At 44.7% G+C, this 288,358-nt stretch overlaps 1 protein-coding gene across 1 annotated transcript; it reads left to right on the top strand.

Annotated features, from left to right (window-relative positions):
- Positions 1 to 145,890: 145,890 nt before the first annotated feature.
- Positions 145,891 to 267,315, top strand: IPMK (inositol polyphosphate multikinase). The gene is made up of 6 exons (XM_085605757.1): positions 145,891 to 146,592; positions 178,378 to 178,463; positions 196,709 to 196,805; positions 218,210 to 218,382; positions 227,849 to 227,930; positions 258,485 to 267,315. The coding sequence occupies exons 1-6, from the start codon at positions 146,442 to 146,444 to the stop codon at positions 259,114 to 259,116; spliced, it is 1,221 nt and encodes a 406-aa protein (XP_085461883.1). The 5' UTR covers positions 145,891 to 146,441; the 3' UTR covers positions 259,117 to 267,315.
- Positions 267,316 to 288,358: the final 21,043 nt, after the last annotated feature.

Genomic DNA, 288,358 nt, shown 5'->3' with positions numbered 1-288,358 from the left:
TGGTCCAGGCCATGCCATTTTTTACACCTCTCTGCAACGCAGCTCTGTGGCGCTAACTGGAGATACCTGGAGAGCTAGTTGGACCCAAGTGACACTCAGGATTCAAGGGGACTTTATCCCCCAAATTAAAACAGCCACAGGGCATGTTTGCACACGTCAGCTCAGCCCCCCCCTTCCCTTCACCAGTGTGCAAACGCGCCCAGTGGCGCATTTTAAGAGGTAGTTTTAATCCCCTGCACTATTATGTACTAGGGGCTTACAGAGGAGGTCATTCTAATCACAGGGGTATCCCAACGCATAGTGTTCCCTAGTGTATGTAGGTGTTTTAACTGTATTCTAAGTGTCTTTTAGCATAGCATTGGCTCTAGGACTGGTTGGTCAGAGTCAGTTACCACCAGTACCCATCTGAATTTTTTTTTAAAACTGCACCAAAATCCAAACACTTATAAATTCATCCAGGTACTCTCCTTGCAGTACTCTAATCATTCAGTCACTACTCAAGTACTCATGCACTGAGCCAGGCCTTAGCACATGGACTGCTTCAAACGCCTATACACTATGCATGCAGTCCTCTAACCACCTACACACTTGTCTTTCACACCTTCAATTCCCCAGTCAGTATTCATACACTTCCATCAAACACCCTGTCACTCCCCTTGCACTCCTCTGGTGACCCATTCAGCACCATGTACTAATCCATTCACTGTGCCAAAACCCAAACACTTATAAATTCACTCAGGCACTCTCCTTGCAGTACTCTAATTATTCAGTCAGTACCCAAGTACTCATGCACTGAGCCAGGCCTTTGTACATGGACTGTTTCAAACGCCTATCCACTATGCATGCAGTCCTGTAACCACCTACACACTTGTCTTTCACACCTTCAATTCCCCAGTCAGTATCCATACACTTCCTGCAAACACCCAGTCACTCCCTTGCACTCCTCTAGTGACCCATTCAGCACCATGTACTAATCCATTCACTGCGCCAAAACCCAAACACTTATAGATTCACCCAGGCACTCTCCTTGCAGTATTTTAATCATTCAGTCAGTACCCAAGTTCTCATGCATTGAGCCAGGCCTTAGCACATGTACTGCTTTAAACACCTATACACTATGCATGCAGTCCTCTAACCACCGACACACTTGTCTTTCACCCCTTCAATTCCCCAGTCGGTATCTATACACTCCAGCAAACACCCTGTCGCTCCCCTTGCACTCCTCGAGTGATTCATTCAGCACCATGTACTAATCCATTCACTGCGCCAAAACCCAAACACTTATAAATTCACCCAGGCACTCTCCTTGCAGTACTCTAATCATTCAGTCAGTACCCAAGTACTCATGCAGTGAGCCAGGCCTTAGCACATGGACTGCTTCAAACCCCTATCCACTATGCATGTAGTCCTCTAACCACCTACACACTTGTCTTTCACACCTTCAATTCTCCAGTCAGTATCCATACACTTCCAGCAAACACCCTGTCACTCACCTTGCACTCCTCTATTGACTCATTCAGCACCATGTACTAATCCATTCACTGCGCGAAAACCCAAACACATATAAATTCACCCAGGCACTCTCCTTGTAATACTCTAATCATTCAGTCAGTACCCAAGTACTCATCCAGTGACCCAGGCCTTAGCACATGGACTGCTTCAAACCCCTATCCACTATGCATGCAGTCCTCTAACCACCTACACACTTGTCTATCACCCCTTCAATTCCCCAGTCGGTATCTATACACTCCAGCAAACACCCTGTCACTCCCCTTGCAGTCCTCCAGTGATCAATTCAGCACCATGTACTAATCCATTCACTGCGCCAAAAGCCAAACACTTATAAATTCACCCAGGCACTCTCCTTGCAGTACTCTAATCATTCAGTCAGTACCCAAGTACTCATGCAGTGAGCCAGGCCTTAGCACATGGACTGCTTCAAACCCCTATCCACTATGCATGTAGTCCTCTAACCACCTACACACTTTTCTTTCACACCTTCAATTCCCCAGTCAGTATCCATACACTTCCAGCAAACATCCTGTCACTCCCCTTGCACTCCTCTAGTGACCCATTTAGCACCATCTACTAATCCATTCACTGCGCCAAAACCCAAACACTTATAAATTCACCCAGGCACTCTCCTTGCAGAACTCTAATCATTCAGTAAGTGCCCAAGTACTCATGCAGTGAGGCAGGCCTTAGCACATGGACTGCTTCAAACGCCTATCCACTATGCATGCAGCCCCCTAACTAACCAACACACTTATAGTTCTGCACTTATAAATTCAACAAAAAAAAACAATATTTCAGTTTCAATATTTTAAAAACATTTTTATTTCCATTTATATTAAAAAAATAAAATATGTAAAAATAAACAGTTAAAAAACTGTAGAAAATCAGTATAAAAAATACATATAACTATTATTACATTTAAAAATTATCATTTAAAAAACCTTCGAAATTCACTGAAAAAACCATAAGTTTCAGACATGTTATGGTTAGGAATTAGCATTTAAAAAACCTTAGAAATTCACTGAAATAACCAAAGGTTTCAGGGCTGTTATAGTTACCTGGACATTTAACTCGTACAAAACCATTGATATTCCTCCGTCATAGTCAGTTCTGCTAATTATAACTCGCGCACCCGCAATCCACTGCTGATGATGTCACATATTACATCATTCATGACATGGTCAGTGACATCACTGATGAGATCACTGATGACATCTCAAATGACATCACTGATGACATCATCCACATGACAATCAGATACACCTCATCATAGTATAACCTTTCATCACTCACTGTAAAATACAGAGTACCATATTTGAATCCATTGACACAGCAATACGTTTCTAAAAACCCACTCAGTGATTCCTAGATCTACACACACATCTAATCACTTACCTATAGATTCACTCATACATGCTGTCAATGATCAATAGAACACTATCAAATATACTTATACACCTATATCGACATTACACACCAGCACACATCCTATTCACTTATGCAGTTATCCTACCTACTTATGCAAACAATGGATCATACTTACATTTAGTCAGCTACATACTTATACAAACACCACTTCATTTATTCATATAGATAGTAACTCATACTTAGTGTGTTATAAAATCACTATTACAAGTATACAGTTATCCATACAGTCACTCATACAATCACTGAGTCTTATGTATACTTATTTATATACAACAACTGTCACATACACTGCCTTTTATTTTTCTAGTTTGTTGGACATGTACCATTGAGAGATATATTTGCTCATCAACACACCCATAAAGATATTCACTCGCCCAAACAACTGTTATAACATGTAGTCTTAACCTCATATGCCTACTGAATCAACTATTCACACATCTTTGGGGAGTCACACCCCCCACCAAACCACACACACATTCCCTCTTCCATACAAATACTCAGTTAACTAATCAATAACTAATATAGACTTTCACGTAGCTAGTAACCAACTGGTGCAGCAATTTACTCAACAACTGACAAAGTGATACAGATATTCACACAGTTTAGTCACCATCCAATATATTTAGTGAGACACTATAAATTAGTCAAGTAAACAGTCAATCACACTGCTACTAAATCCTCCATCCAGATATTTATATGTCCACTCATTCTTCAATGCAGATTGCTATATATATAATACATATTTAAATAACGAACCAAACCACATTCACTGGATGATGTCATCAGTGATGTCATTTGAGATGTCATCAGTGATGTCACTGACCATGTCATGAATGATGTAATATGTGGCATCATCAGCCGTGGATTGCGGGCGCGCGAGTTATAGTTAGTAGAACTGACTATAACTGAGGAATTTCAATGGTTTTGTACGAGTGAAATGTCCAGCTAACTATAGCAGCCCTGAAACCTATGGTTTTTTTCAGTGAATTTCTAAGGTTTTTTAAATGCTAATTCCTAACTATAACATGTCTGAAACCTATGTTTTTTTCAGTGACTATATATATATATATCAGCAAACACTCTCCTCATTCGAATAGTACCACACCAGCCGAGTAAAGGGAGCACGGACCACGGGATTCTTGTCGAATATCTACTTTATTCACCAATTTCAGACAGACAAGACGGCCATTACGCGTTTCATCCCTCCTGGGGGACTTGATCACATGATATATATATATTCAACCTTGTGTGGACATGCTGTTTACTTAAAGAGCATGCACAAGCCTGTACCGGGATCACAGCAGCAGGGTGAGGGACACAGTAAGCAGCAACACCGCCCACATTGAAGATCTATGGCTAGCGTTGGGGTGAAGGGAGCGGCCGCCGCACACTGGGGCAAGTACTTAGGTTTGGGTGTCCTCTCCGCGCAAATCCAGATTCCTGGTGTTTGTGCTTACTCAGTGCCAATATGCCAGCAGTGCTCCAACCTATCACAGCGGGGCACAGTGCTTGAAAAGCAGGGCGGGAGAAGCCCTTGTCAATCCCTGGTGGCATCTGAAGAAGTTTTTCAATAAAACGAAGAGCGTCATGCTGTACGCCAAATAAAGGAATTATTGAAGCTTACCTGGGGTCCCGTGTGTGCTCTGTTGCCTCAGTGAAGCGGGGGAACGTGGAGTTGATGTATTGGGGTGCAGCCACGAACACCCTTTTGAGTACCCACCTTTCAGAGTCCGGCGGCATGTGGTGGCACAATGGACAAACTACAAACTGTGGTAACGCCAGGACACGCCGCAGACCCGAGATTCGCCTGGCCATATACTTATGGACTACAACTTGGTGTGGACATGCTGTTTACTTAAAGAGCATGCACGAGCTTGTACCGGGACCACAGCGGCGGGGTGAGGGACACAGTAAGCAGCAACACCGCCCGCATTGAAGATCTATGGCTAACGTTGGGGTGAAGGGAGCGGACACCGCCCACTGGGGCAAGTACTTACGTTTGGGAGTCCTCTCAGCGCAAATCCAGATTTCTGGTGTTTGTGCTTACTCAGCGCCAATATGCCAGCGGTGCTCCAACCTATCACAGCGGGGCACAGTGCTTGAAAAGCAGGGCGGGAGAAGCATTTGTCAATCCCTGGCAGCATCTGAAGAAGTTTTTAAATAAAATGAAATGCATCATGCTGTACGCCAAATAAAGGAATTATTGCAGCTCACCTGTTGTCCCGTGTGCGCTCTGTTGCGTCAGCGAAGCGGGGGAACGTGGAGTTGATGTTTTGGGGTGCGGCCACGAACACCCTTTTGAGTACCCACCCCTTCAGAGTCCGGCGGAATGTGGTGGCACAATGGACAAACTACAAATTGTGTGGTAACGCCAGGACAGGCCGCAGACCCGAGATTTGTCTGGCCATATACTTATGGACTACAACTTTGTGTGGACATGCTGTTTACTTAAAGAGCATGCACGAGCCTGTACCGGGATCACAGCGGCGGTGTGAGGGACACAGTAAGCACCAACACCGCCCGTATTGAAGATCTATGGCTGGCGTTGGGGTGAAGGGAGCAGACACCGGCCACTGGGGCAAGTACTTACGTTTGGGTGCCCGCTGCATGCAAATCCAGATTCCTGGTGTATGTGCTTACTCAGCGCCAATATGCCAGCGGTGCTCCAACCTATCACAGCGGGGCACTGTGATTGAAAAGCAGGGCGGGAGAAGCATTTGTCAATCCCTGGCAGCATCTGAAGAAGTTTTTAAATAAAACGAAATGCGTCATGCTGTACGCCAAATAAAGGAATTATTGCAGCTCACCCGGGGTCCCGTGTGTGCTCTGTTGCCCCAGTGAAGCAGGGGAACGTGGAGTTGATGGTTTGGGGTGCAGCCACAAACACCCTTTTGAGTACCCACCCCTTCAGAGTCCGGCGGCATGTGGTGGCACAATGGACCAACTACAAATTGTGTGGTAACGCCAGGACACGCCGCAGACCCGAGATTTGTCTGGCCATATACTTATGGCCTACAACTTTGTGTGGACATGCTGTTTACTTAAAGAGCATGCATGAGCCTGTACCAGGATCAAAGCGGCGGGTGAGGGACACAGTAAGCAGCAACACCGCCCACATTGAAGATCTATGGCTAGCGTTGGGGTGATGGGAGCGGACACTGCGCACTGGGGCAAGTACTTACGTTTGGGTTTCTGCTCCGCGCAAATCCAGATTCCTGGTGTTTGTGCTTACTCAGCGCCAATATGCCAGTGGTACTCCAACCTATCACAGCGGGGCACAGTGCTTCAAAAGCAGGGCGGGAGAAGTATTTGTCAATCCCTGAAGGCATCTGACTAAGTTTTTAAATAAAACGAAACGCATCATGCTGTACGCCAAATAAAGGTATTATTGCAGCTCACCTGGTGTCCCGTGTGCGCTCTGTTGCCTCAGCAAAGTGGGGGAACGTGGAGTTGATGTTTTGGGCTGCGGCCACGAACACCCTTTTGAGTACCCACCCCATCAGAGTCCGGCGGCTTGTGGTGGCACAATGGACAAACTACAAACTGTGTGGTAATGCCAGGACACATCGCAGACCCGAGATTTGCCTGGTCATATACTTATGGACTACAACTTTGTGTAGACATGCTGTTTACTTAAAGAGCATGCACGAGCCTGTACCGGGATCACAGCGGCGGGGTGAGGGACACAGTAAGCAGCAACACCGCCCGCATTGAAGATCTATGGCTAGCGTTGGGGTGAAGGGAGCGGACACCACCCACTGGGGCAAGTACTTACGTTTGGGTGCCCGCTCCATGCAAATCCAGATTCCTGGTGTTTGTGCTTACTCAGCGCCAATATGCCAGCGGTGCTCCAACCTATCACAGCGGGGCACAGTGCTTGAAAAGCAGTGTGGGAGAAGCATTTGTCAATCCCTGGTGGCATCTGAAGGAGTTTTTAAATAAAACGAAATGCGTTATTCTGTATGCGAAATTATTGCAGCTCACCTGGTGTCCCGTGTGTGCTCTGTTGCCTCAGCGAAGCGGGGGAACGTTGCGTTGGATTAGTAACTAAACTATATGAATGTATAACATGCTGCATCAATTGGTCACTAACTACATGAGTGTGTATATTAGTTATTGATTATTTGGGTGAGTATTTGTATGGGACACTGAGTTTGTGCTTGGTTGGATGGGGTATTTGTAACTCTATGCATAGATGTGTGAATGGTTGATTGACTAGATGTATAGGTTTAAGAGCGCATGGGGAAACAGTTCTTTGGGTGACTGAGTGTATTTATTAGTGTGTTGGGGAGTGAATATATGTTTTAATTGTACATCTTCAACAAAGTAAAAAAATAAAAGGCATTGTATGTAAGAGTTGGAGTATATAAATAAGTATATATAAGAGTCAGTGATTGTGAGAGTAACTATATGAATGAGTGTATAATTGTAATGGTGATTTTTTAACATATTAACTATGAGTTACAATGTGTTTGAATAAATGAGGTGTTGTGTGTTTAATTGTGTAAGTGAGTAAATGTAAGTGTGATGAATTTTTTTCATGAGTGAGTAGGATGACTGCATAGCTGACTAAGATGACTGCTGATGTGTCAATGTCTATATGTGCATAAGTGCATTTGATAGTGTTCTATTAATTAGTGACTGCATGTATAAGTGATTCTGTTGTTGAATGGGTAGTTGTGTGTGTAGACTTAGGAATCAGTGAGTGGGTACATAGTAACTGGTATTGGTGTGTCAATGGTTTCAAATATGGTACTCTGTATTTTACAGTGAGTGATGAGGTGTATAAGATTGTCACGTGGATGATGTCATCAGTGATGTCATCAGTGATGTCATTTGAGATGTCATCAGTGATGTCATCAGTGATGTCACTGACCATGTCATGAGTGATGTAATATGTGACATCATCAGCAGTGCATTGCAGACGCGCGAGTCATAGTTAGCAGAACTAACTATAACAGAGGAATTTCTATGGTTTTGTACGAGTGAAATGTCCAGCTAACTATAACACCTCTGAAACCCATGGTTTTTTCTGTGAATTTCTTTTTTTTTTTTTTTTTTTTTGAAACCGTTTATTGCAATCTCAAATATATACAAGTATGGGCCTACAACCTTCCGGCCGGCCGCTAAAATGACAAAAGCACATGACATACATACGATAAGGCACTTGGCTTTGCATAGACGATAAAGCAGGAGGTATCAACAGCGTGGGCCACATAACTCTGAACCCACAATACGGTTTCGTTTTCTACAACACAACAACATAAAACCACACCCGCAAGGCAACCCACGATCAAAAATGACGACATGTGCCCCTCAAGTGGGGAACCCCAACCATCTAAAGAAATCCAGAGGGGGGGAGGGAAACTGATCCAGGACTGGGAGAACAATGTGCCCAGGGCTGAGGGAGGGGGGTCAACTATGGGGATGGAGCTGGTGAAGCGGGAGGCAACAACGGTGGCTCGCAAATACCCCCGCGGTAAGCGTTCCAGGGGCCCCATATCTTCACCCGTGCCCCAGGCTTACCCCGCGCCACGTATACCACCTTTTCTCGGAACATGCACCAATCCATATGTTCTTTCCAAGCCGACACCGCCGGGGGTCTCTGAGATCCCCACAGCTGAGCAATGTCACGTTTAGCTATCATATATCCCAGAGTCACCCATCGCGTCTGCGGAACCGAGTAATCAGTCGGTTCCCACACATTCAGCAGGCATCTCCTCGCTTCAGGCAACAGCGCGACATGTGTAACCGCTCGCAGGACCTCATGCACACCACGCCAGAATCGCTCCACCCTCGGACATTCCCACAGAATGTGTAAAAAAGTCGCCAAAGCTCCACACCCACGCTTACACAATCCATCCTCAGCATAGCCCATACGCTGAAGCCTTGGCCCCGTCATATACACCCGGTGGAGTATCTTAAGCTGGACGAAGCGAAGGCGAGCCGGGATGGCCACCTCCTTCGGAGAGGCCACCGCGGAAATCCAGTCCTCGCCGTCCAACTCCAGCCCATCGGCAACCCAAGCCTCGCGGAGGCCAGTCAGTAAGCCCGAGCGGTCATTTATCAATTTCTTATAAATGAGGGAGATCGTGCTATCCGGAACGTGGCCATCTAGCACTCTATCCTCCAGGGGGGAGGACTCCGGGATGGAGGCCACGTCTGGGAAGACGGAACCCAGTGCGTGACGGACCTGCAGGTAACGAAAGTATTCACTGCCCTGCAGCTGAAACTCCGCCTGCAGCGTCTCGAATGTCTTGAATCCTCCCCTCGTCCAGAGATCTCCCACTGTACTTATGCCTATCATGTCCCACCTCTCGAAGCCCTTCGAGGTCCACAAAGAGCCAAGCCTCTCCGACGCATACAACGGTGACGCCCGGGTCAAACGGTCCTTCCATCCCATAGCTGCATTAGCCGCGTGCCATACTCGCACCATGACACGCGTGGGTCCCGTCAAGCGGGAATCGGGCACGCTAGTGTAGAGCGCTCGATTGTAGTCGCCACCGGGCAGGAGCATTTTGTCCATTTCAAATGCCGGGTTTAGGGCGGGCCCATAGAGGCCGTGATTAATTGCAGCTAACTGGGAGGCCCAGTAATACCGCTTAATATCCGGGAGGGCAATCCCTCCGTCGTACCACGGAAGCGTCAATTTTGCCAGGGCTATACGCGGCCTCCCGTCCCAAAACAGACGGCGCTGTAAGCTTTCCACCTCACGGAAGTAGCGCGCCGGGACCAAGTCCATAGTGTTCTGGAGAGCGTACAAAAAGCGCGGCAATGACATCATCTTGAACAATGCCGCCCGGCCGAGCGGCGAAAGCGGCAAGCGCCGCCAGCGCGCGACGTCCTCCTTCAAGCGCTGGAGGGGGGGAAGCAAGTTTCGCTCGTAGCGGGCCACCGGGTTTTCTGTGAATTTCTAAGGTTTTTTAAATGGTAATTTCTAACTATAATGTCTCTGAAACCTATGGTTTTTTCAGTGAATTTCAAAGCTTTTTTAAATGCTAATTTATAACTATAACGTCTCTGAAACCTATGGTTTTTTCAGTGAACTTCAAAGGTTTTTTAAATGCTAATTTTTAAGTGTAATAGTAGTTATACCTATTTTTTGTACTGATTTTCCCCAGTTTTTTAACTGTTTATTTATAAATATTTTATTCATTAAATTTACTTATAATAAACTTATATTATTTTTAAATATATTTTCGCGAAGTTGCGTCGGGTGCGTGCTTCGTGAGCGCAGAGTGCGCGGATCCCATGTGACCTCAAAACAAAAGATTTCATTGGTTCATAACATTTCCCACTGTAACTATTGAAGGACCCCATTTTAATCATTGTTGTTGGAGCATCTTTAGAAAGACATCTCTTTTCCTACTAGAACCCTTTTTGCTTGTTATTTTGGTGTTTTTCAAAAAATATGAAACAAAATGGCATTTGCACAGCAGCAGCAGCAGGGGGAAGTATTTTCTGAAGAAGAATTCTTGTAGGAGGCACCACGTCCACAGAGGCCGGAATCTGTTGTGTGGAAATTCTTCACTTTTCCACCTGGAGAGAAGAAAGTAAATGCGAGAAAGGGGACGTGCAAAATTTGTGACCGAGTCCTGTCAAGAGGCAGTGAAAAAAAATACTCTTGTGGCACTGCTTCAATGTACAAGCATCTCCGGACCACACATCCTCTCAATCTTGCTTGGGAGGAAATGAGGTGAGCTGCTTTGAACCCCTCACCTGCTGTGGCAAGTACATCTGGAGCGTCCTCAGGAACACCTGCAATGGACATTAGGCCAGAATGCGCCTTTCTCGAGCAACACTGCGTGAAGTGTAAGAAACTTATATGCTTCGGTGAGCAGTCGGTGGAATGGTAAGTAATTCCAAATGTTTCCTGTTTTATTCGTTCTTTTTTTTTGTTCATTTTTTGAAAACACCAAAAAAATACAAAATTGTTAAAAAAATACAAAAGAAAAAAGAAGAAAAAATCAAGTTCTTATCAGAACTACCTTATCTGGTTAAAGAAAGAACTATAATTGCAAGGTAATGTGTGAAAGTTTGGTTGAATATATGTATACAGCATGATTGGCTGAAAGAATGCATTAGTAGTGTGTGGTGAATTTATAGGTGAAGATTTATGAGGAAGTACTGCAGCGTGACACTGCAAGCTCTTTAGCTGCACTGCACTGTGGCACTTCCGAAGCACAGGGATGTGACATATGTACATGAATATGTTTCAACTCTGTGCTTCCCTCTGCACTGCTGCTCAAACTGCAGCCATACGGTGACACAGGCACCCTTGCACCATGGTGCAAGGATGTCTGTGTCGTGTGGAGATTGTTTTTGTGCAGGAAGGTGTCCCTTCCTGCACAAAAACAATCATTAAAGGCATTTTCCTCTTTCAATGTATGCTGTGGAATGCAGCATGCATTGAAAGAGGAAAAAATGAGGAGAAATGAAAACAATTCTCCTCGTTGCGCCTTGCTACACCAACTCTAGGATGGCGCAGCATTCACACACATCTCCAGATTTACGATTTCTCATAAATCTGGAGATGTGTCTTGTTCTATGGGTGTTGCATGGGACAACACCTATGGGACGCCCCTTCAACGCAAAGTTCTGTGTATGAAGGGGTCGTCTTTACAAGGAGAGGAAAAACCACGCAGGGTGGCTTTTCCTCTCCTTGTAAATATGAAGGAATGCCTGGCGTCATCACTACGTTACAAAAAGTGACATATTGGTGGCGCAGGGTGCTTGTAAATCTGCCCCATAAGTGCTTAGGTATTGGCAGACTGATACAATAAGAACATAGTGCTGGATGGGTGATTGAAGAATTGCATGAGACTGACAGGAGGTAACCTACGCTGCATGGGTACTACTTCAGTATTTAATGGAGTGGACCAATAGTATGTATCTCCTTAGAGATTTGTAGGGATTATACACAGAATATTTTATGTGTACCTGTGTTGGTGCCTAGGTCATTTTATAAGAATACCACTAGTAACTGGAATGATGACAGTGCTGCAAACAGAGTGAACACTTAATTTATAAGTGCTTACGTATTTGTGGAGTGATAGGATAAGTAGATAGTGGTAGATAAGTGATTGAAGAAGTGCATGGGACAGACTGGACGATCCCTACACTGCATGAGTATTAACTGGGTATTTAGAAGAGTGTATCAATAGTATGTAGCTAGTTAGTTTGGTCAACATTGATTACTATGAGTTTCAATGGTCAATATCTTAAATGGCTACAGGCTTTGTATGATCACCCAACGGCTAAGCTTAGCTATGCTGGGATAACTTCGACCAGCTTCTCAATCCATCGAGGAACACGGCAAGGGTGTCCATTATCGCCCTTGCTATTTGCGTTATCTTTGGAACCTTTTCTTGTTGCTTTATAGGCTCATCCCAATATTATTCTTTTTGAACATGGTCAGAATTCGCTAATAATTACGGCTTACGCCGATGATATAGCGATTTATTCTACAAATGTACCGGAAGCTATACTGGGTATTACCGAAGAGGCTAACAAATTTGGGTCTGTTTCTGGTTATAAACTTAACTCACATAAGACACAAGTTATTATGAATTATAAGTTGCCGGTTCCGGTCACAGGTATGTGTCGGACAGCTACTTATCTTGGCATTAAAATCTCTTCTAATATTAATGAAATAATTACTCTTAACTACGAGGCTCTTCTTAAAGAAACTGCTACAACTTTAAAAAAAAGTGGCATAAGGTCCCTCTCAGTATTACTGGTCGGATTAACTTAATCAAAATGAGTATATTACCTAAATTCTTATATCTATGTAGGTCTATACCACTTTTTGTTAACAATACGTACTTTAAGCGACTAGACCGGATTTTTAGCAGTTATATATGGGGCTACAAGAAGGCCCGTAGATCAATTACTCTGCTTAAATTACCGTTTAATCAAGGTGGTCTTACTTCCCCGATTTCAGATTATATTTTTTTTCACCTTTTCTAAATCGTCTTCGTAGCTTGTTCATTCGGAACAAGCATTCGTACTATTGCTATCAATTCTCGCTGGGTGAGGATTCTAACATGTTTTTAGCAAAAGCGAACGATCCAAACGACTTCAAGCGAGTAAAATGTAAGACCATTAGAGACAGTGTTAAAATCTGGCAACTTATTTTGACTAAGTGTAATGCGACGTTTTTTCATCCTCAACTGTATTTATGGGCGAATCCTGGTCTGCCAGGAATATTTCATGATGGGTCATTTAAAGTGTGGAAAACTGCTGGATTAGAAACACTAGGTGACTTGTATGGTAATGACGGCTTTTTGGCTTTTGAGACACTTAAAATACTCTATAAACTACCTGAAACTACACGTTTCAAATATATTCAAATTCATGATTATTTTATTCGCAAAATGAAGCTCTTAAATATCTTGGATTCTGATATTTGGAAATGTTTCTATACCAGCAAAGTTAGATCACTTATCAGTTTTGGATACAGTGTTTTAATTTCTTTCAAATTAGACGACTGTGGGAAAATTGCGGAGAAATGGAGTTCTCGATTAGGCTTAAACATTACTGCTAATCAGATTTCTTTTGCCCTCTGTAGTTTAAATCGTTCTATTCACTCTTCTAGTTTGAGATTACAGCAATATAAAACTATTTGCCAACTATATTATACTCCAGAAAGAATCTCAAAATGGTCTAGTAATAGTCTTAGTAATGAGCGGACAAGTTGCCCTAAATGTGATCTTATAGCTGCAAGTTTAGGAACATATGTTGTACACGTGCCCTGGACTTACGGAATTCTGGCTTAATATAAGGCAGGGAATGGCTCAGATTCTGCTCCGACCAATAACACACTTGGTGTAACTAATGTATTGCTTGGTATTCAGACCTCAAATAACTCACAAGCAGGCTTACAAGCAGACCTTATTAATATTTTAATAGGATGTGCCAGATTGACTATAGCTCGAACTTGGATTTCTAAAAACCCACCACACGTGATGGAATGGTGGATCCTTGTTAAGGAAATTTACACTATGGAATCTTCTCTTGCTAAGATTAGAGGTGTTAAATCCTCACAAAAGATTGATAGAATCTGGGGGTTCTCATTTATTTGAAGGTAGTTGGAAGAAGGATTGGGGGCGAATAATGAGGAAGGGACTGCTGGGAAAGGTGGTAGTGGTGTTAAGGAATGTAGCCGAAGAAAGATCATTTATCTTTCATTCTGTGTTTCGAGTAACTCATTAACTTGTATTTTTTTTTTTTTTTTACCATTTACCTGCTTCTGAACAAATACTATATTTCTGATTCCTAACTTGGATTTATATACCCCTACTCTGTTAAGATTTACCGGATATGCTAATGTACAATTTGTCATGTATCTTCATATGTTTTGTTGATTTGACCTCTTGTCCTGTTCTCAATAAAAAGATTTTTTTTTTAAAAACACAAAAAAAGGAAGGTGTCCCTTCCTGCACAAAAACAATAATTAAAGGCATTTTCCTCTTTCAATGTATGCTGTGAAATGCAGCATGCATTGAAAGAGGAAAAAATGAGGAGAAATGAAAACAATTCTCCTCATTGCGCCTTGCTACACCAACTCTAGGATGGCGCAGCATTCACACACATCTCCAGATTTACGATTTCTCATAAATCTGGAGATGTGTCTTGTTCTATGGGTGTTGCGTGGGACAACACCTATGGGACGCCCCTTCAACGCAAAGTTCTGTGTATGAAGGGGTCGTCTTTACAAGGAGAGGAAAAACCACGCAGGGTGGCTTTTCCTCTCCTTGTAAATATGAAGGAATGCCTGGCGTCATCACTACGTTACAAAAAGTGACATATTGGTGGCACAGGGTGCTTGTAAATCTGCCCCATAAGTGCTTAGGTATTGGCAGACTGATACAATAAGAACATAGTGCTGGATGGGTGATTGAAGAATTGCATGAGACTGACAGGAGGTATCCTACGCTGCATGGGTACTACTTCAGTATTTAATGGAGTGGACCAATAGTATGTATCTCCTTAGAGATTTGTAGGGATTATACACAGAATATTTTATGTGTACTTGTGTTGGTGCCTAGGTCATTTTATAAGAATACCACTAGTAACTGGAAGGATGACAGTGCTGCAAACAGAGTGAACACTTAATTTATAAGTGCTTACGTATTGGTGGAGTGATAGGATAAGTAGATAGTGGTAGAAAAGTGATTGAAGAAGTGCATGGGACAGACTGGATGATCCCTACACTGCATGAGTACTAACTGGGTATTTAGAAGAGTGTATCAATAGTATGTAGCTAGTTAGAGGTCTGCTTGGATAGTGCACAAAATATTATAGATGTACTTGTGTTAGTAGCTAGGCCATTCCATAAGTTAATGACTAGTAACTAGAATAATTACAGTATTACAAACAGAGTGTATAGTGAATTTATAAGTGCTTAGGTATTGGTGGAGTAATAGGATAAGTAGATAGTGCTGGATGGGTGATTGGAGAAATGCATTGGACAGACAGATGGATTCCTAGACTGCATAGGTGCTAACTGGGTATTTAGAAGAGCGTATCAATAGTTTGTAGCTGGTTAGAGGTGTGCATGCATAGTGTACAAAATATTGTACCTACACTTGTGTTAGTGGCTAGGCCATTCCTTAAGTATATGACTAATAACTGGAGTAATTTCAGTGCTGCAAGAAAGTGCGTGCTGAATTTATAAGTGCTTAGGTATTGGTGGAGTGATAGGATACGTAGATAGTGCTGGATGGTTGAATGGAGAAGTGCATGGGACAGACAGAAGGGTTCATAGACTGCATAGGTACTAACTGAGTATTTAAAAGACTGTATCAAAGCTATGTAGCTGATTAGAGGTCTGCATGCATAGTGCATAGAATATTGTAGCTGTACTAGTATTGGTGTGTCTATGGTTTCGAGAATGGTAGTCTGTATTTTAGGGTGTGAGGAGGTGCATCAGATGATCACGTAGATGATGTCATTAGTGATGTCATTTGAGATGTCATCAGTGATGTCACTGACCATGTCACGAGTGGTGTAATATGTGACGTCATCAGCAGTGCATTACTTTAATCCAAAAAGCTGGCGGCCATATTGGCCTGGTCACGATGTGAAAATTCAGAAATTGATACAATAAAGAAAACAAGTGTTAATATGCACACAATGTCATTTCAGCATATCTTGCCCCTTGACCGCCATACCTGTATGTTCGTCAACGTGACTTATTCATAATAAACGTACTTAGAATTGCAAACATCAACATAAACAATGGACTACACATTACTTTAAAGTGAAAGGCTATCGGCCATATTCATCTGGGCACGTTGCGTATTATAATGGTTCTTACACAAAAGAAAAGGAAAAAAAGGGGTGTTAATATACACACACTATCCCTAAATAAAGTTCTCGCGATTATAGTTCCATTCCATTCACAGCTCATTAGAGATGTCATGAGTGATGTCATGAGTGATGTAACTGACCATGTCATGAATGATGTAATGTCTGAGGTCATTAGCAGAACATTGTGGGGGCGTAAGTAATAGTTAGCTCAGGTAACTATAACTGCTGAATTTCACTAGATGTGTATGAGTGAAATCTGAGTCTAACTATACCGTCCCTGTAATCATTGTTTGTTTCAGCAAATTTCTAGTTTTGTTTCAACATTAAGTAAGATGCATATCACAATGGATGGTGGGGGATTGGAAGCAGGGCCTGGCATTGTGCTGCCCCCACCCAAGCTTGCTGCTCCTGCCTTCCCTCCTCCTAGCCATCCACTGTCCAAGTCCATGTCCCTGCTCCCTTATTACAGCCCTGTGTGGCCGTTGTTCTGCCACTGGCCTTCCCGCCTTCTCTGAACAGTCAGCTTGCTGCCCCAACCACCTCCTCCCTATCCTCTGTTGTCTGAATCCATGGACTAGCCTCCTCCCTCCTGCCATGCATGGTCTGATGTGCTACCACTGCCCTCCATTTAGCATGATGTACCAGTCCACTCCTCCTGCCCTCCATTGCCCAATTCTATGCCCCATCATTGACCTCCTGCTTAGCCTCTGTGCTTAGCTTGCTGCCCCTATTCTCCTTCCCCCTGCCCTTCGATGTCTTTGTGCATGCCCCTGCTCCATCCTTTTTGCCCACCATGTTCCATGGACCTGCCACTCCTATCTACTCTGAGTGTTCTGTTGAGCTGCCACTCCCCTCCCACCTGCCTAGCATTGTCAGATGACTGTAACCTGTCCCTGCCACCTCCACCCTGCCTGTCCACATTCCATGCCCCTATTCCCTTCCTCCTGTCCTCCATGGTCCATTTTACTGCCACACCCTTCTGCCCTCCCTGGTCTGTTGTGCTGCAACTGCTCCTCCTGCCTGCCCAGTGTGGTCAGTTGTGAGGCACCTTCCCCTTAACTCTCTTGTCTGTGCCCAGGTCCTGACCCTCCCTTCTCTCCTCCATGGTCCTTTGTGCATGCCCCTGCACCCTCCTTCTTGCCCATCATAGCCATTGTGCTGCCACTAACCCTCCCGCTGCATGGTCTTCTGTGCTGCCACGGCCCCTCCCACCTTTGAAAAAAAACTGGGGTATTGATTTTCCCCTTTGAGTTACATTGAAAAAGAGGAGATTGTAGATACGAGACAGATCAAATAAAGCCCGTTTGAGCTTAAAAACATTGGACGTTTCCTGGCTGAATCGGGTCTGTTGGCATGTATGGTTGTACTACTGGTGGAGCAGGTAAAGCAAAAATGTGTATATCTTCCCTATTTTGCATGGAAACACTAATACGTAATCATTTTAATTATTGACCTGTACTAATTGTTTGCAGTGTTATCACTAATCAACCTTACACCTTATTAAACACGAATTACACGCGGAACTAAGTTGCAAATTGCATGGCTAATAATTTTAATGAATAACTGTGGTACGCAAATTAACCATAGAATGTGTTTGTATAGAAATCGTATGATTTATGTTGCTTTTGTGATGGTTTGTCCTCCTGGTAGGGCCGAAAGGTGAGTATTATTGCTTTAAATGTTGCTATGGGCTAGGAAAATACTAATAATAATGAGATTAGTGTGGGTTTAAACATTAGAAGCTTCATTTCCATATATAAATTATTTTATGTTTATCTTTGCTTAAGTTGGCATTCGGGCCTACTAGGCCGCAGTATTCAAAATGGAGTTCAGAAGTGGCCACCATCATTTGAGCGCGATGTGTACTGCGCAGACTCAGATGGCTCTGAAGATCTCCAGGAGACCTCCGAAGAAGGCACTGTGTTCCTTGTCAAGGATAGGAACGTGGAAGATTGCCAGAATTCGGCTAGTGTGAATGACAGAAAAGCCAATAAGTGACCTGTATCCAGAGGTCTACATGTTGATACTTCGGAACTTTTCGCATGAGAACTGTACAAGCTAAAGGATGACATATTCAATTCCCTGAGAACCAAGAAAAATTTAAGAGTTTAGCCAATCAGGAGTCTTCTATTCCTAGAGATGTTGCGGATTATCTTAGAATTTCCTATATAAGGGGAACTTTAGAAGAGGGCGGGCGCGTTCGAGAGAGTGAAGTGTAGAAGTGCGTTCCGAATTTTGGTTAGTGATTACTGGTGAGGAGAGTCGATTTGCTTGCACGATTGCTTGGTCCTTTTGATATCTTTGGGACTGTGTCGTGCTGAGTGAAATAACTTTTCCCGGCCTTATTTGGGTCTTATCCTGCAATTGCTTGGACGATTTTACCAGAGGGGATTTGATTTATGCAGGACTGACGGGCTTCGGGAAATGGTCACCTGTATCAGAATTTAGGTGAATATAATGGTTATTCAAATTCGTGACAAAATATTCATTGAAATTCTGATTTGATTAAAAGCTGATTATGCCAATGAAAGTGAATTAATTAGATAAAATAAGCATTAATTAACAAATTATGAGTCCGTGATTATTTAATAAGGTATTGATAAATTGAAAGGTCCGAGTCTTTAATGTGTTTTAGCTGGTTCTAAATCACCATCAACCAGTCCAACTAATTGGTCCATTGACCAAGTGGTGGAGTGTCTTGATGTTAAAGTTAGGATTCTACAGAAGCAGATGTACATAATATATTTAATGAAAAGAATTTTCTTCCTCTAGGTAATAAGGTACCCCACCTGTCCAGCGCTTCATTCCTCCTGTATGCAGACTCGAAGTGTGACGTATGAGTGTTGGTGTTACGGGCCCCACCAATGAATGCGTGTGTGAATGAGTTAGCGTGATGACGGGTCTGTGACGCAAGGAGGATATTTAAATGTGCCCTTTCCCGCTGGAGCACTACCACTGCCTCTTCCTTCTGCCCTCAATGGTCTATTATATTGCCACAGACTCTCTTGCCAGTCCTGTATTTTTGGTTTGAAGCCCCTGCCCCCCTTTCCACTGCCCTCCATAGTCTGTTGTGCTGCCACTGCCCAATGTGGTCAAATTGTTGCCTCTGCACCCTCCTACCTGCCTTCAATTTTCAGAGTCCGTGCCCCTGGCCTCTGCCTCTCAACAGTATCCTAATGAACAACTAGATTGCTAACATTCTATATTTATTACAAAAGTGTGGAACGCCTGACGTCATCTTGATGTAATCAAAACTGTAATACCTAGAGCATTTTCTTTAGAAATTACATATATGAGAGGGTCTTATTTGCATCAAAATTATGGTTAGTGCTCTAAAAAACTAAAATGAGGACATATTTTCGGAGTTTTCAAATAGCGACAAAGCACTTTTAAATTATTTGTTATCCAGTTGACCACTTGATTAAATGTTGCACTTAGGGGAGAGGATGTGGTGTTACTTCCAGAGCTGCAGACAATGCAACTGGGGAACCAGGTTGGAGTTTCTGCTTCAGCTCGACATTCTGTGATTCTGGTCAAATCACTTAATCTCCCCATGTCTACAACCAAAATGAATTTGTTCTTGTGTGATGTAACCAATGCTCATGTAAAGTATTCCAATACCTGACAAGTCTGCACTATATAAAACTGCAAAAACACAAAAAATAAAAAGTGTTTTGCACACGACTGTCATTGGGCTACATGTGAGCTACATCTGGGTGATATTGGTGCTGCATTTGGGCTCTTTTGTCTCTGGTGGCCATCTTGGGAGACTTATTTGTTATGAAGTTTTCTAATTTCCTCATTTGCTGCAGTGTCCTCAGTAGGAAATACTTTCAGTTTTTTACTTTGGTTCCATCAAGAAGGCATTCAGATGTGTCACACATTTGCCATAAATTCAGAATGTTAGCACTCTAGTTGCTCATTAGATCACTGTAGTAAAGCTACTGCTCACCAGGGAAGTCTGCTGCTGGTATTGAAAGTGCATGTTTCAGTCAGAATATTTTAATGAAATAGAAGAAGATTTGAGAAGTCACTCAAAATGTGCCCTATTTTTTCTTTCTGCAGCACTAATCATACTTTCTATGGAAAAATGGAATGAAAAAAGGAATGAATTGTGTTCCTTTTTAAACTAAATGTTTTAAGAGTTACCACTTTATTCCAATCAAGATGGCTTCAGGTGTTCCATACGTTTGTCATAAGTACGACTGTTAGCGCTCTAGTTGTTCACAAAGGAATCAAGGGACAGTCTCTGCCCTTGTTGGATGTACATGTTTTACTGAGAATGTCAGACTTCATTCTCACATGACTGAGAAAGATAATGTGAATTTACAGAAAAGATGCTCTCAGTTTAGCTTATAGATCACTTTCCAAACCTCTGTGGGAAAAGCATGAGAAAATATTTTTCTCTCAAACATGATTCATGATATCACAGCAGAAGGCTTTTTCACATGGTAAAATCACCTTAGAACACACCACAATTCCTAAAATGAGTATGGTACCATCCACAAATGATTTATAATGTAACTAAAGTCTTAAAACCTTCTATTAACTGCAATGCTTTTTAATGAGGTGCTATCATGTATATTGGTCCCAAGATGGCTGCCAACACTTCTTGGATGAAGTGCTGACAGCCAATCAGATCTCACGATGAGATGTGTGGTAAGGCTCCGCCCAGATAGATATGTGATTTTACTTTTGATTTTACTACACCTTGCGTAGTCAAGTATAATCAGAAAACTTCAGCTTCTTTCCATAGGCCAAAACCTTCGGACATTGACAGGTACATATGTCTGCTAAAATTTAACACATCCAACAAGAAACTATGGCCTATTTTTATAATTTTTGAAGAACTACTGAACGGATTTACACTATTTAACCAAATGGCATGACTCTGAACCAAGGGCTACCTTTTTGCCAAATTTGGTGTAATTCCTTTGAGCAGTTCGGGCTGTAGTTGCGACTAAAGGTTCCTATGGAAAATTGCATGGGGAAAACACGTTTTGGGACCCCCCTTTTTTCTCGGCCCCCGCTTGACGAATCACCCCGAGACATTCAGGATAGGAGCGGACCAGAGCTGGCCAAAAGTTTTGAAAATTTCGCGAAGATTCGTCAACCGGCGCCAAAGTTATTGGGAATAGAATGTTGCGGATTTCCTATGAAAAATAGGTCCTAACTATAACTACCTACGGGCGACCGTCAGTAGGTAATATATATACATTTTTGCACTATAAATGTATATCTTGCACTTCAATGCTACTACAAATTGCACTAGAACCTGCGTATTTGCACAACTAGCATTTGCACTTTAGAACTAGTTTGTTTATGTCATTTTTTGTACATCTCCTAAAATTCAAGATGGCAAGAGAAAGATACAATTCAAAGCCAATATTATGGATTCTTGTTTTAAAATCTATGGTGTAATTATTGCAAGTATATTTGTATACTTTGTATCGATTTCACTTACCATGTATACATTTTTTCTAAGTCTATTATCACAAGCATCACAAGGTCATAGAGTGCTTAGTATATAAGGGAAATAATAATGGCAGTTACTTTATGTGATCAAGGCCACCTTGTGGCCGAAACGCGTAATGGCGTGCTGTGTGGGTGCTGACGTTCATTAAAATCCTTCGAAGCATGACTTGGCATCCGTGTGCTTTCTTCGTCGCCGTCAGGAAGTGGGAGAACGCGTTTGGGGTTCATATTAAATGATTAGTGGGCCTGCTACCGTTCACGGATCCCCTCGACGTTTGTTGGCCGCCGCTTTCAGCCACTTCATGTACTTCTTTTTCTTGTATGGAAATAGCGTAGCGGCCCCCCGTGTGGACTACATATCCCAGATTGCCCTTGAGGTCTATTGCCGGATGTTGTTTCCCGATGTATTTTCCGGTGATTCCTCTCTGCATGGGCGAGTGTAATTCCGGACGAACACGGGTGTCGAGGCAGTGTTTCTGCATCTTTGCGATCCAAGTAAGATCCAGACTGCTTAGGAAGATATTGTCAGCACCACATAGACATGTCCAGTAACGCCCAGCGGGATCGCGAGGCGGAGGCTGATGAATTATTCAGAAACTTGATGACAGCATCCACGAGACGGACCGATGAGGGCATGAATTCAGCTATTGATCCCAACCCTGATTTAAAAACTCTACTGAAAGCACTCGAAAAATGTCAACGAAGCGAGATGACGAAATGGTGGGAGGAGATTTCGCTGACCAAATATGTGGAAGCAGGTTGGGTCCCACGAGGCTTGAAGATCATGCTGGCGCCCAATTTCGACAATATTCACCCAGAAATGCTTGTCGAATGGGCGGACAATAATCTCAGTGCTTCTATGAATGCAGTTAAAATTTTGATTAAATATGCCCGCATCGACCGTGACTCGCTTGTAAAGAAAATTGAGGAGATTAATGAGCAACTCAACAAACGGCCTGAAACAGAAGAAATTCTCAAACAGAGAAAAGAGATCGAGGATAGGATCAATAAACAACAAGACAAAATTAAACAGAGAAAAATACGTAAATTTACAAGGGACAGAGAGGATTATGAGCTTGGACAGATCTTCACTTTCGCCCGCCGCTATGATAGTGCTAGGAAAAGACGCTCTGACAAATTGGCTACCACTACACGAGATGCACCAACTGCAAGTGGACAGTGTACGCCAGTAGAATCTGATACAGGTGATTCTGTCTCCTTGACCAGTGGCAGCGAGGGGGAAGAAATGGTCCGTGGAGGATCGAATATGAAGTCCAGCATTCTGCAACCAGGAGAAGAGCTGAATTTTTTAGCCGAGGATCGCCGCCAAACCCTGCGGCCGCGGAATCCGCAAGCAATCGCAGGGTTAAGCAAAACAAAAAACGGAATGCCAGAAGAAAGGCCCGTGGCACAAAGAGGCAGAAAAACACAATGGCGACGACGCTAAACAAAGGTAATAACAACAACACTATAGTTAACCTTTCCAAATTTGCTCTCACTGCTGCAGAAGAGAACATTTTATCTTTGGGTCTTTCATATTGCGCAGGCAACAACTTCAATTACTGTAAGACCAGAGTGGACATGTTCAGCTTCACAAGAAAATTAAAACTCAAGAAATTTTTTACTATTAAAGCTGGCAATAAACCAAATGCTGCTTCTTCTACAAATACGGCCACCACCAGTGAATACAATCTGGCAGCAGCAGATGCACACTTGCTCCTTACCCTGGCTGAACTTAATAACATGGAGGCTGATTTTTCCAGCCAGTCGGATGACATACGGTCCACGCAGGACAGGCTTGCATCAATCATCAACACAGATTCATGTGCTGGCCTTAGCCCGTTTAGAGGCAAATCAAGTTTTATTCCCATGATGCCCAAGGACGCCATCGATATCTATCAGGAGATGGTTACCAATGATTTAAAAAACCTTTACCGGGCCACAAGCTCCAAAAACGGGAAGATAAACCAACAGGATTTACAATATAAGAATCTTATTCGTAAATTGAATAACAATCCTGGTCTGATGATTTGTATGTCTGACAAGGGGGGCAATGTGGTCATATGGCCCAAGGATGAGTACAGGACTGAAGCTAAAAGGCAGCTTTCTGATGAAGACTGCTATGAAAAAATCAACATGAAAATTTATAACACCTCCAAGGAGTCCTTGAAGAAAATGTTGCATTCCTACAAAAGACAGGGACTGATTTCGAGCCATGAATTACATTTTTTATTCAACGAGTTTCCTATCATCCCCACGCTTCGCCTTATACCAAAGATTCATAAAAGAGTGAAGCCGGTACCGGGCAGACCCATCATCTCGGCCATTGGGAGCATCAGTGAGAATGCTAGTAGGTATGTGGATTATTTTTTACAACCATTAGTCCAAGATTTGTCTACCTACATAAAAGACACTGGCGATTTTATTAGGAAACTAAGTAACATTCAATGGCAAGAGGGTTTCCTTCTGGTGACCTTAGACATAGAGTCCCTGTACACCAGCATAGAACATGGTACCGGGATTGCTGCAACAAAACATTACTTGGACCGCAGACCCATTAAATTTCACAGCCATAATATCATGCTTTTAGAACTTATCAAGTGCGCATTGAATAACAACCATTTTATGTTTGAAAATGATCTTTATTCCCAAAAGAGGGGAGTCGCCATGGGAGCTTGCTTCTCCCCCAGCTATGCATGTTTGCATGTAGGCTGGTGGGAGGAGCAGGTTCTCATGAGGACCCAGGCTGATGTATTCAATTCTAACATTGTTGAGTGGCTCAGATATATTGATGATGTTTTTATGGTTTGGAACGGTGATTTTACTAGCGTGATGAGTTTTATTGAGATTTTAAATAACAACGCTTTTAATCTCAAGTTTACTTCCTACATTGACAAAACCTCTGTTGAGTTTTTAGACACGAAGATCATGATTGTCGATAATAAGATTGAGACAACCCTTCACAGAAAACCCACTACTGGCAACTCAATTCTACACGCCAGCAGTGCTCATCCACCACACCTCATAAAAAGTATCCCCTATGGGGAACTCCTCCACATTAAACGTATCTGCAGCACGACGGAGGAGAGGGCCAAATGTTCAGAGGAGGCAATAATCAGGATGACGCAAAGAGGTTACACCGAGAGGACTCTTAAGGGAGGCCTATAAGAAAGTGTAATCTATTTCTAGAGACACATTGTTAAATGACAAATCTATCAATATGAGTGTCAATGATTCCGCTATTGGGCCAGATAACGTAATCACCAATGCACCACGTTTTATTACAACTTTCAATAAGCAGCATCATAAAATCAGGGCCATTGTTTATAAAAATTGGCCCATTTTGCTTACTGATGGTGTTCTGGCTCCTACACTACCCTCTAAACCGGTGCTCACGTTTAGAAGGGCCAAAACTATGAAAGGAGAACTTATGAGGTCCAATACTCAAAGCTCTGTCAGCAGCTCATGGCTCAAACCCAAAAGTGGATTTTTTAAATGTACCAGCTGCAGGGCTTGTAAATTTGGCCAAAACACCACTCAATATTCTGTTCCTTTCAGTTCAAACACCAGACAAATTAAGGGCCATTTCTCCTGCAGATCTGAATTTGTGGTGTACGTTCTCAACTGTATGTGCGGATTGAATTATATAGGGAGTACCAAACTGCAAGCTCACTTTAGAATTCTACAGCATTTAAGGGCAATCGTGAATAACGATCCCAGCTACCCGGTGGCACGACATTTAAAAAATACATCACAACAATGATCTCAGTTGCCTCAAATATTTTGTTATTGACAGTATTCCCGTACAACGGAGAGGACGCAACAGAGAAAAGCTGCTTAGACAGCTCGAAACAAAATATATACTTGAGTTTGACAGCAAAGCACCTACAGGGTTGAATAACACTGAAGACTTGCATAATTTTATTTGAGACCTTACAGTTTACATCATACAATATTCCTGAGTGTTTCAATAGATAACTGCAGATTATCCACTGACAATTCATGCTGAGATCTTCTGTTCTTTGTCTGCAGTCTTTTTATCGCTCTGTTCATTTTCTATTTTTTATCCTCATTAATTATAAGGGAATTTGTACAGTATTTTGTTATTAGTTGATGAGTATTTGATAATTGAAATTTTGGTTTATTGTTTGTTGAAATGTGCCATTTTCTTCTCGTTTGTTCCTCTACATAAAGAAAAAAACTTCTTTTTCTGATGCCGGCGGTTTCTGGTTTCCAAAGTTGATGACCCACTCAGCTTGGCTTTTCTGATCTTTGCCAGCCATATTTTATGTGAGATCATCCTAACCGGATCTGCATAATCTTTGTTTCGTCACACAAATGTTTAAATTAATTTTTGAATTCAAATTCAAAATTATGTACATATGTATTGGTTTTTTGTACTTTAGTATTTTTACATCTCCCTTTTTCCTCCTCTCTCTACCCTGCTATTATCTGCACTCTTTTCACCTCTTGACAATGTTTTTATGATTGATATATTGGTAATTGATTTTTACAGAATCCTGGGTTTGCCGATCAGTTCTTCTTTTCGGCTTCCCTGCCATCTTTTAGAGAGATGTCCTTTTTATGTACTTATGAACATTTTGTATCAGTTTTACCCCATAGTTGCTATGTGCATACATTATGCGTATTTTGCACTATTAAATTTTTGCACTATGAATGTATATCTTGCACTTCAATGCTACTACAAATTGCACTAGAACCTGCGTATTTGCACAACTAGCATTTGCACTTTAGAACTAGTTCGTTTATGTCATTTTTTGTACATCTCCTAAAATTCAAGATGGCAAGAGAAAGATACAATTCAAAGCCAATATTATGGATTCTTGTTTTAAAATCTATGGTGTAATGATTGCAAGTATATTTGTATACTTTGTATCGATTTCACTTACCATGTATACATTTTTTCTATGTCTATTATCACAAGCATCACAAGGTCATAGAGTGCTTAGTATATAAGGGAAATAATAATGGCAGTTACTTTATGTGATCAAGGCCACCTTGTGGCCGAAACGCGTAATGGCGTGCTGTGTGGGTGCTGACTTTAATTAAAATCCTTCGAAGCACGACTTGGCGTCCGTGTGCTTTCTTCCTCGCCGTCAGGAAGTGGGAGAACGCGTTTGGTGTTCATATATATATATATATATATATTATCTACTGGCGGTCGCCAGTAGATAGTTATAGTTAGGACCGTGTTTCCATAGGAAATCCGCAACATTCTATTTGGAATAACTTTGGCGCCGGTCGACGAATCCTCGCGAAAGTTTCAAAACTAATGGGGAGCTATGCTCCGCTCCTACCCTGAAAGTCTTGGGGGGATTCGTCAAGCGGGGGCTGAGAAAAAAGGGGGGTCCCAAAACGCGTTTTCCCCATGCATTTTCCCATAGGACCTTTAGTCCGAGCTACAGCCCGAACGGCTGAACAGAATTACTTGAAATTTGGCAGAGAGGTAGTCCTCAGGTCAAGGATGTGCCTTTTGTAGGTCTGGTGTAAATCTGTTCAGTAGGTCCTGAGAAAATAGCATTTAAATCAATATATATATCTGTAAGCGCGCTCCGTGCAGGGTGTGCGCACAGTGAAAAAACAGAAAAATAAATAAAAAATAAATACATGACTTAGCATTTAAAAAACCGTACAAATTCACTGAAAAAACCATAGGTTTCACACACGTTATAGTTAGGAATTATCATTTACAAAACCTTGCAAATTCACTTAAAAAACCATAGGTTTCACACATGTTACAGTTAGCTGTACATTTCACTCGTAAAAAACCAATGAAATTCCACGTTATAGTTAGATCAGGTAACTATAACTTGCGCGACCGCAATCCACAATGTGTAATTTCAGATGTCATCATTGATGTCATGAGTGATGTCACTGACCATGTCATGAGTGATGTAATATGTGACGTCATCAGCAGTTTATTGTGGGCGCGCAAGTTATAGTTACCTGATCTAACTATAACGTGGAATTTCATTGGTTTTTTACGAGTGAAATGTACAGCTAACTATAACATGTGTGAAACCTATGGTTTTTTAAGTGAATATATATAAATATATATCCACAAGCCACAGAATCGCTTCAGCTCGAGCCACTTTACGACGGCGGGCCGTGACGGGTTAGCGAAACCCCATAATCCAAACACTTCGTTGCAGTGTAATGAAAAACAACAACGCTTCACGGCTCCCAATAACTTCAAGGCAGAGTTTATTCAGCACACAACTCTACGCGTTTCGGAAACACACTTTTCCTTGTTCACAAGTGATATATATATAGATAGATAGATAGATATACTGAATACTCCTTTTCTTTGTCGCTTCACCAAAGAAAAACGGAACGGACGCCACTTCTTTTGTGCTTCATTATTTTATTTGTGCTTTGGCCGCCAGGACACGTTTCGGGCTTCACCGAGCCCTTGATAACATGATGTGCCTTGTGGTTTCTCCCATTTTTAAAGTGACATTGTGCTCAATTAGTGCAATGAACATGGACAAGATACTTCCAACATAAATGCTGTATCATACCTTAGTACACAGTTGCTAATGTTTAGATATTTTTCTCTCATTTTATATTATTACATCAGGTGATACTTCCATAAATTAAAAAAAATTCTCAAAGAATTCTTTAAAAAAAATTTTACATTTTTTTTAAAAGACAATTGAATGTTTGTAATAAAATGATGAGCATGGCTACATATCCATAAAATACGTTGCAATTGCAATATAACACAATAAAACAACAGCAACACTTTCCACAGACATAATTGTCATCCATGTTGATAGCGTTTTGCTTTTAAACGGTCCAATATTGTTGTACCTCATTTGTTCAAAACTCATGTTGAGGGAATCATATGTTGTGCAAATACGTGAATAAATAACTGTACAAATACCAATTAAAAATACCACCTAATTGCCCACATAATAAAATCATTGTTTATATATGTTTGTAAAAATGATTCCTTATCCACAATATGGTCCATGAGTTAAAAGTTGTGTTGTGTTTATCTCTGCGAGCACTGTATTTAAGCCTCAACCCTATGCTCTAATTGAAATTGTAACATTATCGCAACCTTCTATACATTACAATGATAAAGTGCAAATAGTGCAATAAAGTGCCAAAATGTTTTATGCTGATCCGCATAATGATTAAAAAATATATAAAATGTCACCATGCATATGAATAGTGTCAATGTGCCATGAGCCCATGAACACAAATGACAAGGAAACCTTTGTAAGAGGGAGGAGAAGTATTTTAAAAGCTGTTTAAATATGTAAACATTGTTATACTAAAATCAATTGATATACTGTTTTCATATCTTATGGTCACTACTTTGATTACAGCCATGTATATAGATCTTCCGTAGTATTCAATCCATAATATCAGTTTTGTTACTAATCGTCTGAGTATTGCATCTCTGTTCCCACCTCTTCGAAGAGGGGGAACATTGTCAATTACGTAGTACTTCAACTCTGTCAGATTTTTATTGTGGATCTCGTTGAAGTGACGAGCCACCGGATATGATCTAACATTATTCGAAATGGCTCTTAGATGCTGTAAAATTCTCTTGTGCACTGGGAGGCAGGTTTTTCCCACATATTTTAATCCACAGGTGCACTCTTATACGTATACTGAAAACTCAGATTTGCATGTTAGAAACTTATTAATGATAATAGGTTTGTCTTTAAAACCTGTATTGTAGGATGTTTTATTATCCCCATATTTGCAGGCCTTGCAGATTGTACATCTGACAAAACCATTACGTTTGCTAAGCCAACTGGTATTTTTAGCCAGCTCAGGGCTACTACTTACTAAATAGTAACTAGTGCTAGGCGCTTTTCTAAAAGTGACTATAGGTGATAAAGGCATTTTATCCCCTATTATGGGGTCACGGAAGATCATGTGCCAGTTCTTTTTGATGATCTGTCTAATATTGTCCCTTGGTTTACTGTAGGTTAAAATTAACCTTGGGGTACTTTTTGTCTCATCAGACCTTGTGGCTTGTTTCAGTTTGCTCTTACTTGGTTTAAACAGTAGGTCTTCACATGATTTGGCCTTAGTACGTTGTATGGCTTGGTCTATGCTGCGGTCTGAGTAGCCTCTAGCACAAAAGCGTTGTTTATAGCCTTGTTGTGCTAGGAATAGATCACCATCGGTACTACAGAGCCTACGTAGTCTTAAGAGTTCTCCAAAAGGAATACTGTTGATGGTATGTTTGGGGTGGAAATTACTAGAATGTAATAGCGTTTTGCCAGCTGTAGGTTTGCGGTGGAGACGTGTTTGTGTGGTGTTGTCTTGAATATAAGTCTCTACATCTAAAAAGTAAATACTGTTGGCACTGATTTCATGAGTAAAGTGCAAATTAAAATCATTCAAATTTAATCTACATATGAGATTCTCCGCACTTTGTTTGTCCCCCCCTCCATACAATAAACAAATCATCTACATATCGAATCCATTTCACGATATTATTAGACCATTCATTTTTGTGCTGTGTTCTGACAATCATCTTCTCCCACCAACCCATATGGAGACAGGTGTAGCTGGGCAAAAAACGTGCGCCCATAGCTTTGCCACTCTCCTGGTGGTACACTTGATGTTGAAACATGAAATAATTGTTGCTTAAACAGAACTTAGTAAGGTCCAAAAGCATCTTATTATGTAGGTGGAATTTGATAGGTTTTGTGTTTAGATAATATTCTAGAGCTCACATCTCGTCTCTGTGATGGATTGATGTGTATAGATTTGAGACATCCATAGAGATTAGTAGATAATCCTCTCGCCATTCGATTTCCTGTATTTTTCTCAAGAAATCCGTAGTATCATGTATATATGATGGAAGCATCCTTACGTGTTGTTGAAGGAATGAGTCTATGTAGATTGTCATATTTTCCACTAGACTCTGGTTGGCTGAGATTATCAGTCTTCCGGGAGGTCGAAGTCTATCCTTGTGAATTTTTGGGATAAAGTAGATGACTGGCATTATGGGATAGTCATTTTTCATAAACCTAAATTCATCTTGATTTATCAATCCCAAACTTTTCCTTGCCACAAGTTTGTTACAAAGTTCTTCCTGTATCGATTTGATTATACCTCTGGAGCTTATTTTGTAACAGTCTCTATCCCCCAGTTGTTGAAGGGCTTCTTCCAGATATTGACTTTGTGGCCATATGACCACATTTCCTCCTTTGTCAGAGTTGCGTATAACAATGGAATTGTTATCCTGTAATTTTTTCATAAGCTGATGGTATTTTTGCATATATATATATATATATATATATATATATCCATTCACACGATTCCAACCTGAATGCCGAACACAACAACGGGTGCTTCCGTAACTGGGGGTGGGACCGATTTATGTTTCACAACAACTCACGCACCAGTTGGAGCCCTCACAGGATGCTTTCAAAATGATATAATAATGCAAACGCGTCTCGGCGTAATAGCTTCTTCAGTGCAGTAAAATAATTTCATTTAAAACACAGTGGGCAGTTCATTTTAACTGTCCAGTTGCTGCCACTATTGGTGGAGCTGCAGCAAATAGACAAGGATGTCTAATTACCCAGACTGAAACTCACTGCGTCGGCACTCCCATCACTTGTACTTTTTCTCCCAGGTCTCAATGTCCCATGAACCATATATGGATACAACTGTGCTGGATGTCTATTTATCTATTTCAGGAACAATGAAATGATGTGCAGACTACTGATCACAGAATGCATTGGGGTTATCATGCCAAGTTCATGTAGAACGAGATGTAAAAGATCATGTGACTATTTAATAAGCAACTGCAATATGAATTGTTTGTTTTGCCAGCTGCCCGTGGTGGATTCTTGCTTGCTGCCAGATTAAAGTCACTTAAAAGAGAGTACAACTCCATTTCTCTGTGGCGGAGATGTGAAACTGGACATTACGGTAGCCTACCGTGAGACTGCACCACCGCGATATGCGGGGCCAAGGGAACTGTGATATTGGATCTCAATATGTAACTTTTTAGCATGTCAAAGCATTGTAAGCAAACAAGAATGTGGATATAACTGTGCTGGATGTCTATTTACCTATTTCAGGAACAATGAAATGTTCTGCAGACTACTGATCACAGAATGCATTGGGGTTATCATGCCTAAGTTCACATAGAATGAGATGTAAAAGATCATGTGACTATTTAATAAGCAACTGCAATATGAATTGTTTGTTTTGCCAGCTGCCCATGAACAAGGACTGGAGAAGTCCGAAACGCGTTGGGCCGTGATTAGATTCTTGCTTGCTGCCATATTAAAATTGCTTTAAAGAGAGTGTGTCTCCATTTCTCTGTGGCGGAGATGTGAAACTGGACATTACGGTAGTCTACCGGGAGACTGCACCACCACGATATGCGAGGCCAAGAGAACTGTGATATCAGATCTCAATATGGAACTTTTTAGCGTGGCAAAGCATTTTAAGAAAACAAGAATATGGATATAACTGTGTTGGATGTCTATTTACCTATTTCAGGAACAATGAAATGTTGTGCAGACTACTGAAAACAGAATGCATTGGGGTTATCATGCCAAGTTCACATAGAATGAGATGTAAAAGATCATGTGACTATTTAATCAGTAACTGCAATATGAATTGTTTGTTTTGCCAGCTGCCGGTGAACCAGGACTGGAGAAGTCCGAAACGCGCTGGGCCGTGATTGGATTCTTGCTTGCTGCCAGATTAAAGTCGCTTAAAAGAGAGTGCGTCTTCATTTCTCTGTGGCGGAGATGTGAAACTGGACATTACGGTAGCCTACCAGGAGACTGCACTATCGCGATATGTGGGGCCAAGAGAACTGTGATATCGGATCTAAATATGGAACTTTTTAGCATGGCAAAGCATTTTAAGCAAGAAATAATATGGATATAACTGTGCTGGATGTCTATTTACCTATTTCAGGAACTATGAAATGCTGTGCAGACTACTGATCACAGAATGCATTGGGGTTATCATGTCACGTTCACTTAGAACGGGATGTAAAAGACTGATTGGATTGGATTCTTGCTTGCTACCAGATTAAAGTCACTTAAAATAGAGTGCGCCTCCATTTCTCTGTGGCGGAGATGTGAAACTTGATATATGTATATCTTTATGTAAATAGTAAATACACTCATATAAAAATCTCTTTATAACCCCACAACCCCTCAACTCATTCCCAACATAAACCCTTGATTTTCACTTGCCACCCAAAAACTCATACCCATCCTCAAACCTAAAATTAACAATGCCATCCAAAATTCCATATCCACCCTAAACACTAAAATTACCCTTGCCCCCTAAAATCTTATACCCACCCTAAACCTTAAAAATACTCTTGCCACCCAAAAACCCATACCCACCCTAAAACCTAAAATTACCCTTGCATCCCAAAACTCATACCCATCCTCAACGCTAAAATTACCCTTGCCACCCAAAATTCCATACCCGCCCAAAGCCTAAAATTGCCCTTGCCGCCCAAAACCCCATACCTACCCTAAACCCTTAAAATGTCACATGCCACCCAAAACTCCATACTCATCCTAAACCCTAAGAATTCCCTTGCCACCCCAAAACCCTTACCCACCCTAAATGCAACACATACAGCCACTCACACACACATACACACAAACATAAAGCCACTCACACACCCATACAGCCACTCACATACCCACAAAACCACTCACACAACAATACAACCACTCAGACACCCACACATATACCCTTACATTACCCACACAACCACTCACACACCCACAGAGCTAGTTAGAAACCCACTCACTCAGGCAGACAGACACCTATAAACCCACTCACACACTCATACAGTCACTCAGACACCCACTAACACACTGATACAGACAGTCACACAGACACTCACATCACATATGTTAGAAATAGTATCACTCATTAGTAGTATACCTAGTATACTAATCTAACTTTTGAAGTAGGTTAGCACATATGTTTAACACTCATAAACTCTGAGAAAACAATTACACTCACTGGATGATATAATCAGTGATGCCATTCGAGATGTCATGAGTGATGTCACTGACTATGTCATGAGTGATGTGTAATATGTGAGGTTATAAGCAGTGCATTGCAGGGGCGTATGTTATAGTTAGCTCATCTAACTATAACTACTGAATTTCATCCTCAAGACCCCACAGTACCAGCCATCTCCCCACGTCCTGGCGGAGCTGGCATTGCTGCTGCACAGGGGGAGCTGCTGTAAAGGCAGTTCCTTCTTTGAAGGAGCAATTGCTTCATCTCTTTCCCTGCCCGAATGTCTGTAGTCAAGGAAAGGGATGAAACCTCCACTTCAAGCAGGCGGGAGCACTTTGACAGCTCCCACCCACTGGAACTGGGGTGTTTGTTTTTGTTTGGCGGGAGCTGTCAGCTCCCGCCAAGCAAAAAGCAAACAGCTGTGTCCTGGGGGTGGGCCAAAAATGCCCCAGGGAGGTGGTGGTTGCCGGGGCTCAAAGAGCCTTAGGAGGTGGTCCCATGCACCCCCTTCCTTTTTTATAAAATTCTTCTGGGACACCTATTCAAAACAAGTATGGGTGCCTGCGCTTTTTTTTCGTGGATTCGCAGCTCTGTTGCATTACCACAGCAAAACAAAATTAAAAATGCAATGTTGCCCTGGCGGGGTTCAGAGCTAAGAGGTCAGAGTATTCCTACCCTGCCCCCTTTTCTTTTTTTAAACAATTTTTGGGGGTCTTTTGAGTCCCACGATGGCTGCCGACACTTCCTAGTTGAAGTGTTGGCAGCCAAACATATTTGAGCACGGGGACTGTTGGAGCCTATATATACAAATTCAGATTTCTTTTATAAGTCAAAAACTACTGAATAGATTTACACCAAATAAAAAAAAGGATTCTTTCTGGACCAAGAGCTACCTTTCTGCCAAATGTGGTGTAATTCTCTCCAACTGTTCGGGCTGTAGTCATGTCTAAAATCTGTATGGATGTAAACATGGAAAAACACTTTTTGAGACCCCCTTTTTCTAGGCCCCCGAATCACCAGCATACTTTTTGGGGGGAAATGTCATGAAGTTTCGTCAAACAGTGCCAAAGATATAGACAAGTTAAAAAAAAAGCTTTTCCTATGCAAACATGGTCCTAACTATAACTACCTACTGGTGACTAAAGGTTACAGGGACGTTATCGTAAGGAAATATAGTTTTAAAAAAACCTTAGAAAATCACTGAAAAAAACAAAGATTACAGAGACGTTATAGTTAGACTCCGATTTCACTTGTAAAAAACCAGTCAAATTCAGCAGTTATAGTCACCTTTATTACATCCCTCATGACATGGTCAGTGACATCACTGATGGCATCACTAATGACATCTCAAATTACATCAATGATGATCCATAGATCCACTCATGGACACACACCCCCATAGAACCTCTCATACACCCACTATAATGTTCCAGTAACCTTACATACAGCAAGGGCAAAAATCAGTACATTGGAAAAATCCTTTGAGAAATTTCAAGTAACTGCAGAAGGGAAAAAGCAGTTTAAGGAATTGGAAAAAAGACTAGAAAAACATGAGACAGAAATACAATGGAAGAAAATGAAAAAGTTCAATAGAGATAAGATGGACTATGCCACTGGCAGGGTATATACCTTTGCACGAAGTTGTGATGCAAATTATAACAAACAGGCCATGGATCAAGTTGAAGAACGTAAGGAAAGCAGATTCTCAAACTCAGAGAGTTCAGTATCAGCCCGGGGGATGAAGAAATGACAAATGGCCAACAAAGAATGCACTTTTTGGAGTAAATGCGTCTCCTCCGGGTGACGACTTGAGGGAAAGGCAGGGGAGCACCACCATCGGGAGAAGGACAAAAAGAACTAGGCGAAGTCATAAAAAACAAAGGAAGAGGTGCCAAAGTGGGTAAGAGATAATAGAAAAAGAAAGAAATAACACTTCTTACCGCCCCCCTGCGGATGACCTGGCTATAAATCTTTCTGGTAAAGTCCTCAATGAAAAACATCTAAAACTACTGAATAAGGGTCTGCCTTTCTGCCCAAAGAGTGGGATGGTCTTAGCTACAACTAGAGTGGATCTCTACAAATTTTGCAGGAAGCAAAACATAAAAAAAAATCTTTGCCACCAAAACACCCACTGAGAAATTTGTAACATCACAGGAATTATCAATCTTAACATCAGAAGATGGGGGCGTGGCCAAGAGCGTCAAGATGGCGGTCGCACCTTAGGAGTGATCCGGACCCCTCCGTCATCCGCTCTGCAATCGCTTGCCATCGGGAACCCGGTGACCTTTTAATCGTCTACCTGCTCACCTGGGAGCTCGAGGGGTTCCTCTAAAGTGCTGCCTAGTGATTCTGAGCGAGACGGGCGGCCTTGAACTTCTGGGCTTGCCGCGTGCCCTTTTCAAGACAATGGCCGACGCTGAACTCGCCGGATCCCCGCCTGACCTCAGGCCCTGAGCGCTCTGCCTGAGGAGTGTTGATGCTGGCGATCTTCCGGTGCTGCCCAGCGGACCCTGCGAGCCAACCTTCTTGCTGCTGGCTGCCCGCTCGACTCCGGTGCTCCGGTGGCCTGGGGGAGCCGCCTGCCCTGCTCCAGTGTGGTCCTCCTGCGATCTGAGCATCCCTGGGCCTGTCCGACCGCCGATCGGGCGGGGGGAGCTGTTGTCCGCATCTCCTGCCGAGTGCCCTGCGGCGCTGCTTCCTTGGAGACTGCTGCTGCCCTGCCGCGAGACTGACTCCACCTGCTGGCTCCATCACGGGGATTCTATGGAGGCCTTGCTCCGCCGTGGTGTGGTGACTGTGAGTTCTCGGTGCCTCTTGGCCTCTCCGACCCCCTGGACAGGCGCCGAGACCCACGTGAGGCGTCACCCCCAAAAATCGACCATGAAGGCCTGAAGGCCTGGGGCCCTGTGATATCTACTGTGAGGTGAGGGGGTGCCTGCCTGTCATGACTGCCCACGGGGTTGCCTGCCTGTAGGGGTGTGAGTCGGCTGTCGATCTGGCGGTGGGGGTTGCCCCCATTGAGTGAATCTGTGACCCTCTCCTGGGGGTATCCTGCGCTCTATCTGCCCCTGGACTGTGGGGGCACAGTAACGTGGTCCGGCCGGGGCTGTGAACCCCCCAGTGCTGCAGTGGTACGGGGCAACTCGACTGCCATCTGGGGCAGTGGGGCTTCCGATGTGGTGCCGCCCCCCTCTTGGGTGGATCTGTGTTCCGCACTTGCTGACTCCCCACCATGATCCCTAGCCTGGTCTGGGGCTCCGCACGAGGACTGAATCTTGGGGCCTGAGGTGACTGTTGTGGGGCTACAGAGCGGCAGTGCTTGCAATCATTATCCGGCTCGTTGGTGTGCTGGCCTGAGGAGCTGAGAATCGGCCGCTGATTGGGTGGTTGTGGGCGGCTTCTTCACTGGTGTGGCCTTCCCCCCCTGTCTCCTTCTGCAAGGTGGTACTGGGACCCTGGCTCGAGACGGTCCCCCGCACCCTGCCTGACCGTAAGCTGCGGTGCCTGAGTGCGGTGGCCAGCCTACTACGGTCGGGCACCCCTCCTCCATCCCGTGGTGTTCTGGTGGGGTGTGAGGGGTGTTTTCGCTGCCGGTTCGGGCTGTGGTGGCCCTACCTGTGGGGGTGTCCCTCCTGGATGGCCTTGTGTTTGGTGGAGGCGGTAGGCTGCAGCCTCAGCCAGTGGGTCTCTGGCACTACATCAGGTGGTGGTGTCTTCTTGGTCCCGGCTTCACCCTAGTCCCTCCCAAGACTCTGACCTCATCTCTCACCCCGCCGGCAGGTGGCTGACTTTGGTCCCTCCACTCCAGCGGGCCCGGGAGTCCTGGTCTGACACCAACCTTGCCCCCCTGTGGATCTGTGCGCCTGGAGCTCTTCCCGCTGACCTGCGTGGGTCCCCTGCTGAAGGCATCGACGGTGGTCGTGGAGCGGTGTGGCCTGGACGGGCCTTGCTCTCTTCCCTCCTCCTTGGCCGCCATCCCTTCCCTGGCCTGCCTGGCCGCCCGTGTCCCGGGCTGCATTCTCTCACTACTCAACAGTAGCCATGGGCAGAGACAGGGTTCCCATGACTCCCGCCACCCAAACAAAGATGGATCGGTTCACCACCACGGACTCCGGGGCAACTGAAGCTCCTGCCGTGGCAGACCTCTCTACCATTCCCCAGGCCAGCCACACATCGCAATCCTCGGTCGAGAGTAAAATATCGGAAGTCCGAGTGGACATGACCCTGATCCGGCAGGACCTCCGCAATGCTACTGCACAGATTAAAGAAACAGAGTCCCGCACATCTACCGTGGAGGACGACGTCCATCAGCTCAAGATCCAGGTTACTCAACTCCAGTCCCACACGCAAGAGCTGCATTGGTGGGCCGAAGATGCTGAAAACCGATCCCGTCGCAACAACCTTCGCCTGATTGGATTTTTAAAGGGTGTGGAGCAGGGTCAGGCGGCGGACTTCGTGGAGCGCTGTCTGTGCTCCTGGATGCCCGAGGGCTCTCTCTCCCCCTGGTTCACGGTCGAGAGGGCACATCAGTCGCTTGCTCTCCGCCCGCAGCCGGGAGCCCCTCCTAGACTGATAATCCTGCGGATCCTCAACTTCAATGATCGGGATGCTATCTTGACCGCATCCCGCAAAAAGCAACCTCTTAAATAAGAAAACCTGACGATTATGGTCTTTCCTGACTACACCCGAGAGGTCCAAACCCAGCGCCGTTCCTTTGGAGAAGTCAAGCAAAAACTACGCTTGCTTAACATTCAGTATAGCCTCCTCTTCCCGGCCCGTTTGCAAGTGGTTTTTCAAGACAAATCTCTTGTCTTTGATACTCCTGAGGAGGCATGGACATGGGCAACAGAGGACCGTCCGATGAGACTAAATGCCCCAAATCCAGCCCCATCCAGCGGCAATGGAGGTGCCCGGCGGGACATGTCGCTCCTCTGACCGAGACGCAGGCGCTCTGTTAGAATCAGGGGCCTGAGGCGCACAAGCTTGGACTCTCCGATGGGCCCTTCACAACGGCTTATGCCCAAACCACCTAGTGAGACCTTCCCTGCCAGGCGGCGCTCCGGTTCCTCAGGCCGTTCCGACCCCGGAATTGCTTCACCTCGTCCATCTTTGCTGGACCTACCGGACACTGATCTCTCCCGCAGCCCGACGCTCCTTCCAGGGCCTGCTTGAATTTAAGCTGAACCTTTATTTTGTCTCTTCAGATGTTGGCCAGTTTTGTCCAGTGCCTAATGACTAACTTGTCACCGATGGCTACAGATGTGAACATCCTATTACGAGGAGGGGCCCTTCACGATTTCCTGTTTCCAAGCGTTTTAGTTTGGTTCCTTCGCTTCACTGTTTATTGTTGGTGACAGATGCTTCCGTTCCTGAAGTATAGGGTGGGGGGTGGGGGGCTTGGGGGGGATTGGGGTTGTGGCCCCTGTTTGTTCTGTTTTTTGTTTCTTTTGTTTTTTGCACCGGTTTCACACCTCTACATCTAGGTAAACACGTACCACCCAACACTATGGCAACATATTCACTAGCTTTAGGTGCAGTCCCACTTCCACGGCCTCTGCTATACTCGCCGGCTGCCTGGCCCCTTATATGACTTTCCCCTGCCCGGCGACCTGGGACGTCGTCGCTCCATATAATGTCCTGGAATGTTAATGGCCTGCTAGACAAGGTCAAGCTCGCAGCCGTCCTGTGATATGCCTAGCATCAAGCCGCAGACCTAATCCTGCTTCAAGAGACCCACTTAATGGGCAATCATTGCCCCTTCCTTATGCGGCATGGCTACGGCGGAGTCTGGCACTCTGGATTTAGTAGAGGGTCAAGGGGAGTAGCTATTCTGGTGCGTCGCACTCTTCCTCTGATGACATGTAAAGTGACCCACGACCCTCAGGGATGCTTTATTCTCCTGGAAGGGACCCTCGGAGATCAACCCCTTAACCTATTGGCTGTCTATTCCCCTCCCACCCTGTTGGCCTCCACACTCCAGAGACTCACTTCAGAGGTCGCTGCCTTGCCCCTAGGAATGATGGTTATTGGGGGTGACTTTAACGCGGTTATGGATCCCAGCTTTGACACCGCCTCGCCCCCTCCGCCTCCAGGACTGCCCAATCCGGCCTCCTCTCGACTTGGGCTGCCAGTCTGGGTCTCGGGGATGCCTGGAGACTTTGGTACCCGACAGCGTGACAATATACCCATACCTCAGCCTCTCACCACACATGTGCGTGCATAGATTACATTTTCCTGCCGGTACAGGATTGCCGAGCGATTCAAACAATTTCTATCCTCCCCAGGGGCTTGTCGGACCATTCCCCAATGATGCTGTACATAGGCTCCCTCCCTCCGTCTTCGCGCCCAATCTGGCGACTCAACGCCTGTGTTTTCCAGGACGAGGAGTTCAAAGACCAAGTAGGTGCCGAGCTTCGCCTCTACTTCACCACTAACCAAGGTTCAGTGTCCTCCTCTCGTACCCTTTGGGAGGCCGAGAAGGCCACCATTCGGGGCTTTGCCAAAGGCCAACTCAAACTTGCCCGTACGGCGCGTGACTCCCAGCTCACACTTTTGGAGGCACAGGCCGCCCAGCTCGAGACACTGCCCCCTGAAGACAGAACCGATGCCCAAGACAGGAGCCTTGCGTTCCTGAGAAATGAAATCAGACAGATCTCCCTGGAGGCTGCCAAATTACTTTGGCGATCTTCCATGGCCCGAGTGTATGGTTGGGGAGATAAAAATGGGAAGCTCCTCCATCGCCTCGCCACTTACCCTATGGCCAACCATATAATACCGGAGGTGGCTGACACGAGCAGCGAGATCCATCGCGCCCTGACAGCGGTGGCCCAATGCTTTGCCTCTTACTATACCACCCTCTATTCGGTGCAGGCGTCAAGTCTTTCGCTCCCTGAGCTCCTCCGGCGGGAGCGGTTCCCCCTTCCGCACCTTAGTGAATCTGAGGCAGAGGCACTGGACCTCCCCATCACCCCCGAGGATGTGTTGGATGCCATATCACGCATGGCAGCCGATAAGACGCCAGGTACCGGATGGGCTCCCCCAAGAATTTTATGCGTCTTACCGAGACACCCTGGTCTCACCTCTAGTGACAATGTACCGTGAAACAGTGGATTGCGGCTCTTTCCGCCCAGAGACAGACCTAGCTACCATTGTAGTGATCCCTAAGTCTCAACCCCCCTCGAGCTGCTGTTCGGACTACTGTCCCATCTCTCTTATTAAAGCTGAGCTTAAGATTTTCGCCTCTGTCCTGGCCAACCGCATAAGAACGCACCTGGCTAGTCTGATTCATCCAGATCAATGCAGCTTTATGCCTCTCCGAGGGACAAGGCACTGTCTTAGACGCCTTCATCTTGCTCTCGCGAACCGGCACTTGCTGTCTCCCTATTTTTCTCTCCTTCTTGTAGATTTTGAGAAAGCTTTCGACTCGGTTGACTGGGGTTATTTAGAGGCTGTGTTGGAGCAGATGGGCTACGGAATCCCTTTCCTCAACCTGGTGTAGAACATTGTATTGTCGGCCCCGGGCACAGGTCCTCATCAATGGGGCTCTTTCTCGTCCCTTCCCTATTAGAAGAGGTACGAGGCAGGGGTGCCCCTCTCGCTGATCCTGTTTGCTTTGGCAATGGAGCCCCTTGCTTGCCTTATTCGATTTGACCACTCTCTCACTGGATGGAGGTGGCCAGGTTTTGAAGAGGATAAGATCGCGCTCTATGCAGACGATGTGCTTCTGTTTCTGGTGGAACCGGCCCAATCGGGGCCTCGATGTCTTCGGGCCCTGGACCTCTTTGAGCACACCTCCGTCCTCCGGTTAAACTCGGCCAAGTTCGTTTTGGTCCCCCTTCACTTGTCACATGAATGCTGGCAGTCGACGATCCCCCTTCGGCGGCAGTCCGTCAAGTACTTGGGGATCTGGGTGGCCCTTCTCCCCGACCTTGCCTGGTCACTTAACGTCACCCCACTGGTTAAACGGGTCTGCGCTGACCACCTTAAATGGTGTATGCTACCCCTAAACCCTCTAGGCAGGATAGCCCTTTTTAAAATGATGATTTTACCACGCTTTCTGTACATGCTACAAAATACACATCTTTCTTTCGCCAGGTCCTGGTTCCGAGAGATGGACGGCTTGGCCACTAAGTTTTTATGGGGGGGCGGAGGCCCAGGCTGGCCCTGGCCCAATGCCGAATCCCACCCTTTGATGGTGGTCTTGGGATGACGAGCCTATATCTTTATTACTTAGCGACCCGGCTCCTTACGGTGCATGATTGGTTTAACGGCGGCTGGTCTGACCCGGGGTACCGTCAGGAACTGCACACCCTAGGCTTTTCCACTATCCAGGGGATGCTGTAGGGTATGTTGTTCCCCAAGCTCTCCCTGAGGTCACACGCGGAGTGCTCCTTGCCTGGCGGGCCTCCCTGCATCATACCCGCTGGTCGGCCAAGCTGACCCAGTATACCCCCTTGTGGTGTGGCACCAGGTTCTGGGAGGTTGTTTCTCTTCCGGGATTCCGGCCCTGGGACCTCATTGGGATTTCCCTGCTGGGCGATGTCCCTGCTGGGCGATGTCTGGAGCGGTACCCATCTACGCTCCTTTCAGGATTTGCAGGCCCGACACTCCCTCCACTCCTCTCAGTTTTTCAGTTATTTGCAGTTACGCCATACCCTCCGCTCCTATATATCGGAAGGCACTTCTTTGCCCGAGTATAGTCCACCCAAAGCTCAGGTCATGACTGGTGATCTGGGAAGGAGAGGGATCTCCCGTATTTACCGTTCCCTCACAAACAACACTCCCAACTCCCTTTCTTAACTCCGGGACAAGTGGGAGGGTTGGCTCAGGACCCTGGAAGACGCCGACTGGAGAGACGCCCTGATGGCTCCTAAAATAATTGCGGTCTCGGAAAGGCTTTGACTTGTCCAAATATACTTCCTACATGCTGCCTATCTTACACCGCTGCGTCTTCACCGCGCGGGGCTTTGACCCGCTGTACTCACTCCTGGGCAGACTTTGATCATATGGTATGGCTTTGCCCTGTGATACTATTGGGAGTCCGTAACGGGGGAACTCACGGAGGTCTTGGGATGGGAGGTTCCTCTTGACTCTACACATGTTCTCCTGGGCATCACCGAGGAGCTAGAAAGCAACAGGGCTGAGAGGCTCTTTCTTAATACAGCACTAGCAGTAGCCAAGAGGGACATTGCAGCTCACTGGCTGAACACTACCACACCTACATTGGCGCGCTGGTGCAGAGGGGTGGACTTGTGTGCCGCGCAGGAACGGCCTCTTTATGTGGCATGGGGTTGTCCTAAGAAATTTCGTTGAATGTGGGGCAAGTGGGTCAGAGTGATAGAACACTAATTTGGACTGATACGCTATCTAGATTGAGAGAGGGTATGCCGATATCAGCCCCATGTGCGTCCAACCTTTTATGCCAATGTGATTTGTTTGTGCCTTGGTCTTGCCGTTTACGATATATTCCTGAACGGTGCTATTTTCTTCGTTGCAACCAAAAATCAATCAAAATTGGTTATCAAAAAAAAGAAAATCAGAAGATATAACTCCCTTGAGAAATCTTCTCAGTTTGTAATCAGAGGATGGTGGCCAACAAATGGAACAGGAAATGGAAAGGATGATGAATATAGAATGTTGTGGTCTCATGGGCATTGAAACAAATAAAACAGTGACCAGCAAAAGTAAAAAGAAATCTAGATTCTGCCCCCAACTTCCACCGGCAAACATGTTCCATGAGATCATGGCAGAAGAATTGAGAGACATCTTGATTAAGGAACAGCAACTGAATGATCAGCTACAACAAAACATGAGGGTGGATGAGTGGTGCTCCTTAAAAGATTTACGACAGGATGAGGATATTATCATAAAACCTTTGGATAATGTTGGAAATATAGTTGCAAGGGATCGCCATAAATACTATTGAGAGGTCATGAGACAACTTAAATGACTCTATGAATTATGAGAAGTTGAAAGAGAATCCCACCGATAAGATCAAGCTGGCATTTCACACTTAGTTACACAAATGGTATGAGTTAAATCTTCTAGAGAAGAGGAAATCCAATACATTTATCCAGTTGTTTCAACTATCTATGTGCTCCCTAAAGTACAGGAGAGTCCAGAAAATCCTTCGGGATGCCTGATTGTCAGTTTGTGTAGTGCCCTTCTATAAAATACATCTAGGTTTGTGGATATTTTCTGGCTTCCATATGTGGCCAACCTACCATCATACATTCGTGACTCGATGAATTATCTGAATCGAATTAATGAAATACCCTGGAAATTCGAATATGCAATGGTCACAATTTATGTGGTCTCTTTGTATACATCGATTGCTCATGAAGATGGCCTGAGAGCATGTGAATATTTTTTGAGGATGCGTTCTTTGAGTTTGCTTGAACATACACAGATGTTGCTAGACATGATGTCCTTTTGTTTGGCTATTAATGTGTTCATTTTTATGGTAAATTCTATAAACAAAATAAAGGTACGGCCATGGGTACCTAATTCGCACCAACGTACACCAATCTCACCATGGGATACTGGGAAGCAGAATGTATATGGTCGGAAGAAAATACGAGGGTAAAAATGGAAAAAGTTGTTTTATGGGTACGTTATATCGACTACCTATTTCTAATAAGGGAAGGTGAAGTAGAGAAGTTGGAATGTTTTTTACAGTCTTTGAACATGAATTCTTTAAAATTGAAATTTACCCATACAGTCAGTTAGTACACAATTAATTATTTGGATATTTGAGTGTATATCAAAGATGACAAAATATGCACAACTCCATTTCGTAAATCCACCGCCTGACATAGTATTTTATCTGCTAACAGTGCCCATCCTAAATCTCTTAAGTGGAGTGTGCCATATAGAGAGTTCCTGAGGACTTGAAGAAATTGCTCTGAAGATCATGAATTTGAGGAACAAATGACTGAGATGTATAACATATTTAGGAACTGTGGCCATCCGGTGTCTGTACTAGATAATGCTAAAGAAAGAGCGGTAAAACAAAAGAGAGCTTGTGGAAGCGGATTTATCATAAAACCACTGGTGCAGGGTCACCCTTCGTTCACGGGTTCTAAACAAGTAAGGAGGAATCGACACTGAAGTGAAGTACAAACTAAAGATCATTTATTAGCATTCATGAATGGGGCCTCGTCCGAAAAGCACCACAGAGATACTCAAGGAGGAAGCACACCGAATGATGGTTACATGGGTTTTTACAGCAAAAGATCACAAACAAGGAACAGCCGGGGTAAATAGAGCTTTGGGAAGAACACACAAATGAAGTAATGGTAAGAATCGACAGCCTTAGTATCTTGCGCAATCCTCGCCTCCTGAGGCTGCAGAACAAGATATGCTATCTAGGTAAACTTTATTTAAGGCTTTACCATTGTCTAGAAACCCCGAGCAGACACCAGCTGTTCTTTTGCGCTGACTCTGCATGTATACACAGCCTACAATACCCCAATCTAGATTCTTTACCAATGTCTATGCAGGTGTGGTGTCAAGGATAGAGGCTGGAAGTAGGGCAGGGGTAAAAATGGATGATGCATAGCTCAATCAAAATAAATGAGAGAATCAGATTTTTATATTTCAACAAGCTAATCTGCTTGTACCCAAAACATCAAAGAAGGATTCGGAGATGAGTGAGGTGACAAGATTTATCGTGGATTTTAATGGGTCTAACAAATCCATCATAAAACCATTAGGTAATCATTGGAAAATGCTGAGAAAAGATTAGAAACTCAAGGGTTTAACATTGTGAGATCTGAACATCACATACAGAAAGGTACCATCATTAGGAGATCTTTTAACCCAGAGTCACTTTACAAAACGAAGGGGATCACAAAAGGAAATTGGGTCTCAAAGAAGAATGGATTTATGGAATGCCAGAAATGCAAAGCTTTTCGTTTTGGTTAAAATCGGACAGATATCAGAATTCTTAATGGCAAAATAATGAAGATCAAGGAAAAGATACCATGTGAAACAACACATGTATATATCTTTTAGAATGTAGCTGTCGAAAGCAATATATTGGAAGCACAGATAAGAAGTTCAAGTCACATATACTGCAACACATGAGAGCGATTTAAAAAAAACACATCTAGAAAGAACATGATGGGGATTTGAACAATTTCAGATATCGAACATATTACAGCTAAAATCAGAGGACGAGATTGTGAAGTCACTCGAAGAAATGCAGAATCAAGATGGATTGTGATGGTAGGAACTGAAACCCTATGTGTTCTCAACACATATGCGGAATTGTACACATACTTATGAAAAACATGGAAGGGGACCTATGGGGTTAAATTCTAACATCTGCTGGCAATATCTGCTATTGAGAAAAGGATTGGGCTTTTTAGACAATTGGAGTACTGTTGAGATTTTGTCTGTCTGTTAACTTTTTATATCTACAGGAATAAAGACGTCCACTTAAAAAAAGCAAAGGTTACAAGGCCATTGTAGATGGGAAATAGAATCATAAAAAAACCATAGAAATGTTCTGAAAAAAACACAAAGGTTACAGGGATGTTAGAGCAAGGCTCAGATGTCACTCATACAAAACCAGTGACATTCAGCAGTTACAGTTACCTGAGCTATCTATAACTTACGTCTCCGCAATGCACTGCTTATGACCTAACACAGTGGTTCCCAAACTGTGTGCCATGGCTCCCTGGGGAGCCATCAAACCTAGCCAGGAGAGCCGCGCAGTAAGTACTTTAATGCAGTTAATGTTGGTTTCAGTTAAACTAATTAGACTTAAACGCATGATGTCGATGATTTGTAAGTGACATGCCAAAAGCTGTAAACGTAGAATTAGTTAGTGGCATGTCGAGGGAGATGACCTACATATTTCACTGGATCTCCACATTCCAACACTCCCAAAGTAAGCAGAAGAAGCCTGATTTATTTTGTTAGATTCGTTAATAGTTTTGATTTTTTCCAAATGCATTTTACAACAATGCAAGTTATCAGGAAAGTACAGTTGTCCTGTCTGACAAGTATTATTAAGTATTGACATTTGTACCTGGTACTTCCAGTAGACATTTCTTTCAGTACACACACATTTCTAGACCGGCCTGTTCTCTCCTTGAGCACAGGGAAGTAAAACACCATATACGGCATAATGCCAACATTTGGAAGCAAGAAAGAGGTACGTTGAAAAAAAACCAAATCAGAGGAATTTATTTTACTTGCATTGATTTGGAGGCAATTTTAGGGAGGAGACAGCAAAAATAAAGCTGTATGTGGTTTAATAAATCATGAGTCACCCTGTAGATGTGTGTGTTGGTACATATGACATGGGTAGATATGGGACTGCATGCAAATATTCTTCAAGCGCAGAAACACTTTGGCAATTGGGCCTATATGCATAGGGGGGTTATCCAGCACGGTAAGTGGGATAAAAAGGTTTGAGAGTGTACTCTAAAAAAGGCATGGGCAAAGAAGTGTAACTATGACTATTTTATTAGAGGACTAATATGAAACACCCTACGTATATGAATATAATACCTTAATCTGCTTCATCCCAATTATTTTCAGGGAGAAAAATGCAAGTACTTCCGAGGCCGGGATTACATCTTCCCAACCCTCCCAAAAAAGTAACAGTGGGGAGCCACGGGCAATGGCCAATGGGTCAAGGGAGCGGTGGGTCAAATACGTTTGGGAACCATTGACCTAACATATTACATCACCCATTACATGGTCAGTAACATCAGTCATAAGCAGTGCATTGCAGGGGCATAAGTCGGTGGTTCCCAAACTGTATGCCGTGGCTCCCCGGGGAGCCATCAAACCTAGCCAGGGGAGTCACGCAGCAAGTACTTTAATGCATTTAATGTTGGTTTCAGTTAAACTAATTAGACTTAAACGCAGAATGTCGATGATTTGTAAGTGACATGCCAAAAGCTGTAAACATGGTGTTAGTTAGTGGCATGTCGAGGGAGATGACCTCCATATTTCACTGGATCCCCACGTTCCAACACTCCCAAAGTAAGCGGGAGAAGCCCGATTTATTGTGTTAGACTTGTTAATAGTTATATTTTTTTCCAAATGCATTTTACAACAATGCAAGTTATCAGGAAAGTACAGTTGTCCTGTCTGTCAAGTATTATTAAGTATTGACATTTGTACCTGGTACTTCCAGTAGACATTTCTTTCAGTACACACACATTTCTAGACAGGCCTGCTCTCTCCTTGAGCACAGGGAAGTAAAACACCATATACGGCATAATGCCAACATTTGGAAGCATGAAAGAGGAACGTTGAAAAAAAACCAAAATAGAGGAACTTAATTTACTTGCATTGATTTGGAGGCAATTTTAGGGAGGAGACAGCAAAAATAAAGCTGTATGTGGTTTAATAAATCACGAGTCACCCAGTAGATGTATGTGTTGGCACATATGACATGGGTAGATATGGGAGTGCATGCATATATTCGTCAAGCACAGAAATACTTTGGCAATTGTGCCTACATGCATACGGGGTTATCTCGCACTGTAAGTGGGATAATAAAGTTTGAGAGAGTACTCTAAAAAATGCATGGGCAAAGAAGTGTAACTATGAATATTTTCTTAGAGGAGTAATATGAAACACCCTGCGTATATGAATACAATACCTTAAACTGCTTCATCCCAATTATTTTCAGGGAGAAAAATGCAAGTACTTCTGAGGCCGGGGTTACATCCACCCAACCCTCCCAAAAAAGTAACAGTGGAGAGCCACGGGCAATGGCTTACTGGAGGGAACAGAAGGGCTTGTTGGCCCCTAAGGACTTTCTGCCGCTTAGGGGACTTCATCCCACCGCCAAGCATGCACCAGGCAGTGCGTTTGCAGAGTGGTGGTGAAAGGGGGTGGGCATATGGTGACTTGCCGGTCTTTTAAACAAATGTAATTCTTATTTATTTGCGGAGGGAGGGCGCGTGCCCTCCTCCTGGCCAATTTCGACCCCAGAGTCCCCATCCCCGGGGGCCTGGCCTCTTTTTTATTTAAAAAAAAGAATAATAACATTAATGGGAGGGGGGCATGTGGCCCGGCTCCCAGGCCGATTTTGGCCCTGGGGACCCCATCCCCTGGGTTAGGCCTCAATTGTGCCACCAATGCTTTGACAGAGAGGGAGCTACTGAACATGTAGCTCACTCTCTGTCAAAGCAATTGTGCTCCGCTTCTTAGCAAGCGAGAGCATTATTTGTGCTCTAGCTTGCTACAAGCCTTCGCCAAGCCTTTGCTATGACTTGGCAGGAGTGGTAAAGCTCCCACCAAACCATAGCAAACAGCTATGTCCCGGGGGTGGGCACCCCGGAACATAGCAGGAGCCGGCCCTGGGGGGTGGCGTTCCTCTGGGCCTTATTGGAGGGGGGTAAAGGTTATGCATGGTAATGACACTCACATTGTAACAGTAGTGTTGTAACAGCAATGCGTGATAATGGGCGCGTTGTAATGCCTGTTTCCCTCTGATGGGTGTTGAGTCAATCACAACATAATTGTGAGAAATTGGGTTGTTGGTTGAATGGAGGGTGACCCCTGTTCAAGCAACAGCCAGGGTGAACTACAAAACTCACTTAATTAACCGGTGCTTAACCCTCTGGTAGTTCGGCATAAAAGTAGTCAGGCTTAACTTAGAGGCAATGTGTAAACTATTTATGCCGCACACAAGCAGTAGTAAGATGAAGACACAACACAAGAAAAATCCCACATCAATTTAGAAAAATAGAGTCTATTTTAATAAATTATTTGATACCCAAATCACTAAACTTAATCAGTAGAACCAGAGTTATGAATTTTAAATTTTCTTTGTAAAAACTAGCGTCTAAATGATCAAAACGCCAACATGGACACCTAAGACTGGGTCGGATACAAAAGTGGATTGGGCCCTGTCAGAGCTTACCTTCGGGCTTAGAAGACATTGGGAAGAAAATTTTTGGAGGAGGTAAAGTTCAGCAGGGCTAGGCTGCAGGCGGTGTCTAAGGAGGGATCGCCATTGTCAGGGGGCAGCTGGACGAAGTCATGGTGAAGATTTCTACATTCAGACTTGGTCTCTTTTTTGGAAGTCACAAATCTCCAGCGGGAAGAGGCCGGAGACTTTAGCCAATGAGAGTTCCAGGAGGCCAGATGCCCCTTTGCCTTAGGACCAATGAACAGGATTTGCTGCTGCGGATAAGAACGTAGCACTAGCTAACGCCAAGTCAGGGCAACTGGTAATGCACCTTGGGCGTATAGATGAGGAGGTTGGTCCCGGTCATCCCTCGGTTCTTAGATCAGTTTTGAGCTTTAAGACCTCCAAATCCCAAGTTTTGGCTTTTGGCTATCTGGGCACCTATAGCACAACCGCCAAGGGTCCAGTGTTAGAGGGGCACCACTTGGGGGGGGGGGGGGGGTTATGGCTCACTCTGGATGGGTCCATGTGAATGTTCAAGATGGTGGGATTCTGTTATATCCCTGTGGCTCTGAACAGGCAGACATAGAGTTGTGATTTTAATTGCATGCCTGAGGCTTAGTGTTCATATCTTGCAAATGACCTATAGAAACTCCTGGTAGTACTACCTCTGTTTGAGCACAATTTAGCAGTTTAGAGGAGCATCCTTGGCTATGGAATGAGTTCTATAATCTGAATATACTGCAACGTACCTTACTCTTCTAGTGCAGTACATTATTGTTTACATTTTAAATATCTCCCCCATTGTAAATGGGTTTGTGGTGATTCAGTATTATTATCGGGTCTGGATAGTAGCTACTCTATTGTATATCAGCTGTATAAATATTAGAGTATAGCCATTAAAACTTTTCAGGTGGATTGCACTTTTTTTGGTAAATGTATGGGCTTTATTCATCTCAGGTGTTTAAACTCCACATATGAGTGGCTATCCCTTAAATATCCTCTCTGTTATGTCAGTGTTCGTTTTTCGCATAGTGACAATACTTATCTCACTCATTTTGAAAGGCAGCTTTATGGCCACTATAATACTTTATTACTTGTGGGTGGTTGGTGTTTCAGTTAACGGGGTCGCGGGCACTGCATGACTGCTAATGTGATCAATGTGGTAGCCTGTAAAAGGACAGCAGAACCAGTAAGCAGGGTTTGAGTGTCCCAAAAAGCTGACACTTTTTAGGTCTCGCTGAGTCAGAGCGCATGCGCTGCTCGGAGAGACTTTAGTAAGGTCTTTAAAAAATGCTACCGCCGGCTACAGCTTGCAGTGCATGTGCGCGCGCTTCAGCAGAGGCGCCATATGGCGTGATTACTGCTGCGCGTGCACCACTCACGCACAACACTGCAAGCTGTGGCCGGCGGTAGCATTTTTAGCTTGCTAGTCGCAGCACCGGTGCTTTACTTTTAACATTAAAAGTAAAGCACCTTTACTTTTAACATTAATAGTAAAGCGCCAGTGCTGCGATTGTAGCGTGTTTTCTTTACTTTTGGTATAATCGCGGCACCCGCACTTTACTTTTAATGTTATAAGTAAAGCGCGGGTGCCGCGATTATACCAAAAGTAAAGAAATAGAAAAAAACATCTATTCGCACAATAACTCACGCCCCACAATTCTTTACATAGCAAAAAAGGCCACTTTATTAAGACAGGTGCCAATCAATTTCTTTTCCAACATTTTCAATATATCATTAATAAATTCTTCACTTTTATTTCAAACTATGTACAAAAACAGAAACCCCCATTGTAAAGCCCAATCAGAGCCTGAATGACTGACCCCTGTAGATAGCATCCCCTCATTCTCATTTCCTGTCCCCTTGACTTAGTCCCCCCCCACCTCCCCCGTTGGAGGATGGACAATCCCGCTCAAGGCTGCCCACCCCCCCAGAAAAATATCCGCCAACCAGGAAAACCAAAAGAGTTTTCCTGCCCCACCCCGGAACCATGTGTGCAACAAAAACTTCTCAGGCACACCAAATACTTTCTTTCCAAATTTGCGCAATCAAGTCCCTTAACTCCAGCAAATAATAAGCTTGCCCCATTTTGGACAAATGAACCCCATCGTCCCTGAAAAGATAGCCTTCCGAGCCCCGAATGTGAGAATGAGCCAGAACCTTCACCCCTTTGCCCTCACAGTACAGTCTCATAGCTCGATTAACCTTCCGTCTCGCTTTCTCCATCGCCGCATGGTTACGTGCTCCTCTCCAATGCAACCTCGTGATGAATTCCGTCCATACTACCTGAGTGCCCTCCCAAGAAGCTGTGAGGACCCCCAGATCCCGTTGCATCAATTTTATTAGAGTAAACCCAGATAAGCTGACTAGATCGTTTTCACCCAAATGGATAATGAGCAGATTCGGTGGACCTCCCCATGAACACATCCTGGCCAAAAGCGGGAACAAACCCCCCCAGCGCAAACCCCCTTTTCCATGCCATACCACCTCATGGCTAGCACTGTGAAGTCCAAGCGATCTCCCACAAATCTGTTGCTCGGCATACACCGCGGCCCATTTTACGAAGGAATGTCCTATTATCCATGTTGTTTTTTTCCAATTTACACGCCCCGGAAGCTTACCTAGGTAGAGAAACAAAAATTAACCAGAGGAACAAAGGAAAAAACTTTGAAGATTATTTCCGAACATATTTTTCGCAACATTTGGACTTCCACCTCCCAATACGCCGTATGTCTGCCCAGGACCATCCCAAGCGAGCCGCTTCTGTGGCTGTCCCAATGCGGAAAGAGTGCGTGCCAAAACACAACGGATTCTCACCTACCCGAAAAAGCACTTGTCTCATTACAGCCAACAACTGGGCAACTGAGACCGGACGCCCCTGGGCATGGCAAAAAATTGTCCCTTGCGAAAAGAAACTAGAAGCTTTGAAAACCTCCCATTCTTTGACAGGGCAACATTGGCCCACCCCACTCCTGTTTAAGAAAATCCATTTTCCCCTCCCCAATTGATCCGTTTTTGAAACACGCAACCAAATGCGCAACCTTTGCTCTTCCAGAAAAACCTCTGCACTCTGAATACCTGCCCTATGAACCGAACCCAAGAGCTCGGATGCCCTGAAATCCCCAAAGAACAACCAAAGAAAACATAACCTAAATAGTCCGCATTCGGACTCATTGTAACAGCAGAGGGGAAGCTCCAAAAGCATTTTCTGCAACAACTCAAACGTCACCACCCGCCTCAACGGCTTAGCCCCTACCTGCACCCTACTTAAACCTTTAAGGACCCTTTTGACCAGGACCCCCCTCACCGGATCCCTTCCCCACCTCAACTGCCCGTAAAAAGAAATTCCTGCCAATTTACCAGAAATGGTAGTGTGGGAAAGACCTTTGTCTATCATGTGCAAAACAAAACCCAGTAGCAGTTGTTCATCATTCAATCTCCACCTATGCTCAGCACACAGTTTACCATAGCATAAGAACTCGCTCCAGGCTTGCTGATAGCTCCGTCTCGTAGATGCCGCTACAGAGTTTTCTACCAAGGCGACAATTCTCAGTCCCCCCACTCCCAAACACACTGTGGGATTTGAGTCTTGTTGGGAGCTGCCCCAGGTGCCAACCTTTGAAATTTGTCCCACTGCAAACGAGACAGAGAATCTGCTATACCGTTATGCACTCCTGGAATGTGTCTTGCCTTAAAAACAATGTTAAACTGTAAACATTTGAGCATAAAGGCACACAATAAACGTAGGACTCTCAAATCTCTAGCCTTCTGATTATTGATCAAGGCGACTACAGCTAAGTTGTCAACATTAAACAGCACTGAGCGATTTTTAAACTCCTCACCCCAAACGTACAAAGCAACCAAGAGAGGAAAGAACTCAAAAAAGGCAATACTGCGACCCTGCAACAGCCACTGACTTGGCCAACACTCAGCGCACCAACGCCCTTCCCAGAATATGCCAAAGCCTTTTGCTCCAGACGCATCCGAGTAAATCTGAACTTCCCAAATCATGTCTTCGTCCCCAAAAAACAAAGACACTCCATTGAAATCTGCCAGAAAAGTTAACCAAATGGACAAATCCGCCCTAAGTGCCGCTGAAATACGCACTCTATGATGTGGGAGAGACATAGCCAAACCAAGTCTCCTACAGAAAGTTCTCCCAGCCCGGACAACCCTACACGCAAAGTTGAGGTAACCCAGCAGTTTTTGCACCTTCCGAAGCTCCAATTTGCGCTCCCCCTTCACAGAGGACAAGAATGCCGAAATCTCCTGCACTTTCTCAGACGGCAATCTAGCGACCATAGCCACCGTGTCAATTTCAATGCCCAGAAACACTAACGTAGTACTAGGCCCCTCTGTTTTATCCATCGCCAATGGCACCCCCAATTCCTGAGCCATTTGCTGGAAAGAATGCAAAGCCCATTGACACTGACCTGTGTTCTGTTCACCAATAAACAAAAAATCATCTAAATAGTGACAAATTAGGGCATGACCCGTAACATAAGTAAAGCGCCTTTGCAAAAATGTGCTGAAAGTTTCAAAAAGGGCACACGATATAGCACACCCCATGGGCAGCACTTTATCCACATAAAAAGCCCCTTGAACTTGCATTCCCAAAAGCTCAAAATCAGATGGATGAATGGGGAGCAAGCAAAAAGCCGATTGGATATCGCTCTTAGCCAATTGCGCAGCGTGCCCTGCTGATCTAACCAAACGCAGAGCATCATCCACAGAAGCGTATGAAACGCAGGAGTCAACCGGCGATATAAAATCGTTAATGGAGGAGCCCTCAGGCCATGACAAATGGTGTATCAAACGGAACTCCCCCTCTTTCTTTTTAGGAACAACCCCCAGAGGGGAGACAATCAAATTGGGCAGTGGACATTGCACAAAGGGACCAGCAACTCTACCCGCCCCCACCTCAGACTGTAACTTCCGCTGAACCACCTGAGGGAACTCCTCTGCTGACTTCAAATTATCAGCCCATCTACTTTGCCGAGGACCCTGGTATCCAATCTTAAACCCATCCTTGAAACCCCAAAAAAGCCTGTTGGCTTCAACATCCGGATAGGCCTCCAGCCAGAGCCCCAAAACCTCTAGCCTAATTGGGGTAGGAGCCCTTTGCTGCAAATTGCAAGATCTGTCCTCTTCCCCGCTGCCCTCTTCCCTGCTCACCGAACCTCTGACCTGAAAAACATTGTGTGAGGGGATGTTTGCCTCCACATTGAGAACACTCATGCTTGTAGCAGCAAAACTGCCTACTGCAGAAACCCCTGTTGAAATTCCAACACGCCCCAAAATTTGTCGGCTGACCCCTGCCTCCAAACCCTGCCCCAAATTGGGCGGGACGAGATTGAAAGGGGCGATAAGCAACCGGTAAACCACTAGCCGTATGAGTAGTAGCAGGGGGCTGCGAGGACGCCATCCATTGCAACCACAGCTCGGAATCCACATCACCCCAAGGTCTGTGAGGGGCCACACTCAACCTCGCTCTGAATTCCTCATCATAGGACAACCAGGCATAACCCCCAAAATAACTCTGAGCCTTCCTAATAATGTCCATATACTTAAACAAAGCAACCGCCCTATCCGGATATTTCTCACAGTATATGGAAGCATAAATAAGAAAGGCAGAAGTCCAATTCTCAATACTTTTGGGGACCCTAGGACTCCTGGCCAACTCCCACTCCTCCTCCTTAGACCCTTCTTTGGCCTGGATGTCACGATGCAATAATTTAAAAACGTCAACAAACTCATGCCGCCAAATTCTGCTTTTAGTCCTATCAGATAAATGGGAGCCCATTGGCATAGCACTCCCCATATATGGCAATTTTTTGTGAATATTCTTATCTTCTTCCGTGGCCACCGAGACCTCCTGACCTGGGACAGCTGGTGTTGGAACATCCATCCCTGAGTCACCCCCTCCCCGAACCGTCCCCAGCAAAGAACCCTGTTGTACCGCCCCCACAGGCCCATTCTCCCCCATGGCTCACCCCCAACACCAATGGACCTGGATAACTTCTGAGTGTGACCCCCTTGTTGCCAAACTGACCACCAACCCGCCGTACCTGTAGGCAACGGAGCTTCGCTGGAATGGGCGACTTGACCGATCTCCTTGCATGGTCCGCACTAGACGTCTGCAAAAAACTAAGCACACTGTGTTGCCCCGACAAACCCCTCATCCCCTTCACAGGTTGTATGAAATGTTCCCCATCAACTCCATCCCCATCCCTCAATTCCCCTTCCTCCAAATCATCACTTTCAAGGTCCAAAAACAAATCTTCACCCGAAGGTGCCCCACTGCCCCCAAACATGGCCAAAGGACCCCGTCCCCCAGAAAGCAATGCCCCTTTAGCCCGTGTCCTAATGGAATGGTGGCCCGTAGGGGAAAGGAAATCCGCTCCAGATCTCCCGTCCTCAATAGGTCCCCCAGACAGAGCCGCAGAAAGCTCCATCCGCAGTTTGCGCTTGCCGGCCACCTTCCGTGCGGATAAAACCGGAGGGGTGTCCTGCCAGTCGCTCAAACCGCCCTGTCCCTTTTGCCCAGCATGCCTCCTGGACCCCAAAAGCTTCCACGTTGCGCCCTGAAAGCTGCATTATCAGCTCCTACCCATATCCAATGACCCGCCCTATGCTCCTGTACCAAATCCGATGGAAACCCCCCCGTGCCCTGTCCCAGTGACCTCAGTCCTACAGAGGGAACGGCGCCATGCTGAACTACTGAACCACTGCCCAGGGCATGTGCTACAATGGGGCCCGCAGCGCCTCCTTGTTGAGACCCGGAAGGCTGCCGAACTGCCCCCACCCCAGCCTGCACCTGACCAGGAACCAACATATTGTGCGCTAAGGGGGCTGTGCCTTTCCTACTAACACCGTGGCCAGAACTGCCTCTGTCATGCGGCATCCGCTCTGCCTGCCCCCCCAACTGTGCCCAACTGTGCCTCTCCAGGAAAAACAGGTGTGACAACTCCAGGGAAAGACGGTGCTGGGCTCAGTACATAATTCTGCCCATTGACCTGCACCACTTGTCCACATTCTGTGAACACAAACACAGCTGGGGCACTTGCTGGTGAATGCTCACGCTCCTGATAGCAGCAGCCTGGGCCCCCACACTCCTTGCCCTCCTCCCTCCTCTGCAACCAGCCCTCGATAAACCCAGACAGCTGCCTGTAACACCCCCCCGCCTTCCAGCAGAAACTAGAGAGCGCCCCCTCCTCCCTCCCACCTTAGCGCGTCGCCTGCCCACTGCAAAATGGGTGGGCGCACGTACCTGTTCCCCTCCAGGGGCCGTTGCGCTAGAGCCCGTCTGCTCAGCAGCGCCAGCACCCCCGACCTGCCGCCACCGCCGCCTCTTCCGTGTCTTCGACACTAACGACTTGCTGCGGCGACAGGCACGCCTCCACTGCCTTCCTCGGCGCTTGGGCCAGACCAACCCACGCCTGACCCGGGACACCCGGCTGAAGCAAGTCGCTTCTACCGGCAGCACAAAGGACTCGGACGGCATTCCGGACCTCTGCCTGTGACGTCATCTCCACCGCTACGGCTCTCACCCAAGGACAAAATACTCAGGGCCAAAACCCCTCCTCCCCACTCCCTAGGGCACAGTGATTTTCCCGCTCCGCCTACCCCCTATTTGAAACCTCCCCTCACACGCCTCCCGCCACCCTGATCCCTCTTCAGCCCCACCTGTGTGGCCGCTACCACTGTACCAACAACCCAGGGGGCGACCGGCTCACGCCACGCACCCCCTGGGTCCCCCCTTCTTTACTTTTGCTATAATCACGGCATCCGCGCTTTACATTTAACATTAAAAGTAAAGCGCGGGTGCCGCGATTATAGCAAAAGTAAAGAAATAGATGTTTTTTTCTATTTCCTTACTATTGGTATAATCGCGGCACCCGCGCTTTACTTTTAATGTTATAAGTAAAGCACGGGTGCTGCGATTATACCAAAAGTAAAGGAATAGAAAAAAACATCTATTTCTTTACTTTTGATATCATCGCGGCACCCGTGCTTTACTTTTAACATTAAAAGTAAAGCGTCGGTGCCGCGATGCTTGTTTTTTTTTGCTCACAGCCTGACCTTTGCAAGCCTAAAACCAAATGTTAGTTTGGGTTTAGTGCAATCCATTGGAAAGTTCAGCTCTTCATTTTCATCGTCTGTTGCACACAGCGTTATTAAAGTCGGCAAAATTGCTTTCTGGTGCCTACTGTAGATATTTGCAGCTTGTTGAAGGTCTCGCAAATATTCCGGCCCCTTTTCATAATAATAGGCTGCGACAGCCTTTGGATGCAGCTCTCATTTTTTGCTGTGATGTGGCACGGGTCTCACCTATTGATTTACTCCCGAATGAATCTAAAATGTTGTTGGCTTTCAACCTGATATTACCCCAGTATTGCCTGTTAGTGAGTACGCAGCATCCTGGAAGCGGCCTGCAGTAGAGAGTGCAAGTGTTTTTTTTTTTGTTTTTTTTAAAGCTGAGTCCTGTGAAGAAAAATAATTTGAAATGGGAGACATTTCATTGTGCTCTTAAATAATTGTTTAGAAGCGAATCTTTTTCACTAACCTGCTCAATTACCCTCCATTTGAAGCTAGTAACTGGGGTGCATCTGTACTTCAAACAGGGAACCCAGTATCCCAAAACGTGCCACGTGTGCATTTGCAACTACGTTTGCAGTAGAACAAGCCCCTCATAGCTGAAACGCACCCCAGAGTTATGTTCCTGGGTAAGACCAGTGTTCTATTAAATCTCCAGCATTTTCTCAATTGCGTAACCTTAGCAGGGGGATAAAAACTGCACCCATGGTCACTCCATTAGTGTGTAAAAATGCCAGTATAGATGTTTGGCAGTTTTTACCTTCATTCACTTCCCAAAACTTCTCAACGTTGCTGCCCTTCCACCCCCATCTCCGTTTTCTGTTGGTTATTTTTAAAGGCTGTGTGTGGCACAGCAACCAAGCGAGTGAAAACTAGTGTCTTTACTGAGACACGTGCCACGTCTGTTCAGGTGCAAGGCTTTTGTGAATTACGAGAAACCCCCACCTGAACTTTCCTATTACAACTTGTTTACCTTGCTTTTTTAATTTTTAGTTGAGGTTTTTTCTTTATTAATTTTCTTATTTTGGCTTTTTGCTAAAACACCATGCATTGGGTAACATGATTACGAGCCGAAATGTGTATTTTTCCATTTGAAAGAGGGCCCTATAAATATGCTTTCAGGGTCTGATTTACCACCTGCACAAGGCCTTGGTGACAGTTACTTCAGATTGACGCGAGGGCTAATGCGGATTGCATCTTCAAAGTATCGCCGTATTTCCAGTTGCTCATTAGTATTCTGGCCTAACTCCACTGGAGCCAAAGGACAGAACCCATGCTATTTAGATAATGGGTACATAAACCCAGTGCCTATTGATTTACTAACTATTTTTGTTCATATCTATTCATGAGGAAGCAGGTTGGTTCCAAATTGCAGGTCTAAAGAAAGGGGCGCAGTCACCATTAAAATGAAAGCGCAGCATGGAACACTTTTACAAATCAGCATTTCCAATGCAATAGGTCTTGCATGTGCGAGAGTTTAAGCTATTTGCATTGAAAATGACAATGCCTTTTATTTATCTGTTTTAAAAACCAACACATAACCCACTCATTTACAATGCCAATAGCTCAAACACTTGCAAATGCGAGACCTATTGCATTGCAAATGCTTGTTCTTGAGGTCACCATGCGGGTACGTGTTGTGAATGTTTATTACGAGTCCATATAATGATACGATACAGCGTTTTAAACTCAGAGAGGTTTCGATTACCGGCAGGATCTGGTTTTGACTTTCATGCTTAAACAGCATATAGATAGTCAATGACATGAGTTGTAAGTAAATGTGGGAGCCCTTGAACATGGGTAGTGTTTGCACTGCTTTTATTGGTGGGAGCAAGACGATGAGCCATCGATGTTTATTACTCATAACATGGATTCGGCATACTTTTATGAGCTGTTTTCATGGCGTAAGCTGCCGCATGTACTCTGCTGGATTTGTGCGCATTAACGGCGTGTTTACTATCATCATAGCAAAAATTATTGTTTTGCTTCACATGTTACTCATTGTATATAGAAGGTTTTATTTGATCATGAGCAATGAGTTTGAAGTTTCTCTCCCCTGTTGATGATATATATTGATTTAGAGTCTGTAATTAATTTTCGTTTTAACCTCATTAAGCATTCAGATAAGTGTGCATAATTGCTGGAGTGTGGTTACTAGTTTGTTCTATTACTTCTTCTACGGGTTGGGTAAATAAGATTTTGTGAGGTGTACTGAACAGTGGCGGTTGACACAGATAGATACCGGCGGGCAGTGGAGGGTGCGTGTGTGGAGGGGGCATGGGGGAGTGTGCATGGGGGTTTAACAATAAAGTTTAAAAAATAACACTTACCTGGTGCTGCTGGCCGTCTCACGCTCCTCTGCTGCCAGTTCCTGGTCCCAGCAGTACCTGGGACAACAACATGGACTCAAGCATGAGAGCAGCTTGTGGATTGGCCTGAGCGAGCTGAATCAATGCTCGCTCGGACACAGGGAGTCTGTGCTGTTTCTCCAACCTGGCTGTGCAAAACAGCTGGGTTGGAGAAACTTAAGTGTGCATGTCAGTTTGGTTGGCCTAAGATGACCAGCCAAACTGACATGGAATCAAGAAACAGGCAAAAACCCGTTACCCAGTCCCGTGCCTGAAAACGTGCATGGTATTGCCACAGGGAATTCCTCCTCTCACCTACTCCTAAACATTTCAATTCATGCATCCCCTTTGTCTCCACCAATAGCCCTCCAATAACCAAGTCAGTAGGATAACCAAAAAGAATTGGAACATACTCCGCACGCAGACTACTTTCCAGGTAGGAACCCCCTCTCTTCTCGTACAAAAGGGGCAGCAATTTATCAGACCAACTAGTACATGCCATCACCTGGCCTGACAACAATAGACACACCACATCCATCACGTCCCTATGGAGCTTACAACCCATTTTGGGCCACTACAAATGCCAAACCTGCTCTTTCTGTGCCCTCACCACTAACACAAAAGAATTTGTTACGACAGACCGGACCTACCAACTCAAACAATTTTCCAATTGCCACACCTCTAATGTTATCTACACCATCCGGTGCCCGTGCAATCTGCTGTACATTGGTCAAACAACCGAAATGGCCAAACAACGGATCACACAACACTAGAATTGCATCAATTGGAAAATTGAGCCAGCCCCCTTAGTCTCACAATACAGGGAAAAAAACCACTCAGAAACCGACATGGTCTGGCAAGTAATTGACAAACCGGTACTGCCCCTCCACGGCAGCAACCTACAATTGCTTTTGTACAAGTGTGAATGCTGATGGATCGCACGCTTAACACCCTAGACGAATTGAACACGACCATTGACACACATTGACAGACCCTTAGGCCCTGATCCTCTACTGTTCTAGCACCACCCATCTGGGTATCAATTTTGTTACCTCTCTGACATGATTGTTGCTAATGTAAATATTTGTAAATATATGTATATGTGTACCTGTCTTTTCTTTGTTCCAGGTGAAACTCACCTACAAGATGATTCATCTACTCTTGTTCCAATTTATGCTGCTGTAATTCAATCAATACCAATCTACATGTTTTAATTCATATCCTTAATGAGTTTGTCATTCAGCTCCCAACACCATCTAATCTAGAGCCCATGTAACTTTTATTGCATTCTTTAATTGTCAGCAACAACGGACTTGTTCAATTGATATCAACTGTTCTGCCACCCCTAGTCAAATGCCTATGTTTATTCTCATTTATGTGCAGACATATACTATACTGCGTTGGTTTAATTTCAATGTACGACTACTCATCTCCTTCTGAGGTCAGGCATTTTTTCTGTTTAATATGTAGTAATATGTATTAGTTGTCACTTGCTATTTCGGGGTATTTCTCCTTTAACACTCACCCCTACTCTCATCTCATACTTTTGACGCTATCCTCCATCTTGAGTGAGTTTTTCCTGGCTCCCTTCTCTCTCCCGTTCTCCCCCCCCGGGGTGCTGACCAATCCATCTACTTTCCTGGCCCATCCCTCCGCACCACAGACCCCGCCCATATCCCTAGTTGAGAAGTCCTCTACACACCAGTTCCTTCGGATGCACTACGATGGTGGGATCTGACAGGGGGCGCTTAATTCGCCTGCGCCTCCCAGGCCCCTGCTGGGATCTTGGATTACACATACACCAGAGGACTGCCCCAATCGAAGCAGCCTCCTGTACACAGCTATTTTCACACGCCCTCAGGTATATTTAACTTTTCTTCTTACTACTCTTATGTAGCCATGTCTGGCTTCCTGGCTGCCCCATTTCTCATTCTTATCCCTCACTTTGCAATCCAGGTCTGATGACGCCCGACTCCTTCTGAATAACAGACCGCCCATGTGATACATCCTTCTGGGAAAGTAGTGGCACACGTGTGCCTCTTCCTGTATTTTCAGTCTCCCATGACAGAAATAATCCTTTGCAGGTAACCTCACCCCCTACCGCCCTCCTCTTCTCTACTATGGCCTGAGCCATTCCTCACATTTTTCTCCTCTTCCTTCCAAACAGAGCCAGCTTGGATCCTCTGGAATTCTCTTCCCTTCCTGCTGGACCCTCCACTACCGTTCCAGGTAGACCCATTTTTCCCGTCTTCACTGCTTATCTATACTTACCTCTCAGGCAATTTCTTGGGCCTTATTATTTTCCCCCCTTTTTTTCTACCACAATACAGCACTCATCTAATTCATGTAACCCAGTCCTGATGATGACCTGAAACTGTACAGGTCGAAACGCCGTCGACCCTTCAGCGTAATCTCTTTCCAAGCAGTTGCCAACTGCTTTGTTAATACTTTACATTGTGTTATTGACCTCCAATTCTCTGTAATTTTTTGCGCCATCCACGATGTTTTTTCCACGTTGTGTCACTGCGCTGTTCACCTTCACGAGCACATATGTGCACGCCCACCATTGGGTTAACTTTGCATACACTGTGATGTAGTGCTGATATAACAACTTACAATAAGAAATTACCATTTCTTTACAATTCCTTGTGGTCTCCCTTTTTACCGTTTCTCTCTTATTGATTTGTTTCTTTCCAATGCATTTGTCTTCTAAATGATCACCGGTTGAGACATTGTTTATTGTTTATACACAGGCACACTGACATGAACACTTAACCCCTTGCGTGCGGGTTTATTTCTCCGGCTGTGCGGGAGAAATAAACGGCGTTCGGGAACACGACGTCTCCCGGCCGTCGTGCGCACACGCCCACCGTAATGCACGACGGCCGGGAGACGTCGTGCGCACGCAAGGGGTTAAAAGTGCACATCTACCCATTTTCCTCTGCACTTCAAACAATAGAAAAATATTGTTTTATTTTTCAGCTGCTGGCTCTGAGCCAGTGGGGCGACACTCCTCCGCCATTGTGGAGGAGCCGCTGCTGGTACTGAACACATGTATGAATTATTGGAGGCAACTTTGTTGTATTGAACACTTGTACAAATTATGGGAGGCTAATGTGCTGTAATAAGTCTTTTGAATTAGGTGAGTATTATAATGAAGTAGTTCAATATTCAGTACAACCATCACTGCAGGGTTTGATTCATGAGCTGATGTTTTAAAATATATTTAGAATTACACGTGCAGATGTTCTATGGATGACAAATTGGAAATGGTCACATTAAGTGATGCATCAGTATTATCCGTGCTATATTGACTTGAGGGTATGAATAACTTTTTAAATCCCACTATATTTACTTTTTGTCTTTAACACTGGACACAATGTATTTCTCCTCTTTTTCACTTTTTTTTATCTCACCCTGGGAAGTGCTAGCATGATCTTTAAAACATGTACTTTTTCCTATCTGCTTCCCGTAAAAAATTAGATTTTTTTCTTGTCTGCTTCTCATAACGTTTCTTTATACGTAGTATTGTGTGTTTTTTTTTTTTACAATTTATCATTCTGTTTGAGATCTCTTGTGTTCTTTTTTTGCTTCACAAAATGTGCTTTTTTATAATTTTTCTTACTTATTGAATTCTTCACTTACTAATAATTTATTTTAGGAGTAATAGGATCCTTTCTTTTCCCTTGTTTCTGTTTTATGTGCTGGTAATAATGAAAAAAAATTGTATTTTCAAATGAATATTAATTTTATCATGCTGTTGGTTTGATTTTTCCCTTTTCTCATCTTTTTTCTTTCTACTCTTATGTCTCTGTTTCTAAAATGTTTTTCTTTTCTTATTTTGTTCACTTCGTTTGTGACATGTGAATAACCTCATAAATTACTAACAATGTTAGCACCTGAAATAAAGGATTTGCCCTGATAAAGTGACCTGTGCATTGTGAAACAGGTGTAGGCCCTTTTTGCTTGGATTTCATTTTTTAAGGAAAATTTAAAAATATTTTAATCTTCTTCACAACTCAGCAACTGATTTTTCATTAACCTATACCCTCAAAACATTTTTTGTCTCCTTTGTATATTTTTGAGCAGGACCTGAGGGGGTGATCCTGCAAACATTTTTGAGGTTTTGTCCAACCTTTGGAATGGCTCTGTTTCCCTCTAGAATCCAGAGATGGTGACTATCTTTTTCTCGGAATATGCACTGAAAACCCTTCTAGTGCTTTTAAAAAAAAAAATGTTTTTGTCCTCATTAAAGTAATAAAGTGAGTGGTCATAAAGCAGTACCATGGCACCCTCCTGAGCCCGACAGAGGGGATACGTAACCCTATATATCTCTTTCCACCTCAAGGGTTTTTAGGGACACCAACCACATGACACTTGGGAAATTACCGAGGACAGTATCGAGCCCATAGTTTATAAATAACCCTTTTCCCAGAAACTCACTTGTTTCATAATCATTGGACATGTGTGCATACTAGGAAGTTGCAGGACCCAAATTGTTAGCCCAACTGTCCCAAAGCCCCCAAAATCTAGTTATTTTCTTTGCCTTACACCCCATATCTAACTTGTGGATTCTTTTAACAGAGGACACCCAATCTAAATATTTTGGAGAATTAGATGAAATCCAATTTCGACAGATTGCTCTTCTTGCCAGAAGAATTAAAACAAACAATAGTGAAACTTGGAGATTTGACAGTTTAGTATTAGTCCTGTCTTCAGGTAAAATTCCAAAAATAATTAATACCAAACTTACCTGGATTCCTTGGCCCATCACATCTTATATAGTCTTACCAACTTTCCTCCAGAAGCCCTGGATCTGAGGACACTGCATGAACATATGCACATCATCTGCGCTTCTCAGATTGCATTTCACACAGAACTTTTCTCCGCCTCCCAGCTTGGAAAGCCTTTTCGGAGTCAAATAAGCTCTGTGGAGTGTGAACAGATGATTTCTCTTCAATGATGCAGCCTTAACAACCTTCCACAAAATCATATAGATACTTTCCAGAAAGATGAAATGTCGCTGGAAGGCAGTTCTCTTCTCCAGGGCTCCTCCATAGGCATCAGTGGCAGATCTCCTTTAATCAAAATCCAGTACCATTTTGCCCCTTCTTTGCTTTGGTGGCACGGGACTAAAAACCTGCTCTCCAGTTCCTCATTTATAACTCAATTTTTGCCCTGATTTGTAGCCCAGCAGGAGAGTTGATAAAATTTGAATCTGGATAACCTTTGATTTGTTTGAGATTTAAGCTCATCCCATGGCCCCATTTCTGATATCCATTTTCCCATAAAGGGGCTATTAATCTGTCATTTAGGCATTCCGGTGTGCCTGGAGAGTTCCATATGGGAGCACCAGCACAGTAATATGGAATTTAAGGCAGCTTCCTCATCTGGAACCATAATTCGCAGGCCGACCGTATCACCTTCAAGTTAATTTTTTTAAAGTATTTAGGGTGTCCGAATTTAAAAAGAAACCGATCACCCTCCTGCGGTATACTGTTAGACATAGATAAGAGGCAAGGCATGAAAAAGGTGGACTCAAGAAGAAGGGAGCTCATGTTCTTAAAAAGAAAATCCCAAAATCAGGACTAGCTATTCCCCCGGCTGCTTTCTCACATCTCAATTTCTTCCATGCAATCCTAACCCCTTTGTCAGACCAGAGAAAACTATTTATGTCCGACTGCAAGTTTTTTTAAGCGGCTGAACTAAATAGTAGAGGGATTGCATCAAAGATGAAAGTCATTTTGAGCAAAACAGACATTTTGACAAGATTGGAACGACCAAAAATTGAAAATGGGAGATTGCACCAGGATTTCAATAAGGCTCTGATCTCCTTCTTTTTAACCTCTAGATTAACCTAGGCCAATTCGTTGATGTCCTGAGGGATTTGAATACCTAAGTATCTTATTTGATGGTGTACTAAAGGCGAACTAGTTTGCCAATTCCATGACACAATCTCGTTTTTTTGTGAGGTAATTTGATAACCCAATATCTTCCCGAAATCTGTCAGGAGTTGTTCCAATTTTAGCAAAACCGCTGGTGATTCTTTAGTAAAAATCATCAGGTCGTCGGCATACAGGGATAACTTTTTTGACCATCCCCTATATTCAAATGGAGCAAAGAACTCACTGGACCTGATGATTTGTGCCAGTGGTTCTATGTTCAAATCAAAAAGGAGAGGGGAGAGAGGACAACCCTGCCTAGTGCCATGCTCTAAAGTAACTGAATTGGTTAGGTTTCCATTAACTATAATCCTAGCTGTGGGAGTTTTATAAATGTTCCTAATAGTTCTTGAGAAATGTTCTCCTAGGCCAAACGCTTGAACTAAATGATGTAAGCAGGTCCAGTTCACCCAGTCAAAAGCTTTGGCCGTGTCAAATGCAAAAATCGTAACTGGCAAATTATAGGCAGAAGCGATATTGATAGCTCCATTCATCTCATGAGTTAAGTCATGCAGTTGGCACCCTCTGATAAACCCCTTTTGATCCGGATTAATTTTCCCATTATATTATTCAACCTCCCTGCTATAATTTGCGCAAAGATTTTATATTCACAACTACGCAGGGAGATGGGTCTGTAAGACTCACATTTTTTTTAATCTTTATTGGGTTTCAGGATAGCTTTATCGAGCGACCATCTTTTTGTTTCTGATTGGCTAGAAAATTTGAGATTTATCTGGATCGCTGAGTGAGCTGATAAATGTTCTGGGATGTGGGAAACTACGCTGACCTGTTCTATCAACCTGGAATCTATCAGGAAGTAGTCTATTTTGGAATGATATTTATGTTTTTTATTATGAAAAGTACAATTCTTGGGCCGTTTATAGTCTTATTTTTTACTCTCCAAATATCTACAAGATTTAGATTACCCATGAGTACTTTGATCAGGGAGCCCATTTTTGTAGGTATCATTCTCTCCCCCCTTCGACCTGTCAAGAGAGGGGTTCAAAGGAATATTAAAATCTCCACCTATAATAATGGGGAAATTAGTATTTAGTATTAGTATTTAAGGCTTCCGATAGAACACGCTCTTTTAGAGCATACGTTTTCAAATTAACCAGAATTCGCCCGTGACCTAGCCCGCCGCCATGTTCCCTCCCAACCCCTCTAGTGCTTGCATCATAAGGATTTTCTTTTTTTTTTTTAAATAATCTCAGAATGCGAAGGAAGCACTGCCTTTGCACCTTTGCATGTCAAGATTATTTTCTTTTTTTTATTAATGTGAAGAGCAACACGCATATTCCATGAACGCCACACTGATGCAAAGTGAAAGCAGCCAGCACCTTTAGTCACCATTTACTTTAATTTTGATAGGTGCTTGGGGCATACCACAGCCTCCCACGTGCAAATCAAACTATGCCTCTCCCAGAAGAATCCTTGCTTGATGATCTCCACAGCATGTCCACCCACTAGGGAGTGGTTTAGGGGTGTCCCAAGCACAGGGAAGTGCCCTCCAGAAAAATAAAATTCATCCTTTCTGCCTCCCTTGAACAGGTTGATTGAGGTTTTTCCCACACTCTACACTCTCCATGGGGCAGATATCCCCCTAGACACCATGGATTATTTTTAATGTTTAACAATATAATAATAATTTATTAAATATATATATTCAATACAAAAAATGGGTGGTTCAGTCTGTTTTGCCATAGGACCGAACACCTACCCCTAAAGATCTCAAGAGCCTTCCTGATCACCATAGGGGAGTAGGGGGGTTTATCCCCCAATCTACCCTCCTCCCAAGGAGACAGAATGCCCAGAAAATACCAAGGTTTTTTGTATATATCAAAAAGAAATGAGGTGGGGGTTGTCCCACCTAGGCATCCGGTATATTCTACCCCTAAAGGTCCCTATAATCTTTATGCCTGCATGAGGGCATAAAGCCCACTAGACACCAAAGAATATTTTTTTTAATAAAAAAATAAATGTGGTGGGCATAGGGCAGTCCAGGCATCAGGCTGTAAACCCACCCCTAAAGGCCACTGCAATCATTTTCTTATCTAGAAGGACCTGCAAACGTCAGTGTGAATCAGGAAGGCTATTATTCCTATACGAATGTGACAGATAACTTGGGTACTTCCAGTCAATGGCCAAATTATTTCAACACTTTGTTTCTCACACTTATCCCAATTCAAACGCTGACTTCCATGTGTGGGTGGACCTAATGAATGTCCCTGGATGGACCAAGTCTATAACAATGTAAAGATCTCATTGAAACCACATTGGCTTCACTTTCCCTCATAGAAGTATGAGGAAAATGTGTAAGTTTAGTCAAAGTTTGAGGTTTACAGGGCATTCTGTGTAAGGAAAAGTAGTGGGATGTGCAGAAATCACACTACCCTAGACTCACTTAGGTATCTACTTTTCAGAAATATTCAGCTTTGGTATGGTGTCTCAGGTGGCGACTTAGCCGGTGCCCACATACCACATTGCCAGAATTGGTCAATGTACAGGTCAAAATCTTGATGTTGCCACATTGTGTTTTGCAACCTTTCCTGCCTTGGGTGACAGTGCCAACTAGCCAAGTCAGGTACTGTTTTTATTTTGAGGAGTGTGTGAATTTTTGGATCCCCACAGATTATAGAATGGTTACTCCCAGAAATGTTAACAAAATGCTTGATTTTGGCCAAAGATTGACTTTGAATGGCATTCTTGGTAAGAAAACCTGCTGGGATACTCACACCAAACACCACCCTGGAACCCACTGGGTGTCTCATTTTCAGAAATGTCTGGGTTTGGTGGACTTCTCTAGGTGATGGCTGAGCCTTGGCCAAATTACTGCAGCAATGCAAATGGCCAGAATGGGTCCGTCTGCAAGGCAATATCTTGATGTCCCCATTTTGCAGTTAGGGGAATTTCCTGTTGAGGGCGATAGTCCCAGCCATATAAGAGGGGTACCTATTTTTCTGGTAAAAGTATGGGAAGACTTTTTGGGAGGTAGCGTGTGGATTCCTGCATATTCTGAAACTTTCATCAAAGAAACATAAGGACAATGCATGATGTTAGCCAATGATTGATGTTTGCAGCACATTTAGGGTAAGAAAACGAAGTGGGATCCATACTAGTCACAATAACCTGGACTCACCTAGGTTTGAGGTTTTCAGAGATGTGGGGTTTGTTAGATTTCCCTGGGTGTCAGCTGAGCTTTAGCCTAAATACTGCAGCTACACATTACCAGAATGGCTCCTTATACATAAGTAAACAAATTTAAAATCTAAATTGTATTGATTTTTTGCAACCTGGGTAATGAATAGTACACACTACAGAGCATTTCACTACCACAGCAGTAGCTACTGGCAGAAGGAGCAAAAAGCGCCATCATGTCATTCGTCGACTAGGCTATGGTTCATTCACCACCTCCCCAGCATTCCTCATATTTGGGGGGTAACAACCCTGGGCCTTGTAGATGGGCTCCTCCACTTTAGCACACAAGTCCATCATGGAGCACCATTCTGTGATAGTAGTCGGTGTTGAGGACTTCCAATGACAAGCAATTTCACGTTTGGCAATCACAGTGCCTATGCTGACGAGAGTGCGTTCCCACAAAAGTGCTCCTACTATCCCGGGTGGACCTTATTCTCCGCTTCAGTTTTCCTTTTATCGAGACCTAAAATAAGGAAAGTCTACAAGGAGATCCTTTATCTTTCAGGCAGTAAAGGTGAGGAACTTTCTTCCCTTGGAAATGAGAATCTTTTTTGAATTTAGGAAGTTTAGAAAAACGCTCAAACCCAGAGTTTTCAAGTACTAATGGGGCGATCAAAATGAGCAGTTCAGTGTATGTGATAAGCGCCTGGTCACCTTTGGGTAATCTTACGCTCTACTAATACTATAAATAAATAAGTATAATTTATACAGATTTTTGACTGCATTTCTTGTCAGTCTATATTTTGATACTATTATTGCAAGCTAAATCAGTCTCAATATCTAATTTTCACCTGACATAATAATATTAAACATTCAATAGAAGTATGTTTTTACTAGAAAATACAGTGTTAAATATTGCTTAAAGTAAATGTGTCTTCTCAGTGCCGCGCTGATTGCTAAATTGCACTGCATGCCGACTACACTGTAATTAAGGGCCCACAGATAACGTATGTACGACGTGGTCAAGCTAAACAGATAAAACGTTTCGAAAAACGATTGTGTATGTTGTTGTGTTTGAGGTATTTCGAAATTGCCGCCTGCATCACCAAAGGGCCTCTTTGTGCTAGGAGATGATGACTTTCGCAATAACATCCGCCTGCCCCACTATGGCAGAAGGAGTGCTTTCGAGGCTGTCTTAAAGACCAAGACATCGTCCACACTAACAGATAAGCAAAGGTGAATTGAAGGTTAAAAAGCGCACAGAATGTGGGCAAGCAGGAAATACTAGCCAATATTTGCAATTCCCCTGTGTTTATGCAACAGGGGTATAAGGCTCAATCTTGAAATAGCTCTGATATCAGTGAGCACGAGCCCTACCTTGTTTCCATGGATACACTGAGCCGGGAGCTATCTATGTGTATGTGTTACTGTTGCTATAGGTGAGCAATAAATGATAGTTGCTGATGAACTTTGGACTAAAAGACTGGGATGCTGCAAGACGTAGGAGCCACCCAGCGCAGTTGTTTGCGATGTATTGGTGGGAAACGTGAACTTTAACATTGTTGTACTTGACAGATCTATTGTAAGGTGTGTCTTGGTGTATTGTTAGTCAGCTGATTCTGTTTGAGATCATTAATGCGCAGCTGTACGACCTGTAGACCTGCAGAGTGTTCAGTTACACCAATAACACTCCAGGACAGAATTAATCATAGGAATGTCTTCCAATGATTTGCTTGGAATCGCTGTAACAGGGTTGACGAATATTTTGTGATTTGCCGCGATTTCATGAATGGGTTCTTCTGCAAACCATTAAGGGGGCTGGTTTGAAATAATAATTTAAAAAAATCTTTAGAAGTGTTTTTTCCTCCTTAACTGTTGTGTTTTGAAGCTGTTGTTATAGTTAATTTTGTTTTCCCGAGGTGTTTGGCTCGAGGGTGACTTTGTTTGTTGTTTTGTTTCATTTCAAATTATTTGCATTGCAGGGAGGGCAGGGAAGGCCGAGATGGTGTCGACCAGCCTCTCCGGTGCTCGTGATGTCACACGAACCGCAATGCAGCTGGACCCTCCCACTCGGCCGGATCACGACTGGCCCTTCTACGGTTTTCCGTGGTGCAGGCACACCCGACCCGATTTTACTGGCCAGTACTTCCGGCTGTTAAAATCGCACGAGGCTTTGGCTACAACAGTAACCAAGCCTCGCCCGCTACTTTGCCTCAACTTTTTTTCCTATATTCAGGATCTCTGCCAGAACTAACTTTGAACTGCCTCCAATACTCTCCCAACCCCCTACCGCCACCCTGTCCCGCAGAGAAGCCCCGCTCTCCTTTACCACCTGGCGTAGCACAGGCCCACGCAGCCACCGCGGTGCGGGGGTCCCCAAAGCTCCAGTGGGCCCTCCACGTGCCTTGCAGGGGGGCCCTCTAAAGTTTCATTACGCCGCTCCTAGCAGGTGGTAAATGGGAGCATGGAACTGGGAGTTTTGTGCGGTTTTATTCCAGTTAAATGTGGGTCTGCACAGTTAATTCCCATTTCCTATACACTTTAATGTTTAATAGGAGTACGTGCCGAGAGACTGGTCAAATTCCGCCTACGCGAAATCTCCGCACGTTTACACCTAACTCATAATTGGGGCCTAGTGACATTCTGAAGCGGCGCGTGCGTCTGTGCTTTCTTTTCTTTCGCCTGCTCCTACGGAAACTTGATTCCAGTGCATATTGTGTGCCTGAACCTTACTATCATCGCTTCTATTGCGAATATGGGCGCCTTTAGTTGCACTGTGTTACAATATAGATGTGCATGAAAATGCAGTCATTTCAATTACTGTACTGTGCTACATATCACACTGGGATGAGTATATGGCATTGTGACAGCGAACACGGAACACATCACTTTTTCCACACATTTGTGTTATAATATTCAATCCTTACTCTACCTCTTGCTCAAGCAGATACTAATGTGTGTTGAAGTGTACACACCTGTGTTATCCTACACGCGGCCTTTTTAACTGTGTGTCTGTACAATTGTTTGTACTGTAATTCAAAAGTGTGTAGGATAACTTGTGTTTGCATGTAAATCAAGTAACAATAGTGGGAAATATAATATTTACAGTAACAATGTGCAAGGTGATGCAAAATAATGTATTAGATAAACACACCTGGGCAGGTAAGCCAGTGACATAATGATCAGGAGAAAGTGGCACGACATGAAACCCTTTTAGGATTTTAGTTGTTCAGATGCATTTACAGCTGTGAGGTGGCATCTGGAATATTGGGTGCCTCGGTAAGTGGGAGCTGGATCGCAGTCAATGACAGACAAGACGCCAATAGTTGCTTTGAAATCTCCTGCCCTCTTGCTCATGCCCTGTTGTTCGTTTCTGTTTTTTGAGGTAGAAATGTGCCATGTGCCCCCTGTGTGAATATATAAATGTCAGCATGCGATTTTGTGACCAGCCTGTAAAGGGGATGCTGGTACGTATGAAGTTGAATTTCCTGGACCTCCCACTCCTCACTGTTACGAGGCATGTGTACCTCTTCTGGAGATTTCATTGCTGCCTTCAATTTCTTAAAAAGGCACACCTGGTCATGTGATATTGTGGTGCCACATTCATAAAGAAGACATCATCAACTCACATAAGATCGAGTAGATGCGGAAGAAGGATTTGTTGACAAGCTTCACATCAGGATATTGCTAAATGATATGTCTAGTTAGAGGCAGAGCCCCCTCACTGCTGTAGCCACTCCACTTCTTCCACACTTGAGGTGAACTTGAGGGGTTTCCCATAGGTTGCAGGTAGTGGGGAGCACGGGGGTGGGGCGGCAGCTTGGCTTAAGAACACGCCATGGCACATTAGATGTCAAACTTGGGCTTCTTCGAGGTGGAACGCACATCATGAAATTCCAAAGAGGTACAGAATGTCCATGATTTTTTGTTGTAACAGGTTGGATCATTTACTTAGGCTCTGCATAGTCTCTTTGGCTCTCATCTCATTACTGTTCTTCTGGAGGAATTTGGTGCATTGCTGTTTTCACCAATACTATCTTCACCATAAATCAAGATAAACTAAGATTGCCAAAAGAGGTTTTTTCCCTTTGTGGGCTTGTTCTTCCAAGATTTGATGCAATAGAAGAGGCACTTGATTCCTCCCACATATATAATTCTTTGAGGCGGGGTGGCAGTGTGGCGACTGGGAGTGGCTTCTGTTTCCTCAGGCAGTGTAGTAGAGCGCTTGACAGACCTTTCTTGTGCCTAATCCTTAACATGGGTGCATACCCAGGCCATAATAATTGTGCTTTTACTTGCGTCCACTGTTTTCTGATGTTCCTGGCTCAGTGCTGTTGTCCATTTTAGCCTAAGAGTATCAGAGGTCAAGAAGGCATTATGAAAAAAAGTAAGGGCATATCTACAGAACTTTAACTCCCCCACTTTCAACCTAAGTACACACATAATGGCATTTAATGGTGCAGACACTGAATCACAGATTCAGGATCTCTGGATATTTACAATTCTAGTCTTACCCACCATTGCGGATAAGAGTAGAATTGGGCCTGTAGGGCCCTGGGGGACTCGCTGCCAAAGGTACAGAGGCACCATAGACACTTTTGACTAATTCCTAAAGAGTCAAAGGGGAACTCCTGAGTACAGCCTATTAGTGAGCATTCTCTGGATGTGGCCACCAATGAATGGGGAATAACCCTGACCATGTTATAAGGAAGAGGGTGGGACAGAGATTTGCCTGACAACTACTCGAGCCCCAACCTCAAGGGGATTATGTTCTTGTTTATGAATGTCGTTATTCCTTCGAATGTGTAGAGTTAGAAATAAAATACTTCTTTTTTAATAAAAGTAAAAAAAGTAAGTTTTGGACTGGACATTAATGTATTGTTCATACGGTGTGCACTTTGAGTTATGAGTTGTGTTCACTTCCCTGTATCTACACTTCCCCTCTCCCAAGGGAGCCTTTGACTGTTTGTCCATAGCTATCATTGCGAGTCAAGTGCAGAATGGATACTTGGCCCAGTTGCTCAGGATCTGTAGTAGGTCAGGCCCGGGACATCAGGAGAAAAATACCTAAACTGCCACAGTTGGGCCCCTGTGTGCCCCTTGGCCTTCTGAAAGAGGGTTCTGACACCATTGTTACTAGGAGGGAAATGCTGATATATTGTAGTGGTTGGAATGGCATTTGTGGTGCACAAGTAGCAGCAGGATCTTTTTTGAGTCAAAGCTGGTGGGTCTATTCTCTGTTCAAGGTTGCCAATTGTTCTGCAGTAGTTTCCATCATCTTCTTTGTTACTGCTCCTGGCCTTGAGATTAATAGAATGTAGGGTTCTACCAATAGTGAAACATGGGTAGGTAAGAGAATCCACGTACAAGATTCTTTGAATATGTCCAAACATAATCATCATAAAAGTCTTCTACCAGCCCTTTAATCATCCAGAATTGCTCCTTTGGTGGGTGTATTTCCATATTGTATATAAAAATACACAAGTCAGAATCTGGGTTAACACGGCTAGTAGGTGTTGACACTGGAGTACTACTTTTCAGATTGATAGGCCATCAGCTATTATGATTGTGCTAATAAGTGTCACAGTGTTTTCTGATCCCTTAAACACAGGGTCGGTCATGCTGACTTGAGATCTCTCGGTGACTTGTACGTTTTTAGAAGAGTCAGTAGAAGACTCAGGGAACTGAACAGCTAACCAAGCTGGTCTAGAGTACACAGCAGAAAACAAAGGAAACCCGGTTATGCCATCCTGAATAGTGTATTTGTGTGTGTGTAAAGGGTTTTTTGTTATAGTTGTGCCCTGAAACGGAATATGAGGTACACTAGTCAGTGGCAAGGAATTTGCTGGTTTATAAAGAGGTTGAGTGTCATATACAGAATTAGTAAAAGCACTACCATAGTCAAGGAAATCCTTCCTTCTTTGAGCAAATAAAATCAGCAAAAACGTATCTCCGTGTGGTTGTTTTACAGACATATAGTGATGGTCAAAATCGTAAATATCATAATAGTTTAACACTGATGGGTCAAAGACCCACTCATTGTAATACCGAGCTCACGATCTTTATTTTTTTTTCAAACAAGTCTATCCTTTAGATTGGGAGTTACTTTAGAGGTTTTCAGAGAATGCTTAGGTTTGGAGAGGGGTATCCTAATACTATAGGAAACCACTTTGAGTCTATGTGTGCCTTTACTGCCAATGAAGCTTGACATTTTTGGTTTGCCCATTCTGTCTAGGACTCAAGGCAGAGCACCCCTCAAGGACAAGTGATAAGGAATCTTGGGCCGATTTCTGCCTTAGGTCCCCCATTCCCCAGGGCCCAGCATCATTTATTTGGGGAAGGGAGGCCCCCCTACTTAGGCCAATTTCAGCCCAGAGGACCCCATCTCCTGGGGCCCAGCGCTATGTTCAAGGGGAGAGGGGGCACAAAGAACCCTCCCAAGGCTGACTTAGACCCCAGGGACCCCATCAGCGGGGCCAGCTCAATAAAAGGTGGGGTCCCCTCTACCATTCCTGGGCACCCACAATAGTGTTGCTGGGAACCGCGGGAGAGCCACGGAGGGAGCTTCAATGCCCTGCGGCCCCAGCCAGCTCCCCACATACAGCGGGAGTTGGCATTTTACCCGCCCACAGTGAGCAGATAATAATGATGGTCCCTGAGGTGGGAACAATCTTTTGATCCTTTTCCCTGTCAGCTTCATTGCGGGCAAGGAAACAGGTGGGAGCTGACTTGGTGTTTGCTCCCGCTTGGCAGGAGTTTTCAATATGCTCCCACCAAGCGAGAGCAAGCATAGGTTTTCCTGCCCACACCGCTGCAGGCAAGGAAACCGCTATGTCCTGGGGAAGCAAAAAGAACAAATGATGGACAGAAAGCTAAAAAAATCAAACATTCACTCCCAGTCACAGATTTGGATGTAATCCATTGTTTTTTTGCTCACCACGCCACTCCAGTGTGGACCCAGCTATGTGCAAATAAGTCTTGACCCTGCTCCCCATGGAAACAGTCCAACCCAAACTGCCAGGCCAGGTCTTTCCTGGACTGGAGGCAAGCATCCTGGGACTGGTTTCAGGGTATCACCTCTCATCAGACAGGCTCGCTTGAATCCAGTGGCACAGTGAGCACTGGACCCACATCTGGGCATACCCTTCCCACTTAGGGTGACAAAAGCAAAAAGAGCAAATAATGGACGGATGGGATGCTTGTTTCTGGTCCAGAGAGAACATGGCCTGGCAGTTCGGGCTGAACCCGTTCCCATAGGGAGCAGAGTCAAGACGGATTTGCATATGGCTGGGTACGAACTGGGGTGACATTGTGAGCAAAAGAACAATGGATCTAAGCCAGATCAGTGACTGGGGATGAGTGTTTGAACAGTTTCAGCACTCTGTCCATCATCTTGTTGTGTTGCTATGTCCTGGGGTAGGGCTCCCCGAGACATAGCTTATGAGCTGGCCCCCTTGGCTGGGCTCTCCTTCGCCTTTAGGTTCAGTGAACAATTTTGGCCGTGGGAGTGGGTTCCCAGGGGCCTTTAGAGGTAACCAACCCGACGCATGCTGTCAACCACATGCTGTGCTCTGGTTTTGTCAGTGCGCAGCGGGGGTTGGCCGCTGTCAACCCTCCCACATGCAGTCAACCCCACGCCACACTCTGCGTTTGACTGTGCGCGGCGGGGGATTGGCTGCAGGGCCTGGCCTGTGGCAAAGGCCCTGTGGCCAATCACCCAAAGGCAGCTGGGAGGGGGCATGCAGCCTCCCTCCCAGGAGTGAGTTTGACCCCATGGACACTGTCCCCTGGGTCCCACCACATTTTTTTAGGAGAAGGGGAACGGGGCCGCCTCCCCGGGCCATATTTTGGCCCTGAGGACCCCATTTCCCAGTGTCCGGCTTTATTGTAAATGGTTAGGGGGCACACAGCCCCCTCCCCAGTTTCTGGCCCCAGTGACCCCATCTGCTGGGGCCTGGCCATATTTAGAAGGCAGAGAGGGCACAGGGTCCCCCCACCTCGGGCTGTATTTCAGCCCCGGCGATCCCATCTCCTAGGGCTTGGCCTTATAGTAAATGAGGATAGGGCACACAGCCCCCATCCCCAGGACAAATTCTGGCCCTGGGGACTCACTTTCCCAGGGCCCAGCCATTCTATGAAGGGGGTAGGGCGAAATGCAGCCAAAAACAGATGAAAAGTCCGCTCCGTGCGCGCAAAAGCATTTTTCATTCTCCAATCCGCTGGAAGAGGACTTATTGTTTGCTCTCGCTTTGAAATTGCTCCCACCAAACAAGAGCAAACACAGGATTTCCTGCCCGCACCAGTGTAGGCAGTAAAACCACTATGTCCCAGGTGTGGAAACTTTGAAACATAGCTGGAGTCGGCCCTGGTAAATGGGGTACCAGGGCCATTAGTTGCTCAAGGAGGTGGGGCCGCGCCGTCCCCTTCCATTTCTTGGCACGACTCGGCCCCGGGGGTTGGGGTCCCTGGGGCTGAAAAAAGCAGCATGACCCGCCCTTTTATTCATGGCTGGGCCTTGGGGGGGGTGGCGGTCCCTGGTGCCAAAACTGGCATGGGAGCAGGCCGTTGCGGCCCTCTCCCCCTATTTCTTTAAGGCCGTGCCCTGGCCTGTATTCAGCCGGGCCCGGGGGAATGGGGGAAATCAGCCTTGGGAGGGGAGCCATGTGTGCTCCATCCGCAAATTATATTAAGAAATCCACTCCCCGGGACCTGGTCCACCTAAGGGGGCCATATAAAAAACAAGTGCGGGCGCCCACGCTTGTTTAAAAACAAATTACCATAGATCTCCAAATAAAAATAAAAATAAAAAATTGTCTCAGGGCGGGGACCACTAAGCCTATGGGGTCAGGGTATTTCTACCCTGCTCCCTTGTCTTTTTTAATGTTTTTTCTTAAGACTTGGCTGAGTCCGAGTTCCAAGATGGCATCCAGCACTTCCTGGTTGAAGTGCTAGCAGCCAATCAGATCCCACCATAAGATGTGTCGGATCCGAGGAGGATTCGCGTCCCTAGCTATCAATAAATACATTTTCTTTATTAACTTCAAAACTACTGAACGGATTTACACCACATTATAAACAGGGCTCTTTACGCGCCAAAAGCTAGCTTTCTGCCAAATTTGGTGTAAGTCCGTTCAGGGAACGTTCGGGCTTTAGTCATGTTCAAAATCCCTATGGGAAATTACATAGGGAAAACGCGTTTTTGGATCGCCCTCTTTTTCTCAGCCCCTGCTTGAAGAATCAGCCCGAAACTTTCAAGACAGAAGCTGAAGTGAGTGGCAAACTAGTTTTGATAATTTCATGAAAATACATCAAATGGTGCAAAGGTTTTTAGCAAAACAAAAACCGATTTTCCTATAGAAACTAGATTCTAAATTTAATTACCTACTGTTGGAAGTGCCCGTACTGTTTTTTGAATGAATTCAAGTGGAATTTGGGAGAAACTTCAGAGAAACAGAATCACCAGGATATATATATATTATATATATATATATATATATATATATATATATATATATTCACTTAAAAAACCATAAGTTTCACACATGTTATAGTTAGCTGGGCATTTCCCTCGTAAAAAAACAATGAAATTCCCCCGTTATAGTTGCAGGCAACTATAACTCACGCGACCGCAATCCGCTGCTGATGACGTCAGATATTACATCACTGTATTTAGACACTTATTTACCTATGTCTTCTTCCATTCATCTTTAGCTATACATATATTTCATTTTTTTTTTTCAGAAAGACACATATGTCATCAGTGATGTAATATCTGACGTCATCAGCAGCGGATTGCGGTCGCGTGAGTTATAGTTGCCTGCACTAACTATAACGGGGGAATTTCATTGGTTTTTTACGAGGGAAATGCCCAGCTAACTATAACATGTGTGAAACCTATGGTTTTTTAAGTGAATTTGCAAGGTTTTTTAAATGCTAATTCCTAACTATAACGTGTGTGAAACCTATGGTTTTTTCAGTGAATCTGTACGTTTTTTTAAATGCTAAGTTATGTATTTATTAATATATTTTTTTAAACAAAACTTTTTCACGGCGCGTGCACGGTGCCCTTCGCGCACCGTGCACGCGCGGTGGGCACGCGGTGCGCTTCGTGCACCGCGCGCCCACTTTACGCAGTTCGTGCTGTGCGCACACGGTGCGCTTCGCGCATCGTCCGCGCACAGTGGTCACGCGGTGCGCTTCGGTCACCTCGCCCACACTTTACGCAGTGCGTACCGTGCGCGCGCGGTGGGCACGTAGCACTTCGCCCCCAAGGGCCAAATACATTTTTTTTTTTCAAAAAATCGCGGAGTGCGCGCACGCTGCGCGAACTTCGCAGAATTTTTTCCGTTTGGGTGGTGCGCGCAGGGTTCGCGCACTCGGCGATTTTTTGAAAAAAAAATAATTTTTTTTTTGCCCTTGGGGGTCCTTCTGGGACCCCTGACCACGGCTAGGGGGTCAGGAACTGTCCACCCTGCCCCCTTTTCACGTTCTCCACATTTGTTTTTCACCCCCTCAGAGTGCGAGAGACAAAATGGCGGCCGACACTTCCTGGTTTCGACCGATTCGAATGTTTACTAAGATCTAACAACCAATCAGAATTGTGCTCGCGCACGGCAAGGTGCGCGCCCCCAGTGCGCACGCTGCGCACATACAGATATATATATTGATTTAAATGCTATTTTCTCTGGAAATACTGAGCAGATTTACACCAAACTTGCAAAAGGCACTTCATGGACCTTATGGCTACCTCTCTGCCAAATTTCACGTAATTCTGTCCAGCCGTTCGGGCTGTAGCTGCGACTAAAGTCCCTATGGAAAAATCCATGGGGAAAACGCGTTTTGGTACCCCCCCTTTTTCTCGGCCCCCGCTTGACGAATCACCCCAAGACTTTCAGGGTAGGAGCGGAGCGGAGCGCCCCATTAGTTTTGAAAATTTCGCGAGGATTCGTCAATCGGCGCCAAAGTTATTCAAAATAGAATTTTGAGATTTCCTATGGAAACTCGGTCCTAACTATAACTATCTACTGGCGACCGCCAGTAGATAATATATATATATATATATATATATATATATATATATATATATATATATATATCAACAAAACCAGAGATTGCCCTGCATCAAAACTCCAACACACTTTCGAGTTCTCTTCTTTATTTGCGGGCAGCAGGGGAAAAAGTGTACACTCCAGTCAGCCGCTTGCCATACGCGTTTCGGGCTCTTCCGCCCTTGTTCACTGGCTACTGCATCAAAGTCTTGGCAGCAATTGAGGGACATTTAAATAGTGCAAAGACCCGCCTCAGTAGGCTTGAGCGGCCCCATTACCTCATGGTACTTGTAGTCCCTTCTTGCACCTAAATAGGTGCTGTCTTTCGTTTGGTGCAATAAATACTTTCTCCAAGTGGATCCGCTGAGAGGGAGACACCTGTGCCCCCGCTGATAAGGAATCCCCACAAAATCAGGCTCGAAAGTCCTCGCACTGCGCCACTCGTAGGGTGCTGCAGGTCCGCTTCTCGGCGGCGGGGCGTTCTGGCGGCGGGGCACGCCGCAATTCAATCAACAAAACCAGAGATTGCCCTGCATCAAAACTCCAACACACTTTCGAGTTCTCTTCTTTATTTGCGGGCAGCAGGGGAAAAAGTGTACACTCCAGTCAGCCGCTTGCCATACGCTTTCGGGCTCTTCCGCCCTTGTTCACTGGCTACTGCATCAAAGTCTTGGCAGCAATTGAGGGACATTTAAATAGTGCAAAGACCCGCCTCAGTAGGCTTGAGCGGCCCCATTACCTCATGGTACTTGTAGTCCCTTCTTGCACCTAAATAGGTGCTGTCTTTCGTTTGGTGCAATAAATACTTTCTCCAAGTGGATCCGCTGAGAGGGAGACACCTGTGCCCCCGCTGATAAGGAATCCCCACAAAATCAGGCTCGAAAGTCCTCGCACTGCGCCACTCGTAGGGTGCTGCAGGTCCGCTTCTCGGCGGCGGGGCGTTCTGGCGGCGGGGCACGCCGCAATTCAATCAACAAAACCAGAGATTGCCCTGCATCAAAACTCCAACACACTTTCGAGTTCTCTTCTTTATTTGCGGGCAGCAGGGGAAAAAGTGTACACTCCAGTCAGCCGCTTGCCATACGCGTTTCGGGCTCTTCCGCCCTTGTTCACTGGCTACTGCATCAAAGTCTTGGCAGCAATTGAGGGACATTTAAATAGTGCAAAGACCCGCCTCAGTAGGCTTGAGCGGCCCCATTACCTCATGGTACTTGTAGTCCCTTCTTGCACCTAAATAGGTGCTGTCTTTCGTTTGGTGCAATAAATACTTTCTCCAAGTGGATCCGCTGAGAGGGAGACACCTGTGCCCCCGCTGATAAGGAATCCCCACAAAATCAGGCTCGAAAGTCCTCGCACTGCGCCACTCGTAGGGTGCTGCAGGTCCGCTTCTCGGCGGCGGGGCGTTCTGGCGGCGGGGCACGCCGCAATTCAATCAACAAAACCAGAGATTGCCCTGCATCAAAACTCCAACACACTTTCGAGTTCTCTTCTTTATTTGCGGGCAGCAGGGGAAAAAGTGTACACTCCAGTCAGCCGCTTGCCATACGCGTTTCGGGCTCTTCCGCCCTTGTTCACTGGCTACTGCATCAAAGTCTTGGCAGCAATTGAGGGACATTTAAATAGTGCAAAGACCCGCCTCAGTAGGCTTGAGCGGCCCCATTACCTCATGGTACTTGTAGTCCCTTCTTGCACCTAAATAGGTGCTGTCTTTCGTTTGGTGCAATAAATACTTTCTCCAAGTGGATCCGCTGACAGGGAGACACCTGTGCCCCCGCTGATAAGGAATCCCCACAAAATCAGGCTCGAAAGTCCTCGCACTGCGCCACTCGTAGGGTGCTGCAGGTCCGCTTCTCGGCGGCGGGGCGTTCTGGCGGCGGGGCACGCCGCAATTCAATCAACAAAACCAGAGATTGCCCTGCATCAAAACTCCAACACACTTTCGAGTTCTCTTCTTTATTTGCGGGCAGCAGGGGAAAAAGTGTACACTCCAGTCAGCCGCTTGCCATACGCGTTTCGGGCTCTTCCGCCCTTGTTCACTGGCTACTGCATCAAAGTCTTGGCAGCAATTGAGGGACATTTAAATAGTGCAAAGACCCGCCTCAGTAGGCTTGAGCGGCCCCATTACCTCATGGTACTTGTAGTCCCTTCTTGCACCTAAATAGGTGCTGTCTTTCGTTTGGTGCAATAAATACTTTCTCCAAGTGGATCCGCTGAGAGGGAGACACCTGTGCCCCCGCTGATAAGGAATCCCCACAAAATCAGGCTCGAAAGTCCTCGCACTGCGCCACTCGTAGGGTGCTGCAGGTCCGCTTCTCGGCGGCGGGGCGTTCTGGCGGCGGGGCACGCCGCAATTCAATCAACAAAACCAGAGATTGCCCTGCATCAAAACTCCAACACACTTTCGAGTTCTCTTCTTTATTTGCGGGCAGCAGGGGAAAAAGTGTACACTCCAGTCAGCCGCTTGCCATACGCGTTTCGGGCTCTTCCGCCCTTGTTCACTGGCTACTGCATCAAAGTCTTGGCAGCAATTGAGGGACATTTAAATAGTGCAAAGACCCGCCTCAGTAGGCTTGAGCGGCCCCATTAGTGCAAGGACTTTCGAGCCTGAATTTGTGGGGATTCCTTATCAGCGGGGGCACAGGTGTCTCCCTCTCAGCGGATCCACTTGGAGAAAGTATTTATTGCACCAAACGAAAGACAGCACCTATTTAGGTGCAAGAAGGGACTACAAGTACCATGAGGTAATGGGGCCGCTCAAGCCTACTGAGGCGGGTCTTTGCACTATTTAAATGTCCCTCAATTGCTGCCAAGACTTTGATGCAGTAGCCAGTGAACAAGGGCGGAAGAGCCCGAAACGCGTATGGCAAGCGGCTGACTGGAGTGTACACTTTTTCCCCTGCTGCCCGCAAATAAAGAAGAGAACTCGAAAGTGTGTTGGAGTTTTGATGCAGGGCAATCTCTGGTTTTGTTGATTGAATTGCGGCGTGCCCCGCCGCCAGAACGCCCCGCCGCCGAGAAGCGGACCTGCAGCACCCTACGAGTGGCGCAGTGCGAGGACTTTCGAGCCTGAATTTGTGGGGATTCCTTATCAGCGGGGGCACAGGTGTCTCCCTCTCAGCGGATCCACTTGGAGAAAGTATTTATTGCACCAAACGAAAGACAGCACCTATTTAGGTGCAAGAAGGGACTACAAGTACCATGAGGTAATGGGGCCGCTCAAGCCTACTGAGGCGGGTCTTTGCACTATTTAAATGTCCCTCAATTGCTGCCAAGACTTTGATGCAGTAGCCAGTGAACAAGGGCGGAAGAGCCCGAAACGCGTATGGCAAGCGGCTGACTGGAGTGTACACTTTTTCCCCTGCTGCCCGCAAATAAAGAAGAGAACTCGAAAGTGTGTTGGAGTTTTGATGCAGGGCAATCTCTGGTTTTGTTGATTGAATTGCGGCGTGCCCCGCCGCCAGAACGCCCCGCCGCCGAGAAGCGGACCTGCAGCACCCTACGAGTGGCGCAGTGCGAGGACTTTCGAGCCTGAATTTGTGGGGATTCCTTATCAGCGGGGGCACAGGTGTCTCCCTCTCAGCGGATCCACTTGGAGAAAGTATTTATTGCACCAAACGAAAGACAGCACCTATTTAGGTGCAAGAAGGGACTACAAGTACCATGAGGTAATGGGGCCGCTCAAGCCTACTGAGGCGGGTCTTTGCACTATTTAAATGTCCCTCAATTGCTGCCAAGACTTTGATGCAGTAGCCAGTGAACAAGGGCGGAAGAGCCCGAAACGCGTATGGCAAGCGGCTGACTGGAGTGTACACTTTTTCCCCTGCTGCCCGCAAATAAAGAAGAGAACTCGAAAGTGTGTTGGAGTTTTGATGCAGGGCAATCTCTGGTTTTGTTGATTGAATTGCGGCGTGCCCCGCCGCCAGAACGCCCCGCCGCCGAGAAGCGGACCTGCAGCACCCTACGAGTGGCGCAGTGCGAGGACTTTCGAGCCTGAATTTGTGGGGATTCCTTATCAGCGGGGGCACAGGTGTCTCCCTCTCAGCGGATCCACTTGGAGAAAGTATTTATTGCACCAAACGAAAGACAGCACCTATTTAGGTGCAAGAAGGGACTACAAGTACCATGAGGTAATGGGGCCGCTCAAGCCTACTGAGGCGGGTCTTTGCACTATTTAAATGTCCCTCAATTGCTGCCAAGACTTTGATGCAGTAGCCAGTGAACAAGGGCGGAAGAGCCCGAAACGCGTATGGCAAGCGGCTGACTGGAGTGTACACTTTTTCCCCTGCTGCCCGCAAATAAAGAAGAGAACTCGAAAGTGTGTTGGAGTTTTGATGCAGGGCAATCTCTGGTTTTGTTGATATATATATATATATATATATATATATATATATATATATATATATATATATATATATATATATATATATATATATATATGTATTTATATATACATATACATGTCTACATATATGAACAAAGCCCTCGTTAAATAAAAGAGACATTGGAATCGGCACTCTGTTGGTTTTTCACTACACGTTTCAGCTGCCAGACACAGCCTTGTTCACGACGACGAGCACCATTTGCTTTCTTGCTTAAATACAAGTTACATTTTGTAAAAATACACATAGAAAGAGGACAATTGCTGTCATTATTTCGTACTCATAATGTTAGGCACGCATCAGCACCATCTTGGAGCACATATGCAGGCATAGTCCTTACATTGCTTCCAAATCTCAATAAGAGGTTCTTGTAAGTTAAAAAACTTTATTGCTTACATTCAAATGGAAAGTTCCTCTTATCAACTTCTATGTTGAATTTCAGATTTAATGTAAGGAAGTGCCTATTTGTCCATAGCTTCCATCTCCTACTAGCGCGTCTCTAACAACTGCCAGCAATTTATTTATGTGCAAAACATGCAAAGTGTTAAACCAATCTAAAGTGCTTGTGCCCAAAAAGTGCTCTAGATTTTCAAAAGGACTCATTTCCACACAGATTTAATCTATTTACATTTCATCTATTGATACAAATCTCTCTCTCCAGTTTACTGAGACGTGCATTAATAGCCAATTAATGTAGCACACTGGAGTAAATTAAATTCTCCAACACTCCAATTTTTTTTATTTTGGTTAATGTTTGCTTCCTAGTTGCCAGAGTAACAAGAAAGAAATAACTAAAATATTTTACTCTATGTGACTAAAGTGCTATCCCTAACTATTAAAGTACTAATGTTGTGTTTCTCTTGTCCTCTTCTGTTCTATACATCTATTGTTGCTCTTGTGATGAATGTGCTTAACTAGATGCAGGTAAACAATTCTTCATTCACATTAAAACTATTAGGTTCATTACTATCCAGTTCTAGGATGAAGTATGTTTCTAGTTTCCTCAACTCCCTACCTCATTAGTGTCGGGTTGCTCTGGTGTTCTTTCTCAAAGTGTCTGGCTACGGGGTAACTACGATCCTTATTAATTATGGCTCTCCTGTGTTGTAATATTCTCGTATGCACTGGTAGTGTGGTACTTCCGACATACACTTTATTGCACGGACACTTCAAGATGTACACTGCAAATCTTGTTTTACAGGTTAAAAATCCCCTTATATTTACAGTTTTGTAAAATACTGTTTTACAAGATTAGATATTTTTCCCATGCTGGCATGCCTTACATTTCAAGCATTTTTTTAAACCTTCCTTCTGATGAATCCAAGTTTATTGTGGTGTACCGCACAAGCAATCGCTTCTCACTAGATAATCCCTCAGTGATTTGAATTTTCTGTATGTAATCTGTGGATGTGTCATTATCTGCTGTGCTATTACTGGATTCTCTCTAATAAAATGCCAGTGTTTTTTAAAAATGTGTCATATGTTCATTATTATATGCTGTTATAAACCTGTGTGTGTTGTGTGGCCCCATGTTCTTCTTTCTGATAGCGGTTTTGGATGGTTCAAACAATACATTCTCTCTTTTCATACTTCTCGCTCTTTTGGATACTGTCTCCAAAATTGTAGGTGGTTACCTCCTTTGGACAAAAAAACATTTCATCTCGCTCTCTACTTTATTGTAGTCTTCTAAAGTGCTGCATGCCCTCTTAGCTCTAAAATATTCTCCAAAAAGGATGCTTCTTATAAGAGGTGTCGGGTGTGAGCTACTGGCATGTAAAATTGTGTTCCCTGCAGTTGGTTTTCTGAAGACTGTGGTTTCTAATTTGTCCTCTTTCACCTTCACTCTTCTATCCCAAAATGCTATAGTTGTTCTACTTCTATGACCCACCAAGTTCAAATTTGTGTCCTTCTCATTCAAATCATTGATAAATTGATCCACTTCGGTCTACGTACTCTGCCGCAGCATGAAGACGTCATTGATACATCTCAGCCATATTAAAATCTTTTCTGACCATTGTTCCAATCTTGGCCCCCTGAGACCCTGCTCCTCCCACCAGCCTAGATGTAAATTAGCATAGTTGGGGGTGAAGCTGGTGCCCATGGCTGTCCCCTATTCTTGTTGGAACTCATTTTCGAACAAAAATATATTATTTGTCAAACACCATTCCATCATGTCCAACAACATCCGATTGTGTTCTGCGAATCTCATAGATTTCATCCTTAAAAAATGCTCTGTTGTTCTTAAACCATCTCTATGTTTTATACTTGTGTATAACGTGGAAATATCCAAGGTCACAAGAACCATATTCTGTTCCCATTTGACATCGTAGATATGTTTTATAAAGTCCGCGGAATCCTTTAGAAATGATGGAAGGGTTTTAACGATCGGATTTAAAAAGAATTCTATGTACTTGGTGACATTTTCAAAGAGGCTGTTCTGAGCAAAAATGTTGGTCTCCCTGGTGGACTTTTTATGTCCTTATGAACTTTGGGGATCTTATAGAAGACAGAAAGGACTGGATGTTCCTGTTTTAAGAAACAATATTCATCCCAGCTCAATAATTCCTGTTTCCGCCACATGTTCAATTTATCAAATAATTTTTCTTTTGCTCATTCATATTCATTCACTGTAATCCTCTTATAGGATTCTCTGTTGTTGAGTTGATTTAATACCTCAGATATGTAAAGATCTCTTCCCCAGAATACATTTCCCCCCTTTTCCGATGGTTTCACTATTACCTCAGATCTCTTCCTGCTCTTGTGAATAGTTCAGAAAATTATATATATTGCTCATGTTTATGTATATGTATACATTAATCCGCATTTATGGATCCTATAATGTATTTTATGTTAGACCTATCTTGATTCAACTAATAATATTTAGTGAAAAAAGAAAAAAATAATTTTCAAATAGAGGAAATGTTGAGGGTCTAAAATATGTATAAAACATCAAAAGTCTGTAGTTCATGTCTATGATCACTGGGAGGAGCTATCATCTAGTATGGCAGTATTTATGCACTTGGTTGGTCAGAGCATGCCATGTGATCAAGACCGGATTTCCCAGTCAAAACACGTCATGCCAGCTGATTTCTTAGAATAAAGCACTAGAAATGTGCTGCTGTTGTGGTATTCCATTCCTGGTCGTGCTTCTTTGAGGAGGAGAAAGGGCGCTGTTGTATCAGGATTGTGCTTAATATATCAATTTGACGGTTTCTGTTACAACCGCTTACATACGGACCCCTCTTCGAAAGTGGCTGGCTCATTGTAACTGATACCGCGTTCGCGGTCTGTGGAAAGCTCAGAAGGAGTATTGAGAGCCAGCGCCCCTAAAGTCACGTGGTGAAGAAGACAGCTGACTGCTGCGGCGTATCCATTTGAGAGCGACGTAGGAGTATCATGAAGTCGGAGGACTAATTGAAATACCGGGACGTTTCAAGGTGAGCCGTGTTTGGCAGCAATAGCATCTTGATTTTATTGACTTGTGTAGGGTGAAGAGATTCACAGCAACAGAACATATTCAATACGAGCAGAGTTAACGTACTTTTCGACGTTGTAGTAAGCAGTGCATAACCATTTCCTACGAATATACGCTGTAATGGCGACAGCGGCAGACGTGCTCCGTGACCGCGAGGCAGCGGCGGACGCTTTATATTTGAATTTACCGGAGAGCATTAATACTGACAAAGATAGTGGTACTAACATTGGGGATAAACAAAACGATGTTAAAACGCTTTTAAAGAAATTGGAAAAACTACAGCGCACAGAACTTACAACATGGTGGGAAGGAAAATCCCTACAGAAATATAAGGAAGCAGGGAGATTGCGGGTTCTAATCGCACCATCATTTGAGAACCCCAACCCCCTGATGCTACAGGAATGGGCCACCAATAATCTGGACGCCTCAATGAACATGGTGTGTATCTTGATAAAATATGCTGAAATTGACAGGGCAGAAATGGTAAAACAAATAGACAAAATAAATCAAGAACTAGACACCATGGATCAACAAGATATAATTAAAAGGGGCAAGGAAGATATCAAAAAGCGTTTGGATAAACATGAAAACATTATCAAAGAGCGCAAAAGTTTCAAATTTGCCAGGGACAAAAGAGACTACGAGATGGGTAAAATTTTCACGTTCTCAAAAAAGTTTGAATCTGCAAAAAGACAAGCCCTGGGTCCAAAAGCCCCACCAAGACAGATGCAAAACGAAGACAATTTTACTTTATCTGATACAGATGTAAGTTCTTTAATAAGCAGTGTTGACTCAGACGATGGTGGTCTACTCAATGAAGGAACAATAAAACCCACTAGCTTTACTCCATCAGAGGAATTGGGGTTTATTATAGAGGACCGGAAGCACACCCTAAGACCCAGAACACAGCAGAAACCAAAAGGATCAAACGAAATAAGCGCCATAAGGAAAGGCGCAGGCGGAAAAGGCAATTGGAGAGGGAAAAGAGGAAGGGGGAAACCTCTCCAGGACCAATAGAAATGAGTGATCAAACAACTAACAACACAGTAATTAACCTGACAGATTTAAACCTTGATGTTGCAGAAATTCAACTTTTGGCCTTAGGACACTCATTTTGTCCAAAATCAGGATTCAAATATGTACAGTCGCGGATTGATGTTTTTAAGTTTATACAAAAATTTAAATTTATAAAATGTCATAAACCTAACAAAGCTAGTAATACCGCTACTGCGATAGGCACTGAACATCAACCCAGTGTCCAATTCCAGGTAATTCCAGGTATCAGATGTGCCAACATTGAGAAATGTCTACTCATTAGCAGGACATACTGGCGAAATATTGGGAAATACGCAGGAGGAGCTTCGAGAGATGGGGATTATAAGTACTAGTCCTGCCATCAGCCCTTTCCATCCCCCATCTACCTTCATTCCAGTTATGCCACGAGATGCTATAGACATTTTTAGTGACTGTGTTATTGATGAACTAAAAACATTGAATAGAAGTATAATGTGTAAAAACAAGCATAGAAGTTACAGTGAACAACGGTACTCCAAATTGATGAAGAAGAAGGCCCATAGGAATGAATAGGAAGACATTCTCAATTTGCGATTCTCAATTAGAGAATCGCAAATTGAGAATGTAATTTCAAGGTTGCAAGGGTGTCAATAGGACACCCTTTTGCACCCCTGAAATAAACATGCGTGCACATGTGGCGCACATACATGCGCTAAGGGCATGTATGTGCGCCACATGGCATTTTGAAAAATGCAAAAAAGTGCATTTTTCAAGGAAATCGCAAATTACCACCAACCTCAGGTTGGTGGTAATATGCGATTCCTTAAGCCAAAATTGCACAACTTGGGTGCTTCCTACATTGCATTTAAGGAATCGCAATTTGGGATTCCTTAAATGCATTAGAAAAATAAGGAATCGCAAATTTTGCGATTCCTTATTTTGCGTGTGGGTTTTTGTGTGCTACATAGCACACTGCCCAAATTGCGATCGCAAACGCTGAAATTCGGTGAATTTCAGCATTTGCGATCGCAATTTGGCTTCCTACATATGGCCCTTGGTATTTAAGGAGCTAGCACAGTGGAAGAGGGTAGGTCTCATTAGCAAAGAAGAATACAATTTTCTAAAACCTGACCACCCATATACACTAACTTTGTACTTTATACCTAAAGTGCATAAACAAATGAATCCTATGCCTGGGCGTCCTATAATATCTGCACAACGTGGATTATTGGAATCCATGTCCAAATATGTGGACTTTTTTCTCAGGGATTTTGTAGAAAACCTTCCGTCACACATAAAGGATACTGGCCACCTTTAAACAGACTTAGGGAGATCACATGGGACAGTGAATACGGTTTCATTGTAATGGATTTATGCTCCCTATACACAAGCATCAAACATGAAGATGGCCTTGAAGCCATAAAACAATATCTCAGCAGTAGGGATGTGAGTTTTAATGAACACAATAAAATGTTGTTGACTATGAAACACATATGTTTGACCAACAATTACTTTCTATTCAAAAAGGAAGTCTACCAACAACTCCCTCCGGGGTGTGGCGATGGGGGCATGCTTCTCCCCCAGCTATGCATGTCTTCATGTAGGTTGGTGGGAGGAGCATGTTCTGGGCCACACCCTAGGAGAATTGTATATGTCGAATGTAGTCAGATGGTGCCGTTTTATCGACGATGTCTGTCTAGTGTGGCATGGTACTGTCGAATCCGCACAGAAATTCGTCGATACTATCAATGTTAACAATTTGAACCTGGAATTCACAGCCAACATCAGCAAAGAGAGGGTCGAGTTCCTAGACGTTGAAATATATATCAGCAATAACACCATACACACTAAGTTACACAGAAAAGCAACTGCTGGAAATTCGATCCTCCACGCTAGCAGCACCCACCCCAGGCATCTGATCAAGAGTATCCCCTACTGGGAATTCCTTAGAATTAAAAGGATTTTCAGCAATGAGAAAGATCTAACTATTTGTCTGAATGAATCGGTACAGAGATTCTTAACAAGAGGTTACAATATGGCCGATTTAAGAACAGCCTTAACCAAAATACACAGCCCTCCGTATGTAGTAACAAATCACATTGGGGAAGATACTATTCCTCTGAATATATGTAGTGAATCCCAAAGTGAGAAATCATCGCTCAGATTAATAACCATGTATAGTTGTCATCACAAACAGGTCAGACTTATTATTACTAAGAACTGGCCTATTTTGAAATCTGACATCTCTCTATCAACGGAAATAGAAGATTCACTATCTATTACATTCAGACGGCCCCCCTCTATGAGGGATGCCTTGGTAAAAGTTAGCCCAGAAGTACAAGAAAAAGGAAACTGGTTATCAAACAGGGCAGGTTTCTACAAATGCAGCTCCTGTAGGGCGTGTACATTTGGTATTAATAAAACAGAATTTTTAGATGCTTTCTACACAAGTCCATGTAAAATCAAAGGTCCGTTCACATGTAAAACTGACTATGCAGTCTATGTTTTAGAATGTACTTGTCAGTTAAAATATATTGGCAGTACAAAACTCCAAGTATTCAATCGCATTTTTCAACATTTAAGTGCGATTGTTAATTCTGATTCCAGTTACCCTGTGGCATGGCATTTTAAATTAGTACATCAAAATAGTTTAAATGATCTTAAATATTTTGTAATTGATGCCGTGCCAAAATCCATTAGAGGCGGTAACAGGGAAAAGAAACTACGAAAACTGGAAAGCCAATATATTGTACAACTCGATACAAAAATGCTGAACGGTTTAAACACAGGGGAAGACGTACATAATTTCTTATAAACATTGTACCTCTAAAATGCTGCTACACTCTTGATTGATCAATTGAAAAATATTAATAACTATTTATGATAATGATTTTAGCACTGATGTTTTAATTATGTGTAGATGGTTTTTATGTGGGATTTAGCTTCAGTTTATGTTGGATTTTAACTGGTTTTACTGGCTAGCTAGTTTTACTGTTTTTTATCTGATGTTTGTGAGGTGGGAAGCTTTACTGATTGCTATTTCCACATGATTTTTTGCCTGTATCTATGAATCATTATCATGCACTTTATTGATATCAAGTATTCTTTGATGAACTGCATAACATAAAATTCGCGAAACAATACAATTTACTTGTACTCAATGAAGTAGATGAGTTGAGTTCAAATATCACTATGAAATTTAAGTTGTAATGCTCTCTAATTTTTGCACTAAATTTGCACTTAGCACTTTATAACAATGAACAATGAAATAATGAACAATTGCGAACCTATGCAACTTGCCTTTTGATTTTAACATGTTTAAAAAATATGGCAAGCTAATCATGAAATTAATGATAGAACTGCTTTTCTGATTGATTTAAACATTGCACTTTATATATATACATATTTTTGAATATCACTAATAGAAATACTGTCATGAATTTTTAGCATACTTTTTGGTACAGTGATTTGAACAACATAGGATTTATTATTGGGAGATGAATTTTAGGGCACTTGCCCAGTATTGCTCATGTTTATGTATATGTATACATTAATCTGCATTTATGGATCCTATTATGTATTTTATTTTAGACCTATCTTGATTTAACTAATAATATTTAGTGAAAAAAGAAAAAAACAATTTTCAAATAGAGGATATGTTGAGGGTCTAAAATATGTATAAAACATCAAAAGTCTGTTGTTCATGTCTATGATCACTGGGAGGAGCTATCATCTAGTATGACAGTATTTATTCACTTGGGTGGTCAGAGCATGCCATGTGATCAAGACCGGGTTTCCCGGTCGAAACGCGTCACGCCAGCTGATTTCTTGGAATAAAGCACTAGAAATTTGAAAATACCTGCTGTTGTGGTGGTCCGTTCCTAGTCGTGCTTCTTTGAGGAGGAGAAAGGGCGCTGTTGTATCAGGATTGTGCTTAATGTATATATATATATATATATATATATATTCACTGAAAAAACCATAGGTTTCACACATGTTATAGTTAGCGGAAATTTTACTGATAAAAAACCAATGAAATTCCCCCGTTATAGTTACTGTAGGCAACTATAACTCACGCGACCGCAATCCTCTGCTGATGCTAATACTGTATTTAGACACTTATTTGCCCATGTCTTCTTCCATACATTTTTAGCTATACATATATTACAAATATTTTTTTTTCATAAAGACACATATGTCATCAGCAGAAGATTGCGGTCGCGTGAGTTATAGTTGCCTACAGTAACTATAACGGGGGAATTTCATTGGTTTTTTATCAGTAAAATTTCCGCTAACTATAACATGTGTGAAACCTATGGTTTTTTCAGTGAATTTGCAAGGTTTTTTAAATGCTAATTCCTAACTATAACGTGTGTGAAACCTATGGTTTTTTCAGTGAATTTGTACGGTTTTTTAAATGCTAAGTTACTTTACACCATTCGTGGCGTGCGCGCCCACTTAACGCAGTTCGTTCCGTGCGCGCACGGTGCGCTTCGCGCACCATGCGCGCACAGTAAGCACGCGGTGCGCTTCGCGCACCGCGCGGCCACTTTACGTAGTTAGTGCCGTGCACGCACGGTGGGGACGCGGTGCGCTACGCGCACCGCGTGCCCACGTTACGCTAGATGGGCCATGTATGCACGATGCGCTTCGCGCACCGTGCGCACATGGAGGACATATGATGCACTTCGTTTTGAAAGGTAATATTTTAATTTTTCGTAATTTTTATAAGCCATGCACAAATGGTGCCCTTCGGGCACCATTTGCACACGGGGTGGAGAGATTGTGGATAATTTGTTTTTTTATTATTTTTTTAAAAAATATTATAGTTTTTCTTTACTGTAATAAACCATGCACATTTGGTGGCCTTCGGCCACCAATTGCACACGGGGTGGGGAGAGTGTGGATAATTTTTTTTTTTAATAATTTTTTACCGTACGCGTACGGTAAGCGTAATCGGCGAAATTAGCGAAAAAATAAAAATTCCGTTTTTGCCCTTGAGGGATCTTTGGGGAGTCCCTCAACATGGCTATGTGTGTGGGAGCTGTCTAAACAGCCCCTTTACATGTTTTTGTCCTTTATATTTTAAACATCACTCTCAGTGCGAGAGAGAAAATGGTGGCCGCCGCTTCCTGGTTTCGGCCGATTCGAATGTTTACTAAGATCTAAGAGCCAATCAGAATCGCGCTCGCGCACGCCACCGTACGCGTACGGTAAGCGTACCGTAAGCGCACCGTAAGCTGGCTCAGATATATATATTGATTTAAAGGCTATTTTCTCAGAATCTACTGAACAGATTTACACCAAACCTACAAAAGGCACTTCCTTGACCTGAGGACTACCTCTCTGCCAAATTTCTAGTAATTCTGTTCAGCCGTTCGGGCTGTAGCCCTGTCTAAAGGTCCTATGGAAAAATGCATGGGAAAAACGCGTTTTGGGACCCCACTTTTATCTCAGCCCCCGCTTGACGAATCCCCCCGAGACTTTCAGGGTAGGAGCGGAGCGTAGCGCCCCACCTATTTTGAAAAATTCGCGAGGATTCGTCGACCGGCGCCAAAGTTATTCAAAATAGAATGTTGCGGATGTCCTATGGAAACGTGGTCCTAACTATAACTACCTACTGGCGACCGCCAGTAGGTAATATATATATATATATATATATATATATATATATATATATATATATATATATATATATAGTACACCAAAGATCCTCAATTCGGAAGCGCAATCAAGGCCGGATTAATGTGGGCAACCAAAACATTGCGTCCCTCGGAAATACATTCTTGCCATACGCGTTTCGGAGTTATGAACTCCTTGTTCACAGGCATTGCATTGTATCGGCACAGATTACACAGAAAAGCCACTTATATATATATATATATATATATATATATATATATATATATACACAAATATATACAATAAATTCCTTGTGCTTCATTTGCCCAAGAAGAAAGACAGCACTGCAGGATGCCAATTTCACGAGACAATTTTATTTAGCTTGGCTGACGCGTTTCAACCGGATGGTCTTTGTCAAAGCCGTCCATAGTGTTTAGTGCCCTTCTACCATTAAAACAATACGTCATTGCTGACACATAATAGAAACAATGAAAAGACTTTACAAAAGTCACTTGTGTAATAAATTGGTATATACGCAGACAGTACTGTGTGTAAAGTGGCAAAATGTATTGCTTCAAGCGGTATCTACTCACAATTCAATTGTGCATTTTTAAAGTTCAGCAAGGAATATATAATAGTTTAAAGCTGAAATTAATAAGGTTTCAAGTTACATCTACTAATGCTCCTTCTCAGTAAAACTGAAAGCTACAACGTTTCCAGACCTGCGCATCTCACATATAATGCCAAGTGGCAAAATTCTACTACTTTAGCATGTGTTAGCGGGCCAAATGGCTGATAGCTTCAACAGAGCAAACAGATATATAATTAAATAAAACAATGTCAGCTCCAGTGCCACCTGGCAGATCCATCATAAGAAGCACACTTCACACTTGCAGTATAACATGGATTTCCAACAGCCAATGGGTTAGTCACACTTCAAAAATTACTATTTTTCCCCCATAAAGTATCTCCAAACAACAAATGACGGAAATGACAAGGGATATAAATCAATAGAAGTGCACACTAAGGTGAAAGGAAACATACAAAAAGAGAAGAAGGGAAACAAAACACGCTACCCAATTAAAATTAGGTATGGGCAATATCTCGATCCTAAAACATTAGCTGATGGCAGAGGCATCTGTGTATCACTGACGGTACCACAAAAAACATGTATTTAATGTACAGAATAAATCATGAGTATCCCTCTCTCTCCTTTTCTTTACTTCTTCTTTTCCAGTTGATAATTATACATTTTTCTGCCTAACGAAAGGGTTGCTTATGCTATGATACTGAGCTTTGAAAATGAGTGGGGTAGTCCCACTTGATTGTCTTATCAATTTTGCTTTCTGTATTTTGTACATTCATGGTGGAACCAGCGACCTGTTGAGTTGTGGATTATTTTGATACTCTCAGCCCTCCCTCCAGATTTGAATTGAAAAGCTGTTCTTGGAAGGAAAAGGCAGCACAGAACTTGGACGAGATACCCCACAGATAAGGCGAGGTCACACTGCATGGGCCGGAAGATGCGTGAGGCGCGAAACAAACCTAGGATGTGGAGAGTACTTCCCGCTTTTTATACACAGGACATTTTCCTAGACTGCATACTTACTTTTGTGAAGAGGGCTTGCGAAAGCAATGACAGCCATGAAAGCAAGGCTGCATGCTGGTCAGCAACCCTCTAGAAAGATTGTATACACTATGGCGGCAGCTAGGGACTCGAAAAGACGGGAGGCTGCAGAGAAATAATTCATGCAACCCATTAATAGAACCAACCTGAATGGTAATAAGGGTCACAGCAGGCAAGATGAGACACAGGCATGTAAACAATTGTGGGATAACTTGTGGCCAGCATCCAAACAGGAGCAATAATGCGGTGGGAGGCCACCACTATACAGAAGTATATGGATTGTGGCAGAGACTTGAGTAGGATTGAGAATTTTCATTAGTCCAACATTAAACAACCCAGACCCAGAGATGATTGAGGAATGGGCAACAAACAATCATGACTGGTCTACAACTATGATTAAAATCCTGGTGAAGTATGCAAAGAAACGTTGCGAAAAAATTTCTGCAGAAATTGACGAATCACAAATGGTTTAAAGGAGAAGTGCACTAAAGATGAATTTGAGAATTACATGAACAAATTAAATATCAGACTGGAGAAAGTGGAAATGGAAGTTAAGGCTAAAAAAAATGTAAATTCCATCAAGACCAAGTGGACTATGAAATGAGCCGAATCCTCACATTTGAGAGAAAAATGTGGTCTCTTACAGAAAAATACACAGGAAATGACACAGGTTCAACGGCCTACTACCTCTAGGAATCCTCTGGCTGAATCAATCAGACAATCAATGATGGGGAAATGTGGGCATCAGGAACAGGAGGAAAGTGACAACAGCGAAAATGATGTATCTGTCCAGTATGAATTAGAAGGAGTAAGATCCAAACTTTTAAAGGAATTCAACATTATGGCACAGGGAAGATTAACAACACAAGTTGGCAAAGGTGCACACGGGTACAGAGTTCGATGGTCAGAGGAAGAGGAGGCAACAAAAAAAGTGACACAAAGCAAGGAATTATAGAAGGCTCCATGGGAATCCAAATAAGAGGGCAGACTTTAGCAAAATAATGGATTTAAAAAACTGTGGTAAATCTTTCTAAAATTGTTCTCACTGACTCCCAAATTAAAGTTTTGTCTCTTAGCCTTTCATTTTTGCCCACGTCTCACTTTGATTGTACAGAGAGCCTGTTAGACCTGTCAGCCCTAGGGAGGTCTTACCCCATTTTTTTTGTCCTTTTCGCCTTATTTTTGCCACCGTCTTTTGTTGGACCTAGGTCTCTGGGCGCCTTACCACTGCCAAACAGTGCTGAGGTGCAGGTGCTTTCTCCCAATACCATGGCTGCCACAGGCCCCTGCTACTGCGGAGTGGCCATTGAATACACGCACTAGTAGTTAGGAGCAGGCTGGGACATCCTGATACTGCATCTCCGCCGTCCCGCCTTTTTGTCCCATAGACCAACATGTGGAAGCTCCTGGAACCTTCCAGCCCTGGGAGGGGTTATGCTTTGCCGCCTTTGCAGGAGGGTCACCTGACCTAGGGGTATAAGAGGAAAGGAGGGAAACTGAACTAGTCAGTTGGGGCACCACTGGACCTGGGGCAACCTCTGCCGGAGTATAGGCGGTTGGGCCTAGGGGAGGAACCTACACTACTGGGACTGACTGAGCTTAGGCCCTGCTGTACCCAAGTTAGATGCGGGACTCTGCCAGCCTGCTGATCTTGCCCAGTGAGGGGGAACCCAGGGGACCAACTCCAGTGTGCTGCAGGGAACCATCCTGCCTCTGATGCCTGCCAACTCAACCCCCTTCTTCCCCTCAAAAACCGGCAACTACGACCTGCCATCCACCCCCCCCCCCCAAGATAAGGGCTGTACTGAAGACGTGGACTGCCTGCTGTGAGCACTGCTGATGGGGATCAGGAGGTAAAAAACGCTACTGATAGAACTGTGCCCCTTTAGCGCTAGACTGCAACAACCTGCTGCTCTCCTGCCAAGCGCTTTATTGTAGAGACTGGCTCCTGTGCTAACTGAACTGCTGCAAGAACTGTGCCCCCAGCGCTGTGCTAATTAAGCGCTGTGTTATTCAAGCACTATATCACCTAGATCACCGCCGCAGCCCAGGACTTGGGTGCACTGCTGCTGGGCCCCTGCCTGCTGTGATTCGCTAAGCGCTTGGGTAGCACTTTGTTACTGGCCCCAGTATCTGCTCTCTAGCACTGTGCCAGGAAGCGCGCTATCTGCCAATCACCGCTACAGCCCGGTACCTGTGTCCTAGCGCTGTGTCCATAAAGCACTCATCTGCCAAGGATCACCGCTGCGGCCCGGGCGCTGTGAGATCCGAGGCGCTGCCTGTGTCTCCAGCTTGTGTGTGGCTTGGTTGGGTGCTGCTGTAGAGTGCGCCTTGGGCCCGAGAATCACCGTCGCGGCCCCGGCGCCTGCTGACACGAAGCCACCTGTCGCCCGAGTTCACCGCTGCTGCCCCGAAGCCTGGGGAGGGCCGCCACGGTATTGCAAAAGCCCGCGCTAGGCCTGTGAGGGCAGAGAGGGTGTCATCACGTGGCTAGGGCGCCGGCCACGTCATCAGCCGCGCCCCCTGCCAGACGGGCCCTCATTGGCTCTTGGTGCTGCGCCCCCTCAAGCTGCGTCCTCATTGGTCCCCGGGCCGGAGAAAGCATCGGGAGGCCCGGGACCGACTCTGAACACCGGCAAGGGGGCTCCCAGGAAAGCGAGAGCCCCTGACCTGCCCCAGACCAGGCCCGAGCAGTGAGGGCCTCGCCGAGGCCAAACAAAAGGTAACACCCCTCCTGGGGGAGGGCGAAGGTATCAGGGCATAGCGAGGCTGCCGAGGACCCTCGCAACATCGGAGTGGCAGCCCCATGACCACCCCTCCCCTCCCCTCAGGAGACTGCAACTGGGTCCTGAAGGCCCTATTTAACCCTTTAATGGCCCTGTTGGAACTGCTTGGAGGCCTGCTGAACTGGGCATAAGGCTGCCCTGGGGAGTGATGTACTGTGCTTGAATTAACCCTTGCCGGGGGACTGTTCTTTCTAGAGCGCCCCTGCCTAGGGAATGTTAATGTTGCTGATGCCATACCCCTGAATAGTAGAAGTGTTGCATTTTTCATGATAAATCCCTTTTGCTGTCTATGTTCACAGGAAATGTTGTTGCCTAGACTGCCCCTGAACAGAGTGTTATTTCCATTGAATTAATGTCGGAGAGATGCTAACCCCATTTGCCTGCTATATGCGCAATGTTAAGTGACTGAACTAAAAAAATTAGATAAAGAGTCTTGAATTACACTGCAACCTGGTGTGGTGTCAAGTTATTGCGTGTGCATTCTTGAGTCAGTGTGAGTGTGTGCTTCACCACTGCTTTACACATTGCCTTCGGGTGCCTTCCTGCCTTGTGCCAAGCTACCGTGTCGGAACTGGTGACCCCAGTTCTAACAGAGCCACATTGACTTATTCCATTTCACTCGGAAGTTGGTATGCCACAAAACCCTTCCACGACCACTGTGACTAGGAGGGAAAGGCCCTCCAACCTTGAAATAAGTGATATGGAAATTCTCCACACCATGGGGGAACTGGAAGGGAGTTAAAATGTAATTGCTGAACCTTTTCTACATGGGAACAGCAACGGGAACCTGCTTTGCCCCCAGCCATGCTGGTCTGTACCTGGGCTGATGAGAGGAGCAAGTTGTCAGTAAAATCCATCAGTTTGATGGACATGTCGTCCTCTGGGCATGCTACATAGATGACATCTTTTGCATTTGAACAGGTAGCATAGATGAAACCTATGAATCTGTCAACATACTCAATGATAACTCACTCAATCTGAAATTCACTAGTCAATTACACCAGTCTGAAATAGAATTTCTGGATTTACAATTGGATATACATAATACCAAACTGGAGAGTAGCCTATTCCATTCCGGAATGAAACAGAGGGGAATAGCCTACTACATTCAGAAAGTTGCCATCGCAGAAATGTAATACACAGCATGCCTGACAGAGAACTGCAGAGAGCCAAATAGAACTGCAGTTCTGAAAAGGCTTTTAAAAAAGAAATGACCACCATGAAGAGAAGATTCTTAGAATGAGGTTATCCTAAGAAAAGGGTAGAGCAGGCCTGTGTCAAGGTCAGTCAAGTTGGGAGAGAGGAGTTGTTGAGAGTTAATAACAGGAACACACATGACTCACACCCACTAAGAATCATTACCTCCTAACATAGCCCAACATAGCCAGGCATGGGAGGTTAAACGTAGCCTTATTAAGTTCAGACAGGTACTGAAAACAGATGAACATCTGGCCAGAGATATTGGTGATAAACCGGAGGACACATTCAAGAGAAATGTGTTGCTTCAGGATACTCTGAGTCAAAGCCTGGTTAAATCCAAAGAAAATACAACTAATATACAAGGCTTCTTTACATGCTGTAGAAAGCATGTAAATATGGTTGAAACCGCAAGCAAGTTCAGTTTTCAGTATATCAGCGTCTGTACAAGATCACCAAACACCTTACCTGTTATTCTGATTACTGTGTTTATACCCTGTGCTGCCCATGTAATAAGTATTATATTGGGAGCATGATACACAAGACAAAGAAGAGAGCGCTAGAGCACATAAGGCCTATTTCTAATGAAGACAAACAATATCCCATTGCCAGTCACTTAAAACTAGAATATGGTAAGAACATTTGCCAATTACAGTTTTTTGTGTTGGACAGAATACAAATACGGGAAAGAAGGGGTAATAGAGTTCAGGAACTCAGAAGACTCGAATTGAGGCTCATCCTTGGGTGTGGTACCCTCCATACTGGGGGGGGGGCTGAACCTGGATGAAGAGCAAGCAGTCCACCTGGGTTGATCATTCTTATAAATCTCTCCCTCCCCTCTAATTTTAGTCGGAGGTCAGCAATACCCTACTCAGTAGCTCTTCTATGAGTTTTATTATGTGATATATCGTGCTGTAGCTTACCTGTCCCTAGTCACCTAGCAAATTAGCTTTGCTAATGTTTTTATTTTTTTAACTAATGTTGTTCATCTTCTTTTGTTTGTACTGTTTCCGGAGCTCCTGTTACTCTTGCAGAACTGGGAATGCAATGCAAAAAGGCCAGATATATCTATCGCTGTGTGTGGCAATGCTCAGCTACAAATGACTTTGAACATGGCATGGGAATTGTTCCTTTCTGAGGTGTTGCAGGAGGAGCCTATTCAATGTGGTAACTAAAAAGCGTAATAGCCCACTAGGGCTTTATTGAAACCAGGAACTGGGCATTTATGTGCTGCATATGCACAAATTATGTACGTACTGTGAGGTGCATTTAAATGGAGGCACACTAGATCACATGGAATAGAACACAACATTTGCATGCAGTATGCACAAGGAGATGTGTCATTCACACATACAGCAAGATGTTAAATGCTTTTTGGATCTATCTATATATTTGCCCCATATCTAAAGGATATATTGTTTAGGACATCTTTGCCCAAGCAGTATGTTAGTAACGCATTGTAATTCCATGTGGTTTCCCTGGGGACAGTGGAAATATGCGAGCGTGATCACTCACTAGGTGATCCAATGCAAGATAGTATAACGATAGACTGTTACATATGTGTAGTGCCACAATTTCTTTTAGAAATTCAGACCAGGGGCTGCTCGGATATACAGAATAATATGTGCACATAACCAATACCAATTTATATTGGTTTGGTATTATGTTATTTACATTTTGCCCTCATACAATGCATTCCGATGCTGAATAATGATATTACATCACTGATTACATATGTGTCTTTCTGAAAAATAAATATTTGTAATATATGTATAGCTAAAGATTAATGGAAGATGACATGGGTAAATAGGTGTCTAAATACAGTGATGTAATATCTGACGTCATCAGCAGAGGATTGCGGTCGCGTGAGTTATAGTTGCCTGCACTAACTATAACGGGGGAATTTCATTGGTTTTTTACGAGGGAAATGTCCAGCTAACTATAACATGTGTGAAACCCATGGTTTTTTAAGTGAATTTGCAAGGTTTTTTAAATGCTAATTCCTAACTATAACGTGTGTGAAACCTATGGTTTTTTAAGTGAATATATATATATTACCTACTGGCGGTCGCCAGTAGGTAGTTATAGTTAGGACCCTGTTTCCATAGGAAATCCGCAACATTCTATTTTGAATAACTTTGGCGCCGGTCGACGAATCCTCGCGAATTTCTCAAAATAGGTGGGGCGCTACGCTAAGTAAACATTCGAATCGGTCGAAACCAGGAAGCGGCTCACTGTGCGCGCGCGGTGCGCGAAGCGCACTGTGCGCGCACGGAACGAACTGCGTTAAGTGGGCGTGCACGCCACGAATGGCGTAAAGTAACTTAGCATTTAAAAAACCGTACAAATTCACTGAAAAAACCATAGGTTTCACACACGTTATAGTTAGGAATTAGCATTTAAAAAACCTTGCTAATTCAATGAAAAAACCATAGGTTTCACACATGTTATAGTTAGCTGGAAATTTTACTGATAAAAAACCAATGAAATTCCCCCGTTATAGTTACTGTAGGCAACTATAACTCACGCGACCGCAATCCTCTGCTGATGACATATGTGTCTTTATAAAAAAAAAATATTTGTAATATATGTATAGCTAAAATTTAATGGAAGAAGACATGGGCAAATAAGTGTCTAAATACAGTATTAGCATCAGCAGAGGATTGCGGTCGCGTGAGTTATAGTTGCCTACAGTAACTATAACGGGGGAATTTCATTGGTTTTTTATCAGTAAAATTTCCAGCTAACTATAACATGTGTGAAACCTATGGTTTTTTCATTTAATTATATATATATATATATATATTGTTCACCGGCTTGCACGATGATCGCAGCCGTGAGAACTGCATCAACCCGAGATGCTGAATGGGGGCCATGAGATCCTCACAAACCGGAACGTAATTGTGGAACAGCAGAGTAGGGTAATTACTGGTTTTAACTAGTTGGAGGCCCACTAAGGGTAATGTACTATTGCTTATTGCACGATGTTGCGTAGACTCTACTATAGAACTACTTACTGAAATGCTCTATTTTTCCCAGCAGGCAACACAAGTTTACTCACCTGGAACCTACTTAAGGAGAACTTTATGCAGGGAAATATGCCTTTCATCAAACTGTGAACATCGTGGCAGCCTGTGAACAAAGAGCCATGCTCCGATGCGCATCAGGCCAGATAAAACATCCACAAATAAAAAGCTGGCTGATCGTAACTAATCTGCTGTGGAGTGTGTTTTCAAAATGAGGGTGTTGTGGTTGAACATATATATATATATATATTATCTACTGGCGGTCGCCAGTAGATAGTTATAGTTAGGACCGTGTTTCCATAGGAAATCTCAAAATTCTATTTTGAATAACTTTGGCGCCGGTTGACGAATCTTCGCGAAATTTTCAAAACTAATGGGGCGCTCTGCTCAGCTCCTACCCTGAAAGTCTCGGGGTGATTTGTCAAGCGGGGGCCGAGAAAAAAGGGGGGTCCCAAAACGCGTTTTCCCCATGCATTTTCCCATAGGACCTTTAGTCGAAGGTACAGCCCGAACGGCTCAACAGAATTACTTGAAATTTGGCAGAGAGGTAGTCCTCAGGTCAGGGAAGTGCCTTTTGCATATATGGAGTCAATCTGTTCAGTAGTTCCTGAGAAAATTGCATTTAAAAGCACATACATATTTATAGCCGCGTACCGTGCGCGCACGGTGCGCGCACGGTGCGCCCAGCCTAACGTGCGCGGGCGTAATTCTGATTGGTTGTTACATGTCAGTCAACGTTCGAATCAGTCTGAATCAGGAAGTGTCGGCCGCTATTTTGTTTGTTTTCTGTGCGGGAGTGGAAAAGGAAGGTGGCGAACGTGAAAAGGGGGCAGGGTAGAGAGTTCCTGACCCCCTAGCCTTTGTCAGGGGGTCCCTGAAGGACCCCGAAGGCAGAAAAAAAATGTAAATTTTTTTTCAAAAAATCGCGGGGGTGCGCGCACGGTGAAAAACCATAAAAAAATATATATAAAAAATAATAATACATACATAACTTAGCATTTAAAAAAACGTACAAATTCACAGAAAAAACCATAAGTTTCACAAACGTTATAGTTAGGAATTAGCATTTAAAAAACCTTGCAAATTCACTTAAAAAACCATAGGTTTCACACATGTTATAGTTAGGTGGATATTTCACTCGTAAAAAACCAATAAAATTCCCCCGTTATAGTTACTTCAGATAACTATAACTCGCGCAGCCGCCACTCTATCACAGGGATGATGTCATCAGTGATGTCAAGGGTGATGCCACTGACCATGTCATGAGTGATGTAATCTGTGACGTCATGAGCACAGGATTGCGGGCGCGCGAGTTATAGTTATCTGAAGTAACTATAACGGGGGAATTTCATTGGTTTTTTACGAGTGAAATATCCACCTAACTATAACATGTGTGAAATCTACGGTTTTTTAAGTGAATATATATATATATACATATATATATATATATATATATATATATATATATATATATATATATATATATATATATATATACATTATCTACTGGCGGTCGCCAGTAGATAGTTATAGTTACAACCTAGTTTCCATAGGAAATCTCAAAATTCTATTTTGAATAACTTTAGCGCCGGTTGACGAATCCTCGCGAAATTTTCAAAACAAATGGGGCGCTCCGTTCAGCTCCTACTCTGAAAGTCTCGGGGTGATTCGTCAAGCGGGGGCCGAGAAAAAGGGGGGGTCCCAAAACACGTTTCCCCCATGCATTTTTCCATAGGACCTTTAGTCGCAGCTACAGCCCAAACGGCTGAACAGAATTACGTGAAATTTGGCAGAGAGGTAGCCATAAGGTCAAGGAAGTGCCTTTTGCAGGTCTGGTGTAAATCTGTTCAGTATTTCCTGAGAAAATAGCATTTAAAAGCATATCAATATCTATACGCGCGCACCGTGCGCGCACGGTGTGCGCACCCTGCCGTGCGCGAGCGCAATTCTGATTGGTTGTTAGATGTCGGTAAACATTCGAATCGGTCGAAACCAGGAAGTGTCGGCCGCCATTTTGTCTCTCGCAGTCTGAAGGGGCAAAAAAAAAGGTGGAGAACGTGAAAAGGGGGCAGAGTGGACAGTTCCTGACCCCCTAGCCTTTGTCAGGGGGTCACAGAAGGACCCCCAAGGGAGAGAAAAAACATTTTTTTTATTTTTTTAAATCGCGAGGTGCGCGCACCGCGCGTTCACGGCACGCACTGCGAACCGTGGGTGCTCGGAGCGTGAAGCGCACCGAGCGCCCACAGCGCGTTCACGGTGCGTGAAGCGCACGGTGCGCGCACGGTGAAAAACCTGAAAAAAAAAAAATTTCATAAATACATAACTTAGCATTTAAAAAAACGTACAAATTCACTGAAAAAACCATAGGTTTCACACAAGTTATAGTTACGAATTAGCATTTAAAAAACCTTGCAAATTCACTTAAAAAGCCATGGGTTTCACACATGTTATAGTTAGCTGGACATTTCACTCGTAAAAAACCAATGAAATTCCCCCGTTATAGTTAGTGCAGGCAACTATAACTCACGCGACCGCAATCCTCTGCTGATGACGTCAGATATTACATCACTGATGACATATGTGTCTTTATGAAAAACAAATATTTGTAATATATGTATAGCTAAAGATTATTGGAAGAAGACATGGGTAAATAAGTGTCTAAATACAGTGATGTAATATCTGACGTCATCAGCAGAGGATTGCGGTCACGTGAGTTATAGTTGCCTGCACTAACTATAACGGGGGAATTTCATTCGTTTTTTACGAGGGAAATGTCCAGCTAACTATAACATGTGTGAAACCTATGGTTTTTTAAGTGAATATAGATATATACAAATATATATAGGCTTTTATTCTGCCCTCTTCATCCTTTGGTTTGTTCTGTTATTCACAACTTTCTTTCGCCCACTACAGCATCTGGCAGTGGGTCATGGGTCAGCCCTCTTTCACCACTGGCCAACTAAATTCTGGGTGACGGCATTCTGCTCTTTCACAAGGCACACACTGGTACAGAGAATAGTTCCCTGGAGTGACAGAGTACGACTATTTCAATGTTTGCATTTCATGACCCAAAAAACTGTTTGTTGTTTACCAATTTTTTTTTTTATTGGTGAGGGTCCAACAGCTTCCTCAACAATGTTCTATAAAAATGACAGCCAAAGAAAATGAGCATTGACAAAGCCAAAGGGCTGCCAGCTGACGAAAGACTGACTGTAATTGCTATTACTGATTTTGGTCCTGTCACAGCTCAGAAACCCCAAAAACAACCTCACACACCGGCCCTTTCAAGCTGGCCAATATAGCAGGGCCAAAGTGCCTGAAAGACCAGTCCAGCATTGCCCACTAAAGAGATGTATGTATAGTAACAGGGCACAGGTTGAGGGTACACATGGGTAGATGGCATCTTCACACTTTTTTCAGAGGGTGGATGCCATCTATCCTTCCAAGAAATTTGGACCTACTGAAATATCCTGAACTCATCCCGGTGTCATTTTCAGACACCGGGAGACATTATATAGCGCCTGCACGTTGTCTACTTATATTCCGAGCAGCAACATGCAGGTAAGGGATTTGTTATTTCAAATTGTAGCTGGACCCAACATTAAGTCTGAATTTAAGGGGCAATGAGACCTCTTTTTGTTGGAGTATCCTGGCTGGTATCCATCTGGAGCCTCACACCTAAATGGAAATGCAATGGAGTGTAAACAAAGACACACAGCTTGTTATTACTTCACAAGTACTTACAAGAGACATTCCTTTGATTTTTTTCAGTCCCTGCATATGAGAGATGTGCATGCTCTGTAAGAACGTCAGATGTGTAAATCAATGTACAGGATGTGTTACAGTAAGATAGTAAGAGTTACAAGGTGTAGGAGTCACGTCCTTAATAGCTCACTGAGCAATATTAGAAGGATTACAATGTATGAACTGTAAGTAACAAACCGATGATTGCAGTCGCGGCCGGCATGACTCGCGGGGGGTCATGCGGAAAGGGGGGGTTAATAAAAAAAAATGTTTAACTTACCATCGCCTCCGGTCCCGCGTTGCTTCTCCTTCTCTCTCTGCTCCGAGTCCCAGAAAGCAGGCATCCTCTTTCTCCTTCCCTAAGCCAATCACAACGCTGCATTGGCAGCATTGTGGTTGGCTGGGATGCCGACCACACAGGCCTGTATGGGGAGGCCGTTTTCTCCATGCAGGCTGCATGCAAACAGTCAGTGCCCACAACAGTGGGCAAGCCATTCCACCTCTGCCCTGCAACAGGACCGCCCACCCGCCTGCCCCCAACCAAACCTTTCTGCTTTCTCGCAGTGCGAGTAACAGAAACATGAAATTATATTCATAATACCACTTTATGTTTCTGCTTCTCGCACTGCGAGAAAGCAGTGGGGCGACACTCTTCCGCCACGTGGAGGAGTCGCCCCTGGATGTTTGTGTTAAAAGCAGTAACCCACTTACCCATCTACATAAAATAGAAATCTCTCATCTGCGTGTTACATGATGTGCTTTGAAGGAGACATATTTGAAAGCGCTCTGCTGCCTGGGTCAAATTTACGCTATATAAAAAGTAGAAACATGAAAGCATGATACAGCCCTGCCAAGTGCCATACATCTCGGGTTAGCCTAATGCAATTTAGTAATGTTCCCGCATTGCTGCAAGCACCTGAGATTGTCACGCTATGTGACACTTATTTGGCAGGGTTGCTCAGGAAGTGGAATATAATGTAATTGGCGTACATAGTGTAAATTACTGCAGAGATGCTTGTTTCCGTTGTGCAGTAAAACTGTTGCTGGAGTCGAGATAATAGATAATGGATCGGAGCGCATAACAATTATTGTCATAGCTGAGCTGACAAGCTCTCACACGCTGTCAGAGCCTGCAGCAGATGCCTTTGTCCCGAGCGGAAGCTGTTATTCTGCTAATAGTTGAGTGTATTTGCGAGGTGACCAGGAATCCTGACGCACAAATAGAGGCATTGACTGGGAATTTAACCCTGCAGGGGCAGAGACGTTTTAAGGCATGGGCAAAGTGGGCTCTGGCCCCGAGCCCCAGCCTTTCAGGGGGGGGCCCTTATGGAGCCAGCTATGTTCTGCAGAGAGCATTACCCTGGTGAACTGGGTAATTTTTAAACAAATTCTTTCAAATACTGTTTTACTTTAACTTATTTTTAATGTGGGTGATGTGAGAGAGTGTATAAGGGACATTTTGAAGAGAAATGCTGTGTTTACCTTTTGTGCAACATCCATAATAAAGTTATTTTAGCTGAAAACAGGAGCTCACATATTCCAAATGAGAGGGCGTCACAGAGATTATTTGCAGTTATATTAGTGAGCTGCTGCTGTGTTAAAGATTGAAAACACAAGTCACTATTCCCAAATATTAGATGTAAACACATTTAAAATTTGGACGAGTGTGCTTCTGCGCTGTCAGTGACCTGGCTAAAGAGGTCATGAAAAATCTGAAATTGGATCTTAAATTAAAAGTTGTTCTGAGCAGGGGCCCCCAAAATTCGTTTGGCCAAGGGCCTCCAAGATCCTTAAGATGTCCCTGTGCAGGGGAGAGATAGTCATTGAGTGGTCCCCCTATTGAGCTTAGTTCCAGGTACCTTAGAGGAACGAGTTGTGGCTTCTGGATTGTTTTGAGTTATTGACTCGAGGTTGTTACTTACAATGTCCTGATGTAAACCCCAATAAATGAAAGGGAATCACACGCAGCATGAAGGGGGTCGAAACGTTGACAATCAATATTGTTGCCCGCACTGTAGTTTCTCCTATTGGGCAATAACGACTATTACAAGATTACGGTCACAGAAGAGAGACTAGGGACTATTACGCAGTGGGCGGGCACATTCCAAAAATATTTTGTTTTTAACTTTATGACTTTTATGTATCTATGTAGTCAATTTTGTAATGCACTGTATGCGCACTTCTTGCACATATCACTCACCTTATGTATATAAAGTATGATTGTCATTTTTCAACCAATTTTGATAATACAGCATTTTTTTTATTGATTGCTCTCGTCAGGCCTATATTTATCTGAAATTCATCTTAATTCTATGATAATTGACTGAAGCATTTGTACTACAGCGATATGAATGTTTTGACCTAAACACATTTTGAATCTGACCATTGTCACATTTACCATACAGTACCCATGGTCTGAGTAATACAGGGATACCCCATTGGTAGTAAGTCTTTTGTTAGAGGTTGAGCAGGTCAGCCCCCAGAGCTCTGTGCAGTCCTGCCAAGTACCACACATCAGGTGTTAGACTGACGCATTTCAGTGTAGTGGTCCGCATCACCGCATTGAAATGCAAAACATGCATTATAGCGCTTCCTCGGCTGTCAAGCCAGAGAGCTGCTATAATGCACCATACTGTGACTGAAAGCTGCAATGACAGCACGCTGCTCCCGGCAGGGATGGGTGCTGGGTCATGTGCTCTCACCTATGACTGCTACAATGTAACAAACAGGACTGAGCAGCATTACATTCACTGAAGCCAGAGTCTTTATTAGGAGGGTAATAGACGCCCGTGCCGTGAGAGTGTGGTAGTTCATAAATAAAGTTTTGGCTGCTGCAGTTAGAAAAGGCAACGTAGCTCACAACACAGTGGTAAATGTGATCCCGTGACATAACTGCCAGCGCCGGTGGCTGAGACGTCATGAACATGTTACTGGCAATATGGCAGAGAGAGCTCGCCACTCACACTGCAGTGGGATTGATTCAGTGACCGGACCTGACCCCACCCACCGGCACAGCAGGGCTGAGTGTGAACTAAGCCGGACTGCAACATCTTCGGAGCGGTTCCTCAGCTGAAGTCCAGAGCACTGTCACCAGTCCAGTGTGCGTCAGTGGCAGCTGACATGTAAGGATGTTAGTAGAGCGGGAGGGAAAACAATAAAAGTTATTAATTAAAAAAAATGCACTTACATTTGATCCTGACGCAACGTCCTCCTCGCTCGGGACCAGGAAGCAGCAATCACCATTCCCAGAGCTGATTTAAAGCAGCATGAAAGCTGCACCAGGATTGGAGGGAGCGGCCTCTCTTGCCGCTCCCGTGGGCACTCTAACTCAGCTGTCTAAGACAGGTCACTTAGAGAGGTTTAAACTGCGCAGGTATATATGGCATCACAAGATGGCTGGCCAAAAAGACCTGCACAGTTTAAACCTAAGTGCCCTGCCTATCAATGCTTTTTGCTGCTGCCTGACTGGCAGCAGCAGAAACTAGAAATTACCGCCCCCTCCTCCTGACAGTTGGTTCAGGACAGGGCTTGGAAATAAAAATGGTAATAAATGAAGTTTATTACCATTTTATTTTTCCGCCTTTGGGGGCGATTTGGCTAGTGTGGCAATGCTCCTCCGCCTTAACGGAGGTGCCGCCCTTAGTGTGTGTTCATGAATCCTGCCGCATGGCGTTGCAGTTGGAGACCGCCAGTCAATGTTGCAGGCCAGCAACTGTAGGGCCTGCCTGTTGTTGCGGGGCCGGCTTGCCTTGCAACAAAGAAGTGCCTGAGTGACAGAGCGTATTGATGGAGCAAGGAGTCGTGTAAAGGAGACTTGCTCTGATGGGATCCTCTCATATAATTTCTAATACGGTATTAATTATGTTTTGTGTAAACTAATATGCGCCACATTCCATATTCTAGCCAGAATGACGTTTGCCTATGTGTTATACTAACTAGTAACTCGAGTGAAACTCAAGATGGCTGCTGACGCGGGAAACTGCATCTACTCAGTATGACGGTCTTTCACTTGGAGGGAATTTTCTGCAGCTGCGCAATTGCATCTAAAATGGCCGCTTGGAAGCTCACATGCTAAGGATCTGCCTAGCTGAAACTTAAACATGCTATTTACTAAATGCTAATGCGGGAAGAGCTATTATAAGTACATGGGATTAGAGTAGAGATAGGTGGTATACAGTGAAATTATTTTATTTTGAATTTAATATGTTTCTTTCTGACCTCTCTACTAGTTCGTATTTGGGCCTCCGGTTGTAACTGAAGTCCATACTGCATGTGACTTTCGCGCAAGCTCAGTAATAACCAGCCAGAAGCCATGATGGTGCACTTGAATCTCGTCCAAGGCCACATTCGCAAAATGTCCTGGGAACCTGTTGGACATCCTGAAATCTGAACAAAAATAAAGCTAAATGTATACAAATTGTTGATAAAGATGTGAATGCGGGTGGGAAATAAAGCTTGGGAAAATAAATGAATGGGCGGGCCATTAAACAAAGGACTAAAGAGAATTATTAAAACTTAGCATGGTGTGATGATCATCCCCCTTGCCTGTCCAATCAGAAATAGGAATTTCATATAGTCGAAACATTGAGGGGTGGTATAGGCCATTAGGAAAGTATAATTGAGGTAATTTAGTTAGTTAGTTATGCTTGTGATGCTGAGATGCTGAGAGACCGGGATGCTGTCCGAGAGCTAAACAAATGCTGAAGAAGAATCGAATTGCAGAACTTAGATCCTAAACTTAATTAGAAAAAGAAGAAGATTGCAGAAGAATCGAGGAGGGAAACTAGGCAGAGAAATAGAAGAAGATCGCGGAAGAATCGAGGAGGAAGATAGTGTCAGAAAGGGGTACGACGCACACATCGGATATTGAGGAGGTCACCTATCCTGTCCTGTAACCTGTCCTGAAGCTTTGTCACCTGATCTCTTCCAGGGGACCTTTCCAGTTCCTTGGCCAAGGGGTTGGTTTCCACACCATTCTAGGTAATTATATTTCGGTGTAGTATGTCATTGTACTGCTCTCTTTCTTCTCTCTTCTTCAGGTACTGTCATTGTTGGTAATATTGTTTAATTAGATGATTGACCTAATTAATTTAATTGTCCTTCTTCCTTGGAGAAACTGAGTTCTTACTGTATATGAATTTGCTCTCACGAAATTAACCAGATAAACATTTACAACGTTCCCGAGTCTGTGATTATTTCAAACCAGAAAGAAAATTAGATCTATGTCATTTCACCATCAACTAGTTCCAACTAAAAGGTCTAATGACCAGAGGAAAGAACTTTTTGATTCAGTGAAAGAGCTGGTAACTAATCTAGAGTATTTACAAAAATTTGAAAGTGTGTGAGTTTATGGGCCCAGCTGAGTATATGCTAGTTGAGTACCTGAGGTTGGTAACCTGCTGGATCAGTATAATCTCCAAGTTGCTATGTTAATAAAATTAGCTTTTTAGCTAACAGTCATGATCAGATTATCATCGTCTGAGCTGCTGTCTAACTTGTTTTCAGTCGGGGCTATGACTCATGAGACTTGGAGACACTGTGGTGTAACTGAACTCGCATGTAGCGGGTGGCGCGCCGGACCCCAGGCCCAGTCGGTCGGCCATTCAGCTTAGCTTAGTTAATGATTTTTTTCTGAGCTGAAGTCTTTTTGAAATAATTCAGCCTACCTCGCTGTGACATTTGTGTGTGTGCACCTCTGTCTCCCTCTCCTGTGGCTTGCCCAATGCTGTGCTGTCTACGGTGGCCAGAGTCAGCGAGCCACCTGACTGAGAAGAGAACTGTGTTGGGGCCTCACATCCTGTTGTTACATTTCTTGTTGCTCAAGTGGGTGTAATTTCTGCTATTTATGTTTCTGTCTTCTTCATTGGTTGATTTAGCTAGCAAGAAAGTGTCACACATAGTTGTTGAAATGTCACTCATAATTACAATAAAATTATAATAATAATAATCCACATTTGTAAAGCGCGAACAATCACCCGTAAGGGTCTCTAGGCGCTGAGGGCCGTCGGGAAGATTAAACAAGCTATTGCCCAGAGTCATTTGGTGCTGGGCTAATCTGCCGCCAGTGCTGGGGATCGAACTGTGATCCCCAGATTCCGGAGTCAGTCGCCCTGGCCGCGGCGCCACACCTCTCCCAAAGATGTCACATATAGCAATCTGAAACCTTGGCAGCTATGTCTGTGGGCGGTAATTGAATGTTATGTCAAGTGCCCACGTGACATGTACTGGAGCACAGACCACCAGGTTTAGGAATGTTGGCCCTCTTAAATGACAGGCAGCACTAATTCTGTCAGACGATCCCTTGAACTGTGACACTGTAAAAGAGGTAAAGCTTACCAAATATTTAAAAACAGCCCAGAAAAGTTGCTAATTTGTTTTCAGGGCTGCTGCAGGAAACTGTGACATGTGTAGCGGTCTAGTTGTTGGCCGCTTAACAGGATAGAGACCCCTACCCGGAACACACTGCAGACATTGTATCACCTTCTGGCCAGGCATGGCCAGAAGGCTTTAAATAAACGGACCGGAGTCGCACGGGACTTCCGGTCCATACCAGTTATCCATGTGTCTGTGTCACCACATTTATTGTCCTGCTGCGTGACCCCCCCACTGTTGAGAACCCAACACTGGCAACGAGGATGTGGGCGCAATGAACCCCTCACCGTGTCAGCTGATCCGCCTGTGTACCGACGTAGTGCTCCAGCTGCCCTCCAGTGCACATCATGGCGTGGAGAAAGTAGAGATGTGGTTTGCCACGTAGAGGATCACCCGCCGGCATCCAGAGGTACCGCCACCACCGGCTGTGCAACGCAAGCGGGCCGCTACACTTTGCAGGCACCGTGGTGTCGCTCCGATCGGCGCGTTGCAGAGACACGCGAGGAGCCGGTGAGACGCGCTGAGGCCTATGCTGCCTCTGAGGGTGCGCGCATGCGCAGAGAGGTCTATGAATACAAGCAAGCTGCGAGCAATACCGTGAGGGATCGTATGCAGTTAGCACAGCTTCAAGTACTGTAAGAGTGTCACGCCTCATGAACACTGAGCACTGGCAAAGATACAGAGGACTAGTTTGCAAAGGAACACATGGGAGAGACATAATAAAGTCAACAAGCACTGGCAAAGTCCAGCTCCTGAATACACCAAGTGTTTGTCAGAGGGTGCTGTAGAAGAACTGACAGGGGTCACACCAGGAAAAAAAAAACACAATAGCAACAATAAAGGAACACTGGCAAGCCCATAAGGAGAGGGGGTCTCTTCAATCAAAAGCCAAAAAACAAGCACTGGCAAGCACAAACGATAGCAGCCACAAACGGGGGAAGCGTGTCAGGTCCCGCACCTCAGAGGCCGCCAGGAAGCAGGTAGGCGGTGTCACTACGCCTAACCATGACTGACCAAGCAGGGGCAGCAGCAGGTCCACAGCAAGCAGCGGCAGCAGCTCCAGCAACGCCCATACACTCTCAAGTAAGCGCGCTACCACCGTTCAGCGAACTAATTGACCCCGCCACCGCATTCCCAAGGTGAAACGTGTGGGTCGGCCGACTGGATAATTATTTCATCGCCACCAGAGAGACGGATGGTGCCATCAAGAGATCGTTGCTGCTACACTTCGCAGGGGATGAGATATACAAATTATTTGCACACCTACCGAACACTGGGGCCCCCACAGATTACGACGCAGCAGTGAGGGCACTCAATGCCCATTTGGGCCCTCAACTAAATCCTGATTACGAACCATTCAAGCTGCGACAGGCATGTCAGAGGGAAGGCGAATCGATGGACGTGTTACATGCACGCCTTAGAGAGTTGGCCAGCTCATTCACTGAAGATGATCCGGTCAAAGAAGTGCGCGCGCAACTCATCCAGGGGTGCCGCAACAAAACGTTGAGGACGCTTATTCTTCGACAACCAAGGATCTCCCTGGAAGATATGCTTGCCCTAGCGCGGTCACATGACCTGTCCGAGGTCCGGTCCACAGCGATGGAAGCAGCGCTCATGCCCACAGCGAGTCAAGCAGTGACCGTCAAAACAGAACGAGTGGACGCAACCTACACCCCAGGGTGTGGCAATAGAGGGCGATGGCCCACGAGAAGGCCGCGTCAGTCGCAGTGCGGATATTGCGGCAGAGAGGAACACACCCCAAGCGAGTGCCCGGCCAGAGGAAAGACCTGCTCGAAGTGAGGGATTCCCAATCACTTCTCCAGCGTATGCCGAGGGAGTATGCGAGGCAGAGGGAGTGCAGGACGACGGCCACCGACGAAAGCAGTGCGACACCTCTCGCTTGAAGAACCCGACATGGCGCGAACGCTGAAGGTGTCCCCGCACCACAGAACATACCTCGAAGACCCATCCAATGATGAAGAGGAAGAGTGCCTCCTCATATCATTCGCAAGTGACCTAAAACGGAGGCGACGTCCTCAACCGACATGTGCCATCGAGGTCGCTGGGTCCCCTGTTACGGCCCTCATTGACACCGGAGCCTCGGTCAATGTGATGGGAAGCCAACACTACAAGAGACTAAACCCAAGGCCTCAACTCATTCCATCCAAAGTAAAGATTCTCACGTATGGAAGTCAAACGCCTCTGCCGTTAAAAGGTAAAATGACTGTGCAGGTGAAGTCAGACAATCATGAAGTAACAACCACATTCCATGCGGTCGATAGAGAAGCGGACATCCTAGTAGGGAGCCACACCGCCGAAGATTTACGCTTAGTGACGTTCGCAAATGCGGTAAGGGTACTACAAACCGAAGATATCCTAGAGCTGTTCCCCCAGCTATTCAAAGGGCTCGGACGCATGAAATGACCCAAGGTGCGATTACACATCGGTAAAACCCATGGGCCTAAGACACAGACGCATCCCATTCCATCTACGGCCGTTGGTGGAGCAGTGGCTACTCAAACTTGAACAACAAGTGGTGATAGAGAAAGTCACTGGACCAACCCCCTGGGTATCACCCATGGTGATCGCCGAGAAGCCGAAACAGCCTGGGCAAATCAGACTCTGCATAGATATGCGCATGCCCAACCAGGCAATACGAAGGGAAAGACAATTAACACCCACCGTGGATGATATCCTTGCTGATCTAAACGGGTCCAGGTGGTTTTCTAAGCTAGACCTCAACGCAGGATATCACCAGTTGAGGTTGGTGGAGGAAAGCAGGTATATAACCACCTTTTCGACACATCTAGGGCTCAGACGATATAAAAGACTACATTTTGGAATATCGTCGGCCGCCGAGATGTTCCAAAACGCTGTAAGGGAAGTCCTGTCTGGGCTCCATGGAGTACTGAATGTCAGCGATGACATGTTAATTCACTCAGCAACATTATAAGATCATCACCGACGACTCAGGGCCAACCTCCAACGTCTTGCAGATCATGGAGTAACTCTCCATAAAGAGAAGTGTCAGTTTTTTAAAAAGACTATTGAATTCTTTGGATATGTCTTCAGCCAGGAAGGTGTTAAAGTAGATCCCCGAAAATCGCAGGCAATCCAACTAGCCCCAGCACCCACCACGACATCAGAAGTGTGGAGTTTTCTAGGCATGGCACCATACTGCGGGAGATTTATACCCAACCTCGCAACGGTTGCAGAGCCGTTGCGAAACCTGACCAAGAAAGACAGCGTGTGGAAGTGGGGCCCGGAGGAACAAGAAGCCTTCTGCAAGGTAAAGTCCACATTATTGGAAAAAACGACTATGGTACACTTCGATACTAAACGACCAACCGAGCTAGTAGTGGACGCCAGCCCTGTGGGCCTTGGAGCCTTACTATCCCAAGAAACAAACCCAGGAACATGGGTCCCACTAGCATTCGTGAGCAAGTCACTGACTGCAACAGAGACAAGATACTCACAAATTGAACGGGAAGCGCCATCCATCAAGTGGGCATGCAACTACTTTCACTTATATCTGAGTGGACACCCATTTCGGGTGGTAACGGATCACCGGCCACTGGTTCCGCTCTTCAAAGGAACTGCACCTCACCCGCCGCCACGGATCGACAGGTGGGCGATTCAACTCCAGCACTATCAATTTGATCTGGTATACTGGCCCGGTGCTAAAAATCCAGCGGATTTCTTATCGAGGCATCCAGCCCTGGCCCCAGAAGAATCCTCCGACCAAGAACAATCGACGGAGGAATTTGTCAGCATGATCACACAGTGGACGAGCCTAAAGGCCCTAACAATGTCAGAAATTGAGACTCACACCCAGTCGGATATGGTATTAAAGAAAGTGCTGGAAGCGATCCGAAAAGGTTTGTGGACCGGATTCCTCCATGATGTCAGTGGGTGGGCCGAAACAGACCGAGCTCGCCTTGGGACGGTGTGGCGAGTTCATGAGGAACTGAGTGCTGCAGCCAACAGGGTGGTATTGAGAGAATCACGCATTGTCATACCTCTGACCCTCCAAGATCGAGTGAACGCTCTAGCCCATGAGGGTCACCAAGGCACCAGACGGATGAAAGCCAGGCTGAGGGAGAAGGTATGGTTCTCGAACCTAGAGGAGACTGTAGAAGACTTTGTACGCCGGTGTCGGGCGTGTCAACTTACTGGAGTCCCGGAGGCTCCAGCTCCGGTGATAACAGAAGACCCAGCATTGTCGCCCTGGTCGTGGATCAGTCTCGACTTTGGAAGTTTTCCAGACGGGCGGGTGACCGCTGTCTTAGTAGATGGGTACACGAAATACCCCGTGGTGGAAGTATTACCATGAACTGCGTTCGAACACCTACTACCAATGCTGCACAAGACATTTGCACTCTTCGGACTGCCTCACGTCGTCAAGACAGATATTGGACCCCCATTCCAAGGGCACAAATTCAAGGACTTCCTGGCGCGCCTAGGTGTCAAACATCATCGCATCACACCGCAGTGGCCGCAAGCAAACGGAGAGGCAAAGCGATTCATGCGGATGCTGAACAAAGTGCTACAAATATTGGTGGCGGAGCAGTCCGACCAGGAAGTTACACTCCAGAGGTTCCTGCGTGAATATCGGAGCACGCCACATTGCACCACTCAAAGGTCCCCATGGTCGTTGATGCTGTCATGGCAAAGGCGAGACAACATTACCGTGGCCGACAACTGGGAGCCTGAACCTTACGACCCGGCAGGCACGCAGGCAAGGAGGTCAGCCAACAATGAATGAGCGAGCAGGCGGAGAAGAGCCCAGGTCCGACCGCTGACTCCAGGGTGTGCTGTTCTTGTGAGAAATCGTCGCAGCGGAGGAAAGTTCCGCACACCCTATGAACCTGGACTGTGGTCAGTCAAAGGCGTGAAAGGTACTGCTGTGACAGCCGAGAAAGATGGAGAGATCATCACTCGAAACATATCTTGGTTCAAGAGAGTGCCGAACTCAGAAATGGAGAGGTCGACTGTCGAAGAAGTCCCCGATGGCAGTGATAGGGGGCTAGGCGGAAGCCATAGCACTACAGGTGGTCCGAGTATGAGCGGGGTGGCTCCGGAAAGTCCGACAGACCTTAGAACAGAAGAACGGTCGGTGACAGAAGAGCCAGGGAACCCGAGAGAGGACCATCAGCGACATCATTATAATTTAAGACCTCATCCGAAGCCTAATCAAAGGCTCACTGACTATGTGTGTTGATTTTATTGTTTTGGTTTGAACTGATTTGGGATGGGATGTAGCGGTCTAGTTGTTGGCCGCTTAACAGGATAGAGACCCTGACCCGGAACACACTGCAGAGATTGTATCACCTTCTGGCCAGGCGTGGCCAGAAGGCTTTAAATAAACGGACCGGAGTCGCACGGGACTTCCGGTCCATACCAGTTATCTATGTGTCCGTGTCATCACATTTATTGTCCTGCTGCGTGACCCCCGCCACTGTTGAGAGCCCAACAACATGCTCAGCAGGCTGGAAAACCCCAAATTAGCATTTTCTGCTTAAAAATCCAAAACAGTTCAGATGTTCTCACAATATGAAAAGTTTACCTTCTGTTATTTCACTTAGTCAATCGCGCTGCTTAGATTTAGTTCAATATCACAGATGACTGAACTTTAAATGCATACAATTAAGGCTGGGAACTTCACTCGTAGTTGTGCCAATAAAAATCGCTGAGATTTAGGAATATTTGTGACAGAGGTCCCTCTCCCAGAGCCCCAGCAAGTAGATGAGTCATACTTGGCTGTGCATATGATGGAGCGGATAGTACAAAATGTTGTATACCCCCCCATTCTGCATGTTTATATTAATTTGAATAATTAACTATTAGAAATCGTATTAATTGGTTTGCAGTGATACATTTACCAATCATACTAACAAAAGAATTACACGTGGAAATTGCACTTTGCATGGCTATACTAATTGTAAACTAATTTAAGTACGCATATTAATAGTAGGAAATTAGAATATTGCATGTTATATGTTGCTTTGGTGATGTATTTGTGATTTGTGTTTTATTCAGTGAGTATAAACTGCTCTGAGTGTTGCTTCTGCTTGATAAATACACACACATATGGGTATTAGCAAGGGGATAACATTTTATTAGCCATTTCTATGTTTTAATTACGTTTTTGTGTTTCTTTTGCTTAAGTTGACCATTTCGGCCTAAACAAGATGGCTGAACGAGATGTTAAACGTGACTGCCCTGACAACACGAGGTTCTGGGTGAAGTGCGCATGCGTCACCGCTAGCAGCAGTGGCCTGGACCTAACCCCGGGAGAACATGTACCCTTCAAGGACGCTCCGGGAACCTAGCCAATACCAAAGACAATGCTTGATTTAACAAACGGAACCAGCAAGTATGATGAGTTCATCGTTTGGACACCCTGAGAACTTTACCTCCTAACCCCAAATCGACCAATCAGGACTTTCTAAACCCCGATCTGGATACTTTTTGACATTATTTTCATTATAAGTAGGAAGGGAATTGGACAAATTGCTTATGCTGATGCTGACGAAAACTTGCTCTTCTTTGACGAACTCGATTTCCTGACGTTATGTTGACGGAGAGGACGGTGACTCTACTGGACAGCTGTTATCCTGAATCTTTGAGAAACTGAATTGCGGCCTAACTTTGCTGAATAAAATTCTTCCTTGACTGACTGACTTAGAGGACGACTTTTAGCCAGAATTGGTAAATATGATGCTCTGAATTGTTGATGATGATTTCTAACGTTTCTTGCAATATTTCTTAGATAAAAAATACTTGATTAATTGACAGATGTGTTGTGTCGATTATTTTAAGAAGAGAATTTAGTTTAGGATTTAAAGACTAGATAAATGATTGTGACACTAAACCTACAAACAACTAAATGATCCATCTCCTTATGAGAGGGATATCTTAGATTTGAAGTCAATGTGTTTAGGGTAAGGTAAAGGTATTCCTTTCATGTCAGCGTTTGGAAGCTTATTTTCCCTAGGGAAGCAGACCAACGGAGTGTATGTATTGGTGTTATGGGCCCCACCAATGAATGTATATGAGTGAATTGATGTTGAGGTATTTGGTCTGTGACGAAGGGGAATTTGATGTTCCACGCTGCAACAGTTTTTCTGGTAGCAGAGTTATGGTTTTTATTGTTTTGGTTTGGTGATTATTGCTTGTAAATAGCTTATTGATTATTGGTTATTGATATTGGTTTATGTACTAACACTCTATGTTGAGTCGTGTTGAGTTTTATGTTGTTGCACGGCTTCTGGGATGTAGGAAGTCGGAAGTTTGTAACGGTTCCGTAGTAGAACAGAGGTAAGCGCTGTTCTCGGGAAAGATAGAATTGTTGTTATCCTGTAGGTACACAGGAAAAACGTGTGACGATTGGAGTTGCACTACGCATTGTCTGGGTTCGATTCGGTGACATCGCCGTGTGTTGCCATTAGAGATATTTTCTGTGTGAGAGAAATGTGTATGATAGCGAAGGTTACCTGTGAAATTCTGGTCTTAGGTACCAGGGATCCAACGGACATTCCGATAACGCTTATCACTGGAAAGGTAATAGGTACTCTCTGAGCTTGTTAGAAGGACAAAGGAGAGGTAAGCGCCGCTTTGTTAACGTATGTCATAATTCTGTAGTAGAACAGACTGTTCGCTGTTCTCGGAAAAGACAGGATTCTGTGTGAATTTACTACTTTTTCTTGTGTGAAAGTGTGTGAATGAAAGGCATTCGGGTTAATTGTGAAACTCTAGTTTTATTTCTCAGAAGCATTGGGTCTCCAACTATGTGTCTTAATTCTGGAGAAACGGTTGACTAATGCTTGTTAGAAGGGTGAAGTAGAGGGATGTGCTATTTTATCAACGGAAGTAACGATTCCGTAGTAGGGCAGAGTTAAGCCCTGCTCTCGGGAAAGACAGAATTCTTGTGAGAAAGGTCTATTGCTATTCCTTGGTTAGCGAAGCGGACAATGGTGGCATTTTTATGTTGTTACTAACAGAATTGTAGAAATTGAAACAAAAACTTACCAAGCAGATTTGTAAAAGAGGGGTAGACAGGAGCAGGAGCTGCCGCAGCGGCTGCTGACGTCAGAACAACCGCGCTGGGATTGGACAGTCGGTCAGAAACGTAAAACGCTCCGGATTGGTGCATTAGTGTGCGCCGCGCTAGGAGTGGAGAAAATACAGGGTGACGTAAACGCTCCCGATTGGTGCGTTAGTGTGAGTCGCGCTACGATTGGACAGAAAAGCGGTACAGTTGTAAAGGAGACTAGTGAGATACGAAAGAAGGGAAAATGTATTACGATCCACCAGAAAAGGAGAAAAGGTCTTGGTTTGGTTAAAATTGAGAAGTGGTTTAAGAAGGACAAACCGATCATAACTAGGGAAGGACAGTTACTTCCTCCACCGAAAACCCCTGCATCCTTCATGGTTGCGAAATATGGATATCACACCTGTATTTGGTTAGATAACTGGGTAAAATATACCGAAAAGGACAGAGTGTTGGCTTTCCCAGAGCATGGTTCATTTAATTTGGCTGTTTTGAGAAATTTGAGAGAGAAAATGATGAATTTAGAACCGAGACCTAGACCGACTCAATTCGAGGCTTTGACGGAGTGGGAAGACGAGATGCATGACCGAGAAAGACAGAGAAATGGTAGAGGATATAGGTACCTGTTTGGCCGATCATACGGACATGAGACGCATGATGATCGAATGAGAAGGTGGCGGAATGCGAGTATGACTGAGGGTTTGTTTCCCGTAAGACCTATAGGAGAGAATGAAGGACAAATGTGTGTAGAAAAGAGGCATAATGTGGAATCGAGAGGGTATGGAATGAATGAATCAGAGGATGATGTACTTGATGATATGTTCTCTAAGAATCCACCACCATACCAACCAGAACCAGAAATATTAACTCCAAGTGCCCCAAGGAAAGAAACAGTAGGAATCATAAAATCGGAACCAGAGTTCCAAGATTTGGGAAGAAACAATTCCATTAGAGAGGTAGAAAAGAAGTCTGGAGGGAAATTGGATGGAGAAAATTCTGCTGAATTAGCAAAAACGACCCTAGAATTAACCGAGAAAATAAGAGAATTGACTAAGAATTTGGAAGCGGTAACTGTTTCAGTAACGATAGGTCCAGTAATGCCTATTTTTGACAAGCAGAAAGACAGCGAACATTGTTTGACAGTCCCTTATAAAAGTAATAAACCGGTGAATGAGTCAGAGTGAGAATCCATGGAGACAGACTATGAGTATGCTTGAACCGAATTTTTCAAATAACACATTTGTAGGTCAAAACTGTGCAGAAAAACGTATGACAATGATAGAGACAATGTCAGAAACTCAAAAAGATTTTGGACAAGGATATGTAGAAAAGCCAGTAGGACCGTCTACAGAGGAGTTGAGTGAATGGTTGAGAAGCTTGCAAAAGAAAGACAAGGAATCTCAGTCAATAGATGTGGCAAAATTACGAATGCTACTGAAAGAATTAATAGTAGGAACTATCCCGACAGAGAAGTTAAAAACGTACCAAGATGAGGAATTGTTATTTCTGTGCAAAAGCGTAACATGGAGAGCGAAAAGTCTTCATGAAAGATTAGAAGAAGTGGCAAAGGAAATGGGTATTGATATTGAAAATGTAAAAGCCCTACAGAAACCCTATCAAGTAGATTTCACTGAAAAAGATATTGAAAACATGAATACCACAGGACGAATAGGTCAGATTAAGGAAATAATTATTTTGCTGAGAAAATGGGGAGATGTGGACAAATGGAAAAGCAGATGGTATCACAAACGAGACGAAGTTTCAGACAAAACGTTTTCAGCTTATCCTGTGAGAGAGAAAGAGAAGGTTGTGACAGAATGCCCTATGAGAGAGATTCCAGGAGGAGGAGCCAACACTGGAGAAGCAAGACGGCGGCTAGGTAAACGGCCGTTGCAGAGATGCAGGGAGAGCTCGGATGTACGAGGCTGAGAATAGGTCGCGTCGATTCGTTTCCCTCGCACGAACAAAAGCCTGAATACAGCTACACTGTCTGGAATGCCGAGGGTGATTTTATTGACTTGCCTGACCTGCCGTGGCTCCGTGAAGCAAATCGCTCGGGCTGTGTCGGCGTTTGTTGCTTACGCGTCTGGCCATAGACACCACGGGTGCTTGGGAGGGCGGAGTCCAGGCTCAAGGTTGCAGAGTGTTGTGGGATCCAGGTGGAGCGGAACAGACTATCGCTCCGGGCTGCAAGCAGAGAGCGCCCAGCGCGACGATCAGGCTCCACTGAATTGGCTTGCCAGGAGGCAGAGGAAGGTTATGGCTCCTAAAGCTATAGCTGGGGTGAAAGCTTTAACTCAAAGGAAAAAAACCCTACGGGAGGATACCTCTGCAGACAATGATGACTCCCATGCTGTGACTTGCCCTACTGGTTCTTCAAAAAAACGGCAGCTGAATACTGGGAGAACTCGACAGGCTACCTGCCCGATCGCCTCAATTGCTGATATCTTCCCCAGAATGGGTAAGGAAAAGGAGAATGAGAATGAGGGTGCAAAGGTGAAGGCGGTGGTTAAAGAGGTGGGGGGTAGCATATCCCCGGTTGTGACAGAAAGCTCTCAAAAGGATCAGACTAAGGCCGGTAAAACCATGGGTGGGTCCCCCCTTAATCTTGTGGAACTTTCGGAGCGGATATCGCCTGCGGCATTAAGCTTGGCTATGGAGAAAAGCTCTGATGGTCCTATTGCTGGCGGTGAGACGATTAAGGTGATATCTTCGGCTGAGAATTTGCTACCTTTGGATGAAGTAATGATGGCCAAAGTAGGTGCACCTGCACAGGGTTCTGATACGGCTGATGGCCGGCTTCAGCCACAGGAACTTTTACAGGTACAGCCAGATCGCTCGAATATGGGTTCGGGATCCGGAGCCCCTTTCAATGATAAGGAAAAGGATTCAAGTGAATGTTTTTTTTCTGTATCTGAAGGGTCGGAATGGTCCGAGGGTGATGAGCATAGCTCTTATTCAGATTCAGAGAGTGACTCAGAAACAGACTCACCGGCTATTACATCTAGGCCCCCGGCAGGCCCGGCTATGAGGAAACAGACCCAGGTTAGCCCCCAACACGAACTCAGTTGGGATCACTCTCCTGCTTTGGCTTTGCAGGGATCCCCTAAAATGGATACTACCCACCTCTCAATTTTGGAAACAATTCATAAGGAGATAATTTCACATAGAGAGGAAACCCGCCAGGACAATCGTAAGGCTCAGGCCGCCATGAGGAAGATACAGGGCGTGGTCAGGAAACTCTCAAAAGCTTGTACCAACATAGGGGATCGAGTATCAAATTTGGAGGAGAGAATTGTGTCAACGGAGACTGAGGTAGCTGCAGCCACTAGTCAGGTGAACTCTCATTGTGCACAGGTGGTAGACATGCAGTGGAAAATGGAGGAGCTGGAGAACAGGCAGCGCCGGAACAACTTGAGGGTTTTGGGAATCCCAGAGGGAGTCGAGGGCTCTGATATCAGAGCCTATATAATAAAACTTTTTGAGCAAGCATTCCCAGAACTCTCTAACTGGAACTGGTCTACCGAGATACAACGGGTTCACCGTACTCCCTTCAAACTTCGCAGAAATACCAAGGAGGGTGACAAACCCAGGGCTGTGCTGATCTTTTTTGGCAACTTTATTCTGAGGCAAACTATCGCAGAAAAAGCGAGACCGGATGCTAAGAGAAGCATTGAAGGGGTCTCTTTCTTTGTGCGCCCGGACTTTTGCCATGCGACTGTGGAGCGTAGGTGGCGACTGAGGGAGATGATCAAACCATTTCACGATAAGAAGATTCAAGCATTTTTGATAAATCCTGCCCAGCTAAAAATTATCAATGAAGGCAGAACTGTATTCTTTGCCTCAGAAATTAAGGCAAAGGAGTACTTGGATTCCTTAGGCAAATAGATTTATCTGTCAAATAGTTTTGGGGCAGTATCCACTTTGTTCTGTTTCTAAGGCTGTATTAGATTATTAGAATCTCTAGAAGGGGATCGGGCCATATACGCTACATTGGTAAGAATGTCGGCTTTAGCCTCGATAATTGATTTGGATTATTTTGTTTTGTAATAACAGTCTGTCCTCACTGTAATCTCTGCATCCCATCATACGCACAGACTAGGTCCTAGCGCTTCTCAGAAGGGGGTGTGGTGGGGGGTTGGGGGGGTTAGGGTTTCAGGGTCAAAAGGGTGGTGGGGTGGTGGTATCAGAAAATAAAAGGAAAAATTGCAGCTTGGAGTATGCGGAGTATCTCGTATACTTTTTTCTTTTTTTGTCGGATTATGATTACAGTAATGGATAATTTGTTGAAGGTTCAGGCGATGTTCGTTGTGCAAGTAGATTTCTGGGATGGCGCGCATTAAAGTATGTTCGGTTAATATAGGCGGGATGAATGATTGGAGGAAACGTAATAAATTGGCACAGTATGTGAAATACAATAACTTTGATATCCTCTGTCTACAAGAAACCCATCTCCCTGGGGCTAGAAGGAGTCTGATGTTTTTGAGTGGCTTTGAGTTGATAGCATGTACAACGCAATCATCGACAATTAGAGGGGTCGCTGTTTTAGCTAGAACATCCCTGGGTGGAGCTAGGCGGATAAAAGTAGATAGCGGTGGGAGATGGCTTGTAGCGGAGATGGGAAAGGGTTTTACGCTGTGTGTTGTTTATGGGTCAAACTGTGATGATGCTGAGATTTTTGATATCCTCGAAATAGAATTGGTGAACTGGCTAACTCCCATAATATTCTGTGGGGATTTAAACATTTCGGCCGACTGGTGTCGTCAGTCAACATATCTGGGACGGAAGCCGAGAGTCTTTAGGGCCATTAAGGCTCTTATAAGTTCACATGGGATGGTAGATGTGTGGGGAGTCAAGGAACCGTTAAACTCAGGCTCTACATATTTTTCAAACCCTTCTCAAAAATATTCAAAACTGGATTATTTCTTTGTATCATCCTCGGAAATAAACAGGGTAGAAATCACCAAACTTCCGAAAATTCTATCGGATCATAACCCTCTGGTGTTATCATATGAAATGGAAGGGCAAGAAAGGCCTCGGACAAGATGGACCTTCGAAAGGAGGTTATTGTCGGAAAACCCGTTTGTTGAACATATAAGGAAATGGGTGGTGGAATTCTTTGATGCCAACAGATATAGTACGTCACGAAATGGGGTCTGGGAGTCATTTAAGGCGGCCTTTAGGGGCGAATCAATAAGCTTCGCAGCAAGACTTAGAAGGGAAGATAGGAGTAAGGTCGAAACAATTACAAGGGAATTATCAGTTGCGGAGGAACAACATACTTTTGATATAGCGCAAGGTCGGGACAGTAACGAGAGTTATAGGATAATGTTGGTAGCTAGGGCGGAACTACAAAAGCTGAGGGCGATGTCTGAATATCAATCATCTAGGGCTAAACGCTATGAAACAAGTGAACAGGCAGGTAGAATTCTTGCTTTACAAATCAAGCAGGGGAAAGCAAAGAATATTATCGCTAAGATAGAAGAAAATGGGATAGAATATTCAGATGCCAAAGAAATCCTACAGGTTTTCAAGAATTTTTATCAAAATCTATATACCGAGGAGAAATTAGATGACCCCCAGAGCGAAATGGTTGTTGATAATGGCCCTTGTGTAGGAGACTCAGTAATGGAAGAATTGGAGAGGGATATTAATAGGAGTGAGATCTCGGCTGCCTTGCATGAGTTAGCTATGGGCAAGGCAGCGGGCCCTGATGGGATCCCTTTGGAGGTTTATAAATGTATGGAAAATGAGATCACCCCGCTTTTTATTGATCTTTTTAATGGTATAATTGGTACAGGAGTGGTCCCAGAGTCATGGAGGGAAACCAATATAGTTGTCTTCCATAAAAAAGGGAAGCCTAGTGAGAAACCGGGATCTTATCGTCCCATCTCGCTAATTAATGCGGACACGAAACTATATTCTAAAATTTGGGCTAAGAGGTTGAGCAGGATCATTGGCGATCTTGTCTCCCCATGGCAGCATGGGTTTATACCTGGGCGAGGTACTACGGACCATATTAGGAGGGCAATAGCTTTGTTCGATGCTCAGGCGGCGGTGGGATGGCTATCATCCTGCTCGACGCGGAGAAAGCTTTCGATCGAGTGGCTTGGAACTTTCTCTGGCGGATTTTAATTGGGAGAGGATTTGGTGAGAAATGTATTAAAGCGCATAGAGCGATGTATGTCGATCCAGTGGCGCGGATCGTGGTTATGGGGGAGAGATCGGATAAAATCTATATAAATAGAGGTACGCGTCAAGGGTGGCCATGCTCCCCAATCCTCTTTGCCCTTTACATTGACCCACTCATTCGGAAGATATTAGAGAGCCCAATGATAAGTCCCGTAGTGTGTAATGGTTACGAAAGCAAGATCATGGCGTATGCAGACGATTTGGCAGTAATTACTACTAACCCTCAAGAGGCACTTGTGGTCATCGCCCAATTGGCTAAAATGTATGGTCGTCAATCTGGGTATCTGTTAAATGAATCCAAAACGCAAATCATATGTACTCAAAATATTGTTAAATCAGACTCTAGATTTGTGGACTCTGCAAGCTATCTGGGGGTCAGAATTAATGCGCCAATTGATAAGATAGTAGCGGAGAATTTTGTCCCATTAGGCAAATCTATAGAGGCTGATCTGAGGAGAATTGATGTTTTACATCTATCATTGATCGGGAGGGTCAATGTTCTCAAGATAACGATGTTCCCTAAGATCCTATATATGTTTCGTGCCATACCCCTCTTAATCGAGGAGAAAGTAATTAAAAACTTGGAATCGATTTTCATAAGGTTTATATGGCAGTATGGGAATATTAGGCGTTCTACGAATCTACTTTCACTTCCGAGGGAAAGGGGTGGGCTGACCATACCAAATCTGAGGCTTTATCATTGGGCCTGTTTGTTAACTCAAATGTCTATCCTTTTTCAGCCACAGCCAGGTTATAGCTCAGGAGATAGGGATACCCAGTCGCCACCCTCAATTTATGAGCTACTAGTTGGGAGAAAAGCATTAGGTCTTCTGTTGTGTGAAATCGATCGTAGATATTACAGAAGGGCCCGTTTTAAGATCTTGGAAGGGGTATGGGGGGTTTGGAGGGCTACATCTAGACTCTGCAAAATCCCTAAGATAAACATGTATCTCTATCTCTGCAACTCTAGTCTATTTTGGAGGATGGGTTTAGATAGAAATCTCCGGGTTTGGAAGGATTTGGGAATTAGGACGCTAGGGGATATAGTGGGGGAAGATGGGATAAGGGGGTTCGATGTCCTCCAGTGTAGAGCTGGTATCCCTTTAAGTCATTGGCTCTCTTATGTCCAATTAGTAAGCACAATAAAGGCTTTAATACCGAGGTTGCCACTCATGGTAGAATTCCCCTTGTTAGACATGCTGGTAAAAGGGGGTCTGAAAATCAAAACTATCTATATATCCTTATTGGGCGAAATACAAGATGATATGGAGAAAACGGAACATTCTCTCGCACTAAAATTAGGAAACCCTGATGCCGATTTGGATAAGGCTCACTTTATGAATAAAAAAGTATTTCGCTCTACGAATCTGAGGGCTCAGCATTACAAGACTTTGTTTGACCTTTATTATACTCCTGCCAAGCTTTTTGCATGGGGGGTTAGGGAAGATGATAGATGTCCCAGATGTAATATGGGGCATGCAGACCTATTGCATATGTTTTTTAACTGTGGCTCGTTAGCAGCTATTCAGGGAGAGATGGTCAAATTCTGGGAGGAATTACTAGGTCAGAAGATCGATCTATCTCCTTCCCTGATGGTATTGGGAATAGATAACAGGTTAAATCTTGGAAAAGCTGAGGAAGCTCTGGTTTTCATTTCTGTAGCCGTACTTCGGGTTTTAATCTCCTCAGGTTGGAAGGATACAAATGCTCCCTCCTTTCAAATATGGATGTCCAGATTATTGAGCATACATAATATTGAGTTATCTCTGTATGCTCAGAAGGGGAAGAAAACCGGGAATTTTGGTAAATCTATTTGGTCCCCCATCTCTGATTGGATCGCGGCGAGACCGTGAGAGGGAGAAAAACAAATTATTGTAAAATGTCTATTTTTCTCGCCGCTCTGACCTTCTTTTTGATTGTTAAGTATGTGAAGTGAAAGAATATCTGTAATGTTGTCAAATATTTCTTTTTCTGTTCTCCCTTATTTCCAAGCTGCATAAATAAAAATATAAAAAAAGAATTAACCGAGAAAATAAGAGAATTGACTAAGAATTTGGAAGCGGTAAATGTTCCAGTAACGATAGGTCCAGTAATGCCTATTTTTGACAAGCAGAAAGACAGCGAACATTGTTTGACAGTCCCTTATAAAAGTAATAAACCGGTGAATGAGTCAGAGTGAGAATCCATGGAGACAGACTATGAGTATGCTTGAACTGAATTTTTCAAATAACCCATTGTAGGTCAAAACTGTGCAGAAAAACGTATGACAATGATAGAGACAATGTCAGAAACTCAAAAAGATTTTGGACAAGGAAATGTAGAAAAGCCAGTAGGACCATCTACAGAGGAGTTGAGTGAATGGTTGAGAAGCTTGCAAAAGAAAGACAAGGAATCTCAGTCAATAGATGTGGCAAAATTACGAATGGTACTGGAAGAATTAATAGTAGGAACTATCCCGACAGAGAAGTTAAAAACGTACCAAGATGAGGAATTGTTATTTCTGTGCAAAAGCGTAACATGGAGAGCGAAAAGTCTTCATGAAAGATTAGAAGAAGTGGCAAATGAAATGGGTATTGATATTGAAAAGGTAAAAGCCCTACAGAAACCCTATCAAGTAGATTACACTGAAAAAGATATTGAAAACATGAATACCACAGGACGAATAGGTCAGATTAAGGAAATAATTATTTTGCTGAGAAAATGGGGAGATGTGGACAAATGGAAAAGCAGATGGTATCACAAACGAGACGAAGTTTCAGACAAAACGTTTTCAGCTTATCCTGTGAGAGAGAAAGAGAAGGTTGTGACAGAATGCCCTATGAGAGAGATTCCAGGAGGAGGATATGTACATGTCCCATGGACCAGACAGGATATTTTGTCATTTACGAATGTCTTCCCTCGACTGCGTGAAAAACCCGTCGAGTGGTATAGACAGGTGGACAGATTTGTGAAACTATCCAAAGTATTGTGGATTGATCTGAATAGCTTGTTTGACATAATAGTACCAGCAGATCCATGGACAGAATGCAAAATAGTAATAGATTGGCTGACACAGGAATACCCAAGGGATCCAAAGACAGGAGCTCCAGACCCCGAGGTAATGAAGAAATATGAACAGGTTATGGCATTCTTGAAGAACAAGGTACCCCCTAAAGAGACAGATTGGGTGAAAATTGACAGAACACATCAGGAAAGCAAAGAATCAGTACATGCCTATTATGAGAGGTTAATTTTAGCCTTTAAACAATTCAGTGGAGATGAAAATTTGAGTGACAAGGATTTGAGTCATTTCGTATACAGATTTGTATATGGTCTTCATCCAGAAATTAGTGAAATGATAAAACAGCATTCGGTAGATTGGCAAAATAAGAAAATAGACGAGGTATTGAGGCATGCTAAATATTTCAGTGATGAAATTGAAGCAAAACAGCGAAACTAAAAGAGAAGGCTATGTGAGCACAAGTAAAGGTAGCAGAGAGACAGGAAGCACAATTAGCAGAACAAGCTGGGTCAAAACAAAGATTTAATCCTGGGAAAAATAAAGGGAATATTGAGGAAGCTAAGAAGAAATTTCCGTGTTATAATTGCGGTAGGATAGGGCATTGGAAGTCCGAGTGTAAGAATCCACCAAGTACTAACGATGAAAATTCATCCTTGAATCCACAGGTGCAGAATGAGGTGAGTGGTCAACAGCAACAACAACAGCAGGGTGTAACACAACAGAATCAGGTGCCAAAACCACCTTTTCCACAGAACAAAAATTGCCAGAAGTATAGTAAGGAGAATGGATTCTACACCGAAGAACAGGTAAATAAGCCGCAACGCGCTAGCGCTGCTTCGCAGTATTGGCTGCAACGCGATGAAAGCGATTCAGAAGAGGGTTATTGACGGTGCCGAAGGGAGGAAGAAGAGTGCGTACTTGGCGCAACTCTAGAGGTAGACCAGACAGGCCCATTTGTAGATGGAAAAGTTAATAATGAAAATATTACTTTCCTACTTGATACTGGTGCTACTCGATCAACTGTTAGATCAGCTGACGTCAAGAATCTTCCTCTCTCGGATGAAACGATCCAAGTAGTTGGTATGTCTAACAGACAGATTAAAACTTACCTTACAGAACCAGTGAAAGTTAGTATAGGGAAATTTTCTGAAATGCACAGATTCGTAGTGTGCGACACCAGTCCTGTGAACTTGTTAGGTAGAGATTTATTGTGCAAGATGAATTGCACCATATTTTGTACTCCAGATGGAATAGCGTTTGGAACACCAGATGATGATGTGTTGTATAAAATGACAATGGCAAAAAGAGAGAAAGAGGTTACAGGAACCTATGCTGTATTTAACCCTGACGAATTACCAAAAGAATTAAAACAATCAGTAAAAGCAGAAGTTTGGGACTTTACAGGAGAAGACATAGGATTGATGAGGAATGTAGATCCAGTCAAACAAACTGTAAAAGAAGGAGTATGTTACCCAAATGTCCCACAACATAAATTGACACCTGAAATAATCGAAGGAGTTACTCCTGTGATTGAGAAAATGATAAAACAAGGGATTTTGAGAGAAATAATGAGTAGCCCATGTAATTCACCAATAATGGGACTGAAAAAGCCTAGTGGGAAGTTCAGGATAGTGCAAGATCTGAGAAAGATAAACAAAATTGTTGTATCATGTTGTCCCATTGTACCGAATCCATCTGTGATTTTATATCAGATCCCTCATGATGCAGAATGGTACACAGTGATTGATTTGTGCCATGCTTTCTTTTCCATCCCATTGCACCATGACAGTCAGCAAATTTTTGCATTTCGTTTCGGCAAGCATATTTTGGTGTGGTGCCGAATTCCACAGGGGTATACAGAAAGCCCCTCAATATTTAATCAGCTATTGAAAAGGTCTTTGGAGAGTCTAGAAATGCCTGAAAATTCAGTACTAGTCCAGTATATTGATGACCTACTTGTGGCATCGAAAACTCGTGAAGCTTGTGAGGTAGACACGGTAGCCTTGCTGAATCATTTGGCAGATGGAGGATTACAAGTGTCACCATCGAAATTACAATTTTGTAAGAAAGAAGTCTAATATTTGGGACACAGCATTGAGAAAGGACACAGGAAAATAACCATAGACAGAAACAGGATTATCAAAAGAATGAGTCCACCAATGACCCAAAGAGAAGTGAGAATGTTTCTGGGAATGGTTGGATATTGCCGTCAGTGGATAGGAATTTTTTCATTGATTGCAAAACCTTGGGAACGTTTAACAAGAAGTGATGTGAGAGATCCAATTGATTTGAACAAAGAGGAGTTGGCAGCATTCAAGAAATTGAGAGAAGGATTGTGTGAAGCACCTGCATTAGGGATGCCTGATTATGACAAGGAGTTTGAGTTGTATTACAGAGAGAGAAATGGATGTGCACTCTCTGTTCTAGTACAGAAGCATGGAAAACTGAGGAAACCAATTGCGTATTTTTCATCCATGTTGGACCCAGTAGCTGTAGCCCTTCCTGGGTGTCTGAAAGCAGTAGCTGCTACATGTCGAAGTTTGGAACAGAGTGAGGGAATTGTGATGGGATATCCTGTGAAAGTGTTTGTACCTCATGATGTGGCGATTCTTTTAACAGTCGTACTCAGTATATGACGCACAGCCGACTGACTAAGTATGAAAAGGTCATTTTAGCTGCAACAAATGTGAGTCTTGTGAGATGTGTGAATGTGAACCCTTCAACATTGTTGCCAGATGCAGAGCATGTGGAGGTAAGAGATGAAGCAGATCATGATTGTTTGGATGTACTTGATTTCTGTACAAAACCAAGACCTGACATAAAAGATTAACCCTTGCCAGAAAGTGATAATGTTATGTTTGTTGATGGATCTTGTTTTTGAACAGATGAAGGAGTGCTGAGTGCAGCATATGCGGTATGTACAGTTGCAGCAGTGATGGAAGCATCCTATTTGAAAGGAGTAAGGTCGGCCCAAGTAGCTGAACTTGTCACCCTGACCAGAGCATGTAAGATTGGGAAAAGTGTGAGAGTGACTGTGATAACTGATAGCCAGTATGGCTACGGGGTGGTCCATGATTTTGGCCAAATTTGGCTGCAAAGAGGTTTCCTAACCTCAAGTGGAACTGCCATTAAGAATGCTGAAGTGGTTGGAAAGTTGCTTGAGGCAATACAGCTGCCTAAGCAATTGGCTGTGGTAAAATGTGCTGCTCATAGTCGCAGTGGTGATTACATTGCCACTGGAAACAAATTTGCCAATGATATGGCGCAATATTGTGCACGAAATCAGAATTCAATCAATCGGGCAAAGGAAAAGGAGTTGATTTCTTGTTGCCCAATGTTTACTAACACTGTGGGAACATGGGAAGAGGTAAGACAATTGCAGGAAGAAGCAGGAGAGGAAGAAATAAAACAGTGGGTAAAAGCAGGATGTGCACCAAGAGAGAAAGATCATGTGTGGGTCTATCGAGATGGAAGACCAGTTATGCCTGATAGCATGATGTCTGCCATGGCACGGATGTATCATTGGCAGGGACAAATAGGGAGAGACGCCATGGTTAGGTCCTTTAAACAAACTTGGTATAATGCCAAGTTCAGGCTTGTAGCAGAAAGTATTTGTCAAAGATGTCTAATTTGCCAGCAATACAATCCAGGAAGAAAAACAGTGGTGAGTCTAGGAACAATAGGTCGAGAGGGAGGGCCTTTCACCAGAATGCAAGTAGATTTCATTGAAATGCCTCCTTGTAACAGGTTGAGGTATGTTTTGGTGATGGTATGCCTATTCTGTAGGTGGGTAGAGGCGTTCCCAACAAGAAGAAATGATGGAATGACAGTGGCAAGATTATTGTTGAGGGAATTTATACCTAGGTTTGGGTTCCCAGTAACAATTGAATCAGACAGAGGAGGACATTTTCATAATGAGATCATAAAACTGGTTTGTGAAGCATTGAATGTATGACAAAAACTGCATTGTGCCTACCGACCAGAGGCTTCTGGTGTAGTAGAACAAATGAATGGTACTATCAAAAACAGAATAGGGAAAATGTGTTTAGCCACAGGTATGAAATGGCCCGATGTCTTGCCTCTGGTACTCATGACTATTAGATCAATACCAGACAGAACTACTGGTTTAAGTCCGCATGAGATCCTCATGGGACGTGCCATGCGCCATGTGTTTATACCAGTCAACAAGCTGATGACAATAACTGATGACATGGTATTGGAATACTGTAAAAGCCTGGCTGACGCAGTTCATTCTGTGTTTCATCAGGTTGGAGCGGATGCCACCACTCTTGAAAAGAAGCCAGCTCATGATCTAAGCCCAGGGGACTGGGTGAGGATAAAAGTAGACAGAAGAAGAAACTGTTTGGTTCCCAGGTGGGGAAAACCAAGGCAAGTCATCTTGACCACATCAACAGCTGTGAAGTGCGCTGGATTGAAGAACTGGATCCATGAAAGTCATACTTTGAGAATTCCAAATCCAGTTGACTGTAAAGAAAAGGAGTACTTTGATGAATCAGAATCCAGTACTGAGTCGGATGACGGAGAGCCAAAAGACAAAGAAAGAGAGAACCCTGAAAGGGGGGAGACAGAACCAAGGTTAACTTTGGTCCCCAGAAGTAATTCCCTGAGGAAAAGGTTACAGATTTCTGATACCAGTTCAGACTCAGAGACAGAACAAAGAGCACATTCGTCCAAGAAAGAACAAAGGAAGAACAAAGAAAAGGACAGTGGAGAGACAATAAAAGAAATCCATGAAAAGGAAGTGCCAGATGAAAGATTAAGAGAAATTCCACCCGAAATAACACCTTTAGATGGACAGGTGCCAGATACAGAGAGAGAGGGAAAGATTATTGCGGAAGACCCCCGAGGAGGTGTAGGGAACTCCAACATCCAGTTAGAAGCAGGGACAAGTAGTCAGCAGGAAGATTGCGTGACGGAGATTCGAGGAGGGACAGAAGTAGGGAAAACAAAAGAAGAGGTGGAAAAAGAACTCGTTGAAGGTAAAAAGCAAGTTGGAACAGAGTCTGAGGAAAGCGAAGATGAAATACCAGAAGGCCGAGTTCTGAGAAAGAGAGCTTGGAGAACTGAAAAGAATGATAAAGGGAGTAAATTGAAAAGACGGGGTGTGGCCAAACAAAAAAAAGAGACTGAGATATCGACTGACACGTGTAAATTCGCCAAGAGCTGAACAAGTGAATGAAGTAATGAGTCAGGAGAAATCGAAAGAAGAAGAACAGACAGTAGTCAAAGAAAACAAAAGAACAAGAAAACCTAACCAGAAGTATAAATCACCGGAATGGACATATGTGGCCCTGCCTGAAGTGAAGGAAGAGGCGGATAGCAAGGAAATCCAGAGGTGGTTGTACCGGAAGTGGTTGAGGAAGAAGAAGAATCGGAAATCCTGAGAGTTATCTTGTCCGATATTGGAGAAGAAGTGGATGTTCAGGACAACCTGTATGCTGAAAACAAAGGGAAAGTGAAAGATGATGTGATGCCAAACTGAATGAGACAAGGAAGTTACTGATGGAAAGACAATAAAATACTGAAAAAGACAAAAACTGGTAGAACCACGTAGGTGCTAAGAAGCCTTGGGTTAGAAACTAGTTGTGAAGTAGAAGAGGCTAAGTCAAAAGACACGGCTCATTTTAGAAAAGCTGGCAAACATAGAAAGTAGCAAAAGTAGATGTATCTTCCTTAGAAGATGGTGCAAAATGTGTTGTTGTTGTACAGGATTATTAATGCTTCTTTGGAGTATTCTTGCTCTATTCATTTCATTTAAAGTTACTGTAGATACATTAGAAGGACATAGTGATAACATAACTAATGTAGGGAAAGTTCAAAAGGTAGTTCCAACTAGAATAGATAAAAACTATTTACATAAAGACAGGTCAATAACAGATTTTTCTAACAATGTGTTTTCAAAATTGTTGTATGAATATGTAAAAACAATGGACGTAAGGGATTGCTACGTTTGTATGCAATTACCTGCATCTGTATCTGAAGGAGTGACTTATCATCACCTTCCTGTAACATATGGAATAACATGTAGTGTAATAGCTAGTTTATGTTATCAAACAGGTAAATTAGAGTATTATTTTTCAGGTGTAGATACTATATTTTCACAAGTACCCGCAATTAACAAACTAAGCAAGGTAAAGCCTGCAAAGGTATTAGGTGAATTTTTCCTAGAGACTAAATAACTAACCTTAGAATATATATTTAAAAATAACTTGACTTGCAGTTTAAAGAAAGAAGACATTTTTAGATATGGTTGAAGAAACAAGATTGAAAATGCAAAGAAAGGCTTCAGAAGGGAAAGTGGAGGAAACAGTTTGGGATGTAGAAACGGAGAAGCACTTGAGAGGGGAAACGAGTCCAACTATGGCTTTAGATTGGCCTCAGAAAGGGAAATTGTGTATAAGAAGGAATCAGACAGCGTATGAAAATTATTTTCTAGGGAATAGTGAGTGCCATGATACGTACCGAATCATGGGAGGATGGGGATTTAAAGGTGGAAGAGATCCAGTCTTTCCAGGACTGTATTTCATTTGTGGGAACAGGGCATATTATCGTTTGCCAGACCATTGGTATGGCACATGTTATGTTGGCCTGGTTTTTCCAAAGATTTTTCATATGGACAGAGGAGTAGATGGTGTACATAGTTTAGGTAGTTATTTAGCACGTAGTAAGAGAGAATCTTGGACTGAAATTGTGGGTGACATTTTTGGAGCACTGATACCCGCAGTGGGAATATCTCTGAATGCAAATAAAATTGGAAAACTTTCAACAGTAGTGGATCGCTTGTCAACAGGCACCGCTGGAGGATTCTTATTGGTGAATACTGAAATGGTTGCCATGCTTGCTATGGTAATGCAAAATCGACTTGCCCTTGATATTTTGTTGGCAAAAGAGGGTGGAGTCTGTGGAATGCTGAAAGTTCAACATTGTTGTACTTACATTCCTGACGAAAGTAGAGATTTGAAAATTTATATTAAAAATATTACAGAATTGCATGACGAAATTGTACCACTGGAGGTTGAAGGTGTCTGGGAGAAGATTGGTAAGAAAATATCAGCTATTAAATACTTTGTAGTAAAATTAGGTAGTACATTTATAGGTAAGATATTATTTCCATTAACATGTGTGATTACTTTAGTATTAATAATTAGACTAGGTTGTATTTGTTGTAGAAAGAATAAACATCAGAAAAGAATAAAAAGAGAAAACTTAAGGAGAAGGGATAAAAAACAAGAAAGAGAATTCGAAGAAATATAACTAGAAGAGTTAAAGGATAGCATGTATAAAACAGCAAAAAGAGAAGAAACTGGGGAAACTGAAATATGAACGAAACAAGAAATCAATTTAAATTTCCATAGAAGGGATACAAAATGTTGGTTAGTGTGGTGATATAATCACCAAAGGGGGGATTGATGGAGCGGGTAGTACAAAATTTTGTATGCCCCCCATTCTGCATGTTTATATTAATTTGAATAATTAACTAATAGAAATCGTATTAATTGGTTTGCAGTGATACATTTACCAATCATACTAACAAAAGAATTACACGTGGGAAATGCACTTTGCATGGCTATACTAATTGTAAACTAATTTAAGTACGCATATTAATAGTAGGAAATTAGAATATTGCATGTTATATGTTGCTTTGGTGATGTATTTGTGATTTGTGTTTTATTCAGTGAGTATAAACCGCTCTGAGTGTTGCTTCTGCTAGATAAATACACACACATAAGGGTATTAGCAAGGGGATAACATTTTATTAGCCATTTCTATGTTTCAATTACGTTTTCGTGTTTCTTTTGCTTAAGTTGACCATTTTGGCCTAAACAAGATGGCTGAACGAGACGTTAAACGTGACTGCCCTGACAACACGAGGTTCTGGGTGAAGTCCGCATGCGTCACCGCTAGCAGCAGTGGCCTGGACCTAACCCCGGGAGAACATGTACCCTTCAAGGACGCTCCGGGAACCTAGCCAATACCAAAGACAATGCTTGATTTAAAAAACGGAACCAGCAAGTATGATGAGTTTATCGTTTGGACACCCTGAGAACTTTACCTCCTAACCCCAAGTCGGCCAATCAGGACTTTCTAAGCCCCAATCTGGATACTTTTTGACATTATTTTCATTATAAAAGTAGGTAGGGAATTGTACAAATTGCTTATGCTGAGGCTGACGAAAACTTGCTCTTCTTTGACGAACTTGATTTCCTGACGTTATGCTGGCGGAGAGGACGGTGACACTGCTGGACAGCTGTTATCCTGTAATCTTTGAGAAACTGAATTGCGGCCTAACTTTGCTGAATAAAATTCTTCCTTGACTGACTGACTTAGAGGACGACTTTTAGCCAGAATAGGTAAATATGATGCTCTGAAATGTTGATGATGATTTCTAACGTTTCTTGCAATATTTCTTAGAAAAAAATACTTGATTTATTGACAAATGTGTTGTGTTGATTATTTTAAGAAGAGAATTTAGTTTAGGATTTAAAGACTAGATAAATGATTGTGACACTAAACCTACAAACAATTAAAGGATCCATCTCCTAATGAGAGGGATATCTTAGGTTTGAAGTCTATGTGTTTAGGGTAAGGTAAAGGTATTCCTTTCATGTCAGCGTTTGGAAGCTTATTTTCCCTAGGGAAGCAGACCAACGGAGTGTATGTATTGGTGTTATGGGCCTCACCAATGAATGTATATGAGTGAATTGATGTTGAGGTATTTGGTCTGTGACAAAGGGGAATTTGATGTTCCACGCTGCAACACATAAACGTGACTGTCTTGCAATGTGTGAAATGACCCTTACACTCTAATAACTTATTTTGTATAAAGTGGTTTCAATTGCATACATTGCTTTTTAAGCACTGTACGTTTCTGTAGTATCGCGATAGGCAATGGGACAGCCCACGCCTATCGCTGCCAGAGGGGGAGTGTTTGAACAAAGAAGACCCCCGTAAACTAAGCAATGAGGAATGGTCTCGACTGGAGAGGAGACCACGTGATGGAGATAATAAAGTGCCCAGGGCTCTGGGCGGGAGTTAGTCCACTGCTACCCCGTAACTGATATACAGTGTCCGTGTAGATATTGTTGTGCCCCGGCCCCACGTGCCCACAACTTTACATTGGCAACGAGGTGGAAGTTACCTCACCTGCTGTGCAGCCCCGGTGCGAGCGCTGCCTCTACCGCTGCGCTCGTGTCCCCTCTCCAGTTTTGGATCCCCCAGGTGCCGGGTGCCTCCCACCGCACGCCTGTCTGCCGTGGTGCCTCGGAGCGGCTCCGCTGTGTCCTCCCCAGCGGCCGCGTCACTCAGGGAACGTCCCGGACTGGATCAGTCTTGCACCGGCTGGAACCCTCGCTCTACAGACGGCGCGGTGAGTGCGCGCGTGCTCCCTGCTGCCCCCGTGTGGCCGCTGTCGGTACCACGCCTGAACTGGCTATAAACCTGCCTCGCCCACGCATAGGCCCAACCACGGATGCCAGCGCTGCATCGGCGCTCCGCGTGTCCCGGCCACAGTGTAACTCCTGACCCCGCCCAGCCCACGAGTTGGGGTCTGCCTTGGGAAATTGGAAGGCCTGTAAGTGACTTTGCCTCAACTGCTGCGCTCTGTTCCACCGTATAGCCCTCTCTCCTCTTCCTGTGGGGACACCATACCTGCTGCGCCCCACGGCTGTGGCCCCAGCCGCCACCACGTGCCTCTGGACCCAGGGACAGTAAGCTGCTGCGTGGCTTCGCACCTGCTGCGTTGCGACGGTTGTGCGCCAGTGGCCCCGTGTCAGCACCTATCCACGACACAGCAGTCGCTGCCACCGGCTCCGCCATGACCACTGTCCCGCCCCTGGAGCCGCTCGAGGTATCGGGCCCGCCGCCGTCTCAAGCGGCCCAGTGGAAAGAGTGGGTTGAACGCCTGGAAACCTTCTTCGAAGCGGCGGAAATCAAAGAACGACGCCAGCGGTCCATGCTGCTTCACTTGGGAGGAAAGGATATCCACAAGATCGCGAAAACAGTCCACGAAGCTGGGCCCCCGAAGACCTATGCTACGCTGCGGGATGCGATTACAGCGCATTTTGAACCTTATGCGAACCCGGATTACGAGCGATTCCTTCTCCGACAAGCAAAGCAGCTCCCGGAAGAATCGGTTGACGTGTTCTACGCTAGACTTAAGGAACTAGCAAGCGCATGCACCCTGCCCGACGAGGATGATGAAGTGCGCGCGCAATTCATCCAGGGGTGCGCATCCTCCAAATTACGCGAGCGCGTGCTAGAGGAACACAACATGCCGATGAAAGACATACTGACCCTGGGACGTTCTAAAGAACTTTCCAAAGCGAGAGCAGCTCATATGGAACTGAAAGCTCCAGTGACCGTTAAAGAAGAACCGGTATGCGCTATCCAACCCAACGCCCGTGGCCAGTGGCCGAAACCCAGAAAGGCGGCAGCTCAAGGGTCCGGACAGAGTCCCAAGCCTCGCCCCTGCGGATGGTGCGGAGGCCCACTCCCAAATGACGGAACATGTCCAGCGCAAGGGAAGACATGCAGCGCCTGCGGAAAGATCAACCACTTCTCTAAAGTGTGCCGCTCAAAACCAGCCCGGCGAGCGCATGGCCCAGCTCGACCAGTACATACCCTAGAAGCTGCACCTGAGGAGTCGTCGGACAGCGACATGGACGATGACGAAGCCGCGACGGTGCACGTGGTGCACATGCTGCATGCCCTGTCGGCATCCCCGCAAGCCGCACCCATGTGCATGGTGAAAATGCAAGGACAGCCAGTGACGACGCTCATCGACACCGGTGCCACGATAAACCTCATGGCTATCAGTGCGTACAAGCAGCTGCCCAACCCGCCGGCGCTCCACCACACCAACGTCCAGGTATATGCGTTTGGGACCCACACCCCTCTCCGGATGTGCGGAATGTTTCAAGCGGAGCTCTCCCACAATGAATCCTGCCAATCAGCCAAGGTATATGTGTCCAAAGAAGGGTCCGGATTCCTACTTGGCTGTCGCACAGCTCTGGAACTACATCTCATACAGTTCGCGTGTGCACTACAGACACATGGCCTAGACCAACTCGTAGCGAACTTCGCGCCCATCTTCACAGGCATCGGATGCCTCAAAGGCCCAGCAGTCCGACTGCATATTGACAAGACGATAGCCCCGGTGGCCCTCAGGCACAGGAGGATCGCGTTCCACCTCAGGCCGAAAGTAGAGGCGGAACTCCGCATGCTGGAAGCGGCAGGGATCATAGAGAGGGTGACAGGACCCACGCCATGGGTGTCCCCGATCGTGGTTGCGAAAAAACCAAAGCAGCCCGACGCCGTCCGCATATGCATCGATATGCGCATCCCGAACCTAGCGATCAAACGAGAGCGCCATTTGACGCCCACAGTGGATGATATCATAGGTGAGTTGGCCGTTTCCAAATGGTTCTCCAAAATGGACCTCTGCTCAGGATACCATCAAGTCCCACTCCACCCCGACTCGCGCCCGAAAACCACGTTCTCCACGCATGCCGGCCTATGGCGGTACAAGCGCCTCAATTTCGAAATCTCCAGTGCGGCTGAGGTGTTCCAAAACATCATCAAGACGGTGCTGCAAGGGCTGGAGGGGGTGCTCAATGTGAGCGACGACATCCTTGTCCATGCCCCCTCGCTAGACGAACACATTGTCCGCCTCAACGCTGTGTTCACACGCCTGAAAGACCGTGGACTTACGCTCCACAGAGACAAGTGCGAGTTCCTGCGGAGAGACATAAGCTTCTTTGGGTACCGTTTCTCGGACAAAGGGATCGGACCGGACCCCGCCAAAGTCAAGGACATTCAGGAAGCGCCAGCCCCCACGTCCGTGACTGGAGTCCGAAGCTTTCTGGGGATGGTCACGTATTGCGGCCGATTCATCAAGAACCTATCTGATCTGACGGGGCCCCTGAGAGACCTCACCAAAACGATGGCCCATTGGACCTGGGGCCCACCGCAGGAACTCTCATTCCAGCAAACCAAAGCTGCACTGTCGGCGGACACCACGCTGGTGTATTTTGACCCTCGCCACGAATCCCAGTTGGTTGTGGACGCCAGTCCCACTGGCCTAGGAGCGGTGTTAGCTCAACGTCAAAGCTGCGGAGACTGGGCCCCGGTAGCCTACGCAAGCAGAACTCTCACGCCCACCGAACAGAGGTATTCCCAAATCAAACGGGAAGCTAGAGCAATTCTGTGGGGGTGCCGCCATTTTCTCATCTACTTGTATGGCCACCCATTTACAGTCGTAACGGACCACAAGCCACTGGTGCCGCTTTTTCAAGGGTCCTCGTCCCGCCCCCCTCCACGCATCGAAAAGTGGATACTGCAACTGCAGGAATTTCAGCTGAAGGTGGAGTATCGGCCCGGCTCAAGGAACCCAGCAGACTTCCTGTCGCGGCATGCCAGACCGGTCACGCCGCCAGAAGCTGCGGAAGCGGCGGCAAAGGAAGATTATGTCCGAATGGTAGTCGAGCGGTCCCGACCACTCCCGATGTCACTACACGAGGTGATGACGGCCACACAGGACGACGACTGCCTCCAGATGGCGATACAGGCAGTTAGGTCAGGTGACTGGCAGCCCCTCCAGAACCCGTCACCCCTGCGGACGACTACCGCCCAATCCGCGCTCAAGTCGCTCTACCAAGTCAGGCATGAACTGTCGGTGTCGGAAGAAGGATGTCTCCTAAGGGGCCCGCGTCTAGTCCTACCGGCCAGCCTCACCAAACGGGCAGCAATCCTAGACCATGGAGCGCATCAGGGAATAGTTAAGTCAAAGAATCGACTTCGAAGCAAGGTGTGGTTCCCAGGCCTCGACCACCTGATTGAAACACTTGTTGTTTTTGAAACACTCGTACAGCAGTGCCCTGCGTGCCTCGCCACAAGTATCCCAAGCAGACCAGCGCCAGTGATCACAGAAGAAGGTCCTCGTAAACCGTGGGAAAAAGTAAGCGCGGACTTCGGGAGTCTCCCAGGTGGACGATATATGCTGGTGGTAGTCGACGACTACTCCAGGTACCCAGAGGTAGAGTTCGTTCCTTCCACATCAGCAGCTGAAGTCATCCAGAAGCTCGAAAAGGTGATAGCCACCCACGGACTGTTCGGAGAACTGCGGACGGACAATGGGCCACCATTCACCAGTTCGGACATGGCAGAATACCTTGCATCCCACGGGATAAAACACCGCAAGATCACACCTCGGTGGCCTCAAGCCAACGGCGAGGTAGAACGTATAATGCGGACATTAAACAAGACTATACAAATTGCAATGTCGGAGGCCCTCAGCATCGAGCGGGCGGTATATCAGTTCCTGCGTGAGTACCGGCTCACCCCGCACTGCACCACGGGGATATCGCCGAGCCGCCTGTGTTTTGGCCGATCAGTGACGGACACCATTCCCCACCACTCCATGTGGGAACGGGCGGGAAACCCTCCGAACCTGTCAGACCTCAGGCGAGCCCGGACGAATGAAGCGGCGTCCCAGAGGAGAGGCGCCAGAGAGTCTGCCATCGCCATTGGTGACCAGGTGCTGGTGCAAGACCGACATCCCGCAAGCAAGTTCCGGACACCATTCGAGAAAGACCCGTGGACTGTCACGGCAGTCAAAGGTACAATGGTCACCGCCCAGAAAGGCTCTGAAACCGTCACCCGTAACGTGTCTTTGTTCAAGAAGGTCTTCCCCTCGGGAGCGGCGACTCCAGCCAACTCGCCGGTCCAGAGGAAGACACCCGACAGACCGCCTGGAGGCCCAGAGATCAGCACGACGAACCAAGAACCGTCGGACCCCGGCTGCCTGTCACCCCACCTGCGGCCACCACTGCCATCAGCCCAAGAGTCGTGGGAGGAGCAAAGGAGAGACACCGCCATCGAATCAGCAGACCGGCTGCCGAACTCGCAGCCGAGAGACAGCCAGAGCCGGTATCATTTCCGCCCCTGCCCCAAGCGGTCCCAGAGGTACAAAGACTATGTGACCAGTGGCTAGTCGGCGGCCAAAGGTCGGGTCGCAGCCTGAACAAGCAGTGGAAGCCACAACCCAAGTAAGACTGTTTCATTATGTTATGGTGGGACTGTAATCCAACGATCTGGACTAGAAGTGAATGTTGATAATGTTTCATATCAGTTGTGTTTGTTGTTACTGGGTGGGGGAGGAATGTAGTATTGCGATAGGCAATGGGACAGCCCACGCCTATCGCTGCCAGAGGGGGAGTGTTTGAACAAAGAAGACCCCCGTAAACTAAGCAATGAGGAATGGTCTCGACTGGAGAGGAGACCACGTGATGGAGATAATAAAGTGCCCAGGGCTCTGGGCGGGAGTTAGTCCACTGCTACCCCGTAACTGATATACAGTGTCCGTGTAGTTATTGTTGTGCCCCGGCCCCACGAGCCCACAACTTTACAGTTTCTTCACAATCTGTCACCCTATGTCTCACTTGTCGGATCATAAAGTAATTACTTTTTTATTGCCTCTGAGGTGCAGCAAAAATGTTCAATATGATCCTGTTACAAAAGGGATGCATGCTACAGATCTAGCACAAACACTTACGAAGTAGCAGCTGTCTTGAGATTCCTAATAGATTATTACAGTGAAAATATTGAGTCATTTGTGAAATGTAATAAGTTAAACGGATGAACTGCTTTGCTCTGCTCACGATAAAGTGTCACTCGAAGTGTCACGCAAGTGGCATTGAAATGCAACGCATAATCACACCAAAGACACAGAAATGTCACTCATAAACACAGCGAAAACTTGGCAGCTATGTGTAAACTAAACCTAGACTTTAATTGTCGTGATAAGAAATATCTGATAAAACTCAGATGAATTAAGAAGTGTATTGGTATAATTCCACCCAGGACATGAAGCGACCTCGTGGTTGTATTGTTATACAGTTACGCAGGCCACAAATGTGGGCGAGAAGCTGACAAAATACTTAAAGGATATTTCCTCTTTTAAACATGCATATGTCTCCGCCCCACTAAACCCACCTCCAGTGCTATCCAATCACAATTCCTCTACTTTAGCTTGCACTTCGACCGCTTCCCATATGCCACCACCCTCCGAGCTCCAATAACAACACGCCCTCCTCTCCAATACCAGGCAGGTCCAATGTGTCCAAGGTCTCTGTCCCTTCATGCCACCCGGAAGTGCCTGTATTTACATGCTTACCATCTAACCCGAAAGAGAGCCTTAGAAGCCACCCAAAATATTTGAAGAGTGGATAATTTACTATTTATCGCCAGTGGTCGAATATTTGGAAGAATGTTTATTTCTGAGCTTTGGCATACTTCTGACCAACGGGAAGCGTAAAAACACGGGCAATGCCTTTGCGCACGCGCCAAATTTTGACGCAGGCGCACCGTAGACTGACGAGGAGATGACAGATGGGGAGGTTGAACGGGGAAAACTCCAGCCCACTTCGTGCGTGGGCTTCGCTGGGATAGACGGTGTGTGCGCAACGTGACGTCTCTGTACTCGGTAGACGCGTGCATGGGAGGGAGTCGCTGGTCTCTGACGCCGCCAGGCCCTACTTCGTGTCCCCCTCTCTGTCCCTTTGGGGAGGCGGGGTGGGGCTGAACCAGGACACCTCCCCGTGTAGGAGGAGGTTTGGGACGACATGGACCTTACACTACCCCTGCAGCCACGAGCGCGTTGGCTGGAGATACCTTGAGGGCGGCGCCTCCCCTGCCAGACGTGCAGGTCCGGGACATCAGGACAGCATGGATACCGAGGAACCGGGGCCACGCAGGAACCCTCCGCCACAGGTGGAGTGCGATGCTGGCTGTGGCAACAGGAAGCAGAGGGCGATTAACGGTTGTGTCCCTCTCTCCCACCAGGTGGCCGGGCACATGTACGGAAAAGACAGAGTGGGTAAGTGGTCGTCCACCTTTCTTGCACGGTTGCATGCCACTATATTTGGACACCAGCAGCACAGTACCCACTGCGCAGGACGTAGGAGTTTAGGACTGCGCTATCGTCATCAGTGTTGGAGAAGGTGTGTTGTGTAACACCTGACAACGTTAGGGCTTTGATGTGGCATCCGCTAGTTTGACAGGTGGAGTGGAGACTGTTGAATCGCATTGTACGCAGTCGGGGTGCGCTTCTGACAACTGAATGGGGTGGAAGTATGCTGATGCTGATCATTGAAAGCTGTAGACTTACGCTCCAGCTCATGTGGCACTGTGTGAAGCTGCATCTCAGTGGTTGCTGTCTCACACTGGAAGCTTTGGGGAGTTGCGCCTCGTCTCACTAGATGCTGTTGGGTTGCACAGTACTTGACTGGAAGACGTGGGAATGTGCGTCGCTTCACCGTAGCTTGTTGGGTTGTGTAATTTGCTTCACTGGATACTGTTAGATTGTTCCTCACTTCACTGGTTGCCGTGCCATTGTGCCCTGCTTCACCGGACGCTGTTCAACTATCTCTGTTGAGTTGCTCCACGCCTTACCTACCATTCTTGGGCAGTGCCAGGCCGCACCGTGCGCTGTAGGGCTTGGCATGGGTTTTCTTGACACTGTAGGGTTGTGCCATGCTTTCCCAGACGCTGTGGTCTTGTGTTGCGCTTTCTCGGATGCTGCGGGGTTACTCTACACGTTCTCGGATGCTGCGGGGTTGCTCTGCACGTTCTCGGATGCTGCGGGGTTGCTCTGCACGTTCTCGGATGCTGCGGGGTTGCTCTGCACGTTCTCGGATGCTGCGGGGTTGCTCTGTGCGTTCTCGGATGCTGCGGGGTTGTTCTGCGCCTTCTCGGATACTGCGGGGTTGTGCGTGGTTGCTCTGGCCCTTGGAAGCTGCGTGGTTGCTCTGCGCCTTCTCGGATGCTGCAGGGTTGCTCTGCGCTTTCCCAGGCTCTGCGAGGTTGCTCTGTGCTTTCCCAGGCTCTGTGAGGTTGCTCGGTGCTTTCCGGGGCTGTGGAGTTGCTCTGCGCTTTCCCGGACGCTGCTGGGTTGCGCTGCGCTTTCCCGGACGCTGCTGGGTTGCGCTGCGCTTTCCCGGGCGCTGCTGGGTTGCGCTGCGCTTTCCCGGACGCTGCTGGGTTGCGCTGCGCTTTCCCCAGCGCTGCGGGGTTGCGCTGCACTTTCCTGGGCTCTGCGGGGTTGCTCTGCGCTTTCCAGGGCGCTGCGTTGTTGCTCTGCTCTTTCCCGGGCGCTGCGTTGTTGCTCTGCTCTTTCCTGGGCTCTGCGGGGTTCCTCTGCGCTTTCCAAGGTGCTGCAGGGTTTTGCCAGGCGCTTCGGGGTTGCTCTGCGCTTTCCCCGGCGCTTCGGGGTTGCTCTGTGCTTTCCCCGGCGCTGCTGGGTTTTCCCGGGCGCTGCGGAGTTGCTCTGGGGATTACCCGGACGCTGCAGGGTTTGCTCTGCGCTTTCCTGGACGCTGCAGGGTTTGCTCTGCGCTTTCCTGGACGCTGCAGGGTTTGCTCTGCGCTTTCCTGGACGCTGCAGGGTTTGCTCTGCGCTTTCCTGGACGCTGCAGGGTTTTCCCGGACGCTGCAGGGTTGCTCTGCTCTTTCCTGGGCTCTGCGGGGTTGCTCTGCGCTTTCCAAGGTGCTGCAGGGCTTTCCCAGGTGCTGCGGGGTTGCCCTGCGCATTCCCAGGCGCTGCGGGGTTGCCCTGCGCTTTCCCCGGCGCTTCGGGGTTGCTCTGTGCTTTCCCCGGCGCTGCTGGGTTTTCCCGGGCGCTGCGGAGTTGCTCTGGGGTTTTCCCGGGCGCTGCGGAGTTGCTCTGGGGTTTTCCCGGACGCTGCGGAGTTGCTCTGGGGTTTTCCCGGACGCTGCGGAGTTGCTCTGGGGTTTTCCCGGACGCTGCAGGGTTTGCTCTGGGGTTTTCCCGGACGCTGCAGGGTTTGCTCTGCGGTTTTCCCGGACGCTGCAGGGTTTGCTCTGCGCTTTTCCCGGACGCTGCAGGGTTTGCTCTGCGCTTTTCCCGGACGCTGCAGGGTTTGCTCTGCGCTTTTCCCGGACGCTGCAGGGTTTGCTCTGCGCTTTTCCCGGACGCTGCAGGGTTTGCTCTGCGCTTTTCCCGGACGCTGCAGGGTTTGCTCTGCGCTTTTCCCGGACGCTGCAGGGTTTGCTCTGCGCTTTTCCCGGACGCTGCAGGGTTTGCTCTGCGCTTTTCCCGGACGCTGCAGGGTTTGCTCTGCGCTTTTCCCGGACGCTGCAGGGTTTGCTCTGCGCTTTCCTGGACGCTGCAGGGTTTGCTCTGCGCTTTCCTGGACGCTGCAGGGTTTGCTCTGCGCTTTCCTGGACGCTGCAGGGTTTGCTCTGCGCTTTCCTGGACGCTGCAGGGTTTGCTCTGCGCTTTCCCCGGCGCTGCTGGGTTGCTCTGCGCTTTCCCCAGCGCTGCGGGGTTGCTTTGCGCTTTCCAGGGCACTGCGGGGTTGCTCTGCGCTTTCCCAGGCGCTGCCAGGTTTTCCCGGGTACAGGGGGGTTGCTCTGCGCTTTCCCAGGCGCTACTGGGTTTTCCCGGGCGCTGTGGATTTGCTCTGGGGTTTTCCCGGGCCCTGCGGGGTTGCTCTGCGCTTTCCGGGTGCTGTGGGATTTTCCTGGGCGCCGCGGGGTTGCTCTGCGCTTTCCCGTGCGCTGCGGGGTTTTCCGGGACGCTGCGGGGTTGCTCTGCGCTTTCCGGGTGCTGTGGGATTATCCTGGGCGCCGCGGGGTTGCTCTGCGCTTTCCCGTGCGCTGCAGGATTTTCCCGGACGCTGCGTGGTTGCTCTGTGCTTTCCCGAGCGCTGCGGGGTTTTCCGGGACGCTGCGGGGTTGCTATGCGCTTTCCCTGATGCTGTGGGGTTGCTCTGCGCTATCTCGGACGCTGTGGCTTGCTCTGATGTCTTGAATGAAGTAGGGTTGCTCTGCCCGTTTTTGGTTGCTGTGGGATTTCTCTGCACTTTACCAGATGCTGTGAAGTTGCGCCATTCTGTACGGGATGATGTGGGGTTGTGCTCCACTTTCCTCGATGCTGTCATCTTGTGCCCTGCTCTCTTGGATGCTGTGGTGTTGGGCCACACTTTCCCGGGTGCTCCTGTGCTGCTCTGCGCTTTCCTGGATGTTTTGAGGTTGCTCCTTGTTTTCCTGGATGCTGTGGTGCTGGTTTGCACTTTCCCAGGCGCCGTGAAGTTGCACCACACTTAACGAAGTAGAATGGGGGTTGTGCTGTACATTATGGAGTGCTGTGGGGTTGGACTGCACTTAATGGGATGTTGTGGGGGTGCGCTCCAATTGACCGGTTGTTCTGTCCACTGTACAGAAGGTGTGGCTTCACCAAAAAGACAGCACTTGTTAAATCCTTTCAAAGAAAATACTTTATTGTCAATGAGCGGCATGCACAGGAGTGCGTCCCCACTCAACAAAGATCATGCTGCACCTGGCTGCAGTTGCATTCTGATCTTGTTGAGAAGGAACTGTGACACGAGGCGCATGTTTAAACATAAATATGTTATTAATGGCGGGTGCCTTCCACGAGAACAAACTTCAAGTACCTTGACACACAAAATATGTAAGCATAAAAGAAATAGTAACAGTGGCATTTATAAGAACAGTACATCTTCTCCCTATGACAGTAGAAACCTTAACACAGATAGAAATCCCTAAACCTGGTAGGCAAAGAACAATTTTGTGAAGACCTGGAACCTCCAGCCTGTGCATTCATCCAGTTCTCCTTGCTGCAGAGAACTCTCTTTTTCCTAAATTGTAACGGGGAATTTGAATCTGCCATTGAGAAGCAGCCAAATTACCTAAATTGGAGTCAGAAATACCTCTCCCATTGTTAGGCAATAACTCAGACATGAAATAAGCACAGCTATCTGTATCATCTGCGGTTGAACTTACACCTGACAGAATCTTCACTGCCTGTTCAGGAGTCAGCATAACAATTGCTCTTCTGTTCCACCACCCCTTCAAATCCAAAAAAGTGACCCTTTAGCAGTTTTCAACACCTGTACAGGTAAGGAGTACCTTGACGCCCCCTTCTTGACCCTGATGGGGGTTTTGACCAAGACCCAATCGCCCACCATAAAATCCTGTTTTACATTTGTGTGTTTTGTGTCAAAATGTTGTTTCTGTAGATTTTGCTGAACGAAAACATTGTCTCAGCTTCTGCTTATCATTACAAGCAAAATGTGGAATACTTTGATTTTTCAAGTCTTTTAACCAATCCGGACACACATTCCCTTTAGGATCTCTTTTCTTACGTGATCTAAAAGGAAAAATTCCAGTATTGTAATGTGGAGTGGATACATATTACAAGATTTTCTTACGTTAAAAAGTAATCAACCGGTACATTGCGACCCAAGGCAGATTGTATCCCCTCCTTCACAATAGATTTTTGTAATGTAAAATTTGGGGACAAACTGTGGGTGCAGCAACAGAGGACCAGTTTGGTGGGGGGGGGGGGGGGGGTGTAAACAAAAATAAGAAAAACCAGGAACAATAGGGAAAACAACAGATGAGTTGTGGCATGGGGGAGCATATGGGCCAAATATTTAGGTGGGGAAGCGGCACATGAGGGAGAGAGTAAGAAAATATGCACTTCCATGGAGTGCTGAAAGAAGATAAAAATAGTTCCCAAAATGTAAAAAGATGGAAAGATACACTGCATCCATTCAAAAGGCTGGTAAAAAAAATAAGCTAGAGAAAAGGGACAGCCACAAGAAGAAAGACAAACATTGAATAAGAAGCAAGCAGATGAGATTGAAGTGAAAGATAGTCAATTTAAGCAGTGGACTTACCCAGAGCCCTCTGTAAATAGTTATATTGTCGAAAATAGGTCTTTGACAAGTCTAGTCAAGGCCTAAAGAGAAGAATAAAGCTCCACCCATGATTTTTGCATCTAAGAGCAAGGCTTTTAAGCGCTTCCTAAAAGTAAACTGTTTTTTTTTTTTTTTTTTTGTAATCTGTAAATTCTTGTTATGTAAGATGAATCCGAGTTGTTGTTTACAATTTACTTGTTTGGTTGTCTTTACTCTGTGCTGCTCACAATACAGGCATTATTTTGGCAGTCCCATGCTTGTTGCCAAGTTTGTCCAACCCATTGTATTATCTTGAATTTCTTTCACATTCACGAGTCATACCAGTAATTTTTTATAATCTAAATTGAACTTTGAAAAGTCTTAATCCATCCGTTTGAGAGAAACTGTTGTTCCATTTCAAAGTTTGATGTGAAAAAGGTGAGGTCGTCATACAATACAGTTTTACTCATAAATTATTTATAAAAATTAGCCTGCTCATCCGAGATTTTGGTTAATTAGTTGTGCAAGTGTTTTAAGAAAAAGTGGAAATAAATTAGGGTCATGTAAAATGCCTCATGTTCTACAAATGTTAAGACTGTTAATTGCTCATTAACAAATACTCTTTTACATTGTGAGCTATTCAGGACTTGTGTCCACTTTTTAATTATCTTTGCAACTTCAATGCCCATGTGCATCCCATCTGGGTGGAGTCCCTCCGTTAACAATTCAAACTGTTTACACTTGTCCAAGATTGCTAGAGGTAGTGGGTGTAATATCTATGCAGTAATTATTAGCTCTAATCATGCAAAAACTCCTTCCTCCTTAGTTATAAGCTCCGAGAAGCTGTGTAATGTACGTGGGATTAATGCGAAATTAACCTCACTGCATAGAGGCACACCCCTAAAAATCGTCAAAACGTTTCCCACTGTAGAAAACGTCGACACATACTGTTTAAAATTAATCAGCTTTGCAGAATGAGAAGCGTCCAAACTAACAAAAGTGGAATTGTACTGTAGTTTTAAAACTAATGCTATCTGGAAAAGCGAGGAAGATTTACTAAGATTGGACTGGAGATGAAATCGAGCCCCCATTGGAAGAAAAAAGATGCACTATAGAAGTACCACTCTTGTTTCGTCCTCTTGAATTTAAATGTGTGCTAACATCTGAATGAAGGGAAAGCAAATCGGTTTTCTCTGAAATATACTAGTGTGACTGCTATTGCAAAAATGTCTGTATGATTAAAGGCTAGATAAACCCAGGTAGGAGGTCGGTATAGGGGCAATGCTGACCCCAGTCATAAAAATCGACCCCATTGACGCTATAATTTCCTGGTATGGAATGCAGGGTTGTTGAATTTATAAATGATGTACTTGCCCAAGGGATGGGATGCCTCTGAAACCAACTTGTCCTGTAAAAAAGAATTAATTTACTTGTACCTTTTTGCCATGCATAGAAGTGAGAAATGATGGCAGCATTGTTATATCAAAGCTCTAACAACTAATGGCTTCTCTGATTATGTCACGGCTCATATTATATCCAGGTTTGGATCCAAGCAAGGTTCTTAAATTGCTGCCTTTATGTAAATCTGTATACTCCCCGATTAGAGCTGAGCAGAATTCTATATGGAATTCTGTATCTCTCAATCATGAGTAGGCCATTGTTCCCACACCTGAAATAACCGAGTGCAATGGACCTGATTTTAGCGTCTGGAAATCTGGCCATTGAAAGTGCTTCAGGAACGGTCCACGTTGCACCCTGAAACAATTTTCCAGCCCCGCACAGCCCTCACATGGGGAGAAAATAATGCTCCTACCTGCCAAACTTGTCTTCCCTACCCTTCCCTGCTATCCCCACCATCCTCCCCAACTTCCTCCCAATCTCACTGTAACACCGCCCCTGCTACGGGCAGGAACTAAACGAAAGTGACAGTATCCACAGAAACTGGAACATCATACGTAGTTCCGCCCGGTAAAATCAGGTTTGCATAGTTATTTCACATTTCATGAGAATAAACATGTAGTTGCTTGGTAGTGATGGAGTGTTACTGCATGGTACCGTTTTTTTATGGAGGGGATTTACAACCTCACCAGTATCATGCAGCGTGTAATCTGGGTCATCCAGGGCCTGGAAGTAGGCAGGGAGTGGAAGTTACAGGATTGGAATGTCCTGTAAGTCTGTGCACACTCAAATTCACTTACATATTTAATAGTATTCAACAACTCTTCTCTAATCTTTATGTATTCCTGCCAAAGTTTTTTCACAGTGGGGGAAAAAGGGGATGTGGAGAAAGTGAATGTTCATGAGAAAATACAGATGTGTACGCTTGCTCATGAGTAAATTACTATCAAATGTTTGTAGGAGTACGGTTTACAGTTCTATTTCTATAACCTCTTGTGAATCCCTAAAGGTCGTTTATCTGCACTATTTCGTGCATCAAATATTTTGTTAAATGATGCCTCAAAGAAATACTATATTTAAAGTTGCACAATGGTTTTGCAAACGTTTTTATCAAACTGCATTTTTTGAGTATATTTAAATTTGAAAGCAATCGCCAATCTTACTTTCATGCTTCTGCATGTATTTTGTGAACATCTGCGCACGTTTTTAATCTGAAACAACTGTCAATGGTACAAGATGAGTTTACAGCCCACTGCATGTTCTTAGACGATTCCCTTCACTACCTAACGCCTTTGTATTAATTAATATACATTTTTGGACAATTTAGACGTGTGGATACTTGTCTTGCTTTAGTGGCAGGCTGTCCTATTTCACAGATCCGTACTATGATATTGTTAAACTGTAAGCCAAAGGGCTAGTGCAGCAGTAGGTTTTCCTGCTTGTCTAGAGGACAAAGTTAATATGAAACCTTGTGCTAGACCCCAAACAATGTGTCCTGGGCGCCGGGCGATAGGAATTCCACACCCCTTGGAGTGGTCATGGCTTGAGGAGACTAGAGGAAATTATTCATTTTAAATGTATTATTTATTAATTTAAAATAAACTTTATCCGGGAGGCATAGCTTGGGGAGTTGGTGAAGAACAATAATTTCTTAGTCTTTGAGGAGTTTGCCTAAAACCCTTAAAGAAGTTCCCTATTGGGTGGTTTATTAACTCTACTCACTAATACATATCTTAGATCAGCAGAATTTATCCCTACTAAATGTCACTGGCCTCTTGCCTGTTTTGGCAAAGTTCATGATAATATGTGGGTGGGTGTGTGTGTGTGTGTGTGTGTGTGTGTGTGTGTGTTATTTATAGATATATTGGAGTTGATAACTATGATAACCGTATCAGCAATGGGTGAAAACTTGGAAATGATTAGGCGAACATATACATATGCTATAGAGCTATAGGATAGGGGTTTTAATTTAAGAATTAACCTCTGCGAAGCAGATGCAATCCTATCAGAACAGCGAATGGTCTGTGGAGTTCCAGAAGCAGAATGAGGGAAACTCGCTAATCCATATCTAGCCAAAAACAGAAAAAACAGAACAAGCATTGAAAATGCAATAGGTCTCGCCCTCGCTTAAGTTAAAGCAATTCGGTTTGTAATTAGGTGGCTTTTTAGCTTTGCTTTTATTAGTGTTTTTCAACTTGTTCTGAGGTGGTCACAAGGATGGATGAGGCCGAAACAAGGATTTCCACACTGGAAGATGAACTATGTGCTCAGAAGGAGACTACAGGTTCACTTAAGATGTACAGGGATGAGCTCCATTGGAAAATAACTGACCTTGAAAATAGGTCTAGACGAAATAACCTAAGAGTTTTGGGTGTACCGGAGGGGAAAGAGGGAGCGGACCCGCTACGGTTTATGGTGGGGTTGTTCTCAGAGGCATTCCCGGAATTGGGACACTGGGATTGGCAAAAGGAAGTTCAAAGGGCGCATAGATTTCCGTTTGTGCAAAAAAGGGGTCAGAATTCAGAGTTCCCTAGGGCTATTTTGATTTCACTTTGTAATTTTAGAGCGAGAGAGGAGCTTTATGATTTAGCCCGGCCAAACAAAAAGCGAAGCGCTAAGGGGTGCGAGTTCTTTGTTCGCCCGGATTTCTGTCAGGAGACGGTGGGGTTGCGATGGAGGCTCAGGCAGCTTATTCCAGAGTTCCAGGCTAAGGGTGCTCAGGTGTTCCTACAGAATCCGGCTAAATTAAAGGTTGTGAAGGCTGGCCAGAGCCAGTTTTTTACTTCAGAGATAAAAGCGAAAGAGTATCTTCAGTCAATGTAAGAAATTGAAATTGGATAGGGGGTAGTTTTTTTTTGGCTCTTATGGCTGTATCCTACCAGATATTGTGTGAGGTATTATCTTTAGGGCTACTAGGGCTACTAGTAAAACATTGAGGGGCTATAGGCTATAAGTCACTTTGGAGGGTCAGTGAACAGAGTAGGATAGCCGGAAAGGATGGGGACATAGAGCTCTTCCTCTATATTCTAGGACTATAAGGCTTTGGTTGGCTGGTTGGAAAAATGGGCTGTTTTTTTTCTTTTGTTTTTTTTTTCATGATGAAGGTGGCGGTTGGGAGGTGGTGGTTGGGCACTGAGCTTTGTCATCACTAAGGGAAGGAATTCCCAATGCTCCGTATGGGTGGTTTGAGGGGTGGTGGGTGGAAGGGGGATGGAGGGGGGGCATGGGCTGTTGGGGAGGGGGGGGGGTGGGGGGTGGGGGTGTTAACAGGTTCAGCAGTACGCATAAGTATTATTTCGTATAGTCGTTATCAGACCGTTTCAGTTAAAATGTATAGGTTTACATATGTTAAGATCAAAAACAGTATTATTAGTTGAAAGGAGGTTTGCTGTATTAATTGTACTAATCATGCTGGAAGTATTAGGTATTATAAGCCATGTAAGACAAAAGTTTTTTATTGCTAGTTTGCTTGGTTGGGGTAGATTGTATAATGGTTATGCCATTTTGGGCAATGGGATCGATAAGGAGGTGGGATGAGGAAGCTAATCTGCTGCTCACTTAATATCTGTGGGCTGAATGATCCTGGGAAAAGGAGGGTTCTGTCCAGAATTATATGCTCAAGTTCATGGGATCTTTTTTTTCTGCAGGAGACACATATTGCATGGGTAAATAGGGCATGGCTCAGCTCTTTAGGACTTGAGCTACTGGCGTGTACTACGCAGACGGTTAATGTTAAGGGTGTCGCGGTTCTTGCTAAAAAAGGATTTATTAAAATAAAGAAGTATAAAGTTGATAATCTGGGACGTTGGGTAATGATAGAGGCGTTGGTTTCGCAGCAAGTCATTACACTATGTTCTGTATATGCTCCAAACACGGATGACCCAGACTTTTTTTCATTGATAAATACAGAATTATCTTCTTTTTCACATCCTATGATTATATGTGGTGACTTAAATATTCATCTCCCTTCACAGCTGAATATAAGGGTAGACAAGGTGTATACTGGCAGGAAGCCGCGAGGGTTTAGGAGTCTGCAGGCGCTGGTCCAGGATCAAGGGTTATATGATGTATGGGCAGAACTCAATGCTGGGCAGGATGGCTTTACGTATTTTTCTGCCCCACATGCGAAAATGGCACGGCTTGATTACTTTTTGGTTTCAGGCGATGTTTTATCGAGGGCTTCAATTAGGATCCTCCCCAAAATTATATCAGATCACAACCCGGTAGTCTTGGAGTTTGAATTTTCGGGCTTAATGGTCGGGTCTAAAAAATGGACATTCGATAGAAAGCTCCTGCTTAGTGAGGATTATTGTAGTTGGATGGCAATATGGATCCCCGAATTTGTACAGACGAATATAGGGACGGCAAGGATAGATATTGTATGGGATGCACTGAAGGCAGGGATAAGAGGGGAGACTTTAAGATTTGCTGCAAGGAAGCGCAAGATAGAGCGCCTAAAGGTTTTAGACGACTTAGGGACTCTTTCTCAGCTGGAGCAAAAATTGGTGCAAGAGATAAAGACCGGGGGGGGGGTAAAGGAGGTTCAAACAGAGGTGGCAGCCTGTCGGGCGAAAATCTATCAGGGATATGCAGATGTGGCGGCTGCTAGCTATCAAATACATAGGAGAGAGTTTTATGAGTACGGGGAAAAGGTGGGTAAGGTGCTTGCCAATAGATTGCGTCAAAGGGAGGTGGACTCTAGGATCGACAAGATTAAGGATCTTGAGGGGAATATGGCGGAGACTCCTTCCCTGGTCCAGGACGCTTTTAAAAAATACTATGAGAAATTATATACATCCGAATCAGTCGCAAGTGCCGAAAGGTACTTAGCAGGACTGGCCTGTGTGGGGGTAAGGGAACAGGATAAAAGGGCTTTAACGGAGGAGCTGTCTGCAGAAGAGATTGAAAAGGCAATGAGGTCATTAGCAGTAGGGAAGGCTATGGGATCAGATTCGATCCCTCTGGAGTTTTATGTAAAATTTAAGAGGGAACTAGAGAGGATAATGATTCTAGTCTTTCAATCAGCATTTGTTGGGATTCCTCCGGCCTCCTGGTCGGAAACTATAATAGTAGTGTTTAAAAAAAAGGGAAAGGATTCTCAGGAGCTCTCCTCGTATAGACCGATCTCGTTAATTAATGCCGATAATAAGATCTATTCGAAGTGTTTGGCAACGAGACTTGGAGACGTGATTAGCCCCCTTGTTTCATTACAACAACATGGGTTTATAGCTGGGAGGGGGACCACGGATCATGTTAGGCGACTTATTACGATATTTGACTGGGCTCAGGCAACAAACGCTTCCGTGGGGGTGGCCCTGTTGGATGCTGAAAAAGCATTCGACAGGGTCTCTTGGGAGTTTCTATGGGCCGTAATGAGATGGAAGTCGTTTCCTAGCAGATATATAAGAGCAATACAGTCAATGTATGTAACTCCGAGAGCAAGGGTTCGATTAGGAGGGGAGGAGACACAGACTTTTTCGATTAGTAGAGGAACTCGTCAGGGCTGCCCCTGTTCACCGCTCCTGTTTGCTCTGTATATTGATCCTCTCATTGCAAGGCTAGAGTCGGACCCGGTTATTTTACCAGTAATTTCAGGCCTATACTCAGTTAAAGTTCTAGCATATGCTGACGATCTTGCTGTATTGTCATCAGATATGAGTAGTGCTATGTCTAGGATTGAGACTATCACTGGAGATTTTGGAATAGTATCCGGCTATAAACTGAACTTGGGGAAGACTCAAGTACTACATTCAGAAGCAGGGTATCCAGTGGACTTAGGGGTGGGCGTGGCCACAGAAGCTATGTATCTGGGTGTAATTGTTTCATCTCACATTCAAAACATTCCGGGTATTAATGTAGGGTTGATACTTGCTTCCTCAGATAAAATCTTGGAGAGAATCAATCGGCTGCATCTCTCCTTATATGGAAGGGCTAATGTTTTGAAAATGTCTATCTTTCCTAAATTGCTGTATTTGTTTAGGGCTATCCCTATCCTCTTTCCAAAAGAACTGTTTGATAGAATAGAACGGATGTGTTCACGATTTCTCTGGGGATACCACCGCTCTAGAAGGGCTATTAAATGGCTTTACTTGCCATTTGAACGAGGAGGTCTGGCTATTCCATATTTTTATTTGTATTATTCAGTCACACTGTTTCAATTAATGGGTGTCTTGATTTGGGGTAGGATGACGGTGTTGGACTCTGCTTTCTCCCCATCTATTTATGAGTGGTGTCTGGGAAAGTCAGCTCAAGGGTTACTTTTAAAAGTATTAGAGCCAAGCTACTACAAAAAGACTAGGTTTAAAATCATTCAGGCGGCCTATGTAGTTTGGAAGAGATTTTGCAAATTGCTCTCTATTCCTTGTATTACATGGTATACACCGCTAGATTCGTCAGTCTTATCCTATGTGGTGTTTCAGGATTCTGTTATGCGTAGGTGGTCGCACCTGGGTATTATGATAGTTGGTGATCTGCTAGAGCAGGGCGGGATTGTATCGTTTTCAACCCTACAAAGCAGATTTGGGGTCGGAAAGGCGGATTTCTTTAAGTATCTGCAACTAAGAAGTGCTTTACAGGCCGCAATTGTGGGGGGAAAATGCTACCCATTACAAATCCATTTCTTGGATTTAATAAAAGGTAAATGCAAAATAGGGCAACTATATGCGGAGCTTATGTTAATACAAATTGACGACTTAGGAAGACAGGAGGCAATATGGGAGGAGAAATTGTCGATAGTTAATCTGGATCTACAATTAGTAATGCGAACGGCTAGCTCTATCTTGCTTTCTGGTAGTCTTAGAAGTCAATCATATATGGCCACGTTTAATTTATATTATACACCAGGTAGAATAGCAAAATGGAAGGCTGGTAAGGGGACTAATTGTTCAAGGTGTGGACTTTACGCAGCAGACTCATTACATATGTTTTACTCTTGCCCTGCCTTACAGCCACTCCTGCTGGATATTGAACGGTTCTTGTTACAATCTCTGGGAATTCCAATATCTATTACAGCCTCTCTGGTTCTGTTTGGAATAGAATTCAGTACAGATACGGGGAGGCAGACGATATCGGATAGAGGATTTAAATTTATCTGTATGTCTGTTTTGCGGTCTTGCATAACATCACAGTGGCTGGATGCTGAGCCACCAGTTTTTATAAGCTGGAGAGCAAAACTTATTGCTATATATAACATGGAATGGGCATTATATAAATTGAAAGGGATCACAAAGAAAAAGCTGGGGGCGGCTATTTGGGAACCGATCAGAACATGGATACAGCAATGATAGGATATGATATGATGTATTTAATAACGCTTTTCTGTGGTCTGGCTATACTGTTTTTTATTCTGTGTCTATATATGGGTTTTGTTTATTTATTTGTTATAAATAATGGTCTGTAAATAATGAATTGCGCTGCTGAACTGAAAATAAAATAGCAAAAAAAAAAAAAAAAAGGATAGGGGTTTTAATTTAAGAATTAACCTCTGCGAAGCAGATGCAATCCTATCAGAACAGCGAATGGTCTGTGGAGTTCCAGAAGCAGAATGAGGGAAACTCGCTAATCCATATCTAGCCAAAAACAGAAAAAACAGAACAAGCATTGAAAATGCAATAGGTCTCGCCCTCGCTTAAGTTAAAGCAATTCGGTTTGTAATTAGGTGGCTTTTTAGCTTTGCTTTTATTAGTGTTTTTCAAACTTTCATGTACATAACATGCATATGGATGCATATATGTACATGTATGCATGCATTTATATTTGTATAGATATGCAGATGTATAAAAGTTTATGTATTTAAATATATATACACATACATATATAAATGCATATATATATATATATACACACACATATATGTGCATATGTGTGCGGGTAGAGAGTGAGTAGTAGGAGTGAGTAGTAGACAGTGAGTAGTAGACAGTGAGTAGTAGACGGTGAGTAGTAGAGTGTTGTAGAGGGTGGGTAGTAGAGTGTAGTAGAGGGTGGGTAGTAGAGTGTAGTAGAGTGTAGTAGTTAGTAGTGAGTAGTTGTGAGTAGAGAGAGAGTAGTGAGTAGAGAGAGAGTAGTTGTGAGTAGAGAGAGAGTAGTAGATTGTGAGTAGTAGAGAGAGGGTAGTAGAGAGTGAGTAGTAGAGAGTAGTTAGTGTAATTATATAATTGGCAGAATACAAAGAGTGCATCCCCAGCTGACATCCATATTGATAAGCCGCCCTGGCGATCCCTAAATGACGTCCATGGAGCATGATGTTTTATTTTCCGACTAAATCATTTAACAATGATGTGAGTGCACTCTCAATTTCACATAGTGAGAATTCCCCCCAACACGGGTTCACAATCTGCATGTAATGCCATACCCACCTATTGTTTGCTGTTGTGTTCTGGCATGTGCCATTGCCATTTTTGTATATATTTGCAGCAGTTGTACCCAAGTCAAAGCAGATTTGTTATTGTAGCATGCGATTAACATTATGATATGGGGTCTAGTAGAGATCGGATTACTGACACCAGGCTGCCATGGAAGTGGGAGCATGCAACAGGAACTTTATTAGCTCACTGTACAGTTGACTGTTTACATTTCCTGTTACGTCACGTGTTATTTACTCTCCTGTCACGTGTGCGGCATGCTGCTATAGCATGCTTGGCTTGGCAAGTTTGGCTACTAGGTGTATCTGGAAAGTTAGCAGTGGGTAGTGACATCTGTTCGAAATGTATACGCTGCATACTTATGTTTCAGAAATAGCATGAATATTAGGTCACTTGTAATGACCGTAGGAGGCTGTTAGTTTGTTTGCCCTGGTGATCCAGTAGTTCTGTATTTCCTAGGCTACTGTTCTCGGCTTTCCAAGAGCAAATTTGCTTTCTTCCCCTTGGTAAAGGGCACGCGGTTGGATGAAAGGAGGAGCTGGGTTGAAATTCAAGGGCCATGTTCTTTTTGTAATTCTCTGTTTGAAAGACAAGCATCCCTGTAGGTATCGTATTCCAGTTGCAATATAGGGGTTTTGAAGCCGGCAATATAACTGTAACAAGGGTGTTGCTCTACTGGTTAATTACAAATTCTAACTAAATTCGATAGATACCATCTACTAGGCAACTGGTCAACCGGAATTTCAAACACATTCAAACTAGGGGATCTAAAATGATTTTTTTAATGAAACAACCTTCACGTATACATTTTTCATGACAGTCCTTATTAAGTAATCAAAACAAACTACAGCCTTAAAATACACAGAGTATTAGCAACATGCAACACAATACTGAAACCATGTTATCATTTTTTACTCAAACCTTTCGGTGACACTGGGTTTTAATGGACCTGCAGTGAGGGAAACGGCCTCAAAAAGTAAAACACTTAAAAGCCAATCGAGAAGAGTGCATGGTGATTCAGTGTGGAAATTAAGTAACCGCTGGGAAGAGCGCTGCTGACTTTAGTGTGTGGCGTAATAGTGTGCTGGCCATCTTGGCTACGTGCATGTTGGCCCGCCGCCTGTTCGTATTTAGCTCGTCTGATTTGTAAACTCTACGTACATCCTCTGGGATTTCTCCAGAGCATTTTAAGAGTTTTACAAAATGGATGGCCTAGGAATCACTCCGTCTGATGCATTCTTCTGGCCAAAAGAAACGCGGGTTTCTGCTCCTATTCCCGCAGAATTGGGTTTGGAAGGCGATGGCTGTCATACCATTCGGAGTACTTCACTTGCGATTCCAGCCTGATGGCACTCAGAGCGCTGCCGGAAAGGAAGCTGCTTCGCTGAAGGAGTGTGGACAGCCCGACGCCATCTTTGTCCCTCCGTGCGCGTGAAAGCCACCATGCGCACGTGTGGACATCATATGCGAAGAGTTGCCATGACAATGGAAGCTTAGCACAAGATGGTGTCGGACTGTCCACAGTCCGTAGGGGCACGCGCATGCTGTCTGCATTGGACAGATTGCGAGAGCATCCATCTTTGTCCATGCAGGTGCATGCAAGCATTGGGGAGAATCGGTTCCAAAAGGTCTGTATGACGAGAGCAGCGCATGTGCGGCTTTTCGCCAGGCGAGACCTAAAAAACTGGTTACCTCTCGCAGATTTTTTTTTGTTCTGTGGTATGTTTTGTAGGGTAAATTTGATGCGGACTGTTCAGCAAATCCCACCTATTCTCATAGCGTGAGAAAATGTCCAGATGATTATATATTTGTTTAATTTGAATGACAAACCTATTCTCTCAATTATTCAATACAACTTTCACCTGTTCTGTTCTGCTATCCCTCTTTAAAAATACAATGAAAAAATTACTTGCCAACATATTATGGGCTGCCTGGTCTCGCTAAAGTGTAAAAGAAGCCATGGTGTGATTCTTTATCAGAAAGTCAGGGGTGTTATATGAGGGTTAATTTAACCACTCTCATTGACACCTACTCTCAGCCAGAAGGAGTAACAAATGATGTTACTGATGGTCTATTACTGAGTGGCTCACTGCTACGCTCTGGATTTTTTCAGTAAAAAGACAGCGCAGTTCTCAGCATGATGCATCTTTTGGCTGGTACCTGGCACGCAATAAATAGCTCATAGTAAAATTTATCAAAGTTAAGAATGTGGTGCTGAAATCATATCTGAATCCTAAAGTTTAGACTGACAGCACCTCGGGAAAAAGTACTGACCCCCGGTAGCTCAAAACCCATTGTCTTCCACAGTAACTGGTTAAAGGAGTTAACTCTGCCTACAATTTATTTGAGAAGCAGTTAATATCAACCTCGTTGATTGTGAGGCTGACTGGTGCCAGCTGAAAGGGGTGCCCAGTGCTTCATAGCTGGCTAATAAAGGTATATCTATTACCAGATAATTTCCATTAATCCAGAAGCTGCCTAAGTGGGACTGTGGCAGAAAACTACATCCTCTGCAGATGTCTGAAGGTCCCCTCAAAAGCCAAACACAAGGAGATGATGGACGGTGCACTGAAACTTTTCAGACAGTCACCCCCCGTGACAGATCTGGGTTGAATCCATCATCGTTCTTTAGCTCACTTCACCACCCCAGTTCAGACCCAGCTATATGCAAATCAGTCATGACCCTGTGCCTCATGGTAACAGTTCAGCCCGAACTGCCAAGCCAGGTCTTCCCTGGACCAGAAGCGAGCATCCTGGGACCGGTTTGAGGGCATCAACCCTCATTACCCAGGTTAGCTTAAATCCAGTGGCACAGTGAGCACAGGACTCGCGCCTGGGCATACCCTGCCAACTTATGGTGAACAAAGAAAACACAAGGAGATGATGGACGGAGCGCTGACACTCACCCCCAGTCACAGATCTGGGTTGAATTTATCATCATCCCCTCAAAAAGCAAAACAAGTCTCTTCACTGCCCTCCTATGTGCCTTCCTCCACTGTCAGGTCAATAGATTGAATCTCTTGTTGACTCGCACCCTCCTGGATTTTCAATGTGTAATATTACTGCCACCTATAACCTGTGGAACCAGTCAGTGATCACCTAGAGCCTGTCCTCTCTACACAACCATTGCAGCTACACTGGAATTACAGCCCCCGGTTCCAGCAGTCCTCTAGCCTATTTTGTGGAATATGAGTAAACAAGGAACACAAAACATATCCTGGAACTTATGTTACCTGCACAGAAGGTGGACGTCCTAGTTTACTGATCCAAGGTTATCTTGGAGTAGTTGCTCCTTTGTATGAAAATTACAGGCAGTAACACACACATTTAAAGGGCAGTGCCTTATCATGTTAGCTAAGCGATATAGATGTGAGGCAGTTTTTTGTTAATGTTTTTTTTTTAACTCTTGGAGTGTATGAGTCACGTGTATCCGGTGGCTGAATTCCAGCGTAGGATGCTCAGGAGGTTAAGGGCCCAGAACGTGGAAGTGGCACAAAGTGGCATTGATGTTGCTAAAAAGTTCTTTTTGCTGATATCAAGTTCCATAGCCATATATCAATCTGTTTGAGTAACGTATAAATAGTTTGGGGATTAGAATATATACACAGTGTTAGCAAGTTCCTTTGGGATATTATTAGCAGTGAGCCATGAAACTTAGTGGGGCGAAACCATGTTGGAGAAGTGCCATTTTATAAGCTTTGCAGGGTGCTAGTTGATATGTTCAGCACTTTTAAGTAATGGTTTGTAGGAGTAATTAGTGATACCCAACAGGATTCAATTAGAATGTGAGTGTGTATCGTGGTAGAGCTGCTTAGCTAGCAGCTCTCCTTCCTCGTCTTTATAGCACAAAATCTGCATTAGTAGTTAAATTCAATAATCTTTATTAGATTTTACCAGGTAGATTATCAAAGATGCACATTACAAGCTACGCAATATTAAAAAGGATAAACAAATGTACAAAATGATTTAAAAACATACCACAATATGGTACCTTCTTAAAGTGCTTTACCATAAAAATGCAATGTTGTATTAATCAGTTAAGGTGAGGTACAGTAAAAAAAAACGAGGCATAAAGTGCAGTAGTGAACAATAAACCCTCAGTTAAAATAACATTCTCTTCTTTTGGGGTAGGATACATTTGAGAAAAACCACTGATTTGGCAAGTATCATAGTAATTATGCTACTGGAGAAAGAGCAGAACAGCATTACAATTGGTAAACTTGTACCTATGCAACAAAGGCAATAAAAATCTCCTAAAATAATGTAGACAGTAATTACAGAAGAAAACAAAGTGCAGTAAGGACTGAGTTGATTGCTCATCACATGGGCGAATATATATATATATGCTAATAGTATTGCCCACGTGGGAAACCTAGCAACTAATGGATCGTTCTTAATCTAAACTGACACAATAATGTTAGCTCACACACATTCTGTATGAAAAGTAGATAGGGCGCAATCCCAGCTGCCATCTGGATTACACAGTAATCCTTCATGTCTGGTTTCACCACGCCCACAGCCTCCCCAGTGGCCTTCCTCTGCTTAGTGAAGCAGTCCTGGACCCAGATATTGTTTTTTTGAGATGATACCTGGATTCTCAAACAGAAGTACACAACCCAAGGCCAAAGTAGTGTCTCTAATATACTATAATTAGGCTTTCCTGTTTTCAGTTTCTATTTCTGGTAAATTCTGGTGGGGTTTTTTCAGTGTTTTCAATACCTTCAAAAACAGTTGTTATCAGTGGTTACACATTTTCGCGCCACTAAAAACAACAGAAAAAGGGGTTTTCTGGTGTTTATGGAACATGTTGCTTTTATTAATGGTTGCTTTCTGCACTGATAGAACATGGTATATAGACAGTGTACATATAGTGTATATGAGGTCCAAATAGATTTTTACCAATTAAACTTATTGTAGTACACCATACAATACTTCTACAGTGAGTCTTTGTCCATGTGTGCTCGCTCTTTCCTTCCCATGTAAACTTCTGTGAAAAGGCCCTCTCAACATTGGCACTTGAGACGGGCAACGCCAAAATGCCAGTACACAATTTCTTAACTCTGGCCGCTGACCTAGCTTTCCATGCCAATACTGGTGCACTTGAAGATTGTGATTCTTAGGGCAGGTTCTGCAACATTTGCATTGAGCTGGGTGCTTATGCCCTCAGAGTAATTGAAGCGGTCAAAAATGAAGCAGCACTTTAGAAACTACAGAGGAAATTCCCCTTTACTGAAGTGATCTAGAACTTACAGAGTACCACAGTGAGATGTTATTGACTTCAAATGCCATTGGTGGTGAAGGGACATTTCTATGTATCATTGCAAGCCATTTCTCATACATTGTAAAATAAATGTTCCTGATTTGGTCTTCAACATTGCTTACCTTACCAAGTGGCAAGCACTCTAACATGAAACATGTTGTAGTGCCAAAGTCACTAAAGGTGTCGCCCTGCCTACTCTCAAGGAGATGTTTCACATCTATCCAATTATGCTGAACACTTGGCAGACAAGGGTTTTTTCAGACTCTAGTTTTTTTATTATGTTCACTACAGCAGTTATGTTTTCCTGTAAAACTCTAATAATGCTGTAGAGTGTACTTTTTCACATCACTATCAATATGCGACCAAAGATCCTCACATTTCTTGCCTTTGGCATCATCATTCAGCACAAATTCTGTAAACGGTTGCCACATGGATAATATAGCATTCATAGCCCCTTGGACTGAGAACCATCAGCTAAGGGACACAGTTGGGATGACTCTTTCTTTGATTTCACACAAAGCACAAAATGATAAATATTTGTGTTTTAGTTCCTGTGCATAAGAAAACAGTGCACCAGAATGGACTAAAAAGTCAATAGCATCCCTCATTAACTCTGAAGATTTTAAAGATGCTTTCAGCATACCATCTAACAAGTGGCAAGGATCTCCTACAGGGAATCACTTCAGCTCGGGTATCAATTTTGACAGGTCATCACACAACTTTTTCATATACGTAGCTAAATCACTGCAAATCCCAAAACTATCACTCTAATCTTTGTTGAGCTTGGAAAGAACCTTTTTTCAGCAGAACTTTCCAAGTGACACTGTGTTCCATGTTTTCACCACTATCTCAGATGCTTGGTGATAGCGCTCTTTATACATATACTTGTCACTGTACCTTGCATTGAATGTTTAAAGCCTGAGGTGTTGGCAATTCACCTACTATCAATACTGACCCACTAGAAACTGTGGGCTGATGTATCAAGGGTTTTTAACCATTCTCTGTGGGTAAATATGATGACAAATATTAGGAAAGATTCTTATGAAACCAGCCATTTTACCTATCAGTGAAAGAATCAAACGCAGCCAAAATATCAAATATGATTTTGATATTTCCTTTTTCTCTACAGTTTATAAAATAATTAAACAAGACCTAAAGCATGCTTCGAAACCCCGCCTCTTTAGAACAAAGACCACAAAACTGAAAAAAGCAAAAGGAAAAAGAAACAATATTTTAGTGGCATCCCTAAACAACAAAACTTAAGCAGAATATTGTTACCACAGTCGTTCTTACTGCTAGCTTGTATAACAAAGTTACATTGTATTGACCCCTTCAGGAAGAAAAAACAAATTACTCTTTCACTCTCTTTTTCCTTTCATTGAATGGCATTTAGTTTGTGGTTGTGCAGGTGTTTATTCAGTGTTTATATGTTTTCACTGGTGAGGGCTATTTCTCTTTCAGTGGGGGTTTATCAGTTATTATAGGTTTAAACCTAAAACCCCACAGCCTAACTATAATTATATAATATTAATTCCATGTTTGCAAGAGAGGCAGTCTCTAATAACAGCCCAATTGAGCTCCGCTTTCTTCTTTGCCCATATTGAGCACCAGAGAGCCAGACGAGCTGCACTAATAAGATCTTGAACATATTTCAAACCTAATTCCTGGTGCAGAGATAAATGTAGAGTTGAGGGGTGCCCCCTAGCAGGTGTCAACAAAATCTATTCGTCTCCACTTGAATAACCCCAACACCTCTACAGCCCCAAATCCCCACACCATATGTCACAGTTGGAAGACATTTCTTTTTATAGATTTCCAGGATCAGAGCAACAGTCTTCTACCAATACAGGCAGCAAGGGAAAACGTGGTTCCAACAGCACAAGAGAAGCATATCAATCAACTTCTAAGGCAAGGAGACTAGGTGCAAGTGTCCTCAGAATCCAAACCAAGATTTGGAAAGAACTCACTCTGTCCAGTTTTCTTCCTCCTATGCCTTAAGAGCAGGTTTTGGTATTTCTAGGGCCACAGACCCTTATAAATATTTTGGAAAAGTTGAAGTACAAATTAAGCACCTTTATGAATATCACAAATCTTAAGATTTAGATTTTAAGGCCATTAGCCATCCTGGTGAGAAGTACGGTGTCACCTGCGTATAAAAAAGCGGGCACAGCCTTTGTTCCAACACGAAGTACATCCACCCCGGCGGACACCAATGTCCTTTCCAGATCATTAATATAAAGTAAAAATAGAATGAGGACAAGTACACAACCTTGGCTTACTCCTCAATTAACTTTAAAAGGTGAAGTACACCCGCATTCGTTCCCAAATCTAGCAGAGTCTGTGAGGTCCTGGTGAGAGAGTCTTAAAAAGGAAACCAAACCCACCTCAAGGCCCATTGACCCAAGGGTAACCCATAATTTGGACAGGTTGACACAATCAAAGGCACTCGAAGTCCATGAATGCAAGATAAATGGGAGGGCACTTTGTATATTTAGCCACAATAAGAAGTAAATTAAGACACTGCTCAATTGTCCAAAGCTTTACCCTTCTTGAATCCATATTGTACCGCAGAGAGAATAGTACTCTCGTTTTAATGGGAGGAGTCGTTCCAGGATAACTCTGCTTATTATTTTAGTCATGGAATCGAGCAGGGATATTGGGCAGTAGCACCTTGGGTCATGGGCATTCTCCTTTTTAGGTCTCGGCTAGCGAAGGCTGCGCTTGCGCAGTCTCGCTTGGCAAGATTTAATGTTTTCTAGTAGGGGCTTGAACCCGCCCCTCTTCTCCATTGGCTGGCTTCCTAAACGGAGGCCAGCCATTGGAGGAGAGGGGCGTCTGTCCATTTAAGCCCCGTCTTTTTCGGATTCGGGGGCGTGTTTTTTACTTTTTTTCTCTCCTCTGGAATGTAAACATTCCAGCCAATGGCAAGAGGAGAGAAAGAAAAACACGCCCCCGAATCCGAAAATGACGCTGCGTTTCTCCGAGGCATTTTTGCTTGACCTCGGAGAAAGACTGGTCACCCACTCTATGCGAGACCGGTTTCCTTTGCCAACGTTTGTTTAAGCATTCCATCAAACCGGCCGACCAACAGAAAAGCAAGTAGGCACTGAAGTCCTAATTTTCGGGTGTTATATTGCGTCTTACTAGACCACCCACAGCCCTACGGGCGGCTGCATCATTCCCTGAAAACCACCGCCTAGCATTTCTGCGAGAGAACGTTTGTAAATCATTAGGATGAGGCCGCCACTCCCCTGCAGTAAGCGGGGGCCATCTTTGAATGGAGTAACTACCCATTAACTTGTTGGCGAGCAAGTCATGAATACAATTAAGTCACTTGTAATTGTGGTAAAACACTTTCCTGCTCTGCAGCAAACCTACACACATTAACTCGAACAGATTCATGTGTTTGATTTTCACATTGATGACGTTAAACAATAAGCATTTTATAAGTATTAAATGTAACCAGTGTTTTACATTTTAGGATTTTCAGTGTTTATTATTTTCCCCGCTTTGTACCACTCTCAATACTTACCCTGCGCATACGAACGCCGGCGGGACCTATTTCTTGGGTAATATCACTCTGAGTTCTATCCACGTTCATTGGTAATCTCTGGTTCTCTCGGGCCTCTTTCTAATGGCGGTTGGGCTTTTCTTCTCGTCGATGCCTGGAGTACTGCATGTGATGCCGCTCTAGCCTGAAGACAGCTGCTTGCAGAGAGGTAGGGTAGTTGAGCTTGCTGTGCATTGCAAGATCCCCCTGTGAATGTCGTCATCATTGGCCCTGTTCTGAGTCTTGGTATCACCATTTCAATTGTCATTGCCCCCTCTGCTGAGCCTGCGTTTTGTAACATCCCATGTGACACACTTGGTGCAATCCTCGGCTCCAAGGTCTTCGATCCAGACAGGGCAAAAGGTTTTCGAGGAATTAGCAGTTCCGAACCAGCCAGAGTTCCCGCCCATTCCCTCACTCCCCGCGCGCTCTGGGCTGCAGAACAGGTAAGTCTTGGACATGCTGGGTATGCGAGGAACGCTTATACTATGGAATGCTGAAGGGGCAGGTGGACCAACGCGTCAGTTACAGCAACAAACTGAAATGTCTGGACTGGGTCACCCCGCTGCGTGTCGAGATGACGCCGTGGCAACGGGACACCAGTTTTCCAGTCATGGGCTTTCCTTTTGTCGATTTGTACGTTAAATAAAGAACTGGAAAACTGGTGTCACGAGGTCCCTCTATTACTTTAGCCATGTTACAAGTGTCGAGGTGGAATGATACCATGATGACAGCATTAGAACTTGTCTATTTGAAGGGGCTTACATATGCAATAATGAAGAAAAAGGTGGTTCTATACAATAAAATATTTGCCTAGGATCACACAATTTGAGACTAGCCTTGAAATTGGTAGTCTCCTGCCTGAATTGGGAGGGTTGGCATGTCTGCGTTTCTCGCATCTTCTGTAGAGATCTCTGTGTCACTGGTATCAGTCAAAGTAGAACAGCTCAGTTGTTCTTGTGCTCAATGCACTTGTTCCAAATATTTGTGAATATCTGCGGGCTACGGATTTCAATCCTGTAACGCAAATTATGTGGTTGATGCTCCTGCTTCTCAAATATTTTATAACCTGCATGGGTAAGCTTTCTGTCCCCGTACGCGTTACCAGATTTTGAAAGCCAAAAACCAACACACACCACTCATATAGAAGTAGGACTACTGTATAAGTAATGTATGCCACTGATTCCACCTGAGCTAAAGAGATTTGTTCTGCACAGAACACTCACGACTGAAAGGTACTAAGTTGCCATGACTGGTCATTTGTGGTAATAACATGGAGTATGAAATGCAACTTAGTCAGTCTTCGCGTGACTTCAATTGCTTCTTGGTCAGTGCAGCTAGCTAATCCTGCACAGGTGTAGATGAAAACTAGTTTCGGGTTGTGCTTCGTAAATTCTCTTTAAAAACCAGGACGTTAGGCACTCTTACTAAAATTTGCCGGTTAGAAATTGAACAAGCATTTGCAATGCAATAGGTCTAGCATTTATAGGAGTTTGAGCTATTGGCATTGTAAATGACAGTGCTTTTTATTTAAGTTTGGTTTTGTTAAAACATAAATAAAAGGCACTGTCATTTATAATGCCAATAGCTCAAACTCGTATAACTGCGAGACCTATTGCATTGCAAATGCTTGTTGCTTGTATGCCTTCTTGCAATGGTTTCAGGCAATCAAAGTGCTGCCAGCTTAGCTTAAGACGCCTTAGAGGACAAACAGTGAAGCCCCGTGGCTTCTCTCAAAAACATTGCTAAGTCCTCCGTCTTACGCTACAGCATAGTCGAACTATAGCCAAGGTTTATAAGGGAGGGGGAGGCAATGGATCAGGTCATGAATGTGTTAAAACAAAAGTACGACTCCCGTGCAAGAGGGTTTGGAAAGGATCGATCATGTCCCGTTACAGTAAAAACACTGGAGCTACTAATGCTTTGTGAGTCTAAAAAGGGGGGTGCAGTGGCTATGCAACAGGCTGATGAGGAAGCTAAAAACTATTAATAATAGTGCCAGCCAAGGCTTAAAAAGGTAAAGCACTAAAGGCTTATATATACAGGAACCACAGAAAGTGCAACCGTGCAAGAGCAGAGTTCGCTAAGAGGAGTATATATGCCTGTGCAGCATGCTAAATAAAGTGCAGAATGTGATTGCCAACATGGGTAACTAAAGGCAATTAGCCTCATAAGCTCGTGTGTGCAAGGACCGCAAAAGTACAACCCTGCAAGAGCAGGTTTAATTGGAAAGAATCTTATATGACTGTACAACAGGTAAAATAAAGTGCTATGTACAGATGCAAGGGTGGTTGGCGGCTTAATGCTAAGTGTAATGGTCATCCAAAAGAACCAATTCCGAGCGGTAGAAGAGGGCCGGTTGTACTAAAGTGCGAAGTCTGAAAAATACACATTTATATTGCTGACAGTCTAGCATGAGTAGGTGGACAGAATCACAATACTTGTACCTGAAGACTTTAACAATAATTGGTTCGGAAGCAGAATGAAACCAGAGTGAGAGATCCATGCATGTGCTCAACAGTATAATATTGATTTTGAGGTACGGAATAAGCAGCCGCGTTAAATACATCGGGATTCCTTGTAGCAATTCAACTGATTATAGATCGTCTGTCCTCGGGAGTAATGGGAGAATAATAATGATTTAAAACAAAAGGCAGGGGTGAGCACGGAACATAAAAAAAATGTGCAGCAACAAGTAGGACAGAATCACAATACTTGTACCTGAAGACTTTAACAATAATTGGTTCGGAAGCAGAATGAAACCAGAGTGAGAGATCCATGCATGTGCTCAACAGTACAATATTGATTTTGAGGTACGGAATAAGCAGCCGCGTTAAGTACATCGGGATTCCTTGTAGCAATTCAACTGATTATAGATCGTCTGTCCTCGGGAGTAATGGGAGAATAATAATGATTTAAAACAAAAGGCAGGGGTGAGCACGGAACATAAAAAAAATGTGCAGCAATAATGTCGTCAGGCACTCTAGCGCCTCTCAGTGCATTAAAGGGATAGATTTCACAAAAATAAAAAGCAACAGTGAGTAAAGTACCAAGTAGATGTCAAACATAAGAGCTTCTACAGAATTTGTACAATGATGTTGTTGCAGATCACAAAGCAGCGTGACACAAAACGATAAATAAATTTTATGAAGTAGAAATAAAAATATTTTTAAAAAAAATACAGCACCAAGAGACTTTTCTGCAACTATGAATGGTACGAAGGTATCTATCTACGTTTAACCAAATATAAAGCTGGAAAAAGCCCTTTTCGTTTACAGTTTCACAGTGAAACATGCAAGTGCTTCTATTTGCATACAATAACAAGAAGGGGGTGGGAAGGGGGTGGCAAATGGTGTGCACTTTGATGTCCTCAGTGGCCGCGCGGCTCACTGAGGACATCAAAGCGGCCAGTGCTTTTCAGGCTGCCAAATGGTGCGCGCGCCCGGCGCACATGCACTGTATTTGGAGGCCTGAAAAGCCACTGTTTGCACTTCCAAAACTCGCTTACTATAAGTCTCGCCAGAGCAGCGCTAAAGCGCTGTCTCAGTCGAGACCTAAAAACTGGAACGCCCCCGGCAGATCTCAGATATCTGGTCACAGTATAATTTCTCAGGAATTAATCCACTGGCTAAAAAAAGGAAAACGTTATTTGTGTGTAACTGCAGTTCTCTGTGTGTGTGTGTGTAGGTGGCTCTCTGTGGGTGGCTCTATTTGTGTGTGGGTTTCTCTATGTGAATAGCTCTGTGTAGGTGGCTGTGTGTGTGTGTGGGTGCAAATGCAATAGGTCTCGCATTTGAGAGAGATTAAGCTATTGACATTGTAAATAACAATGCTGTTTCTTTAACCCCTTCGCTGCTGCGGACATTCCGCTGCAACGCTGGGGGGGGCAGGGGGGCAGCGCGGTGGGCCTGTGCTCATGACGGAGCCGCTCCGTCATGAGCCACAGTTGAGCTGTGCTCATGACGGAACGGTTCCGTCATGACTCCGCCCATTTGCGTTGTCGCCCCGCACAGGCGGGGAAACAGCGCCGCGCAGGCGGAGCGGCCGCCAACAGGATTGTCATGACGGAACCGTTCCGTCATGAGCACACGGCAACCGTGGCTCATGACGGAACCGTTCCGTCATGAGCGGGGAAGGGGTTAAATGTTTTAAAAACAAAAACATAAACAAAAATAATGTCATGAGCAATGCCAATAGCTCTAACTTTAACAATGCCGAGACCATTGCATTGTAAATGCTTGTTAAAGATAGGAACAACTATTGACATACAACAGGAGATCGGGACCCCACCCGACAGACTGAGTTGAAGACACTATTAAGCACAGGAGACCAAAATCCAGGGTCCTCTTTAAATAAGTCAAGAGGTACTCTGTCTAGGCTTGGAGCCTTCTTGCAAGGACTACTGTGAATGGCTTTAAGAAGTCTTCTTCCCTGAAAGAGAGACTGACACATAATGAGCAGTCAATCTGTCCTTTTTCTGGTGTCACAACATTAGAGGAGTAAACAGCGGACAAATGTTCTATCCATGTCTCAGAAGTAATATGCACAGTGACTTTATCTGGGGACAGCACGGAGGATAAATCTGCCCGAACCATCCTTCCAGAATGCCTGGGGATCTTTATTCTGGCAGGCAACAATAGCCTCCCATTTCACGTCCTTGATAGCTAACTTCCTATTTTTCAATGCTAGTGCATATTCCTTTCTCCTGGCTAAGATTGCACTCTGATCTCCAGGAATTTGTTTGAGGGCCCTAAGCAGGCTTACATTTGTCTTTGTCAAACCAGGATTTAATAGGGGGGGGGGGGCATACCCACTGGTCTAGTCAACATGCCTTTTTATACGTTGTAGATGTTTGGCAAAACAGCTTAGTACAGCACTAGGGCCTTGATCATCCAAAGTACAAGAGTTCACTAGTACTCTGCTGTTGATGGTTAACACCTCACTGCTCCCTACAATAGCATGCTCAGGCTTCAAAGGGGCTCCAATCTGCACTGCTATGGGGTTGTGATCACTATATACTAGTGTAAGGAGCTCTTCTCCCCCCCCCGCCCCCAACCAAAGGACAGACTCCGGGAGGTGAAGCCTAGTCAATCGTAGTCCCGTTTCCCCTCCCAATAGACGTTGGTACTACTGAGGAGGTGGAATTATGGACCACGTTTTCTAAATCGGCGTCCACCAGCGAAGAATATTTGGCATCCCCTGGAATCCATAACATTAAGGTCAGCGTCTGTTGTAAGAGGATCAAAAGTTCTGGTAATATTGAAGGCAAAGTGCCCAGCTTAGAATTAAAGTCTCTGGCCAAAAGTAGATTAAATGGTCTACCAACCTTTGCCTCTTTCTCAGCTAGGGAACCAATAAAAAAAGAAAACAATCCCTGGAAATTGGAATTATGCTTGGTTGAAAAATCGTTTTTTATAGAAAGACCCTACATTTACTTCCCTAGCACAGAATATTACCTGGACCACATCCATTTTTGACGCTATTGGTGAGATTGTACAACCACTATTGATTTTAAACCAGGCCCCCAAACCACCTTTAGCATGCCCCACAGAGGAAGGCAGAGCTGGGAGATTAGAACACATATACCCATCAAATACGACCTCCGGTTTTCTGCATGAATACTAAATCATATTCTTTGATAATGAATTGCCAACCCACAATTTGATTTTTTGAGGCAGAGCCAGCAATGCTTCAGCTGGGGAAGATTATGTTGGAAATACTCTCCACCACGGAGGCACCAGACACATCCACATTTGGTCCTTCACAAGTCAGCATATGAGGTTCTAAGTCAGAATCTGCTTACATTGAACCAGGTGTTACCGACATCGGGAGAGTGATCATGTGAGTATTCAACCCAAAAACTCCAGGAATCACTACATCAGCAACACAAACACTATCCCTGCCAGGATGTCAATCTTTATCTTCCATGGCTGTGAGGATCAAAAATATGTTTTGTGAGGGAAGTAACAGGTGTGGCCTGCTAGGAAATTGGTTGGTGGCTTGGATCCCGACGTACATGGGTGTGTCTGGAGCCAAATACCTAAAAAAAAAAAAGTGGCAAAACCCTAATTGGACTTGATTTAACCATACTGGCTTTAGCTAACTCCAGAACTTCACCCGCAATCAGCGGGTTGCGGATGTTGGTGATCATAGAGACTCCAGGAAATTCCTTTCCCAAATGTCGAATGCCCCCCACCCGCTGCGCAAAAAGAATTTCATTATAGAAGTTCCATCGTCCGCTCTTGTTAGTGTTTGCCAATGAATTACTTTCTTCATGAGGGCCCATGTTGGTTCTGATGGATCAGTCGGCAAACTGGGTACATTGGCTAACACAATCACATTGGGGCCTGAAGCTGGAGGGAAGTTCAATCACAGGTAAGGAGTCCAAGCAAGGGCGTTTACTTTCAATCTGCTTAGTGGGAGGGACTAAGAGAGCCTTGGCACTATCCCTTTGTGGCAGTAGAGACAAGCCAGTTTCGGTGGCTGTAGCTAAAGATTGAGTGTTGACTTCAACTCTCGTCCCAGTGTTACGAGCCAGATGTGTGACTGGTGCTGCAAGATTTGGCGAGGGATTAGTTCCAACAGCTGGGGATGTCTGTGGCTTCTGAGGGCAGACAAGGCCTCCCTCCCCTGTTTTAATCAGCTTGTACATATTGGCCTAGATAACAGCAAGCCGGTCACAGGCCGGACATCATTTTGCATCCAGCAGCTCACTTAGACACACACTCATGCTATCCCAAGGGTCGGCATACAATGAAGACACTTCGCCTGCTCATCCAGCCTTCGTATCGCTGATTTAGCATTTATGCTCCGGCAGCTGAGATTTTGAGCCTTTTTCCTACATTTAGCCATAGGCCCGCTTCTGAATCTATGTCTGGCAAGCAGACATTGGTCACATTTCCATTGTTTGACTCTTCTCCATCCACCTAACCAACACAGACATAGCCAGTATCACAAATACTTGCACTGATGGTTTTCCTCACAGATGGATTTGGCAGGGTAACCGGATGTACCATAGAGGCAAAAGACTCATCGCTGCATGTGGGAATGGTACACGTGGTTGTATGCAGTGGTAATAAATGGAAGTCCTCAGTTGTAAGCGAAAGACTATGCTCTGCCAATTTGCTTTCATTAGAGACGAGGTCCACCCACCGCCCTAGTCAAGAAGCTATCAGTTGTGGTATTTGATTGCAATTGAGGGGCTATAGAGGACCCGGGGGCAACCTTCCGCTTGCCCAAATTAGCCACAAAGAAACCTCAGAAGGTGGGTTAGTCAAAGGAATGTTTGAAAGCTGGCAGTACCTTAGCACGAGACAGGCCTCCAGGCATCAAAGGGCGGAAGATCAAAGAGCCAAGAGAATGGACCCAGCCTAGTCTCAGTCAGTCTATGACGGCCTAAGGTGGACCCTTCTTGGCCTGGTCTTTGCCCATGGCTTGTCCCGCCCTGCGAACCGTATCGGGCGCTTTTCAACGCGTCTGTGTGGAGAGCCACTACTACAGCCACAGGTTGTGCTTGGGGACGTAGTCCCACCCCTGCAGGGCCTGAGTAAGAGTCACCTGCAATGCGGGCAATACATGCAAACAACCAGCCCGGATGAGCGTCCATGCCTTTAGTCACGTTGCATTGGTTAAACAAATTGTTCCCCTAAGTGCACGTAAAGATGAAGTTAACATTAGCAGTGCCAGAGCATTTCTGTTTTCACTTCTCCAGAACTTGGTCAAGGGTTTGTTTGAAAGCAAAGAAATGGAAACTATATCGTTACAACTATAACTTGGTCAAGTTCAGTGCTCCCCTGCTGCACTGAGCTCTTGCAAGAGTGTATCTGTGGCCTGCCTCCAAATTAAAGATGTTTTCTTTAAACTGTGTAAAAAATGCAGTCATTTGGGGTTTATATGTTTCTCGGTCTTGTTAGATTAATGATAGGTTAATATTTTGTTTTAGATATTTCTTGAACGGGCTGTAGTTTACTGCAACCAATTGCAAAGCAGCTCACTACTACTCGCTTTCTTGAATATATGAAAGATCAAAGTTGCATTTTGGAATGTGGTTAGTTTAATATTTGCTTTGAGGGCAGGTTTGCACTTTCTTAGCCCATGCTTTGCATCACGTTCTACTAACTCGGAATCCCAGCCAGCATCTGTAGATGCCGATGTATGCTCATAGTAAGTTGCTGATTCCTTCGCTTTAAGCATATAAACAATGTTAACTTCATTGGTGAACTTGTTGCTGTGTTATAATTGTAATATTCAAGAGCGTACTTTTAATGTTTGCTTATTGATCTTTCAATTTAGTATTTTCGTCTTTGTACGATTTTAAACTAGGTCAGGTATAAAACCCATGGAGTTTATCAGAGTATCTTTGATTTTATAGGCATATTACAGCATCCTGATGGCACCGTACTTAAGCAGTTGCAGCCACCCCCTCGTGGACCACGGGAGCTTGATTTCTACAAGAAGGTCTGCACAAAGAAAGCTTTAATGTATTAAAGAAACCTTGCTGTTTGCTTCTCCATCATGTGATCCGCTGTTGACGTGCATACTTAAATTAAGGATTTTGTTTTTTTAAAGGATTTCTCCTGTATGTCCAATAATGTTTCTTCCTTATGGGCTTAATTCCTAAGCTGAATCTGGACACTGAAACATTGTTAGCTGTGGAAATGAATGTATTGTGAAACGTGCACGCACACTGCAAACTCTACATAGGCATGTGCTTATTCTCACATCTCCGTTCTTACTCCAGGTTAAGAAACTATACTTTCTAATGTGACTTTAATATTCCAATGATGCGGTTCATGTCTAGGACCTTTTTGAAACTAACAGCACATTTTATTTTATTGACATTCCGGTCCTACGGTCTTATTGCAAGCATTTATGCTTTGTGATAGGTTGTACCCATTACCAACTTGCAGTACTTACGTTGGGTTTGACATCTGCACCATGAGTCTTTACCAAGGTGTTGGCAGTGGTTGCAGATCCCCATCTCAGGTGGTCAGGCATACCCATCTTCCCCTACTTGAACTACTGGCGACTCAAATCCGGGTCGCTGGAGATATTGTTGTGCTGTTTGCCCTGGGCTTTTCAGTCAGTTGGCCCAAATCTCACCTGCAGCCCTCTTAACGCCGTTCATAGGGTCAGTTCTGGAAACCACCCTTCTCCGAGCCATCTCTGTTCTTCCTGAGAGTATTTTCGTCATCCATAAGATGTTTCCATCTTTTCTGGAAGGTGTGTGAGTCTCAGTCCTGATGGTCTTATGTCTGCCGGCTTACTGCATACTACTGGTCATGCAGCCGAATATGAGGACTCCTCAGTGGTGTCTCTGCAGGCAGTGGTTCCAACACCAGGGAGACCTGTTGTATGCCTTTGTGGTCTCTGCGAGTGCTGCAGCAGATGTGCTGTGGTGAGGGAACAAGGTGAACTTTCATCAAGAGATGTCCTTCAGACCCCCTCCAATGGTGGCCATGGTAGTTACAGATGCTCCATTCTCCATTGGCAGTGTTCACCTGGATGAACTAGAGATTGGAGACCTTTTTGGTTTCTGGAGGGGCAGGTGTTCCATATAAACCTGCTGTTAGTGCAGCAGATTCAACCGGCGCTCAAAGCCTTCATCCTCTCCATCCACGGTTGGTCCGTCTAGATATTGACGGACAACCAGACTGCAGTGTGGTACATGCACAAGCAGTGCAGCGTAGGATCTCAAATTCTCTGTTAAGAGCTGTTGAGGCTGTGGTCTTGGGCACACCGTCGGGGGATCTGATTAACAGCTAAACATTTGGCAGGGTGTCTGAGTGTCAGCCCTGCTGATCACGAGTGGCATCTTCTCCCGAGTGGGGCACTTCTCAAGTGGACTTGTTCTCCTCTGAAAATGCTCTGTGCAAGCAATTCTGCACCCTTGGGTGATTTGTTTGGTTGAAGTGGACCTTTCAGCCACACTATGCGTTTCTCGTCATACCCTTTATTCCGCTAATTCAGACGAAGATTCACCAAGACCGGGCCCAAGTAATTCCCATTGGCCAAGGATGGTGTGGTATGCAGACCTTTTGCACTTCTCCCAATGTCCTCTGCTCCACCTGCCATTCAGACCGGACCTTTTCTCCCAGTTGGTAGGAATGACTCTGCATCCCAATCTATGAGGCCTCTGCCTTAGCGCCTGGAGACTGAGTGGAGATTCTTCAGCTCATTTCAGATGCCCAAGGAGTTGGTCAATGTAATTTTATTTGCTTGTGGTACCTTGGTAGATGTGTTTACTTTGGGAGGTGCCCCAGTTTTGCATCATGGTAGACAGACAGCAATGTGAACACTTTGCAGGCTGGTTGTTGCAGATTCTTTAGTTCGCCCTCTACTTACCTCAAAGAGGGCTTGCGGTATGCACTGTAAAGGGGTACTTAACTGTGTTATCTGTGTTCCTTTGTCTCCCAAGGTCAGCCTTCCCTGTTTTACCCTTATTGTGATGCAGTTTCTTAAGGGGTTGACCATCCTATACCCTCTGGTTCCCTTTCCCTTTGTTATGCGTGAGATTTTAACCTTGTGTTAAATCTTTTGAAGGCGTCGCCATTTGAGCCCCTTCACAGTTCAGTTACATATTGTGACCATGTAAACAGTATTCTTTGTGGCGTTCACCTTGGCAAGGCAGACCAGTAAGTTGCAGGCCCCAAGTGTCTGCCTGCTGTTTACATCCTTTTTCCCTGACAAGTTGATGTTGCTAACCATGGCTGCTTTCCTTCCTTCAGTCTGTTGAGATAAATTATGCTATTCATTCCCAAAGATAAACATGCATACACAGTTGTTTTTTGTGTATTGGGTTAATTTGACTGTTACAGTAGTCGGTATTCGGGGTTGTTGCTTACCTGACAACAGTGCTCCAGCAAGCACCTAATTTCACAGTTAGGACGTAACTGCGAAATTTTGCAGTTACTATGTAACTGTGAAACCTCCTTAAGTTAGACTGTGTATTGGAGGCTCCAAGATATCACCCAGTGGTTGGCGGTGAAGCAAAGTGTCCAGTTTAAATACCTCTGTACTGCCCACTGTCATCCTGAGCTGCATAAAATAAGAATTAGTCAGTTGTCTGCAGCTGTATACTCCTACTCGATTGATGTGCTCTGAAATTTTGCACCGGTTTTATGTCCCTGTGAGAACATGCCGAAGGGCAGCCCGTTTAATATCATTCCAAGTTCTGAAACAGTATGCCTCGTGAGATGAGACCAATAGAAGACTGCGTGGCCTTTCACATAGATCTAAAAACATTCCTCTTGTTAGGAGTTGGAACATTTTATTTTTTAAGCCCTGGAACACTTTGCCACTTAGGAAGGCCAAATAAGTTCTGTCTAGCACATCCTATCACTTAAAGATTTCTTGAAGCACCCTTCTTTTTAATGCTTTTTTCCTCACCCCATAGAATGTTAAGAGTTGTCATAAAAATGGATAAGTAAATATGTTGGGTTTTCTAACCTGCTACTTGCCAAGATTGGTGCTCCATCAACTGGAAAACTGTGCTCTATTTGTCATAGCAATTTAATAAGTGTACATAACATACATATGCTGTGTGTTAATTGGTAACTCGGCTGATTCGTCAGCTCTGTCTTTGCTTCTGCATTATGAGTGTATTATATTTATCAAGTGTGAGAAAAAACGTTTTTTCTATGTTGGTCCCCCTTATTTTTCATATTTTTCTGGACCTTATCTTTGTTGCTTGAACTGTGCTCGTTAATCCTGCCAATCAGTGGTAATGTGTTAGTGCTCTCCTTTAACCATGGTTGTATTGCCATATTATTAAATGGTATATTTAACTTGCATATACATCCCTAGTATATGGTACAAAATGTACCCAGGGCCTGTAAGTAAAATGTCAGTGGTGAACTACAGCACTTATTGTGCCATCCACTACAGTGACAGTGTGAAACATATCTTCAGGCCTACCAGTGTAGCCTGACTATAGCAGTGTAAAAACTGCTACTCATCCAATCAAAATGAACCTGTTTGACAGATCAAACCTCCCTTTTAAATGTTAATAAGTCATCCCTATATAAGCCTTGCAGCCTACAGGGCAGGGTGCATAGTATTTAAAAGTAAGACATGTAGAGTGACGAGCACCTAAACACTATTTTTCTCTGTGGCAGACCTAGCTGTCCTATGTAGAAAACTAGAGTACAGATCCTAACACTGTATCTCGGAAATGTGGCTAGGTAGAAAAATCATTCATTTTTATAGATGTTTTTGGCATTTTCGCCTGCCTGATATGTTCCATGGTTCCACCCCTTTTCCTTTTAGAATTAACCGGTCTAGAAAGGTTGGTCGCAGCCCTTGTCTGAGGGGGAGTGACTTTAACATTAGGTGGGGCCGTTACTGACGCTGCAGATGCACCATCGGTCATAGCGATAGCTACAGGCAACCTATCTGGAGATGTTGACACATTGGAAAGCGTTTCAGACTCAGCCAGCAAGGGTGCGTCCCCCCAAATCTGCTCCCTTGATTTAGTTGGCGATTTAGACTGGGCCAATAGGCCTAATGAGGAGCGTCTTGCGTGCATGGGATCAGTAGAAAGATGCCTCTCAGTGATGGCAATTTCATGCTCTATTACCGAGACTGCTCTGGTAATGAATTGGTCCATGGTGCCAGACACTGTTGTAAGAGCTGTGGCACGCTTCCCCTTCCCAGCCATGTGATACGGTACTAATTGGTTCCTAGGGTGTGTTATAATTAAATAAGCAACATAAGCGACACTGTTCGATTAACAGTTCCACCGTCGACTTACTCCGAACACTCGCTGGAAGAGGGATGGCCCAACCCAGCCTTGGCCAGCCCCGGACGGCCACAGACGGCCCGCCCTTTGTCTGGGCTTCGTCCGGCGCGTCCCGCTCGCGTACCGCGTAGCGGTTATCGTCACGACTTTTATGGGACGTCACAAGTCCTAAGGCAGGTGGGCGGGGATTTTTATAGTTATTAAGAATCCAATCCAATGATGAAGCCAGATTTTTAATAAATATTAAGAGAGAGTGACATTTAGAAAGTAACCTTTTTTGCGCCTAAAGTTCCTAGAAGCTAAATCCCACTTCTGCAAGCCAGTAATTAGCATTTGAATAGGTGTGAAAATAGTGTGAAATGCCTCCTAAGAGCAAACAATAGTTGACATAACAGGTGTGCTGGGTTTACATATAACTCTGGGTGCAGACTTGAAAGGAAGGGCAGTAGGGTGCCAAAACCATTCTTGTTGTTTATCAACTGTCTGGTTGCTGGAAACCAAACTTGTCTTATACCAGACTTCTGTCTCTGGGTTATTGTGGGTACAGTTGATGCCCCAAGCTGGATTTTAGTGTTAGTTGTGGGAGGACACTAGGATTACACCTAGCTCTCAGAGCCCAAGTTTGCTGTGGCAGAAAACTTCGGCTACCATGAAAATGCCCAAAGTGAGTAGGGTTGGCCCCAGATACATTCACCCCATTGGTTAGGACGTGCCCATGTGTCCGGCATAAATGTGGCATCTAAAGGCACCCACTTCAGAACACTTTCTCGACCTATACTGGGACTGCTGTCTGTAACCTGAGAGGAGCATTAACGGATTGAACATGCTCCCTATTGTACCCTGGACAAGGAAGTTGACCTCCTGTTCAAGCTACAGAGATGCAGAAACCTAAAAGAGTCCTTCCCTGCAACTGCCCAGATGACTAGTGGCAACTGGACCTTGCAGTTGGCCTCTGCCTGATACCCTGTGAGTTTCTAAGTGCTGCCTCTGAAGTCCTGGTGGACTTTAGAAGTGTACTTTTGTAGTAAATTGGGACTTAAAGGACTTAGTCAGACGGTAAAATCTTTGAACAAGACGATCCTGGTTGGTGTATCTTGCTTGCGCTCCATCGTAATCTGCGTCAAATTGCGCTTATCTCCCGGTCTACTGCAATCATTGACTATCATTTTCACTTTATGTTTTTTGGCGACAATTCCACTTAAAAGTTAAAAAAAAAATCATATCTCCATGATTTGTTTTTTCATTTTGTCTATTCAATTTTACTCCATTTTTTTCTAATTTGGTTTCTGATTTTGATTATTTTTCAGTTGGACTTTACTACTGTTTTGGTACTGGGTGAATACTTTATACATTGTCCAAAGTTAAGCCTGTCTGCTCTGTGCCATAGCTCCCAGTGGGTTTAGCTCATGTTAATTTAGTGACTTTAAGGGTTACCCTCTCAAGAGTTGTGATTATTCCTTGAGGTGGGTAGTCACCCACCCAAATAATAAACCAACTTCTTAATGAGTGTTTTCAATCTGTTGTGGTTGTGTTTGTTTTCATTCCCAAAGCTAAGTAACAGTAAAGTAGAGCGAAGACAAGAGGCAGGCTGCACAAAAACCTGGCACAAACAGACTGTACAATTGTGAAACCCTGTATTAGCACATTAAAGCCAGCACTTGTTCGGCTCTGCTATGGCTATTAAAAGCATATGTAGCACATTTTATTTTGTAGAGTCAAATACTGTGCACTCCAGCCATTTAGTGATTAAAAATTTCACTCAGTCTTTGGGCATTTTTCTTTACTACAGTTTCTCATTCCTATGCTACCCTGAAGCCCGCAATGTACTGGAACGCCAACCTCATGTTCTATTCAGATGTGAGGTTGAGTGCTCTTATCTACTGGTTTAGAAAGCAAAGTACTGTATCTTTTGGCAAGTCTGAAACCTCTATACTTAGAATAATAATAATCATGCATGTTTAGGTGAAAGCATAGACTTAACAAAGCAGTTAAATGCCAGACAGGAGGATAAGTATAAACAATGCTCCAAAGCTCATAAGGAACTAAAAACTGCCCTACATGCCACTCCTCATGATAGAGAGCTGATAAAAATTACGAGTTGCCAATATAAAAAGGTGATCAAATGCAGGATAATGGAACTGAGGAAGGAGGCGTGGGAGGACTTGGAAAGAGCAGGTTCTTTTGAAGATTCTAAAAAGTTTTGGGAAATCATTAATCGAAGTCAATACCTACGACTCCGACGCAACTGCAGTGAAGTCTCTACCTTCAAGCAACAAGCAGAAGATCTGACTGTTAAGCTAAAAGACCGGGGCTACCCCGAAAGAATCCTTAAGAAGAGTAGCAAAAGAGCCCGTAATCAAAACAGGGATGCTCTCTTGGAAGACAATGTGAGAGTTGACAAGGAAACTATTCCTCTCACCTGCGTGACCACCTACAATGCAGCTTCCAATGCAGTGAGCAGATCCATCAAAAAACATTGGAATATCCTGAGAAGCAATAACCATGACTGGGAGAAGCCCTTGTTTTCGTACAAACGAGCGAGAAGCATCAAAGATACACTAGTACACACTTACCCAAGAATACAGGATAAGATTCCGCTTCAATCAGTACTCAGTACATGGGGTTTGCCTCCAGTGGTAGGCCACTACCCCTGTGGATCATGCAGTGTTTGCCATCTAACCACTGCCAAACATCTATCTCTTGAGCCAGGAAGGCTTTGGTCACAAAAAATTCACACTAACTGCAATTCCACCGATGTAGTTTACTTGATAACTTGTCCATGTGGATTGAGATATGTTGGCATGACTGGGAGAAAAATTAAACAACGTATCTGCGAACATCGCAGCACCATCCGGTGTCGTAAGCTAAGTACAAAACTCACCGAACACTTCCTACTCTCCAACCACACGGCCAATGACTTACAATGGACAGTGATAGAAAAACTCAACCCAGGTCCAAACACGCAACAGTCACTTTTTGAGAAGGAGCAACGGTGGATCTATCGTTTGTCCACACACCAACAAAGGTTAAACGACAATATTCCATGGAACATTGTACTTAAACGCTGAGAGATTATCCGCTTAATTTCCTGGGTCCACTGACCTCTGAAACCTTTGTTAAATAACATCTTTTTTCGAATGGGTCTCTGAGTTCCCTGCCTTTCTAGTCTCTAGTGAGCCTTTAATTCCCGTGCCCTCCTAGACTCTCTAGCCTCTAATTTTGAAGTTTTAGTAGCACGAGAGTATGTAAATTGATCCTTTTACCTATTACCTGGTCTTAGTTTAATCACGCCACCTCTTGCGACATCCTTGCAATTGGTCCCACAACATGGAGGTTCGGCCCGGGGTCTGTAGAAATTGCCTCACTTGCCCCTAACCGTCTGATGATCAAATGATCTGATTGCCTTACGTTTGGTTCCCTTTAGTTAACGTTGTGGTTGACACCGCACTACTTCCCTACTGGCCTCAGTTTGGGTATTGAATCGACAAGGCAGGTGGGATTAACGTTGTTTCGCTTACAAAAGCCACGGCCATAGCCCGTATGCATCACTGGTAACCTTAGTAACCGCCCGCTGCTTCGTTTGTCAGTCACTACGGGGCTTAATAAAGTTCATCTTTTTTGCGGCACACTGGTGGTACACGCCCCCCTCGGCCAAGCCCACAGATGTCATGCGCACGTCAACACCATCACGTGATCAGCTCTACTTACTTCCTGGTTCGCGTAGCTCACATCAACATTCGGGCCGTGTTGGACTGAGATAGGCTGACAGCGGGAGTGTGCGAGCATGGAAGTAAGTGCAATTGCAGATCTTTGGGCGACAGGTTCCCCCTCGAGAGGGTGTGAATCACTTTACTAAGGAATATTAACTTAATTCCTTTGCTTATTACCCATTCTACAGATACTATAGCTCACTACCCCCTCACGGACCCATGAAGTATGCCGCACTTTGCATACGAGTAAGCGGACCTTTTTAACTATATTTTAATCATTTTCCATGCTACTGTCTTCTATATATCTCACTTGTATATATAGTTTTATTCACCCACCCCGACTATGAATGCACTTGAACAACGGCACCTGACAAAGACCTCACGGGCATTTGTGAGCATGCATAGCACTTTCACGAGTCAGCTATTACGATTAGACACAATGGCCACCAGCCGTTACCTAGGCACAAATTCTGCCGAATGATGTCGGTTTTCCGATTGTGGGATCTTGTTGAAGGTTCCTCACTTACGCTCAAGTCCATTGCATTACCTTTCATGCTTGGAACAGTTCTGTAGGGCGCCAAATTAACCGCCTTCAGAGCAGGAGTGGGCCGATTGCTAAACACACGCACTCCCTCTCCACAGCACGGGATTATCAAATTGAGTGTTCACACTAAATACAACAAGTAATAAGCAGATCACATGTAGATGTTTATGTGTGTCTTGTTTGTGTTTCTCAATTTTTTTCCTTACAGGATTTAATAGCCCTGGAATAACAAGGAGGCTCCTCGGTAGAACCGTGAGTTTTACCGTTCCCATTCCACAGGTTAGGGTGCGCCTTAGCGTGCGCATACCGCCGTGGAATTTCCTTGGTCCTGAAGAATGCTTAGCATAATTGGCAACTAAAGCAGAAACATGTCGACCATCCCCTCTTCACTAATTTAAAAACGGACGTTCTTTGGTTATCTTAACCGACCTAGTTCTAGTCCGTCACAATTGTTTTTAATGGTGAATGGTTTGCCTTGATTAAAATTGTGGTCGGTTAAAACCATTTACCTTTTTAAATTCACTTCACTGATCCCTCAGAAACCAGCTCCGCTGTAACTCCGGCGTCGCAGCACACCGAGGTGGCACTCTGCCTCCTTGGGGGGAACCCGATGATGAAGCAGGTCACCAACTAGGTTGGTGAGTGAGGGTTCTTTTAACACATCCGTTTGGTTTTTCCCACGCTGTTGCCCCTTCCCCTTTTTTTAGTCACTCTTCCGTTGTTTATTAATGTGAGACAGATGGACCCATTGATCCTGAGTGAAGTCTGGGAAGTCAATTTTTCCAGCATTTTTAACCCCTCACATAGGATGATAGCGGAGGAGCGACAGGAATTACCCCATGACTTAACAGCAGCCTCACAGCTTCGTCCGTCCATTACAGTTCAAGAGGTAGAGGTGGCTCTTGCACAGGGTATCTTTTTAAAAGCCCCTGGCCCAGTTGAGGTGCCCCTTTTTAAAAAGAAACCCTAACTTGTGGGCACCACTACTATAGAATATTTTTAAAGCAGCCATTATTGGTCCACTGCATGGGTCATGGAGAGAGGCGATTGTAGTTTCTGTTTTTAAAAAGGGTGATAGAAGTGATCCGGTGTGTGACAGACCCATATTATTGATCAATGCAACAGCAAAGGTATTGGGCAGGGTCCTTCTTGCACGTTTAGAAGAGTGGGCGTCTATTAAAAGGGTATTGTCAAACACACAATATGGTGTTGGAAGGGGTCTGGGCACGACAGAACAGTGTTTCAATTTGTCCCTAATGGTCAGTAAGCACGTGAAGTCCATGAAGAGCTCTATGCATTTAACCTTCATGGACTTATCTAGTGCTTTTGAAACCGTCAATTGGGACAATTTGTGAGTCATGATTGATGGAAGACAAGGGTGTCGAAAAAGCACTAGTAACCCTTCTCCGTAGGCTCTATACAAATAATTCAGTTACTGTAAGGCACGATAATAAAGGGGAAAAAACCCACCCAATAATCTCCACGGAAGTGGTTCGCCAAGGACGTATTTTAGCCCTGTTTTTTTTTTAAATTTATACAAATGGACTGGAGACCTTTTTATTAAAAAGGTAGCTTGATTACCCAAAATTGGTAATAAATTTGTCCCTCTGCTTTCATATACATATGATACCCTGTTATTGGCAAGGACAGCTATGAGTTTGCAGAAATCTCTTCATGCATTTACTGTTTTTATGACATCTCTTGATTTAAAAGTTTACTAATTCATATATTATGATATGTGGCCCAAAGACAACAAAAAAAACCTTTCATTTTCCAAAGAGATAGGAAAAAGTTAGTAATTTTTGGGACCTGTGCAACTTATTTATTAATCAGATGAAATGGGAACCACTCTTGACCATTTGAGCACAGCAGACAAGCAGGGCTGTGGATGCGTTCTTTCGGTTCGCTTGAAAGCTGGGGCAAACACCAGTAAAAGAAGTAACTCTTTATAGAGCTAAATGCCTACCTAGCGTTACATATGGGGCCGGGGCTTGGGGGTATAATGGAAGCCAGCAGCTCCAACTAGTAGAGAATATATTTATGAAAAGATTACTGATGGTACCAAAAAGTGCCCCTACATCACTCTGTCCTGTGGAACTGGGCCAAGAGTTTATGGCGGTCCAGATTGGCTGTGCCCCATTGTATTTATGAGCTAAGATCTGGCTCTCGGAGGACTTGGAGTTCTCAAGAGATGTTATTAGGACTTCCTTAATACGCATAATGCTGTAAAGAACCCCTTGCTCCACTTTTATTTTTCTAAATAAATCTTTTTATTGAGAAGTAATTTGAGAGGCACCGGTGATCAGTAAACAATTTCGTAAAAGCATTTTGGGCTGCTCGCAGGGGGCCGAACATCAATAAATGTTGATGCGTATCTCTTAAGGTGACCAAGTGCGTAGTGTGTCTGGTTATGGACTCGTCTTCTGATTGCCGCTGTGTCCCAGTTCCTCCCTATCTACCATCCCCTCTCAGTATGTTGGTTCCTCTGTACTGCATCAACGGTCCCCAGATCTTTTCGAATTTGCGAGGGCAGCCCTGGTACTGATACGCTGTGCACACCAGTCAGGATCATCTTCCCAGTCCCGGACTGTGGGAGGCCTGTGTGCTCCCCAGAGTCTTGCCAGGTTGCGCTTCGCTACCCCAGCGGCCATGTTTAACCAGGTGTGTGAGTGTTTGGGCCACCTCTCCTCCCCCTGTTATGCCCAGTAGCAGCCAATTGTCCTCAAACGGGATCAGTAGGCCTGTCACCTCCCCCATCACCTCTATTTCCCCTGTCCAGAAAGTTTTGGATTAGTGGGAAGAGTGTGTGATAGAACGTGCCTATATTGCTGCAGACTTTGGTGCAATTAGCAGATTCGCCGCGGCCCATCTGGTGTATTCTGGTCTTGGAGATGTACGACCTATGTAGTATCCGAAGCTGCACCAAGTGAAATCATGCTCTTATGGCTATCTGTCTGGGGCTCTGCAATGCCTTTCTCCACTGGTTGTCCTCCATGGGGCCCACGTTCTCTGTCCAGGCCTCGCTAAGTGGGACTAGGTCATCTTGTGTGTTATTTATTATCTTTTTATATATCGGGGAGACTGCCTTGGTGAGCATAGTGTCTAGGATCAGTCAGTCCTCCATGGGGGACAAGTCTGGGATTTGTTCTTCCTCTGGCAGGTGACATATCAGGGCGTGTTTCAGCTGCCAGTAGCGGAAGATCTCTCCCTGCGCTAGTTCGTACTCTGCCTGTAGTTCACTGAATGATGCAATTTTGTCCCCTCTACATAAATCTCCCAGTTTGTCTGTCTCTATTGTGTGCCATCTCGTGTGTGCATGCAGCTTGTTTACCTCACTCAGGCTGTCACTGTCCCATAGTGGGGTTTTTGCTATAAGTTTGTTGTTCCACCTCAGTCTTCGGTTGGTTGCTGTCCACACTTGGCGTACCACCTAGGAGTGGGATAGAAGCAATCCTTTCTTTGCCCTCCCATAGAGGAGGGCAGGGTATTCCCCGGTCCCCATGGCCCGACGATCATCCCTGTATGCCGGTGCATCTATCTCTCCAAGTACCCAATCGCTCACCGCTACCAGCTTGGTCGCCCAGTAATAAGCCTAACTGTCTGGGACCGCTAGTCCACTGTCAAAGACACCATGTTGTAGTTTCAGTAAGGAGATTCGTGCCGTGCCACCGTCCCATAATTGTGACCTCAATATGGCATTACGTTTTTGTAAGTGTGTGTCGGGATTTTGTATGATGTGTTTTGTGGTATGTAAAGCATGTGTGGGAGGGTCATCATTTTGAAGAGCACCGCCCTTCCCATCAGCAAAGGGGGTAGTGTGCCAATGTGTTGTGTCTGCTTGGAAGTGTTCTATATGGGAGAGTAGATTTTGGTCCAGAAAGTCTTTCTCGCCCCTGGTTACGTGGGTCCCTAAGTATCTGAACCCGTCTGACACCACTGGGGCTGGGTAGCAGGGTGGCAGGATAATCTCTCATGTCGAGAGAGGGTAGATCAACGATTTATCCCAGTTAATTTGGTAGCTAACGCAGCTCCCAAAGAGATCAAAGATGAGAAGGATTCTCGGGATGGAGAAATGTGGCTTCGTCAATTATAGCAGGTTGTCATCTGCATATAGGGATATCTTTTCCTCCCAGTTCTTTTCAACCATGATTTCACGGATTAGAGGGTCTTCTCGGACCCAGGCCGCCAGAGACTATAAGACTAGGGCAAAAATCATGGGCGATAAGATGCATCTGTGTTGCGTTCCTCTACCCAGTTTAAAGATGTGGGAGGTAGAGCTGTTCACCCGCACTCTGGCCAATAGTGCATTATATAGCAGCTAGGAAAGTATCTAACGTCATAATTTTTCAGGAGTTCTGTGCAGTCTTCGCTGGACCTACGTGATTTGGAGGCGTATGTATTCTCGGAATAGGTGGCGAATGTTTCAGCAATATACCTACTGCCTGTAAATATTCCACCTTCCGGGTCGTGGATCTCAGTCACCCAATCGCTACCAACATCTCTCTTTTCTAGCCTGGCAATACGTTTTGTATCCTTGTCTCCCACTTCATAGAGCCTTCTTTGTATCACCAGGGTGTGTGCCCTGGCTGCGTTTTCTGCAACGTCCCTTAGTTCCTGTTGCTGGAGGTGTAATTGGTGTATCAGGTCACGCCCTTGATCTCCTCCCTGTAGTATCTCTGCCTCTAGGGATTTTATCTTTCATTCTAATGTTTGATAGCGCTGACTATCTTCCTTCCTCTTTACTACGGTATCACCGCTTTATACGCCTCCCAGAGTGTACAGTGTGAATCCACTGACCCCTTGTTTTGGAAGTATCACTCAGTGCCTTCTATTAGCTGGTCTGCGAAATTTCTGTCTGTTAGATGCCACACTGCCAAACTGGGCGGCAGGAGCTTGTCTATTGCCTGCCCTAGGAACAATATAACCATTGGGGAGTGGTCAGATATGCCATGCACCAAGTGCTGGGTGTTGCGGAAGCGCCCTACTTCGTCCCTGGCGGTGAATAGTAATCTAATCTAGACAGACTGCCCTGGCGTTCTGTTATGTGCGTGTATTAGCGTTCCTTCGTGTTCTGGGTTCTCCATATATCACCCCACCCCACTGCTTCAGCAAAATTCTTCAGGGGGGTACCCCCCCCCCCCAATTCTTTTTTTCCCAGCCATGTCTTCCGACAGGGATATGACATCGTTCATGTCTCCCCCTAGGATCAAGGATCCCAATGGTAGGTCAAGGACTGCCGTGCCAAGGGAGGAAAGGATGTCTCCCTGCATCCCAGTTGGGGCATATACAGATCCCAAATTTAAAGAGTGTCCCTCCCACTTCCCCGTTTGAAGTGCGTATCTACCCAACGGTTCTCTCCAGTTTCTATCCGGGGTGTATGCGGCTGTTGATCAAAGGAGGATTCCCGTGCCCCGTGAACCCGAGGTGTAGCCTGCGTGTTCCACTAGGGTGTACCCCCACCTGCAGGTGGGTTTCCTGCAGGAGGACTAGATCGGGGTTGTGCCGTTTTATGTATAGTAGTACCAATGTGCGCTTAATCTTTGACCCTTGGCCATTTACATTCCAGAATATTATTTCGAGAGTATTTTGCTTATGTTCCTCCATCGTTCAGTGTGTCTTGAGTTGTGTCTTTCGTGGTTTGGGTTTCACAGGCTGACGTTAGCTCGCCCTCACTTCTTGCATGTGTTGTCTCCTAAGCCTCTGTGCCTCGTATAACTGCTTCTGGAACTATGAAATAAATGTCCCCCCTCAACTTCCCCACCCTACACTGTGGGACTAAAACTACCCCCTCCCCAATTTGCAGAGCGCCTGTCGCCCTTAACTGTCGTTGAACCATGCGAGGGAGTTGGCCGGCCAAACTCGCCATCTCCCTGAACCCTCACAGCCCGCCGGTCCCCTATTCTACCCATATCTCGTGGGAGTAATTTGCACCCAGCTAGGAATGGCCGAAGACTGGAAGAGAGTCAATTCTCGGTGTCTCTTGTTCCGCTTCCGTGGTATCTCAATTCCCCCCTCCCCCCCCCCCCCCCCCCCCTGTCTACAATACCAGCTGTCCCAAGGTGTGTCGCTTGTTTCCGGGCATGTATGTGCTTCTTCTAGGCTGTAGTTGCATCGCCCTCAACTTCCTACAGTTAAGGATTGGCTTGGATCTGCTCAAAGTTTTGTTGGTCGTGTTCTCCCCCCTGAGGGTCTCCATCTCGTTTGCTCCGGGGGTAGTTTTTCTTCGGTCCCCTTAGATTCCTATGTACGCCACCCGTCCAGCCAATCCCAGAAAGAACCAGGATTTCTCCTCAGTGAGAAATTTCAGCTTGCGGGATATAGCATCATATATTTCAGTTCTTTTTCCCTGAGAGCTGTTTTGACCTCCTCAAAGCTCCTTCTTTGTTTCTGGACCTGCAAGGTAAATTCAGGGAAAAAGCGGACCGTGGAGTTTTGATATTTTAAGTCCCCCCCCCCTGCGTGAAAGTGGCCTGTAGGATTGCATCTTGGTATCGGTGATTAAAGATCCAAGCTATTCTGGTGCGTTGCGGTGCCCCGGGCCTCTGCTGTCGGATTGGCCCCCTATGCGCCCTTTCGACGAGAAGAACTTTGATAGAGGTTTGGGGCGGAGATGGGTTGTTTTTAGGTCTTCCACTAACAGGTCAATGCTCTGAGCTTACATGCCCTCAGACATCCCCACGATACGTATATTGTTGAATCTTGACCTCCCTTCCTTGTCCTAGACTCGTGCCTCTTGTTGTTTAAATAATTTGCGCATTTGCTCCTCCAGGGACCTGGAGGAGGTCGGAAGATCCTGGATGTTTTTCTCTGCCATTTTCACCTTTTCCAACATTTTCTGAAAGTCTGCCCTGTGGAACCCCACTTCGATGGTTACTGAATCCATCTTGGGTTCAAGAGAGGATTTAAGGTCTTTTATCGCCGTCGTGATCGCCCCAAGGGATGGCAGTCGGTCCGCTGATTGGCTTGTCTCCTCTTGATGACGTCTGGGGACTGCGTATTTATCCATTTTGTTGGTTTTTGGTGGTAACTGTACCTTAGGTTTCACCATTTCATCCAGTCAACGGGTTCTGGATGGGTTGGGTCCAGGTCTCTCTTAAGTTGTTTTCCCCACCCCTGGTTTCTCCTCCCGCTGCTGACCGGGTGCGTTTGTGAGCCTCACTGACATGGCTTTGGGTCACACTATCGTTATCCGGGTGGCTGGGGGTGGGAGGGTGATCCTTTATACCTGTTTTCCAGTTGGGGATGTGTTAATTGACACTCCGAACAGGGCGCCGGTCCCCTTAATTATTGTTCTGGGGGTTAGATTTCCCAGGCCTTGCTGGGCTGTACTGTCAAGAGCGCACTTCATTGTGTCCTCCTCCTTCGGCTTCACGTCCCAGCCACACCTCCCAGTCGATTGTGCCCTCTTCTGCCAGAACCCGGGGCTGGCTGTGGTTAGTTTGGGTTGGAGGGGAGGGGAGGGAGTACAAGAGACTACTACTGTCCTCGTGGTGTATTGTGATTCTACTTTGGGTCTCCCAACCCCCGTCGTTTCCTCCCATCATTTTATTGATGGGGGAGGGGGGGTCCTTGATTGCCCCTGCCTTAATGCATGTGGTGGAGTGATTAGTTGTGCTGTTTGTTCTGGGCCTCTCTTGGACCACACTAGGACAGTCCCACTTCCTCTCTGGTGGGCGGTTTAGAGATTTGTGTCTTGTCCACTATTGACGGTGGGGCCGTACTCCAGTAACTTCGCTGGCCATCTCCGCCCTGGCTCCACTTCTTGAGGGACAAGTTCCTATAGATGGGTCAAGGATACTTTTTTGAATACCCTGAAAGAATTCCTCCAAATGCTAAGGCCATTATCAAACGGACGTTCCTTAAGAGGGGCAAATGCACAATTGTCATCACCTAGGTTACTCAGGAGTTTTTCGCTTGCCTTTCGCCCCTCCACAATTTTGTCGAACTTTTTCCGCAAATTCCCAGATCAGATTTTACCTGCCGGGTTTTGGCAATGCACGATGCACTTTCTATTTATTTGCACTTTATAGCAGTCGGTGATAACTAGATTTCTGCTTCCATTATTGAGGAATGTTCGTCCATGTTCATATAGCGTTGGTTTTGACTATTTGTACTCATTGGCCTCTACTGGCATCTGTATCGCGGTAGCAAACTTTATAAGGTGCTCTATTGTGATCAGAAAGCGATACGAGTGAAATTTTCATAAGATAGCCAGGGAATTATATTGTTAATTTTGCTGTCTCTTATAAGGGGGTATGTTGTTTCAAATCTTTCTTTGCTGAAGTTTTATGAATTGTAAAAATCTTTTTATACTGTGAAATGTTTATGGTTCTTTGAACTGAAATAAAGTTATTCTTGACTTGAAGTATAAACAATCATCTAGAGGTTCCACAGTGTTTGGTAATATTTGCCACAAGTTGCTTCTGGAGTAAAACTGACACTGATTTTGAGGTAAGTGTTGAGCACAGTAATGGAACTATTCTATAACATTTATTTCACATGCCATCTTGAATTGAAGCAACATGCTAATTTCTTCATATCTGTATCCATTTTATGTGATTTCCTCTTCCCTCATTGTTGTACCAAAGGCCATGGAAAGTTGTTCCATGTGATGTCACCAGTTCCCTGTTGGTGTTTTTTAAACCAGAAATATTGTACCTTTTCTTTGCAGAGCCTGTATCCATTGATGGTAGATCAGGACCACAGTGCTAGGCTTGCCCATTTCTATTATGTAGATAATCCTCCTGTTTCACATACATTACCTCCACAACAATTGTAGTTTTTTTCAAAATCCGTCAACCATTAATAAAATACACCTTACTTACTGTGCATAACTTTAAATCTTTTCACTATTAATACCAAGGGCATGATTTAGATGTCGGCAGACTGGTTGCCAGAAACGGGTCCTAGGAAGCTTGTTTCCGGTCCAGGGAAGACATGGCTTGGCAGTTTGGGCTGGACTGTTCCCATGAGGCACAGGGTCAGACTGATTTGCATATGGCCATGTCTGAACTGGGGTGGCAGAGTGGGCTAAAGAACGGTGATGGATTAAACCCAGATCAGTTGACTGGGGGTGAGTGCTTGCAATGTTCAACACTCAGTCCATCATTTCCTTTGTTTTTTGCTTTGTTCGCCATAAGTTGGCAGGGTATGCTCAGACGTGAGTCCCTTGCTCACTTTGCCACTGAATTCAAGCAAGCCTGGCTGAAGACGGCTGAAATGCCAGAAACCGGTCCTAGGAAGCTTGTTTCCGGTCCAGGCAAGACATGGCTTGGCAGTTTGGGCTGGACTGTTCCCATGAGGCACAGGGTCAGACTGATTTGCATATGGCAATGTCTGAACTGGGGTGGCAGAGAGGGCTAAAGAACGGTGATGGATCAAACCCAGATCTGTTGAGTGGGGGTGAGTGCTTGCAATGTTCAACACTCCGTCCATCATTTCCTTTGGTTTTGGCAGACTGGTTACTCCATCACAGCGGTGACGGATATCCATTCCCCGGAATATAAATCCCATGGGATATATTGGGATTTGTATTTCGGTGAACGGGATATCAGTCACTTTGGTGACGGAATAGCCCGTCCCCCGAGATCTAAATCCAACCCACAGTAATACATTAACTTTATTAATGCATGTTTTTATCTTTTAATGGTGAGGACGGTGGTCGAGTTTAAAGAACAAATGTTTTAACAATTTTGTTTTTTTTAACCAGGTTTTTGCTGAGGATTGTGGCAACAGGACCCTTCTGGAGCTGCAGAAGTATCTTCCGAAATATTATGGCGTCTGGTCACCTTCAACTTCTCCAAATGGTAATTCCCCAGAAATTGCCAATCACTGCCGTTTAATATTGGTCTGCTTTGCATTAAGACTTGTGGCAGGACTCCAAGATCACTTATTTCATAGTTTCATTTGCTTTCATACAAGTCAAATAACCTGATCCCCCTAGTCCCTCTGGGTCAGGTGTGCAATTTTTCATCTGCTTTCTATGTAGTCTAAAGTTAAAGACACAAAACGGAGGATCTTTGAGACTGTGGCATCTGGCAGTGCAGGTGTACAGCCTGCTTTCTAGTGCACAATTGGAGATGGAACCAGTTATTGTTTACAGTAGTGGGCTGTTGCTCAACTATCAATTAAGAAGCATGAACCCACCAGTTCTACAAGCATTGAGATGGCTTGACATTATGCCTTCAAAATGCTGTGAGCTCATAGTGATAGATAATTAAGTTTCTTCAAGTTATTCCTCTGCCTGTCTGCCATGCAGTCTACATACAAACGATAAGCACTGCTCTGTCACTGAGCTCTTCTGTATCACTGTGTGTACAGTTCACTCCACTCCCTTCACTCCATTTTGTCTATTGTGATAGTGGTGGATCATAAAGATGAAAGTGTATCACCCTGTATTTAGTCTACTGCTGCTTATCCCATTCCAGAGAGAAGACTGTAGCTGTTGTCTGAAGACTATTGCGTAAGCCTTTTTCAAGAAAGGTTATAATTCAAAAATAGCTTGCCAATTATGTTAATTCATGCAGGCCATGATTACAAACCGTGTGGAACAAAACCAATGTGGTCACCCCTGACTGTAAGAGCAATAAACGTTGCACTTATTTATGTTCTATTATCTTTATTGTTGTTCAATATTTGTTTTTTATTCCACTGTACAAACACCCAGTCTAAGTTGATATAGGTTGAAATTTCTCCTAAATGGGCAGTTTATTTGCATTTCAAAGCATTTCTCTTCGATGTGGCAGTTTAGAACACGTTACCCTCTGGTCTGTTACCCGATGCCATCTCAAACATGCATCAGCCTCTGCAGGATCAGGCCACATGGGTATGGCAAATCGGGATCCAGTAGAAGATAAAGTGAGTTTCTAATGCTATACAACATCATGCTTTAAGTTGTATTAGGGGAGTGTTTTTTTAAGCTGGTTAGTGCCACCATGAAGTGTACCTTTTTAGATCTGGGTTTAAGCCACTTAATCTGGTAGAGACAACATCTAGCCGCAGATTCCTTTACTTGGCCTTCTCCCCAGAAGGGATCCGGAAACCTTTTTACAGCAGTACTTCTGCGCATCGGTAGAGGTAGCTGAGCTAACGACATCGTCCACCGGATGTGACATCAACAGAATCCATATAAGCCGCCCCCCCCCACCCCCCGCTGACATCAGTTTCTTCCTATCCGTACACCACTCAGATCCGGAGAGCGGTACCTCCTGGCCATTTTGGCCTACCTTGTCGTTTTGGCTGGGCGCGCACCCTGACTGAACGGTGTGGCTCATGTCTTCAACTTCAGTCATTAGGCTGTTGCAGAAGCGCTGCACGACACCGTTAGCGCGGTGGTTGTGGTCCTCTTTTTCTGAGGACCGCTCGAGGGCCACTTCCCGAAGTCCTTTGTCCTTGCCATTTAGTAAGTCGCCACAGGCAACCAACGCCGCGGCCTTCCTCGACCTTACTGCATACAGGCGGTGTCCCTGACTGGCCTCCTACTATTCCGAAATCGATGGAGCGAGAGTCTGTCCTGCACCTTCCTGTGTTTCCTGGCACTGAGGCGACTCTCTGGCACTGGCACGGTCTCTCCCTCCATGCCATTTTTGGTTTCTAGCCTCCTTCTGGTGCACTTCCCGGCCCCAAGGAGGTTGGTGAGACCTTGACTGACTCCAAACCGGCAGGACCTCCCGCTGTGTCAGTGGGGCCCTTCGCATCTATGATCGAAACCTATTGGCTCTGGTGCTCAGCCCTTTGAGATTCCCACGTAGGATGCCTGCACTGTATCATTTGGCGCCGCCTTCGGCGTCAACAGCGCTGATAACGCCTACTTTGTCTCCCCTCCCCGACGCTGAGGTAGTCTCTTCGACGTCTGGAACGGCGTCGGTGGAACGGTTCTTTCCGGGCTACCTTCTTCCGCTGCCAAAGGAACCACCTGCTTTTTTCCCCTCTGAACACAGGTGTTTTGGTGGTGTCCGTGATACCATAACTGACGTCCCTCAGCCTTCTCTGGAGTTTCAGTGGGTGTCTGATCTTGGAGAAGCTAGTGGCCTTGGTTCTTCTCCGTCCTCTGACCTGCTTTCTCCTCCTAGCCTTGCTTAGGAGGCTAGCTTGGCTTTTGCAGAGAGTTGCTGTGGTTCTGGGCCTGCAGCTCCCAACTGTGGAGGTGGACATTGATCCTCTACTTGGGGTTCTTAATCAGGGCCAGATGAGAACTGAACCTCTGCTGCCCTTCAGTGAAGCCATCTTTGATATTCTGTTGGGTGCTTGGGCCTCCATGGACCTGCCTATAGCGCATAGGCACCATCCTACCCCTGGAGACCCACTCTACCTTTTTTCATTAGCCTAATCCGTGCAGCTTTGTAGTTCAGGCCATCCCTAACATCAGCATCGTGCCTGACGTTCCCCAAGACTGAGAGTCTAAAAGTCTAGAGTCTCTTGGTTGCCATCTCTTTTCTGCCACCAGCTTCGCTTTATAGTCCCTTAATACAGCTTGTGTTTTGGGATGTTCTTCTCATGTGTTGTGGGATTTAGTCTCGTACCTTCTCTCCTCCATCCTTGATGACTCTCGGGACGCTCTTACTCACCTGTTTTAGGATTGTCGTCAGGGGGCTAAATTGCTGATTCATTGTGGCACAGACACCACAGATTCCGTTGGTCGAGCCATGGCCCTTTTGGTAGCTCTTTGCTGGCGTGCCTCGCTACGCACCTCTGCTGTTTGTGAGGCTGTTCAGTCCTCCTTGGTAGACATGCCTTTCGATGGCCAATATCTGTTAGGCTCTCAAGCTGACTTCGCCGTACACTGTTTTCGGGTTAGTTGGAGTGGAGTGAAATCTTAATACCCGATTGTTATACCGTCCTCCCCCCCCCCCCCCCATCATCCCCCCTCCCCCCCTTTACTCAGTGTGGCTGGGGATGGCCTCGTCCCTTTCTTACTGTGTGAGTAGGGCGTGCCAGTTGGCTTCTTCTTTTCACTCGTCTCATATGAGTGGCATCTGGTGTGGTGCGCGTGCCCCAGCAGGTATCTTCTTTTCTTGCATTCTTACCCTGTCGATGACTGGTTGTGGTCCCTGGTTGTTTGAGCCTAGTCTTATTTTCTGGCCCTGTTTGGTTTCTATGCCGGTGACTGCACAGTGGTTTCTTGCTTTGTACCAAAGTTCTGATTGGGATGTTTTCATGGTATTGTGCAGATGCACTGTTGCCTTGTTTCCTGTTCTTCAGTGTACTTTGTCTGTATGCCTTACAGGTATTTCTCCATATGTTTCTAACACAATAGTAACCCTTATAGTAGCTCCACATGCCACGCTTGGGGCACTGGTGCCTATCATAAGATGGTGCACCGGGGTTCTTCTTGTTGCCCCTCCCCTGTTTGTTGAGTGTTTCTCCACTCTAGCCAGGGGTTTCTTTCCTTCTACTCTGTCTATCTGGTGCTCTTCTTTCGTAGCAAATGCAAGGAAAGGGGCATGGTACTTGGCCTAAGGTGCATTGCCTGGTCCTGACCTAGGTGGTGTCCCTTCTTTCCCTCTTTCGGCGGTAGTAATTCTTGTGGTTGTTCTCGCTATACATGGTCAAGACTGGCTCCTGCCCTCTATCCTTTTTAGGTCGAGCCTACGCAGTGCGCTGTCTGAAAACATGCTGTATCGCCTCTTTGAGCTTCAAACCGCCCATCGATTTCCATTTGTTCTTTGTTGTGCCCTTCAGAAATACTGGCTTTTGATTTGTGCATTGGTTGTAATTGTTCTGCATTTGGGTTCTTGGTTCCCTCCCATAGGATTTTACTCATTGCTCCTTTTGGTTCTCCATTCTTGAATCCCTCCCATGGGATTTCACTCATTGTTCCTTTTGGTTGTCTGTTGCATGTCTTTTCATTCTCAACAGAAATTCAACATACCACTGTATTTTGAGTGGCTACTTGCGTGCCTTTATCTTGTCTTTGAATTGCTACAGAGACATCCTATCCTCATTTCCTCCTCTCCTTTGAATTGGGTCCCTTACACCAGATCCTCATTTCCTCCTCTGTCGTATCAGGAAAAAAACAGCTGTTTCTGTCGCTCCCCTTGTGCTTTGCCCTTGGGGTCCTTGAGCGTGTTATAGAGGTTCACAAAATAAAAAAAAAAGAATGCAGCCTGACTGGCATGTGTTTAGTCCGTTCTTGCATCTGGGATTACGTTTTGTGTCTCTTCAGCTGACACAAAGCAGACACCGGCATGATGCACATATACCAGCAGACACCACCTTTACTAGGTTGCCTGGGTACCAATCTCGGCAGACACTGCCTACATCCGGTGGCTCTTGGCACAGAGGAGCCAGTAGATGCCACTTACATCCGGCAGCCGACAGACACTGCACACACCCGGGAGCCCAGCAGAGAGACTGGCAGCCACACCCCAGGAGCCACCACACACACCCCGTGACCCCTTTTCCAAGACTTTATTTTCAGATTACCTGCAAAGCACATTGTAAATGCAGATTTCATTCTGGGGTGTGTACTGTGTATGAGTGAGTAACCATGCATTACTACAAAGTGGCAGTCTGTGGCCTGATATGTGACTGATACTTCCCCATCTCAGTCAGCCTTTCACGGCTAAGTTTGACATATAACTGAAACTTGCATGGCTCTGTCGGCCTCTCACAGCCAAGTCTAGCATGGGACTTTTTCTTCCTTATTTATTGGTCATTCACAGGACAGGCATGCAACTGACCCATTCAGAGCCCAGCCAGCCTTTCATAGCCAAGCCTGATGTGTTAGTGACTCTTCCAGGCTCTGGCTGTCTTCAACAATAAAGCGAAGCATGACTTGGCCAACTCTTCCTTATCTATTGACCTTTGACTGATGAGTTTGGCATCTGACTGACACTTCCCCAGCTCAGCCTGCCTTTCATAGTCAAGCCAGGCTTGTGACTAACTGTTCTTATGTATTGTCTGTTGGTTGGTTCATCAGGCATGTGACTAACGTTCCCCCAGCTTAGCCAACCTTTCATAGCCAAGTCACTTACTCTTCCAAACTCTTCCTACCACTCGCAGTCAAGCCAAGCTCACATGTGACTGACTCTTCCTAATCTATTATCATTTGCTGGTGACACCGGTCTTTTTCCAAGCTCTTTCGGCTTTCCATAAGTGACTATAACATCACATAGCCTTGAATAGCCAAACCTAATGAGACTGTCTCTATCCCAGCTCTGTGGCCTTTAATAAGTGAGCATGGCATTTGAGTGACTTCACCAGCTCTACAAGTCCTGCACGGCGAACCTAACCCTTGACTGAATGTTTACCAGCTTTATTGGTCTCTCTCACCCAAGCCGGACTTGTGACATTTGATGGACTCATAGCAATGTCCGATAAAGCACAGCAATATGTCAACTGTCTCTTCCCCAGCTCTAGCAGACTTTCAACAGCTCAACCTGACTGCCATATTAGTCTCTCAGATGGCCAGCGTCATGTGACTGACTGTGGTGTATAACAATATCATTTACGTCATATTGTATTTATCCCAGGATAATGTGCTGCATGGCTAATCACTTATAAGGTCCAAAAGGCGAGACCTATGCTCTCTTAGGCTCCTTGCAGACATACCTTGTCCGTCTCTTGCCATGGGTGGCCTACTCTGCCGGCCCATTCTCTTCTTTGCCTCTGCATGGCCTGTTTTTATCTGTCCCTACCCTGTGTGAGGCTGCTGTTGCTTTCACTTTTGAATTGGTGAAGTTTTAATGACACCTCCGATTCCAACCTCAACATTTCGTTACTAGCCTGCCTGTTCTTCACGCATGCTTTCTACCCCTTTTTGGAAATAGCTTTTTTTCACCTTCTTCAGGTTCCTTGACCACCCTTTCTGGGTTGTTTCGTGCGGAGGTCAGTGTTCCCTTGGGATTCCTTCCAGGGAGTTTCCTTCACTTGCTGCATGCACAGATACAGCCCCCCCCCCTTGTACTACTGTGCATACCAAATGTGATCTTGTGTGACGCCAGGATCCTCACTTGCAGTGTTACCTGGCTTGTTGACCAAATGCAGGTTGTTCCATTTAAACAAGAACTTCCTTTGCTCTGGCCTCCACGCTCGTTAGGCTGTAGGCACTGCCTCTCCACCTTTCTCTTCTGTGCTTTAACCTGGTTCTTTGGTTGGACCTTCACTTGCGGCGTTGGGCTTCCCATGCTATGTTCTCTGTCTTTGGTCCACTGCTTCAGCCGGGTCCCTTCTCTGTCTGTTATTCTTCTTTTAAGATGGGGACTAGTTACAGGATTAGGTCTCCCCTGTGTTGGCCTCATTCACCCCAACCCCTTTTTCCAGTCCTCCATTGTTGTCCTTATTTCTTTATTATAGCGGAATTGTTTCTCACCTGCTGTTTTCATTACAATTGCATCTCGCCTGCCTGATCATAACTGTTCAGTTGGTAGTGTTGTTTTTTCTATCTGCTCATATTGTTATCTGCGTAATCCTCCCCATGTTATACGGGGCCATGTGGCTGGTTGCTAGCTCGCCATTGCCCCATCTTCGGCCCTTGACCGATTTTGTGGCTGTTTCTATGTACCCTTCCTAGGCACGTTTTCTTATACAGTGCAATTTCTGTATATGTTTCTGTCTTTATATATGTATATCTATTAACACCTTCGTTTATTAGGTATCTCTATAGAAAGCCATGCTCTCCTGTCTCTTTTTTCGGGCAGAGTGTGTTTTTGCTGTTACTCTTGCACTTTTTCTTATGTCCTGAAGGGACCTCTGCATGCATGTTCATGTTGCTTTACATTTGCTACCCCCCCCCCCCCCTTAGGATACTGCGTTGCATGATGCCAGAGTGCTTCCCTCTCTCTCAAGTTGTATTCCCCGACCCCGCGTTTTCTATGGCTACGATCGTTTTATTGCTTGCAATGCCTTTCTTACACTATTGATTGATGCTCTCTGCCTTGCTCACTTCTTTGGCTCGGAGCTTACTCAGTTGATTTAGCTATTGTCCTTGACCTCCGCCCCGTTCTGTTGGGCTAGTTGACATTAAGGAGTGCATTGTAGTATTATGTTTATGTGGAGTCCTGTAACTTGTTTTATTCTTCTGCCATTGTGTCTTTTCCCATGTTTTTGCACGGTTGCGGATTCAATTACATGTGAGGTTCCCACATGTTTCTGGTGGGATGTCTGTTTCTCGTCTTCCTTCCTGGCAGCTTGTCTTTTTTTTATGCATGCAGACCAGATAGCCTAGTCTGGTATCTTTCTCAGAATCAGTTTTCATACTCTCCTCAGGGAGCGTATTGCTTTGGTATCTCTAAGGTAAGGAGTCTGTGGCTAGATGTCTCAATCAAATGAATAATTTACTTACCTTCGGTAATGCCTTATCTGGTAGAGACCAGATCTAGCCGCAGATTCCTTACAGACCCATCCATCCTCCCCGCTCTGAAAACTGATTCTCATTTTCTTCTATTTCCTTCTATACACTCTTGTGTCTTTCTAATAACAATAAAATAATAATTTATATTAGCATTTCTCAAAAAGATTCTTTTTGAGCACGCTGTTTCCATAGCAGTTTCTGTACTTGGCTCCTCGTTTTAGCGCAAAGGTCGCTGAAGAAAATGACGTCGGGGGAAGGATTATATGGACTCTGTTGTTGTCATATCCGGTGGACGACATCGATACTGAGCCGCTTGGCGCCCTCTACCGACGTACATCGGTACTTCTGTAGGAAAGTTTCAAGATCCAGTCTGGCGCCTGAAGACAATTTTAAAGTAAGGAATCTGCAGCTAGATCTTGTCTCTACCAGATAAGGCTTTACCGAAGGTAAGTAGCCTATTCGTCTGTTGCCCAAGCTCATTTAATCAATAACAAATGTATTCACTGAAAGGGCTTTGAATCATCTATTGGTGTATTTGGGTCGTTTCCCCCCACACCATTTACTGCTTAAAGAAAGCGTCCTAAATGCTTTGGATCTGGCTATAGGAGTATATCAATCTCAATGGTAGCGATTGGCTATTAGTTGTGCTAGTCTGCTTGCAGAAAGATTGTTTTTCTTTGCAGTGAATAGACGTGGAAGAGAAACATATATTCACTGTAATGCAGGCACATTTGCGTTCCTAAGTGTTTCCACTTTTCTGGTATGATGCCTGAAAGTGATTTGGCACCTAAATGTGAATCAAACAGTCCTCCTTAGTTTGCACCAAGGGTGGTTTTGCATCTAAATGTAATTTGTTTCTATAGTTGTCCAACAAGTATACTTATGTTGCACAAAAGGTTCTCCTGCACCTCAATGTGCTATCAATTGTGAGGGCATACTGATGCACACCTTTTACACCTAATGTGGTATCTTACTACTAACTTTTCTCGCTGTACTGAATGGCTGCTGTGCCATACTGAATCTGATCTCAAGATGAATAGCCTACATGTTTTTCAACATTGTCAAACTTTGCTTCAGGGGACCTATGGGCAGGCAGTGTCTCTACACCACAACCGTTCTATCTCTGATCTGCTGGGTCCCGTTGTATTTTAGATCAGCACACTTTAGGTCACTGCAGCTTGATCCAGCACCTCCTTCATCGTGGACGACATTAAATTTGTTCCTCTTTCAGAAGTCATCATCTTGGGGAATTGAACCTATGAAAAGATTCACAGGAGTGCCGTCACTGCAGCCTTGGTGATTGTTCTGATCAGAGGTGCTGCCTCTGGATACTTGGTTGAATGATCCACCACAATCAAGTGGTACCTGTTGTCTGATGCTGAGGAGGGGTTGTTGAGACTGGAATGTTCCCTCCATGGTATATTGGCATTTCCCAACCCTGTGTGCCCGACTGCAAGTATATTTTGTGTCCTGACTTTTATTTTACCCTGCTGTCAAACTAATCTACGCATGTGGGCAGAGACCTAGACATTTCTCTAACTGTGTTAGGTCCTGGACCTACCCTGTTACTTGGAGGGGTGCACCAAGCATAGCCTCATCAATGGCACAGGACTGCTGTCCCTCTCCTAGCTACAATGCATTAAGTGAGGGTTGCAGCATACCGTATTTTTGAGATCAGTAGTGTCGCCAGATATTTTAATAGCTGCCACCGTGAGTGAGCCCTATCAGTCCCGCTTGTAAATTTTGGTGTTGTGTATGTCCTGAGCCTTGTGTTTTCATCCTGTTTATATGTTACAGGACTGTTAAAAACAAGTTAAGTACGTCCTCGTTTTCATATTTGTGATTCCAATTTGTTGATGTCATATATATATAGAGACACCTTAGATCTTATATTATTTGCAGTGATTTTCTGTTTTATTCTCAAATCAAGATTTTCATCAAGCTTCCAAAATTACCTTATCGATTAGTGACTTTAGGCATCCAGCACGTTTCGCCCCCTAGTGGATTGTGAGCCTGGGGCTTTCTCAAGGCTTCGGTAACCTTTGAAACATCATTGTTGTTATGTGATGCATATAATAATATTCAGCCATAAGTTTCCACAGGAAGATCGAAAGAGCAATGTTTATACAGTGAAGCAACATGTTGGGACAGGTCCTGGGTTGAATCCCGTGTTCCCGGTCTGCATGAGTCTAAGTAATGAGGCCAATGTGATCCGTTTTTAAAATGCCCTCGGCTTGGCATAGCTCAAGATGGAGGGATGAGTACTGCGGTCCCATCCATGGAATGGCATTGCCTGCAATCCTGCCACTGGAGGGAGGAAAACCGCACACTGAAATTAGAAGGGTGGAGACCGGGATACCTTTAGAAATCCCATGAGGCTTTTTGTTAGCAAGGAGGTGCTGATCAGTTTTCCTGAACACTGCTAGTTTGGTGAATGGTACAGGTGAGGGATGAGACTGTTATCTCTGTTGTGTGAGATGAAGAAGTTTTAGATCAGGCCAGCCCTTTAGTTTGTCCCTAATTACTCCTTCATTTGGGCAGTTCACAACCAAGTACAGAAACATCACACCTTATTATTCGATCATCCTCCAGTTTGGAGGCAGCCCTAGTTCTACCTTTTTGAGAATACTCCCTTTGCAAAAAGGCTGTGCCTGTAGAGCATCCAGAGGTGTGCACTTGAAAGCACAACCAACCCAAACTTGTTCTGCAGTTTCAGAGTATGTATCTATATCCCGCTGTCAAGATGTAAATTAAAGTGGGACCCAAGTTACCACACTTTATTTCAATTCTAAGTCCTCTACGAACCGTGAAGGGGAGTTCTCTGCCGAGTCCTCAAAGGAGTGGTGTGCAACAGAGAGGCTGGTCACTGCCTAACATCCAGACTCCACGGGTTGAGGTAACGTTACCTAAAGTATGCACTTTTTTCTGGAAAAGATGTGGATCTGCCTGAAGCATCTAGAAGCCTGCTAACCTACCTGCTGAGAGAAGGAAAGGGGCAACCTTTCCCTGCTGGTGGAGAGAGGTCCAGTATATGCTTGAGGACTAAGATACATAGAGAGAGCTAACTGCTAGAGAGTGACTTGTGGTTAACCCATGTGACATAAGGTCTTTCTGGTCTCACACTGGTTCCTTGCAAAGATGCTACAAGCTGTGGCCATTATAGGCCTGGACAAGGGCTGCAATGGCTGTGATCCTTGTAGGGCCGAGCAGGGCAGCAGTTACTGTAATCCTCATAGGCTCGATTGGGGCTACAACTGCTGTGATCATCGTAGGTGCAATCTGGGCTTCACCTACCTCTGGCCCAGTCTTGAGCTATATCTGGGATTGCCTGGAAAGAGTTGCACCACCAGATTTTAAATAGTCTACCATGGCTGGTTCTCCATCCGTCACTGTGGCATCAGATGATTGGACTTTGGTAGGTGTGTAGCCAGATATGGCTCATGCTTGATTTGCCCAGGGGCCTTGTGACCTACCTGATCATCAGGCCTTCACATGAGACGTGGGGAGGGGCCACCCACACTATTTAAAACGAGCAAGGAATAAGCCTTTGCCTGCCTGATTCCCTGCAAGAAGTGTCAAAAGAACTAGATATGAGTGGCATTTGACATTGAGAGACATCTGAAAGTTTGTGCCTGATTTATACTTTGCCTGATTTATACTTTGCCTGATTTATACTTTGCCTGATTTATACTTTGCCTGAATTTCAAATTGGAGTTTGTGGGGTAAAGAGGGGAGGACAAGAAGCGGGGGAGGGGGCTTGGAGCATAGAAGGGCCACCAGGGAGGGGCTATAGAAAGGAAGCAGCTGTGTAGCACTATGAAGGAGAATCACAACGAGGAACGCTGTCATGCATAACAAATTGAATTGTATAGCATGTAGTACTGATGTGACTCCTGCACTAGGCTTGATATAGATGTTATTGCACCTGTTGCTTGATTGTTGAGTGCTGAGTTTGGGCACCACGCATTACCTTCCTCAGAAGCCTCTTACTGCTCGTTCCACTACCTTGAGAGTCAAGTGAGGGAAGGGTGTACTTGGTTCAGTTTCAAGAGCCATATTAGGGCTGGCCCCTGACACCAGTGGCAAATTAACTCCATCACAATGCCCCCTGTCTGTCCTGTGTCCCCTTGAACGGGTTCTGACACTGGTCAAATGGGCCACCCCCATAAATGCACTCATAGTGCAGGCAGTTACACCTCTTGTCTTACCAGAGAGTTGGTAAGTGAAACAGGTTCCACAGACCTCTATGTCCTGCTGCACACTGGCCAGTAAAGTAAATAGACCAGCCTGTCCTGGGTCTTTGCAGTGCCCAAGTGTTATGCTAAAGGACCTCCATTCTAGTAGTTGTACTCGATAATTGCCAATATATGCAAACAAAAAGTATCTTTATAGAAAAGACAACAGTCTCATTCCCAATTAAGTCCACATAGGGCCAAAGTTTGTAGAAAAAGGATCTACCGTTCTTCTTCCCTTAGTAGCGAGTTTTGTAAATCGCATTCCTGGGCGATCATGTCACATCCTTGGAATGTAAACTCTGCAGCTGAATCAATTTGCTCCACGGAGTGTTGTGGCAGGTGGTAGTAGCAGGAAATCAATGCCTATTTGCCCAGGTGCTTTGGAATTTAGAGTGGAAAGATAACTTGCTTATGTTGAAAGGCAAGTTGTCTCAAAACAGCCTAAGCTGTGAGTTTGGGCCTTGCACCTGCAGTCCTTTAGGTCTCGCCTAGCGACGCAGCGCATGTGTTGCTCGCTTGGCGAGATCTATTGTCGTCGATTTTTCTTTCGAAGGGGGACAGGAGATGTTCACGAGTATGGTGTGCGGGCACGGCGCGCTTACATCAGCTTCTTCCGTTTAGTTTAATGTGTTTTTCACACTGCTGGCATGCACAACGTCTGGAGTCTGGAGGCCTCCTCCTTCTGCCCAGCCCCCATCCACTCTCTTGTTTGCCCAGAGCGGAAGAAGCGGTCTGTGGCGCTGACTGACCCGACCCCCGCAGGATCTCGGCTCCTCTCCCCCTCAGCAGGTCGGAGGCGCTGGGGGGGGGGGGGGGGATGTGTGCTGTGGGTTCGGATGAGGTAGGGTCACGTTCGTCACATGTTATTGTTTTTTCCGGGAACTGGAGGCAAGATAAATATGCGAACATGCTTAGCAAAATGCGGTTATATATTAATCATGCCAAGGTCACGTTACTCCAGTCGTGAGTTTAAAAGCCTAGTGCATTCTGGCACTTGTTTAAATCAGCCCATATAGAGTAAAGGGACAGGGACTGCTTGAGAAAAGTTTTTCATTTGGGTGTACTTCAAGGGGAGCAAGCCCTGTCATATGACCTGCTCCCTTCCAAGGCTGCCGACAATTCCCAAAAGGAAAGCTATCCCGTGGGGAGTGGGACGCCCCTTGTGCCCCATGCTTTTTGTGATTCATAATGAATCACAAAGCCTATTTACAAATCACAAACAATTTTCAGACTCGTAAAAGGTCTTTGATGCACTGTTAAAAAGGTTTGCAGTTGCAACACCTTGTGTTTGTTTAGAAATCACAGGCTTTGTGACAACAAAACATTTGTATGCAAAGACAAATTGATAAAAATGAGATTTCAGTGGCTTTTACCAAATCTTTTTACATGATGCAATTCTGATTCAGCAGATTTGCACTGCTATAGACATAGTTGTGTCATTACTTTAACCACCTTTGCTTCCTCAATCATTTACAAATGAAATGAAAACACACTTTCAGAAATAATTAAAATAAGTTGCACCTAACTTTAACACGAATCTTCATTCTAACATTAATGATATACTCAAATATATGGAGTATCCAATACTCAATATATTTATTTTTAATGTAATTGTGTTAGATTATTTTAATACACACAGTAGTTATTTTAGCACCTGTATACTGAAAATGTAATCCCCTACACAGTGGGATTCCCCCTCGCCCCATCTCTATCATACCCCACTCCGTGTCTTTCCACGTCCCAGTGCTCCTTTTCTCCCTCTTCCTTGACACAGCTCGCTTTTTTAACCTTCCCTTCCTCCTGCTCGGTGTTGCCTCTCCCCCCTGTCTCCTGTCGCTTCCTCCCCCGTCTCCACGCTCCCCTTTCCTCTGACCTCTCTTCACTTCAGCCGCTGGAGCAGAAATTCATTTGCAGCCGCCCTGGGAATGCCTGGCCTTCCGAAAAAAATTACAACCCTTTTTGAGGCACTGCTCACATACGATTCCTTCTCTCACTTTCTCTCCCTCTGCTTCTGCTTCTGTCTCTTTCTCTCCCTGTCTCTCTTTTCCCATCTCTCTCCCTCCCCCTTACTCTCCCTTTCTATCCGATCTCTGTCGCTTTTCAGGTCTCGTGACGTAAACAGCGCATGCGCTGCTCTCGTCTTACGAGGCTTCTTGGAATCGGTACGATTCCAGAAGCCTCGTCCTAGCTCTGCCTTCAGCTTTGATTCGTGCGCGTCGTTTGACGTCACGAATTATGCTAAAGACAGTGCAATGATTGCACTGAAGGCATGGCAATCATTGCTTGTTGCCACCCTGTCTCCTTTTAGCCACGCCCAGCAGGATTGGATCTCTTACCCGTGGCGTGAGTAGGTATATTATCAGCTTGCCGCACTTTTTTTATAAACTTGTTTACCTTTCCTTTCTGTTCCCCTTAGTTTAGTTTTTTTCTTCTTCAATTTTTATCTATCTTTGGGGTCGTTCTTCTCTATTCATGTTCTGTTCCTCTTCTCTCGTGCTAGTCTCTTCTGCTTTTCCGTCCTTTCTTTTCCCCCACAATGGTTTGACTACTTGTGTGGGAACCGCTATCTCTCCAGAGGAAGCGCTGTACGTAGTAAGAGGACGGTACTTATATTGTAATTGTTATTGAAGTTGATATTTATTGTATAATTGCCTTTTCGGTGTGCGCGGGCAAAGTTTAGGTGATGTAATTCTATATTGCCTGCAGCGGTCAAAATGCATGTACTGTTCGTTTCTATTTGCATATTCTTCCCATCCTACGGTTCCCACCTATTGCCATCCACACACTAAACAAACTTGTTTAACCAGTTTGTTTTTTTAAGGTGTCTCACATGAGAAAATCTTAACTTTTGTTTTACTACGGACTCTAAATTCAACGATTCTAATAAATTGAAGCAAAATGTAGAAGTGCTCATGAGTTAACTGGCAACACGTGTTGGTTGCCGTTCCCGTGTGTGGCCTGGTACATAATAGCTGGAAGGGGGACTTTAATGTTCCTTAAAGATTCCCCGCCCCATTCCTTGCATTCCTCCACGCAGGAATGTAGGGAATACACATGCAAATATGTTCATGTGGTTTCAGATTTGTTCCCCTTCCCCCTAATCATAGCAGAGGTGTTTAAGAGGAGGACAACCCGGGTGGGGGTGGAGGGGGTACGGGACAAGAGGGAAAAGAAAACGCCTGACCCTTACTTGCAACATCAGATCAATTAAAGACCCGTTACGTTCAGGGGAAGTGCTTCAGGGCCTTTGATCTTGTGACATCCTCTCACCCCAGAATGAACTGCCATATTTCAGGACACAAACTGAAAATAGACACTAGTTTAAAAACAATATTGAAATTAGTAAATGCAACATCAACCATATTTATTGATTTGCAAAGGAAATCACTGAAATGTGATATCTGCTACGTATACACTTAATATGCATCTTATTTTGTTTATTTTTACGGCTTCTCGATGGTGGCTTCGTTAATTCTTTTTTTTTGTTTGCAGTTTTTTATAGCGCGAATGCGACTCAATGGTATTTGAAGCTCTTTACACGACACAAGATCACATTGATTTTTTTTATGAGGATTCTTATGAGGTGATTCAGTGATTTGCCTAGAATCATCACTGGATGTTGAGCCGAGATCCAAAGTCAAGAGCTGTGGCCTTGACCCAACATCCTCTCTCTTCTGTCGTGCTGTTGTTGTAAAATGCCATACATTACAAATGTTTTTTAATTTGTGTATACGCGTGTGCTTTATTTGCACCAGAGGAGTTGCTTTGCTTTATTTTTTATTTTTATCCGAGCACTACTACTTAAGTATGTAGCATATAACATACGTTAGTGATCACACACACACACACACACACACACACACACACACACACACACACACACACACACACACACACACACACACACACACACACACACACACACACACACACACATACACATACACATACACATACACATACACATACACATACACATACACATACACACACATACACATACACACACACACACACACACACATATTTAAAGTGGTAATTTCTTGTTACGAACAACACAGAAAGGAATAATCGTGTCGAAAATAAAGGTAGCCACAGTAGAGGGCAAACTGGTGTAACATATACCATGTCATAAGTAAAAAAGCCTTTGATTTATCTAAGCCTGTTTTTTTTCTTCCAAGAAAACAGCAACTGTACATCCAATGCAATTATAACTGTCTTATTCGATAAAGAAGGCGACTCTATCATACAATATGTACTTCAGTAGATCCGACTTTAAAACTGAACAGTAATTGGGGTGGAAACAATTCAGTAGCATTTTGTAAAAAAAAACCAAACATCTGATGCATGTTCAAAAGAAAGGAAAATAACCTATTTGGTATAAGACAGAGAACAACAACTAATTTGATAAAAGTCCAATTGGTCGCACGCTGCTCTACCTACCAGCGTGTTGCCCCAAAGAATTGTGGTCCCTGAAGTCGGCGTCGGCGGGTACGCCTATGCCCGAGTCATGAGTGCAAGTAAGTGTAGCGTTAGCCATCCCTGGACACGCGTTTCGAGGTAGTTGCCTCTCGTCAGCAGGGAGTAGGTGAGTGTGTATGGTTGCTGTGTAGGCTGCTAAAATAAGTGTTCTAGGTAGAGTACCTCTCGTAGCGCACAGGTGCGTAACCATGAGCTCGTCAGCTCCACCGGCTCAAGGAGCCTGAATATTAACAAAAGTCCAATTGGTCGCACACTGCTCTACCTACCAGCTATACTTACTTGCACTCAAGACTCGGGCATAGGCGTACCCGCCGACGCTGACTTCAGGGACCACAATTCTTTGGGGCAACACGCTGTTAGGTAGAGCAGTGTGCGACCAATTGGACCTTTAACAACTAATTTGATGATTTTGCAGTCTTTCATATTTTTGTGTAATAGAACAATTCCTATAAAAATTGAATGAATAATTTGCCTTAAAGAACAATCACAACCCTTGTCAGGGTGAACCCTCAACATGACTAAATTAACCTTAGCTCAATCCCCCTGTAACACAGAGTAAACAGACCTAACAAGCATTGAAAATGCAATAGGTCTTGCCTTTGATTAAGTTATAGCCATTTGCTTTGCTAATGGTATTGTATAGCAAAGCAAATGGCTTTAAGTTAGGAAAAGGCGAGACCTATTGCATTTCTAATGCTTGTTCTCTCTAATACACAAACACAGGGACTCTGTGTATCTTTGTTACGTTCTCTCTTAACTATCTTTCTCTCTAACGCATACACATGTCCTCACTTTCATTTTCTGTCTTTTTCTCTGACACATACTCTTTTCTTTCTCTCCTTGTTACATGCACTCAATTTTTCACGTTCTTGCTTTTTCTCACTGACACACACTCCTGTTCTCTCTGAAACGCACTCTCTTTAACAAACATGCTCTCTCTCTCTGTTTCTCCCTCACTCTCTCTAATTCTCTCTGCCCCTTTTTCCTTTTCTCCCTTCTATTTTTCTGTCTCGCTCTCTTTCTGTATATACCTGTTGTTCCACTGAGTTGGAAAGCCTTCTGTGTACTCTGCAGCTTTTCAGAAATATGGGGATGCAGGAGGGAGCAAAATAAAAAAAGACACTGCATATTTTTTAATTTTTATGTTTACATGGGAAGGAACATTAGTGAATGTGCTCACATCCTTGCATATATTTGTTACATATTAACAGCGCATATATTTGTTCATACATTACCAGAACATACCTCTTTTTGAACGTGCAATTTTAAGGCCTAGAGTTGTATGAATTTGACTGTTTCCTGTCTATAACACGTATTTGTAATGCAATAGGTCTCACATTTTAGAAACTTTGACCTATTGCTATTGTAAATGGCAATGCCTTTTATTACTGAAGGTTTTAAAAAAAATAAATAGAAATTATTTAAAATGCCAATAGCTCAAAAGCTCGCAATTGCGGGACATACTGCATTGCAAATGCTTGTTTTTTTTATTGGTGAGATCTTCTTCAGGTTGCATGCAATTTTAAAGACAACAGAGGCCCTCAGATAAGAAAATGCTATTATTTTAAGTCCGAGATGTTGCATCTGGCGCATATGTAAAAGATGCAGCTGACTTGGTGTCAGGAAGTTTTACACTGTCTATTACATCATACAGTATCAGTTCAGTGTTCTTATTTACGCGTTCAATAGTCTGAAAGAACACTTTGCTGTTATATTTTTCACCATATCGTCATCAGTTGTATAATAATTGTGAATTGTTTCTTCAGTTAGGAGACAGCTTCCTACTTTACAGGAGCTTGAATTGATAGAAAACAAATGTTTAGTGCAAATTTGTTTTATTGATGGCTGTAACACTGGCTGAGAGAGTTAATTAGACACCGGTTTGGTCTTTTGAGGTGTGTTGCTTTCCCCAAAGATATCTTTGCCCCTCGTTCTCCGCTTTCTTCTTGTTTTCCTAAAATAAACACATTTTCTCTCAAACCAAAGAAAACTTGCTAATAAAACGAGGTAAATTTGCTAATTTTGTTTATGGGGCTCATAGCCCTTGCTTGATCAGCCCTTACATTTTTTGGGGGTACTAATGCGTTATTTGCTGTTTTATATAACACAAATGACATAAAGGTATCAGATCCCTCTACCTGAGAGCTGTTTCTACTGCATGCAGATAGGTTCCATGAGCTTAGTTATTAGGTTATTATTATTAGTTTATATGTGCAAGTTAACGGTGAGCCATTAAAAAATGTATTTATTAGAACAAGTAATGACGTTGAAGATTATCATACAACTTAAAATAGTACAGCCTGATTTCAGTGATCGGTGCATCATCTCATTGTAAAATAGAATGTCTCATAAGAGTGTCATGCTGCTGGTGCATTCTGAGTGAGTAGGCGTACCTCCAGTACGAAGCAGATGAGATTGTGCTGTACGAGTTAATAAAGAGTGGTCTGGATGACCATGGAAGCCCCTTCGAGAAAATGGCCACCTTCTATGCCAAGGCACAAAGTTTTCTCAATTGTCTAAGGGCCACTAATCTGCCAGCTTCAGAGGAGATTGGAAATCCCACCACAAGGCTGAACATGGAGCGGCCACCAGCCTTCTGTCAAGGCTGCCTCAAACCGACAAGGGAGCAACAGAGACGTTTTGCAAGACTGAGCGCTTGGTGCCTGGTGTAGTGGGATGATCCACACCATTGACAGGCCCTACAATTCAGAAATTGAATGTGCCAGAAGTGCACCGGTTGGTGGTGGGCACATGGCCAACCACACGCACCGTCCGATCCGATCTCTAAGAGTGTTGCCAGTGCAGGAGAGTGTTGAAGAGCGTGGTCATTGGACGCAAGGCTTTTGTGAGCAGATAGAGACCCCAAGCACCCCTCGAGAGCCTTAAAAGACTCCACTGGCAGGCTGACTGTAGTTTAGTGGATGTTGGGCGGTAGGGATCCCATGACTTCACTCAGTCTCAGGAGCACGGGGAGGAGTTACTGACCCTGCTGCCACCGTCTAGGTTACTACTGCTCTTTTGTCTGTTATATCACCTCTTGTACAGGGCCACCTTTGTTTGTTTATTTTAAAAAAATATAGTCCGTGTATAGTTTCCTCCAGCCACTGTGTTCTTAAAGTGCAACCGTTCTCTTACAAGAAAAATGGTAAAAGGCAATATCTGTTGCTTTGTTTTAGGATAAGTCCTAGTTTCTCACCTGCCCTATTATCACTTGACCTTCTCGGACTGCTATCCACTTCAACCGGATCTACAGACCTCCTAAGCCCAACTTGTGCTTCAGAGAATATTCTGAAACTTCACAGCCACTACCTCCATTCAAAAAAACTTTTCCTACTTTCTTTGGCGATTTCAACCTCAACCCCTGAATATCGAGTCACACATCACCCAGCATAACCAATGGTAAAGACATCACCCTTGACTTCATCTTAATAGCCTCTCCACCAATACAATGCAAGCCCCTGATATTCTTGGACTGGAATGAACATTGTGCAACCCATATCTCCATAACACCAACAGTAATTGCAGCTCCACTTCTTTTCCAAGAGGTTATCAGTCTTAAGTGGACAGTGATACTCTAGATACAAGACCTTGCAAAACTGGAGAAAGCTGCTAATAAAAGGAAAAGCCAGAATACAGATCTTCTCCAGCTATGTTTCTGGGATCTGAAACAACATCCCTGTTCTCCTGAGAACTGCTCCAAATCTCCTTCAAATTAGGAAAAGAGCTTAAGGGTCACTTATTCTGAGAACAGTACAGCTCAGTGTGATGGAAATCGCCATCCACAAATATTTTGCCTCATTGTAAATAATCTTGAATCTCATGTCAGGTTGCTCTACCTCTCCAACTTCCTGGTATACAATGCTCCATTGCTCTCTAACTTTGCTCATGTTTCACAAATACCCTCGTCAGCACTGAAATGTGCACTTGTTTTTATTACTGTAAGGATTGGTCATTACCGCTTCTCCGCTGGCCATCGGCTGTGCCGCAGCGACTTGCTCCTGTATCACGGAACATCCTTTCTGGGCTAAGGACGCGGGTGCGTCGTTCTCAACTAGTTCCATCATGCTCCTCCTACTCACATTAGCTTTTTGGTACGAGTATTTCCACGGGTCTAATTCAGAACGCTCCATGAAGGATAGCTGAGCTGTAATTTTGCCATATTGGTTCTCTAAATTTCTTAATTGATTGTAAAAATAAATACTTTACTTGGAGCTACAAACGCTGCAATAGTAAACTACTCTGTTACATTGTCTTCCCTATCCATGATGGCCGTAACTTTTCTTTGATGTTGTCGCATATTGCTTTTTCCACTATAAAAGTTGGTCCATTGTGATGTCCAGTGGTTTTGTTATTGTTCCTGAATTGCTGCTCGCTCACTGGACTCCATGGACTTTCTGAGCTCTCTCCAGTTCCTGTTACTCTGTTATTCGCCCTACAGCATGGCCAGGTCCGCTCGAATCTTCTTTTCTGGTCTCCAGTTTTTTTCTCCTCCATGTTGATTACTTTCTGGAGCATTGCTAGACTAGCTGTACAATCTGGCATCTGGTACTGTCTCTGGAGATAAATGGCCATTTCTATGAACCGAGAAGACATGTACATGGTTATTGTCATGCTTTCCCAAAACAATACTGCTTTCACTGATGCCAATCCATATTCCTGGACCCAGAAACTGCTTTCAAGAAATTGTTCTGAAATATTTTTTTATTTCCTATTCCCTCCGCTTCCTATAATGAAGAAGTTGATGTTTCTTCCCTATAACAGTAGTTCTCCATCAAAACAATTGATCTTTTCTTTTCTGATTTTAATGCAGATTGAACTATTTGGCCTTCTTTAAAACCTTGGCAATGTCCAAATGGCAATGAATCAGCTTGTTGATGAAACGTGATTGAGAACTCTAGTTTAGGTAATCAACAATGTGACCTTACTTTATATGCATGGTGTTTATTGTGTCATACCATCCAGAGTCTTCTAATTTCTCACGCTTGCAGGTAAGTGAGGGCTGTTTTTTTAGTTCATTCTAGCCTTTTTTTCATAGATTGGTAACATAAAGGCTTAGAATAGACATAACCTTTTTAGGAAATTTGAGCTTTGAACTAAAGTTCTAGGCTAAGCACTGCTCTTTGCACAAATGCTTTAACTTTGTTTAAAGTGTGTTTACTTTTCAGTCTATTTATCTAATGCAAGTGTTTCTTTCATCTAGATCTATACTTAAAACTGGAAGATGTGACTCGTAAATTTAATAAGCCGTGTATAATGGATGTAAAAATGGGGCAGAAAAGCTATGATCCATATGCTTCCAATGAGAAGATTCAACAACAGATCAGCAAGTACCCACTTATGGAGGAAATTGGCTTCTTGGTACTTGGCATGCGGGTAAGGTCATACACTTTTATTCATGCTGTCTTGGTTTAGTGATATGTTAAAGAGTCATTAACCATTCTTATTTATAATATCTTATGAAATTATTTCTGATGGATACTTCCGACTGCAGATTCCTCACCTAGTGAATATTCCCTAGGCATCTGACAGGGTCCAGAAACCTTAAAGCAGTTCTCCTGTATGCCGGTTGGAGTCGACTGGAGATAGGCTGACGTTGTTCCAGTCAATCGCAGTTGGCAAGAGTAAATATCGTTTATTTCATGCAAACTCTTCCATGACCCGTTTCGGCCAAGAATGGCCTTGATCAAGGTTGCATAAAAAAAACGACATTTCATTTTGCTTTCTGCAAGAAATTATTTTTCTTTTGGCTTTATCATGTGTATATGATATATATAATTTATTTATATTACAAAATGCCAATGTGTAGTTATAGTTAGGACCTAGTTACTATAGGAAATTGATTTTTTTGTTTTACTAATAACTTTGCCACAATTTGACAAATCTTCCCAAAACAACGTTCATCCTCCTCTACTCCATCCTGGAAAGTTTTAAGGGGATCCATCAAGTGGGATCTGAGGGAAAAAGAGGGTCCCAAATCGCAATTTCCCCAAGCAGTTTGCATAGAGATTTTAGAAGCACGCTGGTTAGTAGCTTTTGAGAAATGATGGTTCAACATTTATAGATATCTGGATGGTTGGTTTTGCGGGAGTCCTACATGCATGCAACTTAAAAAAATAAAATGGAGTGATCAGTCTGGCCGAGAGGCTTAACCGCCCCTCCCCATCCCCATCGGCCGCATCACTCCTTTGGGAGCCTACCTCTTTGATTGGCTGGCTGCAACATGAATAAAAATGTTTTGTCCACCATTACAAAACTCAGGACTTGGTTCCTGTGTCCTAAAGATAGATATAAAATAAGGTATAAGGGAGCGGGCTTGTGTTACATCTCTGGGGATAGGTTCCAGAAGTACCCTCCAGGGCCAAATAAAAAAAAAAACATTGTGAATTTGGGACACTGTGATCCTAAACGAGTCCCGCTGACCCCGAGCCAGCCTCTAGATACTTGCAGGAATCCCACAGGAAGCCGCATAGTCCCTTGGCTGCCGCAAGAGTCCAGCGGCATTGGGGAAAAAAATGGGGGGTGAGGGCTTGGTGTTGGTTGGGGGTAGACTGCTTAGATGGGTTGGACACCAGGCCTTGGAAACCAAGGACTGCTTAGGTCAAGCATTGGGGAAACCAGCAAGGTGAAGTGGGGTCTTGCGTGCTGTGCCCAGCTGGCTGAATGCCTCTGGAAGTGCCCTGGACCACCAGGGAACTTCTCTGGTGCTGAACCACCTGGCAGGATCCCTAAACGCAAGGGTGGATAAACTCGGGTAATGAGGCTTATTGGAACACTAATATCCGTTACACTCAGAGGTGACACATCAATGAAGACAACCCTGGCTCAGTCTTTTTTGCCACTGCTGAGAATGCACAATGTCAGTAATTTTGCACGTAAGAGTTTCTAAGGTGGCACTCTCTCTGAGGTGCATTCTGTATAGAGTGGAGCTCGGGACTCCTCTGCCTCTCCTGCCTAAGTTCTTAAGAAGGTCAGGAACGACCATGCCCAAACCATCCTAGTAGCACTTGATTGGGCTAGGAGAATATGGTGCCCAGAATACCTGTGTATTAGCATCTGTCCTCCGATCAAGCTGTTGCTTCAGTACGAAGGACGTGGCCCTTAGGAGGCCACGCGGGCTACTTACAACCACCTGCTATGCCTTCCCAAGAATGAAGAGTCGGTCAGACAGTGGAGAATACAAACTGACATGGTTATTGGCAATACTCTGCAGAGGAGTCCAGTCAGACCTGCACCCTACGAGGGACGGACCTCCTCCCCCCCCCCCCCCAACAGTCTATGGTGGATAATCATTCCTCTCGTGAAGCCCTCAACCACGCCCATAATGGAAAACTACCGGCCTGAGACAAACATGAAGACAGAGGCACAGTAGGGTAAGCGAACACTTGCCAGTTGGGTACATGTTATCAAGACCTCAAGGCCACGGCGCTGGGTCTCAGCATCTTCTAACGTTGGAGCAGAAACTACACATTCAGATAAGCATTGCCAGGGCAAAATGGCCTATTCATTAGTTAAGTCAGAAAACAGCCTTGAGTAGCAAAGAAAATAACGAAATGCAGTGTTCTGCTGAGGCAAGCAACATAGGCAACGAGGATTAACTCTGGTCCAGTCTAAGCAGCCTAATAGAAATTACGAAATGCAAAATGGAGTCACACTTGCTAACTGAAGCCTGCACATTACGGGGATAACTCAGTAGGTTGCATAACATGAATACAAATGGCATCTATTTAGCTACCCACTGCTAACCTAATATAGCATAGGACGAATGCGTTGCAGGGATGGGAGTTTCAAACCTAACAGACCCTCCTTTTAGCAGAAGTGGCTAAATCCTTTATTTGGCTATCTGGTAGGGTCTTTACAATTCTAAGGGGGAGAGCAAATGCATAGGTAAGCATGTGACAATCATGTAGCACTAGGAGCAAAGCAACACTTTAAAAATGAAAATACTACTAATACTCAACTATTCCCTCATCTATGAGCATTAACTCCTTCAGTGCCCATGACGAGATGGTCTCGTCATGGAACGCGGTTGCGCTGTGCCCATGACGAGACTATCTCGTCATGAACCCCGCCTGCTAATGAAAGGGCCGGCACAGGGCGGGGAAAGGGCGGGGCACTGAAGGGGTTAAATCCTGGATATCCTACCCTGCATCATCATAGAGACTTTATTATTACATCCGGAGAGCCCAGTAGTAGGTGTGAGCTTGCTCCCACAATAAGTGCAACATGCTGGAAGGCAATTAATGCATAGGCAACATGTAAAGATGACACCTGCGATAGCTAGTAGAACCATTAGTATCTTTCAACCCCATGATGTCAATAGACCCCAGAGCCACCCTGAGAGGGACCATGAACCATTATCTTGGTGGATCTCTGAGTCAAGTCTGTGTAATTTCTGTATTGCAGAGTAGACAGTAGGTTTTGAAGAGCAACAAGCCTCTTGGCCTAAAGCTAGACTGTAATATTGGTTAATATACCTGCAGTTGTATTAATGACTCCCTCAACTACTCTGGGCAGGCGTCGAATATTACGGCTATTGAACATGGGACCCCAGAATGGCAGAATGCCCTTTATTATGTCAGAAAATTGCTGTAGTGAAGTATCTTGTCTGATCAATACCATCTGCGTTTACTACTCTCTTAAATCGGGGAGCTAGAGAACTCCTGCGGTGGAGGCAGTGAGTCTTGTGGTAGTTGGGACGGGCTATATAGATTGGGGAAAGGAGGTAAGAAAGATAGCACCTCCCAGACCATCCCTCAGGAAACCACACATAACCACGTCCGGGCTGGACTGGTCCCATTGGGCACAGGGTCAAGACTGATTTGCATATGGCTGGGTCCAAACTGGAATGGCATGGTGAACAAAAGAACGATGGATTTAGGCCCAGAGCTCTGTACTGGGGTGAATGTATGACATTGTTCTGCATTCTGCCCATCAACAGTTCTTTTTGGATTTGTCACCCCAAGTGGGACGGGTATGCTCAGACGTGAGTCCCGTGCTCTCCATGCCACTGGAATCAAGCTATCCTGGCTGAAGAGGGGTGAAACCCCGAAACCGGTCCTAGGATGCTTGTTTCCAGTCCAGGGAGGACCTAGCCTGGCAGTTCGGGCTGGACTTTTCCCATTGGGCACAGGGTCAAGACTGATTTGCATATGGCTGGGTCCAAACTGGAATGGCATGGTGAACAAAAGAACGATGGATTTAGGCCCAGAGCTCTGTACTGGGGTGAATGTATGACATTGTTCTGCACTCTGTCCATCAATAGTTCTTTTTACACATAACCACGAGCACCACAAACAAAATAAACATTAGGTGGTGGGATCAAGAGAGGACTTTTGGGCGTTCTCAATATGGAAGTGGTGTTGCATCTACTGTCCCCCACCTCTTTGTCTCCCGCCCCTTGAACACAAAAAGAAGCCAATACGTCTACCCCTGCCAGGGGTATGGTCTTATCTTCAGTGACATTGCAGGCTTGGAAGGATTGGTAATATTCAGATACATTGAACTGCGAAAACCTATCTCTATCCATCCCTGTTCTGTTGGCCTTCCTACCTCACTCTGCTGCTGTGAGGCAAGAACTCAAGAATACTCGTTCAAACCTCCCATCTCCAGGGCAAACACCAGGTGAGGACCTATTTTGTGGCTATACATTCATGGTCCGAGAACGGGAACTGGTACCTCTTTTGTCCAAGGAGTCAACTTGAGAATGAGCGGATCAAACTAAGTGAGGTGAACCATCCCACTCTGAACATAGGATAAGGGCATTGGCAACAAGTTCTCACTTTGATGCGTGACAGAAGGTAACAGCCCACACACCCAAGATTTTGTTGTATTATAAACAGCATGCGTTTGGTGCAACGTTTGAATAAAAACATTATCCTTGTAGGACTTCAGGTGCTCTTCTTTGTGAGGCGCTATGGTCCTAAAAATATGCTCAGTAGGTGTTGGCGTAGTACTTATACAAGCATGCACAGGATATTTTTCTTCTAGGAAGAATAGCACCCCAGATACAAATATCAGAGAAAGCAAAATTATAACCACAAACCCTATTTTAGTCTTGGTGGACCAGGAGGACCAAACAGGACCATTTGAAATGGGACATGGAGCTGCAAAGGTCTGCTCCTCATCGGGGATAGGACTACCAAAGGGATAGATTTAGAAAACTTTAAGGGCAACTTGAAGGTGTCACAAGGGAAAGAAAAAGTCACGGGCTAGGGCCACTATTGCAGCAACAGTACCAGGGGGCACAAATCACCCAGCTTCTGTTTAGAGCTTCGCCGGTAGGCTCCTGTTGTTCATCAACGACAGTGCTATGGAGCACTCCCACGGAGGAGCTGCGTGATCGCTGCCCTTGCAGAAAACAAATCCTCTTCCTTAAGTATAGGGCACCCTACCTCCTTGGCAAGTGCCCTCAACTATCCTGTTCAGTGTCCAGGGCAGTGCACCAGTGTAGCTCACTCTAATCTAATGCAGGCACCTTAGGCACTGCACCTGCGCCCTATGCTCAAGTCTTTCCCTAATTCCTGGACTGTTTGGCTGGTGCACCGTCCTATTTCTGGGGCCTCCGATTGCATTTTGTCACAGCAGGCACTGTTTCATCAACAAAAAGGGGCATCGAGACTCCGAGTCGGGTGTATTGGGATTGGAAACAGTGTCATTCGAGGCAGCCCTTATCTCCGGGGGAGGATCACCTCAAACAGGGCTGTGTCACTCTCTTCGTCCGTCTGCACCCACCTGATCCGGGCGTCAGAGAAGGGAACGAAGCGTGGCATCCTCTCACTTTCCTGGTCAGCGATGCCTTCGTTGACCCAGCGGTCATACGGGAGCGGGAGAGGCACTCACTTCACATGAGATTCATGGCTTTCTGCCGTCTACCTTTACAGCCTTACGATTGACGAGAAGAACGATGACTTGCCCCTTCCACCTCGGCTCCAAACAGTTCTTCCGCTGGAAGTTCTAAATCAGTACATAATCGCTGGGCTTTATCCAATGCCTGGGCCCCTCTGGTACTGGCTGTATGTGGCGTGCATCTGTTGACGAAGAGAACGAAGATCTTTTGATAATTCTTACAAATAGTCTACAAGCAGGGGGTACTCTATCTTGGAAAAGCGTTTAGGTCTTGGGATGCCCCAGACATTAGCAGGGCGCCCGAAGACCACTTCATACGGTGACAACCCTGTTCTAGAATGCGCTGTTGCTCTGGTAGATAGTAAAGCCAAGGGTAACGCATCTGGCCATCGCAATCTTGTGCTTTCTTGAATCTTTGCTAGCTTCAGCTTATGAGTACCATTGTACTTCTCAACTAGAGACAAGCTGTTGATGCACACGCAAACTATTCAAATGTGTGTATACAAATTCAGTGGACAAATGACATTAATTAGAACTCTTGTTCTTCTTTATTCTTGAAAAGAAATCTTCCACTCCCAACGCGTTTCGTCGCGATAGGGATTAACCCAAGCGACTTCCTCAGGGCTGGAAGTAATGAAATTACAATAAATCCAAATAGCTCTCTAATGTACATGATAAATATACATTCTCATAAATTTGTAGTAGATGGCAGCAAAGACAAAATACATTCCACGAGAAACATAATACCGTTTCAATTAACATGCAATATGTTCTTTCCAAATAATTCCAATTTTAAATAACTTTTTCATTATTAAAAATCCATGTCGACCAATATTTGTAGAAACCCAGTGCCCTGCTTGACCAATTGCTCAAACTCTAAACTAAATATCATGTACGAGTCAATAATTAGTGGTTAAGGCATGCGATTTCACCTTTTCTTTGGGGGTGAACTGCACTTCTGTTTTGGGTGCGTTTACTACATGATATTATCTGTCCGTAACCAAAACTTTCTATCTGCGCATTCTATGCCCTTTTCTATCTTCCCTCTTTCATAGGCTACTGCTTTCTGCTTTATAGACCTGTGTCAAAAGTGCCAACATTTGGAACTCTCTAAAAAATGGCCAGTACAAAAATGGAACAATTTTTGCATTGAATTAGAACTTTGTTGGTTAATTGACAACCCACAACCATATTTCTGATGATCAAAGAAAAAAGTGCAATATTTTTTGTCCATCATGCCACCCGCAAAGATAGTCATAGAATGAATACTCACAGCAGTAAATTGTCTGTCATTTGCAGCCATCATGCAAGCTGCCAATTTTGCTGCCTAATTAAAAAAGTGCCTACAGGGAACCCTTGGGTCATTTCAAGCATTTAATTGCCAGAGTAAAGTATTTTCAAACGTCCCTGCATGGCAGAATATATAAGAGGCATATGGGTGTTGGATATTGCAAAACATTACTGCAAGATCACTTTCCACAATGGTCCACCCCAAACCCATCAGTGGTATATTAAACATCACTCTTGGACTGGTTGGTGCAGATAACCCCATCCCTTTTTCAAAAAGGTGGTTGAACATTTTTCAAAACGTCAAAGGAACAAAGGCAGCTCATGCTGCTAATTCATAGTCAAGAAGGTCTCCCAATACGAATTTCCAATAATTTTGGCTCTCAAATCTTCCAGCTGGAAGGTTAAAAGAATGTTGTTGCTGTTGCATATTTATCTTTGCATATAACATGTAGAATGTATCTGAGCCAGTCACAGTAAACTCTTTTAACATTCTGATCTTTGAGATATAGGTGTTTCCTAATCGTCATCACTGACAGAGAATATACATTTCTTACCTTTGGAATGAAATAAGACTCCCTATACAGTGCAGTGATAATACCCTTTCTGTGTAACAAGGGAATCTCATTCTTCCTTTTTGATAGTTGATTGGCTGGCCAAGACTGTCTCCCAGCAGACTGTAGTGCAGCATCTTCTACCCTCACAGGAGAGATTTAAGACTCCCGATCAATGAGCCAATTCAAACCTCCTTCCTGTTTTGTCAGTTAATATTAAGAAGCAGTGTTGGGCATGTTTCTTCCAAAGGACAGTTTGTTGTTAATCCGCTTTACTGGGTCCGGCTTTGGGAAAAACACCCACATGTAACCATTTCAAGCTGGATGTCATCAAGCATTCAGCTGCTATTTTTGCAACCTTTAGCCCCTCCTGAGAGCATCCATGTCAACTCCAACTTTGGTCTTCAGACATTGCCCTATCATGAATCTCTGTATGATTATTGTGTAGGATATTCAACCTACTGTTGGTGTTACACACTTGACACATTTTTCAGGAGTGATGCGCCGTTTGGCTAGGAGTTCCTCAGAAAATTGTTGGTATTGGCTAGCCATTAATGCTTGGCCTCTCTTTATGCTTGGTGTCTCTCCCATCACCAGGGAATCCAAGTTGGATTATGAGGACGTGGAATAAAGTTACTTTCATTAGGCATACATTATTCTTAGTCCTGGTTTCTTGCCTATTCCCACTCCACTTCTGTGAGCCTTTCAACCACTAACCATGTCCATTCTGACAGCTTACAAATTGGAGAAATTGTTAAAGGTGTGCCTAACATATGTACAGTACAGGCCTTGGAGTACAGTCAACAGTGCTAGAAGTGCTGGTTGTATTTTTTTTTTAAATGTTTGGTACAAAGATATGTTAATAAAATATGTACTATTTTGATGGCATCATGGATCTCTATGAATTCTAAAAGTGATCAGAAAAAACTCCCCACTTCCCTTAGATTAATCAGAGGGTATAAGTCAGCCATAATAGTTATAGTTTGACTATTTCGAATATGATAGATAGCTTGGCCATTAACAACTTAGGGAAGCATTTTCCAGTCTACAATGCAGTGTTTCAGCAGTTAAGATGGTTGAGAATTTGAGAAACTAGAAGCATCATAGAAGAACATTAATAATTTTCCCTCTGGTGTTAGGAGCACCATAGTGGATAATTTTTCTGTGTATAGAGAGTGGTTCTATTTATGGCATATGGCAGGTGAAAAGACCAGGGCTTGTGAGCGGGCTTTGGAGTAAATATGGAAGCCCGGTTACTGATATCTCAGGCGTGTTATCTATATCATTTTTATTTGAGCAGAATATGAAAGGCGTTTTAGATGATTCAGTTGTTTTATGTTGGTTTTAGGAGGAAGCTAATGAACATTTTGGAAGACTGGTAATATCTAATCAAAGAATTTAATTCCCTAACGTGTATGGTAGATGTTCACCTTTTAGTAGCTCTTTTTTGTGATGGTGTGAGTACGCCATCCTGTTTGTAGTTTGGATGTGCACAACGTTCATCATTGTCCTTGTAATGGTTCTTACTCACACTCACCTTCTGGCTCATTCTGCCTGCATTTCTTTTACTGTGTACTGTCCCTCTGCATAGAGGACCTTTTAGGGATACTGGACATTGTTTTTTCCAAAATGATCTCTTGATTCTAATTTGGCTCCTTAACTCCTCCCACCATACTTACTTTCTCATTTTTGCCCCTCCGCTTTATTAGATTCATAGATTCACATCATCAAAACCCATCATCTCTGCTTTCTGCTGTTACCTAGTGGGAAGAACATACAAGTCTGTTCTTATCCCCATTTACTCTGGATCTTTGTTGATGGCATAACAGCCTGATCTTTTGAACATTTTTCTCTGGTTAGCTACTGCTGGACACTCCTCTGTTCTCCCACCCAAGCTTGAAATGTACATAAATGACTAAATGATCTTGCGCCTAGACTTGAAGATATACACATTTCCAACAATAGATTATGTTGCGGTCTATTACACTTGGTAATGATTCCAACCAGCCCCAAGTAACCAATGACTTTAAGCACTGCCCCAACATCCAGTCCAAATAACTTTGCCAAAGCAAGTATTAAAGAGGCAAGGCCAAGTTACAGGTTACAATACAGTCTATACAGTCTTTATAACAAATCGCTTCTCTTTTTATTAGGTTTACCATGCCAATTCAGACAGTTATGAGACACATAACCAGCACTATGGAAGGAGTTTGACAAAAGAAACTGTGAAGGAAGGTAAGAGGAAATAAATTTAGTTCTAAAATTCTAATGGGCCTGTTTAAAAGTCAATTGCAGCTTAGTACACATTGTGCATTGCTAATAGTCCTCTAAGTCATTGCATTCCTGAGATGTTTATCTTTAAATTCTGCTATTGATAATCTTGTGAAATGTGATATTTAATAGACTTTTTGTCGCAGATTCCTTACCTTAGAATATTCCCCAGACATCAGACTGGATCTGGACATTTTAATACAATACCTTTGGTGCGCCGCTAGGTGGGGTCATTCGGCTCCATGTTGGCATATTCCATGCCGGAAGTGACATGCACGGTGCCTATATAGACGCCAACTCAGCGTTCTGACGTAAGTTATTTTCTTTCCGTACCCGTAAGTGCTGATTCGTGAAGAGCGACCCCTCAGTCACTTTTTGACTTTTTATTTTCTCGACCTTGTCTACACTGTCTTGAGAATTTATGCTCCAGGTGTGACAAGGATGTCCCTCAAGAAACGTACAGGTTGCAAGACATGTGGTGTCTGTCACAGGTAGATGTCTGTGACAGACCCACACTTGATCTGTCTATGGCATTTTGAAAGGGACTTGAGGACATGCACCTGAAGGCGGTGAGTGAGCTTTACCTCAAGCTTCTCACCGCGGACGACCCTGCAATGTTCATGATCCCAGTTGCGTGGAAGGGACCGTTCGCAGAGCTATACCCCGACAATAGTCTTCTCGATCAAAGTAGTCTGGTAAGTCCCACCCCATGCAGAATTTCAAGAAGTTGAAGAGGTCTTCATCTTTAAAACACAAAGAACTATCTTGGGTCTAGGAGTGAGCAATAATCACAAGTGACAGAGGTTAGTTACGGTAAACGCCCACTAGGAAAAATCCCTTTATAGGACTGGAACACTCACTCACCCTAGGTGACATGCTTCATCATTGAGTTCTTTCTCCCGATGGAAAAACCTAGTTCCACCGAGGGCTACAACCCCCTCACTGTGAGGGAGGAGTCCAGGGATGTTATATGTAAAGATGAGGCTGTATACAAAAGAGATCATTTTTAGTCCCTTATGCGGTGAGTGGAGTGAGAAAACAGCAGCGCAAACAATAAGCTAATTTAGGAAAAAGAGTGTGGTGAAGTTAAAACTGAGTGGTGAGAACCAAAATATTTTTATTTTGTAGGTTTCACCATCAGGGTTAAAAAGCAGTGCAGTGGGAGAATGAGCTCCATTAGATATATTTTCACATATTGTCTGATTGGCATTCCCAAACCCCTTTTTTTGCTCAATAGTTGTATGTCACCAGACAACCTTATTTAAATTCCATCATTTATTCCTCTTTTGACTGAAGGCCAGTCTACCTAATATTCATACATAGTCTTCAAGTTGGTCTGTTTGCTGATGTGTCTCTCTGTGACACTTAAGAATGTTTTGAGAAATAGACCAATTTGTCAGCAAGTAGGTGTCAGCATCAGGGAAATCTCACCGACGCTGTCCAGATCTCGGATGGAACTGTAAAAGACCTGCAGTAGTGGCTGACGACCGAGGATTGGGTCAGCATCAGACCCCTCTCCATTGCCAGCAACAGTTAACTAAAGTGACAGATGCTTCACTCCTGGGCTTGGGCAGCCGTCCGGGAGAGGTGGGGATCAGAAGACTCTGATCTCCTTCAGAATCCCAGGTCCCACATAAGCCTGCTGGATCTTTGAGTGATCGGATTGACATTATAGGCCTTTCTTTCCTTGATCAGGGGAATTCTGGCACCGGTGTTCAGGGAAACACCACCGCCATGTGGTACTGCAATAAAGAGGGCGTGTGTGGTTGTGGACCCTTTGCCAAGATGCTCTCCACCCTGGGGAACGTCAGGGTAGTCCCTGGAGGTTCAACACCTGGTGGGCTCTCTGAATGCCATGGTGTATGGACTCAGCCGTCGATGTCTAGTGGATCATAAATGGCATCTTCTTCCCAAGGTGGTGCAAGGTGTCTTTCAAGAATGGAGAATCCTGGTCAGAATTGTTTGCCTCGGCCAAGAATGCAACACGTCATCACTTCAGCGCGCTTGAGTTTCCAAGGCGGCTCTCGTCGTCTCGAGTGAAGTTCCAGCCTCCTGTATGCCTTTACACAGATACTACCCCTGCCCAGATTTCTCAAGGAGATCAGGAATGACCTGGCTAAAGTAATTTTTGTGGATTTGGATTGGACAAGGAAAGTCTGGTATCCTGAGAAATTGAACATGAACATTGGTCCTTTGAGGAAGATCTTCTTTTGCAGTAATGGGGAGGATTTTGTACCCACACCTGCGTACCCTCGGCCTTGGTGCATAGAGATTGACTGGCAACTGTTCACAGCTTTCAACCTTTAATTTCCAGAAGTCTGATGTTATTCTGGCAGCCAGGCGTCCCTCCACCAAGATGGTATACACCTTCTGCTGAGACAACGTTGTGGCATGGTGTGCATCAAAGACCATCCACTCTCTCTCTGTACCCCTTTCCCACGATTTACTTTTTTCACTCTTTGGCCCAGCAGGGCTCTACTCTGGTTACTGTTAAGGGCTACTGATCAGCCATTGCGTCACTCTTCCATTTGCCGGACCAACAATCTATGCTCAAGTTACCTGTTGTGAGTTTGTTCCTTAAAGGTCTCCAACATATGTTTCCTCCCAGACCATTAATCATGCCCCAGTGGGATTTACATTTAGTTCTGACTTTTAAGATGTGTGTGCCTTTTGAGCCGCTGTGTCACAGCCCACTGCGGTTACTAACCATAAAGGCAGCTTTCCTATTGGCCATCACATCGGCCAGGAGGGTCAGCAAACTGCAGGAACGGTGTGTGCACATTCCTTTTACCACCTCTTAACCAGTCAAGCTGGTCCTTCGAACATGTGCCTCCATCCTTTTCATGAAGACCTAAACATTACCTTGCCTACCTCCTTTGTTCTGCCTCACCGTTCTAAAGAAGAACAAAAGAGACTCAACCGTCTGGAACCAAAAAGAGCGTTGTCGTTCTACAATGATAGTACCAATAAGTTTCGGGTGGACAATTAACTCTTCTTTGGATATGTTGGGGCTAAGTAGGGGAAAGCCATGTAGAAACGGACCGTTTTACGATAGGTAGTGCTTTATAAATATCTGCTACGCATTGGCCAAAAATCAATCCCCTGATGACTTATTCTACCCGAGCAACGACTGCGACCGCCGCATTAGCTCACGGAGTCCCTGTCCTGGACATCTGTCGGACCTCTCTGCACATGTTTACCAAACACTACTCCCTGGAAAGTCAGGCCCATCGTGATGGTCACTTTTCCCTTTCAGACTTTCTTGTTTAAATAGTTTTTGCAGCCCCACCTCTGGGCGACCTTTGACCCTGCCTGCAGGTAGGTCGCCCCCCCCAGCCGCCACACGGTCCTCCTGTGCCCTGCTGCTGCCAAGTGAGTCCCTGCGCCTGCTGACACCCCGCTCACGGTGCTCTGTTCAGCGACCCGTTTTCTCTCTGTACCCCGCTTCTTGTGGCTTCGACTGTGCCCCAGTGACCCGTTTCTTCATTTTGTACCTCGCTTCCTGTTGCCTTGATTGTGCCCCAGTGACCCGTTTTTTATTCTGTACCCCGCCTCCTTGCTGTGACTGTGACCCGTCTCTCCATTTTGTACCCCGCTTCTTGTTGCCTTGATTGTGCCCCAGTGACCCGTTTTTTATTCTGTACCCCGCTTCCTTGCTCTGACTGTGACCCGTTTCTCCATTTTGTACCCCGCTTCCCTGTTGTTTCCCCCACTTGTTGTGCCCTGCTCTGTGCCCCTCTGTAACCAGTTTTTCTTTTTGTACCCCGCCCCCTATTCCCACGCTCCTGCCCGTGCCCCCTTCCCCCGCGCCCTCTGGTCCACCTTCCCGCCGCTGCACCCAGCGGCCACGCCCCCCGCTGGCCCATTCGCCACTCCGCTCCTGCCTCCCAGCTGCTCCTCCCCCCCCACTCCCACTTATATGGAGGCCGAAGGCGTGCCCAAGGCAAGCCCGTCTGCGGACCGCGCCCAGCGCCAGGACCCCTGGCCCCCGTCGACGCCAGCCCACACGACGGACCTACGACGCCGCAACCCTCAATGCTCTCAAACCCGGCCGTAACCCCGCCTGCTACCAAGCCACCCCGAAACGCACCCACGGACCCTTCACCTGCCAATCCTGCAACTACACCTGCCTCCGGACCCGCACCGCACCCGCCAACACACCAGCAACAACCACCTCAAGTGCATCCTGCTCGACACCCGCTCAATCCACAGACACGCCGTCGAACTCTGGAACCTCTTCGACACAACATCGCCAGATGTCGCCTTCCTCACAGAAACCTGGATGAACGCCTCCTCAGCGCCCGACATCGCCACAGCCATCCCGGACGGATACAAGATCTCCCGGAGGGACCGCGTCAACCAGACTGGAGGAGGCATCGCCATCGTACACAAGAACACCATCCGCATCACGACCAACTCCGACGACACCTTCACCGCCGCCGAACACCTCCACTTCCAGATCCATTCCGACCCCAAGACGACCCTCAGAGGCACCCTCATCTACAGACCCCCGGGACCTCGCACACAATTCAGCGAATACCTCGCAGACTTCATCAGCCCGCACGCCCTTCCCTCCGCTGACTACATCCTACTAGGGGACCTCAACTTCCACTTGGAGAACAACAAGGACTGCAACACCACCACCCTGCTGGACAACCTCGCCAACCTCTGACTCAAGCAGCTGGTGAACACCCCCACCCACTACGCCAGCCACACGCTTGACCCCGTCTTCTCATCCAGCAAACACATCTCCTTCAACCACTCTACCGAACTTCATTGGACTGACCACAGCTGCGTCCACTTCAGCTTCAGAAAAACCACGACCCACCACCACCCGCAACAGGTCCCTCGCCGGAGCTGGGGCAAGATCACCGCCGAGCAGCTCACTACCTCCCTCAGCCTGAACCCTCCCGCCAGCACAACAGACCCTAACGAAGCAGCCAGCAACCTCACACAGTGGCTGACCGCCTGCGCCAACGACCTCGCACCACTAAAGAATCCTCCCAGCAGAACTGGCAGCAAGAAAACCCCCTGGTTCACCGACGAACTCAAGGACTCAAGAAGAACTGTCGCACCTTCGAGAAAGCCTGGCGCCACGACCAGACCACAGACAACATGACCGCCCTCAAGCACGCCACCCGCAGGCACCACCAGCTGATCCGCACCACCAAGAAGACAGCATACAAAGAAAGACTGGACTGTAACACTCACAACAGCAAGGAACTATTCAGCATCGTCAAAGACCTCTCCACCCCCAGCGCCAGAAACAACGACATCACTCCTTCACAAGACCTCTGCGACTCACTCGCCTCGTTCTTCCACCGCAAGTTCGCCGACATACACAACAGCTTCTGCGCACCAACCACGCCCCCAACCGTCGAACCAACGCCCCCCACCACCACCCTCTGCGCCTGGACCCCGGTCAGCACCGAAGACACCACCCGCACGATGAACACCATCCACTCCGGATCACCTGCCGACCCCTGCCCCCACCACGTCTTCAACAAGGCCGACTCCATCATCGCACCCCAACTGCGGGACATCATCAACACCTCCTTCCACACCGCCACCTTCCCGGAGAGCTGGAAGCACGCCGAGCTCAGCGCCCTCCTGAAGAAACCAACAGCCGACCCCACCGACCTCAAGAATTCCGCCCTTTCTCGCTCCTCCCTTTTCCTGCCAAAGTCATCGAGAAGACCGTCAACAGACAGCTCGCCGCCTTCCTCGAGACGAACGGATCCCCCGACCCCCTCGCAGTCCGGTTTTCGAGCCAACCACAGCACCGAGACCGCACTGATCACAGCCACCGATGACATCAGATCCCTGCTCGACAACAGGGAAACAGTGGCCCTTATCCTCCTGGACCTCTCTGCAGCGTTCGACACTGTCTGCCACCGCACCCTAGACATCGGGATCCAAGAGAAGGCACTGAAGTGGATCATCTCGTTCCTCGCCGGAAGAACTCGGAGAGTCCGCCTCCCCCATTCAGATCCGAGGCCACCGAAGTCATCTGCGGCGTACCACAGGGATCATCCCTCAGCCCGACCCTCTTCAACGTCTACATAAGCCCCCTCGCAGCCATCGCACGCCAACACAACCTCAACATCATCTCCTACGCCGACGACACCCAGCTGATCCTCTCCCTCACCAACGACCCCGCCACCGCCAGAACCAGCCTCCAGGAGGGGATGAAAGACGTTGCCGAATGGATGAAGAACAGCCGCCTGAAACTGAACTCGGACAAGACGGAAGTCCTCATCCTGGGATCATCGCCCTCCGCCTGGGACGACTCCTGGTGGCCCCCTGCCCTGAGCGCCACTCCCAAGCCAACGGACCACGCACGCAACCTGGGCTTCATCCTGGACTCCTCCCTCTCGATGACCAGGCGAGTCACCGCCGTCTCATCATCATGCTTCAACACCCTACGCATGCTCCGCAAGATCTTCCGATGGATCCCCACCGAAACCAGGAAGACGGTCACCCAGGCACTCGTCACCAGCCGACTGGACTACGGGAACACCCTCTACGCCGGAACCACAGCCAAACTTCAGAAAAGACTCCCAACGCATCCAGAACGCCTCCGCACGACTCGTCCTGGACATCCCCCGACACAGCCAAATCTCCGGTCACCTGAGAGACCTGCACTGGCTCCCCGTCAGCAAGAGGATCACGTTCAGACTCCTCACCCACGCACACAAGGCTCTCCACGACCTGGGCCCCAAGTACCTCAACAACCGCCTGACCTTCTACACGCCCACCCGCCAGCTACGATCGACCAGCCTCGCCCTCGCCGCCGTACCACGCATCCGCAGAGCCACCACCGGAGGAGGGTCCTTCTCCTACCTGGCAGCCAAGACTTGGAACTCCCTCCCCATCCACCTTCGGCTGACCAAGGACCATCTCTCCTTCAGGAAGCAACTCAAGACCTGGCTTTTCGAGCAGTAACGGACCCCTCTCCCCCAGCGCCTTGAGACCCTCCGGGTGAGTAGCGCGCTCTACAAATGCTATGATTGATTGATTGATTGCTTGGGTATTAATTCTAAGGTAAGGAATCTGTGGCTAGAAGTCTCAATCATATGATCAAGTTAATTACCTTCAGTAATGCCTGATCTGATAGAGACTCTTATCTAGTCGCAGATTCCTTAACAATCCTCCCTGTGATTACAGTATGAGGGTCACCCTTCTAAGAGCCTTAGAAATTCACACCAATTGTAAGTGTTCGTTGTGGCTCCGCTCTCCTGGAGTGAAAAGCCTCGAAAAACAAACTGATGTCCGCATGCTGAGGTGGGCACTGCTCACGTCACATCCGGTGAAGACGACGCTGTGGAGCCGAACAACTCCAACTACTGACATGCGGGGGTACTACTTGAAAATTTACAGATCGAGTGACGCCTTGGAAATTTGCTGAGATAAGGAATCTGCGGCTAGATAGTCTCTACCAGGTAAGAAGTTACCAAAGGTAATTAACTTGTTCTTCCAGACTGGGACACAAGTCCTTGGGATGTATGATTCTGCATTGACGTACATGTTCAGTCTGAGGTGGTCTTCCATATACTGTGACATCTAGTGGCAGGCATTCTCTCAATCTGGAACACCAATGAAAATTTTCCACATGCTGGTGGGTAGAAAATCTGGATTTTATTAAAGACACAAAGGCTAATGTTATGCATTTTCCTTTAATGCTACTACTCACAGGAGCTCCTTTAAAGAACCTAGAACACAAGAATTCCAACATTATAAAAGCATAGAACCCCCAACGCTCATCATTATTATTAACGACTGATGCATGTCACAAAATATTTAGAACTTTAGAACAGTCTTTGATAAAAAAAACTTAGCCAAAAACCCATATGATATCCTTAATTATTCCGGATGACTGAACATCTCCATTTTCTGTACATAAATCTTCTCCATCCTTTAAACTTGCCCTTGAGCTACAAGTTAAACAAATAACAATTATTACAGGGTTGGGATAAAGGGGAGTCCAGATTTTCTTCCTACCATGCCTTGGAAAAACAGCATTTTGTGGCAAGATCCAGAGGCTAGCATTATGCAAGTTTAAAGCTTTTCTAAAGAACAACTTCCTGTATTCTTAACAGGTTTGAAATAAGTCATATCATTGGCCCAGTCAGGACATATCAAATTGTCTTGCAATGAACCTCCCATCATAAAGGCCTTAGACACATATGGTCCTCTCACTGAATGAGCTCCAAACATGCTCACATCAAAACCTGCTCTACTCATCACCTCTTTTACCCATCTAGGAAGTGTTGGTGAAGACACTGCCTTAAATGGGTTCTTAAAAGAAATAAGCAATTGAGTCACCCCTTGCGGTCTGACTACCAAAGTTCTCTTCTCATACCTTTTTACACAACTCACTACACATAATTTAAATATTGAAAAAATTAGGTTTTGTTCTTTTAGTCAAATAAAAACACACACCCTCAGGAGAAAAAATCCTACTCGTCACATCAAGGGCTCGTACATCTAATAACCTCCTGAATGAATTCAAACACAATAAAGTTGTCAGTTTCAACGATACATCCTTCAAAGGCAAATCCTCATTTGATCCCCAAATCTCCAATAAAGTAAAAACTCTGGAAACAGTCCAAACTGAATTGTACCTGCGTGCTGGGGGTTTTGCAATACTAATGCTCCTCAATGGCCTCCTTACCAGAACATCCTACCCCGCAGAAAGAGCATTGACTAACAAATGGCCTACAGCAATTGCTGACCTGTCTACATTCACTGTCCCATAAGATATTCCCCCTTCACACCTTTCCGATAAATAATCCACTATCTCCGCTATAGGCAATGAAACCGGATCAAAATCCTTCTCCATGCACCAACAAACACATTTTTGCCAAGCCAATCTATAAATTTTTCTTGTTCCTGGAGCCCAAGATTCTTTAATAAGTGCCGAAGCCTGTTGCATAAGGCCTGGCACCTCCGAAATTGTCCTGAAATTCTCCATGGCACCAGCCTCAGGTTGCATGTGAACACCAAATCGTGGATTTCCCCAGCTGGGCTCATCAGCACTCCCTGAAACATTGGTAAAAGAATTGGAAAATCCAATTATACCTCGAGAAGAACAGGGAACCACACCTGTGCTCTCCACAGAGGGGTTATCAGCACCATCATCTCCTACAATTTGCGAACCATCATGGTTTCCCGAGCAGTCATTTAGAAAGGAGTAACACATAAGAACTAAGACCTCTCTAATCCTGCCGGAAAGCATTTTTTCCAGCTGACTCTGGATGCCAACTGAAAATTCTGTTCACCAGAGCATTGTGTGTTCACAAACAGATCTACCACAAATGGTCCACAGATTCTCTTTAACCGAAAGGAAACTGTCCTGTTTAATCTCCAATTGCTGGAAACCTTGAAATTCCTCGAAAACCAGTCCGCCACCACATTGCTTATTCCGTTCCACCTTTACACATTGCCTCCTCAGGCAATAATCCCAAAGAACCATAACTAGATCTGCCAGATCCTTTGATCTTGGCCCCCCCTAGTTTGTTCACATACCGTACTCCTAACACGTTGTTCATATGGGAGAGCACTGAATATTTCACCTTGCTCTTTGTAATACATTTTATCTTGAATGATCCTGCTAGTAACTCTAAACAATTTATGTGCATTTTTGTCACTTCTTCTGTCCAACCACCGCCTGTTGAAACTGCACTACACCGTGCACCCCAACCATCTAAGCACGAATCAGACTCTATTACCAACTCCGGATTCTCTCTGAAAATTGTTCTCCCATTCCAAGCTACCATATTCAACCACCACCATTTTAGCTCCTCTCTCGCCCTCTCTGAATATCCCAAACCACCATTTACATGCATCACCTTCAGTCTCTGTAATGCAGCTAATTAAAATAGCCTGGATCGTTGAAGACAAAAGACCGACTATATGCTCCAACATCTTTTGTGATATCCGATCTAGCTGCAACACCCTCCAAATTTCCTTTCTTATTGTCTTCAATTTCTACCTCCTCAATTTCAATACTGCATCTAATTGTACTCCCCAAGAATCCTAGAAACTGTGTTTCCTGATTTGTAACCATACAAGACTTCTGTCTGTTTACCACAAAACCTAAACTGCCATATTCATATTATCCTCTACTCTTGCCTTATCTTGATCCATGGTCAAAATGTCGTCTAGATATATAATCAACCAGACACCTCTCTCCCTCAGAAAAGACACAACTGGATGTAGATCGTTCGTAAAAAAGCACTGGGCCGACAAAAGACTAAATGGAAGACAAGCAAACTTCCACCTCATCCGGATTGAAGCAATTTCTGATGAGGTTCCCAAATTGAAACAGTTGGATAAGCATCCTTCAAATCCAGTAGAGTTAACCAATCTCCTGTCTGTAATATGTCTCTTACCATATGCATTCTCTCCATTTTGAAATGTTGATAACCCAATCATTTAAACTTCTCAAATGTATAACTGGCCTCATGCCCTTGTCTTTCTTCCCTACAAGGAAAACATTGCTCACAAATCCTCCTTGTTCGGGAGACACTTCCACAATGGTGTCTTTCTCTCTTAACTCTAGTACCTCCTTGTCCTCTAACTTTTGATAGGTCTGCACTGAACTGTACTCCATTGGGAATCCATGTTTGTGGTGGCTCTTCTATAATGTCGATTTGATAACCCTGCACCATTTCCAGAACCCAGGGTTTCCCTGTTCTCTGAATCCATTTGTGATAAAATTAGCTGAGTCTGCCGTCCAGTTTCAATGGAATAGCAATAACTTTAACTGAACCTTGGAACCAACGTTCTCACCACCTCCACTAGGCCACTCAATGATCCTTGACTCTGAAAGGGGCCATATCCACAGCAAAATGGACTCGGCCAGGAAAACGTCCCCTTATTCTCCAGGCACAACCAAAAACATACTAATTGAAGACCCTTTTAATATTGCGAAGGGGCTTCTGGATGGACAAGTATGCCCCGCAAACGTTGACATTGTCATGATGAAATCATTACCAATATTTGGATCTATCTTCAGCACTCTACTGAAAGAGCTGTATTTGCATTCCTTAACAGACAAAATTCACATTGAACCCATTGTCGCAATTCTTCAATATCCAAATTTTCTTTGTCCGCACTTACTTCCTTACCATATCAAATATTGTTGTTATTGGTCAAATAATACCTAACAATCTGTCCTTACACATACGTAAATCTTTGTCTAGGCCCTTTCAGCAGTCGCGATCCCCTTTACCAATAAAGGCTGAAATCTTTGAATCCAGCTCTAGAGTCTCCATAACCTTGTCTTCTAATAAAGGCCTGGGACACTCTGATCTTAGCCCTACCTACCCTGACCATAGAGATTTTCTTTCAAAGCCAAGAATGTGCATAATCTGCCACATGTTCTTCTGGAGAACACTCTGAAGAAGGAGGATATTTGATTAAAAATGGGTCAAACGAGTATTGGGATCGGCCGCCCCTTCATTCTCATGTCATGAGTGATGTCATTTGTGAGCAGTGTGTTGCGGGGGAATAAGTATAGATCGCTCAGGTACCTATAACTGTTGGATTTAACTAGTTTTGTACGAATGAAATCTGAGCTTAACTGTAACGTCCCTGCAACCTTCCGTTTTTTCATTAAATTTCTAAGGTTCTTTATTCTAATTCCTAACTCTAACATCCCATTAACCTTTATTTTTTTCATTGAGGGTATTATGTATATAATCTTACCATGACATGAATGATGTAATATTTGAGGTCATAAGCAGTGCAATGCTGGGGGTGGGGGCAAGTTCTAGTTGGCTACTAGAACTGCTGAATTTCTCTGGTTTTGTATGAGTGAAATGTCAGCCTAACTAAAACATCACTGTAACCTTCGTTTTTTTCATAGAAGTTCTATGGTTTTTTTTAACTAGTAAGCGTGTTTGCGGAGTGGTGTAAAAAAGGGTGTTGGGCCTCCGACCAGCTCTCATGAATCCCGCTGGGTAGGACTTACAAGAGGTAGCAGTAGGGCTTCTTGGCCCCTAAGGTCCCTGAGGACTCAAGTGGATTTCACCCCCCAACCAGTAGTGCACCACAGGCAGAGCCGTATTTACAGAGTGGTGGAGAAAGGGGGTGAGGCCTCTGAAGACCTCTTAGCAATCCTGCTGTGTCGGACTTACTGGAGGTAACAGTAGGGGTACTTGGTCCTCAATTCGTCCTTGAGGACCAACTACCCCTCCTCATATCTCCAGTAAGTCCCACACAGCAGGCTTGCTGACAGGTGGTCGTACACCACACCTTCTTTCTCCACCACTATGCAAACGCGGCTCCTGGCGCACTACTAGTAGGGGGATACAGTCCCCTTGGCTCCAGAGGATCCTTGGGGGCCAACTCCCCCTCCTCTTAACTTCAGTAAGTCCCACACAGTGGGTTGCTGAGAAATGTTTGTTGGCCACGCCCCCTTTCTCCACTACTCTGCAAACGCATCTCCTGGAGCACTACTAGCAGGGGGATGAAGTCCCCTTGGCTCTTGGCGGTCCTTGGGGGCCAACTGCCCCTGCTGCCACCTCCAGTAGGACCCACCCAGCTGGATTCCTGAGAGGTTGTCAGAGGCCACGCCCCCTTTCTCCCCCACTCTGCAAACGAGCCTCCTGGCGCACTGCTGCTTGGGGAAAGAAGTCCACTTTAGACCTGAGGCCCTCAGGAGGCAATGGGATGTCATCCCTCCACCAGCAGAACACTGAGAGGCGCGTTTGCAGAGTGGTGGAGAAAGGGGCATGGCCTCTGACCACCTCTCAGCAATCCCACTGGGTGGGGCTTACTGGAGGTAACACACTGTCTTCTTGGCCCCTAAGGGGACGTCATCTCCCAACCTGGAGCACACCAGGAGCCACATTTCCATAGTAGTGGAGAAAGGGGGCAGGGCCTTCAGCGAGTTGCAGGTTTTTTTTGTTGTTGCTTTTTTCTTTTTTAGGAAGTGGAGCCACGTGGCCCCCCTTCCCTGGACCATTTTGGGCCCCGATGACCGCATCCCCCTGGGCCTGATCCTTGTTTAAAATTATTTTTATACAAAAAAACGGGAGGGGGGCAGCGCTGCTGATTCATTCCAGCCCCTGGGATCCCATCTCTTGGCCTTTATTTCATTGGTTATATTTTAAAGGGAGGGGTGCCCCTCGGGCCCCCCACCGGGCCATTTTTGGCCCTGGGGACCCATTCCCTGGGGCATGCACATTTTTTTTGTTTTTTAAAATAATGGGAGGGGGGCACGTGGTCCCTCTATCCAAAAGCAATTGTGCTCCGTTCATGAAAGCAGGAGCATTTTTAATGCGCTTGCTTCCACGAAGCGGAGCAGTGTTTGCTATGGCTTGGCGGTAGTCTTAGCAAACTACAATGGCCCGAGGATGGGCATACCCAGGGACATTGCTGGAGCTGGCCCTGGGGGGTGGTGTTTCCCAGGGCCTATCTAGAGCTCCTGGCGATGGGGGCACGCGGCCCCCCTTCCTTTCATCACATTAGCGATTTCATTTGTGCCCCAGGGAGGTGTCGGTCTCCACGGCTGCGGGGGTGGAGGGGGTCCATGTGACCCCCTGCATTTGACCGTATTAGCCCAGAGAAGGTGGCAGTCCCCAGGGCCGCGGGGGGGGGGGGTCAGGTCGGGTCCGAGCGCGGGCTACCCCTCAATTTTTTTATTTTATTTCCCCCCTGGACCTGGCCCACCCGGGCGCATAAATTAAGCAAAGTGCGGATTCAGTGCTTCGTTTTTGTTGTTGTTGTCAAAATGCTTTTTTGGCCGGGAAGGGGGGGGGGCAAGATTCCTAGGGGGTCAGGGTGTTTCTACCCTGCCCCCTTTTATTTAGAAAAATTACAAAGAATAATTTTTTGTGTGACAGTTCAACCGAGTCACAAGATGCCTACCAACACTGTTTGAAAGTGTTGGCTGCCAATCAGGTCTCAGGCACGAGATGGGGAGGGGTCACGGATCGAGCGCGGGCTTAGTTGTATATCTGAGAAATCTTAAAATTTCTCAGCAACTACTGAACGGAGTTACACTATTTAACAAAAAGAATGCTTTCTGGAGCAAGAGCTAACTTTCTGCCAAATTGTGTGAAATTCCGTTCAGCAGTTCGGGCTGTAGCTGTGTCTAAATGTTCCTATGTAAATTAACATGGAGAAAAAGCATTTTTGCCCCACCCCCTCTTTTCTTGACTCCCGAAACTTTCAAGACAGCAGCTGAAGTGACTGCACCAATAGTTTGAAAAATTCACGAAGATTCGTCAAACGATTCCAAAGCTATTGGCAAATCAAAAAACGCTCTTCCTATGGAAACTAGGTCCTAACTATAACTACCGGGCAAAAAACAGACCCAGGGAACTATTCAGCATTATTAAAAACCAAACCACCTCTGCCCCTCCCAAGGTGATGGCCACTATTGAGAGATGTGAAGAAATCGCTAACTACTTCTCAGAAAAAATCTCAAAAATCGACCACTCCTTCGTCTTAACTCCCCTTCCACATTGCACACTACCCCCCCCCCCCTCATCTCTGCCTCTGGTCGTTTCTCTTCTTGAACCCCACCCCACCATACTTGAGAAAAAAAACAATGCTTCCTGGCATCACTTCCATCCAGTGACTGAGCTCGAAGTCCTCAACGTCATTGCCAGCCTTGAACCATCCTCTCACTCCAGAGACCCTCTCCCTGCCAACCTTGTCCAAGATTTAAAACACATCATTGCCCCTTTTTGGACCTCTATCATCAACTCCTCCTTTGCCACGGGATGTGTCCCTGTTTCCTTCCAACTGGGTCAAATCACTCCCATCCTCAAAAATCCTTTTGCCGACCCTAACGACCTAAATAATCTTCGGCCTATCTCTAACCTTCCTCTTCTCACTAAAGCCCTTGAAAAATGTGCCCTGCGCCAATTAGACACACACATCGACGCATTCAATCTGTTGGATTCTTTGCAATCAGAAAGGGCTGTAGTACGGAAACGGCCATGCTCAATATAATTGATGACATCCATCACTCCCTCGACAAGGGCGAGTCCTCCCTTCTCATTCTCCTTGATCTCTCTTCTGCCTTCGATACCGTGAACCACTCTACTTTACTTAACACTCTAAAAGATCGTTTTGGCCTCAACGGTTCAGTTCTCAAATGGTTCATCTCCTTTTTCCAACACAGAACTCAGCAAATTAAAATTCACGACTGCCTCTCTAAACCAGTGCCTGTCTCGCTGGGTGTCCCCCAGGGCTCTATTCTCTCTCCCTCTCTTTTCAACCTCTTTATGGAACCCCTCACCCTTATTCTTAAACATGCGGGAATCAAGTATCACCTCTATGTCGATGACACTCTGCTTTATCATAAGATTCAATCCCGCTCTGACGTGCTACACCTCAATGACGCCTTGACTGAGATTCAAGCCTGGTTCCACTACAACCACCTCAAACTCAACCCCAAAAAAACTGAAATCATTCTTTTCTCCCCTAAAAACAGCTTGCTCCCTATCCAATCCTGGATCTTGGACCTCACAGCTCTCAATTTCTCTCTCACCTTATCCAATTCAGTTGAATCCCTCGGAATTTACGTTGACCAGAACCTTTCTCTTATCTCCCACATAAAAAACTCGACCAAAAGCGCTCTCTTCACTCTCTAGCACCTCAGGAAACTAAAACCCTTCATTCCTGCTGATGACTTTAGATCAGCTGTCCAATCACTGGTCCTGTCTAAAATCTACTATGGTAATGCCATTCTATCTGGAACTCCTAAAGTCCACTTAGCCCCAATCAAATCTGTTCTTAATCTCGCTGCTAGGCTCATTACCGACCTCAAACGGTTCGATCATCATCTCCCCAGCCTTAAAGCCCTCAATTGGCTTCCCATGGATGGCAGATCTACCTATAAGACCGCCTGCATTACGCACAAAGCCCTGCATCAACACACTCCACTGTACCTCGCAGATAAACTCCTCAAAGCGGGCTGCTCTCGAACACTGAGGAGCTCAAACACACTCGCTCTTGTCCCTCCTCTGTTAAACAAGAAATCCACTCAATCGCGCTCCTTCTCCGGTAATGCGCCTACCATCTGGAATGCACTCCCTAAAGAACTTTGTTGCAACCCCTCCTATTTCAGCTTCAAAAAAGACCTCAAACTACACCTTCTCTCAGCACATTCTGGGGTCCTTAAGCCCTTCTCTGGGTTCATATCCCAGCCTGGTTTCCTACTATTAAGGGTCCCCCCTTCTGATCTCCCGACGCCCTTTCCCCCACCCCCTTTTATCTCTTCCTTCTTTTCTTCTCCCTCTATCGCACTAATCCTACACCTGATTGTTCCTCTCCCCACTCACAGCCTCTCACCATTCTTACATCCTGCCCCCTCTACTCTTCCCCCCCCCCTTTCTCCACGATAACCTCTTCTCTTGACTTGCTGTTGAATTTTTCATTTTGTTGTTCTCAGATCGTATATATTGAGCTGGTATCTATTGTTTTAATTGGACCTAAATGCTACCTCATTATATTTTTTGCTATTTTTATATCTACTCATGTGGCCCTTGTAAAGCGCTCTGATACCTTTGGGTCCAGCCAGCGCTATATAAAACCTTTAAAATAAAAATAAACTACCTACCGGTGAAGGTGGGTAGGAACGCGTTGCTTGCATGTAACTGCGCCATTACACCATAGCGTCTTTATCGCTGTAGTTCAGTTTTTCACACAAAGTTCATATTATTTTTCAGCTAATGCAGTCTTTCGAAATATTCTGTCTCTGTCTGTCTGTCTGTCTGTCTGTCTGTCTGTCTGTCTGTCTGTCTGTCTGTCTGTCTGTCTGTCTATCTCCTTAGCATCAAAAAGCAGGTACGGACCACAGCATGGAGTTAAAAAATAATTCCTTTTTTTATTGCAAAGTAAAGTGCATCCTGGTATAGAACAAGCAAGTTCCCAGCCTGACGCGTTTTGACCGCGTTTCCACGGTCATGATCACTTACCACATATATATATTTTCACTGAAAAAAAACACAGGTTTCAGGGACGTTATAGTTAGTTGGATATTTCACTCGTACAAAACCAGAGAAATTTGTCTGTTATAGTTAGTTCAGCTAACTATAACTCGCGCCCCCACAATGCACTGCTGATGATGTCACATATTACATCATTCATGACATGGTCAGTGACATCACTGATGACATCTCAAATTACATCACTGATGGCATCACTGATGACATCATCAAGTGACTGTGTGTTTCTATAAAGTTTAAATATGTTTTATATATATGACAATATATATATGCCAAGGTGTATTGAAGAATGAGTGGAGGTATAAGTGTCTGGATGGATGATTTAGTAGGTGCCTGACTGATTGTATAAGTGAGTGATTAAATGTGTCTTACTGAATGCATGGGTTAGTGACTGATACAGACATTCACACAGTTTAGTTTGTCAGTTGGTGTGTAAGCGGTTGCATGGGTTGGTGAGTAGCTAAATGGGTTACTGATTGGTTGTCTGAGTATCTGCATGGGTGTCTGAGTGTCTGTGTGGGTGGGTGGGGGTATGTGACTCTGCATAGATGTGTGAATGGATAATTCACTGGGTGTATGGGTTCAAGAGTGCATCTGTGAAGGGCTGTATGGGTGGGTGAGTGTGTGTATGGGTGTGTTGGTGAGTGAATGGATGCCTCAGTGGTACATGTGTGAGTAACTGCATATGTGAAAGGCAGTATATGCGAGTGTTGGAGTGTATAAATGACTCAATGTGAGAGTGGCTGTATGGATCAGTGTGTGCTTGTATTAGTTATTGTATAAGAGTGTAAGTATGTGGTAGTATATGCATGAATAAGTGAGGTGGTGTGTGTATAACTATAGGTGAGTAAATGGGAGTGTGATTGATTCTTTGCATGACTTACTAGGTGTGTGAGTAACTATGGATAAGTGGCGGTGTGTGAGTATCTATATAGATATGTGATATGTGAGTGCATATGATAATGCTGTATTGATGGTTGACTGCATTTATGAGTGACTATGGGTGAATGAGTGAATGTGTGTGTAGACCTAGGAATTAGTGAGTGGGTATGTAATAACTGGTATTGGTGTGTCTATGGTTTCGAAAATAGTAGTCTGTATTTTAGAGTGGGTATATCAAAGGTTATATTCGGGTATGAGGAGGTGCATCAGATTATCACGTGGATGATGTCATCATTGATGTCATGAGTGATGCCATTTGAGATGTCACTGACCATGTCATGAATGATGTAATGTGACGTCATCAGCAGTGCATTGCAGGGGCATGAGTTACAGTTAGCTGAACTAACTATAATAGCCAAATTCCTCGTTTTTTTTACGAGTGAAATGTCCAACTAACTATAACTATCCCAAAACCTGTGTTTTTTCATTGAATTTCTAAGGTTTTTTAAATGCTAATTTCTAACTATAACGTCCCTGAAACCTATGGTTTTTTCAGTGAATTTCAAAGGTTTTTTAAATGCTAATTTCAAACTATGCCTACAAAGGTAGGACATGTGAAGAAAGAGGAAAAGAGAAGCAAGTCAAATGCAGAAATAGGCAACAGAAGTCCAGAAAGACTAAGATAAGTGCAGAAAGAAGCAAGAGATGTGCAGAAAGAACCAACAGAGGAGCAGAAAGTCCTCCTGTCCCCCAACTTTTTTCTGACGGGTACTGGTGGTAACTGACTGACTAACCAGGCCTAGAGCCAGTGCTATGCAAAAAGGCACTTGGAATACAGTGAAAACACCTACATACACTAGGGAGCACTATGCGTTGGGGTACCCCTGTGATTAGCATGACCTCCTCTGTATTTGCCATGAGTTAGTGCCTGGGTCATTCCATGAGTACATGAGTAGTGACTGGATGATTAGAGTGCTACAAGGAGAGTGCATGGTGATTTTATAAGTCCTTGGCTTTTGGCAGAGTGATTGGATACGTACATGGTGCTGGCTGGGTGATTGGAAGAGTGCATGGGTAGTGCTCAGGGGATTGTAGCAGTGAATGAGTTAGTGCCTGGGTCATTGCATGAGTACATGGATAGTGACTGGATGATTAGAGTACTACAAGGAGAGAGCATGGTGAATTTATAGGTGCTTGGATTTTGGCAGAGTGATTGGATAAGTACATGGTGGTGATTGGAGGAGTGCATAAGCAGTGACAGGGAGATGGCTCGACTCTGTAGTGCTCAGGTAATTGTAGTAGTGCATGTGTTAGTGCCTGGGTCATTGCATGAGTACATGGATAGTGACTGGATGATTAGAGTACTGCCAGGAGAGTGCATGGTGAATGTATAAGTGCTTGGGTTTTGGCAGAGTGATTGGACACACATGTCACATCAGGCCCCGGCCCCTACTTTCACCACTGTGCAAACGGGCCCATTGGCGGGTTTTAAGTTGAGGGATTCATTTCCCTTGAATCCCGAGGGCCCCTGTGGGCCAACTAGTCCACCAGGTACCTCCAGTAAGTGCCACAGAGCTGCGTTGCAGAGAGGTGGTCCGAGCCCACGCCCCTTTTTACACCTCTCTGCAATGCAACTCTGTGGCGCTTATGGGACGTACCTGGTGGGCTAGTTGGCACCCAGGGGCCCTCAAGATTCAAGGGAACAATCCCTCAACTTAAAACGCGCCACAGTGCGCGTTTGCACACTTGTCACATCAGGCCACGCCCCCTCCCTGCACCACTGTGCAATCGCACCCCCTGGTGCATTGTAAATTGGGGGATTATGTCCTTTTGAGTCCTGAGGGTCCCTGGGGGCCAACTAGCCCACCAGCTACCTCCAGTAAGCGCCTCAGAGCTGCGTTGCAGAGTGGTGTAAAAAGGGGGCTGGCCTTGGACCACCTCGCAGCTCCCTAGCGCTTACTGGAGGTAACTAGTGGGCTAGGTGGCCCCCAGGGACCCTCCGTATTCAAGGGGAATTAATTCCCCAACTTAGAACGCACCAGGGGGTGCATTTACAGAGCGCTGCAGGGAGGGGGTCTGTGTGGCCCCCCTTCCCTGGGCTACTATTGGCCCCAGGGACCCCATCCCCGAGGCCTGGCCAGCATTCTTTTTTTTAATTTATAGTTGGAGGAGGGTCGCGTGGCCGGCCTGCTCCTTTTTTAGAAAATCTTTTATTATAGGGATGGGAAACCGCGTGGCCTCCCTTTCCTGGGCCACTATTGGCCCTGGGGACCCCAACCCCTAGGGACTGGCCTCTCCGTGTGGGACCGTGGGGGGAGCCCCAATTCTTCCACGGTCCCGCCGGCTCCCCACCTCCTGCGGAAGCCGGCATTGCTTTTCCACACGGGGAGCTGCTAACATTCAGCTCCCCTTGTAGAAAAGCAATCTGCTTTGGATTTTGGAGTTTCTAAAATCCAAAGCAGAGTTTGCTATGACAGGGCGGGAGCCGCGCGGCCCCCGCCCTGCCATAGCAAACAGCAGTGTCCATGGGGTTGGCACCCCGGGACACTGCAGAAGCTGGCCCTGAGGGGTGGCTGTCCCCAGGGCCATCAAGGGCTCCAGGAGGGGTGCCGCGTGGCTCCCTTCCGAACGTGTTTGAAGCCCCGGGGAGGTGGTGGTCCCCGGGGCTTGAGCCCCCTTACACAGGTTTTTTAAAATAAAAAATAGAGCCCCGGGAGGTGGCAGTCCCCGGGGCAGCGGGGGGGCCGTGTGCCCCCGTGCATATTTAACAAAAGCCCCGGGAGGTGGCAGTCCCCGGGGCTGCGGGGGAGCCGTGTGCCCCCGTGCATATTTAACAAAAGCCCCAAGGGGTGGCGGACGCCAGGGCTTGTGGGGCCTTGGAGGCCCCCCCCACAAATTAATAAAACAAGCCCCGGGGCTGCGGCCCCTGCTACATAAATAAATTGCCCCGGGACTTGGACTGCCAGGGGGCTTTGAAAACGAAGCGCGGGAGACTGCGCTTCGTGTTTTTTTTTTTTTTTCAATTTTCGGTCGGATTCGTGCACCCGGGGCGACCCTGCCCGAATTTTTTTTTAAATGCTTTTTTTGGGCCCCGGGGTCCCCTCTGAGCAGGCCTGGGGGGTCAGGGTGTTTTTACCCTTCCCCCTTTTCTTGTTTCTTTATCTTTGTCTTACCTTTTTATTTTTCTCTCTGTCCGAGGCACAAGATGGCTGCCAACACTTCCTGGTTTGAAGTGTTGGCTGCCAATCAGAGGCAAGCTCGTGCTTGTGTGTTTAGGCTCCGCCCAGATATAGAAACTTCTGAACGGATTTACATCATTTAGCAAAAATGACTCTTTCTGAACCAAGGGCTTCCCTTTTGCCAAATTTGGTGTAATTCTGTTCAGCAGTTCGGGCTGCAGTTTTGTCTAAAGTTTCCTATGGAAATTAACATGGGGAAAACGCGTTTTGGGACCCCTCTTTTTTCTCGGCCCCCGCTTGTCGAATCACCATGAAACTTTCAAGACAGGAGCTGACCGGAGCGGGCCAATAGTTTTGAAAATTTCGCGAAGATTCGTCAACCGGCGCCAAAGTTATTGGGAAAAGAAAAAACGCTTTATCTATGGAAACTAGGTCCTAAGTATAACTACCTACTGGCGACCGCCAGTAGGTAATATATATATATATGTATGTATATGTTTAATGACCACCAACTGTAGTTATGTTCCTTCTGGTTTACCAGTTAAATTATACTTTTTTGGTAATTAACATGTCTGTAATGTGAATAAGCAGAGAAAATCCTAGGTTTCTGGTATTCCATTAGAGCAAGTCCTAGCATTGCCAAATTATTTTCGGCTATTCATTTAGCAAGAAAAGACAGAACCAAACATGGTACTTTATCAAACTCCCTTCTAGTGAACATGTTCAGACTCTAGCACTCTTCACTATTACACTTGGATAAATGATGACATGAAGGTATCACAGTTTTAGGGTGACTTGCTAATCCCTATAACTGCTTTACGTTATGACACCAAGACCAAAGCACATAGTTATTGGTTCTTAATTGAAAAACCTGGATACAAATATGAAGTTCAAGGAAGAGCAGCTTTAGAAACCTAGGAACCATGCACAGTGAAATTACATTGTTAGGAGCATCATGTGTACAATTTTCCCGGTTGTAGATTTTGTTTGCCCCTTTCTTCCGTTTCTCCTCTGCTTCCCAAAACCACCTTTGCCCACTTGGTGGTGGTCATCTGTAAAACTGGACGTCGAGTGGGTTCCCCAGATTTTAAGGATGCGGGAGCAAGTGAAAATCAAACAGGAGCTTGGGCTAGAAATTTAACAACATGTGTTGCTACATATCAAGGAGTTAGGGAAGATGGAATGTGCAGCAAATGGAAGTTGGTTTGCATTTTGTTTGAGATTTTAGTATGACTGAATCAGCGCAAGATGGTAAATGGCAAAGATGATCAGACAAGGCCACTTTTTACTCTGGCTTAGTCTGTATTGCTCTAGAAAAACAACTTGTGAAATTTCTGTTTAGGTTCCTGATCTGCACCATTGTACCTGGGGACTGTCTCCACTGTGATTGGCAGATCAAGTATAATCAAATTAAATTAAGGTTTTTAAAGTGCACTGCTGCCCAGAGGCGTCTAGGCGGTAGCCGAAAAAGAGAGTCTAAAAAGCTGTACTAAAAAAATATTTTAAAAAAGCAGACGATTGGAAAAGCCATGTTTTCAGACCTTTCCTGAAGGACATCAGTTCGGTCATTTTCTTGAGGTCCGGGGAAAGAGTAATCCAAAGTTTGGAATTACAGATAATGAAACTTCTGCCTTCCCAGTCTCTCCTTCTGACTTTGGTAACAATCACATTAAACGCTGAAGATGAGCATAAGGACCTGGAGGGAGTGTACGATTGAAGCTTCATTTCAAGTAGTCAGGCCAGAATGATGCAGGGCCCTAAAAGCAATACAGAGTGCTTTCAAATTAATGTGTTTCTTCATGGGGAGCAAATGAAGTTTGGTCCAGGCTTGAGAAGCAGATTAATGCTTTGGGATCCTCAGCAATAAGTGGTCTGCCGTGTTCTGTGTGATCTGCAGCTTGTTTAGGAGTCTGTTCTGCAAATTCATAAATAAAGCATTGCTCTACTCCAGTTTGGACAGCAGGAGGGCGGAGACCACAGTTTACTGCAACTCCTGTGGAATGAAAGGAAAGACTTTTCTTAAGTTTCAAAACGGAGGAGGATGTGATCGCATTAATCTGACTTTTAAATGAAAGTTAGCTGTCGAAAAAGATCCCAAGGTTTTGAACTTTTGTCACTGGAGTGGGAAGGTTGCCTAGTTCCTGTGGCCACCAGCTTGGGAACCCAAAAATATATTATTCCTTCCGAACAGCAGAAACTTGGTTTTACCTGAGTTTAATTGTAAACAATTTTTGTTTATCCATCTGCTAATCTGTTGCATACAGTTATGGAACATAGTGAGTGCATTTACCAAGCAGTCATCTTAACTCTGTCTTATTGCCCCGCAGGCCATCACGTCCACCAACTATACCTTGCTGGGGGACCTCAACTTCCACCTCGACAACCAACAAGACCCCAACACCACATCCCTCCTGGACAACCTCCTCAACATAGGACTCTGCCAGATCGTGACTTTGCCCACGCTCTCAGCAGGACACACCCTTGACCTCATCTCCGTCACAGGAAACTCAATCACTTTCAGCCAACCACCGAACTCCCGTGGACAGACCATTGCTGCATCCATTTCACCTTCAGAACATCCACCATCCACAGAACCCAGCACCTGCTCCCACGCAGAAATTGGACTAAAATCACAGACGACCAGCTCACCACCTCACTCTGCAACTCCACCCCAACCATTGCGGACAATGACCCCAACACTGCAGCCAGAATCTTGCACAGATGGATCTCCGTCTGCGCCAAAACCATACACACACACGCCAGGAAAGCCAGATGGTTCACCACCGAACTCCGAGAGTCCAGGCGCACACACCGTCGCCTCGAAAAGGCCTGGAGGAACTCCAAATCTATAGAAGCCTACAACAACTTCAGAGCCGCCACCAACTCATCAGAAATACAAGAAAGAAAGCGATCCAAGGCAGAATCTCCACACACACGCACAACAGCAAAGAACTCTTCAGCATCATCAAGGAGTTTGCCCAACCCATCAGCGAGTCTACAGACATCCCGCCCTCACAAGGCCTCTGCGACAAACTCAGCACCTTCTTCCACCACAAAATCAAGAACATTTACGACAATTTTGACGAAGACAGACAACACACAGAACCCTCACCAACCACTGCGACACCTTGAAGCCAACTTTTGACAGCTGGACAGCCCTCACCACCGAAGACACACTGAAGATGAAGTTGATCCACTCCGGGGCCCCCACGGACCCCTGCCCTCACCATATCTTCAACAGAGCAGCCGAAACCATCGCCCCCATGCTTTATCACACCATCAACCACTCCCTCGCGAACGCCTCCTTCCCCTACAACTGGAAGCACGCTGAGATCAACCCTCAGCTGACCCCACCGACCTCAAGAACTACAGACCCATCTCTCTGCTCCCGTTCCAGTGATAGTCATCAAGAAAGCCATCAACCACCAACTCGCCACCTTCATCGAAGAGCCCAACATCCTTGACTCCCCCCAATCCGGCTTCAGAAAGAATCACAGCACAGAAACCGCCCTCCTCGCCACAACAGACCACATCCGCTCCCTCCTGGACAGAGGAGAGATAGTAGCCCTCCTCATCCTCGACCTTTCAGTGGCCTTCGACACAGTCTCTCACCGCACCCTAACACGCAGGCTTCACGACGCAGGGATCCGAGACAAGTCCCTCAACTGGATCTGCTCATTCCTCTCCGAAAGAATGCAGCAGGTCAGACTCCCTCCCTTCCTCTCGGACCCCACACCTGTGGAGTCCCCCAAGGATCCTCCCTCAGCACCACGTTGTTCAACATCTACATGCTTCCGCTCGCCCCCATCGTCAGAACCCACGGACTCAACATTGTTTCATACAAAGAGGACACCCAACTCATCCTCTCCCTATCCAACTAACCCAACGCAGCCAAACGCAACTATCAAGAAGGCATGGAAGCAGTCGCCAAATGGATGGAGAGCAGCTGTCTACAGCTCAACACGGACAAAACAGAAGTACTCATCATGGGCCCACACCCTGATGCCTGGAACGATACTTGGTGGTCCCCCGCCTTTGGAAGCTCGCCCACCCCCACAAACCACGCATGCAACCTCAGAATCATCCTGGACTCCGAACTCAAAATGGACCGCCAGATCAACTCCGTCGCATCCTCCTGCTTCCACACCCTCCACTTCCTATGCAAGACCTTCAAATGGTCCCTCTCAAACACAGACCGTTACACACGCCCTCATCACCAGCAGACCTGACTACGGCAACGCACTCTACGCCAGAATCAACAAAAACCTCACCCGCAAACTTCAAAACATCCAGAACGCTGCCAGACTAATCCTAAACCTGCCACGACACTGCCAGATCACCCAGCACCTGCGCACACTACACTGGCTCCCCATCGAGGCAAGAATCACCTTCAAGATTCTCACCCACGCAGACAAAGCCCTCCACAACACCGGACCAGCATACCTGAATAGCCGACTCACATTCCACGCACCCCAAAGGACCCTATGAACAGCCCAGCTCTCCCACGCCGTGGTCCCTCGCACCAGGAAGTCTAGATTGGGAGGCCGCTCCTTCTCCCTCCTTGTGGCCAGAGCTTGGAACGCCCTCCCGCTCCACCTCAGACAGATGACCTCACCCCCCCAACTTCACGAGGGACCTCAAGACATTGCTCTTCGATAGACCTCCTCGATGGAAAGCACCCTGCGCTTTCCCCTCCCCTTACCCCACACAGCCTTGAGTCCCTTATGGGTGAGAAGTCGCGCTCAACAAACCCTTGATTGATTGATTGCACAAAAGCCTGTAACCTGTCAGTCAAAAGAATGTTGCACCTTAAATGCAAGTCCTTACCTCAGCCAAATAAATCAATGAATGCTATAAGCTGGATGTAGCAAGATTGCTTGGAAAATGCAGGAGTTGGGGCGCAAGCCTGAAGTAGTAGGGTAAACAAGCAAGTGGTTGAAGAAGCGAAATCTTCATAGTGCTGTTACAGGGACAAGACCCTTTGATATGTAGGTGCTGCATCATAGAGGAAGGCAAGCAGAAGGGCACAGCAAGCTTCCTCATGTACACTGGCAATTTCCCTGCAATTTTCCATTCCTGTGTACTGTCGGGTATTCTAAAAGGTAAAAAGAACTGGTTTCTGGATTCAAAATATGACTGTAGGAAAATAGATTCTGCTTTTATGGTTACCCCCACTTTTTGCATGGTGCTGTGCTGTTTCTGACTAGTCTGACTGGGATCCTGCTAACCAGGACCCTAGTCTCTGTGCTTTCTCCCCTAAATTGGTATGGCAAGTACTTATATCCCAGATTGGACACTGGTGTGCCCTTATCAGTCCCTAGCAAATGGTGCTGAGGTACCCTGGGCATAGGTTCACCAGAGGTCCCCCATGGACTGAAGCATGCATTATGCTACCCATGGTGGACCACTCAAACTATAACTACAGGCCTGCCATTGCAGCCTTTGTAAGCTGGTGCTAGCACCACTTATAAAAGATATAGGTCTCCCTATATCTAAGGTCACTGCACTTAGAACCTAGAAGTCATCCCTAAAGCACCCTTTCAATCCTGAAGACAGGGTGCTCGATTATATGTGTGAGGTTGCCCCTGCATGAGCAGGACACCCCTACAGCCTTTGGAGTCCATTCTGCCGGGCTTTATGTGCATCAGCATTACAATACATAAAGTGGCCATGCGTCATTACGCGATGACCATCTCTAAACTGGCTGTAACGAACCCTATCGTGTTTGGTATCAAACATGTTGGAATCATAACCCCACACCATAAACGGCGTGGAATGATTCCATGCACTGTAAAGCTCCTCCGGGAGGCCCTCAGTGCTCCTGGTACCAGGCTTCTAGACCCGTACAACACAACATGGCTGCTACCGACCAGAGACACAATTCTTGCCAAGCCAAGCTTGAGCAGGGGAAGGCAGAACAATAGGTATCCTGTCAGAGGAAGGTGTGACCACCTTCCAGACAGGGTAAAATATATTGGGGCTGGGTGGGAGCTCTTGCCAGTGACACTCAGTCTGCTTGAAGGGTGCACTTAGTGCCCTCCTTGCATAGTCCAGTTCAAACCAGCTCAGGGAACCGTTGGCTCCCTCTCTGGTGCAAAAATGGAAAAGGACATGGGAGTATCCTCCCACTGTCCGACCCCTCCCCTGGAAAGGAACCCCGAATCATCCTAACCCTTTTCTTAGGGTACTTAAGGGCTTACCTGAGGGTGGATCCCTAGATTCGTCGTGATACAAGATTCATTTCAAGACACCACTTCAACTTCAACCGTCTGGGCACTCTGGACCTCGCTGGACTTTGCTCTAGGCATCAATGCTGCAGCTGGGAAGACACCTGCTGCTCCTGATCTCGTTCCCCTGCTAGTGTGCTGCAACACCCGTGCCTGTGCTCCATACAGGAACCTCCCAAGGCCTGTGGTCATCCAAGACACCTGAAGTAATCTTCCTTGAAGTGAATGAGTCACTTCCCTGCATCTGCAGGCACCGCAACTAAGCTGACCAGTCTGCTGATCCTGGGCTCCCGCGGATTCTGAGAGCTGAGCAACACAAGCAGTGGTTCTTCAAATCCTTCGAGGCCTGCCCTTTCCTCTCACAAAGTTTGGGGCCACTATCTCTCATCGGAGCCACAGCAACTGAACTCATGTGCACCTCGTCCACTTTCAGTTGCAAAGGCTTGTTGGCTTTCTTCCATCAAGATCTTCGGGCTCGAAGTAGCCCCCTCCTCAAGCATCTCCTTTGACCAACATCTTCGTCCTCACCACATCTCTTGCACCGTGAGCCTGCATCTTTGGTGAGCTGCTTGGGGTCATCTTGAGGGTCTTCTTTGATTTCTGCGGGCTCCCCTGATTGCTCGGGCCTGCCCTGACTCCTCTACTTGTGGTGAGTCACCTGGACCTTGCGGGTCCCGACGTTGTACCTTTGTCACTTTCCTCGCTGGTTGCAGTCGCAGAGGCTTGTTGGGCTCCTGACAGACACTGACCCCTCAACTCTTGACATCCGACGTGGGACAGCTCGTGCACGGCTCCTGGTGTTCCACAGCATCGCCTAGTCCCCTCAGCTGCAGTTTCAAGGTCACCATCTACTCTCCTGCAGCACTCTTCTTTGGTTGACATTCATCTTACGGCCCTCCTGATCACTTCCAAGTGGCATAGACTCTGTCCCCTCTGCTTGCACTTTTTCGACTTTAACCCATCTTTTGGTTCCACCGGACACTTTCACCTTCTCCAGCAGCGGCATCTTCCGGAAGTCCAGCATTGAGTTTCACTGTGGGTTCCGATGCCAGTTCACACCTATGCACCCGGCTTCCCTGATGTAGGTATCCTAGTTCCTAGGGTATCCACGGGTGGGGTGGCTCTCTAAACTTCTGTCTTCCACTGGGTTTCTTCAGGGTCCTTCATCGTTAAAATTGCACCTGCGACTCACCCCTTGACTAGAATTGATCCCGCAGCCATGTTCCCACTCTGCACACAGCCTCCGTGGGGTTCCTGGGTACTTACCTTGGGTGGTTCCTTTGGTCCCTGGCACTTCTGTGTCTTTTGGGTATAGTCTTGACTCAAGCCGTGGTTCGCATACCACTATTTTAGTATATGGTTTGGTCTCCCCCAGGTGACTACTGTGTATTTCATGCTACTTACCTGTTTCTATTGATATTCTGGTAAAACAAGCTGCTTTACACTCCTTCTGGACTAAGCCTGAAGGCTGCTCTCCACAGCTACCACTTGGAGAGCTTTCTAAGGTTGTCTCAGACCACTAAAATCACAATAAGGGTTGTCTGGATTGGTGCAGGGTGCCCACTTACATAAGTGTGCACCATATACCAAGCCAGCTGCTCACAATGACCACAAGCCTATCCTAACTGAGCCATCTGTTTATCTTCCAAATTTAAATTGGTGCATTGCGGCTCTAAATAGCCGCCTGAACACAGGCTGAAAACACACTTAACATTCCCCATTCAGTTGACCCCTGTGAACAGACCTAGCTCTAACTGCAGTTTTTTTAAGAGGATTTCCATTTGAAGCAAGACACTTTTCTGTCGCTTTAGAAATACAGACCTCACATTTTCACATTCTTATCTCTCCTTTCACCCTTATGGTAGCTTCTTGAAGTTAAGCTCAGGTTTTGTCTGGAGTACATTAACTGTGGTGACACCCCCTAAGGGTTTATGCTGGAATTGCATAATGAGTGGTGTGGTTTTCTCTCCATCAAAAGTCCTATTAAGGAAAGTTTTTCTTTTTACAGCCAGCTGCCAATTTCATCGTCAAAGCCTAGTGTAGAGATATAAGTAATTAATCAGTTCTGGGCACAATAATCTGATACTTCCATTTGAAGGTAATGCGCTAGCTGAAAAATGTCCAACTCATTGCTTTTAGAGTTAGCCCGTTTGGTGACAAAGTGTGCCAGACCTTCAATACTTGTCATTGTAAATTTTCCACTGAGTATTGAAGGCTAGCGGATTTGTCTCCTTGCATCGATGGGACAAGGGAGCTCTGATGTTAATTAAGCAGTCAGCCAAAGCCTACACAAAGGTGAATAGTTCTTTGCCGAATCCCTTTATGGCAGTCTCAGTTCTGTTCTAGTGCAAGGCGATAGGAGAGCCCCTTCCACTTGGTTGTGATCCTTCACAACGCAAATGATGAAGGCAAACCTTTGAAAGGGTATTTTATTCCTCCTTTCAACCTAAATCATAACTACAAAAGGGATAACTGAGCTAGATTGTTACAGATGCCATTTGAGCCCATATTTGCCCACATTCTTAGTTGGGAAAGGGAGAGAATAAGCATAAAACAAAGGGAGTAGAGCCCTGCTATTTCCGGTAATCTTCCTTTTTGGTGAGTTTTCCTTATGCCGCTAGGTGGAATATTGGAGGCTTTATAGAAAGCCTACATCAGGGTTCATTTCCCTTTTCTCTGCTGTTTTTATGTGGATGATCTTACATATCTGGCTAAATGCTTCCAACTTACTAGCCACAAAAAGAGGTGGGATAAGTGCTTCAAAGATGCTTGTTGTCTGGCTTGAAAATGTGATACCTATTGCCAGGCTGAGAAAGAAGATGAACATTATGCCAAAACATACTTGAATGTGGTCGAAGGTGAGTGTGATTGCTAACGTGTTTGACTCAGAATGATTCTTCTTTAGTTACAGTATAATGTACACATTTCTGCCCAGGAGGAAGTTGTGGCTGAAATGCTGCCACTTTTAGACCACCCAGTCTTGTGTTACTGAGGCTGCGTGGGTGTGTCCGAGGCACAACAATGGTACATTGGGTTTGGAAATTGGTTATTGCATTTGATCATAGCAAAGTAATTCTGGTGGTCTGGATCTGTGGCGTAAACCTGGAAAGAAAACCTATTTTGCAGTGCAAGTGTATGTTTTAGTTGATGGACACACAGTCACAATTGGTACTTGTGTAATTGCTTAAATGTACACGTGTTACTATTGACACCATAAACCATAAATACTTGCTCTCAAATGTTTTTCCTTTTTTTTTTAGGAATTGCTCGTTTTTTTCGTAATGGTGGCACTTTAAGAAAAGATGCAATTGCTGAGAGTATTGAGAAAATACAGCAAATTTTGCAGTGGTTTGAAGGTCAGGACAGGTTACACTTTTATGCAAGCTCCTTGTTGTTTGTTTACGAAGGTTCATCTCAGCAAATGACTACATCATTGGGTGCAGAAACTTTGGTTGATAAGCGAGGCATGCTCAATGGACCCCTACCAGAGGAATCCTTGGAACACAACAACAATATTCATGTAGTAGGTTCTACGGAAAATGGAACTATAGGGTCCTCAGTCAGTAAAAACCTCTCAGAAGTGTATGCACTCCATAAGAAAGAATGCTGTAAAAGGCTCCACTGCCAGGTCTCCCCAAAAGTAGAACTCTTGGAACCCGACAACTCAGGGGAGAGCAATATGATTGTTTCAGAGGAACATTTCAATGGAAATGTTGCACCTAAACTGGAAAGCATCTTTTGCCATATCCCCACCGTGTTCAAGAAGAGTGACAATGTCGAAGTGAGGATGATAGACTTTGCTCATGTATTCCCTAGCAATGCAAGGGATGAGGGATATATCTATGGACTGAAACATTTAATTGCAGTTCTAAAAAATATTTTAGCACACTGACTAGTTCAGCTGAATTGCATTTGTGAGGTCCTGAGACCAGCATACGAGCAACAAAAAGATGATTAATTTATGCACTTGTAATTCTATTTAGGTGGGTTCTTATTGTGATTCTACTATGCTATATTAGCCTTTCTACTTTTGTCAGAAAGATTTCACTTTTTATAGTCTTACTCAGGAAAATTAAACTGGTATTTGCGCGTTCTTGAACTGGAAAATAGAGACGCTGAGCCATTGATAGTGTACCAAATCAGTTGGGGCTGTAAAGCACAGGCTTAGTTTCAAATAGCAAGAAAAGACCCACTTACAAAATGAATGGTGCTGGTGGTGAATTTTTTAATATCGTCTGTAAGAAGTCTGATTTGATCAGACGGACGAGCCAGCTTATTATTTTTGTTTCTCTCCTCAAGCACTAGTAATATAAATCTATGGGATTGATTGCAACAAAATTCATTTATGGTCACAAGTACTTAGTTGTGGTATCATTATTGTAATTCTGTTGCAGCCACTAGCAGGACTAATCTTTAAATTATGAGGATGGATTTCTTTGGTTAATGGGTTTATTACCATTTTTCTTAATTGGGCATTTTTGTATTGCTCCTTCGATTAAAAAAACTATCTAGTCATTTCATCCATGACACTGAGCCAATAGTACTGTGTACTTAGAGCAGTTTGGTACAACACTTGAACAGTTGGGTCATCACAGGATGTACCAAGATTGTTTGCCGTGCATACGTTCAGAAAGGACTTGAAATAAGACAGATGACTCGCGAGACAAGAGAAATTCTACACATTTACATTCCATGTAGTGAAGTAACCTGTCCTGCTAGTGATAATCTTCTTAAGAAGTTATCTTTTTGCTTTGCTTGTCACACTGCATTGTTATTAGTGTAATAAAGGTAGGCTGTGGAAAAAGTGTTCCTTTTTCTATTTATCTAACTTGCTTGCATGCTAGTCCTTCTGTAAACAAAGCTACATTTAAAATGGTTGCTTTTATTGAAGTTATAGGGTTTTTTCTGAAGTAACCCCCTGGATGTGATTTTGAGTATATACATACCTCTCCTCCAAGTACTCTACATATACATTGGGTAGGGTAGATATTCCTACATAAGGCAGCATTGCGGGAGAACTCACACAGACAATTACATTTATGCTGCTTTATTTACTGGAGATTGGATCTTCACAAAGTTTGTGACTAATGTAACTGCGACTGGATTACCATATAGTTCCTGTAATAAGGCGGTATTGATGTTTGTTTCACTGTTTTATTTGGTTATATGGATAAGTATGTTGATTGTTGAAACCACTGTAGTAATTTTCTTGGAATCTGAGCAAATGTGGGTAATGTGTTGGCATGGGTAGAATTTTGTTTATTTAACTGGAAATGCAAAAGCGAATCAAAAATGTGCCAGGGTGTGGCAATGATTGTTTCCCATTTGCACAGAAACAACAACATGCCCACTGTTTATTGATAAGGCCAGAATATTCATGTGTTGAAGGAGAATATGTTTGCATAAAAAACTGTTATTTTGAGGGGCAGACACCACTCTAAAACCTGGCTTAATAATGGCAGGGTTTCCCTTTGACATTCATGTTTTTGCTCCCTGTGTAAGAGACCATTTATTGAAGACCAACTCATCAATAACATGTAAGGATCTGACACTACAATTGTACAGACGTAATGCGAATAATAGCTTCCTAGTCTGCTATTTGTTGTTACATGCCTTACACATCAGGTCACCCACCTAATTCTGTAGATGAGGATCCTATTATAATGTTTGAAAATATAAACATGTTTAGCACTCTTCTGAACCTGTGATAATTATACCAACATCTTACATGCTACTCTTAACTTTTATTTAATTTTAGCACTGCAAAATGAACGGTCTTGGCTACTTTGTCCTTTATAGCGTTGACTTATTCCTTATTTCTTACAATTTGCCTACACCAGATGGCCAAAACCAGTAGATCTCTCCTCACAAATCTTTCTTTAGCTAAAAGTGATATAAAGCCGGAAAAATTAGGAAAACTTATTTCCATATAAAATGTGATCTCTTGAAGAATTTTGATCATCTTATGATGCTGAATGTGTTACCGATGCATTGCTCTAGCATATTGGGACCCATGAGCATGACTGTCCCTGGCAAAAGACGGCAAATATTTGAATGGTGCACTACTCTTGCAGCAAAGTTTCTCTGAGGATTCATACAGTTTTTTCCAGGGCAAATGGACCACTGATTAATGGGGGGCAGCCGTTGCAGGTGTCTTGGGCAGAGAAGCGGGCGCAGTAGTGTACTGCTTGTAAGCTGTTGTGTTCTAGAATAGGGAAGAAAGGTATTCAATTTAATTTATGTGTACTATACCAAGTTTTCTTTTTTTTCCTGTTCAAATGACATGGTTTGTTTCAGCTGGTATATTTATGTTCCAGGTTTTCCTTCCTAAGAGATCAGCTGTTGGAGCCGCGAAACCTAACAGGTTATCACTTTATCCCAAGTACCTGTGATACCTGTGCAACCCTCCTCAATCTCCCTTTCTTGACACAGAATATTGAAATACAACCCTGACCAAGTTCTAATCCCATCAGTGGAATATTTATTTCCACAGAAATTTTGTTGGTGCAAATTTATGAAGTTAGGGCCTACAACAGCCCTTTGAACTCCCAATTTCATTGTCCACTGTAATGAGGCCTTTTTAGCAAAGTATGGCCTCCACCGGTTACTCATTGCAGCAGCTAATCCACATGAGTTACTTTGTGTAGCGGGAGCCTAATTATAACTCTGTGGCGTTGCCCTATCCTGAACACCCGCAGCAAGGGCCTAGATCACTGTTTCTATCTTGTGCAATAGAATTTCCCAGCTTAGAGCATCAGTCTCCTGGGTTGCATATCCAAGTCTTCCCCTTAAGTATGCTTACAATGCTGCTTCATGGGAACACTACTGAGCTGGGCTCAACATAAACCCTCTTTGATACCCTTAACCAGTGTGTTCATGGTAATATTTCTTCAACTGCTTCCAGCCAGTGGAGTTTTTCTTTCTTTTGAGCACAAAAGATTCTCAATATTTAAGAACTGTTCTTATGAGGAAAGGGTGAATAGGTAGAGTCAAGATAACTTATAAGCTATCTTTATTACTCGGATTTGCCATTCCTAAACTGCGTATGCCTGCAGTCTGAGCATACTTAATGCATTGGTATTGGCTAAAAAGAAATGGTCTCTAACAGATATTTTCTTATAAATATTCTGTTTTCTAGAAGAAGATTGCCTCAGATGTTGACTAATTCTCCGATGATAACTAAAAGGGGTTCTGGTGATGAGTTTCTCTTGGGCCTGACCACCTTATTATAAACAAGTTAAAATGCCTTCTACAATGAGAACAATCACAACATTGTCCTCCAACATATTTTTTATACATACTTTAGAATGGGTCATCAGGATGTGTTTTTGGAATGATATGTTTTTAAATAGGTTTTAATTATATCTGGATCACCTTTACAGTTAAAGGTTTGAACACTTCTATTTCATCGATTTTAAATTTTATTTCTAGAATTTCTTTGCATTCTGAAAACATTTTAAGATCTGTGTAAATAAAAAAGATGTATTGTCTTTTATTAACAACCACCAAACCATAACGCAAGAAATTAATTTCCCTTTGATCTTGGAGTATATTTTACAGCATAGACTCATGCGCTGAAAACCTTTCATCTTGAACCTTGCCTGAACTGAGGAAAGGTTCCACCCTTGGTTTTGATAGGGAGAAGAAACTAACCTGGCATAAAGATTTTCAAAGCTTACATTCTTTCATCTCAATTCTAAAGATCTTGAGTAGGAGCCTGATCTTTCCCAGCTTTTATCAGTCTGAAATAGAGGCTGAAACATCAAGTGTTCATTGAGAACAGGTTCCTCGCACTGCTTTGCTGTTAAAAAAAATACTGTAGCTTATTAAGAATTATCATCTCTTTCCAAAAACTCCCCATAACTCTTCCTCAATAACTCTACCCACCTTTAATTCCTTAGCGTTTTCCAGTTTCTTGTATTCCCCACAAGACCACAGCTAACTTGTAAATTTTACCCAGAACTATCTTCTTGTAGGTTTCTCACTCTTCCTTGCATTTCACACAGGTGTTTTCTCCTCTAGAATAACCATTTATATCCATAAATCCCTTTCCATTTTCAAGAAAATTGTCCTAGCACTTCATATTACTATGGTGTAAAGGGAAAACTGAAACTGAGTAGCTTATGACTGTCACAGGACATTGGTCTGAAGGCCAGCTATCATCCAGCACATTAAAGGAAAAATGCTTATGGGGTAGGTGGCAGATCAAATGTGCATAGTTGGAGAAGGGAGAAATGCAGCACTTGGTAGGCCCTGCATCAGAGGAAGCAGCTTCTAATATGGGATTCAATAGAATATTACACACTTGCTCTCCTCTGCCTTGGAAGTTGGAGATGCTGTAACCCAGCAACCAATCTAAGGAGCCTTTTGTTTATTAAACATGATGGCAGTTGGGATTAGATAGTAGTCTAAAATGTCACACCTATGCATTTATTAAACCAGACGTTGGGAAGGCCACAAATTTGTGCCACAGGACAAAGTCTTCTCTTCTTCATCTTCCAGGATCTGCCTGCTTGCTCTTCTTGTGAGTTTTTATAGATACCACATTCTTCCACCTGCATCATTTTAGCCTAACCCTCTTATACTGTGCCAAGCGTAAGATTTCATTTGTAATCTTAAGTCTAATAAGACATTAGTATATTGACAAAGTTATCCTCCTGCATTATACACTGAACACATGTGGTGAAACATGGGCTATATAAAGCATTCTGAAAATATTGTTATTTTGAAGTGTATCAAAAACAAAATATGTATTTCCAATTGAAGTAAATGACCAGAGAGAAAATGATTGAAAGCATGGCTTCCTAAACCAAGAACCCTTCACAAACTGTTACAAGCAATGTAACAAAACATTACACTGTTAGAAACTTTTAAAATGAATAACTTTTTAAAATTTAGAAATAAACTGTATTGTTTCAAGAAAAACAATTTAGTAACAGTGAGCAACATTTTGCAGCTCAAACGAACCAGATTTTGGCCATTTTCATTTTTTGGCCATCATTCTCTTTAGACGGGTCATACTATTCTTTGATACTGTACCTTAAATACTTTAAGTATCTTTAAAATAGGCCATCAACATTTTTCTGAACATATTTAGATAAAATATAGTATCACAACTGTAAACATTTTAATACGCCAAAATAAGTGTTATTACTTCTGTTCTGTGGGGTTTCTTTTAGTTATAAATGTATTTCAGAATTTCAAGAAAGTTAGTTAGTTATAAATTTATTTCAGATTTCAAGAAAGTTACAATTGTTTGGAACATGCTTATACATCTCTATTTTTCAGTTGTGAGTTATTAAAAAGTTAGGTTTCTTATGGTAGGATGTCATAGAGATTTCTCATAACATGGTATCAAACAAGATCATCTTTTTTCTTTAACGTAAAAGATTATTTAGCTGCTTTTAAAAATGTGAATTGCCTTACCTTTTCTATTTGTGGGATTCTTTCTGGAAGATCAGTAGTTCCTTCTTCCTCATTGTCATATCCAAGGATTGAAATAAGGAGTTTTGTCAGCTCCTAACCTTCAGTGAAGATGGAAATTAATCTCACATCTTCTATGTTTTTCTGCAATATTACAAATTGTCGTGTTTGTCAGATTGTTATGTTAAATATTTCAGAATATTTCTAAAAATACATTTTTGGGTGTTTTTGATATCAGTTGATAACTTTGAGCTCTAGAACTCATTTGGAACCACATCTTTGACCTGCCTTTCCTGCCTTTAATGATTACAGCTTTTGAAAACGTATTACTTTCTTTGCTAATTTCAAATGCAAAAGTTTCATGGAGACCCAAGGAGGCTATTTTATTTTGTTGGCTATGTGGTTGTGTGAGTAACATTTAAATAGTTTGCTCCCATTTTGCTGGAGTAGAATGACTGACTTAGTTGGTGCATAAGGAAACCAGGCCTATCTTTACTGCTCTTTTTCTGTATGATCCTTATCAAACTCTACATACTATATACGTTTACCCTTGATTCTGTCATTTTTCAGTTCATGTTTCAATTTTTGTTTTAATCAGTTGGGTACTTTTGTCTGTACTAGCTGTTAGGATGGCCAAGCATTCACTGAACATAGTAAAAATATAGTAGGTAATGCTGTTTTAAAGAGCATACCTTTCTATGCATCCCTTTTCCCCTGCCAAACACCCCTGGCTCTAGGAGTACGTTTTCTCTGGTGGATGTTTAACATTGGTATTGTGATATATTGGAATATCCCACAAGCCTATTGGGTGTAATTTGACCAAATCAATGCCAAAACATATATTAGCACTTTAATTGCTCTCTAATTGAAGAATACAGCTGAAATGGCCCAATTCGTCAGTCATGTTTTATGTTTCCAAGAAATGTTATGCTTGAAGTCAGTTCTCATGTTCACTTACAAGACAGAACACTGCCTTTTGGAATTTGCTAATTATTGCTAATAGGTTTTAATATGTTTGGGCCTTAGATTATTTTTGCTAAACTGTTTCAGCTGTGCACTCAGATTACTTAAAAGAAATCATGTAAATTAGTGCACTATGTTGAACTTATTTGTCTTTACAAGTTGCGTATCAATTTCACAGGGTTTACATAAGAAAGTAGGTGTATGAATGCATGTAATATGGCCCTGCTATTGTTAAGACATGATAAACCACAATTGTAAATGCCAAACCGTTTGTGATTGTCACCCAAATATTTAAATGGAGCCACTTTATAGGACCATAACACGTTAACAATTCTTTTAATTACATGTAATTGATACTGCCCATTGCTGATGAATTCAACAATTTACAGAAGTGACATGCCTGTCAAATATGGTTTCTAGTTATAGATGATTCCTTTATTTATTTTAAATAGTGGCTGTTCATTACAGACTACTATGTTTTGGCATTCACTATCGTAGAACTTGCATTAATAATGAAAAGGCAATATTGATGTAATTGTATTTCTTTGCCTATCATTCATGAACTCTCACCTATTTTCTCTTTGCATGACAAACGTTCTAGAGGAGTGGATATTTTCGAAAGTTATTATTTGCCTCTCCATTGTTCTTAACACCTGCCAGTTCATTGGCTGGAATTAGTTCACATGTTCTTGATCACAAAGGGGAGGACATCTAAAATGGTTACTGTGGTATTTTGCTGTTCTTCAACATGTAATTGTTTGCTCCTAGCATGTGCCTTTCCTAGGAAGATCTTGTGTGTTGCCCTTCACGGATGATTCCTTGCTAATCTAGTTTGATTGATTAATTTTGCTTGATTGACTTTATAATCTTCCATGTAAAATTGTGATGCCTCTGTTAATTGAATACTTAAAAAAAAAAATCTATGTGGAATTGACACAAAATGACCTGTGCATAAGGTATTTGTCTGCAACATTCATTTGAAGCATTTATTTAGAGCTCCAAGTAAATAATGACCACATATCGTTAGTCCATTTTTAATATGTGCCGGATATTTCACAGTGAAACGTATTTATTTGAAAACCTGATCCTTTTTCTAAATATCTGAAGAGACCTATTCCTCCCAAATGTTTTAATCCATACCGGTTTGATAATGTGGTGGATAATTAGTACCCTGTCTAAGTTACATTTTGTTTTGATACACAACTTCATTTTAACATCTCATGTTTTATGTATTTTTAAACAGTTGCCCAAAACCAGTTTCTAACTTGTGATGGTGATGTAATAAGAGATGAAATATCAACCCTGTGATGGATTAATTAGTAACACCATAGAAGGATAGTTTTTTAAAAAAATATATATAAATTACACTCCCAGACACTTGTAGGAATAGGAGCATGATGTAGTAGAAGACTTGTAAACATTATTTTCTGCAGTCCATGTCTTTTGTGCCTATTAACAACTGTTATTTAGAATTACTGCATAATTGTAGTATTGTGATACTTTTCTTTAATAATTTCATAAAATATTTGCACTTTGGATTTTTGCAAAAAAATATGCTTTGGCATGTGATAAATCCGCTGTTTTAATGTTTACTTGTATAGAAAAATAACTCCATAAGGTTAATATTAAGATTGTGAATCTGAAAAATAATTGTATACATTTCATGTGTTTTTGATTTGAAGAAATATAGAAGTATTCTATTTTTTCCCCTTGTTCTTTGTCTGATTGTGTTGATTGATGTATGATTGCTTTTCTTGTTAGCTATTTATGAAGGACTTGTGCAAAACTATAATCTACTTGGGTTTTGTATTTCCATAGAGTTAGGACTGAATGTGTTAGTATGAAATTCTTTTCAAATCACACTAAGACTAAATTTACTATTCTCATTAAGAATGAAGTAATAGCTGGGTGGATGCTCACAGTATCTTGGATAGTTTCAAAGATTTGAACATTCCTATGGCTAAAATGTAAAATATGTGTATAGTGTGTCAGGCAAAACAAATACACTTGTTGAATTTCAATACCTTCATGTTTACGGATATGTTATACGTTTTTTGACTCCTAATGTTAAAATGTTTTGGTTTAACTGTTTCAACGGAGTGCCTTTAGTCCTGCATGCGGTACCATGTGACGAAACAGGAAGCAACACTGCATAAATACTTGTTTGAGAACTTTAATACAATGGATAGCTATAGGTGTCCTCGTATTCGGTTTATAAATGAGGTAAATGTACTGTTTAAAATGTTACTATCCCATGTTTATTTTAATTTGTGAAAAATGCAGTTGTACAATCACATCAGTCCGTAAGCTAGAATTTAATAAACACTGAGATTTTAAAAAAAAAGTGCTTGATCAAGAACCCTTCAGTGAGATTAATAACTTTAAGAAATATATCATTCTTGCCTCTAACAATACATTGGAATACATAACTCATCCATGTAGCAAATACATTGAGATGTGTTAATCTGGTTTTATATGGTGTAATGATTAATAACCCAAACAGCCTTGATAAATATAATTTCTATAAAAGTACCAAAGTCAAATGTTGCCCAACTTATTTTTTTTTTTTTTTTTTAGAAAATTACTTCACATATAGCATACCATAGGATAAGTCAAATTTCCAAACATTTCCATTTTGTACAAACATGTTTCACATATTCCTTCAACAAGCTGAAAGAAATGTTGCACTCACACGCACGCACATATTTAAGTCTTTTCCTCTGTTTCATAAAAAAAAGTTGCATTGCATGGTACCAAAAGGATTATTTCTTCACATTAACTTTCAAGCACCTTTAATACGCTTTTGAAAAATCAGTTAATGTAATCCAGTTTAATAAATAAATGCAAGTATTACCTGTGAGATTTTAAAATCTTTCCATCAAATGAACTTTTAATAGGTGATATTTTTAATAATATGCATGCATTTGCTTATGCGTACAGTAAGAGCAGGAAGAAATATATATTTCCTGTCAGCTGTAATGATAGCATTTAACCACTTGCAGAAAAGAAAATGGTTTATGTCAGCTATGAGAACAGACAGTATGTAAACGATTTAAAAAATGTTTAAATGTGTCTAGCACCCTTTTGCTAATTAACGTTTTGCCCTCTTATTTTGAGCATGTAACTGTGCCTTTTCTGTTTTAATTGTGCAATGCAAGGTTTAAGGTGCATCCCTATTTCTTGGTTGTATCCTCTTCATCCTCCCCACTACCAATGTACTTAATTTTTACTGATTGGTGAGGAGAGGCCTGGAATGTGTCATACTAAGCTAATGCAGGGCTCGAAAAATCATAAAAAATGCACTAGACCTGCAGGTCCAGTAGCCTACAAAATCCCCTCGACCCAACTGAAGTTCACTTGACCTCTAATCTGAAATCTGAGCAAATGTGACATGTTAACAAGATTTAAAAGCATTTTTATTGCTCATTTACTTTGTGAGCAATAAAGATGCCTTTAAATCTTGCTATCTTGTCACATTTCCCCTGTTTTCAGAGGCAGAGGTCAAGTGTCAGTTTGTATTCCTACTCGCCAGTAAGGGCGGTAGGACCTAAAAATAGCTCGTCCTGAATTAATCTGACTCGCAAATGCGAGCGGTCGAGTGAATTTGTCGAGCCCTGGCTAATGAGTATGGGCACTTTTATGTTTGTGTTTTTTCCTGTGGGACAAATGCCCACTTTCAGGGAATGCAGATTTTCTTTGTGATTTAATTGTTGATTGATACATATAACACCTGTGACTAAGGGCTTTGACAGTCAGCTACTGTCTAGTGTTTGAGCCTTAAGTTGTTTCTGTCTCCTGCATATGTTCCTCAAATCAGGTTGATTACTAGTCTTATAAAATGAATTCTGTATCTGTTATTTATAGTTCCTTGATAGTTAACTCAAAAGGCCTTTCTCACCTGTGGCCTCTTAGAAATTGAAATGAATTGGGAGCTTTAGTAGTGAAGAGTTTTACCAGGCACTGCATGTATTGTTAACCCAAATACAAATTGATATCATAGTCATGGAACTAGAGTGCGCCTGAATGCCTTGTGCTTCACAGAAATAATGAGACTTCTATCCTGTTATATCTGAAAACTATTTTGAGAATTCTGATTAGTACAGTAGATCCCTTGGAAATCCGAGGAGGATTGTTGTCTCTTTTTTGCATATGGTAAAGGGTCCATAGTGGGATGTAAATATCTCTTGTGAATGTTTGACCAAACATGCTAGAGACATTCAAACATAATGAAATAGGTATAGATAAAGTCTCGTACTCCTGGTAGATTGTGTAAGAAAAGGTTATTCAAGGTCAGCCGCTTCATCCTATTGTGAAGGTTTTGGCTTTAGATCAGGAGTAGACTCAGTACACGAAGCAGCAGAAGCTCCAGTCTCTCCCCAGCAAGACATTAATGTTTATTAAAATGTAACAGAATATTGTCTATTTACTGTATTTGTGGAATGTTTAGGAGAACCATCTTTAAACGTAGCTTTTCAATGTCTTTGAGACGACCAGAGGAGCATGAAAATATGTGCAGCCTTTAGAAGTTGGAAGCATTTTCTTTTAATAAATAACCCTTAATTCCTCTTCTCTGCTGTAACTGAATATACTTCTAGTGTACACTGACATCACTTTCTAGTTTTCCCTAAAAAGTCAGGCAACATAAGGCCTTTGTGCATTTTTAAGTGAATGCCGACTACATTCCTAGTATTTCCCTGCATATTGCAAAAGTAAATATTGTGGAGAGAAAATGTCTCAGCAGATTTAAAAGGGAAACAAACCGCACCATTGCCTAGGCAGTTGTAAGTACTTTGGGTTCCTTTGCCAGAAGGCATTGCTTCAGAATAAAGCTATTTAGATATTGATTCGATAAATGCCAGCTCTTTGAAACAGACATCCCCTTCTGCATTGCAGTTGGGTTCCTACATTGATTTACATTTTTCTAGTAATTTACTAGGTTTTCTCAAATATGTAATTCTGTCCCAACCTAATCAGCTGCCCTACATAGTTTATGAATATTACTCCCCCTGAAGGAGCATTTCTTCAGTTGGTCAGGGAGATGGCCATAAACTGTTACACTGATTTGTTACCACCCTCAAAACATTTTCCATGCTTCTGGAAATCTGATGACGTGATGTGTAAATATCTGTTGTATGCAAGAAAAATGACATTACCCACTTTTGATTAATTCCAGCCCCATTCAATTCATAAACTATTTGATTACCAATGTCTAAACCGCTCCCCTGTCTCCTGTACAGTGAGTGTAATACTTTTGTCCAACTTAACCATATTTTAAATTGTGGTATTAGATGGGGATGAAGTTCATCGCTACTGAAGGAATGCACTTTATACTGCATGGCTTCCGACACTTTAAACAGTGAAAGGACATTTTCCAGTTGCCTAAAACGAACACATGGTTCTGTAATGAGGAAATCTAAGAAACAAAAGTACCCTTTTATTGAGTAGCTTTACCTAATGAGATTGAAGTCCTTGCTTTTGAAATGCAATGTTTTTGTTTGTTGAATCTGATGTTTTGCACCTGGATATGGAGAGTGACTGCACATGGACACTTTAATTTGCTTGGATTTGGACTGGAAAAAGTATGAAAGCTTTCGACACTGCACCTAAACTATTGACTGTGGATTCTAACATTTGATGAATGAATGAACCTGTCTAGTCACATGTGGTTGAAAACTGTAAATTGTGTTCTAATCTATTTGTATATGTTTTGACTGTGACTCAGATTTTATTTTGTAAAACAATCAGAATGCAGGGTGTGTATGTGCTAAAATAGTCTTTGTTAATGAATCTAATGAAATATAATACAATTTTTGTAATTAAGTGACATTTTGATCACTGTATAGATGTATGTTTGGCTATAATCAACTGCAAATAAAATTATTCTTAACAAAATGTTACGTTTCAAATTTATTATTTGCGGAGATTGGTATTTAGTATACAGTAAACCTATATCTGAAAGAGACAATTAGTTATAGATTCCTTACCTTAGAATTACCCCCTGGCTGCAGACTGGATCCGGAGAATTTTTCATTCGCAGTACCCCTGCGTGTCGAAAGGTGGCGTTGGTCGGCTCCGCGTTCGAAGTTGGCGTTGTGGTCTCCAGGATGACGTTGCAGTAGCTACTTAGATGCCGCCCTCACGTCAGTTCTTTCTTTTTCCGCGCCAACCAGCGCAGAAACCCGGAGAGCGAGGTACCTCCAGTCACTTTTTGACTGACTTTTTCTCGCCTTTTGTCGACATCGCTTTTTGAGTCCATCGACTCCTGGTGCACGAGGGATACCACGACCCCAAGTTGTGTTACAACTGCCGGACCATGAATCCGAAGTCTTTGCAGGAGCGGTCCCGAAAACTTCTTGAGGCCCGGCAGTCTGCTCCGCGCCATTCGAGGTCCTGGTCGTGCAGGAGGCCAAGGGACCGGTCGCGGAACTGCCACCGCCACCGGAGTGTACTTTTGTTCCCCTGTTCAACCCTGGTGTGTTTAGGCCAGATTGGCAACCAGAGGAGGTTGAAGAGGACTGGGAGGGGTCTGGTGACCCTTTAACTGACCAGTTGAAGTACAACCCGGACTGAAGAGAGGAGTTGGGGGAAGCCAGTGGTCTGGATACCTCCCCAGACCTTGGCAAGTTGTCTCTTCCTACCGTGGCTCCGGAGGAGGGAGCTTCTTGCGCAGTGGTGTTGCGTAGGGCGGCCTAGGTTCTCAACCTCGAGCTACCTACGGTGGCAGTCAGGACTAACCGCCTGACAGAGATGCTTCAACTGGGAGCGAGCTCTTTAGAGCCCCTGCTGCCGTTCAATGAAGCCCTAACGGACATCCTTCTGGGCACCTGGTCCAGGCCCAGCACAGGCGCTTCTGTGAATAGGATGATTGCCCGACTCCACCGCCCGGCTCCGGGCGACCCCACTTTCCTTTCCCAACACCCCACTCCTGAGAGCTTGGTGGTCCAAGCCTCCACGTCAGAAGGTGCATTCCCTACTGCACCATCTGATGGGGAATCCAAAAAGCTGGACCATCTTGGGAAGATGTGTTCTTCCTCCACCTTGGGACTGCGGTCAGTAAACACCGCATGTCTGTTGGACCGTTACACCCACTCTGTGTTGGATACGGTAGCCCAAGTGCTACCCCAGTGCCCGGAGGAGGCCCGGGCCATGCTCTCCTGTGCAGTCGCCGAGGGTAAAAAAATGCAGCTAAGTTTACTATACACTGTGGACTGGACACTGCCGTCTCGCTGGGCAGTACGATTTTAAAGTCGGTAGCCCTTTGACGCTACGCCTGGCTACGGTCGACTGGTTTTTCCAGGGATGTCCAAGCTACCCTGATTGGACATGCCCTTTGATGGCCGTCCCCTCTTCGATGACAAACCAGACAATGCGCGAGAGCGCTTCAAGGACTCTAGGGCTACGGCCAAGTTCTTGGGCCTCTCCACCACCCATCCTATGCTGTCTGCTTTTCCCCTCTTTCGTGGCTACGGAAGGGGTGCCCCACCATGTCCCGCCCAGAGCCACAGGCTGGCGCAAGCTGCCCAGCCCCAGCACGGCCGGGGACCCACTGTCGTGGGTCTGGGCGCCAGTGAGCGGGCCAGTCCACCACCGCCCCCCTGCAGCAGCCTCCAAACCTTCCTAGTCTGACCTTTAAGGGCCACCATTTGCCAGTGGGCGGCAGAATTCGCCATCACCTCCCCCACTGGCGCACCATCACATCAGACCGTTGGGTTTTGCAGATAGGCAGAAGGGGCTACTTCCTCCCCTTCAATACTACCCCCCCAGCCATGCCACCTCAGTACCATCGCATGTCGGCGGATCATCTGGCCCTCCAACAGGAGGTTTAGACTCTCTTGCCAAGGGAGCCATCGAGCGAGTTCCTGCCCCAGAATTAGGTCGTGGTTGCTATTCCCACTACTTTAGGGTGCCCAAGAAGGACAAAGGCCTGCATCCTATCTTGGATCCCAGGAACGTCAACCGCTTCCTCCGGAAGGAGAAGTTCAAAATGTTGATGCTAGCTCAGGTCCTGTCTGCCCTCGACCCTGACGACTGGATCGTAGCGTTGGATTTGCAGGACGCTTACTTTCATATCCCCGTCCTGCCGGCCCACCGGCGTTACCTGTGGTTCACAGCAGGCCACAAGCACTTTCAGTTAACCGTGCTCCCCTTTGGCCTTACCAGCGCCACACGGGTGTTCACGAGAGTGATGGCGGTGGTCGAAGCTTCTCTGCGCAGATCAGGGGTTCCAGTCTTCCCCCATCTCGACGACTGGCTGTTGAAGGCGGGCACGCCGCAGGCTGTCGTTTCCCACCTTCAGACTACGGTGGACCTCGTGCACTCTCTAGGATTCACTTTAAACGTGCTGAAGTCACACCTGATTCCCTCTCAGAAGCTCCTTTTCATCGGTGCGGTTCTGGACACAATGCAGTTTCGGGCTTATACTCCCGAGCAGCGATTCTGGGATATTCGGGCTATGACTCAGATCTTTCAGCCTCTATCCCGGGTTTCCGTCAGAAAGACCCTGAGGCTGCTAGGCCTCATGGCCTCCTGCATCCTGCTGGTGGATAATGCCAGGTGGCATATGCGGGCTCTGCAGTGGGATCTGAAGTTCCAGTGGGTACAGCATCAGGGGAATCTGTCCGATTGCGTTCAGATCTCGGAGGGCACTGCACATAAATTGTACTGGTGGCTAACGAACCAGGATTGGGTCAACGGCAGAACGCCTCACCCTTCTCCAACTGGAGTTCACAGTGGTGACAGATGCATCACTTCTGGGGTGGGGAGTCCACATGGGAGAGGCAGAGATCAGAGGCCCCTGGTCTCCGGCGGAGTCCGGGCTCCACATCAACCTTCTGGAACTTTGGGGGATCCATCTTGCACTGAAAGCATTCCTTCCCTCTGTCCGGAGAAGAGTGGTGCTGCTGTTCACTGACAACACATGGACTCAATGTCAACAGGCTCTCCGTCTCTGGACATGGCTGGAACATCAGGGCATATCCCTGGTGGTTCAACACCTGCGGGTTCTCTGATCGCCAGGGTGGACGAACTTCGCCGCAGGCGCATGATGGATAACGAATGGTGTCTTCAGTTCGAGGTGGTGAAAGGTCTCTTTCAGCAGTGGGGATCTATTTGGCACCAAAGAGAACGCGCAATGTCAGCAATTCTACGCTTTGGAAATTCTAAGGCGACACTCGCTAGGTGACGCTTTTCATCCCGAGTGGAGTTGCGGTCTTCTATGCGCCTTTCCGCCTATACCATTTCTGCCCAGAGTGCTGAAGAATATCAAGAAAGACAGGACCCAAGTCATACTTGTGGCTCTGGATTGGGCACGAAGAGTCTGGTATCCTGAGCTGCTACACGTGGCCATCGATCCTCCGATCAGACTGCCTCTTCTGGAGGATCTTCTGTCACAGCAGCAGGGGACGGTCCTCCACCCGAACCTGTCCAGCCTCCACCTCCTTGCGTGGAAATTGAGCCGCAGCAGTTGGCGGCTTTTGACCTGCCTCCCGAAGTCTGTGATGTTATCTGGGCAGCCAGGCATCCCTCCACTAACACGGTATACGCCTGTAGATGGAACAAATGTGTGGCATGGCGTGCAGCAAAGGCTGTGGATCCCCTTTCTGCCCCTCTTTCTGAGGTTCTCTTGTTCCTTCTTTCTTTGGCCCAGCAGGGCTCTGCTCTAGGCACTCCTAAGGGCTACCACTCGGCCATTTCAGCCTTTCTTAGGCTTCCTGATCAGCCTTCTCTTTCCAAGTCCCCTGTGGTAAATCACTTTAAGTGTGTTACTCCTCTTTTTCCTCCTGTTCCCTTCGTAATGCCTCAGTGGGACTTAAACTTGGTTCTTACTTACCTTATGTGCGCTCCTTTTGAGCCGCTTCATATCTGTCCTCTCAGACTTCTTACTTTAAAGACTGCCTTTCTGGTTGCCATCACTTCTGCTTGCAGGGTGATTGAGCTCCTGGCTCTTTCTTCAAAAGCTCCTTTTCTGGCTGATCATCCGGACAACTTAGTCCTCCGAAGCAGACCTTCCTATCTTCCCAAGGTGGTTACTTCTTTCCACATTGGTCAAACTATTACTTTGCCCACCTTCTTTCCTCCTCCGCATCCTTCGAAGCAGGAAGAGAGGCTCCACCGTCTGGATCCAAAACGTGCGCTTTCCTTTTGTTTGGATCGCACCAAGCAATTCCGGGTGAATGACCAGCTCTTTGTTGGCTATGTGGGCACCAAAAAAGGTTTGGCTGTGCACAAACTGACCATCTCTAGGAGGGTCGTTTGGTGCATCAAAGCTTGCTACTCTTTGGCAAAGGAGCTTCAATTGGACTGCTTGCCCATTCCACCAGGGCAACGGCAGCTACCACTGCTTTCGGTCGGAGAGTTCCCCTCAATGACATCTGTCAGGCAGCTACGTGGGCATCTCTGCACACGTTCACAAAACACTACTGCCTGGACAGCCAAGTCCGGAGAGACGGCTTCTTTGCCTGTTCTGTTTTCCAGGACTTTCTGGTGTGAACTTGGTTTGCAGACCCACCTCCGGGGTTGGTATTGCTGGGGTATCTATCCTAAGGTAAGGAATCTATAACTAATTGTCTCTTTCAGATGAACAAGTTATTTACCGTCGGTAACGATATATCTGTAAGAGACATAGATTAGTTATAGATTCCTTATCGCCCCATCCATGCTTCCCGTTCTGCGAACTCACTTCTAGGGTCCGGCAATCCCTTGTAGGGCCCTAGTTTTGTGCACCAGTGGTCAGTGTCTTGCATGGCTCTGCGTTTGTGGCGTGGAATGTCATGTAAAAGAACTGACGTCTGTGTGTAAGGGTGGCGTTTAAGTAGCTGCCGCGTTGTCATCTTCAATCTTTAGGCAACAAGCAATGTGTGTCTGCCTGAAGTGAGACTGGCAGAGATTTAATGCATTTCACACAGGTTCTGAGGAGTAGCAGCTTACATTGGACTACAAATGGTTGTAGCTGAAACTTTTAAAAACGTTCATCCATGTGGCAATTTAAATCTCCTTATTGATGTCTTTAGAACATACCGTTTGTATTTTATCTTGGTGGTCTGCTAAGGGTCTTTTAAGAAGTTTCACAGGTTTTAATGCCATTCTCTTGTCACCATGTTTATAGACAGATATTTTTATCAAGAGCGCAGAAAGGTACAGCAATAATAAACACATTTTAGGAACCTTTACTTTCTGTACGCAGGAAAATATGTACTGGGGAGTTCAAAATGAGCCAATTATTATTTTAATTTGGCAAACTTCCAACAGGAGTAGAGTGTACATGTTATACAGTCTCTGGTCTGCAGTTTGAAAAGTTGCTTAAAGTTTAATTTTCCCTTCTCATATGTTGTCACAGCTACGGAAAGTCGATAGAGGTAATTATTTTTATTTAACAGGCAGTGCAACGCTTAGGCATTGAAGTGTCAGAATAGACTGCTGAAATCAAATATATTAGAGCCCGGTTAACAGGCAACATTCAGTTTTTTTCCCTTCATCCCAGGACATAGCTTTGCTTTATGAAAATTAGAGTAGTTAAGTTTCAAATCTTGAGTCATCTGCCTTCAATGTATTTGAAGTTGAAAGTTCTAACCTTCATTTTAGGGGCTCTCTTTGAGGAAAATGAGAATGAGTCTGTTCATGTTATGTTTGATACTTGGAGTCACTGTAGCTTTCTAACAAAAGGGACTAATTGTGATTCAGAACATTGGCTACAATCCTGGATTTCATCAATTAGACCTTTTGTAACCATACTTGCTTGTAGTTAGTGTGCATCCGTCTAAAATAGACATGAGAAATTGTAATTGCCCTTGTATTGATGGATACAATTATTTCACTGTCAAGTTGTTTGACTTCTTTTCTCAAATAACAAGTACATCACTTTGCTAGTAAGTGTTTCTTATAATTTCTAGCTAGAAATTGTGGAACCTTGTAGAACTAAATGTGAGTACATTTCTTCTAATCTTTTTGCTGTGGATGTATTACATGTGCTGAGAAATAAATTATTCTAGGGATTAATAAAAGCAGTGATCATAGTTGCCATATGTGTGAAATTTTACTAATATGTGTATTTACATAAGCATGCTTGCTTTGCCAATAACAATTTGTATTTTATTGCATTTTTTAATTCCTGTCCCTCTTTTGACTGGTTGGTCTGGTGACAGTGAGTCCATATGTTTCCGCAATTGCCAAGCATGCTACTAATCTTAGCCAACAATACTTTGCATGCTGGTATGTTGGAATCCATACTTAAATGAAACAAGCAAAACTCCAAATGTTCTAAGGCAAAGTAATGCCGGCTAAAAAGCCCTGACTATCTGATGTTGGCACTCACGACCTGGGATAACTTGACAGCTCTGCATTTTAGAAAAGCCAGAATGGCTGGGTAAAGTTCAGTCTGCAACATGACAGATTTGACTTTGAAAGACTGGTAGGACTGGTTCACGTTAAGTCACATATAAGAATATTGACTTTAAATTTCGCAGTGCTGGACAGTGCGTTACATGTTGTTAGAATGGGGGTCTCTAGTTGGCAGAGGTAGGTACCTTTGACCAAATAGGGAGCCTTGCTTCTAAGTCAGGGAAAGGGGATTACACTAGTGGATAACCCCTGCTCACCCCCTTGGTAGCTTGGCACGAGCAGAGAGGCTTATCTCAGAGGCAGTGTGATAAGCATTTGTGAACACATACAGTAATACAGTGAAAACACTACAGATGAACACCACACAGGTTTTATAAAAATAAGTATTCTTTATATAGACTTAACACAAGACCACAAACGACAAAAATCCACAATACTGTACTCAAAATTGACTTAAAGATGGTAGAATTAGCTTAGTTCACGTTGATGGTAAATGCGACACAGTTCTCACAAAAGTACCTGGATGCGTAACGCAAAATAAACAAAAGGCTTGCAGCGTTGGAGATGTGTCTGTTCCTTGCTTCGGGGAGACGATGCGGCGCGCCTCAATGCTGGCGCAGAGTAGGGGATGTGTCTTGATCCTTACCGGAGAGGATGTGATGTGTAGGTTCCTGTGCTGCAGCCCGGTTGCGATGTGGCAAGATGGCGCCTCGATGCGATGCGACGAACCGGTGCAATGCGATAAGATGGCGCCCTTGATGCGACGACGTTGAGACGATGCGACACGCCCTGGCAGCCTTGCGGCGACTCTGTACTTTGAAGCCGCGACAGGCCCTGCGACACGCTCCTCCGATGATGCGACAGCGACCCTCACGGTTGCAACGCACTTCTCCAGTGATGCGACAGCAGCCAGCTGCGACAAAGGCGCGGTTCTGGGAGATGTGGCGGCACGCTTCTCATGCGATGACTACAGCTGCGGCGGCGACACGCTTCTCGTTGCGTCGCGCTTCCAGCTCCCAGCGGCACGCAGGCTTCTGCAGATAGAATTCCCAGCAAGGAAATTCAGAGGGGAGCTGGTGGGAAGTCTGTTGTCCCTGAGACTTCAGCAGGAGGCAAGCACAAGTTCAAGCCCTTGGAGAAATATTCTGCAAGATGATGAAAGTTCTGTAAAGGTTCCTTCTCCTCTCCTTGGCAATGAAGACACCACTGCAGGACAACCCAACAACACAGCACACTGGCAGGGGGCAGTTCAACTCCTACAGCTTCCTTTGGTTCTTCTCCTTGGCAGAGGTTTCTTCTTGTTCCAGAAGTGATCTAAAGTCTTGTGGCTTGGGTCCCCATATTTATACTACTTTTCTCTTTGTTCTCTGAAGACAGAGAGGCCTTTGCCTAGTCCAAACAAGTTCTGGTCAGTCCTAGAGCACTTTGTTGATCTGACTCCTCCTTTCCTTTGAGTGCAGGGCAGAGACATCAGACACACCACAGGAGGTGGAGCCAGCATTGTGGAGGGAAGGCACATCCCTATTCAGGTCCCAGGTGCAACTCCTCCTACCCATCTACATGCAGATCTTCCTAATCAGCCCTGTGCTGGCTCACCCTCTCCCCTGGAATCCCCAGCCCCTGTCACTCACAGAACCAGACACACAATACACAACCTAGCAGAGGCAGGCTTGGACAGTTAAACAAGAAAATACCTACTTTCTAAAAGTTGTATTTTCTAACACAGAATGTTAAAACCAACTTTACTAAAATATGTATTTTATCATTCTGAGTTCAGGCATACTAAATTTGAATTTCTACCATGTTCCCTGAGTCAGTTAGGATTATAAGATGTAATAATCAAACTGCCCATTCTAGCCTATGGGGAACAGGTAGCCTTTCAATAGTGAAAAACGAAAATGGCTGTAATTCACTATTAGGACATACCACACACACCAGGGCATGTCCTACCTTATACTTACAATGCACCCTGCGCTTGGGCCTACCATAGGGGTGTCTGATATGAAGATAAGGGAAGGTTTAGGGACTGTCAAGTGGGCGCACTTGGTCAGTCAGCATGGCAGTACCAGACTGCACATAGACTCTGCAATGGCAGACCTGAGACACACTTTACAAGCTGCTTCTGTGGGTGGCACAACCAGTGCTGCAAGCCCACCAGCAGCATTTGATTTACAAGCCATGGGCACACATGGTGCACTGTACTAGGGTCTGACAAGTAAATCAAATAACCTAATCATGGAGTCACTAATCAGTACATCAATTTAACATAGGGAGCACTTGCACTGTGCCACTAAATGGCAGTGGCACAGTGCCCAAAGCATCTAAACCAGCAACACATATCAAAAACAGAGGAGGCAATTAGAAAAAATGGAAGGGAGACTCACGCCAATGGTACCAGGTCTAACACATGTCAAGATTACATTTGAAAGGCTATTTGGTTTGGGAACTGTCTCATTTGTCACTATTGCATCTGAAGGTGTAATAGGGATTGGACAAATTCAGGCCTATTTCAGTCAACCAGCCTACATATGACTGACTGTCTCAACACCTTTGCTTCCAATGAGGAAAAAGCAAGCATGCAATCATTTGACCTATTGAAAAAAAAAGTCTTTGTCTAAAATATATATTTTACTCCCATTGCCAGTATAGGAAAGTGGATCATTAATTGGGGTGGATGGGAGTCCACTACAAAGAAAAGGCCCCAAACCTTTTCAGGTACAATACAGGTTCTATAATGTTACCCTGGGCTCAGCCCCCAAGTAGCTATGGCACAGAGCACACAGGCTTAAATTAAGAAAATGTGAAAGTTATTTAGCAGTACAAAACATTTAAAGTCAAAACAAATCACAATAAAAATCCGACAACAAAATTTAGAAAGAAATGCAATGAGTAAAATGATTCCTAAACAGCAAAAATCCAATTTAGGAAAATGGATATGATTTTTTTATATTTCAGGTAAAAAGTACTAACAAAATGGCAAGGGATAATCGGTATTCACAGTTTGCAGTTGACTGGAATTCAGATGTGATTTTACACTGACTGAGGTGGAGGGCGGGTTGGATACACCAGGAGGGTTAGTTCAGATCAAAGATTTTTATCATCTAGCTTGGTCTCGAAAATGGAAGTCTAATATTCCAGCGGTGTAAGATTGCAAGCTTTATCCTCCATAGTACTCTCAAATCTAAATAGGTTCTGGCCTAGGTCCTACTGAAGCGGTACAAAATGGGGTGGTGATGGACGGAGCATCAGAACCAATCTAACACTCACACCCAGTCAACAGATCTGGGTTTGATCCATCACCGTTCTTTAGCCCACTCTGCCACCCCAGTTCAGACATGGCCATATGCAAATCAGTCTGACCCTGTGCCTCATCGGATCAGTCCAGCCCAAACTGCCAAGTCATGCCTTCCCTGGACCAGAAACAAGCTTCCTAGGACCGGTTTCTGGCATTTCAGCCGTCTTCAGCCAAGCTTGCTTGAATCCAGTGGCAAAGTGAGCAAGGGACTCACGTCGGAGCATACCCTGCCAACTTATGGCGAACAAAGCGGTACAAAAGGAGGTGGTGATGGACAGAGCATCAGACCCAATCAAACACTCACACCCAGTCAACAGATCTGGGTTTGATCCATCACCGTTCTTTAGCCCACTCTGCCACCCCAGTTCAGACATGGCCATATGCAAATCAGTCTGACCCTGTGCCTCATGGGAACAGTCCAGCCCGAACTGCCAAGCCATGCCTTCCCTGGACCGGAAACAAGCTTCCTAGGACCGGTTTCTGGCATTTCAGCCGTCTTCAGCCAGGCTTGCTTGAATTCAGTGGCAAAGTGAGCAAGGGACTCACGTCTGAGCATACCCTGCCAACTTATGGCGAACAAAGCGGTACAAAAGGGGGTGGCGATGGACGGTCCTACTGAAACCATTTGTTTAGGCTGGAAAAGTTCACAGCAGGAGAAACTCAAATTTTGCAGCTTATGAGGTTCTTGCATCTGGCAGATACTTCTCATGCTTTTGACTGGTCAAGATTTCTACCTCTGGATTTGGTCTTTTTTATGGACCGCAAAACCCCCAGTGGGAGCAAGCCTGAAGCTCTATTAGATGAAGTAGCATTGAAATTGGACACCTTTGCTGCAAGAACGCACTGACGTTTAAGAGGACACTGAAGTCCAAAACCTTTCTAAGTCACAAGGTAGGAATGTAGGATCGTTCTGCTTGGTTACCCCCACTTTTTGCCTGGTGCTATGCTGTTTCTGACTAGTCTGACTGGGATATTGGTAATCAGGACCCTAGTCTCTGCTTTCTCCCCATAATTGTTATGGTAAGTACTTGGGTACATCCCAGATTGGATACCCATCAGTCCCTTGTATATGGTATGCCAGAGATCCCCCATATGCTGAACCTTGTATTATGCAACCTATGTGAGATCAATCAAACTATCTCGACAGGCCTGCCATTGCAGCCTGTGAAAGCTGGTGCTAGCACCACTTACGAAGATCTAGGTTTCCCTATATCTAAGGTCACTGCACTTAAAACCTATAAGTCACCCCTATAGCAGGCCTTTTCAATCCTGAAGGCAGGGTGCTTGGTCCTAAGTGTGAGGTTGCCCCTGCATGAGCAGGACACACCTACAGCCTTCAGAGTCCATTCTCCCGGGTTATGAGACAGCCATATAACATATAGAGGGGCACCGCATCATTACGTGATGACCAACTCAAAACTGGCTGCAATGAACCCTGTTGTGTTTGGTATCAAACATGTTGGAATCATACCCTCGTACCGTAAACAGTGTTGAAGGTATGATTCCAAGCACTGTAAAGGCCCTCTATTAGACCCTCAGTGCTCCCGCTAACAGTCTTCTAGACCCAGACAGCCTAACTTGGCTGCTGCCGACCAGAGACCCGATTCTTCCCTCCTGCTGCTGAACCAAGCTCGAGCAGGGGAAGGCAGAACAATACGCATTCCTGTCACAGGGATGTGTGACCACCTCCCAGACTGGGTTTAGTGTATTAGGACAGGGTGGGAGCGCTTGCCAGCGCCACATAGTCTGCGTGCAGGGCACATTTGGTGCCCTCCATGCATAGTCCAAACTAGTTTAGGGAGCCGTTGGCTCCCACTCTGGTGCTAAACTGGACAAAGGACAGGGAAATATCCTCCCCCCTTGTCCATCCTGTCCTTAGGGAGGGACCCCTGTATCGTCCCAACCCTTTTCTTAGGGTACTTAAGGGCTTACCACTGGGTGGGTCCCTAGATTTGTCGTGGGACGCAATAGAATTCAGACACCACTTCGACTGTCTGGGCACTGTGAACTTCGCTCTGGGCATCAGTGCTGCAACCGGGAAGACTCCTGCTCGTCTGCTGCAATGTCCATGCCTGTGCTCCATAAAGGAACCTGCCCAGGGCCTGTGGACATCCAAGACACCTGAAGGAATCTCCCTTGAAGTGAAGGAGTCCCTTCCCTGCATCTGCAGGCACTGCAACCAAGCTGACCGCTCTGCTTATCCTCGGCCCCTACGAACTCCGAAAGGCTCAGCAACACAGGTGGTGGTTCTCCTCATCCCTTCGAGGCCTGTCCCTGTCCTCTCACCAAGTTTGAGGCCAGTATCCCTCATCAGCCGCAAGAACCGAACTCCTGTGCACCACATTGATTTATTGTTGCAAAGGCTTGTTGGCTTTCTTCCACCAAGATCTTTGGGCTCCAAATAGACCCAACCTCAAGCGTCTCCGCTGACTAGAATCTTCGACCACACCGCATTGCTTACACCGTGGGCCTGCTTCTTTGGTAGCTGCTCGAGGTCCTCTTGTGACTCCAGTGCCTCTGGCCTGCGGGTCCTGTCGAGGGTCACATTTGCATTCTTTTGGACTCCCCTGATTGCTTGGGGCCTGCCTTGACTCCCCTGCTTGTGGTGACTCTCCTGGACCTTTCTGGTCCCGACATTGCACCTTCTTCTACTCCTTTGTTGGTTGCAGTTGCCAAGGCTTGTTTGTCTCCCACCGGACACTGACCTATCATTTCTCGACATCCGACGTGGGACAGCTCGTTTACTGCTCCTCCATCCACAGCGTCGCCTGGTCCACGCAGCTGCAGCTTCAAGGTCACCGTCTGCTCTCCTGCAACAACCGACATCAGTGGGCATTCGTCTTCCGTGCCTCCTGGTCACTCCTGAATGGCATGGACTCTGTCCCCTCTGCTTGCATGTTCTTTCCATCTTGAATCCACCTTTGGGTTCCACCGGACACTTTCACCTTTTCCTGCAGCAGCATCTTTCCGAAGACTCTCATTGAGTTTGACAGTGGTTTTCGACGCCACTTCATACATATGCACTCGGCTTCACTGGTGCAGGTATCCTGGTTCCTGGTCCCCGGGTGGGTTGGCTTTCCAACCTCTTGTCTTCCACAGGGTTTCTTCAGGGTCCACTGGGAACGGTCCTTTTTTTTCAAATTGCAACCTCGACTTACACATTGATTTGTATGGAGAACGTGGTTGTGTTCCTGCACTGAACACGACCTCTGTGGGGCTCCTAGATTCTCACCTTGGGTGGTTCTTAGGGTCCCTGGCACTTCTACGTCCTTTGACTATTGTCTTGACTCGAGTTGTGGTTCGCATACCACTATTTTAGTATATGGTTTGGTCTCCTCCGGGGACCAGTGTGTATTCTGTGCTACTTTGCCTGTTTCTATTGCAAAGTATTTTGTGCATTATGTATATCTCCGGCTAGGGGATACCTGTATGTTAGTGAGTGTCTTATAATAAAATATGTATTTTTATAAATACTGTGTGGTTCTCTTTTTACTTAATCTATACCTATGAGATTGTGTATTGGTAAAACAAGCTGCTTTACACTCCTGGACTAAGTCTGAAGGCTACTCTCCACAGCTACCGCTTAGAGAGGTTTCTAAGGTTGTCGAAGACCACTAAAATCACCACAGGGTTTCCTGGATCAGTGCAAGGTCAGGTGTCCACTTACATAAGTGTACATTATATACTGAACCAGCCTCACACACAGCATTTTTGAAACAGCTTCTCAGTGTCACTTGTAAGGATCCCAGGACCTCAAGCACAGCACTTAGGGGCCTGGACTCACTCCATCAGATGACACCAGCAGTACCCAGTCCAGTTCCATTTGCTACTGGTCATCTTGGCACTTAAAGAAAAAGGCCTGTTGGAGCTGCGTGAGTCCCAAGATGTCAGCCAACTGGCCCTTAAAATCAACTTTTTTGTTCTGGGTACGAGTGGGAGCAGGTCCAGCCCTTCATGTCTCCATACAGGTTGCAAACAGCAGGTCCAGCTCTCTTCTGTACTTTAGCAGGTCCAAAATATGTTCTGATGAACTAAGGGGGAGGAGCCTGCTTTAGCTTTGAGAAGAAGTGGCGGTGACTAAGGACACTCTCAAACCAGTGAGAAGAAAGTTTCCAGTGATAACCTTTCACAATTTTGCAGCTCATTCAGTTTGCCTTACTGTAAACTATCCCACAATACACTATTCTGAGGCAAATCGAAGATAACGGAAGCTTTCTGCCTCTGAAAGTAGCTTGTGGGCTAGCCTGTGGTGGGTAAATTAGCAGTCCCCTCTTCAGTACACAAAGCTGGTTTTGGGACCTGCTACCCTTCTCACTGGGCTGGTACAAGGCTGGCTACAGGGGGCCTACAGGACAAAAGGTTTCTCCCCACCAGGTCTCCCATTACAATGACTAATGATAAGCAGGTCTAACCCTGGTTCCTTTCAAGTTAACAAAGTTCCTGGACCCTCCCCAACTGTTCTTCCGGAGCTGATATCCGTCACATGCCACACCTCTTCCTGTGAAAAGCAATTGATCCTCCTCTGGGAGCAGTTTTCACACCTCATCAAGGGACCTCCCCAGGCGAACCCACATCACACCCCACCTCACAAAGCTACACTGCCTCCCGATCCAGAAGAGATGCTAGTTCAAGATGTTCACCCATGCTTACAAAGCCCTGTAAAACAAAGGACCAGCTTACATCAACAAATGCATGACCTTCTACCAACCAACGAAACACCTGTGATCCACCTCCCTCTTCCTTGCAGACACCCCCCTGGATCTGCCGAAGCAACATTGGAGAGTGCTCCTTTGCACACCTTGCAGCCACAGCTAGAAATGACCTTGCCCAGCACCTCAGGACCACGTCATCGCTCTAGCAATTCAGTAAAGGACGCAAGACCTGTCAGTTCAAATGGACTGATCACCATGAAGCAGTTGGCAATTTAACACCTTGAGGCCCTCATGGGTGATTTGCTGCGCTTTACAAATGATTGATTGATTGAAGCACTGGCAGGACCATCTGCTAGCATGCTGGAGGCTCAGGCAGGTAAAATGTAACTTTTACTTCTCCTAAATATTTAATATTAATCCAACTTCACATTGAATTGGATTTTAAGACATTAAAAATAGCATTTGAATTTTTCCGGTAGCTTGTCCCTAACAGAAGATGGCAAAGTTAAGTTTTTATTATGAACTCCAGTTATCTATTAAGACAGTTGCATCCCTGTGTCAAGATAAAGAAAACATTTTGAACATTCAAATTAATATGCAGCCCTAGCTTAACACTTTTTAGCATGTCAGGAAAATTGAATTGGAATTTATGTTCCTGTTTGCGAGAGAAGTTTTTGTCTGACTACTTGCTTTGAAGAAGGTCCACTAGACTGAAAATTTCATAATTTTTTAGTACGATCTTAGGCTTGGAGGGAGGCACAGAGAGCTAGTTGTATTGTTTCGGAGAATGAGCAATTCCCAGAGAAAGATGAACATGGGCAAACGGAGGAAGATGGAGATGTAGCACCCATTTTCTTCCCTACTGTTATTCACCATAGTAGATTGCACCTTAATTGAGGCTGGTGTACATCTGCCTAGTGACAGTGTATTTTTGAGTCCCCATATTCGTAGATATCTACATTAAATGTGAACAGAGGTGACATTGTTTTGGATGGAAGCCTTTAAGCAACCTTGTGGCAGGTCCTGTGGTGCAAGAAGAGCAATTGGAAGCTGCCTTAATGGGCAGATTATCAGCTGTACGTACAAATGCATTTACAAACTAGAATAAGAAGAAAGAAATGTGTACTCGTGCATGGAAAAACGTTTTGAATAGAAAATTGCCAAGAACCTAGAAGAGCAACATTTGTGGTTAAAATTGCCCAATTAAAGGGCCTTTGAATATGACAAAGCAGATTCCCAGAAGGGCTTTTTATCTTTACTTGTGAACCTTTTAGATGTAGTCATGTTTACTAATTATCAAAAGGCAAAGCTACAGAGAGCAAATGTTTGTTACAGTATATTGACAACGCTGAGGTAGCAGTGGTACGATCATTTAAGTACCTACTAAGTAAGTTTTAGAGTTAGCTGAAAAACAATGCAAAATATGCCGCAGAACTTAAGTCATTGTAAGAAATGTTTTGCTTCCCTGTGGCTGAGAAAAAAGGTAGGTCCCAAAACACTGTTTCCCCATTCATCAAACTCTTACATCTCAAGTGTGTGAGAAATGCTAGCTGATATATTTGTGATGTGTTCGAAAAAATGTAATAGAAAGGACATGGTAAAAAGGCAAAGCATGGCAAAAGATTGTTCCAGTACACTAATATAATTGAGCATTGATGAAGAGAAAATGCAAAATGTTAAATATTGTGATAAAGTCAATCCCATTAACGAAATGTGCATCAAGTTTGACAAAAAGGATGTTATAATATGGCTGCCACAAAATGGTAAAGTAATCCATGTAGTCCTACTTTTATGGTGATGGGGAGGTCACATGTTTATATGGTGAGGTAGAAAACCAAAGTGACCCGTGAACAAGAAGCGAAAGCTTCGAAACGCATCCGGTGTTATTTTTTGCTGTCTGCAAAGACATTAAACACGCCGATACCATTTGCACCCTGCCTGTCTTTTTGTTTCTGGGACGCAGATGCATCTGAAAGGAGAAGAATATATATATATCCCAGTGGCAGTTGTCACTGGTAGTTATAGTTAGGATATCGTTTTTGTTTGCTTATCATTCAAGACTTCCCCTCCACCCCCCCCCCATTTTTTTTCACCTCCGCTCCTAACTATAAAGTTTTTTTGAGGGGGGTGGGGGGGGGGGGGGGTGAGGAATCAGTCAACTGGGATCCCTGGTTGGCTGAGGTGGGTTCCTTAGGCCAAATAGGGACCCTCGTTTCCACGTCAGGGAAAGGAAGGACACCTTCTCAGATAGCCCCCGCTCACCCCCTTGGTAGCTTGGCACGAGGAGTCAGGCTCATCTTCAAGGCAAATGTGTAAAGTGTTTGCAACCACGCTCACAGCAACCCAATCACGACACCATAAATGGACTCCACACGAGTTTCATAAAAACGGTTATAAATTTATATAAACAGATATATGATAAGACCACACAATATAAATCCAACATATGAGTATTTGTAATATTC

Source organism: Triturus cristatus, chromosome 1_2, assembly GCF_964204655.1.
Source record: "Triturus cristatus chromosome 1_2, aTriCri1.1, whole genome shotgun sequence".
NCBI lineage: Eukaryota > Metazoa > Chordata > Amphibia > Caudata > Salamandridae > Triturus > Triturus cristatus.
This window is presented reverse-complemented; position numbering and strand designations above follow the sequence as displayed.

Coding starts and splice junctions, on each gene's coding strand:
- IPMK (XM_085605757.1), top strand. CDS start 146,442: ATGGATACCGAGGAACCGGGGCCACGCAGGAACCCTCCGCCACAGGTG. Junction 146,593..178,377: donor GTACGGAAAAGACAGAGTGG/GTAAGTGGTCGT, acceptor TTGATTTTATAG/GCATATTACAGCATCCTGAT. Junction 196,806..218,209: donor ACCTTCAACTTCTCCAAATG/GTAATTCCCCAG, acceptor TCTTTCATCTAG/ATCTATACTTAAAACTGGAA.